Source organism: Panthera onca (genome assembly GCF_046562875.1).
Source record: "Panthera onca isolate mPanOnc1 chromosome E1 unlocalized genomic scaffold, mPanOnc1 haplotype 2 h2.Chr16_ul_7, whole genome shotgun sequence".
NCBI classification, from domain to species: Eukaryota; Metazoa; Chordata; class Mammalia; order Carnivora; family Felidae; genus Panthera; species Panthera onca.
The window spans coordinates 345897-627891 of record NW_027675821.1 but is presented as its reverse complement, the minus strand read 5'-3'; the positions used below and the strand labels follow the sequence as shown (position 1 = coordinate 627891).

Genomic DNA, 281995 nt, shown 5'->3' with positions numbered 1-281995 from the left:
TCTTTTAAAAGATCAGCAAAATTGATAAACTAGCCAGACTCATCATCAAAAGAGAGAGAGAGAGAGAGAGAGAGAGAGAGAGAGAGAGAAAGGACTCAAACAAACAAAATCACCAGTGAAAGAAGAGAAATAACAAACACCACCACATAAATACAATTATAAGAGAATATTAGAAAAAACTATACACCGACAAATTAGACAACTGAAAAGAAATGGATAAATTCCTAGAAATATATAACCTACCAAAATGGAAGCAGGAGGAAATAGAAAATTTGAAGTGAATGATTACCAGCAAGGAGATTAAATCAGTAACTAAAAAACTCTCAACAAACAAGAGACCAGGATCAGATGGCTTCACAGGTGAATCTTATCAAACATTTAAAGAATAGTTAATGCCTATTCTACTCCAACTATTCCAAAAATAGAAGAAGGAAAAATTCCAAATTCATTTTATTAGGTGAGTATCACCTTGATACTAAAACCGGATAAAGACACCACTGCCAATATTTCTGATAAACATAGATGCAAAAATCTTGAACAAAATACTAGCAAACAGAACCCAACAATACTTTTAAAAAATCATTCACCATGATCAAGTGGGATTTATTCCTAGGATGTAAGGGTGGTTCAGTATTCGCAAATCAATCAACGTCATACATCACATCAACAAACGAAAGGATAAAAACCATATGATCATCTCACTAGATGCAGAAAAAGAATTTGATAAAGTACAACATCCATTCATGACACAAGCCCTCAACAAAGTAGTTTTAGAGGGAACACACCTCAACATAATAAAGGTCACATATGAAAAATCCATGGCTAACAAAGACAAGGATGTCCATTCTCACCACTTTTATTCAACATAGTACTGGAAGTCATAGCCACAGCAATTAGACAACATAAAGAAATAAAAGGCATCCAAATTGGTAAGGAAGAAGTAAAACTCACTATTTGCAAATGACATGATACTCTATATAGAAAACCCCGGAGCCTTGTAGTTTTTCATTGCTGAGGAGACCCCAGGAAAGACAGTGTGCAAGCTAATTTTGAGCTGCCTCTTTTTGTAGTCTTAAGAGAGCAGAGCACCTGTTGTCTGACTATTACCCTCTATGTTTCTGTAGACAAGTCTTATCTATACTCCTCACCATGGCTCAGCTCCAGACACGCTTCTTCATGCTTGTCTGGATTTGTTCAAAATCTCCAGACACTCTTTTGAACAACTTTTTTTTTTTTTTTTTTTTTTTTGGATGGGGGTGGCCAGGGTCTGCAGTCTTTTCATTACTAGCAGATATTGTTCTTGATTCAGAGATATCCACATAGCATTTGCCACAGGTGCTTATCTTTACTTCATCTGTTGATGTACAGAGATTCTTTTTTTTTTAAAGTTATTTATTTTGAGAGAGAGAAAGAGCAAGTGGGAAATGGGCAGAGAGAGAGGGAGAGAGAATCCCAGGCAGGCTCTGCACCATCAGCACGGAGCCTGAGATGGGGCTTGAACTCCTGAATCCTGAGATCATGACCTGAGCCAAAATCAAGGGTCAGACGCTTAGCCCGCTGAGCCAGCCAGGTGCCCAAGAGACTATGATACATAGTTACTTCTAAATTACAAGATTGTCATATAGTCTTCTTGTTGAAAAAGTCTTTGAACTAGAATAGGAATTATTCTTGTAATAAGAGCTTTGCAATACCAGTATATGGATGTTTGTTGTTACCCAAACAGTTGTATATTTTTCTAAATTTGTAGACTGAACATTGATTTCTTTTTGTATAAATCTAATAATTAAGTCATTGTTCTTAAGTTGAAGATGTAAGTGATTCAGATTTCAGATTTTTAAAAAGTAAAAATCCAAATAACTAGTGAGAGAATTCTTTCAGAAGTATTTTAGTTAATAAATGCAGGAAGAATGAAGAATTTTTACCATTTTGCAACTCCAAGTGAAATAATGGGTTTAAGTAGTGATTATCAATAGCTGCTAAAAACTATTAATTAGGTAAAAGGCTGACAGAGAATATTATGATGGATGGGATCAGAATGACATCATCAGAGTCCAGATGTAGATTTTCACATCATATAGAAAGAGATACAAAAAAAAAAAAAAAAAACAAAACAAAAAAACAAACAAAAACAAAAAACAAAAAAAAAAGAAAGAGATATAAGCTAATGCACTTCCTCATGTGATGCAATATGAAGCACATGATACTAGGTGTAAATATTCTTTCTGGGGAAAAAAAGCAAACCTGAAATCTAATCAAGTGTTTAGGTCTGCCTAGTGTACAGAATGTGTAGGTGGTAGAGGAACATTTAAAGAACTCCCTGGAGGGCTGCCTGTGTGGCTCAGTTGATTGAGTGTCTGACTTTGGATCAGGTCATGATCTCACAGTTCATGGGTTCAAGCCCCACATCAGGCTCTGTGCTCACAGCTTGGAGCCTGGAGCCTGGAGCCTGCTTCGGAGCCTGTGTCTCCCACTCTCTCTGCTCCTGCCCCACTTGTGCTGTCTCTCTCTCTCTCTCTCTCTCTCTCTCTCTCAACAATAAATAAAACACTTAAAAAAATTTGAGGAACACCCTGGAGATATAATCAATGAAATCTAGAATGTAAGAAATATTAGAACAGATGACCCAGTTTCTTTAATAAATGAATGGCAAGAAAAAAGGGAGGGGGAACTGTTAAAGTTTAAATAAAACATACTAATAAAAAAGAAAACCCTAAAGACTTCACCAAAAACTACTACAACTGATAAATGAATTCAGTAAAGTCACAGGATACAAATCAATATTCAGAAATCTGTTGTATTTCTATACACTAATGATTAAGTAGTAGAAAGAAAAATGAAGAAAACAATCCCATTTACAACTACACCAAAAATAACAAAATACCTAGGAATAAACCTAATCAAAGAGGTGAAAGACCTCTACTCTGAAAACTGTAAAACACTGATGAAAGAAATTGAAGAAAACACAAATGAATGAAAAGACATTCCATGCTCATGGATTGAGAGAACAAATATTCTTAAAATGTTTATACTACCCAAAGCAACCTGTACATTATTGTAATCCTTATCAAAATACCAACACATTTTTTAACTAGAAAAAAACCCTAAAATTTATATGGAACCACAAGAGACCCCAAATAGCCAAAGCAATTTTGAAAAAGAAAAGCAAAGCTGGAGGTATCACAATTCTGGACTTCAGGTTATATTACAAAGCCGTAGTAATCAAAACAGTATGGTACTGGCACAAAAAGACACATAGATCAATGTAACAGAATAGAAAACCCAGAAATAGAAGGTTCCGGAAGATGGCGGCGTAGGAGGATGCTGGGCTCACCGCGCGTCCTGCTGATCACTTAGATTCCGCCTACACCTGCCTAAAGAACCCAGAAAACCGCCAGAGGATTAGCAGAACGGAGTCTCCGGAGCCAAGCGCAGACGAGAGGCCCACGGAAGAGGGTAGGAAGGGCGGCAAGGCGGGGCGCGCTCCACGGACTGGCGGGAGGGAGCTGGGGTGGAGGGGCGGCTCGCCAGCCAAGCAGAGCCCCCGAGTCTGGCTGGCAAAAGCGGAGGGGCCGGACGGACTGTGTTCCGACAGCAAGCGCGACTTAGCGTCTGGGAGGTCAGAAGTTAACAGCTCTGCTCAGAAAGCGGGAAGGCTGGAGGACAAAGGGAGGGAGAGCTGCTGAGCCCCCGGACGGCAGAGCTCAGCTTGGCGGGGAACAAAGGCGCTCGCCAGCGCCATCTCCCCCGCCCATCCCCCAGCCAAAATCCCAAAGGGAACCAGTTCCTGCCGGGGAACTTGCTCGCGCAGCGCAAACACCCAACTCTGTGCTTCTGCGGAGCCAAACCTCCGGCAGCGGATCTGACTCCCTTCCGCTGCCACAGGGCCCCTCCTGAAGTGGATCACCTAAGGAGAAGCGAGCTAAGCCTGCCCCTCCAGCCCCCGTGCACCTTGCCTACCCACCCCAGCTAATATGCCAGATCCCCAGCAACACAAGCCTGGCAGTGTGCAAGTAGCCCAGATGGGCCACGCCACCCCACAGTGAATCCCGCCCCTAGGAGAGGGGAAGAGAAGGCACACACCAGTCTGACTGTGGCCCCAGCGGTGGGCTGGGGGCAGACATCAGGGTGGACTGTGGCCCCGCCCACCAACTCCAGTTATACACCACAGCACAGGGGAAGTGCCCTGCAGGTCCTCACCACGCCAGGGACTCTCCAAAATGACCAAACGGAAGAATTCCCCTCAGAAGAATCTCCAGAAATAACAACAGCTAATGAACTGATCAAAAAGGATTTAAATAATATAACAGAAAGTGAATTTAGAATAACAGTCATAAAATTAATCGCTGGGCTTGAAAACAGTATACAGGACAGCAGAGAATCTCTTGCCACAGAGATCAAGGGACTAAGGAACAGTCACGAGGAGCTGAAAAACGCTTTAAACGAAATGCAAAACAAAATGGAAACCACGACGGCTCGGCTTGAAGAGGCAGAGGAGAGAATAGGTGAACTAGAAGATAAAGTTATGGAGAAAGAGGAAGCTGAAAGAAAGAGAGATAAAAAAATCCAGGAGTATGAGGGGAAAATTAGAGAACTAAGTGATACACTAAAAAGAAATAATATACGCATAATTGGTATCCCAGAGGAAGAAGAGAGAGGGAAAGGTGCTGAAGGGGTACTTGAACAAATTATAGCTGAGAACTTCCCTGAACTGGGGAAGGAAAAAGGCATTGAAATCCAAGAGGCACAGAGAACTCCCTTCAGACGTAACTTGAATCGATCTTCTGCACGACATATCATAGTGAAACTGGCAAAATACAAGGATAAAGAGAAAATTCTGAAAGCAGCAAGGGATAAACGTGCCCTCACATATAAAGGGAGACCTATAAGACTTGTGACTGATCTCTCCTTTGAAACTTGGCAGGCCAGAAAGGCTTGGCATGATATCTACAGTGTGCTAAACAGAAAAAATATGCAGCCGAGAATCCTTTATCCAGCAAGTCTGTCATTTAGAATAGAAGGAGAGATAAAGGTCTCCCAAACAAACAAAAACTGAAGGAATTTGTCACCACGAAACCAGCCCTACAAGAGATCCTAAGGGGGATCCTGTGAGACAAAGTACCAGAGACATCGCTACAAGCATAAAACATACAGACATCACAATGACTCTAAACCCGTATCTTTCTATAATAACACTGAATGTAAATGGATTAAATGCGCCAACTAAAAGACATAGGGTATCAGAATGGATAAAAAAACAAGACCCATCTATTTGCTGTCTACAAGAGACTCATTTTAGATCTGAGGACACCTTTAGATTGAGAGTGAGGGGATGGAGAACTATTTATCATGCTACTGGAAGCCAAAAGAAAGCTGGAGTAGCCATACTTATATCAGAAAAACTAGACTTTAAATTAAAGGCTGTAACAAGAGATGAAGAAGGGCATTATATAATAATCACAGGGTCTATCCATCAGGAAGAGCTAACTATTATAAATGTCTATGCGCCAAATACCGGAGCCCCCAGATATATAAAACAATGACTCATAAACATAAGCAACCTTATTGATAAGAATGTGGTCATTGCAGGGGACTTTAACACCCCACTTACAGAAATGGATAGATCATCTAGACACACGGTCAATAAAGAAACAAGGGCCCTGAATGATACATTGGATCCGATGGACTTGACAGATCTATTTAGAACTCTGCATCCCAAAGCAACAGAATATACTTTCTTCTCGAGTGCACATGGAACATTCTCCAAGATAGATCACACACTGAGTCACAAAACAGCCCTTCATAAGTATACAAGAATTGAAATCATACCATGCATACTTTCAGACCACAATGCTATGAAGCTTGAAATCAGCCACAGGAAAAAGTCTGGAAAACCTCCAAAAGCATGGAGGTTAAAGAACACCCTACTAACGAATGAGTGGGTCAACCAGGCAATTAGAGAAGAAATTAAAAAATATATGGAAACAAACAAAAATGAAAATACAACAATCCAAACGCTTTGGGACGCAGCGAAGGCAGTCCTGAGAGGAAAATACATTGCAATCCAGACCTATCTCAAGAAACAAGAAAAATCCCAAATACAAAATCTAACAGCACACCTAAAGGAAATAGAAGCAGAACAGCAAAGGCAGCCTAAACCCAGCAGAAGAAGAGAAATCATAAAGATCAGAGCAGAAATAAACAATATAGAATCTAAAAAAACTGTAGAGCAGATCAACGAAACCAAGAGTTGGTTTTTTGAAAAAATAAACAAAATTGATAAACCTCTAGCCAGGCTTCTCAAAAAGAAAAGGGAGGTGACCCAAATAGATAAAATCATGAATGAAAATGGAATGATTACAACCAATCCCTCAGAGATACAAACAATTATCAGGGAATACTATGAAAAATTATATGCCAGCAAATTGGACAACCTGGAAGAAATGGACGAATTTCTAAACACCCACACTCTTCCAAAACTCAATCAGGAGGAAATAGAAAGCTTGAACAGACCCATAACCAGCGAAGAAATTGAATCGGTTATCAAAAATCTCCCAACAAATAAGAGTCCAGGACCAGATGGCTTCCCAGGGGAGTTCTACCAGACGTTTAAAGCAGAGATAATACCTATCCTTCTCAAGCTATTCCAAGAAATAGAAAGGGAAGGAAAACTTCCAGACTCATTCTATGAAGCCAGTATTACTTTGATTCCTAAACCAGACAGAGACCCAGTAAAAAAAGAGAACTACAGGCCAATATCCCTGATGAATATGGATGCAAAAATTCTTAATAAGATACTAGCAAATCGAATTCAACAGCATATAAAAAGAATTATTCACCATGATCAAGTGGGATTCATTCCTGGGATGCAGGGCTGGTTCAACATTCGCAAATCGATCAACGTGATACATCACATTAACAAAAAAAAGAGAAGAACCATATGATCCTGTCAATCGATGCAGAAAAGGCCTTTGACAAAATCCAGCACCCTTTCTTAATAAAAACCCTTGAGAAAATCGGGATAGAAGGAACATACTTAAAGATCATAAAGGCCATTTATGAAAAGCCCACAGCTAACATCATCCTCAACGGGGAAAAACTGAGAGCTTTTTCCCTGAGATCAGGAACACGACAGGGATGCCCACTGTCACCGCTCTTGTTTAACATAGTGCTGGAAGTTCTAGCATCAGCAATCAGACAACAAAAGGAAATCAAAGGCATCAAAATTGGCAAAGATGAAGTCAAGCTTTCGCTTTTTGCAGATGACATGATATTATACATGGAAAATCCGACAGACTCCACCAAAAGTCTGCTAGAACTGATACATGAATTCAGCAAAGTTGCAGGATACAAAATCAATGTGCAGAAATCAGTTGCATTCTTATACACTAACAATGAAGCAACAGAAAGACAAATGAAGAAACTGATCCCATTCACAATTGCACCAAGAAGCATAAAATACCTAGGAATAAATCTAACCAAAGATGTAAAAGATCTGTATGCTGAAAACTATAGAAAGCTTATGCAGGTAATTGAAGAAGATATAAAGAAATGGAAAGACATTCCCTGCTCATGGATTGGAAGAATAAATATGGTCAAAATGTCAATACTACCCAAAGCTATCTACACATTCAATGCAATCCCAATCAAAATTGCACCAGCATTCTTCTGGAAACTAGAACAAGCAATCCTAACATTCATATGGAACCACAAAAGGCCCCGAATAGCCAAAGTAATTTTGAAGAAGAAGACCAAAGCAGGAGGCATCACAATCCCAGACTTTAGCCTCTACTACAAAGCTGTCATCATCAAGTCAGCATGGTATTGGCATAAAAACAGACACATAGACCAATGGAATAGAATAGAAACCCCAGAACTAGACCCACAAACGTATGGCCAACTCATCTTTGACAAAGCAGGAAAGAACATCCAATGGAAAAAAGACAGTCTCTTTAACAAATGGTGCTGGGAGAACTGGACAGCAACATGCAGAAGGTTGAAACTAGACCACTTTCTCACACCATTCACAAAAATAAACTCAAAATGGATAAAGGACCTGAATGTGAGACAGGAAACCATCAAAACCTTAGAGGAGAAAGCAGGAAAAGACCTCTCTGACCTCAGCCGTAGCAATCTCTTACTCGGCACATCCCCAAAGGCAAGGGAATTAAAAGCAAAAGTGAATTACTGGGACCTTATGAAGATAAAAAGCTTCTGCACAGCAAAGGAAACAACCAACAAAACTAAAAGGCAACCAACGGAATGGGAAAAGATATTTGCAAATGACACAACGGACAAAGGGCTAGTATCCAAAATCTATAAAGAGCTCATCAAACTCCACACCCGAAAAACAAATAACCCAGTGAAGAAATGGGCAGAAAACATGAATAGACACTTCTCTAAAGAAGACATCCGGATGGCCAACAGGCACATGAAAAGATGTTCAACGTCGCTCCTTATCAGGGAAATACAAATCAAAACCACACTCGGATACCACCTCACGCCAGTCAGAGTGGCCAAAATGAAGAAATCAGGAGACTATAGATGCTGGAGAGGATGTGGAGAAACAGGAACCCTCTTGCACTGTTGGTGGGAATGCAAATTGGTGCAGCCGCTCTGGAAAGCAGTGTGGAGGTTCCTCAGAAAATTAAAAATAGACCTACCCTATGACCCAGCAATAGCACTGCTAGGCATTTATCCAAGGGATACAGGAGTACTGATGCATAGGGGCACCTGTACCCCAATGTTTATAGCGGCACTCTCAACAATAGCCAAATTATGGAAAGAGCCTAAATGTCCATCAACTGATGAATGGATAAAGAAATTGTGGTTTATATACACAATGGAATACTACGTGGCAATGAGAAAAAATGAAATATGGCCTTTTGTAGCAACATGGATGGAACTGGAGAGTGTGATGCTAAGTGAAATAAGCCATACAGAGAAAGACAGATACCATATGGTTTCACTCTTCTGTGGATCCTGAGAAAGGTAACAGAAACCCATGGGGGAGGGGAATGAAAAAAAAAAAAAAAAAAAGAGGCTAGAGTGGGAGAGAGCCAAAGCATAAGAGACTGTTAAAAACTGAGAACAAACTGAGGGTTGATGGGGGGTGGGAGGGAGGGCAGGGTGGGTGATGGGTATTGAGGAGGGCACCTTTTGGGATGAGCACTGGGTGTTGTATGGAAACCAATTTGACTGTAAATTTCATATATTAAAAAAAAAAAAAAAAACAAAAAAAACCCAAAAAACTATATGCACCCCTATGTTTACTGCAGCATTATCTACAATAGCCGAATTTTGGAAGCAGCTCAAGTGTTAGCAGCCCATCTATCCATTGATAGATGAATGGATAAAGAGGTGGTATACATATACACACACACACAAGCACACACACTGGAATATTACTCAGCCATAAAAAAGAATGAATAATCTTGCCATTTGCAACAGCACGGATGGAGCTAGACAGTATAATGCTAAGTGAAATGTGTCAGAAAAGACAAATACCACAAGATTTCACTCATATGTTATGAAACAAAGGGAAAAAAAGGGACAAACCAAGAAACACTCTTAACTATAGAAAATAAACTAATGGTTACAAGAGGGGAGGTGGGTGGAGAATGGGTCAAATAGCTGAAGGGATTAAGAGTACACTTATGATGAGCACTAAGTAATGTATACAATTGCTGAATATTGTACACCTAAAACTAACACTTTATGTTAACTATATTGAAATTTAAATAAACAAACTTTAAAAGCCGTAAATGAAGTCGGGGAGGAGTGCTTATTGTTACATGAAATCATAGAATCCACAACAGAGCTAGGATGATTTCAGAAATCTTTCTGGTCAGGGGTGCCTGAGTGGCTCAGTGGGTTAAGCTTCTGACTTCAGCTCAGCTCATGATCTTACGGGGCGGGGGGTTTCGAGCCCCACATCGGGCTCTGTGCTGACAATTCAGAGTCTGGGGGCTGCTGCAGATTCTGTGTCTTCCTCTCTCTCTGCCCCTGCCGCACTTGTACTCTCTCTCTCAAAAATAAACATTTAAAAAAAAAGAAATCTTTCTGGTCCAATACCTTAGTTATATATAAGGAAGCTGATACACAGAAAGATTGTGATTTGCTCACACAACGTACACAAAATAGTAGCAAAATTCAGGTCCCTGACTCCCAAATCCAGGGATACTTTCACTAAATTTACACTGCTGCTTAGTAAACCCAGAGGCACAGCTAGGCAGAAATATGGAGAATCTAACTTTATTTTGTTTTTAGCGCTCTGATGTTTGCACTGCGCTTTCACAACTGCACTTTCTCACTTGCTGAGTTACCACCACCTCCACATCTGCTTCCCTCCCATCACCCACCACTTCTGCAAAGTACTTTCTACTCTTTCCATTTGGGTTCCCTTCCAAACCGCCCCTCACTTCCTCCCTCACTTCCCTTGCAGCGATGACCGCAAACGTCCATTAACAGCAACTGCAGACACCTCTTCACCGCACCTGTTGCCCTTAACGTTCACACATGACCGGCACCACCCCCAACTACCACCTTTAACAATACTGACTGAACTTCCACTTCATGGAAGAACCTGTGCTGTGGAACATTCCAACAGGCCCTGCTCGTTTAGCCTTCTGGCGAAGAAAGTGAGTAGACCTGTGAACACGTTAAACCACTCACCAGATGAAAACAAGTGCTCTACTAGAGGTCTGAGGGTTTGCTCAAGAAGCAGGGAAGCGTCCCAGCCACCATGACCTCCACCCTTCTAGAACCACCACCATTTCCGAGGCACCACGGGATCCAGCCGCGTCTGCCCCTTTAGTGCCCGGCCCGCCCAGTCACATCGCTGCCCCTTCTGGAACCTTCGTCCATCTCCGTAATTGTTCTACTTTGTCCCTCGCACCGGGTGGCACGCTCCTCGGCAAGTCTTGCCTCTCCACCTGTGTCCCCCCGGGGGGGGGGGGGGGGGGGGGGGTGTCCCACCGTGAACCCCCTCGGGCTCCCAAGGGTGTCCCCGTCCTCCCGCCTCACGGGCCGAGGCCCTAGCCCAACGGGATCCGAAGGTCCTAGCTGCAGGCCGCTCAGCCCCCCCGCGTGGCCCGGCGCTCTCGCTGCGCCGCCTTCCCGGGCTCCCACGCGACGAAGCCCCGCCCCCAGGTCACCTGACCGAGGCCGACGCTCCGCCCACTGAGAGGCCCGCGCTGGAAGAGCGCGGGACCCAGGGCACGGCCACCGCCACCGCCTCCGCCACCGCGCAGGGGCTCCGGGGCAGCCGGGAGCGGCTGAGCTCGCCGCCGCCTCCGCGCCGACTGGACGGCGCTGCGGCCCCGCGGCTCCACCCCACCTCACAAGGGCCTGTGACCTCACCCGGCCCCGCTCGGCGGCCCAGACGCGAGCTCCTCCCCGCGCGCTGTCCTCCCGGCACCTGGATTTCGCCGTCCATCCCGCACTCCCTACCCTTCCTGCAGCTGTCTTCGTTCCCTGGTGCAGTGTCCCGCCCCAGTCTGACATCTTTTCAGGATTATCCTGTATCCATCCTTTGAATACTTCCCGCCCTGCCTTCGAAAACATTCCATCCTTCTTGGTTTCTACCGCTCCGTACCGGACAACAGCGCAGAGCTCTTTGTCCCGACACTTTGCTGAAATCTGTTCCAGGCTGCCCTTCAGAGGACTAACGCTCTCTTTGGGAAGAGATGCTTTGTGTTTCTTCGAAGATCAATTTCTTGTGTGTGTGCGTGCTGCAGATGAAATGTTACTGGTAAAAGACAACAAAGCGATTTTTCACGGCTTGCCCCAAATATTATGTCGCTAAAACGTTGTACGAATCCAAGACAGTGAAATTAATCATTTTTAAGGTTTTTGCTACACTAGAGTCGTAATGTTCTGTCAAGCGGAGAGCGTTTTGCAAATATTTTCCCTCTAAAGCTCATGATTTGAGGTGTAAAGGTAAATTTTCAAAAAGGTAAAATTCACATTGATTGAGCCAACCTGAGCTCTCCGTTGTTAACATTGTGGTGAGCAGCGTGGGCTTTAGAGCTGGATCTATGCAAATTCAATTATTGAGTCAATTATCCTAATTATTTACTGTATGCAGTGGGGCAAACTAAGCTCTCTAAGCCTCAGTTTTCTCATTCGTTCAGAATTGTGATAATTCAAAAATGTTTATGCAGTGCTCAAAAAATGTTAAAACATTTAATTACTTCAGAGATACTTGTGCCCATTTATATCTCAAATCCTGTTGTGTAGGCATTCTTTAGTATTCTTTAGTATTTTTAGTATTCTTTAGTATTTTAACATGTATGTGTTTTATCTCCCTAAACAGTCTGTAAGTAATGAGTGCTGAGACCATGTCTTTTATTTTTGTAAACACCCCACCCTCCATTCCCTACTTCCCCACCTACCCACACACACTGTTTACAGTCCACCTCTATTAATGAGCTGAGCCCATTTTCCATCTATTCATAAGACATCAACTTCTAACGTGTAAGGATTATAATGGTTTCAGTCTGTCTGATCACCAGATTGTGGACGCTTCACAATCTTGAGCACTTGTAGTTTGTTAGTACTGAGTCTATTGATGAGTTAGTTACTGTATTAGTCAGTTTCAGAGACGCTCACCAAATAGCACCAAGAGTATAGTAGTTAGGATTAGATTCTTTCACCTAACAGAAAATCCCTAAATAACAGTGGCCTAAGCAAGATAGAATTTTATTTCTCACATTCAAGAGGTTCAGAGATGGTCACTCAAGGGTGAATATTGCTAACCATAGTTGCAAGGACACAGTCTTCTATTTTACTGCTCCGGTGGCATTTTTTCCAGTGGTGGCTTAAGGGAGATATCACAGGCAAAAGACTCTCAAAAGATTTTAAGGTTATGCTTCTTGGATCCTCTCATTCAAATAATATGGCTTCTAAGAAGCTTAAGGCTTTTGTCCTTCTGCAGAAGCCCGAGGTAGCAAAAGATTTAGCTCAAAGATATTTATGGGTAGGGCTTTTATTTTATGGGACTGAAACCCAATTAAGATTTGCAGGAGATTCATAATTTTTTTAAAAGAGTATTGTAATTGTCAGAAACACTGCCAGCTTGGGCTGAAGGAGTCAGAGCATGAAAAGGAAAGAGGTCTTTGGACCCTCAAGCTCTATAAGCAGGAAGCAGGCTGAGAAAACTATTTCCATGTAAATATATGCTACCTTTAATGGAATAAAGATGGCTTAAAGGGTAAAACCAAAAGCCTAGAAGATAGAATGAAAATCCATGGAGAATTATTCCCAGGCCTTTCATATGGAACTGCCAGCCTATACCCAAGTGACTTTCAGAACTGCTATGGACTGGGGGCTTCTGCAAACCTGTTTTCTGCCCCTTGAAACTGGAATGTCTATAACAGTTACCCTATCTGTCCTGCCATTTTAATTGGTTGTTGCAGGAAGAGAGCATTATAGCTTTTTCCTTTAGTTCACAGGACTTCAGATTAAGAGGCACTATACTCAAGTAGCCAAATGTAAGGAACTATATCCAAGAAGACTCCTCTGCCCCAGGACCTATTTAGAGGACAAGACTCTGGACTTTGAGTGAATGCTATAATGAGATAAGACCCGGGGTCCTTGGGAAGGGGGAGCACTTGTTGCAAGTGAGGGAACTAGGAATAAGGAGTGACCAGAGGGTGGACTGTGGCAGTTTTGAACTATGTCCACAAGTTCTTTGGTGTATTAGTTTCTTGTTACTGTAACAACTTACCACAAACTTCAACAACAATGTATTACATTTCTGGAGGTCAGAAGTCCAAAATTGGCCTTACAAAGGCTGCATTTCTGGAGGCTCTAAAGGAAAATCTACTCCTTCCCTTTTCCCGCTTCTAGAGGCTTCTGCATCCCTTGACTCGTGGCAACCTCACACTGACCTGTTTCCATCATTACATTTCCTATTCTCACTCTGACCCCCTTATGATTGTATTAAGGCTATCCACATAATCCATGAAATTTCCCTGTTTCTGCCCTTAATTACATCAGCAAAATTCTTCATTCCATGCCAGGTAACATATCCGCTGGTTCTGGGGATTAGAACATGGGTGCCTTTGGGAGAGGGGGATGGGCAGGGGCAACAATTTTATCTACCAGGGCGCTCATACCTTCAAGAAGTGGCATCTAGGTTCATGAGTTCTAGCCCCGCGTCAGGCTCTGTGCGGACAGCTCAGAGCCTGGAGCCTGCTTCAGATTCTGTGTCTCCCTCTCTCTCTTTCTGCCCCTTCCCCACTCATACTCTGTCTCTGTCTCTCTCTCTCTCAAAGCGTAAACATTTAAAACAATTTAAAAAAAAAAAGTGGCATCTGGTCCACGCTTCTTGCATGTGGACTAGTTGTAGCGGGCTGCTTAACAACGAATAGAGTATGGTGGAAATGCTGACGTGACACGTACAAAACTACGTCACAAGAGATATTGCAGCTTCCTCCTGGCTCTCTCTTGGCTTCCGCACTTTGGGAGAAGCCAGCTAACATGCCGCAAAAACTGCAAGATCGCGTTTGTGGTTTTAAGCTGCTAAATCGTGGGGTAATTTATTATGCAGCAATAGATAACTACCACAATCCCTCAGGTCCCATCCTGTTCCGTGAGGTCTGCTTAAGTTCTAGCTATTGTCTCTACAGTCGGCCTACCTGAAGAAGGAAGGGGAGAGGGGAGGCATGCTCCCTTCTTAAATGGCACGCGATGGAAGTGGTATGAACCTCTTCCATTCACATCTGTCTACAAGATGGACAGGGCAGCCTAGGAGAAGCTTGGAGACATAGTATCTATTCCAGGCAGCCATGTGTCCAACGGGAAATTAGGAGTTCTGACTATGTGAGAAGAGGAAAACACATATGGGGGCACAATTAGCAACCTCTGTCACAATGGGGGATTATAAGGGTCAGGAGAAGCAAAGTTGAGCATAGATCCATTAACATTTTTCCTAACCAATCTCTTCATTGGCCACCGAATGATATTTACACACCCAGCACTGTGATCTCTCCAAAGAAATCATGCCAATTGTATGAGTCACAGGAAAACCCAACTAATAGAAAAAAAAAAAAAAAACCCACAATGAATTGCGAAATTTTTTTTTTCTTACAAAGCTCTTTTCAGGGACACTGATAAAGAATTTACTGTGGAGATTTTGCCTGAAGGCTGTTAAATCTCCTAAATGTTGCTTTCTAAATGCTTCTATTCTGTGAGCATTCTCCCGTGTATTGTCAGAAAATACACAGCTGATGGAAAATGTCTTCTCTGTGCAAAAGTTTAGAGAGACAGCACTATGGCAGCAATCGCAAGGAACACAATCATGTTAACTGACCTATAATTTTCTTTTCACATGCTAACTATTCTTGGATAGTCTCATTAAGTGGATTTTTAAAAAAATTTTTTAAGTTTATTTTTGTGAAAGAGACAGAGCAAGTGGGGGAGGGGCAGAGAGAGGGAGAGAGAGAGAATCCCAAGCAGGCTCTGCACCATCAGCACAGAGCCCAATGTGGGGCTCAAACTCACAAACTGTGAGATCATGACCTAAGCCAAAACCGAGTCGGACACTTAACCGACTGGGCCATCCAGGCGCCCCTTAAAATTTAACAATATAGATAACCCCAATCACAAGCATTTAAAACTGCCTGTGTGCTTTAGTCAAACTACAAACTATCAGAAATAGATATTTCAAGAAATATGTTACAAAACCAAATAGAAATTATTTTTCAACAAGCATTAAATGGTTTTCTTGCACAGCATATGTTACTGTTTCCTTACATCAGTGTGAAAAATGAAAATTATAGTTGCACTATAATTCCAAGGCAACTTGCTTGTAATTGATCCCGGTGGTCATTACATGGCTGTCACTATAGAGTTCAGACTACACAGGCCAAGAGTTAGGGGATTACAAATATGATTTGATATATAGCTTTTCATTTCATTTTCACATAAAGTCCTCCATTTTACCCAGATATGTAGTCATCAGTTACCATGAAGTAAATAAAACACAGTGTACCTACAAAATTTCACCATAAAAGGTCTCAGTGTGTGTTCACATAATCCTTTTATGACGTCATGCACCGTCATGTTTTTTAAAAATGCACGTTATTTAAGGAATGGAAGACCCAAAGGCAAAGATGATGAGTGTGCCATAAAGTACTTCAACCCCACACTGTCAATGCTCAATACATTTTAAATAGCAAAAAGTGAAGTTGCAAATTCTAGAGTCTTACCCTATAAAGTGATAATGCTAATAATTTCGATATTCATCCCATCTCCTGTGAATTAAAGGTTTTCTTAGATGCCTGCCAAGTATCCTGTTAGTTGGGTTTCTTTCCCTGTGATTTTGATCTAGTACTTCTTTTAGTTTTTCATGGGAATTTGTGGCTGTGAGGGAACCAGAAGCCTCTGATCACTTAATTTGGAAAATGGATCAAAAGTGCATTTTCATTTTGTGTGGGTAGATATTTGGTTCTCTTAATATACCCGCCAAGCTGTATTCATAATCTTTTAGTAACTGAGATGATTTAACTGCAAACTTAGTAAGCCAGAAGGACAGGTAAGTGACTTCTTAAGTCAGTGGTTCTCAAACTTGAGTAAGCAGCAGAATCACAGGGAGGGCTTTGCTGAAACAGAACACCGGGCCCGGCCCCATCTCAGATTTTCTGAGTTAGTAGCCCTGGGGCGTGGCCTGTGCATTTTTATTCCTAACAACTTCCCAGGTGATATGGAGGCTGCTGGTCCTCAAACCACATTTTGAGACCCAATTCCTTAAATAAAAGTTGGGCATTTTTCCCCCTAAAGCTGGGCATTTAAATGATCCTGTCAATAATCTGCCATCAAGCCTTTATTGTACTGATTTATGCCTCCTGCAAACAAAACCTAGGCCAAACTGACAGTCTGTTCTATTGAGATTGCACAAGTTCCTAAAAAATCCCCAATTAAAAGACAAAAAACTCCAACTCTTAGAACAGCAATAACCTACTCAGTTTGAAAACATTATGAAAGTCTAAAGAAACGCTCTGGGTTCTGGAGTAAACTTCAGTCCCCGTGGTGGTCATCATTTGGTTACATTTGGAAACAGGCTTGTTCTAAAATAATCATTTTTGAGGCGATGACATTTACTCTTTTCACCCAAAGAAAACAGAAATAACAACACAGGAAGAACTGGGCAGCCTTAGGTCAATTCTTTTTGGAAAGCACATTTAATTTACTGTTGCACAATTCAAACAGAGGGGGTGGTTAGGAAGTCAGGAAGGCACTTAAGTCATTTCAACCAGGAATACCTAACAAAGAGAGGGATCTTGAAATCATGGATGGTCTAGGAATATCTGAGAGAGAAAGAAGGGATTCGTTATGTGACAACTTGTCAGGAGCATCCCAAGCTTCCCATTACTATCCACACACCCTGAGACTGAACATACATTCTCTCCAGATGAGCTGAGCACAAATAAATAACTTCTTTGGGCTGTGCTGATACCAAAATACTATTTAGATGTTCACCCTACGTGATGCCCAAACTGACTGCCATTTGCTGTCTTGCGAACGCAGCTACAGGTTCTCCCCGCATACAAAGAGTATTGGTCTTTTTTTTTTTTTTAATCTTTATTTATTTTTGAGAGAGCGTGAACAGAGAAGGAACAGAGAGAGAGGGAGACACAGAATCCGAAGCAGGCTCCAGGCTCTGAGCTGTCAGCACAGAGACTGATGTGGGGCTGGAACTCACGAAATGTGAGTTCATGACCTCAGCCAAAGTCAAACACCTAACTGAACCACCCGGCGCCTTTTTAAAGCCTAGGAGTCTCTTTCCAGAAGCTCAAAGAGTCCTACTGATTTTTTCATCCTTTAAATATATGTTCTTCCTCCTTTGATATAGTGTCTTCATATAAACCATCTTATCTAAAGAAAAGGTCCAACTACTGCTTTAATGGACTCTTGTCTCAGTAGCCAAAGGGTATAGTTAGGTTCTAAACTTCTGGGATTCATTATCGACCCTCCCCTCCCCCATTTACCCCTCTACTGTACTACCATCCCTTTCAGTAAAGAGTAATCCATGGGTGAGACAAGGCTCAGTCATTTGCCCTACTCCTAATTCCAAGGCTTATTCTCAGTGTTAACACACGAATACAGAATACACATTTCAGCTACTTCTTAATGGATTCCTCTCCCTTATATGTGGATGCAAACGTGTGCAAAGTGAGCTAAGGAATAATAAACTAAGTGGAGCTTAAGTGCTACATTAGGAAATGTGACTGCTAACAAACATTGGAGAAGGGGCTCTAAGAGAGGACAGAATGAGGCTTTTTCATTGAGAAAGGTGATGTGGAATGACATCTGCTCTTGCAAAAGCTGGTCTCTCAGATCTCCCAACTTAACAAAAAAAGTAGTATCAACATCTCATGGAATCTTGACTGTATGTCTGATGCCACAGTAAATCCCAGCATCTCAGATTATCAATATTGAAAGACACCTTCCAGACTGGCTGGTCCAAACTATCATTTTTCAAACTAGAAAACTGAGCCCCGAAGGGAAGGAAGAGAGGCTTGCCTTAATTAAGGGTAAAACTTCCTCAGCTGCAACAATGAGGCCAGGACTTACATTTTCTGATCGTCAGACCACAGATCGTCTATAGCTCTTTCCTTTTTCTTGATGAATGGGGGGTGAGGGTGGTTGTTAATGTTTAGACCAATGTGAACACCAAGGAAGCAACTGCTAGGAGAAAAGAACCACTTGTACCCCTCCTGCTCAGAATGGCCCAGCATGCCCGTGGGGCCATCCCCACAGGCTCCCAGGATGAGAGAGCCCCTACAGATCCAGCAAATGGGCAGCAACTCCCTATGAATGATGCCAAGTGGGAGGGTCTGTATCCATCCCAAGTCTATGTGGGGTTGTTTGTTTGTTTTTAAATATGCTCCTTCCTCCTCAAATAAAACTACAAAATATAATGCAAATGTGTTTCTGTACATGTTCCTTTAGATTAAGCAAGCCTCATCATGGTTTCAGGTGACCCAATGAGAAAAATAAAATAAAATTGCACTTGTGGCCTCTCAGATTAAAGACTGAGTTAAAATGAGGTTGCCCAGCCCGTAGGAGAATAGGCCACACACGCTGATACAACTGGCCCATCATTCTAAATGTGGCACATATGCCCAGCAGACTCAGAGACCCATGGGAATGATTCCTTCACAAGACAGCCAAGAGGTAGATAAGTGCAATCAGCCCCATGGATGGATGTAGCACACAGAAGCACCAGATTGGGTGTAGGGGCGGGGGGGTGCCTTGGACAAGGGGCAGAGGGCCTGAAGGGTGGGGCCAGATCTCTGGCTCTCATCACAGCACTCTCCCTGGGAGGAAAAGCGTCCGGTCATGAAAGAAATTCCCAGTATGTAGCAAATGTCTACAGCAGTGAGAGTGTAGACGTAGCAGGTAAAGAGGTGATGCTGGTCTAAGGGTAACACGCGTCCTCCAATCGAACTTCTAGGGTGGGGTGCCAAGGAGACAAATGTGAAGGGTGATGATTATGAACTGGGGGACTCTGGCACATTCATCCAGGCCATGCATGACCCCTGAGTGGCCTTCCCATCCTCACTCCCAACAGAATTGCTGGCAAGGGCTCCCCTTGTGAGAGAACCATACTGGATTGAGGGGACAGCAAAAGACATAGGCAACTCCGATGGCTGCTCTTGCTTCTGATTTCTCCGTCAGCCTGAGGGAAGGCAAAGGAGATCAAAGTCCAGATGACACGACAAGGCTGCGGAGCCCAGCATTTGCTATCAGAGCTGCTGAGCGTCGGACCCAAGAACCGTCAACTCAAGGCAGAGTCAAGGCCCCTTCCTCTGGAACGAGAGGCTCAGCCCTGCCCTTCTCTTCGGGAGAAATGGCCGGAAAAGGAAAGCTGGCTTCTCAGTGAGGTAATGAACAGTACCTGCTCAGCTACGTGGGTCACCCTAAGGTTAAGCAGGAAGGATCCCTGAAGGAGGCATTCTGCGGACAAAGGCTGAGGAGCTCCACGTGTCTGGACACACCTCAAGTTTTAAATTACACACTCCCCCACATGCAGCACACTCACGCGCACACACGCACAGAGACCCACACCTCCACATACTGACATTCTTGTAACCCACCCCACTCCCAGCCCCCGATCCTGCCCCACGGATTTCGTTCCCTGTAAACATGACAGCAGATGTGTCCACAATTCTGGGACAGCCTGACAGTGAACTGAGGATGACTGCTTGTCATTAAGTGCCCCGGTAGGTGATGTTGGTGAAGGTGGATGTGGCCTCTTTATACAGTGGGTTGTTGGCCTGCGGAGAGAACAGAAATGTGTCTTACAGTGAATTCCTCAATTGTTCCCTGCCCTCAATGATTACATTTCGCCTGAAGAGTTTACCCAAGACACCTTTCTCCGGGCTACACCATCCATGAATCGCTTAATGCTCATTGTAACCCCATATTCGCTCCTGAGATGGGAGTGGGTAGGAAATAAGAGGAGAGAGAAAGTGGAATGCCATTGTGCTGCTGTTTCGAAGGGGTTGAATTCAACCCATTACTTTTTGGTGATCCCCAAACACCTCAGTACCACTTGTAGCCAGTATCTATTTCCTGCTTCTCTCCTGAACTCTCTCTTTTGCCCTTCTCCAATTTTTTTTTTCTTTTGTTGTGACTATGCTGGCGGATGCGGGCAGAGACGAGAAATGTAGCAGGTGGTAGCTGAAACAGAGAGGATAGCTTTCACTCAAAATAATTTTAATTTGTTCTCATCTCATCCTTCCAAGCGCTACCCACTGTCATGTTAGCAGGAAAAAATAAGACCCTCACTGGGTTGCCCAAATTATTTTCTAACAAAAAGTGATAAATCCCATAAGATCTGGCCGTCTTTAGGAGTCCCATTTCAAGAAATACAACACATTCTCATGTGCCGCTGAGATTCCAGATTTCTACACTGTACGAACAGAAACATCTCAAGTTTCTTGGGACCCTTGAGTACCAAGGCCTGAGGTGACCATCAAATGAGAACAAACTTTCAGCCTCCCGCTAGACATTCATGGACTCAAACAGCCATTTTGGAAGGTCCAGAAAAAAAAGTCAGAATGTGGAAGATGAGCCAAAGGAGAACAGAGCAAAATTAAGTATATAGAAAGTTCTCAATAGATGCTTGATTGAATGCAATCAGAATAAATTGCAGAGAGGATATGTTTTAAGAGGCTGGCCCAAAGAGTCATTTCTATCATAACTTGATTCTCTCCCACAATTGGGCAAGCTGTTGAACGTCTCTGTGCTCAGTTTTCTTATCTACAAACTGGCAATAATAACGTTCCCCACCCCCCATCATTTGTCCTGTCTTCCTCAATTAGAGAATATGTTTCCTTTTGATTATGTCAGTGTCCAGAGCAGAGCTGGGCCCTACCTGTACTCAGTCAGTTCTCACCTATGGGACCTATGGTCACTGTGTGGCAGTGAGAGACTCAGGTGGTTTTCAGGAATAATAAAGACAACAGGACCATCTCCCAATTTCCACAACAGAGACTAACTGGGAAATTATGGTGCTGGCTGAACCTGGCTCCCCTAAGTACCTACTATTTCCAGTTGAGGCTCTCAAACCAATGACTTAAGAAAATGCCCAGCCCCGACTCTTACTGTGTCCCATTTTGCTCTGGCTCGCTCTTCCTCAAATTTAGCAAACTCCTTCCGGTCATGGATGGTGATGAGGAGCTTCCAGATGAGCAGAGTAGCAAGGCCGATGAGCAAAATGGCCCCCATCACTGAGAGTAGGACCACCAGGATGTCAGGACCCTTGGGACACTCTGTCAGGAGAGAGCACAGAGCAGGGACGTTGTAAAGGCAACCTGACCAAGTAAGAAATTACTAGAAATCTCTCTGAGGGAAACAGGGCTTACAAAATAAATCAAAATTTTTAAAGGGGGGGGGGGGAGCACCAATATTTAAGACAGCAATAATCTGTCCTGAGTAGTTTAAATTAGAGGTCATAAGCAGGTCACCCCCGGTAGAATCTAACCTACTCAAGTGTTTATTAAAAAGTTGATTTTATGTTAACTCTACTGGATTTAAAACAAAAGCTTGATTAAATTTTTATTTTGTTGGCAGCATGGAATAATCAGGAGATTATCCCCCTAAAACTTCAGATTCTTCTTCTTCCCTTTAAAAACATGAATAAATAGAGGCGCCTGGGTGGCTCAGTCGGTTGAGCGTCTGACTTCGGCTCAGGTCATGATCTCACACTTTGTGGGTTCGAGCCCCGCATCAGGCTCTGTGCTGACTGCTTGCTCAGAGCCTGGAGCCTGCTTCAGATTCTGTGTCTCCTTCTCTCTCTGCCCCTCCCCTGCTCACGCTTTGTCTCACTCTGTTTCTCAAAAATAAATAAAAGTAAAAAAAAATTTTTTAAACATAAATAAAAAGGTCTGGAAACACTGCACCCACAGGGCAGCTCTGGTTAGATGTGAGTAGCTGCTGTCCCCTTTAGATGGGACACATTTTCTAGTTTGCCAGACTTGTCACCACCCTCTTTTCTCCACTAAACAGAGGCAACATGTTAACTTGTCATGGAGGCTGTGCTACTGTGGGTTCTGGAGCTAGACCGCCAGGGTTCGAATCCTGGCTGACAACTTACTTTGCTATGTGACCTTTGATAAACTATTTAACCTTTCTGGGTGTCTGTTTCCTATCTCTCCATGTTTAAAATGGAGAAAGTAATAGCACTGAATTCCAAAACTTATGAAGCATAGTTAAGTTAAATATATACTTTTAAAAATTGTTTTTAACGTTTATTTATTTTTGAGAGAGACAGAGCATGTATGGGGGAGGGGCAGAGAGACAGGGAGACACAGAATCCGAAGCAGGCTCCGGACTCCGAGCTGCCAGCACAGAGCCCAACGCGGGGCTCGATCTCACGAACTGTGAGATCATGACCTGAGCTGAAGTCGAACACCCACTGCGCCACCCAGGCACCCCAACTTATTTATTTTTTTAAGGATTATTTCTTTTTTAGAGAGAGAGAGAGAGAGTGCGCATGAGTGGGGGAGGAGCAGAGAGAGAGGGAGACACAGAATTTGAAGCAGGATCCAGGCTCTGAGCTGTCAGCACAGAGCCCAATAGGGGCTTGAACCCACGAACTGCAAGGTCGTGAGCTGAGCTGAAGTAGGACGCCTAACCAACTGAGCCACCCAGGCATCGGGCTCCATGCTGATCATGAAGCCTGCTTGGGACTCTCTCTCCCTCTCTCTCTGCCCCTCTCCCCAACTCGTGCATGCTCTCTCTCTCTCTCTCTCTCTCTCTCTCTCTCTCTCTCCCTCCCACAAAATAAATATTTAAAAAAAAAGAAACCTGTAAAAATAAACAAATAAGTTAAATATATTTAAAGAACTCAGAACACTGCCTAGCACAGACTCAGTGCTCAATAACTATCAGCTACCATTATTACTCGTGTTCTTGTTACACCTGTTTTCACTAATTTATTTACCTAGCTCCTTAGGCATTTGTATTTGTTTCTCTGGTTTGGATATGTACATCTCTGAGGGCTGGGAACCTAATGTCCTTGTTAGCACAGAGACCAGGAAGCCTGCCAACCCAGACAATATTTTGGGTTCCTTCCCAAAATATTTCGTCATCTTTAATCCTAACCCTATTGAAAGCCGACTTCCTGTTCAACCCTAGTCAACAACCAACACAGACAGAGGTGCATCACCCCTCTGAAGACCAAGCTGACTGTGCTCTGCAGAGCTCTGCTTCCCATAAACCACAGGTGTCTGATGGGTGACCTCACTCCAGTAACTTCTCAGGTGTTATGTAATTAGGTGTTTGAATATACGGGTATTGATGGGTCTGGAGAGGTGGTCATGCCTACTTTCCACACTGTCTCCCACCTTCTTCTCTAAACATACACCCTATGCTCACCACACATGACCCAAAAACAACCACCGATGCAGACCCAAGCTGGCTATTTCCCAAGCTACCAAATTATAACCTGTCTATAATTAAAGGAGCATCTGGAGAGAGGCTGTGAGGTTCCAGTGTCTGAGTTCCCAGGAGTGAAGGGCACCAGCTCTTCCGGGAACAACAATTATGAATTCTTGGGAAGAGAGGGCTGACCCTCAAACCTCAGAGTGAAATCTCTTCAATTCTGCATGTCAGTATGGGCAGGACAAGTAGAATGTCAAGAGGTCTTCAGGCAAAAACATCTATTAAGCATTTGTCCTGAAAGGAGTAGATGGCAGGATTCCCGGAAGAAGATGATGAGATCAGCTAGTCTCTAGAGAGCTCTCTCAGCCACGGTGATGAGGACCCATCGTGGAGACCCAAGGTCAGGAAAGACTGGGCAGGGCTGGCAGGTTTGACAAAAGCACAGGAAATCCAGTTAAACTTGAATTTCAGATAAACAATAATTTTTCAGCCTAAGTAGGTACTAAATGTTGAATGGGACATATTGTATTCGACGAGGCAACTCTATCTGGGAGTGATAAGGACCCAGCTCAGCGGAGCCCACTCCACATAGTAGGCTGAACACCACCCAGTCAAGGCCAAGCCCTTTGGCAGTGCTGTCTCTACTGCCTTGCAGTGGCCCAGCCCTTCAGGGAGACCATCCGCAAAGGCATGAGTTGGGGAAGAGAATGAGAATAATCCCCTCCTATGCTCTGGGACCTCAGATGACACATTCTGCACAAAGCCAGAACCCCTGAAAATAGTTGGGGGCGGTAGGTGAGAAGAGAGGTCAAATTCAGAATTCCAGGGCAACAAGATAGGGAATATGGGTCTGGGGTCCCATCTCCTCATGTGGAGGATGGAATCTACATCAGAAAAGCTACTCCACCCCCCACCCTGGGGGGTTATTTGTACCAGCTCAGGTTATCACCATCTTTCTGCCCCATAATTCCAAGTAGTGGATTCCATCTAAGAATATCAAGCCAAAAGATTTTGGTGTTACAGCAGAAGCACCTGCAAGGATTGTTATAGCAGAGATGAAGTAACGTTAAACCCCAAAGCAAGAACGTACTGCCCTTCAAAAATGAGAAAGCACAAAGGTGCAAATAGGGCGGGTGTGGAAAAATCCATGAAACGTGTTAACACAGGTGGGCGGGAAAGTGTGAGGGGTCATGGCCAAATAATCCACATGTGCTCCCCCACAGATACATACCCAGACTCTGCCCTCTCCCCTTCCCATGTCAGCTTTCCCTTGAGTCGCTAAATAAAATTAAGGTCATACCCTTTCCTTTACCTTCCTTCTCCCTTCTGAAGGGTGAGAGCCCTGGGAAAGGCAGGTGAACAATATCACGGTAGGGGGCGCCATGCTCTCCGGTACCCATGCAGCCAGCAACACCCTGGCTGACCCGGATGTAGTAGAGCTTCTTTCCACTGTCACCCGCTTCCTTCTCCAAGCAGCCAAAGTTCTCCGAGCAGGTTATCAACATGTATGCAAGCCTGCCTGTCAACTCGAATAATCAGTCCTAGTAACTCATTCAAAACCCGTTTACTAAGTATCTTCTCTGTAGATGACTGAGCCAAGTATGGAGATATAACGATAGATAAGACAGATGGTTCGTGTGTTCGTGGGGCACGTGATCTACTGAGGGAGATGGGTGATTAAAGAAGCAAGTTAATGGTGGAATGAAGGCCCATCTAAGGGAAACACAGCTGCTCTGGGACTCAAACAGGAGCACCCAACCGAATCAGAAGAAAGGATGATGGAGGAGGTCTGAGAAGGCTCACTAGGGGAAGTGATGTGTCCAAAGCAGAGGCACTCAAATATTGGGGCGTCTCACAACTGCCAGGAGCACTATTCAAGAACACAGAGGCTGGGGACACCTGGGTGGCTCAGTCGGTTAAGTGTCTGACTTTGGCTCAGGTCATGATCTCACAGTTCATGGGTTCGAGCCCTGCGTTGGGCTCAGAGCCTGGAGCCTGCTTCGGATTCTGTGTCTCCCTCTCCCTCTGCCCCTCCCATCTTTCTCTCGACTCGTGCTCCATCTTTCTCTCAAAAAATGAATGAACATTTAAAAATGTAATAAAAAATCAAATAAAAAGAACATAGAGGCTCATGGAAGCAGCATGGGGCTCAGGACTCTCGATTTTTTAGCAAGGGGAACATAGAAAAGTTGGAGACCCACTTTCCTAAAGCAGGGGCCAGCAAGCTATTGTCTGGGAGCCAAATGTGGCTTGCCACCTGTCTTTCTAAATATACTTAGGCTTGTGCATTAAATATAGACTATGGCTGCCTTCCTGTTACAATGGCAGAGTAGTCATGGCAGAGACCACAAGGCCCACAAAGCCTAAAATATTTATTTTGAGACAGAGAAAGCACGAGTGGGTGAGGGGCAGAGAGAGAGAGAGAGAGAGAGAGAGAGAGAGAGAGAATCCCAAGCAGGCTCCACACTGTCAGTGCGGAGCACAATGTGGGGCTCAAACCGATGAACCATGAGATCATGACCTGAGCTGAAATCAGGAGTCACACACCTAACCAACTGAGCCGCCCAGGTGCCGCCAAAGCCTAAAATATTTAACCCCTGGCCCTGAACAGAAAGTGTTTGCTGGACCCTGGTCTGAAGGAGGATTTGAAGAAATTTCTACAGCTGTAGGAATCAACTGACGAGCAACCAACTGACTTAGTCTCTGCCTTCAGACATTGTTCCTTCACTCATAGAAGCTCCTGTCTACCCCCCGCCTTGGCACAGCCCTTGTCCCTCAGCAGTATCACTATCAATTTACATGTCCCTCTCCCCCTGGCCTGTGAGTGCCACATCTGCTTGATTTATTGTTATATTCCCAGCACCTAGTCTACTGGCTGATATACAATAAGTACTCGAAAATATTTTCTAGTGATTCATCGCTTCGTCTGTTGTGTAAGAGAAAGGAAGGAGACGGGGGTGGTAAGGGGAAGAGAGCTAATCTACTACACTGGATGGCGACAAACCTGTGGTTGGTCTGTGTATGACGGATGAGCTCCTCCTGCTTCCAGAAGGCTGTGAGAGCAAGCACTATCTTTTCAGTGCTCAGAACACCTTGGCTTGGTGCCTCAAAGCCAGTACTGTGTCTCATGGTGACCCTGGTAAGGTCAACACCTCAAAGCATCAGGCCTTCCTCTGAAGCAGCGAACAGGTTGCCCTTGGCAACCACCTGACCTTAAGTGGAGCGGATGCTGAAGAGTCCCAGACTTTAAATTCCTCACTTCTTAATACTGTCACCTCAAAAAAATGCCAGGATGTATTTTGTCCCTTCGTGGGATCCATATCTACCTTCTTCCTTTCCTTACTCACCTTCTTTTTCTGCCTCCTCAATTAGCAAGTCACTTTCTCACAAAGATTGGTATTTAAATATCTCCCACCCCCAGATGACAGGCCCTAACTTACCACTTGTAAGGTAGTCTTAACTTGGCTGTTCTGTGTAAGAGGCGTAATGGGTGGAAATTGCTGCCTAACGTGGCTCTCCCTCTCCCTATAGGTGCAGTGTCAGGGGCCCTGGCGGTTCACGTACCTGGCTCCTCTACCACATAGAGAATGGACTTTCCACTGGAGTCTTCATAGTACTGGAATCTGACAACACAGTCATCTTCATTCTTGTACGTGCAGTTCACTGCATCCTTGCCAGTATCCTCTGAGGAAGGGGAAAATATGGGAGAGTGAAAAACAAGGCAATTCCTGGAAGACGGGGCCATCCCCAAACCCCAGTCATGGGACTTCTGAGAAAGTATGCAACAGGAAACCCTATGCCTGACATTAGGCAAGATGCCTAGACTTGAGATGGCTGTTGTGCCTGGCAATTGCCTCTAGATGACCCTCGCTGCTGAATTTTGTCCCTCCCAGACCCTTTTTGGTTCGTATTCCTTCCCTTGGAAGGGACATGACAGAACACATGACACAGTGTGATTCAAAGCCTGGCTCTACCACCTGTCAGCTGCGTAATATTGGGGAAGTTACTTGACCTCATTGGCTCTTTCTTCATCTATGAAAGGAAAAGGATAACCCACCTCACAACACTGGTAGAGAACTAAATGATGTCAAGTGAACAGTACCTAATAGAGAAGGGTGTTCCCTTCCCTCTCTTTCCTTTCCCTCCTGGCTCAACTATTCTCAATAGTTTGTTGGCAAAGCCCTTACATTTCTTCCGTTTCTGCGTCTGATCCAGTGTTCCTCTCCAGAGCCAGCCTCTCTTCTCTGACTCCCATCACTTTTTTGTAGGCTTCACCCCTTCTAATTCTGAAGCCTCTTATTCTGACAGGGAAACTATAGGTGCCCCTCTATCATTTGCACCACGTCCTATAGTGATGCAACCAGACAGGTAAAACTGACACACGATGATGTTAAGCAAATGCACCAAGATCACAACACAAGTACGTGATGGAACAGAACTAAAACAGGAGTCTCAGAGCACACCAGACTTGAACTCAATGATTGTTTCTCGGCCTTTTGGCTAAGATCAAGTGTAGTATCAGACTTGAACTCAATGAGCCGCCCGAAAACTAGTGGTATAAGAGTACAGTGGAAAGAGTAAGGATTTCCAGATTCATTCTAAGCTTAACTTGTTCGGGCAAGTTATGTAGCTTTCCTGAGATTCAGTTTCCTCATCTGCAAAATGAAGATAACAACAGTACCACAGTTCTACTCTACTAGGTGGCTGAGAAAAAGACAAGATCATGTGTATGAAAAGATACTTGCCTAACTTTTATAAGTTACACAATTCCATACAAACAAGCATTTATCTTTATGATTATCATGGCACGGGGGTGGGGGTAAGAGAAATACTTTCAACTAACCTGAGATTCCCCTCTGGTCTAGGTAATAAAAACATCTCACATCTCTCTCAGCAGTCTTGCCCGCCTGAGCTAATCACAGCATACCGATTCTCCTCAGGAGGAAAAGCCGTCTCTTCAAACTCAATCCCCAAATCATGCCCCTCACCCCCCCCCCCCACCAGCCCCACTTCTGATATTAGCCAAAGGATCCAGAGAGCTGACCCTTTTCTGTAACACCCCAAGCCAGAAGCCGACTGACTGGCTGTGTCTCACTGTGGCTCTCACTGAAAACATGTTTCCTGCCTTCGTGAGAGACAGCTATCTCAGGAGAGATTGCCATCTCCCTAGACCAACCAATGCCTAGCTGACCCAGATAACATCAGATGTGCTGACAGCAACAAAGATTATCCCCTTTTTGGTCAAGGTGAAATTCAAACTACAGGGGCGCCTGGGTGGCGCAGTCGGTTAAGCGTCCGACTTCAGCCAGGTCACGATCTCACGGTCCGTGAGTTCGAGCCCTGCGTCAGGCTCTGGGCTGATGGCTCAGAGCCTGGAGCCTGTTTCCGATTCTGTGTCTCCCTCTCTCTCTGTCCCTCCCCCGTTCATGCTCTGTCTCTCTCTGTCCCAAAAATAAATAAACGTTGAAAAAAAAAAAAAATTTAAAAAAAAAAAAAAAAAAAAAAAAAGAAATTCAAACTACAATGACTGCAGGCAAGAGTTTTGCTCACCACTGTATTTTTATCTGTCTTATTCTAGGAAGGGCTCCAGAGAGCCAAAAAAGGCTACAGCATTATGATTTTAGCTAAAATCCATAAGGGTGAAGGTTTCCCTCCAAACCAGCAGAGCAGTATGCCTGGGCATTGCTGAACACTCTCAGTTAAGTAAACTCAGTAAATGGTTACTAGCCTCCTAAACTGACATCACCTAGCCTAGGTTTCTTCATCCGTAAAATGGGATGCATTGTCTTCCTCTCCCTGGGGAGGTCAAGTTAGGGTTGATTTCTACATACTTTAAAAGTTATCTGTAGGGTCTTGCTGAGTCTGTGGGTGCCGGGAAGCAGCAGAATGGGGAGGGACTGTGGAACAAATTAGCAGAGGGCACAAGAGGACTCAGGGAAGCTGGCCTTTATTAAGTGCCTAGTGTGCATCAGGTCTGTACAACATGCCTTTGAGGCAGGGATTACTCTTCCATTTTACTGATGAGACATAGACACGTTTTGGGATCAACTGAAAACTTCAGCAGCCGCATATGTGCACAATTCTAAGACATGCTGAGCTTACTGAGCTCCTTCACAGGCTCAATCTCATCACGACAGTAACGGCTGCAGGTATTTTCTTTATGTAGGTCTCCTCGGTCAAATTTCTTACACTCCACACACTTCCTAAAAGAGAGACGACACAGAGATTAAGACAAGGGAGGAGAGGGACGCCTGGGTGGCTCAGTCAGTTAAGCATCCGACTTCGGCTCAGGTCATGATCTCGCCGTCTTCGAGTTCGAGCCCTGTGAGTTTGAGCCCTGCGTCAGGCTCTGCGCTGACAGCTCAGAGTCTGGAGTCTGTTTGAGATTCTATGTGTCCCTCTCTCTGCCCCTCCCCAATTGCACTCTGTCTCTCTCTCTCTCTCTCAAAAATAAAGAAACAAAAAAGACGAGAGAGGAGCAAACCTACGTGTGTGTCAGTCCAGCTCTGACATCCACACACCAGAAAGCTGCCCCACCTTGGAAAACAAACACCGAAACAAAAACCCCTGTAAGACAATTCTGGGGGACCCAGAGGGTCGGGTCTGGAGTTCAGGGGTGGGAGTTCCTCCTCACCCAGAGGCAGGGCCTGGCAGGCAGAAGGCCCCAGTCCCCTCATTAAACTTCTTCATGTCCCATCCGAGAGTGTGACAGGAGGTAAGGCGTGTGCCACTTCGAGGAGCCTTAAAGGCAGAACCGGTCATGTAATCTGGGGACCCAGCACAAAAGAAGATGTCAGGCCCCTTGTTCAAAAATCCCTAAGCATTACAAGACAGTGCCAGCAGAGCGGTAAACCAAGCATGGGGCCCTTCTAAGCACAGGGCTCTGTACAAATGCACAGGTTGCATGCCTATGAGCCCAGCCCTGCTGAAAGTGGCAAGAGAAATGGCAGGAGCTTCCCCTGACCCCAGATGAGTGGAGTTTGTACTAGCGAACATCTCCTGTTTCACAGAATCCTTCATAACTCCAGCCCAACTCTCCCACACGATCGGAACATGAGAACGTTCCCCAGAAGTTCCCTGGTTTAGCCTTCCTCCCAACTCAGGGATTCAGGATGCCATCCCAGGAGAGGGGTTTCTCCAACTGGAGTCCAGCGGGTGCTACTTTGGCCCCTGCATGGTTGGCTCTCCCTCCCTCTTTGCCCAAACTTTTCCGTGGGAAGAGGAAAGCTAGCCTCTTAGCTGCAGCGGACGCCTCCTCCTGAAGCTTTGGTGAGTAAGAACCTGGAGGGTTGGGGATTCTAGCCTGGGGGACCCCCTCCCTCCTTCTAGCACCCGACTGGCTCCAACTCACTTCTCTGCCCACTCACTTCTTAAAGGTGCAGGCGTCAGGGCAGGTGGGGCACTTCTCACAGGTGTCCCCGTAGGAGCCGGGCTGGATGCACTTGCAGCTGCCGCACTTACACTCGCCCCGGCCGCTGCACAGCAGCCCGTTGCTGGACATGCAGGTGTCGGTGCGCGTGGTACAGTTGCAGTAGAAGCCGGTCCAGTCGGAGTCACACAGACAGTCCCCACAGCTGCACTGGCCGTGACCTGAAAGCACACAGCCCGAGGGGGCGGGCAGCAGGTGAGGGGCCCCAACCCGTGGCTCAGCCTGCTCTCCAGCTTTACCCTCATCCACCCTCCTCCCACGGCCACTCATTAACACCCCACGGAAGCGTCACCACCTTCTATCCTTCTAGCCTCATGCTGCTAGCTCTGCCTTGACGCCCTTTCGTCCTGTGATCGCTACCAAACTCCCACTTACCTTTCGAAGCTCAACTCAAAAGTTCCTTCCCCTCCATAACTTTTTCTGACCTCCCCGGAGCAAATTGTCTACTACGTGTTCTCCCAGCACTTACATATGCCTCTATTTTAACCCTCATGACCAGCCCATTTGCTTGCCTATCTGTTTCTCTTTCTAGATTTTGAGCTCCACAGTGAGAGAGGACATATCAATTTGTCCGTCGGCAGGGATTAGCGTAACGTCTGAAATACAGTAGGCATGCAATTAATGTTTCTTTATCCATTTATGCAACAAATATTTATTGAGCTCACACTGGGCACTGGAGATTCGGCAGTGAATGAGACAGGAAAGGTCCCTATTACCGTGGAGCTTGTGTCCTAGTTAAGTTCCTGGGTAGGGTGCCTGGTGGCTCAGTTGGTTAAGCATCTGACTCTTGATTTCAGCTCAGGTCATGATCTCACGGTTTGGTTAGTGAGGTCAAGCCCTGCATCAGGCTCTGGGCTGACAGCCTGGAGCCTGCTTGGGATTCTCTCTCTCCCTCTCTCTCTCTCACACACAAAATAAGTAAATAAACATTAAAAAAGAAAAAAAAATCCTGGGAACCACACACACATTCACCAGCATGTGCCCTGTGTTGTATCATCACAGTACTGCAGAGAGCCATCAGCCCTAGTAGGAAAGACCTACTCACTTTACTGCATGAATGTAGGAATGGGAAAGAGAGATTGGGGTAGGGGGTAGATTGGTTAAATGCAGGTGTTAACTCTCAGTGCTACATCCCCCTAATCACTTAACAAGGCTTGAAAACTTGGCTCTCCCAAACTCAGAAGAAAGGGTGACTCATTCTCAAGGATTCCGAATCAGGAAGAAGTGGATGAATAATAAAAATCTGACTGTTAATCAGAGGAAAGGCAGGGAGCCAAGGGGAAGTAACCTCAACGGGTCTCAAAATCATGTCACTGTGTGAGCGGATGGGCCCCAAGATGGTGGAGGAGAGCGAGGTGCATAGGCTCAAACAGACACTAGCTGGCATCTTCTGCTCCCCAGGGACCCCAGTGGGTCTGACTAGAGGCCCTTGGTCAATGAGTCTCTCTGCCAGTGATCCTAGCACCATCCTCTATTCAAGACTCAGACACACCTTTGCTGCCTTGGAAAGAGATGTCTGCTTCTTTCTGGATGGCAAACATAAGGTCAGCTGCCCCAGCTCCAAATATCTGGAGAGTAGAGCCCGCTCCACCCGGAGGCAAAGGGAATGGTCTTGTGTAACCTTTGTCCACCAGTCATTGGCCCAGGTCTGAGGGCAAGACAGCTCCTGTCAGCTGAAGATAATTCCAAGGAAGGGGCAGCTGTGAGCCATTATCAGCAGCCCTAACAGCAGCTGGAGGGGCCCCACAGTGTCTACTACAAGCAGCTTTCAGTGATGGCTCCCGAACAGGGAAAGGCAGACGCCACAGAGGTCTGGCAGCACCCGGAGGCCTCCGCCTCCTCAGAAACCCTTGTCCCATAGTGTTTCCTTTGTGAGGCCAAACAAAGTAACCTTTGAGAAGATGGTCTGCCAGGCCAGCCACGGAGCGAGGCTGGAAGTAGAGTGGCGGGCCGGAGCCGGCAGGCCGAGCCCGAGCCCTGGCAGGGTCAGCCCTCAGAAGGAAGCTACAGTGCGGTAATGTCACAGGACTGGCATCCCTCCAGCAAAAGGGTGGCTGAGCCTGGGTTCACAGCAAAGTCAGAGGAGGAGGGTGAGAAATGAAGAGAGAGTGTAAGAAAGAGGAGGGAAATAGAAAAGAAGGCAGCAGGGGAGGGGTGGAGATGAGGGAGGGGGAGGGGTAAGGGAGGAGCAAGTATTTTAGGTCAGAGGGAATGACCTCTCCCTATAGAGCGTGACTCCCAGGCCGATGTCAGCCCCACTCCTCCCTGCCTTATGAGCCGACCCTTTGTCTGACATCCTACTTCCTCCATGAAGCCACCCAGGCCTCCTCTGTTCACACTGGGTCTCTCTCCAGGAGACTCCTATAACATTCCCCAGGGACAACTCACTTCTTTTCTTTAATTTTTTAAAAATGTTTTATTTATTTTTGAGAGACAGAGTGAGAGTGGGTGGAGGGGCAGAGAGAGGGGAAGACACAGAATCGGAAGCAGGCTCCAGGCTCTGAGCTGTCAACACAGAGCCCAACGCGGGGCTCAAACTCACAAACCACGAGATCATGACCTGAGCCGAAGTTGGACGCTTAACCAACTGAGCCACCGAGGCGCCCCAAGGACGCCTCACTTCTAAGATCTGGCACGTTCTGCCTCATGTTGTGAATTATCCTCAGGTAAGTTAATTAAGGGCAAAACTGTCTTATTCATGCCTCCCTATCCCACAACACTACAGCACAGAACCTGGCTCAGGGGTGTCTGATCAATCTATGCTCATGGATGTCCCTCGGGGAGAAGGATGAGTCCCTCGGGGAGTCCCTCGGGGAGAAGGATGCACTCCCTGATGTTTCCGAAGGAAGTGCTGATAACAGATGACCACAAAAGACCATGCCTCCAGCGGGGAGGGGGAAGGCCAGAGGCTGGGGAAATGGCTAAGTCATAGCATGCCCCCCTCGTGAGCCACTGCTTGCAGCAAAGAACAGACCAGGCCAGCAGCCCAGGGAAGAGACAATGGTGAACTGGTCTACAAACTGAGTGGTCAGGAATCACGCATGCCCCCTGTTCACCCGTGTGGACTGAGCGCCTGGCACAGAACAGGTGCTCAATAAGTGTGTGTCCCTGAGCATCCGTCACTGGGGAGTGTGACGGCAGCACCACAGGATCCAGACCTGCAGCCAGTAGGCACACAACACCCGGGCTGGCAGTGGGGGAGGGAGGCCTCTGAGCTGCTGCCTGGGGTTCCCTCCTGAATTGGGTGGAGCGCATTGCTGACGAGCTGTGCTTGCACCAGTGAGAGGCAGGAAGCAGGCTGCTGAACCCGATGGCTTTGTTTCGCAGCATCGGTGGGGCCAGCAGCTGAAGGAAACACACTCTGCCCGCGGTCCCTCCCACCCTGCCTCATACCAGACCAGGAACCAGGAGGCTTGGAGGACAAGTGGCCCTCCCTCTGTCCCTGGTGCCCCCAAGGGGCTATCTGTAGGCCTCACGTAGGACAACCCTCTTCCCCTCAGCCCCACCCTACTCCCCGTGGTCTCCCACATCAAACTTACCATTCCTTTTGGTACTCTGAATATGATGTAAGTACTATTCACTAGTAAAATGAGCTGAAATGCCTCCCTCACCCTCTAATTCAAACTGCTGTTGGGGGGTCCGTGCCTGATCTCTTTCTCCCCTAATCTCCCTGCTACCATTTTTTTCCAATCTCTGTCAAATTTTGCTGACATGAATAAAGGAAACAATGTTGTAGATAATAAAAAGAAGTCTTTTTTATGTGACTTGGGCATGTTTTAGAATGACATAGATTTATGGGGCACCTGGGTGGCTCAGTCAGTTAAGCCTCCGACTTCAGCTCAGGTCATGATCTTAAGGTTTGTGAGTTCGAGCCCCATGTCGGGCTCTGTGCTGACAGCTTAGAACCTGGAGCCCACTTCGGATTCTGTGTCTCCCTCTCTCTCTCTCTCTCTGCCCCTCCCTCACTCATGCTCTGTCTCTGTCTCTCTCTCTCTCTCTCTCTCTCTCTCTCTCAAGAATAAATAAACATTAAAAAAAATTTTTTAAGTTTTTTTAGAATCAAATTGTTTTTTTAACATTTCTTATTGAGAGACAGAGACAGAGCATGGGCACAGGAGGAGCAAAGAGAGAGGGAGACACAGAATCTGAAGCAGGCTCCAGGCTCTGAGCAGTCAGCACAGAGCCTGACGCAGGGCTGAAACTCACAAACTGCAAGATCATGACCCGAGCTGAAGTAGGATGCTTAACCAACTGAGCCACCAGGTGCCCCCTTTTTAATTTTTTTTTAAAAGAATGACATAGATTTACCTTTCTAATCAAGTTTTCATATACATATATATATATATACATATATATATATACATATATATATATATATATAAATTTTAAAGTTTATTTATTTGAGAGAGAGAGCGAGTTCAAGCAGGAGAGGGGCAGAGAGAGAGGGAGAGAGAATCCTAAGCAAGCTCCACAGTGTCAGGGAGGAGCCCATCGTGGGGCTTAAACTCACAAACCCTGAGATTGTGACCTGAGCCGAAATCAAGAGTCAGTTAACCATCTGAACCACACTGGCAGCCCTTTCTAATCAAGCTTTCTTAAAGGCAGATGTTAAAGTGAACATCTGGTTGGATTAGTTCGGCTCCTTTAAGCCCCATTGCAAAGGAAGCCAATCTCCGCCATAGATTTGATCACCAAAGAAGCCAATTATAATCTGTGTTAATTAACCACACAATACACCCATAAACCAATCCTAAACAACTTGCAAATGTCTTTGATCTCTCTGTCACAAGAGGAATCAAGCCTCAGAGACCATAATCCAGTGAAAACCTATCCCCAGTGCCCCAGGAACTACTCAGGCTGCCTAGTTGCCTCTGCAAGTATTGTCAGCACATACAGACGACATTCACATTAGTTCCACTTGGTCTAGCTGGGGAAGTAGCCTAGGAGCAGTCTTTAGGGCAAGGAAAGACCAGGTTGAGATTTTCCGTGGGCCTCAAGACTTTACTGAATTTTGTAATGAGAAGGACAAAAAGTATCCTGCAGGTAGAAGGAGCCAAAATCGTAACCCCCAGTTTGCAGGCTGGGCCTCTCAATGGCAATCCTTTCCCATGTCTGTGCTGTCCAGCATGCCACGAGCCACGTGGAGCTCCTGAGCAACAGAGGAAATGAATTTTTCATTTTTCATTTATTTTTTAAATTTTTTTAAGTTCATTTGAGAGAGAGGAAAAAAAAAAAAACCTCCAATGGGGGAGGGGCAGAGAGAGAGAGAGAATCCCAAGCGGGCTCTATGCAGTCAACACCCTGGCAGTGCAGTCAGAGCTTTAACCTACTGAGCCACCCAAGCGCCCCTCATTTTTCATTTAACTTAAATTTATTTAAATTTTATTTAAGTTATAATTCAATGTGACTAATTTACAAATAAATAGCCACACGGGGCTACTATATCTGACAGCACAGATCTAGAATCCAAAACGTTATAGTGCCAATAGCGATAACAAAATAGTGCCAGCATGTAAAAAGAGCTTATGATTTTCCACTCATTGTTCCGAGTGTATTGGCTGTTAAACGTGCTCCATTGCCTTGCTTTTTTACTATTTTCCAAGTCTTGTCATGAAAAGACAAATTCATGTAAAATAATTACTACCAACTTTACTACGCATTCTGATACCATGCAGTTTCCGAATCTGTAACTACTAAAAATCTAATTACCAGCAGCCAGAGATTTTTTTTTTTAACCTAAAAAGGGAGTTGTTCCGCATCCTTGAAATGATCAAGAGCCAGTGATTTAAAGTATTAGCAGGATGGCAGGTGGAAGAAAAGAAAATAACGGTCTTCACCTTCAGGCTCCCCCACTCGTTCCCATGCTCCAGGAGAGCAGAGGCTCCCTTCCGCTGTGTACCCCAGGAGCAAGGACGCGGGGAGCAGAGCGGAATTACAGAGAACCTCCTTCCTGTCTTCTGCCGTTGGAGTGGAAGGACCATCCACTCGGCTCTGCCTGCTGGGCCTTCCTGTGCCCACCTAAGCCCCGGCCTAAGTTTCCAGAGGCTGTGGATGTGCGAGCGAGCGTGCGCGGGTACAGGGGCGGGAGGGTGTGCAGTTTCACTCACCTGAGCACATCTCCCCCTTATAGCGGACGCAGGAGAAGTCATCACACTCGCAGTACTTGCCCGTGATCTTGCCAAAGTCACTGCTGTGGCAGACGCACTGGCCACACAGGCACTCGCCCCGCTGGCTGCAGGCGGGCTGGCCCTCCCGGGGGCTGCACTCTTCCTGCTGCGAGGGGCGGTAGTCCTCTTCGGAGCACTCGCACTGGGACCCCAGCCACCCGGGCCCGCAGCGGCACACCCCACACTCAAAGGTCCCGTTGCCATTGTTGCAGCGGCGGCTGTAAGGCTCAGCATGGGCCTGGCACGCACAGTCACAGTCGAAGGTGACCTGAACGGTGAGGCTGTCTTTGAAGCCTACAGGCTTGATGGTGAAGGACTTCTCCCTCTCCTGCGGGCAGCCTCGCACCTTGGCCTCAATGCTGAAGCTCACCTGGGTGGAAAGGAAGACCGCATTCAAACACAGGCGCACCCTGTTATCACTCCAGCCCTGGAGGGAAAGAAGCCCCGCCCTGCCCCGCCCTGCCCCGCCCTGCCCTGCCCGGGAATATCCAAACTGGGTGTCTCATCCCCCAGCAACCTGGAGTTCCTCAGCCTCCAAATGACCAAGGTCTGCAAAGCAAAAAGAAAAGCCTGGGGACAGTTGTCCAGTTGTATCTGGTTGGGTGCACAGACATAATTTACAGTCAGGAGAGAGGTTGGTTTTGGTTTTTTTTATATATATATCTATTTTTTGGGAGACTGCAAGTGGGGGAAGGGCAGAGAGAAGGACAGAGGATCTGAAGCAGGCTCTGCGCTGACAGACTGACAGCAGTGAGCCTGAGGTGGGGCTCGAACTCACGAACTACAAGATTATGACCTGAGCTGAAGTTGGATGCTCAACCAACTGAGCCACCCAGGTGCCCCTGGATATGTGTGTGTGTGTGTGTGTGTGTGTGTGTGTGTTTTAATTCCACCTGTGAAATAAGCCAGCTCAAGCAGAACAGAACCTGTGATCTTATAAAAATTCTTCTCTGGCCAATGAAGCCAGCTGGACTGATTATACACAAGGTCAGTCAGCCAGACACACAAAGCACTATATGGCACCACACGATGCCACACAGTGACCAAAGGCTCAGGATCTACTGTTTAATTTCCATATAGTACATCATCACTTGTGCAGTCAAACACCTTTCCGGCCAATATTTCTTAGACAGGATATGTGCACATGTTCTAGAATATAGATAGGTGTACGGACAGATGGATGGACCTAGATACAGAAATGATAGAGATACAGGTGATACCGGTGATAGAGATATAGCTATCCCCCTTTCTGCTTCCCTCCCTCTTCACCAACCCCTCCCCCCATCGGCAGAAGCAGAAGAGAACCAGTAAGGAAAGAAAGCCATAGAGGCCACAGAGGGACCTGAGAGGCAAAATGAACATTTGCGTTCTGGAAGTCTATGACAGTGGGTATTTGGTATTTTTGCCTGTTCCATTTGCTGTTGAATCTCCAGCAGCGAATGATGCCTGGCACAAAGTTGGCGCTCAGCAACTATCGGTAGATGTGACTGCCATTTCACATTGTAGAGGAAAGACAGGTATTACCTTAGGGGAGGCTGGAGACTGGGCCAAAGGTAAGAAATATTTTCATTTGCAATCAGCTGTGCATAAACAAACAGAGGTAAGCTAAACGCAAGTTTTTTAAAGATCTCCACGTAGCGGAGAAGTTTAGACAACAGGAGTCAGAGGAAAAGGTTGGCAGCTCCGTTATATCCAACTTGTAATGACCTTCGGGAAGAAGGTGCAGGGGAGGAATGGAAGGGTGCCCACAGACGCTCAGGGGCAAAGGCCAGGGCCAGAGCTGAAGCTTCAGCCCCTGCCCAGCCCAGCCCACCTCACCGTGTCTCCAATCTTGAGTCCGACACAAGACTTGAGCCCAGGGATGACCTCGTTGTTGAGACAGGTGGCGTTGAAGGATAGAGACAGCTCCTCGGGGAGGTCCCGCACTTCCAGCTCTACTTTAGAGCGGATTTTCTGAGCAGAAAGGGGGCAAAAGAAGGTTAAGGAGATGAGCCGAGAGGAAGTAGACAGGAACCAATTCCACCCCAAGTAAAATACCAGGTGGCCATGGACTCACCGCGGCAGTGCTGGGTGCTGGGGTTTGCTTAGAAGCTGCCAGAGGAGAGCATCCTTAGGAGCCTATTTCTTACAATATTTCCTGCCCAAGGTCTGCTCCTCTCTCTCTCTCTGTGCCCCCTGGTGTCTAGTTGAATCTGGGTAAAATCTAAACCAGCCACACCCTCCTGCAAGCCTCAGAGACATGCAAAAAGGGAGGGCTAGCACTGGTCACCTTGGATAGTAGCTTTTTTTACCTAATTTTTAACCAACCTCATCTTCCCCTTGGCTCAGCTCCCTCTTCTCTCTATTGTTGGAGCCCTATCCCTCACCCTGTCCTTCCTCATCACCACCCCCAACCTCTCTTTCCTTTCCACCTTCTCTAAGCTCTTCCACCCACTGCTCCTGACACTCCCTGGCAATTCTTTCTGAGCCATTTCCCTCTCAGAAGGCTGCATTCCTCCCAGTGCTGGCCACCAGCCAGCCTCTAGAAGAATAAGAGGAAGGCAGTGAAGGCTGCATCGTGGACTCACATCCAGGACTCCAAAATCTGCGTTCCCTCCTGGGGAATGCCGAGTGAGGTGGATTCTTAGCAGACCCAACCCCAGTGCGAGACACTTACCCCATAAGCATCAACAATGAGCTGAAGGACGTTGCTGGAATTGGCAGACAGAACCCCCACTGTCGTCCCTGGGATGAGCTCGCTATAGTTCTAGAAGGTAAGAGAGAGAGATGTACAAGGCTGACTAAATGAAGAGGGTGATCTCAAAAGCCCTCCCCAAATCAGAATGAGGGTCTTGAAACGAAGATTGAGGGAAGGATGGGATATTTTACTTGTCACTTCCAGGAACAAACCTAGCAGTTTTGCAGCCCTGAGAAAAATTATAAAGAACTTCTCACACCCCTCTCCCCCAATAAATTACTCCCCTCCAGCACCACAAACACCAACACACCCATCCCGTGAGGTTCAAGGTTGGAGGAGAGAGACCATAAAAAGGAACCATTTGCCCCTGGGAATAGGCTGGAGGAGGGGCTTTCCTGGTTGGGAAGCATGGCCCGTGCTAGTGTGCCTGGGTTCCCAGAGACGGCTCCACCCAATACAGACCCCACTCCCGAAATCCCTGAAGGCACAGTCACCTGGTAGAGACTGACTACATTTTCCGTTACAGCAAAGATCAAATTGATGTTTTTCTGGGATAGCTTCTCGGTCATCAGCCCCAGAGAGGGATAATCCTGTAAAATGGGAGGATGTGGAAGTCAGTTAAGAATTCACCTGAATTCTACACCTTAGAACTTGGCTGATTTGGGCTGTGGCCCAGACGGTGGTGGTGCTGAAACCTTTTCACGCCATGATCAGTGTGAGGCAATGGACTAAGTGGCAACACAAACCCAGTTGTGAACTCCAGGGACAGATGAAGAGGCAAAGGCTGGTCAAAGCCAAGCATCTCAGGGCACCTGGCTGGCTCAGTTGGTTGAGTGTCTGACTCTTGATTTTGGCTTAGGTCATGATCTCACAGTTCATGAGACTGATCCCCGCATCAGGCTCTGCACTGACAGCGTGGAGCCTACTTGGGATTCTCGCTCCCTCCCTCCCTCTCTGCCCCTCCCTGCACACTGCGTGTGCTCTCTCTTTCTCTCAAAATAAATAAATAAACATTAAAGAGAACCCAGGCAGCTCAGTTGGTTGACGGGGTCATGATCTCACGGTTTGTGAGTTGAAGGCCCTCATCAGGCTTGCTGCTGTCTGCACAGAGCCCACTTCTGATCCTCTGTCTCCGTCTTTCTGCCCCTACCCCACCCATGCATGCGCACGTGCGCGCTCTCTCTCCCTCTCTCTCTCAAAAATAAATAAAACGTTTAAAATAAATAAGCATAGGGGTGCCTGGGTGGCTCAGTCGGTTGAGCATCCGACTTCGGCTCAGGTCATGATCTCACGGTCCGTGAGTTCGAGCCCCGCATCGGGCTCTGTGCTGACGGCTCAGAGCCTGGAGCCTGCTTCCGATTCTGTCTCTCTCTCTCTCTCTGCTCCTCCCCCGCTCACACTGTCTCTCTCTCCTTCAAAAATAAATAAACATTAAAAAAAAATTTTTTTTGGGGCGCCTGGGTGGCGCAGTCGGTTAAGCGTCCGACTTCAGCCAGGTCACGATCTCGCGGTCCGTGAGTTCGAGCCCCGCGTCAGGCTCTGAGCTGATGGCTCGGAGCCTGGAGCCTGTTTCCGATTCTGTGTCTCCCTCTCTCTCTGTCCCTCCCCCGTTCATGCTCTGTCTCTCTCTGTCCCAAAAATAAATAAAAAAAAACGTTGAAAAAAAAAAATTAAAAAAAAAAAAATTAAAAAAAAGGAATTGAAGATGTAAAGCTGAGGGCTATCACTCTTGCCAGCCTCAATTTTCTTAATGAATTAAAAAAAATCTGGTTGAAAAAAATGATGTTCAATGAATGCTTAGGGAATTCTGGTACTGGAGGCAAACATTATGTAGTTCTAAACAATAGTAGGTTGACTTTTGATGAATGAACTTCCAATTTAGTTTTTTCTATTTATTAAGTTCTCTGAATCACTGCTAATCATTTATATTTTTTCCCATGTAAACATGAAATTTGATATTTCTCTTCCTGAAAATTTCGAATATGACAAGAAAGTGTGGTGCTTTACTTCCAAGATAGAACATCAGATTCAACTGCTAAAGTAAAGATTGAGGTCCAAAAAAGCATACATTTGCAATCAGTACATATGACAGATGGCAGCATTCAAATTCATATCTTGGAAACAGTATAAAATGAAGATCTCATATTCATTTGTATTCTTATTATGTTTCTCACTCACCTTTAAGGGACTTCACACCATCTAGCAACCTGTTTTTAAAGACCTTGTTATCATCTATAAAAAAGAACACAATTAAGGTCATAGAGAAATGATGTGGCTATTCACTAAAACTCTAGTAAAACTGAGATTTTCATGATTTGCCCTAGAAACTTCCCTCATTAAAATAAAGTTTGAGAGAAAATTAGGGAAAGTTTATAATATGGTAAGTCTATCTAAAATTTAGCATACAAGGCACTCTATAACATGCACAGCTTTTTTGGAAAATATCACCTCTGACCTTTTATCCCCTTCCGGTCTAACACCACTTCTTTCCCTTGGTTGCTTCCCACAACTGCCTATAGGTATCTAAAAAGGTAAGGGTAGCCTCAGAAATGTAGTCCCCTTGATGGCATGAGTCAGCATCATGGGGATGATTATTCCAAAACAGAGAGTTAAACTGCATAGATGGAAATTTCCCTCTACAATAAGTGAACATTTAAATTATTTTGTTTGGCATTTGCTTGTTTATTTACTGTTGCATCTTAGCAAATGGGGATAGTTTGAGTTTCTAAAAAAAAAAAAAAAAAGCTTAAGAGGGGACAAAACAAACACGGGGTAAAAAAGAAAGGCAAACCAAGAAACAGACTCCTAACTATAGGGAACAAACTGATGGTCACCAGAGGGGAAGATGGTGAGGGAAGGGTGACACGGGTGATGGGGATGAAGGAGGGCACTTGAGATGAGCACAGGGTGATGTGTGGATGTGTTGAATCACCAAATTGTACACCTGAAACTAGTATTACACTGTATGTTAACTAACTGGAATTTAAATTAAAAAATCTTTAAAAGCTTCAAAGAACACTTTAAGGTCACATCAGTATATAAATGCCTACCATTGAAAGGCAGATTTTTCAGCAGCTTCAAACGTTCCTTATCTGTGAACTCTATTCCCATGTTTTTCAGAATAGCTTTCACATCTTTGACATCAACCTCCCCTCCTTAAAAAAATAGACATCATTACATATACGAATTTAAAGGATCATCTAATGACTCCAAACAGGGAAAATTAATCTATGGCTATATAGATTGAATCGGTACAGAATAAAGAGCATAGGCCAATGAGACCTCTCCAAATATACTGACGATGACTTTCACAGAAAAAGAATTTGATCTCTAAGTGCTAATAAAAGAAGTCACAGTCACAATGACAATGGCAAGGCAACTCTGAACCCTGTGAGATTTACATTATGTATCTGCTATTCAATTGGAATATTATAAATTACTTATTCAAATAAATGTATAAAATAAGGTAAGATCTGTTAGTCTCATTTTTTGTCAGTTATCTGTAGTCTTTATCAAAATTTTACTTCATATATTATTTCACTAGTACAGAGTTTGGCCATTCTAAAAAAGAGAAGAACAAAATATACAAATAAAAAATATACCAGAAAACAAATGAGTTGCTAGTAATTTAATGAACCAAGAAATAAATGCCATAACTAATATGGCAATTGAGGAATAATGATGAAATGTAATTATTATAAATACTAAATGTTTTAGATTCATAATTTCTCTCTTACCTGTAGTAGCTTTTACTCCATCCATCACCTCTTTCAGACCAACCATTCCATTAGCTACAAGAAAAGGCACAATGAAAATAATGTCAGAAGCCCAGAAGACAAATTTAAGACATATATTTTAAGGAAACAATTCCATTAAAAATTCCTTACATCTTCATTTTACCTGAGACCATTTAGAAAATGCCTGGATCTCAGGGAGTTAAGATGATCTCCATCAATACAAAGGTCTCTTGTATACTAGAAACTGGGTCAGGAAAAGTGTGCTCTTCCTAGTATTTTGGATGCCATTATAAGCCATAGCTGAAGATACTATTGGAGTTGGCCAGGTATTCTGGTAACTTTACTTCATGTACCCACAAACAGCTGAGGAAGGGACCACTAATCCAGCTTGGTATGTTCTAAGATTGCTTCCTGCAGGAGATGTGTGTGAACTACATTAATGTATCAGAGCAGTTGATACGAAATATGGAAGGATGGAAGAGCCTTCACATGGAGGAGAAGTTGAGAAAAATGTCCAGGGACATCATGCTATGTGGGTAAAACTACAAGCAGCTCAACATGGCTGGAACAGTAGAAAAATGAGAGAAGATATGTCCACACAGGCAGATGGAGCTTGAAGGTCTCATGCACTATGATAAAAATCTTTGAACACGTTTTCGAATGAAGATTTCATTAGACAGGAGGATAGATAGAAGAATGGCTTGTTGACTTCTCTATAAATAGATTTTCAGATCCCTATTATTTTGCTTTCTTATTGTTTAGACTATTAGAGTCCTGACAGCACCCTCTGCAGTTTTTGGTATATTTACGGAGAGGTGATGCTGTTTTAGGTTAATTGTAATGAAGATCCAAGATTTATTCTGACTTTAAAATTGGGCTCTCCTCCAAGTGTCCATCAATAGATGAATGGATAAAGACGTAGAACATGTGTGTGTGTGTGTGTGTGTGTGTGTGTGTGTGTGTATGATGGAGTATTATTCAGCCTTAAAAAAGAATGGAATCTTGCCATTTGCAACAACATGGATGGAGCTAAAGAGTATAATGCTAAGAGAAATGTTAAAGACAAATACTATATGATTTCACTCATATGTGAAATTTAAGAAACAAAATGAGTAAACAAAGAAAAAAAAAAGAAGAGAGAGACAAACCAAGAAGTAGACTCTTAACTATAGAGAACAAACTGGTAGTTACCAGAGGGGAGGTGGGTGCGGGAATGGGTGAAACAGGTGATGGGGACTAAAGAGTATACTTATCACATATATATAGAATTGTTAATATATTATATACCTGAAATAATATAATTTTCTATGTTAACTATATTGGAATTAAAATTAAAGACTTCAGTAAAAAAAATAAAATTGGGCTCTCCTCCAAGCTTTCTAACATGTATCTGTCAATTAAATCTATTTTCAAACATATCAGATATAAAGGAAAAATTAAAAAACGGCCTGAGGTCATCTGTAGTGTTCACCATCAACTTGTAGATTTTTTGACAGCTTTGCAAGTTCCTCTTCCGTGAGCTCAAGTCCCAATTTTTTAAGGGTGTTGTCCAGGTTATTGACATGAACCTTTCCCCCTTAGGAAAGATAGAAGGTAGGAACATGAAAAAAAAGTGTATTATGCCAAAATTCTGCATGCATATCAACTTTCTATTTATTTATTTATTATGTTTGTTTGTTTAAGGTGAAGTGATTTTTTCGTGCATAGAGAAGGGGTGTACAGAGTTGAAAAAAAATGCAAGTTCCATATGGAACTTCCTACAAGATAAAATATACGCTGTTATCAGTTAAAATGTGGGTAGACTGCAAGAATCATAAATAAGGAATGATACCAAAGTGAGGAGCCAGGATTCATAATTGGAATAAAATTGTCAAGTTGGGGAATGTCAGACAGTATGACTTTTAATTAGGTCTTACTCACCATTGAGAGATTTCACACCCTTTAGCAACCTGTTGTGATATACCTTTCCAGCAGCTGTAAGAAAAGCCATAATTCATGCAATGGGGAAATTAACATGAAATCGCAAAAATGGTGTGAAATAAATAATAATTTAAATAAACAATTTCAAAAATAACATTTTAAGAAGAGTTGTCTCTAATTTTTAGTTTATTTCATCTAATATAATGAAGGTTGGAAACAGAAACCTCTCTCCTTGTGACAAACCTCTTTATTCCAGTACCTGAGGAAGTCTCCTTGCTCAAACATGAGTATAGCTTCCCTTTGCTTTTAAATTTCTGCTTCCCATCTTTATTTTTTTTTCATGGATCTCCAATCTTTCTTTTTTTTTCTCTTCTCATGATATGAACAAATTAGTAGCTTGATAGGTAACAATATGTTTATCTGTTAATGTCAACTCTTGTCTAAAGGGTTATTTAACTTCCAATATAAATTCTAAGCGACAGTGACAGGTTGCTATATACTTATAACTCAATTTAATATTTTTTCTTTTATACTTTTGGGGAAAAATAAATAGAAACAAAGTTGAAAATATTTGCACAGACCTAAAGACCAACAAAAGACCTCCATGACACCTCTATCAATCTCACCATCAATTGGCAGTGTTTTCAGTAGCTTCTCTTTTTCCTGATCTGTGAGCTCAATCCCCAGGCTTCCCAGGAAAATTTTCAGGTTATTAGAATCAACCTTCTCATCTTTTAAGAGAGGGAACAATAGACATATAAGCTTTCGGAACTCTGGTATTATATCAAGTTGTAAAATATGTACTATGAAGTTTAATGATATCCTAATTTCAAGATGAGGTGTTAGGCGAAGATATTCTCAATTGCAGAACCCTTGAGCATATCTTATGGTAATAAAGCATATCTTTATGAGCGTATCTTATGGTATCTTATGGTAATAAAATACCACATTTATTATAAATTGAAGACCATTTTTCCTAAAGCTGGAAAAAAACAACTTTCAGAATAAAATCTGATGAGTGAATTAAGATAACGCAGATTCTTATATAAATTATTCTTCAAAAACATTTGCTTTGGTAAGAATTATTGATGATATCAGGAATACATTATCTTGATCATTTCTAAGCTTCACCATGCCATTTTCTATACATTTCTAGATATTTTTCATTTAAACATTTGTGACCCGAAGCATATTACTTGCACAAGTAACAGAAAACTTAGGATTTAAAATTGACATATAGTCTTGTATCCTAGTGTAGAAACTTTCCTAATGTCAATCCATGATTCATATATTTAAAAATAAAACATCAGAATTTATAAGATACCAGAAATACCACTGAAAAAAACTATTATAAAGGACTGAAACCCTAGATTTACATCAACTTCTCATTTACCTGTAAAAGTTTGCAGTTCCTTCATCGGTGTTTTAGGAGAAGTCCTCCTATCAACTGTAGAAGAAAATTAAAGTCATAATGAGATATAAAAGACTCATGAAATATTGTGAAAGACAATGTCGGAGTAAATATAATAAATCCTAACTTACTATGTGCCAGGCATTATCTTAAGTACTTTATATATGCTTACTTAAGAACTATTTACTGAAGAATATCTTTCTAGGCTATTAATTTATTCAGTTTTCATTGGCTTCATTAATACTAGAAAGAAAAGCCTAAACATAACAACATGCCATTTCAAAAATATTAATTTTACTTATAGTTCTATACTATTTCAAAGCTATATGCATTAGTAATGGGAAGAAATTCAGAAGTACTGTCATCTAAGTGGCCTGCATTTTTCTTTTTAAAATGTGGAAGACTGTCTTCTAGTGACCATAATATGGGTAAAGAACATAAAAGACATTCATACAAAGGGCAATGTTTTCACGGTGACTTGGTAGCTGGCTGCTTATATGCTCTTTACATGCTTTGCCCATATTTATAGCTTCTTACTATCAGTGTAGATTACCATTCCTAAGGGCCCTTTCCCCGCAACCTTTATTGTCCAAGCTCTCCCAACATGGAACTATGGTATCTGGAAACTTGCTCACCATCACCAGGGAGATTTTGAGTCAGAGCCTCAAGTTCCTTATCTGAGAGCTTGATTCCCATATTATCCAGTATTGCGTTCAAGTCGTTGACATTGACTTTCCCATCTAAGGAAAGAGAGTCCATGAAGAAAATTATGTAACTTCAAAAAAGAGGTTCATAAACCTTTTAGAGACACATGCCCTGTTGTGAATTTCATGAGCTATATGCTAGTGTTCACAAAGATTACATATCATTTCAGGGGGGGGCATATATTCTCTAAAGCCTATTCACAGACCCCCCTTAGTAGTAAGGTTAATAATCCTTGTTCTAAAATGTGGAGAAAAAAAAACCACAGCAATTTTAGAACAAGAGACTAAGGACCTTATTATGCCTATAGAGAAAGTCAACTATGACATTAGAACGAAGGTCACTTCTCGTGAGATTTGTCTTGGGGATCAGACTACAAAATACAAAGTTTTAAATATCATTGAATAAATGCTAAGTGAATTCTAGTTCTGGAGGCAAACATTTTTTACTTCTAAACAATAGGTTTTGATGACTGAATTCCCAGTTTAGTATTTATCTGCAGCTGATTAAATTCCCTGAATCAGTACTAATTCTTGTCTGTCACATTTTGCTATGCAAACTTGAAATCTGGTATTTTTTCTCTTGAAAAGTTTGGAAGAATCTTGAGAAAGTAGAAGGCTTTCTTCCTAGATATAAAGTAAAAGATCAGCAGCTACCGTGAAGCTTGATCTTCAGTGGGAGCATAAATTTGCAATCAGTATATACGATCAGTATAGCAGCAACCACTGATACCTTGGAAACAGTATAAAAGCAAGGATCCCATATTGGTCTACACTCTCATTATGCCGCTCATGTACCTTTTAGAGACATCACAACTTCTAGCAACCTGTTTTGAAAGATCTTGTCATCATCTGTAAGAAAAGGCAGAATTTAAGTCACAGAGAAATGTGGAAAATCACAGAGAAATTAGGAAAAATGACTTTTCGAGAGTTTTCTCTTATTTTAATAAAATTTGAGAGAAAATTGGGTGAAATTTAGCACATCATGCACACCTCTGTTCTTCTTCCCAATCCTGCCTTTATTCACTTCCAATTATTAATCCTTTCTTCTTTCACAAATCCCAGTTTAACCTTTGTTTTTTCCTTTTTTGTTTTTCCCTATTGATAAAAAGACTCATCATAATGGAAATGCTGCTTCCTAATCTAAAAGTAAAACCACCTAGGGATTCATTTCAGGTATAAGTGGACTTTCTAAAAAAACATTTTTTTTTTTTTTGAAATGGATTTTCTATATCCTAGAACTTAGGAAATGGAGGTAATTTTAGAGCTTCTCGCAGACGCAGAAATCTAAAACTTCTTTTTGGGGACAGCTGGGTGGCGCAGTTAATTAAGCATCCAACTCTTGGTTTTGGCTCAGGTCATATCTCACGGGTTGTGAGATCAAGCTCCGAGTCCAGCTCCGTGCTGACAGTGCGGAGCCTGCTTGGGATTCTCTCGCTCTCCCTCTCTCTCTGCTCCTCCCCAACTCACACATGCTCTCACCTTCTCAATATGAATAAATAAACTTAAAAAAAACCACTCTTTGAATACATCAATATTTAAAATGCTTACCCTTAAAAGGAAGAGTTTTCACCAGCTCCAAGCATTCTTTACCTTTGAGCTCGATCCCCATGTTTCCCAGAACAGCTTTAACGCTACTGACATCAACATTTTCTCCTTAACAAAAAGATCAAAACAATGACATACATGGAATTTAAGTACAATCAAATTATTGCAAATAATTAAACTAAATTATGATGCTAAAACAATAGGATTATGAGCTGGGGAAAGTAATGATCACTGAGCTCTGCCCAAATACATGGAGATAATGTCATTTATGGAAACATAATTGCCTTTTTTTAAAATAAGTTTATTTATTTTTGAGACAGAGAGAGACAGAGCATAAATGGGGGAGGGGCAGAGAGAGAGGGAGACACAGAATCAGAAGCAGGCTCCAGGCTCTGAGCCATCAGCCCAGAGCCCGACGCAGGGCTCGAACTCACGGACCATGAGATCGTGACCTGAGCTGAAGTCAGACGCTTAACCGATTGAGCCACCCAGGTGCCCCAGCTTTCTAAAGGCTAATAAGAGATGGCACTCTCACTCTTAAATACTGAGAACAATACTGAGGGGTGATCGGGGGTAGGGGAGAGGGGAAAGTGGGTGATGGGCATCAAGGAGGGCACCTGTTGGGATGAGCACTGGGTGTTGTATGGAAACCAATTTGACAATAAATTATACTTAATAAAAAAACAAGAGAGAGAGAGATGGCACTCTCAACGGCGGTCATGAGAATGTATCCACAGGAGTTCCAACTATGGAGAACATAATTAACCAAGGGCCCCACCTTCTGCTTTGAAATTAACCTGTGTTTTTTTGCACTAATGCCATATGTATCATTGGCACTGGCCAATCACAAGTGCAGCCAAGATACTAGGGGAGCCCTGTTCCTGGAAGATACAGAATGGTGATTCTAACCAGAGGATTCTTGAAAGCACTTTTGCCAGGCCCTCCTCAGACTGCATGACAATCTAGGATGCTTCCGCCCAAACATTTCTTCCTCTTTCCTTCACCTGGTGCCAGATTTGCCCTGCAGTCTGACAGCCTCCCAGCCTTTCAGGCATCCTCCTTATTTTCTCTTACGCAGGCATTTCCCCTAATAATGTCCTGGCATGTTTAACCCTGCCCCGGCTTTTGCTTCTTGGGAGGCTTGGACTAACATACTCAAAATGACAATGACACAAAGTGGGTATTATAGATCTCTTTTGCCAATTTTCAAGCTGCAGATGGCTTATCTTCATAATTCTATTGACATGAAGAATGTATCACCTCTCCTTTAAGTAATTACCAGGGTCTTTTCCAAAGATTCATTTCACCCTTTATTGTACGTTTTGGCTGTCTTAAAATAAGGAAAATGAAGCGTATTCGTGAAGAATACATCAGAAAATTCTCCAATTTCTGGGCTACTGGCTATGAAAACCTTAAACAAATAGGAGGTAAAAATGATAGAATTAGCCTAGCAATTAAGGCATGAAGAAAAACAGTACTGTAAAAATTAGGATCCTATGTTTACATTAACTTCTCAATCACCTGTGACAGCTTTCACGCCATCCATCACTTTATTCAGATCAACTTTTCCATTAGCTATGAAGAGAAGGGACAATTGAGACATGTAATCAATGTCATGAGCTCCAAAAAACATATACAAAGGATATATGTTGATGGAAAATTCCACATAAATTCCATTAATATCATAATTTTATACATACTTATATTAAATCTGTGAATTTCAAGGATTTAAGCTGATCTATTTTTCCAGTGTTTCTGGATCATTGGTATTTATCAGCTCTCTGGTAGCACTTCAGGTACTGCTGTGAGCCATGAGTGCCATAGCTCATATAGGAACCACTAATTCAAACTAGACTGTTAAATGTATACATCATAGAGTATGTAGTGCCTGGACAAGTTAAAATATCAGATTTTAACTAAAGGAAAGGGGAATGCATAGAAAGAGTCTTCTACATGGAAGAGGGGCTGAGAAATATAAAGTAAAACCACACCTGGGTACAACATATACAACATATACATATGCAGTGCATGGAGAACTATAGTCGGTTCAGCACTGCAGAAGAATAAAGTATGGATTTGGGAAAGGAAAGTTCATACAAGAGAGGTAGGTTGGACTCAGATTATTAAGGGATTTGTAAGTAATTTTAAGAAGCTTAGCCTTTATCTACTAGGTTATATAGAATCATTGAGTGGTTATAAGTTCAGGAATGATATGGACCAATTTGCATTTTATTTTAATTTTCTTTAACTTTAAATTATAATTAATTTTATTATTACAAAATTACATTTATATTGAAATATATAGAGAGTGATGTCATCAAGACGGTGACATAAGTTTTTCCTGACTTCAGTCCCCCTCACAAAAAGACCATCTTGCAAGTATCCACAGACAAGACACCATTGTGAAAATCCCAGGATATGGTTGTGAGGCTGATGAATCTCCCTGAACCACAGAGACTGAGAAGGACCACATTAGAAGGGTAAGACAATCAGCTATGCTCTGGCTGCACTGCCCCTCTCCCAGGCTAGTATAGTGCTGCACTGAGAGGGCTTCCCAGAGCTATGGTTTCTCTGGTGGGAAAAAGAGAGCCCAAGGTAGACATCCAGCTCCTCCAGAGTTGGGGGTTGCTTCCTGGAAGGCCCACTTGGGTCCTGTCCCATAGGTATTGGGGGGGGAGGTATCCGTGGGTCTTAACCATTTGAGATCAGAATGAGATGGAGAAGGGAAACATTAACCAGCACTTGGATCTTGGCAGATTGTTTCTCCTAGCAGCAGTGCCTGAGTAGATATCTGACACAGTGGTTTTGCCCATCTGCAGAGCCAAGATGGTGGTCCCTCTGGCCAGGGAACCATTCTGCTTGAGTTGGGTCCCCAGCCAATAAGCCTTTCTGGCCTTGGAGCCTCTTCTATCACCCCATCCAGATGAGGAAGCAAATTCATGGCTCCTGCCTATTGCTGAGTATAGATAGTCCTCTGTCCTGCCTGACCAGAAAACCTATTGAGAGCATCCCAGAGACTGTGTAGATTACCCTACAGCCCCTCTTACAGCAGTGCCTGAGTGAAGAGCCCACTCATTGGCTCTGCCTCTCTGCAGAACTGAGCTAGTGGCACTATCTGGCCAGGGATATTGATGGATACTCCTGCCTGACTCAGGTACCCAGCCAATAAGCCTTATCAGCAAAGGAGCCTATGATACAGAGACTGGGCTGGGAAGGAAATTCAAAGCCCTGACCAGGGATGAATATAGCTTCCAGCCTTATCTGACCAAGAAGCCTAACCAGAACACCTGGGAAGTTGCATAGTCCATCCTACAGATCTGGTTATAATGGTGCCTGAGCAGAGACCCCAAAACTGACAACCTAGAAGAAATGGATAAATTATTCCCAGAAACATACAACCTACTGAGATTGAATCATGAAGAAACAGAAAATCTGAAGAGACCAAAAACAAGTAAGGATATTGAGTCAATAATCAAAATCTTCTTCCCCAAAAGTCCAGGACAAATGGTTTTATTGCTGAATTTTTACCATTTAATGAAGAATTAATACCAATCCTTCTCAAATTCTTCCCAAAAAATTTAAGAGAAGGGAACACTGCCAAACTCATTTACAAGGTAGCATTTACCCTGATACCAAAGCCAGACAAAGATACTACAAAAAAATTAAAACTATAGGCCAATGTCCCTGACGAATATAAATGCAAAAATTCTCAACAAAATTCTAGCAAACAAATTCAATAGCACATTAAAAGGATAATATAGCATGATTAAGTGGGATTCATCCCTAGGATGCAAAGGTATTTCAACATGTGCAAATCAATAAATGTGACATACTGCATTAATAGAATGAAAGATAAAAATCACATGATCATCTCAATTGATGCAGAAAAAGCATATGACAAAATTCAACATCCATTCGTGATAAAAGCTGTCACTAATTTAGGTATAGAAGGAAAGAATCTCAACATAATAAAGGCCATGTATGACAATACTCAATACTTAACATCATACTCTAACAGTGAAAGGTTGAAAGCTTTTCCTCTATAATCAGAAATAAGACAAGTGCTCACTCTTACCACTCCTATTCAGTATAGTACTAGAAGTGTTAGCTAGAACAATTAGGCAAGAAAAGAAATAAAAGTCACCAGAATCAGAAAGAAAGAAAGAAAGAAAGAAAGAAAGAAAGAAAGAAGTAAAAGTGTGTCTATTTGCAGATGACATTATTTTAAGTATAGAAAATCCTAAAGACTCAACCAAAAAAAAAAAATAACAACTTGTTAAATTTAATGAATGAATTCAGTAAAGATGCAGGATACAAAATCAACATACAAAAATCAATGGTGTTTCTATATACTAACAATGAATTATCAGAAAAAGAAATGAAGAAAATAATCTCACTTACAACAGCATCACAAACTATAAAGTACTTAGGAGTAAATTTGGAAGAGACACAAATAGAAAGATATCCTGTGTTCATAGATTAGAAGAATTATTAACATTAAAATGTCCACACTAAGGCAATGCCATCTATAGATTCAATGTAATTCTTAAGATTCCAATGGCATGTTTTACACATACATAAAACATAATCCTAAAATTCATTTGGAACCACAAAAGCTAAACCAATCCTCAAAAGAAGGGTAAAGCTGGAGGATCACAATTTTTTACCTCAAACCATATTATAAAGCTATAGTAATCAAAACAGTATGGCACTGGCATAAAACCACACACTTGGACCAATGAAAGAGAATCAAGGGCTTAGATACAAACTCATACATATATGGCCAACTTCTATTTGACACAGAAGCCAACAATATTCAAGCAAGCCTAGAATACTCAATGGAGAAAAGAGTGTCTTCATTAAATGGTGTTAGGAAAATTGGATATTTATATGACAAAGAGTGAGATTAGACCACTGTCTTAAACTGTTCACAAAAATCAACTCAAAATGAATTAAAGAATTAAATGTAAGGCCTGAAATCATACATAAAATTCCCAAGGGAAACGGAGAAAAAAGCTCTTTGATGTTGCTCTTGGGAATGATTTTTTGGATGTGACTCCTATAAAGCACAAGCAACAACATAAAAAATAAACAAATAAGTAGGGCTACATCAAACTGAAAAGCTTCTCTGCATGGCAAAATAACCATAAGAGACCCTTAAATACAGAGAACAAACTGAGGTTGATGAGGTTTGGAGGGGAGGTAAATGGGTGACAGGCACTGAGGAGGGCACTTTTCAGGATGAGCACTAGGTGTCATATGTAAGAGATGAATCTCTGGGTTCTACTCTTGAAGCTAAGACTACACTGTATGTTAACTAACTTGAGAATAATAATAATAAAAAAAGAATCAACAAAATGAAAAGACAGCCTATGTAATGGAAGAAAATATTTACAAACCATATATCTTATAAGAGGTTCATATCCAAACTATATAAGGAACTCATATACCTCAATAACAAAGAAACCAAATAACACAATTTAAAAATGGGTGAAATATCTGAGAAGACATTTTTCCAAAGAAGATATTCAAATGGCCAACAGGTCCATTAAAAGGTGGCTCATCCTCACTAATCATCAGGGAAATGTAAATCAAAACCACAATGAGGTATCACCCCACACCTGTTAGAATGGCTATCATCAAAAAGACAAGAGATAGAAAGTACTGGTAAGGATGTGGGGGAAAGGGAAGCCTCGTGCACTGCTAGTGAAAGTGTAAATTGGTGCAGTCAACGTGAAGAGTATGAAGGTTCCTCAAAAAATTAAAAATGGAACTACATATGATCCAGAAATTATGACTTGGGTATATATCTAAAGTAAACAAAATCACTGTCTTGAAGAGATAACTGCATCTTCACATCCATTATAGCATAATTTATAATAGCAAAGACATGGAAAAAACCTAAGCATCCATTGATGGAGGAATACATAAAGCAAATGTGGGGTATATATACAATGGGATATGAGGGTATATATGGGGCATATATACAATGGGAATGAGTTTTGGAAGCATGTGGGTGTTTAGGAATTTGTCCATTTCTTCCAGGTTGTCCAGTTTGTTGGCATATAATTTTTCATAGTATTCCCTGATAATTGCTTGTATCTCTGAGGGATTGGTTGTAATCATTCCATTTTCATTCATGATTTTATCTATTTGGGTCATCTCCCTTTTCTTTTTGAGAAGCCTGGCTAGAGGTTTATCGATTTTGTTTATTTTTTCAAAAAACCAACTCTTGGTTTCGTTGATCTGCTCTACAGTTTTTTTAGATTCTATATTGTTTATTTCTGCTCTGATCTTAATGATTTCTCTTCTTCTGCTGGGTTTAGGCTGCCTTTGCTGTTCTGCTTCTATTTCCTTTAGGTGTGCTGTTAGATTTTGTATTTGGGATTTTTCTTGTTTCTTGAGATAGGCCTGGATTGCAATGTATTTTCCTCTCAGGACTGCCTTCGCTGCATCCCAAAGCGTTTGGATTGTTGTATTTTCATTTTCGTTTGTTTCCATATATTTTTTAATTTCTTCTCTAATTGCCTGGTTGACCCATGCAATCTTTAGTAGGGTGTTCTTTAACCTCCATGCTTTTGGAGGTTTTCCAGACTTTTTCCTGTGGCTGATTTCAAGCTTCATAGCATTGTGGTCTGAAAGTATGCATGGTATGATTTCAATTCTTGTATACTTATGAAGGGCTGTTTTGTGACCCAGTATGTGATCTATCTTGGAGAATGTTCCATGTGCACTCGAGAAGAAAGTATATTCTGTTGCTTTGGGATGCAGAGTTCTAAATATATCTGTCAAGTCCATCTGATCCAATGTGTCATTCAGGACCCTTGTTTCTTTATTGACTGTGTGTCTAGATGATCTATCCATTTCTGTAAGTGGAGTGTTAAAGTCCCCTGCAATGACCACATTCTTATCAATAAGGTTGCTTATGTTTGTGAGTAATTGTTTTATATATTTGGGGGCTCCTGTATGCGGCGCATAGACATTTATAATTGTTAGCTCTTCCTGATGGATAGACCCTGTAATTATTATATCATGCCCTTCTTCATCTCTTGTTACAGCCTTTAATTTACAGTCTAGTTTGTCTGATATAAGTATGGCTACTCCAGCTTTCTTTTGACTTCCAGTAGCATGATAAATAGTTCTCCATCCCCTCACTCTCAATCTGAAGGTGTCCTCAGGTCTAAAATGAGTCTCTTGTAGACAGCAAATAGATGGGTCTTGTTTTTTTTATCCATTCTGATACCCTATGTCTTTTGGTTGGCACATTTAGTCCATTTACATTCAGTGTTATTATAGAAAGATACGGGTTTAGAGTCATTGTGATGTCTGTAGGTTTCATGCTTGTAGCGATGTCTCTGGTACTTTGTCTCACAGGATCCCCCTTAGGATCTCTTGTAGGGCTGGTTTAGTGGTGACAAATTCCTTCAGTTTTTGTTTGTTTGGGAAGACCTTTATCTCTCCTTCTATTCTAAATGACAGACTTGCTGGATAAAGGATTCTCGGCTGCATATTTTTTCCTGTTCATCACATTGAAGATCTCCTGCCATTCCTTTCTGGCCTGCCAAGTTTCAGAAGAGAGATCGATCATGAGTCTTATAGGTCTCCCTCTATATGTTAGAGCATGTTTATCCCTCGCTGCTTTCAGAATTTTCTCTTTATCCTTGTATTTTGCCAGTTTCACTACGATATGTCGTGCAGAAGATCGATTCAAGTTACGTCTGAAGGGAGTTCTCTGTGCCTCTTGGATTTCTATGCCTTTTTCCTTCCCCAGATCAGGGAAGTTCTCAGCTATGATTTCTTCAAGTACACCTTCAGCACCTTTCCCTCTCTCTTCCTCCTCTGGAATACCAATTATGTGTAGATTATTTCTCTTTAGTGCATCACTTAGTTCTCTAATTTTCCCCTCATATTCCTGGATTTTTTTTTATCTTTTTCTCAGTTTCTTCTTTTTCCATAATTTTATCTTCTAGTTCACCTATTCTCTCCTCTGCCTCTTCAGTCTGAAGCGTGGTCATTTCCATTTTATTTTGCAGCTCATTTATCGCATTTTTTAGCTCCTCCTGACTATTCCTTAGTCCCTTGATCTCTGTAGCAATAGATTCTCTGCTGTCCTCTATAGTGTTTTCAAGCCCAGCGATTAATTTTATGACTATTATTGTAAATTCACTTTCTGTTATATTGTTTAAATCCTTTTTGATCAGTTCGTTAGCTGTTGTTATTTCCTGGGGATACTTTTGAGGGGAATTCTTCCATTTGGTCATTTTGGATAGTTCCTAGAGTGGTGCGGAACTGCAGGGCACTTCCCCTGTGCTGTCTTGAATAACTCGCGTTGGCAGGCGGGCCGCAGTCAGACCTGATGTCTGCCCCCAGCCCACCGCTGGGGCCACAGTCAGACTGGTGTGTGCCTTCTCTTTCGCTCTCCTAGGGGCAGGATTCACTGTGGGGTGGCGTGGCCCGTCTGGGCTACTTGCACACTGCCTGGCTTGTGGTGCTGGGGATCTGGCGTATTAGCTGGGGTAGATAGGCAAGGTGCATGGGGGCGGGAGGGGCAGGCTTAGCTCGCTTCTCCTTCTGTGATCCGCTTTGGGAGGGGCCCTGCGGCAGCTGGAGGGAGTCAGGTGCGCCGCCGGAGGTGTGGGTCCGCAGAAGCACAGCGTTGGGTGTTTGCGTGGTGCAAGCAAGTTCCCTGGCAGGAACTGGTTCCCTTTGGGATTTTGGCTGGGGGGTGGGCGAGGGAGATGGCGCTGGCGAGTGCCTTTCTTCCCCGCCAAACTGAGCTCTGTCGTCCCGGGGCTCAGCAACTCTCCCTCCCATTGTCCTCCAGCCCTCCCATTCTCCGAGCAGAGCTGTTAGCTTATAACCTTCCAGATGTCAAGTCCCGCTTGCTGTCGGAACACACTCCGTCCAGCCCTTCCGCTTCTGCCAGCCAGACTCGGGGGGCTCCGCGTGGCCGGCGGGCTGCCCCTCCGCCCCGACTCCCTCCCGCCAGTCCGTAGCACGCACCGCCTCTCCGCCCTTCCTACCCTCTTCTGTGGGCCTCTCGTCTGCGCTTGGCTTCGGAGACTCCGTTCTGCTAGTCTTCTGGCAGTTTTCTGGGTTATTTAGGCAGGTGTAGGTGGAATCTAAGTGATCAGCAGGACGCGGTGAGCCCAGCATCCTCCTACACCGCCATCTTCCCCTCCGTCCTAACTCTATTATTCACTGATTTAATACAGAATATTTTTCCCCAACATAGAAGAGGTGTCATATATTAATGTCAAATTTAAAAAAAAAGAATTTGCTACCAAGACACAGAATTGAAATTATTTATTCTTATTTATTATTTTGAAAGAGAAAGAGAGACAGAGAGAGAGAGAGAGAATGAGTGAGGGAGGGGCAGAGATAAAGAGAGGGACAGAAATCCCAAGCAGGCTCCATGTTTTCAGGGCAGAGCCCCATGTGGTGCTTGATCTCATGAACCTCAGACCATGACCCGAGGCAAAATCAAAAGTCGTCTGCTTAACCAACTGAGCCACCCAGGCACCCCAGAATTTAAATTTTATTACTAACATGCAGAGATTTAAAAGTCTAACTCTAAGAAATTAGATAAAAAACGATCTATTAAATGAAGGATAAAATGGTAGAATAAGCAAAGAAATAAAAGTCTTTGAAATATAATTTTGAGTATATTCTTAGATTTATATTAACTTCTCACCTGTAAGAGTTTTCACTCCATCCATCAATTTATCAAGATCAACCTTCCCATTATCTATAAAAAAAAAGGTAAAGATAAAAATAATAAAATGATGCAGACTCAGAAAAACAGAGTATGAAAACCTTATATTGTGAAAGTCCACTTCTCTTCGTTGTGCTCTATGTCAATCCTCAACTTATAAATCCAGTTCTTCAGAAATCCTATGATAGAAGACGTGCCCTATTCCCTGTCAGACATGAGCCAACTATCGTCCATTGGCCAAATCCAGCCCACTGCCACGTATCTTTTTATTTTTTCACCACCTATTTTTATATGGCCCATGAGCTAAGAATCATTTTTACATTTTCAAATGATTGTAAAACCCAAAAGGATATTATTTGTGACACATAAAACTTACACAAATTTAAAATTTTAGTGTCCATAAATAAAATTTTATTGGAACACAGCCACACTGATTTGTTTACACATTGTTTACAGCTGCTTTTGTACTACACCAACATAATTGAGAAGTATGACATCATCCACAAAGCCTGAAGTATTTATTATTTGCCCTTTATAGAAACATTGCTGACCCTGCCCTAGAAGATAGAGTCCACTCAGAGGCAATTTATACTCCTGAATTGTTTAGATTCACCCTACTTTATAAACCTGGAAGAAACTATTATTGATGTTGGCCATGTTCTATGACCCTCCTCAATTATGGTATATCCATAAATCCTACCTATCATTGTATAATAAAAGGAAAAATGAAGTAATCTTTCATATATTCCCAATATAATTTTTTTAAAAAGTCTTTTCAATTACTATGATAATCATGGAATGGCTAGTGACATATGACTGGTGTATTTTTGAAGCAATTGTTAAAAAACTTCATTCATCTCATTATAGGCAAATTTCCCTTTTTTTTTGTTCTTATTTTCCACTACTTTTATTTACTTAGTCATCATACATTAGTTACTGACAAGTGGTCAAGAAGTTCCTAAGAAGAGGTATGGTATTTAACAGGATCACAAAGATTGCCACTCAAACTGCTAGGTTGGCTCGTCACATTTCCACAGATTTTGATGGTAATGAGACAATGAGCCCAAATGGATTAAGATAGTTTATTACTTATACCCAAGAAGTAAGATCAGCATGGTGTTGGATCTCTGACACTTTAGTCCCAGAGTACAACACGGAACCAGCTGGACAGTGGACTGGTGGGACATACGATGAGTTGTTCTGCTGCTGGGGAGCTCACTCAAATGGTACGCAGCAAGTTTTATAGACTTATACAGAAATCTGCAGCTGTATCCTAAGGGAGAGAGGCGGAAAGTTGTGTTCAACTGAAACTAGGGAGATGAATGAGAAATGACCTGTGACTGTCTCCTGTAGATAGGGAAACAGATGGAGACACTGCTTGGTGGCAGCTCTTCACAAGGCTGTCTACTTCTCCTTATTCCAGGAGGAAGTGTGACGCTTTCAAGAAAGACTTTGGTAAGATTGTGGTCAAGATATATTTATGTGGCCTAGGTGGAGATGTGCAAAGTTGTTAGAGAAGAACCATTTCCCTCAAATTACATATCTAATATTTGAAATATGCTAGGTCTTAAGGGTACAAAGATAATTAAAGTACACTTTCTACTTTCAAGGACTTCAGAGTTTAGAAAAACTGGTATGCTGAGTAAATAAAATTCAGAGATAGTGTACTTTTATGGAAGACTCTGATCAAATTGCCTGAAATTTTCCCATATACACCACATAGTAATTTTCCTTTTCCATAAATAACAAGTTAAATTAGGAGATTATTATCTATTATTGTTGAGTCAAGTATTTTATTTATTTATATATATATTTTAATAGAATTTACTATCAAATTGGCTTACATACAACACTCAATACTCATCCCAACAAGTGCCCTCCTCAATGCCCATCACCCTCTTTCCCCTCTCCCCCACCCTCCATCAACCCTCAGTTTGTTCTCTGTATTTAAGTATCTGTTGTGGTTTGCCTCCCTCCCTCTCTGTTTTTAACTATTTCTTTTTTTTCCCCTTCCCATCTCCCATGGTCTTCTGTTAAGTTTCTCAAGATCCACATGAGTAAAAACATGTATCTGTCTTTCTCTGACTTACTTATTTCACTTAGCATAATACCTTCTGGTTCCATCCACGTTGCTGCAAATGGCATAATTTTATTCTTTCTCATTGCCAAGTAGTATTCCATTGTATATATAAACCATATTTGCTCTATCCATTCATCAGTTGATGGACATTTTGGCTCTTTCCATAATTTGGCTATTGTTGAAAGTGCTGCTATAAATATTGGGGTACATGAGCCCCTATGCATCAGCACTCCTGTATCCCTTGGGTAAATTCCTAGCAGTGCTATTGCTGGGTCAGAGGATAGTTCTATTTTTAGTTTTCTGAGGAACCTCCACACTGTTTTCCAGAGCGGCTCTACCAGTTTGCATTCCCACCAACAGTGCAAGAGGGTTCCCATTTCTTCACATCCTGGCCAGCATCTATAATCACCTGATTTGTTCATTTTAGCCACTCTGACCACTCTGATCACTTGGTGTGACGTGGTATCTCAGCGTGAGTGTGGCTTTGATTTGTATTTCCCTGATGATGAGTGATATTGAGCATCGTTTCATGTGTCCATTGGCCATCTGGATGTCTTCTTTGGAAAAGTGTCTATTCATGTCTTCTGCCCATTTCTTCACTGGATTATTTGTTTTTCAGGTGTGGAGTTTGCAAGTTCTTTATAGATTTTGGATACTAGCCCTTTATCCGATGTGTCATTTGCAAATATCTTCTCCCGTTCCGTTCCATCGGTTGCCTTTTAGTTTTGTTGATTGTTTCCTTTGTAGTGCAGAAGCTTTTTAACTTGATGAGGTCCCAATAGTTCATTTTTGCTTTTAATTTCCTTGCCTTTGGAGAGGTGTCGAGCAAGAAATTGCTGTGGCTGAGGTCAAAGAGGTTGTTGCCTTTAAGCAAAGTATTTTAAATATACATATGTCCTATTGTAAAAGATAGATTACAAACTGTAAGAAGAATATGAAAATCATCTAGGCCTGGAAATCGGCTAACTTGCTTTTTTTTCCTTATAATTTAGAATATTTATTTTATATCATTGAATGATGTTTAGAGTTAAACCGATTTTTAAAATATCACTCTTATGCAGGGGCGCCTGGGTGGCTCAGTTGGTTGAGCATCCGACTTCGGCTCAGGTCATGATCTCGCAGTCTGTGAGGTCAAGCCCCCCACCTCGGGCTCTATGCTGACAGCTCAGAGCCTGGAGCCTGCTTCAGATTCTGTGTCTCCCTCTCTCTCTGCCCCTTCCCTCCTTGTAGTCTCTCTCTCTCTCTCAAAAATAAATAAGAAACATTAAAAAAAATTAAAAATTAAAAAAAATTAAAATGTCATGCTTATGTAAACATAAAAATATGCGAGATAAACTTGCAATTACTATAATTTCATATTTAGAATCTAATTCTTTTAAATTGCCGTTCAGCTCTTCAACTCAGAATCACTGGTGTCTGCTTTTGTCTCCAAAATATTGTCCAGTGTGCTATCAACAGCACTGGTGACACACCATTTCTTAGATGAGGGCTCCACTAGAGTTTTTTATTTAAAGCTAACAAGAAATTAAAAATGTTTTTTGAGAGTAGTTGACACATAAGGCTACATTGGTTTTAGGTGTACAACGCAGTCATCTGATAGGTTTTTACACGTGATGCCATAGCACCACAGGTCTAGCTACCATCTGTCACCATACAACACTATTACAATACAATTGACTATATTCCTTATACAGTGTCTTTTATTGCATGACTTATTCATTCCATTACTGGAAGCCTGCATCTCCTACTCCTCTGCATCCATTTTGCTAATACTCACATCCCCACCCCTCCGGCAATCAGTTTGTTCTCTGCATTTACAGGTCTGATTGTTTTTTTGTTCGTTTATTGACTTTTTTTTTAGATTCTACGTGTGAGTGAATTGATATATTTGTCTTTCTCTGACTTACTTCACTTAGCATAATACCCTCTAGGTCCATCCGTGTTGTCCCAAATGGCAAGATTTCATCTTTCTTGATGAATATGGCTGAGTAATATTCCAGTGTGTGTGTCTTCTTTGTCCATTCATCTATTGATAGGCACTTAGGATGCTTCCATATTGTGGCTATTATAAATAATGCTGCAATAAACATAGAGTGCATCTATCTTTTTGAATCAGTATTTTTGTTTACTTTGGGTAAATACTCAGTAGTGGAATTATTGGATTATATGGTATTTCTAGTTTTAATTTCTTGAGGAACCTCCATACTGTTTTCCATAGTAGCTGTACCAATTTACATTCCCATCAGTAGTGCACAAGAGTTCTTTTCCTCTACATCCTCACCAACAATTGTTATCCTCACCAACACTTATTATTCTCATTGTTTTGACTTTAGCCAGTCTGACAGGTCTGAGTTGATATCTCATTGTGGTTTTTATTTGCACTTCTCTGATAGTGATACTGAGCATCTTTTCATGTGTCTTTTGGCCATCTGTATGACTTCTTTGGAAAAGTATCTATTCAGATCCTATGCTCATTTTAAAAATCAGATTTTTTTTTTTGGTGTTGAGTTGTATAAGTTCTTCATATATTTTGGATATTAACCCCTTATTGGATATATCATTTGCAAATATTTTCTGCCATTCAGTAGGTTGCCTTTTTGTTTTGTTGAGTTTCCACCACTGTGCAAAAAAGGCTTTTATTTTGAGGTAGTCCCAATAGTTTACTTTTGCTTTTGTTTCCCTTGTGTTAGAAGACATATCTAGAAAAATGTTGCTACAGCTGATATCAAAGAAATTACTGCTTGTGTTCTCTTCTAGGACTTTTATGGTTTCAGGTCTCACATTTAGGTTTTTAATACATTTTGAATTTATTTTTGTGTATGGTATTAAAGAGTGGTCCAGTTTCATTATTTTATATGTAGCTGTCTAGTTTTCCGGACAAATGGTCCAACAATACCATTTGTTGAAGAAACTGTCTATTCTCTATTGTATATTCTTGCCTCTTTTGTCATAGATTAATTGACCATGTCATCACGGGTTTATTTCTGGGCTCTCTATTCTGTTCCTTTGATCCATGTGTCTATTTTTATGCCAGCATCATACTGTTTTGATTAGTATGGCTTTGAAGTAGATCTTGAAATATGGAATTGTGATATCTCCAACTTTGTTTTTCTTTCTCAAGATTACTTTGGCTATTTGGGGTCTTTTGCAGTTCCAAACAAATTTTAGGATTATTTTTTCTAGTTTTGTAGAACGCGCTTTTGGTAAATTGCACTGAATTGTAGGTTGCTTTGGATAGTATGGGCATTTTAACAATATTTGTTCTTCCAATCCCTAAGCATGGAATATCTTTCTATTTGTTTGTTGTGTCATCTTCAAATTCTTTCACCAATGTGTTATAGTTTTCAGAGCACAGATTTTTTTCCCTCTTTGGTTAAATTTATTCCCATTTCATTCTTTTTGGTGCAATTAAAGTTAACAAGAAATTTTGACAAGTTGATGTCTGATGTCCATCCTCATTGCTTTGAACTTTATTTTACCTTTGTGAGGGATTTGGCAGTTTCTTTTGCCTTCACTTACACTGTATGGTGTATCATAGGCAATTCTTTTGTGTATGCATCATTAACAACAGGTAGTATAGATTTTCTACTTGTGGGTTTCTTTCTTTCTTAGGTCCAAAAAGCATTTTGTTGTAGCTTTGCAATAAAATTTTGAAAAACAGAATTGTGGTCTTTCCTCCAATGGTGAGATGTTTTCTTCACTAATCATAAATTTATACTTTGCCACTGTTTCCATGCTTTTCCTGTAGACACAACTTTCCCTTCAATTCTTAATGACAGCGCAATTTTTTTGGAGAAGTTTTTAAACAGCAATTAAACTCAACACATGGGGTACCAACAATACACAACTTAAAGTGGTAACGTGCCACAGTGACAGGCTAAAACCAAATTCACAAATGCAGACTCAATGACAAGAATGTAATAACTCTACTATGTGATTGGTAACAATTATAAGATGCATCCTGATTCACATGCTAAAATGTGAAAGTATTATTTACATATATATTTTTTTTAATTTTTTTTTTAATTTTAAAGAATATATATTTTTTAAATAATGAAATATGAGGCTGATTCTGATTCTGCCATGGCCGTATCAGCTCTCTACAATCTATTTTTCCTGATGATTAGACTAAAAGTCTAAAGAAAACACAAAAAGCAACAACACTAGACTGTAGAAGAGAACCAAAACTTGCAGAAGTGACTGGCAAGGGGAGTGAGCCTTCTGTTTTTGTTTTCTCTTTTCCCTAATGTCTTTGTCCTGAGGGTGGGGCCCCAATCACAGAACTGCGAGGCAGAGCAGGAAGCTAAGATTGATAAAAACTCCATCTCTTTGACCAGGGAAACCTGGAAAAGAGGCCCCTTCAGGTTGGAAAATATGGCGTAATTCCAGAGAGGAGAGAACAATGGAGAAAGGGATCCCCTAATTCTGTGTATGAATCTGTAAAAGTCTTGGGCTCACTTTTGAGTTGTGCATGCATGAGACAGATACAAAGAAAGCATTCTTGCAACGGCTTTGAGAACTGAATTAAGATTTAAACCAGGGCCCAAGTCTCAGACTAACCCAAGTGGCACATGCAGACAGACCCACAGCAGTAAAACAAAGCTTTGTAGAATGAACTGAGACTGGAACCATCCAGAGAAATGGGAGATGGAATTTGTGTTCTGAATCTCAGAGTTGATTACCTGCTAAAACAAAACCCACCAGCATTGTTCAATGAATTTTAAAAGGACCCAGAGTCTACACAACAAAATAGTTGACAAAGTTGAGGATACAATTCAGAATTATTTAACATACAAAAAGTTAGGAAAATGAGATCAATTATCAAGTGAAAAGGCAATCAACACATGCCAATCCTTGGATGACTCAAGTGTTAGAATTATCAAAAAAAAAAAAAAAAAAAAAAAAAGGCTCTAAAACAAATATTTTGGTCACAGAATCCCTTTACGCTGTTAGAAGTTTTTGGAGACTCCAAAGAGCGTCTGATTGTCTTGTATGCTAAATCGTAAAACAAGTGTTAACAAAATTCAAAGGACTGAAATCATGCAAAGTATGCTCGCTGACCACAACAGAGTTAAATTAGAAATGAACAACCAAAGGAAATCCGAGAAATTCAAATATTTTGAAATCAAACAACACATTTCAAAGTAATCCATGAGTCAAAGAAGAAATTACAAGAGAAATTAGAATGTATTTTTATCTGAATAAAAATTAAATACATGAGACACAGTGAAGGTGGCGCTTAAAGTAAAATTTATAGCCTTAAATAACTATGTTAGAGAAGAAGAGAGATCTCAAATCCATAATTAAGTCTTTATCTTCATCTAGGGAAGTAAGAGCAAGCCAAACCAAAGACAAGCAGAAGGAAGAAAATAATGAAGATTAGAGTGGATATGAGAACAATGACAGAGAAACTCAATGCAACCAAACATTTAGTCTTCGAAAACATCATCAAAATTGACTAGCCAAGAAAAAAAGAGAGAGGACACAGATGACTAAAATTAGTAATGAAAGAAAGGATTAACCTATTGAACTTAACAGTAATTTAAAGGCTAAAGAGGGAATACTGTGAACAACTTTATGCCAGAAATTAAACAACTTACATGAAATAGATTCCAAAATGGACACAAGCTGCCAAAATGGAATAAAAAAGAAACAGAAAATCTGAATAGTGTTGTAACACACAAGAAAATTAAGCATTGGAAATTTTCTCAGAGAGAAGGGACTATGTCCAGATGGCTTCTTTGGTAAATTATTACAAATAATTAAAGAAATAATATCAGTCCTACATAAATTATTTCAGAAAACAGAAGTGGGAAAAAACACCAATTCATTCTATGAGGCTAGTGCTACCTTAATATGAAAGCTAGACAAAGACATCACAAGACAAACTCCAGTGGTGATGCCTTGTAATGATACTGGGAAGGAATGAGTTTTAGTAGAAAAATCAAGAGCTCAGACTAAGACAAGTTAAGTTACAAGTTATTTGAGCTATCCAAGTGGAGATTGCAAATAGGTAGTAAATAAGCCAAATAGAGATCCAAGGAGTGTTTTAGGTTAGGAATATCTATCAGTGATTCATTACCATACAGATAGAATTCAGAGCTCAAAAAGTAGGTAAGATCACTTAGAGAACCCATCAGAGCCTTGAGTTATTTCAACGTTTTGAAAGAAGGTACAGAAAAGTAGAAGAGGGGAAGATAAGATGGGGAGAAAAAAACCCCAACTAGTTTCATAGAAATGGATCATTCTGCCCACTGTGTGTAGAGTGGATTTAAAAGTAACAAAATTATAGGCAGAGAGAGAGAGAGTTATCTAGCAGTCTAAGAAGAGATAAAAAGAAATAGAAATAAGGGTAGTGATACAGGGCTAAAGAGTAGGAATGGATTTTAAAAATATTTAGGAGTTTAAATAGGCAGCAGCAAGTAATTAAGTGGACAGAGATTTCTGGCAGGGTCAGTGAAGGAGAAAAAAGGATGATCAGTTTAAAAAGATATGGAATATATTAGATTACGAATTTTATCCTTGAACAGCTATTTGGGGTGGACTAAATAGAAATGTCTCAGAAGATTTAGAATAAAATAGTTTGAAGACTGGGGAGAAGACTGGAAAGAATATAACTGATGGTTCAAACAGATGGTTAAAAGTAGGGGTTCATAAAATCACTCAGGGAGAACACATAAAGCAAAAAAGCAAATGGTTCAGATTGGAAGAACTAAGAAATGAAGCGTTAGCAAGCGTATGATCACTTTTAAATTTAATCCGTAGAAGTTTTATTCTACATTCTGACTATTCCTCAGATAAACATTCTGGCTTCTCTGGTTTCTATATGAAAACATGTTGATAACTTTACATTTTAAAAATGAGGCAGGATTTCTTTTTACTTTAGAATGGGTTCTACTCTAAGATACATTTCCTTTCAGCATCAAATAATCCTAATTTCAAAAATTCTCATATGCACATTCACAGGCAAAGCTCTGCAGAAACACAGAGTAATAACCACAGTGCTTACCGTTAACTGGTAGGTTATCTGTTAGACTTTGAAGCTCCTCTCCTGTGAGCACGATTCCCATGTTTTCTAGAACAGTATTGACCTTACTTCTTTCAACCTTCCCTCCTTAGGAAAGAGACACAAAGAATGACAAAAAATATTAAAATATGAAAGAACATTAAATACTAGAAATCTATCAGTGCTCTGTTACTATTATATTGAAAATGTTTTTACTATTAATATGAAAAAACTAGGAATAAGGAAAAATAGAATCCTTTTCAGTACTATTAATATTGCTTTGAAACATGAGTACCAAACTCTATTTTAACATTGTGTTAAAGAGCCTTAAGCTTTACCTTGATGAAACTATGGACAAGAAATAATTTATGAAGGGATTTTGCAACTTAAGCTAAAGACAACTAATTGAATTTGCAGTAGAGAAGGATTTTGAAAAAAAACTCTCAGTTGCCAAAAAACTTGTACTGCTTTCCACTGGAACCTGACAATTACTTTATGCCTGGTTTATCCATACTGTGAAACAGTTTATGAACACCGAGTTTTTGGTGAATATTTTAAGATAGAAAACTATTTGTATTAGTTAAAAAGAATAGATAATTATCTTGTAAACTACCTAGCATGGTAGTTTACAGAGGGCTTTAGTTAAAATGTTAAAAATTTAGTTAAAAATGTTCTGAAGCTGAAGCAGGAGCTGAGGCTCAGAGTGCATGGAAAGGAAAATTTATTATTAAAATTGTAAAACAGGAGGCCTAGAGACTAGAAAAACTAGATAGATAGGGAAAGAGAACTACAGGGAGGCCGACAAGTATCTGGCTATCATTGTCTCATTGTTAAGGTGACGATTTAGTTGATAAAGACACATAGCAAGATGCTATCAAATGGGCAGCATGGTGGACAACTTCCACATTAAATTAAAAAATAATCCTGCTCCCACTCTTCTGGAGGGCCTAGGAGTGCGAAGAGGCACTCTTCTTTTGACAGGTGACTCCTCTCAATAGGTACCAAGTGGCAGAGCTTTTAAGTCATTTCTTCATTCTCTTTATGTTCTTCTCTTCTTTTGGACTAAGCACTAGGAGGGAAAGCAAAACCAAAACAAATCCTAGGCACAAGTTGGTACCTTTGCCTACATTTTTTTTTTTTGTCTTAACTGAATCTCACACTAAAAACACATTCTTTTTAGGGGAATTATAATGAACATTAATTTATGATTTGGATTCTATCAGGAAACAATGTCCAATATTTCTAACAATAGAAACTATTTTTATTTTCTTTGCTTAACTAATTTTCAGACTACCTACCATTCTCTTCATGTTTTGTTTTATCTACCTAGAATTCAATTTACACTTTCAAGATTAAGTTATGAAAAATACAAGAAAATGTGGGACCTACAAAGATTTAAAAAAACTCATCACAAAATACCTCTTTTAAAATAAAGAAACTACATTTAAAAATCAGCTCATAAAAGGATGGCTTGGGTAAAGCTCTAATGATATAAATTAAAATGTTAAATCTCAAACTGCTCATTAACTCACCTTTGAAAGACTTCAGACCATCCAACAATCTATTTTGATAGATCTTCCCAGAAGCTACAATGCAAATCACACTCTATGTCAGACAAAGCATTATATAGATGCTCAGAAACATAATACATATACTTCAGAATTTCAGGGAGGGTTTTCATTTACTGAGTAAATATGTTCTTATTCATCCTCTAATAACAACAAAAAAATGAGACGGGATACAATAGTGACAATTATGCCATTCTAAACCCCTGACAGAACACTTGACAGTCTCCCTATGCTGGTTTCTTTATCCTTTGATTTCTCTTGTCCAATTCTTCTAAAATTCTCTCCCCTAATCACATTCCTTCATTTTTTTTCTTATAGTTTTGTCATTGGCTAGAGGGCATGGCATGACAGCATTTATTTTGCCCCTGGTGGCCTGGGTTATATAGAGAGATAGAGATATATAGATTGATAGATATAACTTAAAATCTGCCTTTTCTAATTACTTTAAATATATATATATATTTTTTTAAATGCTAAAAGAGAAATAAAAAAAATTAAGTTTATATATTTAGAGAGAGAGAGAGTGAGTGGGAGATGGGCGGAGAGAGCTAGGGAGAAAGAGAGAAAGAATCTCAAGCAGGCTCCATGCTGCCAGCACAGAGCCTGGAGCAGGGCTCAGTCTCACGAACTGTGAGATCATGACCTGAGCCAAAATCGAGAGTTGGACGCTCAACCGACTGAGCCACCCAGGCGCCCCTAAAAGAGAACTTTTAAAACTTCTCCCATGGTATCATAAAGCTAAGTATTCTAGAAAGCTACTAAAGTATCTTTATGGCTCACCATCAACTGGAAGCTTCTTTAGCAGCCTCTTTTGTTCTTTATCTGTTAGCTCAATACCCATGTTCCTCACAAAATCTGATAGATGTTGCACATTAATGTTTTTTCCTTTGAAAATATGAAACGTGATCATTCAAGAATTTTATAGAATTATTTCAAGTAATAATTTAATACTGTTAAGCATGTTTCTTCCTAACTTGAGGAAGTTCAAAGATATAATAAGATATATACATCCATACAGAATTGAGAAGGGTCATAGATCAAATTTGCTTAAAAATACTGAAAAGTATGATTTCTTAATCTGACAAGAAGTCAAAGTCGAAGAGAATAGATTTTACCTAAATAACTGTCTGATTAATGAAATATCAACATCAATTCATTTATACATCTTACCAGAGAATACTATATATTTAAATTTTTTTTTCTGAAATATGTTATTTGCTCTTGATACTGACAACAAATAAGCTTTTTTAAATGAATATAATCTATTGTCAAATTGGCTTACATACAACACCCAGTGCTCATCCCAACAAGTGCCCTCCTCAATGCCCATCACCCATTTTCCCCTCTCCCCCACCCCTCCATCCACCCTTAGTTTGCTCTCTGTATTTAAGAGGCTCTTGTGGTTTGCCTCCCTCTCTCTCTGTTTGTAACTATTTTCTTCCCTTCCCTCCCTCCATCATCTTCTGTTCAATTTCTCAAGATCCACATATGAGTGAAAACATATGATATCTGTCCTCCTCTGACTTATTTCACTCAGCATAATTCTTTCCAGTTCCAAGAATGGGAAAAAAAAGCTTTATTTTGCTGTTGCTTGATATACTCTGACTTGGGAATCTATTAATAATGTTGAAGTGAGTATTATTAGTATAAAAACTCCAGAAAGTTCAGAAGTTATTAGTAAATTATAGGCTTTTAATTACTATATATAAAGGTAAACTGGGGGACATTAGGAGCAAATGTTTCATTAGAAAAGGTTGAAAGCTACAATTTACAAACCAGCAATAGAATGGTAAAAAATATGATTTAAAACTATACTACTATATAAAGTCTGCAGATCTTGGTTTTATATAACTTCCCACTGACCTGTAAAAGCGTTTAATCCACTACACAACTTTTTCATTGTAGCTCTCCCATATACTGTAAGAAGAAATGCAAATAATAAGAAGAGACAGTGAAACACACAAGTAATAGGAGAGGAAAATATTCCAGCAACACTTCCGTACTAACAATATTCTCTACTTTTACCCTCTTCTTGAGAATGAGTGTAAAGAAGTTGAATATGAAAAATATAACGTCAACAGTACAACTATGACTTAATCCTTCTATAAAAAATCAAACCTACAATAGTCAAGGGATAAGATTCAAAAGCCATTTGCTGTCCAGGGTCTACTTTTTAGCTCTAAGACTTTGAAGAACTTTCTTATTTCTATCAGGCCATGACAACGGGTTTATGTTTGGTACATGCTATTCAAAAATGTTTAAACTTGGGTTTCAGCAGTGATTTTCTCAGGTAATGTGTTCTCATTCAATATTCCCTGATGTTTTAACAGACCCAGAAAGATTTATTTCCTCCATTTGGATTACAAGATAAATTATTAAGCACTTTGAAGACAAATCCTTTATATTAGCAATTGGGGGGGGGGCAGTTATCACACTGATAGACTAACAGATTTTATTTCCAATTTAATATTTTTTTTGAAAATTTTATTTGGGTAATTGTAGATGCATATGAAGTTAGTAGAAAAAAATAGAGAGAGATGCCTTGTACATTTTTGCCCAGCTTCCCTTAATGATAAGACTTACAAAGCCATAGAATAATACCAAAAACAGAATACTGGCATTGAGACAATCCACCGATGTTATTTAGATTTCGTTAGTGTTACTTGTACTCATGTGTATGTCTCTGTATTATTAAATTCCAGACAATTTTATTACCTGTGTAGGTTCATGTATGCACTGCCACAGTCAAGATACTGAACAGTTCCAGTCCCACAAGGACCCTATTATAACCACATCCACCTCCTTCTGCCTCCACCAATCCCCTATCTCTAAATCCAGGCAAGCTCTAATCTGTCCTCCATTTCTAAAATTTTGTTATTTCAAAAATGATATGTAAAGATCTTACAGTATGTAAGCTCTGAGGTTGGCTTTTTTTAGCTCTGGATAATTATCTGGAAATTTGTCCAAGATGTTGCATGAATCAGATAGTGTACTTTTACTGATGAATAATAGTATTCCATAATATGTATGTACCACAAGTTTGTTTAGTCATTTACCTGTTGAAGGAGACTTGGGCTGATTCCAGTTTTTGGCTCTTACGTTCATGTACAGATTTTGTGCGAACATAAGTTTCAAATGTGTAATTGCTACGGTAGCTCTATGCTTAGTTTTGTAAGAAACTGGTACTTTTTCTATAGTGATTGTATCACTACATCCCCACTACCAAGTATGAGTGGTCCGGTTTCTCTAGCATCCTCATCAACATTTGGTGTTGTCATTATTTTTTATTTTAGCTATTCTGATAGGTATGCAGTGATATCTCACTGCAGTTTCAAATTGCACTTCCTTAATACCTAATGACGTCAAGCATCTCTTCATGTGTTTATCTGATACCTGTATATCCTCTTTGGTGCAATGTATTTTCATTCATATAGTTTCATATATTTTCCCCATCTTCTTATTGGTTTGTCTGTATTTTATATTGCTGAGGTTTTCTCAAATCAAAAAAAAAAAAACCCTTTTAATGTTTATTTATTTTTGAGAGAGAGAGAGAAAGACAGAGCACGAGAGGGGGAGGGGCAGAGAGAGAGGAAGACACAGAATCTGAAGCAGGCTCCGGGCTCTGAGCTGTCAGCATAGAGCCCAAGACGAGGCTCAGCCAAAGTCAGACGCTCAACTGACTGAACCACCAGATGCCCCTATATTGCTGAGTTTTGCCATAGATGCTGCTTCTTTGTCAGATGTATCATTTGCAAATATTTTCTCCCAGACTGTAGGTTGTCTTCCACCATCTCCACACAGCTTTCCAGAGTGAAAGCTTTTAATTTTAATGAAGTACAATTTATCAATTTTTTCCTTTTGTGAATCATGCTTTTCGCATAATATGTTTCTAAATCAATGTATTCTTACTAGGCAGCATAAGCATAAATTACATAACTCAAATGTTACCAATAAGAATACAGTGAAAAATATATCTCCTTTATAAACATCTCCATTGTCAGAATTCTCTTCCTTCTAAGGAACAAACATTGACATTTTTTGTGTATCTTTTTTAGAGATATTCTATGCATATGTTTGTATATAAGAATAGAGCTGACTGGTTCTTTTGATGGCTCCATATATTAAATTGACTAGATGTTCTGTAATTATGGAATCAATTTTAAAATGCATCAAAATGGGTATAAATTGCTTTTCCTTGCATTTTCAGATACCATTGTTTTAAGAGAATATATCTTGTTTGTTCCAATATTCTCTTCCCCTCTGTATCAAGTCTGTCTTATGGGAGGATTATATTTCTGTTCCCAATGATACCATGCAATTTGCTTTGTCAAATGAAATATTTGAGTCTCTTCTGAGTAGAAACTTTAAGAACTATCACATGGCTCCATCATCTCTCTTTTTCCTGTTACAAAAGTGACACTGTCCAGACAGGGACTGTTCTTGCATCCTATGCCCTATAGTAGAGAACAGATGGACAGCCAACCTATGGGCAGTATCTAATATTGAGTGTCATGCAAAAAAACTCTGTTGCCACTGAGATTTGGGGGTTGTTTGTTGCTACTGCGGCATAGCTAGCTGATAATAGGAACTGGAACCACAGGGCGCCTGGGTGGCTCAGTCGGTTGAGCGTCTGAGTCTTGGTTTCAACTCAGGTCATGATCTCACAGTTCATGAGTTCGAGCACAATGCTGGGCTCTGCACTGACACTGAGGAGCCTCCTTGGGTTTCTCTGTCTCTCTCTCTCTCCCTCTTACTCTGCCCCTCCCCTGCTTAGGCCATCTCTGTCTCTCTCAAAATAAAGAAACTTAAAAAAAAGGAACTGGAACCACAAGTGTGTTGCTGTCTTAGCAACAACAAAAGTAGTAGCAAAAACACCAAAACTATGTGGCATTGGCTCTGGTCCTGGAAGTGTTTGGTGAAGAAATTGTTACTGGAGCCTGGAATGAACCCATGCCTTGCAATGGTGTTGGTGAGTTTATCAATTTCAACAACTTAGAAGGCAGATAATGTACTGAATATGCTTGTACTTTAAAAGAAGAAGCTGGGTGGGGCGCCTGAGTAACTCAGTCATGTAAGCCTCCAATTCTTGGTTTTGGCTCAGGTCATGATCGCACAGTTTGTGGGTTCGAGCCCCACATCGGGCTCCATGCTGAAGCCTGCTTGGGATTCTCTCTTTCTCTCCCCCTCTCTGCATCCCTCCTCCACTCCCTCTCTCTCTTTCTCTCAAAAATAAATAAATAAACTTTAAAAAAAAGAAGAAGAAGCTAGGAAATACAGTGTTACTAGAGTATCTGGTTGATATTGGCAGCAACGGACAAGTTACTACAAAAAGAAATGAACCCAGAAAACAACTGGCTGGCTAGCAAGCAAGGATAAAGGAGAACAGAGAGAATCCAGAGAGTCTGGGTGTGACATGGCACAAAAAATGAACTAGTTCTCATCTTCTACAAATCGAAGATAACACCTGGAATTTCTTTTAGTGACCAAGGGCATTCAAAACTAAGGCTTCTGGCAAAGACAATATGAAGAGTGTGATCATCATTCCTTTTGTTGAAACCTCTGATTTGATTAACATGGTGCCTAGTAAATCCTCCAAATTTGAAAAAATAATTCAGGAACAAGCATCTTAGGTTGTGCTTCTCCTCAGGGTAGTCTGATAAAACTCAAGGGGTCTACAATTAAATCTAATGAGAAGCACATCTCAAAAAGAATTGTAGATGTAACTACTGGCACATTAAGCAAGTCGTAATCAATCAGATAAAAAGTCAACCCTATTTTAGTGTAAAACTTAAACTAAAAGGTACTCTGTTCATGACTTAAAGTGGGGTTCCTGCCCTCTACAAATAGGAAGTACACTAAGAAAGTTGCCCCAGCCCCCAAGAAGGGGTTATTCTTCAATGCCTTCTTCAGATGTGAGAAGAAGAATAATGGAAAAGGGTAGAACTTCTTCAATCCCATAACCAAGATCCATAAAGAACAATGAGCTGGGAATCTAATCATCATGGTAAGATTTTTCCCAAAGAACTTAAAAATATTTTCAATGCTCACCATCAGTGGGCAGGTTGCATTTGAGATCCTTAATTTCATCTTCTGTGAGTTTCCATCCCATGGTTTTCAAAACTGAATCAAGTTTATTGGCATTAACAATCCCTCCTTAGAAAAGCAAAATGGTCAAGAAATAGCCAAAGGAAAGAAAAATACAGTTTCTATATTTAAATAACCTATGGGCCCACATGGCTGTAGTGTAGGTGGAAATATAAAGGGTGTCCCCTGTCAGAAATATTTTTCTTTTGCAGGCAAGGGATCTTTTTCTAAAATTTTTGTTTGGGGGATTTTAGTTCTTAGAAATTTCCGTCTGCAGAAAAAAAAAAAACAAAACTGAAATCTTGAACTAATTGTCCAGAATGCATTTTATTATAGTCAATTAGCATGCTGTATAGTTTTTGGATTTAAATAACTTAAATAGGCTCATATATAGCATGACAGTTGACTTGTTTTAACAAATACATCAAATTGTTGACATATACTAATGTTATTTTCAGCAGGAACATCAAGTGTCTATAGTACAAAGAGGGTCAATAATAGATAATAATAGATAATAGCTCTTTAAAAAGAACCTCTTTCTTTAGTGGGATCATGGGGACAGGTTTACAAAGCATAAGCTTTAAAAGGGCCTGCATTACTATTTAATAATTCATAGTAATGAAAAACATTATTTTATCTTCTCACTAATAAGTGGGCTCATTTTTGTTTATTTTATTGATTGTCTCAACGCCTAACCAAATTCCCCAAATATTTTCCCTTTAATTTTACTGTTCTGACACAGACTTTATTTTCTCTTATGTAAAATATTATTTAAATTTCTATATGGAGATGATTTGCTCACAGGTCTATATCAGAAGCTAGGAATGATATCAGTATTTAAGGAGGTTAGTGAAGTTCACAATTGGATATCTAGGACATGGTATAATGTGTCTCTTAGAATCAACTGGCTTTGTATTATGCTTCTCACTTACCATTAAGAGACTTCAAACCATCCAGTAACCTATTCTTGTAGACTTTTCCTTTAGCTACGTGGAAACATAAATCAGGTCATACACAAGTAAGTGATGTGGAGATTCACCAAGGCAGCAAGTCATTATTTAATGTAAGGAGGATTTGTAATTTTCTCTAGAAAATTTCCAATTTACTTTCAAATTTTTAAAAATGATATAGCCACCAATGTATCCACTCTATTCAATTATTGACACTTAAGCATGTTAATCTTGTAATCTTAGTGCTTTTTTTTAAAATTCCTTTTCAGCTCTCTAATGTCCTTTTCTGTTCTCTCACCTAGTTAGTACCCAGTATAACTTTTACAATTCCCCATCTATAGAACCACAACTACAAAAGGTACTTCTTAGCCCTGATGGCAGGTTGTGAATAAAGCAGCAACTGATTTCCAACTAAAAATTAATGGAATTCCTTCTTAAAAATCTTCTCTTGAAATGTTTTTATTGTAAAGAATTTTAAATATATACAAAAGTAGAATAGAAACAATGAATCCCCATATACACTCAGCTTACAGTTACTGATGTTCTACCATTAGATAGCATCCTTTTAAGGTGAAAACGTACCATTCATTTTTTTAAAAAAATTATTTGCGTACATAAGTGTATAAATTGAACCATATCACAATGGCTGTACTTTTTCGGTCTTTGTTTTTGTTTAAGTGCCTTTTTCTATTTCTTCCTTCGGAGTCTATGGTGCAGCCACAAGTCCCTAGATGATTCATGTTAACAACCTAGAATATACCTACATATTATCTATCAGTATGTGAAGATACATAATTACATGAGTGAAATCATTCATACTAAGTAGTTTTTGAAAGCATTTTTTCTATGCTATCAGAAAGTATATAGAAGTTCCCATAAACAAAATAAGAAATGCGTGCTTCCTTCAAGACCATATTAATATTTTAAATGCTTACCATTAACTGGCAGGTTTTTTACGAGCTCTACACATTCCTTATCTGTGACAGTTACTCCCATGTTTTCCAGAACATCTCCTACATCACTGACATCAACCTCTCCCCCTTCAACATAACAAAATGGTCACAGATTAGTAGAGAGAAGGGCCTAACCACAGCCCCCCCCAAACCTGTTGACCCTTTGCAGCTTCAGCTACAATAGCTGAATGAGCAAACACACACAATATGTTAACTGTTCGCCACTGTCATTAATTGGGGGTAGAAATAGAATTTCTCTCTTACGCTTAGTAAAGTAATAGACATACTGATGCAGTTTATATAATACAAATTAGGACACTGTAGGCATAAGATCCATTTATTTTGTAAGGATATCATCTCTCCCCTAATCTCTTAACGATAACGGAATTTTATCTCTGTGAAAGTTTGCTGTATCATTAGCTATGCTAATTCAAATTTAGGCTTTCAAAATCAAGAATAGTGACTATTCTTGGCAAATATTCCAGAAACTAAGAAATTTGCTACTATAAATTCACACTGAAAAATTAGTGCTAAAATGCAAATGTTCTAATGTGTAATTCTGGGCAACTGTATGCAGATATTCATCAATATAGAAGAAAAATGGGTAGAATAGAATAAAAAAGGGAATGTGAAAATGATGGTTCTCTATAAAAATATAAATTAGCTAAAGAATAAAGACATTAGATTTATAGAAACTTCTAATTAACCTGTAATAGTTTCCACTGCTTCCATCAATTTTTTGAGCTCCGTCTTCCCATTAGCTGTAAGAAATATCATAATTTGGCAATATTATAAAAAGATAAAGGAGCTAAATTAAGAAATAGAGATTCTCCCCACAATTTAATCTCACCAGCCAAAAACTTCTATGCAATGGATTGATTGCAAAGAATTCATTCTATGGTAGATAGAGGGTTAACCCAAGAAAGCTTTCTCTGTCTTATGCTTGCAGGAATGTTACAGTAGGCTAAGTATGTTGTTTGGTCTCTGATAGCCCTTCTGATGCAAACGCAAGCTTCTTCCCATGGTTGATGTTGAAAACATTTTTCATGTTCTATCTTTTACTAATACTTTTCTTTAGTTATTTCAACTATTAACTTGGAATGGCTGGTTATGTGTTCTCAATCTTTTGTTACCAGCACATGCATAAAGTTTGGGTAAATGTTTCTACCTTTCTATGTTTGGGAAAAAAGAAATCATTAGCTAAAGCTAGAGAGTTATAGCAATATGGCATTGTTCCAATATCAGGAAGGATTGATCAACCCCCTAAGACCAGCTACTTTATTTACTGGGCCAAGTACAAAATGAAAACGTGGGACCCCTTGTTCAAAAATCAGGAAAAAAAGCTTTGCTTTTTTTTTTTCTTCCACAGTCTTGTTCCCAAACTGTCATGGTGGTGTTTTTGTTTTAGTTTTTGTTTATAAGTCAGCTGGTAAATGTTGCACTGTCACAGGCATGGCATCTTCTAGGGTTGAGTGCAGAACCTCACAGGCACCCTGGGTGGTCCCATTACTCAGCACGCACGAGGCTCACTAGCAGCAGACTTCCTTCCTTCCTCCTGCCGCCAGAACCACACATCTGAAAATTGAGTCACGTGTCTCACTTTCCTATGCACTGGTTGCCTCAACTCACTATGGACAGGCGACTCCCAAGAGTAATGCAGCCTTGACATGGGGACACACTAGATACCTGGAAGGGGATGAGGAACAGGCTTGACCCTGCCAGCCCAGAGTGGGGACTGCTGCTGCCATGTCTTGTCACAAGATGCCTTCAGGTACAGGTTGCCAATGCCAGCCCTCCCTGCAACCATGCCCAGGTCCCTGCTGGGGTCACGGGATGCAGATGTTGCCAGGCATGGTGGTGAAAGGGAGGTTGGCCATACCAGAGGCTGTGGAGTGGTTGATCCAGAATACATCCTGGGGACTAAATGGCAGGGGCAGTAACATGCCTGAACCAGGGTGCCAAGCCCCAGCCATGCTCTAGTTTCCCATCAGACTTCAATTAGGAAACACAAATTCAAAGATAAAATTGTGAAGACTCTCTTGTGGCACTTGGGCAGCTCAGTCGGTTGGGCGGCCGACTTCGGCTCAGGTCACGATCTCACCACCCGTGGGTTCGAGCCCCGCGTCGGGCTCTGTGCTGACAGCTCGGAGCCTGGAGCCTACTTCAGATTCTGGGTCTCCCTCTCTCTCTGCCCCTCCCCTGCTCACGCTCTCTCTCAGTCTCCAAAATAAATAAACATTAAAAAACTTAAAAGCAAATTATGAAGACTCTCTTGATGGCCAAATCAGAGCACTAAACCCCAAGCATGGCACTCTTGAGATCACGGCTCTGTCCAACTAACCTCACTGGTTGCACACCACCATTCCTCAAAGCAAAATAAAGGAAGGCCTACAATTTCACAAATCTATAAACCAAAAGCCTCAAGAGGATAGCTGACTGCATAAACCATAACCCCTGTTCCTTAGGTCTTTCTAACATTTCTGAGTGATGTTTTAAAGCATAATGAGAAGGTAAGTGATTCGACTTGAAGAACATGAAGCTGGAATGGGCAGGTGACAGAGAAGCCAAGCGTGTGCAAGAGAAGCAAAGAAGCCTAAGACTACACCTTTTTTCTTTTTTTTTTTTTTTTTTTTTTTTTAAATTTTTTTTTTCAACGTTTATTTTTTTATTTTTGGGACAGAGAGAGACAGAGCATGAACGGGGGAGGGACAGAGAGAGAGGGAGACACAGAATCGGAAACAGGCTCCAGGCTCCGAGCCATCAGCCCAGAGCCCGACGCGGGGCTCGAACTCACGGACCGTGAGATCGTGACCTGGCTGAAGTCGGACGCTTAACCGACTGCGCCACCCAGGCGCCCCGACTACACCTTTTTTCTATTAATGAGCCAGTTTCCCCATTGCGGAACTTAAGGCTTGTCTAAGTTGTGGTTGGTTACAGGCTCCTTTAGGCATTAACAGTCCTCAGCTGGGGACAAAGCAAAACTATCTGCTGCAATCTGGTGTTGGGCTTGTTACCTGGAAATATATGCTGTTAACCTCAATGAAGATGACTAGGAAACAGTGTTCCTTTATTGATTTATTTTGATTTGATTTAGTTTTATTTTATCTTCTTCAGTTCTAGTCTCACGGAGACTTTTTAGGGAAGGCCTCCTGGGCTTCAAATCACATGGTGCATGTATATTTGAGGCAACTGTCAATGAATACAAAACAAAACACAAAAAGCAGCCAACTACCTACCGATACTCTGATTTCCTCTCAGAGCGTAGAATCATAAATGGAAGTGGATGCCCAGACAGATACTACATCTCTACCGCCCCACCTCCGCCTCACATTTATTTAGGTGCAGCCACGTGACCGGTTCTCCACAAAGGGATGGCTAAGGAAATAACGTGTGCACTCTCTCTCCTTCATGCTCTCCTTTCCATTCCATTATTCGATAGAAACGATGACAAGGCCTTAAAAAGGAATCCAACAGGCAAGGAACCTGGATCCCTGTATCGCTGAATGGAGAAGAGCCACTGTCCGTTACCCAAAGATACTCTCGCCTTGGACTTTCACGGGGGAAAGAATTTAACTTCTGCTGCATTTAACCGGGACATAATTTTAGGTTTGTTTTTAAATAAAAATGTAGTTTACCCTAAATAATACGTGATCTGTTCTTAAATGAAGACTGTTCATCCCTATCTTTGCAAATGCTTCTAATTTCTTTTGGTATACCAAATATCACTAGTTAATATACATTCTCTTACACAAGCCCATAAATGTAAACTCCTAAGGCTCATTATTATCTACAATGCTTACCACTAAGTGGCAGATTTTCTGCCAGAGCTTCACGTTCCTTTTCAGTGAGTTCAATTCCCAGATTTTCCAGAACATTGTCTAGGTTATTGGCTTTAACCATTCCTAAGAAACAAACAGGAAGTAATCATAAAAAAAAATATTACGTGATTTCCAAAGATTATATATAATTTTTTTTCTCACATGCATTTTAGTATGATAAAAAAAACAAAGGAAAAGGTACAATTTATTTGTATTAGTGAACAGGCATATAAGGTTGACTCAGTAAATCACCTAAAATGATGTCAAGAACAACTTAGATAAAATGTTCTGAGGTTGGGGGTGCCTGGCTGGCTTAGTCAGTAGAATGTGTGACTCTTGATCTTGGCGTCGTGAGTTCAGGCCCCACATTGGGCATTTAGCCTACTTAAAAAATATTCTGAGGTTGAAGCATTACTGGGTGACAGGCTGTGATTATGTGTTTAAAGTTACTATTTGTAGTATTAAGTAATACTCATCTGTTAAAAGAGGGGCCAAAAGAATAGCAATGATAGGACTGTCCCCATGGGGAATACAGAGAGAATACTGTGCAGGTCTGTCCCCAAAACAAAGCCAAGGTATCAGCTGAGAGGGATAGTTCAAGATTCAGATCATCAATGTTCTGCTATTGCAATATACAAAAAGTATATTAAAGATGAAAAGACTATAAAAATGGACTCAATGCTCTCAAAGAGAAGTGTCACGAATAACACATTCACCACAAAATTCTCCAAGGAATGTTGCTGACTGGAATTATTCCAAGTATCTGGCATGTCAGGAGGCCAACTGCCACCTGCAAGAGGCTTCTCTCATTAAATAGCAGCAAACCTTCTACCCTTTTCCTCTTTCCCTTCCTACTTCCCCTTCTGGTCTCTTTTTCTAAGGACCTACAGGAAGAGGAAGTAAAAAAGCATTTTGGCCACAATACCATGCTTCTTTTCCACATTTGCTGTTGCTGCTATTGTTGTTAACTGGTCTTTAGGAAAGAATGTTTTATAGAAAATAACTTGAGGGGCGCCTGGGTGGCTCAGTTGGTTGGGCGTCCGACTTCGGCTCAGGTCATGATCTCACAGTTTGTGAGTTCGAGCCCCGCGTCGGGCTCTGTGCTCACAGCTCAGAGCCTGGAGCCTGCTTCCAGTTCTGTGTCTCCCTCTCTCTCTCTGCCCCATCCCCACTCATGCTCTGTCTCTCTTTGCCTTAAAAATAAATAAAATAAAAAAATAAATTAAAAAAATAAAAAATAAAATAACTTGATTTGTGCCATAAAATTATTAAAGATCACTCCAAAATCCTTTGTATTGTTGTTGGGCAAACACTCAGAAAAACTGCCTATGATATTCTGTATATTATGTGTTGTATAAATTAGATTTCAAATGATTCTTTGGGGGTGCTATTTAGAAATATTCTCCAAGAGTGAATGGATCCCTTGCAATACTATACCATGGGTGATTATGCAAAAGTACTTAACATAATGAAATAAAAAAAATCTAAATACAGGAATGTAGACATGACTCAAAACCTGGGGGTAAGATGTTTGTGTTGATATTTGTGTTGACATTTAGCAGACTTTTCTGCTAATCATGGTTCTTAAATACCTTTTACAGACTTCACACCATCCAACAATCTGTTCTTATACACCTTTCCAGTAGCTATTAAAAAAGAAAAACCATAATTTATATCCAAAGGAAAAGAACATGGACACACAGTTTTTGGGCAACTGGGTAATTCTAGGAGCAATCTTTTTTACTCTTTCCCTAGGAAATCTGTTCTATCTCCTCATCAAATAAAAATTATTTTAGGAAAAAAATTGTGACAAAAATGTACCCAGTGTTCAGCAACAAAGAAGACTGCTGGGAAGACTATACTGTGCAGGAAAAAAAAAAATCACTACTTCTTTATGTCCCCTCCCCCTTTTTTTTTTAACCTGTGTCTCACTTCCCTCAGTTTCCTTCCTATCATGCAGGCCTCTCAGGGGCGTGACTGGGTAGTGTTATTACAACCTGCATCAACTCTGATGGCAATATGGTTATGGTTAAAGAGCTGGGTTGACAGGTTGAATCTGTACGTCAGCAAACTTAATTTGTTTTAAAAATTATTTTCAGTACTTTTTAGGAGAAACAAAGAGACAACAATTTAGAACTGCTGACAATGACCCCCAAAACCAATGTCCCCGGAAAGGCTGTTCTGAGACTTATATGGCTCACCGTCGATAGGCACCGTCTGTCTCAGCCTCACTAGTTCCTTTTCAGGGAGCTCGATCCCCAGGGCTCCCAGGACCTTTAGCAGATCGTTGGCATCAATCTTTTTTCCTTTCAAAAGACAGGAACATCAGTGCGTGACAATTTGGAATCTAATGATTCCAGATAATGAAAAAATGATCACCTTCAGCTCGGAAGTAGCGAGCGAGTAAAAGGAAACACATACAACTACACAGAATCACAGGGAGGCCACAAATAGAACACAGGTCCTTAATCTCCTAAAAGGCATACTCTCTTAGTGATGGATCTGTGTGCATCTAATGCAGCAGAGGGTAGATTTGCTTTTAAGATTGGCCAGCAAATTAGAATGATGGAAATCATGGAAATTTATAATTTTGGCAGGGGAACTTAGAATTCTGGGGAGATCCTAAATTATGTGATTTTTCTCTTCATATATGCCTATCAAGGTATGGGATTATTTGAATATTAGTGAGGTAAGTGATATTATTGCTTTATTAAAAACATTTGGGCCAGATTTCTTACCAAGACACAGTATTTTCATTGTATTTTTAAAATTTAAGTTGTACAAATAAATACAGCATAAGATTCTGAAAACAAGTATTCAATGAGACATAATATAAAGACATATAAACAGTTTGGGGAAGTCGAGGAGATATTTTAAAAATAGTACAATTTTATAGTAACTTGCCACTCACCAGAAAACATTTTCAATGCATCCATTAACTTTTTCACTTTAACCTTCCCATTATCTGTTAAGAGAGCCATGTAAATCAAATACAAATATAACACCGGCACTCATTAGCAATATGGAATTTAAAAAAGAAAGCAATATATGTATACTCTAATATTTTATCCTATATTCATCTTGAGCCAGAAGTTCTAAAATATTACTAGAGCTTTGATTCATTGAACTACAGAAAATTAAACCTCTGGTAGTTAAGGATGAGATATAAAATTAAGTCACCGTTTCCCACAGAGTCTGCTTCATGACTCCTATACGTTGGGAAACTCTCCACTGTTTACATCATGCACAAGGAACAGAATTTACAATTTTTGTGTGCTACATATTAATGTTTGTATCTGGCTCTTACAATTGATCTCCTTATGTAATAGGCTGGTACTTAGTAGTTCCTGACTTTTTTGTTTTTTTTTTTTTGACACAGAGTTTCTTACTCCTTTATTCCCTATGAGTAAATTAATGATCACTTCAGTGATTGGCTTGAGATAATTTTAAAAGGAGAGATTCTGTATATTTTTAAATCAATATTTAAAGACATTAACATGAAAGCATATTACAAAGATAGAAATTTGGGATTCTATAGGATCTCAGATTCATTTTTCCTTACTAGACCAAAAACAACTAAGACATTGCATTTGCACAAATTATTATTTTTTGTCTAATTTGTAGATGACAAATATGTAAATAGAAGCTTCATGTCATTTTTGTTCTTTATTATCTTCTGGCTCTAAAAGTACAGAGCAGGCCAATACTCATTTTTAAACAATTTATTGAGATATAATTTGCATACCAAACAAATTCATCCATTTCAAGTATACAAGTGAACAGTTTTAGGATATAGACTGAATTCTGCAACTATCACTGTAATCTAATTTTGGAACATTTTCATATTCCACAAAAGAAACCTCATTATCAAAAAAGAAACCTCATACCATTAATTTGCAGTTCCCATCTATAGCCCCAACCGCAGTCCTAGACAATCACTAATCTATCTGTGTCAGGGAAAGTGTCAGGACTAAGTGTCAGTATATTATATGAGGAAAAGATTTCTAAAAATCCAAATGGAAACATTAATATGTAGTACATACAGATCTGCTTATTCTGGACATTTCCTATAAATGGAATCATACAATACGTGCTCTTTTGTGACTGGCTTCTTTCACTTAGCATAATATTTTCATTGAACCACTGCATTTCAGCCCTAATTCAGCTTCAATTGTATTTCAGTGTTTCTAGTTCTCCAAGGGAGCTGCCTGAGAATGTGGCCTTTATTTAGATCATGGAATTTGAAATAGGAGTGGGATATTATGTAGCTTCAGAAAAAGGCAAAATTCCGTATGTTACAGCCTGAGTGTTTGCAGACCGCTCTGAGAAAATGAATGAGTGCTATCATACGGCTTTGGAATGTGCCTCTCATGTTTAATCTCCCACATTTTCTCTTTTATTTTCCTATTTTTTTCTGTATCTCCTCTAGACCGTTTTTCATGTTATTTTCACCCCTAATTATTTATCTATTCCCTCACTTTTTGTAGTCCTAATCAAACAACTATGTTTTTAGCATTCCTTTGGATCCAGAATTAAAAAGATTGATGAAATATGTTAATAAAATGACAAGAAAGAATATTACTTTATTTTCTTTCTGAGCTCATTTTTAAGTTTTTACAAATATCTTCTTACTGGCAAACAAACTTCTTCAGAGATGATTTTATAGAAGCTCACAACTCAAGTTATATTCAGTGATGCAAAAATTTATATGCTTACTCACCATCAACAGGTAGGTTCTTTATCAAATCGCTATTTTCCATTCCTGTGAGATTCATTCCCATGTTTTGCAAAGCAGTGTCTAGGTTAGCAACATCAACAATCCCTCCTTGGAAGAAAGAGAAGAATGTAAGCAACATTGAATAACCTTAGAATGTGACAATAGCTATGAATTACTGTGTGTTATAGATATTGGTTTCACCTTAAAGAAAAAGGTCGAATGTATATTCGGTTGTATCTAAGAGTGTCAGTAATAAAGGTGGAATTAGAATTTCCTCCAATGAGTAATTGTGGGAATCCATTCATATAATTAGCTTTTAAAGACTGTGGCAGAACTTCAAGATGATTTACAGAAATACAGAAAACAAAATTCATATGCTTCTGCCAGTAGGAAAGTATTATTTTTGTTTGCTGAACAGTTTACATGGTTCTTTCCTCTGAATAAATTTTCCCAAAAATGTCTAATAATTTCTCTCATTTTGTGAGACTGAAATATATATATAGTAGAATATGCATGACATACATTTACCATTTTAACCATTTTTCAGGATAGAGTTCAGTGGCATGGAATATACTCACCTTGTTTTAGAACCATCACCCACTATCCATCCCAGAACCTTTTACCTTCCCAAATTAAAAGTCCGTACTCCTCAAACAATACTCCTCATTCCTCCCTACACCCAGCCTCTGTCTCTACGAATCTGACTGCTCCAGGTTATCTTACGTTAATAGAATCATACAGTATCTGTCTTTTTGTGATTGGCTTATTTCACTTAGCAAAATGTCTTCAATGTTCACCATGTTGTAGCCTGTGTCACAATTTCTTTCCATTTTAAGGTTGATGAACACACAGACTGAGCCCATCTCTTGGCTCTTTGAATAGTGCTGGATATACAAATTTGGATACGCACTACAAAAGTCTGAATGTCTGTGTGCCCCCCTACCCCCTGCCATTCATATATTGAAAGCCTAATTCTCAAATTGATGGTATTAAGAGATGGGTCCTAGGGGCGCCTGGGTGGCTCAGTCGGTTAAGCGGCCGACTTCGGCTCAGGTCATGATCTCCCGGTCTGTGGGTTCGAGCCCCGCGTCGGGCTCTGTGCTGACAGCTCAGAGCCTGGAGCCTGCTTCCGATTCTGTGTCTCCCCCTCTCTCTGACCCTCCCCCGTTCATGCTCTGTCTCTCTCTGTCTCAAAAATAAATAAATGTTAAAAAAAAAAAAATTAAAAAAAAAAAAAAAGAGATGGGTCCTTTGGGAGGTTATTAGGTCATGAGGGCAGAGCCCTTATGAATGAGATTAGTGTCTTTATAAAGGATAACCTGCAGAGATCCCTTGCCCCTCCCACCTTGAAATGATACAATGCGAAGTCACTGTACAAATACAACCCAAAGGAGGGCCCATGCTGGCATCCTGATCTTGGACTCTAGTCCCCAGAACTGTGAGAAATGAACTTCTGTTGTTTATAAGCCATCCAGTCCCTGGAAATTTATTATAGCAGCCTGAATGAACTAAGACACATGCCCAGAAATGGAATTGCTGAATCATGTAGTAATTTTAAGTTTTTGAGGAACTGCCATACTGGTTTTCATAGTGGCTGCACCATTTCACGCTTCCACCACCAGCGCACAAGTGTTCCAACTTCTCCACATTCTCACCAACACTTGTTATTTTCTGTTCCTTTTTGAAAAATTTTATTTTTTTAAATGTTTATTTTTGAGTGGGGGGAGTGGAGAAAGCATGAGCGGGGTGTAGTGGGGGGGGCAGAGCAAGGATAGAGGATCCAAAGCACAGCGTGATGTGGGTCTCAAACTCACGAACTGTGAGATCATGACCTGAGCTGAAGTTGGATGCTTAACTGACTGACTGAGCCATGCAGGCGCTTCTGTCCCTTTTTATAAAATCGCCATCCTATGGGGTGTAAGGTGGCATCTCATTGTAGTCCACTATAAGTCTAATTGTTCATTTGTAGGTAGTCAGAATGCACTGTGGTTGCCCGTAGGGTTTTTTGTTTTGTTCTGTTTTGGTGTTCTGTGACTTCCTTACGATATGATTAACCAGAGACCTCTTAAGCAACATTTTAGGACTCATTACGTGCCCTGTGTTTTAGGACCCATGTCTTTGAACAATCACAAAAAATTACCAACTGTTAGGTCTTCAAATTAGCATTTTCTTTCTTTGTCTCTGTTAGCTCTTTTGTATGCTGTTGGATAAATTGGCAGATTTTTCACTCTGACCCTCAGGCCTCTTACTCCTCCTTCCTGTTTGTAACGTTTTTGTCTCTATGCTGGAATCTTGGTAATTTTTTCAGAGTTCTATTCCAGTAATCCAATTAATTCTTCATTTACATCTGCTAATAAAACCATTATGTTTTTAAATTTTTCAGGCTAGACGTTTCATTTCTAGAAATTTTGACTCCTTTCAAATCCATTTTTTCCTGTGCTAGTTTTTAAGAGTATTTCCATTTTCCTTTTGTGAATTTAGTCATTTAAAGCATACTTATTTTATGGACTATCTAAAATATTTGTATCATATGAAGTCTTTGGGGGTTCCATTTTTTATCGTATATATTGGCAAATTTTTTTTAAATATACTTTATTGTCAAATTTGTTTCCATACAACACCCGGTGCTCATCCCAACAAGTGCCCTCCTCAATGCCCATCACCCACTTTCCCCTCTCCCCCAACGCCCATCAACCCTCAGTTTGTTCTCAGTTTTTAAGAGTCTCTTCTGGTTTGCCTCCTTCCCTCTCTAACTTTTTTTTTTTCCTCTTCCTCTCCCCCATGGTCTTCTGTTAAGTTTCTCAGGATCCACATAAGAGTGAAAGCATATGGTATCTGTCTTTCTCTGCCTGACTTATTTCACTTAGCATAATACCCTCCAGTTCCACCCACGTTGCTACAAAAGGCCAGATTTCATTCTTTCTCATTGCCAATGTAGTATTCCATTGCATATATAAACCACATCTTCTTTATCCATTCATCAGTTGATGGACAGTTAGGCTCTTTCCATAATTTGGCTATTGTTGAAAGCACTGCTATCAACATTGGGGTACATGTGCCCCAATGCATCAGCACTCCTGTATCCCTTGGGTAAATTCCTAACAGTGCTATTGCTGGGTCATAGGGTAGATCTATTTTTAATTTTTTGAGGAACCTCCACACTGTTTTCCAGAGCAGCTCTACCAGTTTGCATTCCCACCAACAGTGCAAGAGGGTTCCCATTTCTTCACATCCTGGCCAGCATCTATAATCACCTGATTTGTTCATTTTAGCCACTCTGACCACTCAGCGTGAGGTGGTATCTCAGTGTGGCTTTGATTTGTATTTCCCTGATGATGAGGGATGTTGAGCATCGTTTCATGTGTCTGTTGGCCATCTGGATGTCTTCTTTGGAAAAGTGCCTGTTCGTGTCTTCTGCCCATTTCTTCACGGGGTTATTTGTTTTTCAGGTGTGGAGTTTGCGAGTTCTTTATAGGTTTCGGATACTAGCCCTTTATCCAATATGTCGTTTGCAAATATCTTCTCCCATTCCGACGGTTGCCTTTTAGTTTTGTTGATTGTTTCCTTTGTAGTGCAGAAGCCTTTTATCTTGATGAGGTCCCAATAGTTCATTTTTGCTTTTAATTCCCTTTTGGCAAAATTTTTTCATCTTTTGTAATTTTCTGTTTCAAGTTCATTTTAAGAAAAGTTTTATAGGGAAAATTCTTCTGACCATGATGTGAGGATGAATTTCTTGAATACTAGAGTTACTACAATGCTGGTGCAAACTTTAAAAAAATTTTCTTTTAATATTTATTTCTGTTGAGAGAGAGAGAGAACGCACGTGCATGTGAGTGGGGGAGGTGCGGAGAGAGACTGAGACAGAGAACCCAAAGCAGGCTCTGCACTCTCAGCACAGAGCGTATCATGGGGCTCAAACCCACAAACCATGAGATCATGACCTGAGCCAAAGTCACACACTCAACTGACAGAGCCACCCAGGTGCCTCACTTTTTGTTAAATTTTTGTGAGTTCCTGGGCCATGCAGGGAGTGCAGATATGAATTGGAACCAACATGAACATAGGTCCATAGTCATGAATTTTCAAAGAAGACATTTCTTCATGATCTTAGAATCCATGACTATACACATAAACTTCCTTTTACCTACTTGTGCTGATTAGACATTTTTCTAGTTTACCATTTCCTTAAGGGTGAAGTTATTCAAGAGTTCTACTTTTATGTGGATTTTTGCTTCCATCTTAAGGTAAAAGAATGGTACAGGAGGCCATTTCGTAAAATAAATACAGAAAAGATCTTTGGAAAAAACATGAATGTAGTTTTACACACACATACACACACAGTGGTAAAGGCTTCTCATCTGCTTTTCAGATTCAGATTCATCTGCTTTTTTGCTATACCTGTCACTCACCTTTAAGGGTTTTTACACCATCCATCAACCTATTTTGGTACACCTTTCCAACAGCTGTAAGAAAGAAAGAAATCAGACCACACCCATGAGAGATTAAGTTAGGCATTTAGGAAAGACAGACATCATAATTTACCCCCAGAAAAGGCCTAATTTAATTGTAAATAACCAAGAAAACAATTAACAAGTAGAAAAAATTTTCAATATGGCTCCCTGGCTTCTGAGGGAGTTATTATGGGCACTCTACTATGCTGAAACACACACATCTTAATTCCCTAGGCCTCCCTTTAATTTCCCCATTTTCCCTTTCTGGTATTTTCTCACTCTTTTTACTTTCCTGTATGTCCCTGTTTATTCTTGAGGATGCCTTCTGACTAGAATCAAAAGTTAGAATAGACACTTCCTTGACTTAATACCAGGTTAGTGACCGAAGGGGCCAATGATTCTATAAATAAAGTGGCACTGCTGGGGTTACTTCTTAAACTGGAACTGCATAATTCCTTCTAAATCCTGTTCTTATCAAATGGAAATAATTCTAGAACTTCTCAAAAAATAAACACAAGTCTAAGTTCCTTAAAGGCTACATTGTTTTTTTTTAAATACTCACCATTGACTGGCAGATATTTCTTTAGTTTTGAGCACTCCTTATCTGTGAGCTCTATCCCCATTTTTTCCAGAATACTTTGAATATCACTGACATTAACTTCTCCTCCTTCAAAGAAAGAAATGTAAGTAGATGAAAAGTTTGGATATGACCTAAAATCTCCAAAATATGAAAAAAAGAAGTCATTTATCTATTTAGCAGATCATGCAACAGCTATGAACAAAGTAGCATGAGACCTTTGCGCCATCAGACATCATGGAAACAGAATTGTTCCCTTTACTCAAAAAATTCAATATCTATAATTATGGAGTAAAGCAATTTTTTTTGAGTAAAGCAATTTAAGCAAGATATAAGTGGCTTGGGGGATTCCAAGTTATTTAAAATATCACAGATATTTAAAATTCAGTGTCTCTGTTATTACCTTAATTATGAGTGTTGTGTCTGGTTTTACTTCACTACTTAATATGTTAATTCAGCATAATGTGCATTTGCCTTTGAGAACATTTAATTCTATTACACAAGTGAAGTAAGTACATTAGTTCAAGTTTGTAGTTTACAAAACACGGGCTACATCTTTTAAGATGTTTTGCAGTACAGACAAGTAGTTAAGTAAAGGGTATGTAAGTGAGATAGAAGGGAATGAAAGAACTGAGCAATATTTAATACTCACGAGGCATTACATGCACATGGAGAACCTGTTCACTAAATATATGCTAGGCTAAATGTATAAGAAGCGTTAAATATTTGCGATACTCTAAAATTGCTTGAGGCACCAAATATTCAAGATGTGGAAAATATTTATGACACTTGTTCAAATGACTCTAATTTGGCAATCCATTGGTGACACCATTTTTAGGTCTTCTGTGTCCTCTGCTCAAGGAACACAAAACCTATGGCTCTTTGATGGCCTTAATGGCAAGCTACAACTATTAGCTACAGGTACTTGTCCTTGTGTCTTTCTTTTTTTGTTTTTGTTTTTTTTTTTAAGTTTATTTACTTTGAGATAGAGTGGGGAGAGGGGCAGAGAGATTGAGAGAGAGAGAGAGAGAGAGAGAGAGAGAGAGAGAATATCCCATAATGCAGGCTCTGTGCTGTCAGTGCAGAGCCTGACATGGGGCTTGATCTCACGAACTGTGAGATCATGACCTGATACAAAGTCAAGAGTCAGATGCTCAACTGACTGAGCCACCCAGGTGCCCCTAACCCTGAGTCTTTCTGAAAGAGTTTGTGTCACAGGCTAGAGCACTTTCCATCTGTGGTCCATCTGCTTGAATCTCAATTCTGGTCCTTATAACCACATCAGCAGCAGGGAAAACTAATGCTGCTGAACAGAGAGAGACACAAAACTTATTATGCACATCACACACCTTAGATTCAAGTAGTGTAGTCCTTCCATTCACTCTACCCTGAATTTGTTAATGTATTCCATATTTCTGCCCCATTTTTGCTGTGTGTTTTTATTTTATTTTGTTTTGTTTTGTTTTGCTGTGTGTTTTTAAATGATGTAATACTGTGTGACTCAAACATTTTAACTGGGTCCATGAGCCTTTCTGTCCTGCGCACTCTGGGCTAGTACTTTGAGGCTACGTTTGCAGAAAGTCAGTTTCCCTTCATGACACTCAGATTATGCATATCGAAGTACTGTTTGGAAGAAACCTCAGAGGATAAAGAATTTTTTATCAAGCATTGCACTTCAGTATATAGTGTAAATATCAAAAGTTAAAATTCCATACAATTTATCACATATACAAGGACTACTTGGAGTAAAAGAGGGTATTAAAAATAATTCGTTAAAATTAATCTCCCTCCGTGGTAAACCATAACAATCGAGGATGTAAGATCACTCTGAAGTTAAACTCTAGGCTAGGAGTCAGCCAACTTTTCTATAAAAGTTTATAAACAATAGGAAATATTCTAGGTTTTGTAGGACTTATGATCTCTGTCACAACTACTCAGCTCCACCTTTGTATGGTAAAAGCAGCCATAAATAATGCACAAACTAATGGGCTGGATGTGTTCCAATGAAATTGTTTACACAAACGGAAGCAGATTTGGCCCAAGGGTCAGAGTTTGCCAACCCGTAGTTTAGACAATTAAAGTAGAAACACTTCCCCAATAAAATGGTAAAATGGCAGAGTAAAAAGGTAGTGAGGGAGAGTTGGAATAGAGCATTAAAATATAACTTAATGTACGAATTAGGAGCTTAGAGTCACAGTAATTGTTCACTAACCTGTAACAGTGGCCACTGCATCCATCAATGTGCTGAGCTCAACCTTCCCATTAGCTACAAGGAAAGCCAAAATAAGGTAATAAGGCCAGAGAGCCATATATAAACAGACAAAAAATAGGGTAAATTGGGAAATAAGAGATCGAAGTTCATTAGCTCCACTGCTTTATCTGACTCAACTATAAGGATATAAACCCTGGATTTAAAGAATTAACTCCACATTAGTTGAGGGAGAGTCTTTATCTCTTGGACAAAATGGAGTCTTGAATGAACCTCTTGAATTTGAAGGCTGCTCTCCATCTTACTGGCAGGGTGAGAGGTCCCAGTGACTTATTTGGCTGTGTAGCAATTTATCAGCTTTGGTTCAGCCACATTTGTCAGAGGAGTCTTTGGGGACCACCTTTCTTGTCTTCTTACCTTTTCCCAATTTGTCTTTCTCTAGTTTCTTTGTCTATCACAACTGTCTTGGGATTTTTGATCACATAAATTGGTGACCTGTTTCTTCGATTAACACTATATACACTTGTGTGTAAAGATACGTATGTATTTCTCTTTAACCCTAAAAGATGGGTAGATATTTCAGAGAGTCTCCAAACTGAAAGGACTTGTGGTAACATAATAACTAGTTACAAAGGGGATTCAACAGTTCACTGAAAGCTAATGGGTTAATAAAAATTCTACGTGATGAGTCGAATGTGCAGACTTGCTCTCCTATGTCCTAAGGCTTCATGAAGTCCTTGTGTAACACTAGTAATTATTTTTTTTTTAAAAAAGGGTCATGAGTCATAAAAAAAGCAATAAACTTTAGAAGAATATTATGCCTTATTGGTAATAACTTGGAAGTAGGATGGTTCTGAGGGGGGGTTTCAAGAGAAGGCCAAGTTTGCACCCGTGTGCTAAGTATGAACAAGTATTCCCTTGTATACCAATGAAATTGGCCAGGATGTTGCTGGTTGTTTCAAAATGAGTATAATTTCTGCCAAACCTTCTTTGGAAAGCAGAAAACTGCATGACTGATGATTAGGCAATTGTCTTTTTGCTTTGATAACATTTATACCAATGATTTGGAGCCCTTTGGTTATGTACTGCTCAAATGAAGTGTTAGAAGGCCAGCCTATATTTGACGTTCCTCTTGAAGACTTTCTGTCACTTTGAATTATTTGTATTTTTCACTGTTTTTCATTTGTTTAGTCTAATTATTCCATCATTCCATTCATTCTTCAATATTTATTGCCTCTAAATATAAAATGATGTAGGTATGGTTTCTACTTACAAGAAAATCACAGTTCATAAACAAAGAAGAGTGACATAAAGACACTCACTTTTTATACAATATGCTGAGTATATAATAATATATGTGTGAATAGGATGAATTTTAAACTAAGAGGAAGAGTAAATAAAGTGAATTCCAGGGATCAGGGAGCTCTGGAAAAGGTAAACTTTGAGATTAATTTTATAGACAAGAATTGGCCTGGTGAAATATGCCTAAGTATTTTTGTTCTAGGAGTTGGAGAGTATGTGGAAAAGGACAATTGGATAATCAAATCAGATGCCATGGTACAAGCATTAAATAACAAAGAAGATCTGTATATTAACTGAAGAAAATTTCATGAATTATCTACTAAATTTCAGGCACCATATGAGGCACTAAAAATTAAAATATATTTAATAATAAATTTAATATAATTTCTGAACAAGTCAGTTTCTGGGGTGAGACGGACAAGTAAACATACTGTAATAGAGCAGTTGGGTTGACGTACAGCAAATGATAAAATCAGGAGATGCTCCCGCTAAAATTCATCCATTTATAGCTACTGCTTTGCAACAGGGTGGAGAGCCGACTATATAAGAATCTTGAACCCTGCCTATATCCAATACTATGGTTCAGACACTGAGGTGTTATAGGGCAATGTGGAAGCAGGAAATAATATAAGATAAAGCTAAAAGGAAAGCAAGGGTCAGATCACAGACGTATGAAATAGTCAGCACTCCTAATTGGTAGGACTTGGTATTCAATGAGATGTGGCACTAAGAAAAAGTTGCAGTGAAAAATACCAATTCGGGTTTTCTAAAAAATATTTATTTATTTTTTGAGAGAGAGAGAGAGAGAGAGAGAGAGAGAAAGAGAAAACGAACAATTGGGGGAGGGGCAGAGAGAGACACACACACAGAATCTGAAGCAGGCTGTAGGCTCTGAGCTGTCAGCACAGAGCCCAGCACGGGACTCGAACTCATGGACAGCGAGATCATGACCTAAACCAAAGTTGGAGGCTTAACCGACTGAGCCACCCAGGTGCCCTGAAAAATGTCAATTTTTAAATTTGTTTTACTGAGAACATGATGGTGCCACCAGCTGAGAAAGGGAATGTATAATTAGGAGATAGTTTTTGGTAGGTATTTTTAAATATAGTGAATTTAAGATCTGAGGCTTTGCTGAGCAAGAATGAATTTGGCAGATACAACCCAACAGGAATCTGGATGTGGTTTTACCCAACCCATATTTGGGGAAGAATTTGGGCTGCAGAAAAACATCTAGAAGTTTTCAGCATATAATGACAGTTGGAAATAGGAGTGTGGATAATACTGTCCACTGAAAATTGTAACACGGAATTGTAAAAGTTAGAGTGATTAATGGGCTTAGGACACAACTATTTGAGGGATACTAATAATAGGGAAATTAGTCATATTTTTCTTCCTTCCTTTCTATTCTATAGCCTATGAGATTCATTTTGCTTCTTGTAAATTCATTACTGGGTCAGAAAGTAGTTATAATAGTTCTGTGTGTGATGCTTGGAATCCAAAAGAGAAGAGGTTAAAGATATGGGGCTTATAGAAATGAAGAGAAGGCTAGTTTCTTCTCTAAGCTTTGCAAAAATGTCATTTCGATACTAGGTAAAACTAATTATGGACACACTCATGTACAAGTGCAGAAAGTCTCCTGTAAGATACAGTAGTATGTGAAACACGCACCGGTAAGTGGTAGATTTTCTGTCACATCTTCGTGTTCCTTTTGTGTGAGCTTGATTCCCAAGTTTTCCAGGACAGTGTCCAGGTTATTCACCTTGACTTTGCCTCCTTAGGAAACATACAGGAATGAAACATGAAAAAAAATGAGTTTAAAATATTAGAAATATATTTTTGAATGTGAATTGTTATCTGAATATATACACTTTGTCATTATTACAATAAAAAACAAAAGAGAGGGGCGCCTGGGTGGCGCAGTCGGTTAAGCGTCCGACTTCAGCCAGGTCACGATCTCGCGGTCCGTGAGTTCGAGCCCCGCGTCAGGCTCTGGGCTGATGGCTCGGAGCCTGGAGCCTGTTTCCGATTCTGTGTCTCCCTCTCTCTCTGCCCCTCCCCCGTTCATGCTCTGTCTCTCTCTGTCCCAAAAATAAAATAAAAAACGTTGAAAAAAAAAAAATTTAAAAAAAAAAAAAAAAAACAAAAGAGAAAATGTACTTATGTGATTATTACTTTTCTGTATGAACTCCCATTTAACATGTCTAAGAGCATTAAATAATCAACAGAAAAATCAGAATTAGTAATTCTTCCTTTAAACCTTGAATAGAAGCCTGTATTATAAACAGCTCATGAAGGGATAGGCTACATGATTTGATTATAACCAATATTAGAGAGAATAGGAATGAGCTTTGATGATAGGACCTCATTAATTTATTAACTAGCTAATATTAAAACAGAGTGAAGATCATAAGGTAACCTTAAAAACAAGCAGAATCTTAGCACTTTTTTAGATAAAATTAATCATTTTAAAGTGAACACTTTAGTGGAATTTGGTACATAGTCACAATGTTGTACAGATATCACTTCTAGTTCCAAAACATTTTCATCATCCCCAAAGGAGAGCCCATACATATTAAGTAGTCACTCCCTACTTCCCTCTCCACCCAGCCCCCCGCAACCCTAATCTACTTTTTGTTTCTATGGATTTGCCTTCGATCTTCCTTCATAACAAGTTTTCCTTACACAACTCCCTAAAAATTTGGTAATCCTTTTCTTCATAATTTGCTGTGTATGATTAGATTTTTTGGGTTGTGAGTATGGATTCCTAGAAAGATGTATTGAGACATTATAGCATAAAATATTATGATGATGAAAGTAACTAAGTAACTGGGGTGCCTAGGTGGCTCAGTCAGTTAAGCATCTGACTCTTGATTTCAGCTCAGGTCATGATCTCAGGGATGGTGAGTTCAAGCCCTGCGTCTGGCTCTGCACTGTCAGTGCAGGGCCTGCTTGGGATTCCCCTTCTCTCTCTTTCTCTCTGCACTCCCCCACTTACTATCTTTCTCTCTCAAAGTAAATAAATAAACTTAAAATAAAAGAAAGTAACTAAGTAATCTATACATAGGAAGCTAGACAGGACTCGCATCTAAATGATAAATGTGAACCTTGAAGATTTCAGATGTCTCTGCCTTTCTTATCAGGCTTTTAACCTACCCTTAGTGGATTTCACCCCATCCAACATTGCATTCTGAAATACGTTTCCAGCAGCTAGAGGAAAAGGAACAATTCATGTCAGAAGGGAAATGGTATGAACATTCACTTACTTACAACTTCAGTAAAACAACTGTAATTGAGTGGGAAATGTGTTCTGTCTCGGTATTAAATTTAAAAAGAAGTTATGGAAAAGAAAACTGTCTCAGTGTGACAAATATATGTATTTTCTGGCAAGTAGGCGACTGACAGCTGAGGGAAACACTATTATGTTGGAACAATCACACATCTTTCCTTTTTCGGTTGACTTCCCCTTTTATTTCTTTTCCTAGTCCCCTCCAGTTTCCTTCCTTTTCTTCCTTAGGATATAGGCTGATCAACTACCTGACACTCAGATGGCAAAGCTATGGCTGAAGGGTTTGGTAAACTGCAGACTAAATCCAAATGACAATGCCTTTTCCTAATCAATTTCAGGATTTTTCAGAAAGCCCTCGACAGGTAAAAATTTTAAATTGTTCACACGGGCCACAAAACCAAGTTCCCTGGAAAGTCTTTGTGGCTTCTGTATAGCTCACCATCCATTGGCAGAGTTTCCTGCAGCTTTTTAAGCTCCTCAGCTGTGAGCTCGATCCCCATGCTTCCCAGAACTTTCTCCAGATCACTGACATGAACTGACATTTTTCCTTTGAAAATACAAGAACATTAATGTCTGAGAATAATCATTCCATGAAATGGTGAAAAATTCATTCTCATTATAATGCATCCCCCCCATCTGAGGAAATGGAAGGGGAAAAGGAAACACGTTTACACAGAATTATGGGGAAGTCACATAATAGAACATAACCCCTTAGTGTTTACAAAAGGAAGGTCTTTTATTTCTGGGAACAAGTCTGCCCTGCTGAGAACAAATTTGTTTTACAATTGGCCAGCAAATTAAGATACTAGATGGAAAACATATAAATTCAGCTATCATTTATTGTATTTGTTCTTGTCTCTGAATAATGTGGCTTTTTTCTACATAATGACAATAATTTGATCCTGTCAAAGCTTTACAGTGTAACTGGAATAAGTGTACAATGCACAATATAATGATTCCACAACTCTAGACATTAATCGGTGCTCATGATAACAAATGAACTCTTAATCCCATCAACTTATTTCACTCATCCCCTCACCGCCTCCCTTCTGGCAACAATGTGGTCTCTATAGTTAAGAGTCTAGTTTTTTTTTTGGCTTGTGTTTCTGTTTTGTTTTGTTTTGTTTTTTTAAATTTTTTTTTAATGTTTATTCATTTGTGTAGAAAGAGAGAAATACAAAGCGTGAGTGGGGGAGGGGCAGAGAAAGAGAGGGAGACACAGAAGCTGAAGCAGCTCCAGGCTCAGAGCTGTCAGCACAGAGCCCAATGAGGGGCTCAAACTCATGAACCATGAGATCATGACCTGAGTCGAAGTCGGATGCTTAATTGACTGAGCCACCCAGGCGCCCCATTCGTTTGTTTCTTAAATTCCACATGAGTGAAATCAAACGGCATTTGTCTTTTTCTGACTGATTTATTTCACTTAGCATTGTACCCTCTAGATCTACTTAAAAGTAATTTCTTATTGAAAGATTGAGCGACATTGGCAAAAACAGCTGAGCAGTGAGTGGGTTGCTTCATGAAACTATCCTTCCACCGAAACACTAAATGAGTGAGAAAGAACTACCAGAATCAGTTGATTCTGGAACTGATTAGAACTGATTAGAACTCTGGAAAAGAGTCCAAGTTTGGTACATCAACCAAGTGAAAGCAGAATTGAGAAAAAGGTGACTTATAGTAAGAGAGCTTTGTGGCATTTTGACCCCCTTCCCCAAACTGTTTTTGATCATCCATCCCTGTGAGCAAAATATTTTCCAGGACAAAAGTGACAGTCTCTTATTTACCTGTAAAAGGTTTCATTCCATCCATATGCGTTCTCATTTCAACCTTCCCATGAACTGTAAGAAAATGGAAATCAAATACACAGTGGTATTCACGGAGAAATGCAAAACAGGAAGCACAATGGCATTCATTGGCTACTGAATTTTATCCCCCACCTATCCCAAGGAGCACAAAAGGACATGGAAAATAATCATTCTACTTGTTACAAAGGTGCCTGTTTTAACAACTGCTTTCATCCATTGTCATATGGCAAAACTCTAAAGGTGTGAGATTCAAAAGTCACCTTTTCTCATCAGACTTTATTTTTAGCTTTAGACTTTGGAAAACCAAAGATGATTTGGGCCACACCAGGGAAAACAAAATTTAAAACTGGGATCTTATTCACCACTGTTTCAACTGGACTTTTGAAATTATCTCTTTCTTTACTGAGATTCTAATTACCATTTCCTTTCATGTTCACTGACCCAGGCAGACCAGTTTACTCTTGATTTGCATGACGTATGATTTGCTTGAGGGCAATATTCATTTTGAGCTTAACTTCCCAACTCTAATGATGTGCATAGTTTTCATAGTAGACACCCAATTGAATTTCATACAAATTAATATTTAAAAAGACATTAATATGTTAAAGAACAGAAATATCTCACAAATAGATGATTTTTGAGATCTATATTTTGCCAAGAAAGAAAAACGACCTAAAAAACTGTCACTGTTGGTAAGTTACTTGAAAAATTCCTGATTTTAGATTGTAAGTAATAAATTATAGTATACAATATCTAAAAACCCCTATACGGTGGAAAATTTACAAATGAAGGTCCTGGATAACTCAAAAATATTTACTGAAGTATTAGAAGTACGCAGTGACTCTTAGCAGAAGCTGTGTGACACTTACATGTACACAATAACAAGTATTAGAACAGGGAGCAGGATAAATATACATGTATTCATTGGTTGCTAAATCTAGGCTAACGAGAATCTTCCTTGTTTTTCTTCTGGATCTTTTGAGGCAGAATACTCCAAAAGTTATTTCTGTAGTAAAACCATTTAGTGAGGTCAGGAAAGCATGAAGATACATGTCAGTTTTATGGGGCCACTGGAAATTCTCAGAAACAAAGATGATAACACCTATTGGGTGTAAAACTTGCTATTTAACTTGGGTCCTACTTCAACTGAATCTTGCCCTCTCCAGTAAATTCATATCTCCGTCCTGACAGACACAGTATGAGAAAAGCTTTGCCCTAAATGGGGTCTTTCTGTCCCAAATGATATAATTGGGGCTCTATGCTTGAGCCTTAATCTTTCACAAAACTTCTTTTTAAGCTCAATACTGATGGTAACTCTTCAGATGAGCAGATCACCAATAAGCAATAACTTAAAAATTTTAACTCTGGGGGTGCCTGGGTGGCTCGGTCGGTTACGCATCTGACTTCAGTTCAGGTCATAATCTCACGGTTCATGAGTTCAAGCCTGCATCAGGCTTGCTGCTGTCAGCACAGAGCCCACTTTGGATCCTCTGTCCACCCCCCTCTTTGTCCCAGCCCCCGCTTACGCTCTCTTCGTGTCTTTCAAAATAAATAAATTAACTTTAAAAAAATTCTAACTCTGACTTAAAGAAAAAAGGATTAATCATTCCACATGTCCATTTTATTTCATGTGTACTTTTTAATCTCACAATGATTTTCATTATGTTGGTTGATCTGAAATTATTATTTTAAAATAAGGAACAGAAATCAATGGCAATACCAGAGGATAGTTTCAAATAATAGCTATATTTCCACCCATAATTCTGCTTTTTTTAGCAATATTAAAAAAAATTCCACCATAATCTCAAATAGACAAAAAATAGTTTTCTATTATGAAAGCTGATTGTTCCATATCTAGTCTCATTCATGGATACACCATTGCAAGCAAAGAAAACAAGACAATGAAGACCACTTGCATGGTCCTTCTTGTATACTACTAGTGGTAAAAATTAGAGAATAAATTAAATGAATTAACAAAAATATTTTTAAGGGTACAGTGCTTATCTTACACAATGATGTGAATAAATGCGCCTTAATAAGATGAGCAAGTATTGATTCATCTAAGGTTATATGATAGTTAAGGAATGTTCCAGACAGATACTTCTTAGCCCTACTATAACGTTCTCAGGCTGATATTTAACATTTGCTTATTTAGCTTGAGAATTCTTTTAGCCCCAATTCAGAATGTACTAAACTTTAGACTTTGTCTCTAGCCCATCAAGGGAGATTAGAGCTTTGGGAACAGTCAGTCCTTGAACCATGGAATCCAGCTCAGAATGAGGGGATGTAAGCAGAGGCATAGGTGGGGGCCACTGAGCATTCAGGCATTCCACACATTCAGGCCTGAGTGGTTACTGTTCCTTTTCCCCTCAAGGGTATCTGGAAAACTTGGTCCTATTCCTTTGGTGCAGGAAATAGGTCCTACACTTCATATTCCTCCTTTATCACGCTTTTTTTTTTCTTTTAAGAGAGAGAGAGTGAGCGCGCGTGTGCACGAGAGAGACAGACAGAGAGAGAGAGAGAGAGAGAGAGAGACAGTCCAAAGCAGGCCACACTCTGCACAGAGTTGGATGCAGGGCTCGATCCCACATCCCTGGGACCATGACATGGGCCGAAATCAAGAGTTGGACGCTCAACAGACTGAACCGCCCAAACGCCCTTATTCTGGCTTTCTACATGTCCTTGAAAATGGTGAGGCGAAGACAGAAATGCTATTTTAATAACCTCCCACTTAGGGGTACCTGGCTGGCTCAGGTGGTAAAGCATGCAACTCTTGATCTCAGGTTGTGAACTGAGCTCCACCCTGGGCCTAGAGCTTACTTAAAAGAAATTAAAAATAATTTCCCACTTTGGGCTCTGCTCTCTTTTCTCTATAATTTTTAAAAATTTTTTCTGTGTTAAAGCTTCTTCTATTTAATGCACCCCACTCCCTTCCCTCCACAGCAGGGTCTCTCTCTAATTTTGTTCAGTTCTAATAGTGGCCTTGGCCTTGGCCATACTCCAAGTGGAAATGAAGTTATTGAAAATGTCAAGGGGCAAAACATGTTTACTTTCAGTCTGAGTCATCTTTCATGTTTTCCGTCTTCTTAATGCCAAAGTAGAGTTTTCAGAGATTCTTTTATAGAAGCTCAGATTAACCAATTCTAACCAATTCAAACATATCTTAAATACTCACCGTCAGCTGGTAGATCACGTGTCAGATCATTAATTTCCTCTTCTGAAAGGTTCATCCCCATAGTTTGCAAAGGAGAATCCATTTTATCGACATCAATAATCTCTCCTTGTGAAAAAGTAAAGAATATGGGGAAAACTCACTGATTCCAAAATGTGACCACTCGCATTACTCACAGTGCATTAATGATTATCAGTCTCATGAGGAAAACAAGATGTAATATAGTCTATTCACATATATCAAGGGGGTCAATAAGGATGTTAGACTTCGAATAGAAATCTTCCAGGTGAATGAGCAATTTTCAAATCTTTCACAGCAAATGGTAAAATCAAACTGTGGCTGACAATGAGGGTTTTTTTTTTTTTTTTCCTGAACTCCCAGATTAGATGCCTCAACTCCCGACAAAAATCTATAATCAAGTTCTGTTTCCATTTATGTGGAGGACGATGTTATTCAGACCAACCTTCCTCTGGAAACTGAAATCTTGGATAAAATGTAAAAAGCATCTCCTCAAAAGTACTAAAGAGCTGATAAGAGAGTAAGTTACTAGTGCAAAGTCTCATCAAAAGTAGGAACCTAGGGAGGTAAGCAGAGCCCTGTTACTGTTTCTGTTCTAATGATACTTGCTCCATCTGGATTTGAACTGTCATGTTGATGACCTCATGGAGTGTGGGTGATTCTGTCCAAGTGCCCAGCAGCAGCAAAGGCAAGTATTCCTTAGGAACATGCTTCCATCCTTAGCCTCAAAGGTTTCTTTCTATAATTTTCCAAGGAAAATAGCTCACGCTCAAAAGAACCAAACACAGAACGAAACAAGTTACCTGAGAGACAATAAGCAGAAATAACGGGCAGCAGCAACATGCTCATAAAAACTTTAGATTTAGAAGTTATCAGGCACAAATTACAAAACTATTGTGCTTCCTATGTGTAAAGCAATGGAAAACAAGCTAAAAGTATCTGCATCTGCAGGAGATAGGAAACAATACAAAATGACCCAGGATAGCCGAAAAAGAGAAAAAAAAATGTTTAGAAATGAAAAGAAGGGGGAAAGAGGAGGAAGGAGGGAGGAAGGAAACAAGACAGCTGTATGGGAACATGAAGGGGACCTTGAACCACGTGGAACTCATCCTCTACCCACTAGTGAATCTAGGGCTGTGGGAAAGTCCTTTGGGACAATCCTCGGTTTAGTGCCAAGTAGAGGTGGTGTGTCTTTCCCGAGCTTCCTAGTGGGCAGCTCACGGTGTCTACGGGGCACTCTTACTGGTGCACACCGTGCATATGGCATTGTCTGCACCCATGGAGGCCGGAGCTACAGCCAAGTGGGTACATCACCACGTGGTTAAATCTTGACTCACAATAACGCGGATCTGTATTGAATGTGGAAGATTTCGATGTTAAAGTTGAAAGGCTAGTCAGTATTTCTATACCACAGAAAACAAGAAATAAGGGTGCATGATATGCTTTCATATTTCTTCATTATGTTGGGTTTTATTTTTTTATTTTTTTTAATTTTTTTTTTTTAACGTTTATTTATTTTTGAGACAGAGAGAGACAGAGCATGAATGGGGGAGGGTCAGAGAGAGGGAGACACAGAATTGAAACAGGCTCCGGGCTCTGAGCTGTCAGCACAGGGGCCCGATGCGGGGCTCGAACTCACGGACCGCGAGATCGTGACCTGAGCCGAAGTCGGCGCTCAACCGACTGAGCCACCCAGGCGCCCCTATGTTGGGATTTAAACTTGGCACAACAGTAAACACGTACATGTGATAAGTCCTCTCATAATATAAGTGGTTTTCAAACCCTAAGAAATCAATCTTCTCACCAGGAAATATGTCACACAGCAAGTGGAAAATGAAAGAAAAAAAACCAAGACAAATACACTCCTACTAAAAGTCACACAAAAAAGATGTTTCTATAAAGAACAGCCAGAACTGGGCGGGGTGGACAAGGGAGCGTGTGTGTGTGCGTGTGTGTGTGTGCGTACAAGGGCTGAGGAGTGAGGGGTTAGATCTACTCATAGCAAAAGATTATAAAGCTGTTATACTCAACACAATTTAGAGCATGAATAAGCAGACCAATAGAACAGAATGGAAATTCTCAAAATAGACAAGTGCACGTGGAAATCAAGTATATAGTTAGGATGGCATCTCAAATTCAAGGATGTGGTGACAGACTTTTAAATAAATGATTTGGGACAACTGTAGAGCCGTTTTCAAAAAGATAAACTAGATCTGTATTTCCCGATGGAATGCAATGTGAAATAAACGGTATTACTTATGAAGTATTCTTGTGAAAAAATGTTGAAGATGAAAATAACTAAGCCATCAGAGCTGACTCCTGGTTTATGAGGAATACGGACAACAGAGAAACAAGAGAGATGAGAAAACAGACAAAAACGGGTAAATTTAGTATATGGGAAATTTTTCTTTTTTTAGTATATAGAAATGCTACAAGACAATTGGCAACCCAGTTTCTTAAAAAAAAATCAGTGCCTAAAAAGAAAAGACGAAGAAGGTAGAGGAATAGCTGTAGAGTACATGAGATTTAAGTGTCATAATAGATGCAGTGTGTAAAGCTTGTTTGGTTCTTTATTTGAATAAGCTCACTGTAAAAAATATTTTAAAGAAGGGAAATTTAAAAATTAGCTGTATAATGGTATTGCAGTCATGTAAAAAAATCCATACTTTTAAGAAGATGTATACTGAAGTATATAAGGACTAAATGAAAATTTGCTTTGAAATATTTCAGTCAGAAATATAAAAAATAAATCAGAGGGGAGCCTGGGTGGCTCAGTCAGTTGAGCATTGGACTTCGGCTCAGGTCAGGATCTCGCGGTTTGTGAATTCAAGCCCCACGTCAGGCTCTGTGCTGACAGCTCAGAGCCTGGAGCCTGCTTTGGATTCTGTGTCTGCTTCTCTCTGCCCCTTCCCCGCTCATGCTCTGTCTCTGTCTGTCTCTCAAAAATGAATAAACGTTAAAATTTAAAAAATAAATAAATAAATAAGAAGCAAGTGAGATGAATCTTCATAACTGTTGAATCTAGGTTCATTCTATTATTCTTTATTCTTTATCATTCATTATATTATTCTTCCTACTTTGTATACATTTGGAAATGCTCATTATAGCCAAAAGGCAGAAAGAACCCAGATGCCCATCAAAGGATGAGTGAATAAACAAAACATATACACATACAACAGAATGTGTTATTAGGCAACAAAAAGGAATGAAATTGTATACCCATGTTCACAGAACATATTCACAATCACTAAAATGTGGAACCAACTCAAGTATCCACTGATGGATGAATGAACATATATACATATAGTAGAATATTAGTCAGTCTTAAGAAGGAAGGAAATTTTGACATATGTTACAACCTGGATGAAACATGAGGACATTAGGGTAAGTAAAATAAACTAGTCACGAAAATAGACACTGCATGATTCCACTTATATAAAGTATTTAGATTAGTCAAAACCATACAGACAGAAAGTAGAATGGTGCTTGTCAGGGGCTCGTGGTAGGGGAGAATGGGAAGTGTTTGTTTAATGGATATAGAGGTTTTTTTTTTTTTAATTTTTTTTAACGTTTATTGATTTTTGAGACAGAGAGAGACAAAGCATGAACAGGGGAGGGGCAGAGAGAGAGGGAGACACAGAATCTGAAACAGGCTCCAGGCTCTGAGCTGTCAGCACAAAGCCCGACGCGGGGCTCGAACTCACGGACCGTGAGATCATGACCTGAGCCGAAGTCGGACGCCTAACTGACCAAGCCACCCAGGCATCCCTAATGGATACAGAGTTTTAATTTTACAAAATGAAAAGAATTCTGGAGACGGATGGTGGTAGTCATTGCACAAAAAATGTGAAGGTGCTTAATAACACTGAACTGGACACTTAAAAATGGTTAAGGTAATAAACTTTATGTTATGTGCCTTTTACCACCATAAATAAATTGGAAAAAAGGAAGAATCGAATATTGATACATGCTACAATATAGATGAACCTGAAACCATCATACTAAGTGAAAGAAGCTAATCATAAAGACTACATACTATCCCACTTATATGAAATGTCCAGAATAGGTAAATCTATAGGGACAGAAAATAGATTAGTAAGTTGCCTAGGGCTTGTAGGGTGGTGGGGAGAGAATAAAAGGGTGATAGCTAAAGGATATAGGGTTTCCTTTTGGGGTGTTCTGGGTATTCACAAAGTCCTTTGATAAAGCTACTAACTATAATGAAATTGTAATTAGTCCCAATAAAGTAAATGATAACCCAAAAAGGGACATTCAGTGACTCAGACTAGAAGGACATGGGGTAGAATGGGGAGATGACAAAGAAGAAATTGGAAGAAAATAAGAAGAGAAGTTTCGGTCTCTATCTCTGTATTGTCTATGAAACCACCTTTTTACCATGTCATTGAGAATTGAAGAGACTGCAATAGGTTACAAGGTTCCTTGAGCGGAGCACGTGGGTAGCTCAGTCACTTAAGCATCTGACTCGATTTTGGCTCAGGTCATGATCTCAGGGTTGTGGGATCGAGCTCCACGTTAGGCTGTGGGCTGACAGTGTGGAACCTGCTTGGGGTTCTCTCCCTCCCTCTTTCTCTGCCCCTCCCCCGCATGCTCGGTCTCTCTCTATCCAAATAAATAAATACAAAATAAATAAACAAGCTTCCCTCAGAATACAAGTTCCCAAACACAAACAAAATAGCAGTACTTCTTATAATGTCAGAAGACAATTGATTCTGTGTGGGATAACCAGGAGAGCGTCTCGGTACCAAAGAACAGTTGGTATAAGATTACTACAAAGGGTTTATTCAAGTACAAAAGTCAGCAAATATTTGAGGCATCTGTTAATATTGTACTATCACTCGCTAGGATTGCCATTCTTTTTATTTGTTGCTCTCATTTGGGGAAGAAACTCCTTTCATTTATTCTATTCATTAATCAAATATTTATTACATAGCGAATATGTAAAAGATACTTTGCTGGGTCGGGGGAGAAAGATTTACAATGAAGGATCAGGCAGGGTCTCTGACAAAAGAAGCTCACGTTTTATAAAAGGCAAGAGTGGTACTCATTTGTAATACAACTAGTTAAGTCAGAGTGAGGTGAGGAAAGGTCTCTCGGTGTTTTAGCTTATATTACTAGGGTAATAACGATAGTACCACAATTGTAAAAGAGTATAAAAACAGAGTTTTCTCAGCTACTGGAAGAGCCACTGGCATCTTCCTGAGGAATAATTCTTCATTGTGTTGAAAAGCCCGATGAATTGCACAGCACTGAGTATCCTTGACGCTCAGGGAATATGATGCTAAGAGCATCCACTTTTACAATCACTTGGTGACAACAGTTTGTAACAACCAGATATTCCCCCAACATATTTCTAAAAGCCCCATGTAGCTGCTTTGGTCAAATACCACAATGAAAACTATGAATTCAGTTTCTGACAAAATCTATGATGTCTGAAGGACAGTCATAGAAATGTCCTACGCAGCACCTGGGTGGCTCGGTTGGTTAAGTGTCTGACTCTTGATCTCAGCTCAGGTCATGATCTCATGGTTCGTGGAATTCAGTCCTGCGTTGGGCTCTGTGCTGACAGTGCAGAGCCTGCTTGGGATTCTCTCTCTCTCCTCGCTCTCTGACCCTCCCCCACTCTCTCTGTCTCTGTCTCTCAAAATAAACTTTAAAAAGAAAGAAGTGTCCTATAAAACTTATAACACACAATATTTGAGTGAGAAAATTGATCTGAAGATATAAATCTAAATATTTTGAGGATATAGGGATGATGGGAGAAAGGAAGTTTTTTCAGAGAGTGTTAAATGAAACAATGAACTACAAACAGAACTTCATTCTGCTCCCTGGAGTTTATAAAAATGAAGAAATAGGACTTTTACATTAGGAATTAATCCCTCCTTAAGATCTGCAAATATCTTCTGAGTGCTTTAGAAATTCTGGTATGCATGTTCACAAGCGCTAACTCCCTTCAAAGACAGTTATTTCTAAAATCCTCACCATTAAGTAGCAGGTTTTCTGTCAGTTTTTTCTGTTCCTTTCCTGGGGGCTTAATCCTCATTTCCCCCAGAATGCTGTCCAAGTTACTCACATTAACCTTCCCACCTTAGGAAAGCAATAGGGATGGGAAATAAGAAAAATGGAATGTTTCCACAATATTAAAAATGCATTCGTTTCTGTGTATTATTAACTTAATCAGCCCGTGCTAATGATATGAAAAAAGAGAGAAAGTGTAATTTATGTCTTCATATTATCATTTAACATTTTAAATAGTAGTACCAAGACTCATTTGACTTTTCTAATTATCTGGAAAAATTTAATAGGATGGGTAAAACCAGAACCTGTCTCCTTTCACCTTATCTTGGGACAACTTGAGACAGCAAAAGGTGCTAAGGTATATTTTAGCACCTTAGGGCTATTAGACCACAGATCTCATTGCTGCAGACAAGAACAGGAGCCATTCTCATTTTCCTGAACTCCCAGGTCACTTCCACTGAACAATTGCCAGTCCTTCACTTCAGTGTCTGCGGTATAGACCTAGATTTGATTTTCCAATTTAAGATTTTTTTTCATCTTATTTCCATGCTCCCTGTCCCCCTGACTCTTCTCTGGCCTTTTGTGGCCTGTGGAAACCTCAGCATTACTTATGATTCACAGTGAAAGAAGTTGTTGATATAATAAACTTAATATAAGTTTTTAGGATAGCATTCATTTCTATTTAGAGATGTGTTCTGTGAGTTTTTAAAATGTCTTCTTAGTGCCAAATTAGTGGCTTTCGAGAGTCTTTCCATCACTTCATACGCCCAAGACTTCCCAAGTGGTTCAATGCTATATTAAATGCTCAGCATTAATTTGTAGATTCTGTCTCATATTTTTAGGTTCCTTTTCTGTAAGATTCAACCTCATGTTTTCCAGAACAGTGATTGTTGTTATATCAACATGATTGTTGATATCAATCATCCTCACCCCTAGGAAACTGAAAGAAATAACACCAAAATGTAGTCACTCTTAAATGTGACCAAAACTATTAACTCGTGTATAATATACAGTTACAAGTTCTAGCACAAAAAACATAGCTAAATACATTGTTCAAATATTTAAAATATGTTCAATAATAGAGTTAGAGTAAAATATCTTCCTTTGGTCAGTCCATAGAGCAGAAAGCTTTAAAGGTAATCGGTGAGCTTCTCAGTGAAATACACCAGTGGGGATAACAAATTTCATCCTTCCATCCAATAAGCATGATTTTTTTGTTGATGATACCCAGAGAAAAATTTATTTTTCTGAGTAAATTTCCTTAACCATTACTAATTTTTTTGTTTATTATAATCACTTTTCAGACTAGACTTATGTTCTTCTTTGCCACAAATTGTAAACTTTTCAATAAATTATGGAACTCTATCCCCCAGGATAGAACATACATTGTCTGCAAAAGCACGGGCGGATTAAAAGAAGCATAAATATCTTATCAAAATATCTGAAAAGTGGCAAGTATCAAAATTTAACATCTTATGTATATTTTCATCTTTAAAGGCCTTCATTGCACAGCAAAGGAAACCATCAACAAAACAAAAAGGCAACTACTGAATGGGAGAAGATATTTGCAAATGATATATCCAGTAAGGGGTTAAAATCCAAAATATGCAAAGAACTCATACGACTGAACACCGAAAAATGACAAATAATCCAATTTAAAAATGGGCAGAGCACATGAATAGACTTTTCCAAAGAAGACATGTAGATGGCCCACAGACACATGAAAAGATGCTCAGTATCACTAATCATCAGGAAAATGCAAATCAAAACCCAATGAGATATCACTTCACACCAATCAGAATGGGTAGTATCAAAAAGATAAATAATAAGTCTTGGTGAAGGTGAGGAGAAAAGGGAGCCCTTGTGCACTATTGGTGGGAATGTAAATTGGTGCAGCCACTCTGGAAAATAGTAGGGAGGTTCCTCCAAAAACTAAAAATAGAAGTACCATGTGGTCTAGTAATTCCACTTCTGGGTATTTACAAGAAACAAATGGAAACGCTAATTTGGCAAGATACTATGCCATTTTGTTTGCTGCAGCATTACTTACAATAGCCAAGATGGGGAAGCAACCTAGGTGTCCATTAACAGATGAATGGATATAAAGAAGATGTGGTGCACATACACATAATGGAATACTACTCGGCCGTAAAAAAGAATGAAATCTTGCCATTAATGACAACATGGATGGACCTGGAGGCTATTATGATAAATGAAGTAAGTGAGACAGAGAAATACAAATATCGTATGATTTTGCTTACTTGTGGAATCTAAAAAGTAAAACAAACAAACAACAGACTCATAAATAGAGAGAACAGGTGGTTGCCAAAGTAGAGGTGGGTGGGGGATTAGGTGAAATAGAAGATTAAGAGGTGCAAACTTCTAGTTATAAAGAAAATAAGTCAGAGGGATGAAAAGTATAGCATAGGGAACAGAGTCAATAATGTAATAACTATGACCACAGAAGGCAACTACACTTCCCATGGTGTTTCATAATGTGTGTAATTGTTGAATCACTATGTTGTACACACGAAACTAATGTTATATGTCAGTTATCCTTTGGTTTAGAATAAATTAATGAAAAAGGCCTCCGTGCCAACCATCAGCCTATCCTGACAGATGTATCAGCTTTAAGAAGCATACAAATCAAAATCTCACCAAAATTCGTTATTAAGCAACAGAGAAGCCATCATTTCACAAAGTCAGATTTTACATTTCCATACAGTACAAATATACTCTCAATAATTTTTAAAAATATATGAAATGGAGAAAATAAGGCCACTCTTCATTCACTGGCACCTAAGGCAGTTATTGCTGGCCCTCTAACAGGCAGAACCCCTCCCATCCATTTATTCTTTGTAATTTCTCATTTATTTCCATTTCATACTTTTCAATGCCTTCCTTTTCCTCTTCTCATTTTAAAATTTCAGAATCACAGTGTATTCAAGAATAATAGCCAGGATTTCTCAACCATGGTCGCAGGATTTCTGACTAAAGCCACCTCATTCCCAACTAAGAATGAGATGACACCGTTGGTATTTCTTCGTAAGAGAAAACAGTCATTACCTTGTAAAAGATTTTTTTGGACAATCTTTTTCACTTAGATATGAAATAGAATTATTAGAGAAATTCTCACCATCGACTGGCAGATTGTTCACCAACTCTCCCTGTTTCTTATCTTTGAGTTCTATCCCCATGTTTCCTGGAACTTTTTTCATGTCATTGACCTCAACCTCTCCTTCAAAGCAAAAGAAGGGAGACTTCTGGTATTATTGTGAATGATGTCGTGATTCCACACAATTAAAAAAAAAAAAATTGCCTTTGTAGCATTACAGCTAACTGCTGAATGAAAAGAGACCCAGCCTAAAAAAATAGGCCTTTGGGCCTACAGAGAAGGTTTCTCGTTATTTCTAGCATAATCTCTGAATGATAGGCAGGGCAACAGGGCATGCGATTTGAGTATAAACTTTGCAGTACATTAGAATGATACAGATTGCTGATCTAAATAGTTTTATCAGCACCTTTATTGCTTTGAGATCGCCTCTAACTTTACCAAAACTTTCCTTCACTTTTTACTGTGTTAAACTGGAATTTAGCTTTCCGCCATAAAAGAAGGTATGCTAATTATTGGCAGAGATTTCAGATAATGACTTGGGAAACAACAAAGAGCACTGAAGTTTTATTGCTAAGAGTTCTGATAATCTATTATCTAACTGTAGGCATTTATACATAAACATTTTTATAAGATGTGTAAGACAGATTTTAAAAGTCCATGCAATCATGATGTGGAAAGAGCATTATATTGTAATTTAGTGGAAATAATTTGGTTCTTAGATTTCTAGTAGCATCTTACTCTTAGTTGTTATTCTATTACCTGTTTTGGCTTTTATTCCACCCATTCCATCCATTAAGATACCAACATCAAAGTTCCCATTAGTTGTTAAAAAAAAAAAAAAAAAAAAAAAAGACTTAGTTGGGATCCAGAAAATGATAGAGCTTTAGAATGAAAACATAAAGTACCCATACTGTAAAAAAACTTAAGGCAGAGTCCAGTATTTCCACTATTTTATTTGAGTCCATTTTTAATTTTTAATTTCAGGCTTTCTGGGGTTCAATTTGTATTTGCAAAATGGACTCGGAGTCTAGGAAAAACATTTTATGATGCCACACTAGTTCATAAACTCTACAGGACAGTTCATGCTCTCTGTGTTCATCTTTGTTCTGGCAGGGACAAGACTCATGCAGGTACCAAGAGTAAAAGAAGTAAAGGCCATAATTCTCATCTCATGTCTTTTACTAACATACTTTCTCCTCTTCTTTCTAATCACTGCGTCCATTTCAGTATGGCTGCTGACTAATTATTACTCTACCACTGCAGTAATTGCTATTAGTTCTTTATGACTCCAAACAATTATTATTTTTTCTTATTCTTTTCTGCTCTTTTCAGTTGATTCATCTTTCCATACTCATGGATTATTCATTTATCAATTCATACATAAAGGGAGACAGATATAAAGCCTCACTCCAAGGAACCACCAAACAGACCAAATAATGACAGTTCTTTGGCAATAAGGCTTTGAAAGAGCTCCAGTTCCCCTCTGCTCCCTCCAGTGGTTTCCAGGCTACTAGTTTTCACTGCAAATAGAAAATGTTATTTTTCAAGGCTATTATGGAGCTGTGAGACAGAGGATGGGAATAGGGCAAATTAAAATATCACAAAGCTCACTATTCTTACTGAGATTCAGTCTTTTTTCTCTTAAATCCTCCCCAGATTGCAGCAAACCTTTGGTTAATTTCCAGTTCTGAAAATGTTAATTTTGACAATTTTTGCCAGTTTGCTCATTGCTCTTATGGAGGAGAGAGTTTTTCGGTGGCTCCTATTCTGCCTTTTATCTGACATCGACAAGTGAGTTTCTGAAGCTAAAAATAACCTCTGGCAATTGTTGATAGTCCCACTTAATTATTTTTTCCAGATGTCCCAGGGAAACTTAAAAGCATAAAGAAAATAAGCAAATAAAAAACTAACTACATGTTTTTCATTGGTACACAGTAGTACTTGAAAATTAAGGAATGATTTAATAAAAATATCTTTTGGGGAAAAAAAAACTCACCCTATCAGAAGGGTATAAAACCCATGGCAAAGACATAACTAAATAGTATATGAATCAAGTGAAAAAAAATATTTTTCCAGGTAAGAGGCAGTATTCAGTAAAATGTTTCTAGGTGATATTGCTTGACCTCAGTGGATTGTGCTCAGCTAAATATATTCTTTTTTGGTTTATTTAAAGTGGGGATTACTTTGTGATACATCACACTTCAATCCTTATATTTTATTTAATACATACAATACTGACCTTGAATCGTGAAGTCTGGTCCAAGGATATGATGATCCATACCTACATAGAAGTAGCAAAAATGTCATTCATATTGGCTGAAACCAAAGCCCTTGTTCCTGTGAAAACTACTAACCTGACTGAGGCCCCAGCAACATTCTCAGCCTCTACTAGAATACTAAGAATTGTGATACACTAGACATTACGTTCCTTGGGTCAAGGACTATGTCTGTATTTCGTGGTCACTGTATTTCTGGCACTGAGCAGAATACATGATATATAGTGCTCAGTAAGTGTTTGTTAAATAAACGAATAAGTATCAACTTTAGATTAATATATTGAGAGAAAAAATAATTCTTATTTCAGCTACATAAGTCCTATAAAAAATGTCAGCTGCAAAACCCAAATTTTCATGAAGGCATAATGATATCTAAATCATTCACCATCAACTGGTACATCTGAAGCATCTGAAGCAACTGGTACATCATTAAGTTCCTCAGCTGTAAGTCTGATTGCCATGTTTTCAAGAATAGAGTCAAGGTCATGGTCATCATCTTGCAACCCAACAAAAGAGAAAGATATGAGGACATTAAAATAAAAATCAAAATATAATATAAATTCCTAATGTATGGTGGTATCAATTTCATCATAAAAAAAGAGGCTAAGGACATTTAAATTTTTAAAGAGAAATACTAATGGACTAAAATTATCTATTCATTTATACCCAAAATATCCTACACTGAAGATAAGCTTACATAACACAATACATCAGAATAAGGCTGAGACACCACTCAGGTTAATTTTAGCAGCAAAACTGCAAACATAATAGTTTTTTTTATATAAACATTTATACAAGGAGATTCAGTTTGGTCACTGTATTTCAAGATATACTATCTTAAATTTTTATAGCTGGGCCTAAATTTTATTATTTCCACATCAAAAATCTAGGTAAACCTAAATATTTAGAACACCTTTTAAAAACAAGACAAAATTATTTAATCAGTATGAACATATGTGTGTATTAAAACTAATCGTGGAAATATATATGAGAATGGCAGGGGGCAATATTTAATAAGAAAAAAAGCAAAACACAAGAGTCTCAATCTGACATCTTTATTTGAATCTCACTCACCTTTTACATCTGCACAATTCAGCAAACTAGTCTTATATATTCTTCTACTAGCTGTAGCTGCAAGAAACACATAATTTAGGTCATAGAGAAAACATCTAGACATGCTAAAACAATATCAAATATCCAAGTTCAGAAATATACAGCATAAAATAATTTGCTCCTAAAATTTACCTAGTATCTTCTAGAAATAATAAAACAAAAAATGTAAACGAAATTCTTAATATGGTAAATCAATTCTTTAGCACCTGAGACAATTATTAATATTTACCAGGCCAAAGAAAAAACACTTCCTTATGTTGTATTTTTTCTGAGTCCACATTTTACCCCCTCTACTAGTAAGTATAGTTCTACATCTCTCCTCGTCCTCCTCTCCAACCGAAGGCATCTCAATGGAAGGAAAAATAACTATCAATATTCCTTAGTCCAAATGGCAAGACTGATGATTGATGAGCCTCTTGATTTAGACATATTTTTAAATGGTAATTTATGTATTCCTAAATATTAAAAATAATTACCTTTAGAATTATGGATATTTTTAACTCTAACTTCTAAGTGATCTAGAATAAACATGGAGATTTGGATTATAAAAAAATTGTAGGCTATAATTCTAATTCCCTCAAGATTCTACCTGATACTTGCAATGGCTGAACAACTCCCTGGATGACTATATTAACTCTCTTGAAGACTATTCTGATATTTGAAATGCCCACCATTAATTGGAAGTAATTTCTTTAGCTCCGAATGCTCTGGTGAGGACTCTATCCCCGTATTTTGCAAGACATTTTCCAGGTCACTGAGGTCAACTTCTCCTCCTGCAGAACAAAAGAAGTAGAGAAAGATGACATTTTAAAAAATAGCATAATTTCCAATTATTAAAGAGAAATAAAGCATAATGATACCTGCTAAAAAATAAGCAGTCAGTTACAGACACAAAATGAACAGTGTTTCTTTAACACTGGTAAAAGAGATGCTCCCATAATAATGGTTATAAAGTAATATTTCACAATTGAATAAGGTTCATATAATTTAAAAATTATTAGAGTAATAAAGATGATCGGTACAAATAACTTAACATAGGGTATGGAAATTAAGCTAGAAATCAATAGCAAAAGCTACTAGGAAACTCCCCTAACTTTGGAAACTAAAGAATGCCTCTCTAAATAAATCATGTGTCAAAAAAATAAACCATACTGGAAGTTAGAATATTTTGAATTGAGTAAAAATAATAATATTACATATTAAAACTTGTAGGATATGGTAAGGTCGTACTGAGGGAAATTCACAGCCTTAAATGCATGTAATAGAAAAGATGAAAAGATCAATAACCCAAGGTTCTATCTTAAAAAGTTAGGAAAGAACAGCAAATTAAACCCCTCAAAAGGAGAAGAAAAGTTCTAAGGACAAAAGCAGAAACTACTGAAATGAAAAGCAAACTTTAAATAAAATCAATACAACCAAATGTTGGGTTTTGGAAAGACCAACAAAAGTGATACATACCTGCACTAAGACTGACAAAGGAAAAAAAGAGAGAAAGCACAAAGAATAAATATTTCTAATGACAAAAAGGACATTACTAAGAATAGCCAAGAAGAGTTTAAAGAAGTAAATAAAATTGGGAGGATTTATGCTTCAGATATCAAGACATATTAAATCTACATTAAAATAGTAGGTATACTGGTGCAAGGACCAGCAAATAGAACAAAGAACAAAAAGAATAAAAAGTCCAGATATAGCAACACATTTATTATCTTTCATTTATGAAAAAGCTAGCCTTACATTAAAGTAGGGAAAGGATCACCTTGTCAATAAATGGTGAATATCCATTTAGAAGAAAAAGGGACCCTTATCCCACATCATATAGAAAAATCAATTAAGTGGATTATAGATCTAAATGTGAAAGGAAAATAATAAAGCTCCCAGAAGTTAAATAGGAGACGTTTTCATGACCGCGGTGTATGGAAGGATTTCTTCAACAGGCTCCCAAACATTCTAACTATAAAAGAAAAAAGGTTGACTAATTCAACTACGTGTCAAAGAGAAACTTTTGTTCATCAGAAGATAAAATACAAGAGGAGACACCACACGGCACTGCCAATGCCCCTGCGGAGAAGCTGAGATCGCCACCGAATTTGAAATATTTAAAGTGGATACAAAATTGTTTCAGTAATGCAGACAATTAAGTGCGTTGCTGTGGGTGACGGTGCTGTTGGTAAAACGTGTCTCCTGATATCCTACACAACAAACACATTTCTGAATATGTACCGACTCTTGGTGACAACTATGCAGTCACCATTATGATCGATAGGGGGCCATACGCTCTTGGACTTTCTGATACTGCGGGGCAAGAGGACTATGACAGATTACAACTGCCAAGTTATTCTACAAACGTATTTCAACGTATTTACGAATACATTTCTACAAATGTATTCCAGTCTGTTATTCAGTGATCTCTGCCTCCTCACTCGAAAATGTGAAGGAAATGTGGGTGCCTGAGATAACTTACCACTGTCCCAAGACTTTCTTGCTTGTTGGGACCCAAATTGATCTTAAAGATGACTCCTCTACGATTGAGAAACCAAGAACAAAGAGAAGTCTATCCCTCCGGAGACTGCTGAAATGATGTGAAAAGCTGGCCCATGACCTGAAGGTGGTCAAATATGTGGCGGGTTCTGCACTCACAGAAAGGCCTAAAGAATGTATGTGACGAGGCAATATTGGCTGGCCTGGAGCCTCCAGAACCAAAGGAGAGCTGCTGCTATGAACAACTCTCCAGAGTCCTTTCTGCACTGCTGGTGTCAGCATTGTACTAAAAGCAATGTTAAACTAAAGATGAAAAATTAAAATTCATTTCTGCAATAATGACAAGTGCCTTGCACCTACAAACATGCACTTGTGTGAGACAAGGCCCATAGGTATGATTCCCTTCCCCTTCTCAATATTAGTTAATTCAGTAATTGTGTATTGTCAGAAAGTGATTAGTACTAGGTTTTTATCTTGTTGTTTCAAAAATATTTTTTTTGTTGTTTAAAAGCAAGGCATGCTTGTGATGACTCTGTAATTGACGAATTTGGGTTGTTAAAGCTACTCCCAGGCTCCATCCACTCTCGAGTTGCAAATATTTATGTACCCAACATGAAAGCAGCCAAATACATAAAGCAACTATTAATAGATATGTAAAGGAAGAAATTGATAGCAATGAACTAACAGTAAAGGACTTTAACATCCCACTTATACCAAATATATAAAGCAACTATTATTCTGGAGAATAATCTGGGAAATCCAGGTTTTTTCTTTTACCTTTATTGGGGGGGGGGGAGGAGAGAGTATGTGGGGCATTTGTTTTTATTTAGTCATGTTTTTTAAATTCATTAGCCACTGGACAGCTCTTAGAGGGAAGAGGATGGACTGACTCCACATTCCATTTCCTAGATCAAGTTTAGAACACTTGTCCCCCACCTGGTACTCTTAGGAAGGAGTATAGTAAACGCCTCATTTAATAACATACTCATAGTTAAAAGTTGCCTTTTCTCTCCACCCATGAGTAGGTCCAGTACTTGATGAAATTCCTGAAAGTAGGGAGAACCTGTCTGGCCCCTCCTCTTTTCTAGGATGTACTCTATACGTGACTGTGACTTTCAGGGAAATTTGATTGCCATATGCTATTTTTTTGACATTACTTTCTAACTTCTTTCACTGATAAATGAAGAAAAGTGTTTTGGGGGGTATTTTGAAATACATCCAATGGATTGAGTGTGTAATTAAAAAACATTTTTCCCTATCAAAAAAAAAGAAGATAAAATATAAGTGAAAAGTTAAACTATACAGTAAGATATTTATAATTTATATAACCTGCAAGGGACTTGTATCTAGAGTACATTAAAAAAAACAAACAGGTAAAAGATAAATGAAAAATGCAATATGAATTTCTGGGAAAGATGGCAAAGTAGGAGGATCCTAAGCTCATTTGTCTCATGGATACCCCTCGATACACCCGTATCAGTGTAACCAACCCAGAAAACAACCTGAAGACGGTCAGAACAGACCCTCCACAGTTAATTGAAGAGAAGAGGCCACAATGAAAAGAATGGGAGGAATAATGGAGATGTGGTTAGAACCAGACCCCCAGGAAAACCAACCACAAATGTGAGGGATGCCACAAGCACGGAAAAGGGAGAGGAAGAGATCTCCTGCCAGGCACCCCAGACATGGGTGACCTGCACTGTAGAGACAAACCCCCGTAATATTTGTCTTTGAAAGACAGAGGGGCTTAACTTTTTTTTTTTTTTTTTTAACTTTTACAATCACTGGAGCTTAACACCTAGAATTTTAAAAATCACTTGGCTTGGCTCTGGGAGAGCTGGAGGGCAAGAGGAAACAGTCTCCATCCTTAAAGAGACAGCATAACAAACAGCCCTGCAGGGATACAGCATAGAAGTGGCAGTTTGAAAAGTGGCTGGGATATTGAGAAAGGAGATTTATTTACTAATCTCAGAACTTCTCCTGGAAGGGCAGGGATTTTTAGGAGACTTCTCCAAGAATAAAAGACCTGGCAGGCACCATTTCTCTCCCCTACCCCCACCCTAATCCAGATACCCAGACAGCTGCAGGAACCAGCTGGAACACTTGCCATGTAGCTTGCTAACACCGCTTCACCCACTCCTGCATTCTCCTGCAGGCTGCCCCCTCCAACCATCCCCACTGGGCAGGAGTCCATCCAAAGCAGCACTAGATGCCTCTCATCTTGTAAGCAGCAGGCAGCTCCAACACTGTCCAGGACCACTCCCAAGTGACTCTTGCCCTGGGAGAGGGAATATAATCACACACATCAGTTTGACTATATTCCCAGCTCTGGGATGGGTACAGACCTCTGACTGCCAGCTCTACCCACCAACGATGATCTCACAGCGGGCAGCAGAAAGTGAGCACCCTGAAGTTTGGTACAACCACAGTTCTGGCAAATGGGGTGAGGCCAGGCATCTGGTCTGACCCAACTCAAGCCCAAGGTGGCCCCAGACTGGCCCTTTAACATCACAGGGACCAAACCTTGTCCACAACAGGCAAAGAAGGCCATTGCAGATGACAACTGATGGCAAACATGACTCAACAATCACAGCCCTAGGGCATGCAACACCCAGAGAAGACACCTGAAATGCTAGTTTTTGGTGAACAGGGGACATTACACAACAGGACACTACAGGGCCTCTTCTTCATAAGACCACTTTTTTCAAGATCAGGGACATAGCTGACTTTCCCAATACACAGAAACAGACACAGGGAGTTAGACAAAATGAAACTGCGGCTTATGTCCCAAATGAAAGAACAGGTCAAAAGCACAGCAAAAGAGCTAAATGAAACAGAGATAAGCAATATACCCAATAGAGAATTCAAACTAATGGTCATGAACATACTTACTGGATGTGAGAAAAGAGTAGAGGATCATAGTGAGAAATTCAACAAAGATATTAGAAAATATAAAAAAAGAACCAGAGATGAAGAACTCATTAACTAAAATTAAAAACACACTAGAGTGAATAAATAGTGGACTAGAGGAAGCAAAAGAACAGATCATTACTGAAAGAACAGTAATGGAAAGCAACTAAGCTGAAAAGGAAAGAGTAAAAGAACAATATAAAATGAGAAGAGAGAACTCAGTGACACCATCAAATGTAATAACATTAGCATTATAGGGATCCCAGAAGGAGAAGAGAGAGAAAAGCAGCCAGAAAAATTTGTTAGAAGAAATAATAGCTGAAAAATTCCCTAATGTGGAGAAGGAGACAAATCAAGATTCAGAAGACTCTGAGTCCCCAACAAAATAAACCCAAGGAAGTCTACACCAAGACACATAATAATTAAAATGGCAAAAAATAGTGGTAAAGAGAGAACTTTAAAAGCAGCAAGAGAAAAAAGTTATATGCAAGGGAAACTCCTTAAGTCTATCCGCTGATTTTTCAGAAGAAACTCTGCAGTCCAGAAGGGAGTGGTATGATATATTCAAAGTGCTGAAAGAAAAAAACCTGCAACCAAGAATACTCTATCCAGCAAGGCTATCGTTCAGAATAGAAGGAGAGATAGACAAACAAAAGTAAAAGGCATTCCTCACCATTAAACCAGTCTTACAAGAAATGTTAAGAGGAATTCTTTGGAAAGGAAAGGCCATAATCAGGAGCAAGCAAATTAGGAAAGGAAAAAAATTCACGGGGGCATACAAACATAACCAAAGTGGTAGATCAATCACTTATAAAACCAGTATGGAAGCTAAAGCATAAAAGCAGTAAAATCAATTATAGCTATAGAAATCAGTCAAGGAATTCACAAAATAAAAGGAAGTAAAATATGAAATCATACATATAAAATGTGTGTGTGTGTGGGGGGGTGAAATTTAGTGCTTTTAAAATGGGTTCAAACTTAAGCAACCAGTACCTAATATAGGCTGCTATACGCATAGGATATTATATATAAACCTGATGGCAACCACAAATAAAAAAACGTGTAATAGATATGCAAAAAACAAAAGAAAAAGATATTGAAGCATATCACTAAAGGCCATCAAACCACAACGGAAGAAAGCAAGAGAAGAAAGGAACAAAGAAGAACTACAAAAGCCACCAAAAGCTACTAGAACCGATAAATGAAATCAGCCAAGTTACAGGGTACAAAATCAATATACAGAAATCTGTTGCATTTCTACACGTTAATAATGAAGTAGCAGAAAGAGAAATTAAGAAAACAATCCCATTTTCAATTGCACTAAAAATAATAAAATATTTAGGAGTAAATTCAACCACAGAGGTGAAAGACCCACTCATTGAAAACTATAAAATATTGATGAAAACATTTGAAGATGACATAAACAAATGGAAAGATATTCCATGCTCATGAAGTAGAAGAACAAATATTGTTAAAATGTCCATAGTATGCAAAGCAATCTACAGATTTAATGAATTCTCTATCAAAATACCAGTAACAACTATAACAAAGAGTCCTAAAATTTATACGGAACCTCAGAAACCCCAAACAGCCAAAACAATCTTGAAAAAGAAGAACAAAGCAGGTGGTATCACAATTCCAGATTTCAAGTTATACTACAAAGCGGTACAAATCAAAACAATATAGTACTGGTATAAAAGTAGACATATAGATCAATAGAAAAGGGTAGAAAGCATGTAAAGCATATTTAGGCATATAATCCACAATTATATGGTCAATCAATCTTTGACAAAAGATTATACAATGGGAAAAAAAGACAATCTCTTCAACAAATGGTGCCGGGAAAACTGGACAGCTACATATAACAGAATGAAACTGGACCACTTTACACCCCACACCAAGGTATACTAAAACGGATTAAAGACCTAAATAGGAGACTTAATACTATAAAAATCTAGAAAAGAGCACAGGCAGTAATTTCTCTGACATCGGCTGTAGCAACATTTTTTCTAGATATGTCTCCTGAGGCAAGGGGAATAAAAGCAAAAATAAACTATTGGGATGCCATCAAAATAAAAACTTCTGCATAGCAAAGGAAATAATCAACAAAATTAGAAGACAACCTATTGAATGGGAGAAGGTATTTGCAAATGATGTATCTGATAAAGAGTTAGTATCAAAATGTATAAAGAACTTACACCAAGTCAACATCAACAAAACCCCAAATAAACCAATTAAAAAATGGGCAGAAGACACAAGCAGACATTTCTCCAAAGAAGACATACAGATGACCAACAGACATGTGAAAACAAGCTCAATATCACCTATCATCAGGGATACACAAATCAAAACTACAATGAGATATCACCTCACACCGGTCAGGATAGCTAAAATCAAAAACACAAGAAACAACAAGTGTTGGTGAGGATGTGGAAAAAAAGGAACTCTCGTGCACTGTTGGTGGGAATGCAAAGTGGTGCAGCCACTGTGGAAGACATTATGGAGAGTCCTCAAAAAAACTAAAAATAGACTATCCTATGATCCAGTAATCACATTACTGGGTATTTATCCAAAGAATACAAAAACACTAATTCAGAAGGATATGTGCACCTCTATGTTTATTGCAGCATTATTTACAATAACCATACTATAGAAGCAGCCCAAGTGTCCATCAGCTGATGAATGGATAAAGAAGATGTAGTGTGTGTGTGTGTGTGTGTGTGTGTGTGTGTGTATATGTATGTGTGTGTGTGTGTGTGTGTGTGTATATATATGTACACATACACACACACATACATATATATATATACACATACATACACATACATATGTGTATATATATATATATATAATGGATATATGGTATATATATATACATATACATATATATATAATGGACTATATATATAATGGAATATATATATAATGGAATATATATGTAATGGAATATATATAATGGAATATATATATAATGGAATATATATGTAATGGAATATTATTCAGCCATAAAAAGAATGAAATCTTGCCATTTGCAACAACATGGATGGAGCTAGAGACTATAATGCTAAGTGAAATAAGTCAATCAGAGAAAGCCAAATATCAAAGGATTTCACTCATATGTGGAATTTAAGAAAAAAACAAACAAAGAGAAAAAAAAAGAGTGAGAGAAACTAAGGAACAGACTCTGAAGTACAGAGAACACACCGATGGTTACCAGGAGGCAGATGGGTGGGTGGGTTGGGGGATGAGTGAAGTAGGTAATGAGGATTGAAGAGTACACTTAGCTGATGAGGACTGAGTAATGTATAGAGCTGTTGAATAATGTATAGCTGTCACTAGAATGTACACCTGAAACTAATATAACACCTTATGATAAATATACTTGAATTTAAAAAACAAATAAAAAATGTTTTAAAAATTCAGTATGTAGAACACAGACATCCAAGCAAATAGGCAACAGACATGAAAGGAGCTTTATCGTAGAGGTATCCAAATAACCAGTAAACATGGATGCTCAACATCATTAATCATTAGGGAAATCCAAAAATAACAGTGGTATACCACAGCATGCTCACCAGAATGGCTACAACGGAGAAGAGAGATAATACCAAGTATTAGCAAGGATGTAAAGCAATGGTTGATGTGTCAAATGGTACAACTGCTTTAGAAAATGGATTGACAACATCTAATCAAGTACACACAATCCCATCTAACAACAAAGAAATTTCATTTCTAGGTGGATGGCCTAGAATTGTGCACATATGTTCACCAAAAGGCATATACAAGAATATTCATAGCAATATGTTCTTCATAACTGCTCCAAACTAGAAATGTCCTGTGACGGTAGACTGGATACATATCTTGTGGTATACTGATGCAGTGGAATATCGCACGGCAATTCAGGTACAACGAGCTAGTCAGAAATCATTTTACCTACTACCGCACATTCTCTAAAGATCTCCTTGACTGTAATTTGGTAGACTGTACAATATGCAGCAATGAAAACTAACAAACTGCCGCTACATGCAACAATGTGGACAAATCTCAGAGAATAAGATGTAATACAATGTTACGTGAAAGAAGTCAGACATCATGGAACACAGATCAGATGACTGCATTTATACAAATTCCAAAAGCGGGTGAAACTAATCTGTGGTCCTAGAATACAGGATGCAGTTACCTCCAGAGAGTCCAGAGGACATGACTGTGAAGTGGTACAGTGGATCTTCTGTATTACTGATAATGTATTTCTTCATCCAGGTGATAGATAAATATGTATGTCCACTTTGTAATAATTCTTAAGCTGGACACACTATACAATGTAGTAATTACGTGTTTCATACTTCAGTAAAATATTTATCACAGGAAAAAATATAATTTAGTGTAGACTTGGGATCTCATATTTATAGTAATTTCTCACTGACCTGTAATAACTTGTACTGAATCTATCAATGTTTTTAGATCAGTCTTCCCTTTAGCTAAAAAATAAGACATAATGGAGATACAAAGCAGGTTCTTTAAAAAATTATAAAATAAGAAACCAGAAATAAGCTGAATTTCATTATTCCACATCACCATTTGGGCTCACTTGAATTGCTTAATTCTTAGTTTTATGACATTGATTCTATGTTACTTTTTAAAATTTTTTTAATGTCTTAATTTATTTTTCTTTGAGACAGAGAGAGACAGAGTGTGAGCAGGGGAGGGGTAGAGAGAGAGAGGGAGACACAGAATCCGAAGCAGGCTCCAGGTTCTGAGCTGTCAGCACAGAGCCTGACGCAGGGCTTGAACTCACGGACTGTGAGATCATGACCTGAGCTGAAGTCGGACGCTTAACCGACTGAGCCACCCAGGTGCCCCAAGACATTGATTCTATTTTAGTAAGCTGGCCTTTGACCCTTGAACCATAAAGTCTGGCCCATGGAAAAATATGCTTTTACTCAGCTATTTTAGTCCTTATAAACAGGATAGAAAATACCATCCATGCAAGTTAATTCTCTAAAGGCCCTCGATTCTGGTAATGCTATGACTCTTAAGTATGAGTCTCTAGTGAAGAAAAGTCTATTTTCATCTCTGGTTTACTGCTAATATACTCTGATTCTCCCTGTTGCTCAGAATTGCTGCAAATGATTACAATGTACAATGTATTAGAAGTAAGTATTAGTGGCCCGACCAAAGGCAGTTTTTGTTTTCCTTAGGAATCATTCACTTTTTCGCTCATTTACTCTATCATCTCTCACTCAACATTTATAGGGTGCTTACTTATAGGCCAGACACTCTGCTAGGTACTAGATACAGAATACCCTTTTCTATTCTAAGGTCACATTAAAGTGACAAGACAGGCAAAGAAGCATACATTTACACAATGTGGCAATTATAATGAAAAATGTATGCAGTTATTGTGGAAACACAGAGAAGAGACATCTAATGGAGCCTGGGTATTTAAAGAACTTACTAGAAAAAGTGCCCTCAACTCTAATAAGCAATGGTGAGGAGTAGGTCAAACAAAGGGGAAGGGGAAACTCTCTGAATAGCGGGGAAAGTATAAGCAAAACAAAGATGCGACAAAAAGCATGATATACGTATGCTTGGAATAAAAGTTCAATGTTAGTGAGGGTAAAATACTAGATTGGACAGATAAGGCCAACCCAGATAATGAAAGAACTTGTTTGCCATAAAAAGGACTTGAGACATTCCCAAGTACCAAACTGAAAGCCATTAAAGGATTTTAAATTGGTGCAGAATGTCATCAGATTTGCATCTTATATGGATCACTCTAATGTCTAATATTTTGTGGAAGCCCTTGTAGTAGCTGAAGTCAGGAATGAGAGGACCTAAAATAGGGCAGTGGTAGCAGGGAGTGAGAGAAACTGATGGATTTACATATGGGATTTTTTCCAATGGTTTATTATGAAAATTTGTAAACATATAGCAAAGTTGAAGGAACTGTGCAATAAACACCCATATGCCCACCATCTGATTCTACTATTTAACATTTTACTATACTTGGCTTGTCACATATCCATCCATCTACCCATCTGTGTGCAGCAATTTTTAAATTTAGGTTTATATAAAGGTAAAACTTACAAAATTAGGTGGCAGATAATCCAGATCGTGGTTGACAGGAATTGGGGGAATCAAAAATGAATTCCATATATCTAGCTTAGGTGAATAGATGGATAGGGAGAGCACAAATGAGATTGAGAATACAGGACTAGGAGACTGGACAGGAAAATACTGAATTCAGTTCTAAATTCTAAATTCAGTTCAGTTGAGAAAAAGAAGCGTCCCACGGAATATCCAAGTAGAAATGTGTAGCAGGCATTTGGATACACCAGTTTGAAGCTGTATAGAAACACAGATTTACAGTCATAAGCATGTAGATGATAGGTTGAACAAAAGACAGTGATGAGATTACCCAGGTAGAGTATGCAAAATGAAAATCAAAAAATGAGAAGATCCAGGTTAGGAGGAAAAAAACACAGAAGCCAAAGGAGAATAATTTCAAGAAGGTGAGAATTATCACCGATACAAAAGACAGTAGAAAGCTCCAATAAAAAGTCAATAATGTCTAATGCAACTAGCAAATGGCAGGTTACTGGTGCCCAGAGAGAACTTTCAGTAGTATTATGGGGCTGTGTCAGAAGAGAGGAATGATGGGGAATGTGAGAAGGGTACACAGTGGGCTTGCATTTATTTCCTTTTCCGTCGTTTAACTGTGCTTCCTCAACATTCCCAGATGTGAAAGATGGTCTTGGAATCAGTCTAGTCAAGTGCTTTGTATTCTATATACATTCAGAAAATGGAAGACAGGATTAGTTCTTGTTCTAGAACTACATTTTTCCCTAAGATTTTACATCACAAAATTAATCTGGTTTCAGAATAACTCTTACATAGACCCTCGAGACCAAATTTTCCTGAAAGACTTTTTATATCTAAAATGAGTCACCATAAAGTGGAAGTTTTCTTTTCATCTCTCCAGAATCTTCTTTGGTGAGTTCAAAGCCCATGTTCCCTAGTATCTTGTCCAGGTCTCTGACAGCTACTGTCTCTCCTTAGGGAAAGAGAAAAAAATATGAAAATGCCTACTAATGCTGAAATGTTCCATATATTTTACCCATTCATTATAGACTTGGCAGAAATATGCAAGATCCATGGAACATGTTTCAGTTTAAGGCAGAGCTTCAATATGGTTAGAATTAAGCTCACTTCTCTTAAACCTTTTTGGAAAAATAACCATATACCCCATAAACTTCTAAAGGAACAGAATTACTTTCCAGTGTATAATTTTTATGATAGAAACAGGCAGGGGGCGCCTGGGTGGCTCCGTCAGTTGTGTCCGACTTCAGCTCAGGTCATGATCCCACAGTTCCTGGGTTCAAGCCCCACATCTAGTTCTGTGCTGACGGCTCAGAGCCTGGAGCCTGCTTCAGATTCTGTCTGTCTGTATGTCTCTCTCTCTCTCTCTCTCTCTCTCTCTCTCTCTCTCTCTCTGTCCCTCCCCCACTCATGCTCTGTCTCTGTCTCTCAAAAGAAACTAAATGTTAAAAATTTTTAAGAAAAATAAATAGGCAGTTCCAGTGAAATGAGAAAATCACCATGGTTGGAGTAAGAACACAAGGGTTGAATATTGTTCTCTACTATATATTATCTACTGGAACTTAGGTAAATAACCTAACTTTGAGTCCTAGTTTTCTGTTGTATGAAACAAAGATGAGACTATCTCTCAGAGCTTCTGTGAAGATAAAATAACACTTATGAAAAGATCTAGAACTCTGTCAGGTATGTAGCAGACGTTTGATACGTTTTGTTTTAATTTTTTTTTTTTACATATATTTATTTTTTAGAGACAGAGCGAGACAGAGCAAAGTGGGGGAGGGGCAGAGAGCGAAGGAGACACAGAATCTGAAGCAGGCAAGCATTCAGCACAGAGCCCAACGTGGGGCTCGAACCCACGAACAGGGAGATCATGACCTGAGCTGAAGTCGGTCACCTAACCAACTGAGCCACCCAGGCGCCCCACGTGATACATTTTAATAACTACATCTAAGCCAAAGTAGCATTGGCTTCCTTTTTTTTTTTTTTTTTTTTTTTAGCTCTAACTAGATCATTGCCTGTGCTAACCAAAATCACAGAATAATTACATTCTTATTCTGCGTTTCACAATTAACCTGCAATAATAAATTCTGTCTCTTGGAAAATTTGTTAAAATTCATATCAATAAGATCAATATAAAAGCCCCAAAGAAAACAACCTACCAAGATAAAATAATTTCAATTATATTGAATCCATATGTTGGAGAGTATCAGGATTCTTTATCACATGATTAGGAAATAAGACAATAAGTGATACATTGCGAGTGGTTTGTTGATTCATCATCAGTCTCACCTTGGAAAGGTAAGATTTCATAATGATACAGCTTCTTGTTAGCTAAAGACAAGGCAAAATTCAAATCACAGAGAAAGAGAAATGGAATTCATGAAACTGCTTAAGTTTCATAAAGAAGCACTTTTCTGATTTGGCTTATACATCTCGAATACCTATCTCCATAATAATATAAAAGCTAGGTCAAAATCTTTTCCCCTTGAAGCAGCTGTGAGTGACATCCTGCCATGTTGAAACATGTGGTACAGGTATGACATCGTAAATTGTACTCATGTATTTTTCTTTTTCATATTCCTTTTCTTCCATAAAACTTTTCTATTCAGCCATAGAATTTATATAACTCAGAGGAAAGAGGGTTTTTTTTTTTTTAATTTTCAAAAGCTACTTTTTATAAAGCAAACCTGAAAATCTAACATTTCATTTTACTGTGAACCAGAGGGTTGAAAGGGAAAAAAAAAATGACACAAGGAAGCTCCCTTTCCTCCTTCTTCCCATAGCCTGTTTGGTAAGAAGAGGAGGGGAAAAGTCCGTTAACTACCTGAAGGGAGTGGGTGAGGGGAGGAGAAACAGGTGATGGAGGAGAAACAGTTTCACATCTGAAACTGGTATCACACTGTATGTTAACTAACTGGAATTTAAACAAAAACTTAAAAAATAGAGTTAACCTAGTTTCTTCCGGTTTAAAATAAAAAGTTCCTTTTTGGTTGACCTAGTTTATTTTGGGAAATTCTCAGTTTTTCAAACCTTTCCGCACTTCCGCTCTGAGAGGCCTCCTCGTAGTATCAGGGAAAGCTTGGGGGTCCTGCTGCCCGTGAAGGAGGGCGGCCAGACCTTGGGTTGCCCTCTGGATTCTCGATAGCCTCTTCAACAAAATCCACATTTCATGAGTCCTGACATCTCCTGCTGAAGCTGATGGCCTGAGAAACTTGTGGTCTGTGTCGTTGTGGTCTGTGTCATTGTTGTTTTGTTTTTTAGCAAAGTCAAGGTTCTTTGGTCCTTCCTTCACTAACTTGGTTGGCTAAGCCCTAGCATTCACTGGTGATGAGGTCCTCTGTGTCTCAGTCAAGTATTCTGTTAGTCCCCAGACCATACTGTCTACTCCATAGCCTCTGGAGGGATCACCTCTCCCTTTGACTTGGTGTCCCATGGCAGACCCACTGACCCCCATCTCTGAGAAACCTTCTACATTGCTTACTGGGAGTACGTGGGAAAACTGGATATCCTTCATACCACACAAAGCCAAAGGGGGCAAAGCGGTGGCCTGTTTCCAGCCCTCCCTCTGCCTAAGAACACCATACCGCAATATCTATTCTGGTGAAAATGGCATCCTGTCTGGACACTCAGTGAGGTGGTGACATCCCAGAGTTCCAAATAGGAAGCACGACAAAAGGTCTCCTTGGTTTTTTCTATACCCTCACTCCCATCCCATCAACACATCTAGAGTTTTTCTTCTATCTTACCTCCTATCAGGGTTTGATTAGAAAGAAGGGTTGAGGGTAGAGATGATGGGGGTGTGCAGCAGGCAGCAAGAACACTTGAACCTTCTTTTGAGAGAGAGAGAGAGAGAGAGAGAGAGAGAGAGAGAGAGAGATCTTTATCTCTATTTCTCCCCCCAGTTGCACTTTCTTAAACCATAGATTCATAAATACAGAGAACAAACTGTTGGTTGTCAGAGGAAAGGGGAGTGGGGGGGATACATGAAATAGGTGAACAGAGTCACAAAGATGAAAAGTACAGCATAGGGAATATAGTCAGTAATATCATAATAACGTTGCATGATGACAGATGGTAACGACATTTACCATGGTGAGCAGTTAGTTAAGTAGATAATTATTGAACCACTACATTGCACACCTGAAACTAGTATAACGTTGTATGTCAACTATACTTCAATACTTTAAAAAATATTGCTGAGAATACTCTTGCAAAAATATGTTTTAAAAGCATTACTATCTCAGGTGCGCCTGGGTGGCTCAGTTGGTTAAGTGTCTGACTTCAGCTAAGGTCATGATCTCATGGTTCGTGGGTGTGAGCCCTGCATCTGGCTCTGTGCTAACAGCTCAGAGCTTGGAGCCTGCTTCTGATTCTGTGTCTCCCCATCTCTCTGCCCCTCCCCCCCTCGCAAATCAATAAAACATTAAAAAAAGTTTAAAGCATCGCTCTCTCAGTTTTATATCAACTTCTTACCTGTAACAGCTTCAGCTTTATTCATTAGTTTATTAGGTTCAACTCTTCCATCAGCTGTAAAATGAGGTACAAATTACAGAGATCATAATGAGGTTCAAACACATGAAATTCTTAACTGTGAAACAGCATAAGAAATCAACAATTTCCCATGATTTTTACTACAACTGTATTTCTCTCCCCCCCACCCCCGCCCATGCCTTCATATTCTTTTCTGTGCTCCACCCCACCAGGTACATAACCCCACACACCAGTATTTCCATTCAGAATGCTTTTATTACCTGCCCTGGTCTATAAAGTCCATGTTAGGACTACTTCACCTCTATTCCCACTTCTCTGCAAACTAGGGGGTCTAGGACATGAGCAGTCATCTTCCCTGTATAATTCTATTTTTACAGACTGATTCATTTAGTCCTGTTTCCTTCACATCCAGTTCCCTGTCGATATCAGTTAGGCCCTTCCTCTTTCATGCTCCCCTTGCCTGTGGAGCCCTGTCTGGTCCTAGCTGTGGTTCCCATTGCTCGCTCATCACCCTCCTTGGCCAATCTTATGACTGTCCCAGGTATGATCATATCACCAAAAGGGGGGAGGCAAGATAAGGGCTTTTTATCACATTTTGATTTTTTTTAACATTTATTCATTTTTGAGAGACAGAGAGACAGAGCGTGAGAGGGGGAGGGGCAGAGAGAGAGGGAGACACAGAATCTGAAGCAGGCTCCAGGCTCTGAGCTGTCAGCACAGAGCCCGAAGCGGGGCTCAAACTCACCGACCGCCAGGTCATGAACTGAGCTGAAGTCAGACACTAAACCGGCTGAGCCACGCAGGTGCCCCTCACATTTTGTAATCATATAAAAATAGTAGATAAATTGCTTAATGGGTAGGTTGTTCCACAACTTTCAACATTTTGATATTTTTTAATCAGATTTGCAAGTTAAAGGATTTGTCAGTGTTTCCTTAAATAACAGTAATGCACGTTACCCTATGCATAAAATGTTCTTAGATTTATAAAGTTGAAACTCCTGCCTTTTAATATTGTAAAAAACACAAACAAACTTGTATCTTGTAAATTTTTTCCTGCATTGAGCTATTTAATAGCAGTGTAATACAGCTGTATTTATTCTATAGTAATCCTTTTCTTCAGAAGCTGATTCTTCATCATGTCTTGATTCTGTTTTCAAAGTGCAGAATAGCATTTTAAAAGGAGAAAGGAGGAAAAATTGAAAAAAAAAAGTTTAAAGAACAGAATGTTGTGTGCCAGGCCTTTCTTGGTGGATTGGACTGGGTATACATGGTAACGGTGGCAGTTTAGGGTGCTACCCCGCTCCCAAAGTTCGAGCCCTTCGTCGGGCTCGGTGCTGACAGCTCAGAGCCTGGAGCCTGCTTTGGATTCTGTGTCTCCCTCTCTTTCTGCTCCTTCCCTGTTCATGCTCTGTCTCTCTGTCTCTCAAAAATAGAAAACATTAACATTTTTTTTAAATAATAAAAAGAATATTGTGGGATCTTAATGATGCTTTTTGAATCAGTGATACAGAGGAAAGGTTGCCAAAGTATTCCTAGAAACGTAAGTTTGGATCTAAAGTACTAACAAAACAAATACATTTCCATCTTTCTTCCACACCTCCCAAATGGAACTTTTGGAAACCATAAAATTTATTCTCAAGGAAGAGAGCCTAAAGCATAACACTTAAGGTAATTTTTTATTATTTTTTTATCATTTTCTATGGTTCTTTCTATAAGAATTTTATATCTAAGAAGTTTACATTAATAAAAAGACTTCTCACAACATAGAACCATGTGAACGATGTCTATGTAAATGTCACCTTCAACTGACAGGTGCTTCAGAATCTTACAAAATTCTTTACCTGACATCTCCATCTTCATGTTTCCTAGAAAAGTGTCTAAGTTGCTGTCATCAACCTTACTTCCTAGGAGAAAAATAGAAGCGGTAAAAGCTACGAGAATGGGAAATGCTAATAATTTTCAGTTTCAGAAAAATACTTCCTATTATCTTCACATCGCTATATTCCATTTCAGTGTGAAAAGAAGAGTCTTTTGACATGTATTCAGATGCACACTTTCAGTTCTTCTACCAGAAATAGAAACATGTTCTTTTGATCATTTTAAAGAGAATATGGCTATAAGCACAGGAACATTTAACCCAGTACAGCCCATATGATATTAGACAAGAAGTGTTACTGGCTGATGTTGAGGGAACAGTTAGGAGCCACTATGTAAACTGTGGTAGGGGCACCTGGGTGGCTCAGTCGGTTGAGGGTCCGACTTCGGCTCAGGCCATGATCTCACAGTCTGTAAGTTCGAGCCCTGTGTCGGGCTCTGTGCTGACAGCTCAGAGCCTGGAGCACGCTTCGGATTCTGTGTCTCCCTGTCTCTCTGACCCTCCCCCGTTCATGCTCTGTCTCTCTCTGTCTCAAAAAAATAAATAAACATTAAAAAAATGTGGTAAATAAGGAGTCATGTAGCCATAGAATGGGGAATCAATTTTCAGCTTGTACTCAGAGGAAAAAGTGATTTCTCTTCCAAAATGATACATTCGGTATTCTCTGCCAGCCAATTCATCAGGAAGATATAACAATCATAAATGCAGATGAGCAAAATTAGAGAGTCTAAAAAGTATATAACAGAACTGACAAAATTTCATGGAGAAATAGAAAATATAACAATCATAATTAGAAATGTGAGCATCAAAAACACATGAGAAAAAGGTAGTAAATAACAAACAAGGCCAACATGGTTAATAGTGCTTAAATATTAAGTTTAGATCTGAAACTTTTTGGAAGCTAAGGCATAAAGGGGAACTCGGGTTATTACCTACACAAAGAAGCACACTGGTCTTTGGAAGAGAGATTTTTTTTTTTCTGATATTAAATTTCAAGGAGTGCCTGGGTGTCTCAGTCAGTTAAGCATCCAGCTCTTGATTTCAGCTCAGCTCAGGATCTCATGGTAAATTGTGGGATGGAGAGCCACATCAGGCTTCACGATGGAGCCTACTTAAGATTCTTTCTCCCTCTCCCTCAGCCCCTCCCCTGCTGGTGAGCACACCTGCCCTGTCTCTCTCTAAAAAATCAATCAATCATCTAAATTTCAAGACACTTTTCATCACTAAATAATCTAATGGGCAACATCTTCTGAAGATATAGTGACACTCTTGATATGGCCATTTTTTTTTAATTTTTTTTTTTCAACGTTTTTTATTTATTTTTGGGACAGAGTGAGACAGAGCATGAACGGGGGAGGGGCAGAGAGAGAGGGAGACACAGAATCGGAAACAGGCTCCAGGCTCCGAGCCATCAGCCCAGAGCCTGACGTGGGGCTCGAACTCACGGACCGCGAGATCGTGACCTGGCTGAAGTCGGACGCTCAACCGACTGCGCCACCCAGGCGCCCCTTGATATGGCCATTTTTAACACCAGTTCCCAAAAGCAGTTGATATATACTATTAGGAAGTTGTCTCAAAAAAGGCATTTCTAGGGACGCCAGAGTGGCTCAATCAATTAAGCATCCGACTCTTGATCTCAGCTCAGGTCTGGATCCCAGGCATCTCTACAAAACATCTCTTCATAAATATTTTTTTGCTTATCAAAGCTACATATATGTGCTTATCCAAAAGTAGGTGGACATGGTCAAAGAAGTAAACCTTGAATTTCTGCAACCATAGAGGGCACTTAAAAATGGACGATATGAAGTGGTTTGAATGTGTGTATAATTTTGGCTTGGTGTCAGAGATATTCTTCTCACTTACACGTGCAAAATGTAAATCATTCCTTCCTTTTCAGCACCATCGTGGCAAGAAAGGGCAGCTTATCAGAGAATTCAGAGGCCTAAGGTTACAGAAATACTATGCAAACCCAAAGAAGAAAAGGGTCCTTAACATTATAATTGACAAACATTGTGCTAAAATTAAACTTTGAATTAGTGTATAAAGAGAAACTAGGGGCAAAAACATGGAGCCCATACAAAGAAATAACCAAAGAAAACAACGTTGAAATAACAAAAGATGGGGCGCCTGGGTGGCTCAGTCGGTTAAGCGGCTGACTTCAGCTCAGGTCATGATCTCGCGGTCTGTGAGCTCGAGCCCCGCATCGGGCTCTGTGCTGACCGCTCAGAGCCTGGAGCCTGTTTCAGATTCTGTGTCTCCCTCTCTCTCTGATCCTCCCCCGTTCATGCTCTGTCTCTCTCTGTCTCAAAAATAAATAAACGTTAAAAAAAAAAAAAAGAAATAACAAAAGAAAAAAAACAAACCTGAAGAAAAATTTTCCTAACAGTAACAAAGATTTTCACTCATTTCTTAAAGAAGAATTATTGTAAATCAATATCAGGAACCCACTATTTATCATTTTAATATGTCTCACACAATTACACTTGAGTTAAAGTAGAGTAACTTGCAAACAGTGTAATTCTAAGTGCTGGTTTAGTCATTTTAATTAATGTGATTTTTTTCTTCACAAGGTCCTCAGTGGAAAGATAACTGCAGTTAAGACTCTGGTCTCAGACTAGGCAGAAGAGGTAACTAGAGCTCTCTAAAGGGCATGTTCTCATGTGCTACATACACATTTGACATGTGTGGAGTAAAGATACTAGACAATTATGCCAGTGGTAAATCAGTTTAAGACCATCTCAAAATCTAGCTAGGGTTTTCCCAAGAGATCTATAACCTACATATCATTAGCTATCTCCATTCAACTGAAAATTCTTACTTTCAGGTAGAAATGAAAATCCTGAATTGACTAAATTGCCAATGAACCCTTCTAAATTCACTTTCCCATCTTCTGAAAGAAAAAATGCATGTCAGAGAACAAGGAATATGAACAGAGATTGGCAACTGTAATTGCTATACTGAAAAACGTTTGATATTTTGTAGATTCCATCAAAAAGACAGACTCATGCGTATCATTCAGACACATACCCTCCTACCGTGTAGATCCTCCTCTGTATGATGCTACTTAAAATAAGTAGAACCCAAGTGGGTAGTTGGTAGAAAAGAGCTCGGATAATCCATGAAGTGGATAAACCCTTTAAGGATTCTTGAAAAGTTCAAACACATGCATGTCAGCTAAGATAAAGGATACCTAGAAATGTTAAATGCTCACCCGTGATAGCCACATTCTTCAGGGATCTTTGAATCGCATCTTGGGATAATGGAACTCCTATATTTTTCATCATGGAGTCTAGATCATCAGGAGTGACCTCATTTTTCCTAATGGCGGCCAAAGTTTTCAAGGGGCCTTCTTTTTCTATATTCAAAAAAATATGCAATATACGAAGTTAAAAAATATGTAATATTCAGTGGGTCCTGAGTGACAATAATTACTACTAGTAGTACTACTACTGCTACTTCTACCACTTATTAAGTATTCAGCTTAGTGCTTGCTAAGCACTATGCTAAAGTGCTTTATACACACCATCCCATTTTATCATTTAAAAAAAATTTTAGAATGTTTATTTACTTTTGAGAGAGACAGAGACAGAGTGAGAGTGGGGGAGGGGCTGAGAAAGAAGGAGACGCAGAATCTAAAGCAGGCCCCAGGCCCTGAGCTGTCAGCACAGAGCCCTAGGCGGGGCTTGAACCCACAGACCGCGAGATCATGACCTGAGCTGAAGTCGGATGCTTAACTGACTGAGCCACCCAGGCACCCCTCCACCATCCCATTTTAATACAAAGATTCTGTGAGGTTGTTACCAATATTTCCCTTATTTAACAGATAAGGAAACCTAGCCTTAGAGAGGCTAGTCTGTCTAAGCATACACAGTTATTAAATGTAAAGCCAAGTGTGAAGTGCAGGCTATCTGATTTCATAGAACGTTTAGGCGCTAGGCTAAACAGGGCATTGTAAATATTTAATTTGTGATTGAGGAATGATTACATATAAAGGAATCTCAGGACATCCGCTTATACTCATCTCTGGCATATCAGAGGCTGGGAATTCCATTAAAGCTAGGATAACTAAGCATAAAAGTAATTCTAGCAATTCTCTTGCCAAAAATTAGATAACCAGCCATAGTTTGATGTGACTATTCTTAATTTTTTTCATTCAATGGATACTTGGATATATCCAACACATACATACAAAAAGTCCCCCAAATAATGGAAGGATCAGCACTGCTATCAATACCAAAAAAAAGGTAACATTCATTTCTGAAAGTATCATGGTTCAATTGTTCAAGTAAGAAAACAAATTTTAAATGTATTATGATAAACACTATCATATCATAAACATTAATCCTGTAAGAGATTTGCTGATAAACAACATACCTAGGAGAGTTTTATAGATCCCATTCAGAAAACCAGAGATTAAGGACAAAATATTTTGTCAGTTGAAAAAACATACCATTTTGGTTACATCCTAAACACCTACAATCTAGGGAATAATTTCATTTTTGTAGCTACCTAAATTAGGCCTTCTGAATTTTGTTCAGTTTCAATCTCGGGAATTAAAATTTAGAGGAAATTAAGCCATTTCAATTAATCTCAAGAACAAAGGCTCCAAGGAGACCCAGAAGTTCCACAGATATCACAGATATCTCACAGTTGGAGATGTCAATTAAATGAACACATTAAAACCAGATTACATTCAATGCCTCATGGCTAAGGCAGTGGAATAATGAGAAGAATACCTCTTACAAAATATGGAGGAAGCTTGTATGTTTCAACATATTCCTACATGTTTCAATAGTTAATCTTCTCATGATAAAATCCCATTTTTATGAACATATAATAGGATAAAAAAAGAAAAGGTAACATTGATTTTTTTTTTTTTTTTTTTTTAGTATAGCTGACACACAATGTTACATTAGTTCCAGGTATACAACTTAGTAATTTGACAAGTTTATACGTTACGCTCTGTTCACCACAAGGGTAACCACCATCTGTCCCATTACATCACTATTACAATATCATTGACTGTATTCTTTATGCTGTGCCTTTTATTCCTGTGACTTATTCATTTCATAACTGGAGGCCTGTATCTCCCTCTCACCTTCACCCTTTTTGTCCAACCCTCAAGACCCTCCCTTCTGGCAACCACGAAGTTGTTTCTGTATTTATAGGTCTGATTCTGCTATTTGCTTATTTATTTATTTGTTGTTTGTTTGGCTTTATTTATTTATTTATTTATTTATTTATTTATAATTCTTCTTTGTATTTTTAAGTGAACTCTACACCCAATTTGGGTCTTTTTTTTTTTTTTTAACATTTATTTATTTTTGAGACAGAGAGAGAGCATGAACAGGGGAGGGTCAGAGAAAGAGGGAGACACAGAATCTGAAACAGGCTCCAGGCTCTGAGCTGTCAGCACAGAGCCCGACGCGGGGCTCGAACCCACGGACCGTGAGATCATGACCTGAGCCGAAGTCGGACGCTTAACCGACTGAGCCACCCAGGCGCCCCCCCAATTTGGGTCTTGAACTTAAAAGCTTGAGATCAAGAGTCACATGCTCCACCAACTAAGCCAGCTAGGTGCCCCTGTTTGGCTTTTTTTAGATTCCACTTATAATTTGAATCATATGGCATTCATCTTTCTCTGTCTGATTTATTCCACTTAGCATAATACCCTCTAGGTCCATCTATGTTGTCTCCAGTGGCATGATCTCATCCTTTTTATGGTTTCCTTATTCATTCAGCTATTAACACTTAGTTAATCCCTTTTGAGTGATGGAAAAATACTATAAGTTCATAAAATTTAAGTCAAGAAAAGGTCAGGACTAGGATCCCTTACTGATTCATCATCCAGAGTACATTTGTTATATACATGATGTGCTTCAGCATTAGAAAACTGCACAAATGCATATAATCAAAACTAAAGGTTTCCACTCAAAATTTTTATTGTTAAAAAATTCTCACTTACTTTGAACTTTTGTAAAATATGGCATTTTCATTAACTGAGTCAGGAAATCTTTTAAGTTCACTTTCCCCTCATCTGAAAATGAAACATCAAGAAATGAATGGTCTTTAACCCAAAGATACAAAGGGATGAGCTCAAAAGATATGCATGCTTACCAAATCTTCAGAACCAAGTTAGTCCTGTTTTCTAACTCTGATTCTGCTAAACACACCTCAGACTATAAAAAGGAACATGATTATGATAACTCTTGCAGTCTTTTTTGTTGTAGAGCCAATGAGTGTTTTATGAATTTTACATATATTTTAACCACTTGGGACCAGTGTTTTTTGGTATGTGACATTCTCTGAATTTTTCAGCATTACAAGTCCTACTACCACTATCTATGTTACGAAGGAAGAAGATATTCCCTACAAGTACCATAAACCAAACCCCAACCGAAATACCTAATGGAGACTATATATATACTTATAAGCAAAGATATATTAGTAAAGGAAGTGTGCATCTTTTGTTTTTTATTGGCCATGTATTTGGAACTGAAGAAGAAGAAAAGTACCCCTTTGCTTTGCATGTAAGTTAAACCTCCCACTGGCAGGATTCCAAAAACACCACTGTAGCCCTTTGAGGACTGTGGGGAAACCAAACTGGTAAGTGTGTGTCACCACACTAAGGCTTGGCCCTGCATTTCAGGGGCTTGAGAGAGCTGCACAGCTCCTGTCCAATAAAAACGTATGATTCAAACCTCAGGAGGCAAAGCAATGGGATGAAGACAGGATCCCTAGGATAATTCAACATCCCTAGGATATCCAACATCCCTAGGATAATTCAATATGAGAATAATCCAAAGCAAATTCTCACCCAAGCCTAATAGGGAAAATCTAATGTTGTTGAACTCACTGCATTTGATTCCTAATCAATCAGCTCTGTGGGTTTATGAGTGAAAGTAAACACAAGTGTGATATGTAATAAATGACTCAGAAAAGAAATACTTACTATCAAGAGAAATGGATGTAAGCATCTCCTGCAATTCTTCCTCTGGCAAATAAATCCCCAAGCCTTTCAGTATAGGTTTTATATCATCAACAACAACTTTTTCATTGGTGACTTTGTTTAAGGCCTTTGCAAGTTCATTAACCTCTATCAAGAGAAAATACTTTCAGTTTAGATGCAAATTCTAAACAATTAGCTTAAACTATGATTCAAAAAACTAATATAGATACCTAGCATTTTTTTAAGCATTCACCTTAAATATTCTCTTGAGGTACATACACATCTAACTCTCATTTTATACCTACAAAATAGATCACTTATAGGGCAAACTCGTAGTAGAAATTAAGCCTTGCTATCTGTCTCCTTCTGTCCATCTATCTTTGCCTCTCAAGTTTCTTACATCCTTTCGGTATGTGTCCAGGGATCTCTCTGCTGCCCCTAGTCACTGCCACCTCAAATCTACCTCTTTCCCGTTCCTTTATTAAACTTAATTTGTCTTATACTGATTCTCTTGTACTTAGATCTGAGAACCTTGGTATACACAAGTAACAGCTAATTAATCTGCTGATAGAATTGTTATTGTTTTTAATATATGAAATTTATTGTCAAATTGGTTTCCATACAACACCCAGTGCTCATCCCAAAAGATGCCCTCTTCAATACCCATCACCCACCCTCCCCTCCCTCCCACCCCCCATCAACCTAGAATTGTTATTTTTTAAATAATTTTTTAAATAATTTATTTAAAAAATTTTAATATTTTTTAATAATTTTTTAATAATTTAACAATAATAATTGTTAACAGAAGAGAGAGCTTTGCTTCCCCCTCCATGTCAGTTTCCTTCTTATTTAATAACAATACTTTAATAGTGGCCTAAGATAGGTAATACAAGAGAATGTCTTAATGATAGTAATTTCTGATGCTGTGAAAGATCCTACAGAGCTTTTTTTTTAGAGGTTAACTATCCTTCCTATCACTTTAAGTAGTTATGTATTCTGTCTAGGAAAAACCCGTATTTATTCTCTAATAGTATATAATCAATCTGAATTTAGCACTTTGGAATATGGATTTATAACTTCTGACTGTGATGACTGTACTTCCTAGGTACAAAATTTGCTGACACTGCCTTTGTATTCAGGTAAAACTTTTCTGCCTAGAAATAGACACCTAAAAATATGATAGCTATAAGGTAGTTAGTAATTCCATTATGTATTTGGGGAAAGACAAACTCAGCCATATTATAATTTGCAATGTTATAAAGTAGGTATTTTATCATTCAGATTTTGTGCATTCCCAAATCTATCCCACATCTTTCTACTTTATTCCTCATAGACATCTAAGTCATTCTCACATGTTTTGTTTGGGCAGGCTAGTCTCCTCATCTAGAATATACATCTAAATTCTCTCCCCAGTCCAGCAACCAGTTCAAGCTCTATCTGCTCCTTTAGGCTTCCCCAGATTATCATAGTTCGTTCTGATATACCATTATATATAATAATGGCATAATATCAGTATATATAAGATGTATTCTTCTCATTATACTTAAATTCTTGTAGCTCTTATGGCTGGTGCCACATGATCTAGTATACAATCTTCTAAATGTCTTTTTTTCTCTAATCTCACCATAATCTCCCTTGTGAGCACAAGACCCTTGTGCTATAATACTTCTACGATCTCTACTATGCATACCAAATAGACTCACTAATTGTTACTTGATTATTGACTATTTAATGTATTTTCTCCTCTGCTCCCTTAATGTTTCCATTCCTCTATCCTATTGTCATGCCTACCTACTATTCTACTTCCCTCCATTCTGTATTACTGAGCTTCTCAAATGAGTAATTTAGTATTTCTTGCCCCTATTTCATCACCCAATCCCTATTTTAAGCTCCCATAGCTCTCTTGGAACAATACTACTTTACATTTGACACTTTTTATAACTTATGGGGTACTTCTATATTAGTTCTTTTGACAGCCACAAAAAAATCTTATGAAATATATAGGACATGTACTATTATCTATAGTTCAGCACATATACCTGTATTTTATATTTAGATGAAGTGATTTGTCCAAGATCATGAGGAAGAAAACATTAGACTACAGGTCAAACATTCTGATGCAGAGCACAATGCTTCTGCTATTACAAAGAACAGCAAATAACCTCTCAATCCCCTTCTTTGTCAGATCTAATAATCTTAGCCTTCACTGTCCTCTGTACAATTTGGGTAGCTGACTACCTGCTCTCACGTCTTAATTAGCTTCCTTCCTTCCAATTACAGAATTAGTACACGCCGTGCCACGTGCTTAATGATTTACATTTTAACGGTGTTTGGTCTTAATACTCTTTAATATCAAGTTTCGTTTCATTTAGCAATGTATTTTCAACATTTTCCCTTGTCAGCATATTATTCTAGGAGTATTATTTTTAAATGACCACATAGTATTCCACTGCATCCTATCTTCCTAAACCAAAATTCAGTGGAATCTTAATAATGAACCCTCTTAGAATTTTCTTTCAGAAGAATTGGCCCAATTTACACAAATACGTAGGTAGTGAAAAAAAAAAAAAAAAAAGCCATTCATTTCACCACATCCTTTCCAACTCCTATTTCTCCTTATTCTCTTCTTATTCTTCTGGAAGAACTTTAAGATCATGCTGTCAATCATTTCCTCCAACACCTTCCCACAAAAACATCTCTTCAGGAATTATATTACATTTATCAATTAAAGAGAAGTGACTTATGTATGATATGCGACATCTATCCATAAAATGGTAAAATCTTTCACATTTTACCTACCACAATCTTTCTCATTTTACCTTAAGGGGATTAGCATTAACTCAAAGATTGATAAAACAATCAAAGTAATGAAATTGACTAAACAGATTAAGAATCTAGGCTAGAAGGTCTTGGTCATTGCTTTTTCTTCTCTATATCATCTCTGAGATTTATTTCTCCTGATTGTTATCCAGCTGTTACCTCCATGAGGCAATTACATGGCCAAATTGCATCTCCAGCTTTTCTCATGTGCCTATTTCTCTGGATAGTCTCTGAGGTACCATCATTGCTACTAACTTGAAATAAATATACTTTCAACTAGATTCATTCCTTCATTAACCTAAGTTGGAACCCATGGTTCTGTTTTCATTTGTTTCTCTCTAAACCCAGACACCACAGTTTTTTCCCCTTTTAGCATATCTCTTTCATTCATTTTTCCTTACTATCCATACTGAGGACCCTATTCAGGTCCTCACCTCCCCAGGCCTGTATTATTTCCAAATTTTTCTAAATACCATTAAATACTTTCCCTCTCTCAATCCAATCTCCACACTGCAATGGGAGTGACTAAATTGATCATATCACTCTGTTGTTTAAAATCATTTCATTGGGGGCATCTGGGTGGCTCAGTCAGTTAAGCCTCTGACTTCGGTTCAGGTTATAATCTCGTGGTCCGCGAGTTCGAGCCCCACATTGGCCTCTGTACTGACAGCTCAGAGCCTGGAGCCTGTTCAGATTGTGCCTTCCTCTCTCTCTGCCCCTCCCCTTCTCACTCTCTCTCTCTCAAAAATAAACATTAAAAAAAAATAAAATAAAAACACTTCATTGGTTTCCATTATATTTTGAATTTGATTCAAATTCCTTACATTTTTTTTTTCAATATATGAAATTTATTGTCAAATTGGTTTGCATACAACACCCAGTGCTCATCCCAAAAGGTGCCCTCCTCAATACCCATCACCCACCCTCCCCTCCCTCCCACCCCCCATCAACCCTCAGTTTGTTCTCAGTTTTTAACAGTCTCTTATGCTTTCACTAGACTTCAGCCAGAAAGGCCTTTCAGTTTCTTAAACATATGTGTTATTTCCTACCCTAGAACCATTCACAGCTTCTTCCTCTTGTCTGAAAGACGCTTCTGCCAACTCTTCCAGCAGCTGATTCCTTCTAATCCTGTAGGTTTCAGCCTAAATGTCACATGTCAGAACATGCTTCCCTGGCCATCCTATTTAAATTAAGTCCCTGCACCTTAACGCTCTACCTCCTCCTTGTACATTTTCTCCTTAACATTTAGCACAATTTGTAGTTATTTATTTGCTCATCTGTCTTTCTTCAGTGAATTCTCTGGGGTCAGAGACCAGTATTTACCTATCTTGGTTACCGGCATAGTGTCACTCATTTGCTGACTGAATGGATTAAATAAACGATCTTCCTGCTTCTAGTGGCTCCTTAGTCCAATCCACTGTTAAATCAATTTTTAGAGACAGCTTAGTACCTGACACTCTCTTGCCCAAAGACTATAGTGAGACCTGTTTTGAGCAAAACATTTAATATCTCCTCCAATGTAGACCTACCAACTATCTCTCATTCCTTATCTTTCAAATCCTACTTACGCCTCTGATCTTTTCTTCCCTTTTAAATCTCTAGGTGTCAATGTTTTCTGGTTTTCCCTCTACCTATCAAGCAAGATGCTACCCTTCCTTCACAGTTCCTCCATTTTTTTCATAGGAATCTAATCTTCACCTAAACTCTTAAAATAATATGCATCACTAATTTGCCCTTACAGAATACTAGTTATATTTTTATGTAAATGACCTATCTTTTCATCTAGATTTTAAGATTTCTCACGGCCTACTTTATGCATATTTTTGTGTTCAATATATGTGTGCTGATCATGATAATATTAATCTGTAAGTTATAGCATTAAATGAATTTTGAAACCGAACCATTAACCTATAATACAGTAAAAAAAAATAGCTGCACATGGAGTCCAACACTTGCTGTGGGGTCTTAGGTAAGGTACAATTTCCTCGAACTTTACTTTTCTCTTTCTTTATTGTAAGATTTCTACTTAACAGGATAGTCATAAAGAATAGTTAAAAAATAAATTATGTGAGGGGCGTCTGGGTGGCTCAGTCGGTTAAGCGTCCAACCTCGGCTGAGGTTATGATCTCACGACGATTTGTGAATTTGTGATTTCAAGCTCTGCATCAGGCTCTGTGCTGATAGCTCAGAGCCTGGAGACTGCTTCGGATTCTGTGTCCCTCTCTCTGTCCCTCCTCTGCTCATAGTCTCTGTCCCTCTCAATATAAATATATATTTTTAAAAAAAGAATAATTATTAAAAAATAAATTATGTGAAAGTGCTTGGTAAAACATCAAACACTATGCAAAAATATTATTTGCCAACCATTAATGATATTATTTGAAACCAAAGAAAATAAAGTATACCTTTAGAGACTATGAAATAAAACTATGTACTTTTGACCCTAAGATACTTTTAATACTGAAAATAAGAGTTAAAGAAGAGTTTTGGTAAGTTCATAAAACATTAGGCAATTAACTCTTTTTTTTTTCAATATATGATTTTTTGTCAAATTGGTTTCCATACAACACCCAGTGCTCATCCCAAAAGGTGCCCTCCTCAATACCCATCACCCACCCTCCTCTCCCTCCCACCCCGCATCAACCCTCAGTTTGTTCTCAGTTTTTAAGAGTCTCTTATGCTTTGGCTCTCTCCCACTCTAACCTCTTTTTTTTTTTTTTTTTTTCCTTCCCCTCCCCCATGGGTTTCTGTTACGTTTCTCAGGATCCACATAAGAATGAAAACATATGGTATCTGTCTTTCTCTGTATGGCTTATTTCACTTAGCATCACACTCTCCAGTTCCATCCACGTTGCTACAAAGGGCCATATTTCGTTCTTTCTCATTGTCACGTAGTATTCCATTGTGTATATAAACCACAATTTCTTTCTCCATTCATCAGTTGATGGACATTTAGGCTCTTTCCATAATTTGGCTATTGTTGAGAGTGCTGCTACAAACATTGGGGTACAAGTGCCCCTATGCATCAGTACTCCCGTATCCCTTGGGTAAATTCCTAGCAGTGCTAATGCTGGGTCATAGGGTAGGTCTATTTTTAATTTTCTGAGGAACCTCCACACTGCTTTCCAGAGTGGCTGCACCAATTTGCATTCCCACCAACAGTGCAAGAGGGTTCCCGTTTCTCCACATCCTCTCCAGCATCTATAGTCTCCTGATTTGTTCATTTTGGCCACTCTGACTGGCATGAAGTTATATCTGAGTGTGGTTTTGATTTGTATTCCCTGATAAGGAGCGACGTTGAGCATCTTTTCATGTGCTTGTTGGCCATCTGGATGTCTTCTTTAGAGAAGTGTCTATTCATGTTTTCTGCCCATTTCTTCACTGGGTTACTTGTTTTTCGGATGTGGAGTTTGGTGAGCTCTTTATAGATTTTGGATACTAGCCCTTTGTCCAATATGTCATTTGCAAATATCTTTTCCCATTCCGTTGGTTGCCTTTTAGTTTTGTTGGTTGTTTCCTTTGCTGTGCAGAAGCTTTTTATCTTCATAAGGTCCCAGTAGTTCATTTTTGCTTTTAATTCCCTTGCCGTTGGGGATGTGTCGAGTAAGAGATTGCTACGGCTGAGGTCAGAGAGGTCTTTTTCTGCTTTCTCCTCTAGGGTTTTGATGGTTTCCTGTCTCACATTCAGGTCCTTTATCCATTTTGAGTTTATTTTTGTGAATGGTGTGAGAAAGTGGTCTTGTTTCATTCTTCTACATGTTTCCGTCCAGTTCTCCCAGCACCATTTGTTAAAGAGACTGTCTTTTTTCCATTGGATGTTCTTTCCTGCTTTGTCAAAGATCAGTTGGCCATACGTTTGTGGGTCTAGCTTCTGGGGTTTCTATTCTATTCCATTGGTCTATGTGTCTGTCTTTGCGCCAATACCATGCTGTCTTGATGATTACAGCTTTGTAGTAGAGGTTAAAGTCTGGGATTGTGATGCCTCCTGCTTTGGTCTTCTTCAAAATTACTTTGGCTATTCAGGGCCTTTTGTGGTTCCATATGAATGTTAGAACTGCTTGTTCTAGTTTCGAGAAGAATGCTGGTGCAATTTTGATTGGGATTGCATTGGATGTGTAGATAGCTTTGGGTAGTATTGACATTTTGACAATATTTATTCTTCCAATCCATGAGCAGGGAATGTCTTTCCATTTCTTTATATCTTCTTCAATTACCTTCATAAGCTTTCTATAGTTTTCAGCATACAGATCTTTTACATCTTTGGTTAGATTTATTCCTAGGTATGATGCATAGGGGCACTTGTACCCCAATGTTGATAGCAGCACTCTCAACAATAGCCAAATTATGGAAAGAGCCTAAATGTCCATCAACTGATGAATGGAGAAAGAAATTGTGGTTTATATACACAATGGAATACTACGTGACAATGAGGAAAAATGAAATATGGCCTTTTGTAGCAACGTGGATGGAACTGGAGAGTGTGATGCTAAGTGAAATAAGCCATACAGAGAAAGACAGATACCATATGGTTTCACTCTTATGTGGATCCTGAGAAACGTAACAGAAACCCATGGGGGAGGGGAAGGAAAAAAAAAAGAGTGGGAGAGAGCCAAAGCATAAGAGACTGTTAAAAACTGAGAACAAACTGAGGGTTGATGGGGGGTGGGAGGGAGGGCAGGGTGGGTGATGGGTATTGAGGAGGGCACCTTTTGGGATGAGCACTGGGTGTTGTATGGAAACCAATTTGACAGTAAATTTCATATATTAAAAAAATAAATTAAAAAAAAAAAAAGATTTATTCCTAGGTATTTTATGCTTCTTGGTGCAATTCAATTAACTCATTTTTAAAGTGAGTTAGATATTTTCAAAATTATACTCAAAATTTAGATAATTCACACAGGGCATCCATCATGTGACGCTGCAAAATGTTTCTTGGTACCACAATCGAAAAGACAAAGATTCAAGTTGGAAGGATCACTGATCCCAATAAGTTAAATATATGAAGTTCCAAAGGGTGTCTGGGTGGCACAGTCAGTTGAGCGTCTGACTTTGGTTCAGGTCATGATCTCACGGTTCGTGAGTTCAAGCCCCATGTCGGGCTCTGTGCTGCCAGCTCAGAGCCTGGAGCCTGCTTCGGATTCTGGGTCTCCCTCTCTCTCTCTGCCCCTCCCCTGCTCACACTCTGCCTCTCTCTCTTTCCAAAATAAATAAACAAAAAAATTTTTTAAAAATAAATTAAAAGAATAAATTTCCATCAGAATGAGAATTCACATGTTCTCTATGCAACTATAAAAGGGAATGAGAAAGGCCTTTATATTCTGATAGGAACAAATATCCAAAATATATTACTGTATTAAAAAATCAAGGATACAGAACAATGTACATATCATGCTCTCACGTAAAAAGTGAGGGAGGGATATATATATATCATATATATATATATTCATACATATATATACATACATATATTCATATTTTCTTGAATGATCTAAGTACTTCCTGCCTCAAAAATAAATAAAACATTAACAAAAAATTAAAAAAAAAAAAGAAACTAGTTACTTATTAGTTAGTTACTGGGGAAAAGGAATAGGAACTGAATAGACCAGGCAAGAAGATTTTCATTGTGTATCTTTTTTTTTTTTTTTTTTTAACGTTTATTTATTTTTGAGACAGAGAGAGACAGAGCATGAACGGGGGAGGGTCACAGAGAGAGGGAGACACAGAATCTGAAACAGGCTCCAGGCTCTGAGCTGTCAGCACAGAGCCCAACGCGGGGCTCGAACTCACGGACCGCGAGATCGTGACCTGAGCCAAAGTCGGACGCTTAACCGACCGGGCCACCCAGGCGCCCCGCATTGTGTATCTTTAAATACTTTTTTACTTATTTTTACTTAAAAAAATTTTTTTAATGTTTTATTTTTATTTTTGAGACGGAGAGAGACAGAGCATGAGCAGGGGAGGGGCAGAGAGAGAGGGAGACACAGAATCCAAAGCAGGCTCCAGGCTCTGAGCTGTCAGCACAGAGCCTGATGCTGGGCTTGAACCCATGAATTGTGAGATCATGACCTGAGCCAAAGTCGGACGCTTAACCGACTGAGCCACCCAGGCACCCCAATACTTTTTTATTTATGATCTGTGTGAATGTATTACCTAATCAAAACCCTTAAATTTATTAAAATATTTTTAGGGTCATGTATTTTTGGCAACCTTGTTAGAAGATATATTATTTGCTTCAATTACAAACTTGCAATGTTTCAAACTAGACTTACGTGAACACAGGAAGCTCACCTTCATCTGAATACCCAAAATACTGAGCGTATACCATTCATTTAATCTTGTAGCATATTAGTTATATGTTGATGTAAGTAGTCCATCACTTTTCAACAACTAGCTAAAAGTTTCCTATATTCTAACTGTGTTCAAAACTTCCTAATTATTCTCACCTCTAAAATCTCGAAAACGCTTAATGCTCTTCAGTGCTAAAAGGGCAGTCTTTAGAGAAGTATCTCCCTTTTCTGTGAAGACAAAAACAGAAGAAAAATTAGTAGATTCAAGAAACATAAAGTACTTCCACAGTGAGCTAAATCGGTTCTCTTGCTGCCCCTTAAAGCATCTTATGGTTTTCTAGCTACGTAAACTTTTGTCCTGAATGCAATCTACAGTCTGCCTATTTAAATCCTATTCATATGTCAAAACCAGCTCCTAAGTCTAGATTTCTAAAAAGCCTTCTGTTGAACCTAGATGATACCCTCTAACCACTACTCTTTCCTTTTTCTTTCCTTCCCAAACTATTTTCTGGAAAGAAATGTTCTTATTCATCATAATCATATTGTCATTCACACATCAAACTGGTCTTATCTAGCTTCCACCCTCTCAAAACTGCTTTTACCAAGTTCACCCATTAACTATTTACTGCCAAATCAATGAATACTTTTTTTTTGGTCTTATTTAATACTTTCCTCTTTCATTCCCAAATTAATGAATACTTCTTAATTTGTTGGTCTTATCTAATACTTTCCTCCTTCAAACTCTTTTTTCTCTTTGTTTTGTTGCTATAGCTTTCTTTTGGTTTCTCTCCTACCGTTCGTTCTAGTTACTTCCTGTTACGTCCTTTATAAACTATTCTTTCTCCACCGTTACTTAAATGTTAGCATTTCAATGTCCTTGGCCCTCTTCTTGTTGCACTCTATAAACCATTCCTGAATTCTCTTGTAACTACAAACTGTATGTTGCTGACTCTCAAGTTTCTATTTCTAGGCTAGACCATTGTCTACTGCACATCTTCAACTCCGTGTCCACTCCATGCCCTCAAACACAATATTTCCTTTTTGTGTGATATATTGAATGTGGTTCAATGAATCCAATGTGCGATATATTGAATGTGATTCAATGAATTCAGTGAATTCAAATGAACTGATGATTTTATTTCCATGCAAATAACAACTCTTTGGGACAGATCAGATACATTTTTTTACTTCCATATTGCCAAATTTTAATTTGATCAGTTCTATATTTATCCCCCTGTGGCAGCTGGAGCACTGACAGTAGACGGAAACTTTCCTCATTCCAGTCTATCAAGGAAAATCTGCAGTTAAAAACTTTGATCAGCAGGCATTCAGAGAATGGTAGGTGGCAAATAAAGATCCTAGTGGATTATTCTAATTACATTTTGTTTTACCTTCATAACTTAAGAAGCTGTAAGAAAAGAGAGAGGACAACTTTCTGTGTGTGTGTTTTTTTAATATAATTTATTGTCAAGTTAGCTAACATTCAATGTATACAGTGTACTCTTGGCTTCAGGAGTAGAATCCATGATTCATTGCTTACATACAACAATATACAGTGCTCATCCCAATAAGTGCCCTCCTCAATGCCCATCACCCACTTTCCCCTGATCCCCACCCCCCCATAAATCCTTAGTTTGTTCTGTGTATTTAAGAGTCTCTTATGGTTTGCCTCCCTCTCTGTTTGAAACTATTTTTTCCCTTTCCCTTCCCCTATGATCTCTTGTTAAGTTTCTCAAATTCCACATGAGTGTACACATAGATCTCTCTTTCCTTGACTGACTTATTTCACTTAGCATAATACCCTCCAGTTCCATCCATGTTGTTGCAAATGGCCAGATTTCATTCGTTTTCATTGCCGAGTAGTATTCCACTGTATATATAAACTACATCTTCTTTATCCATTCATCAGTTGATGGACATTTGGGCTATTTCCATAATTTGGTTATTGTTGATAGTGCTGCTATAAACATTGTGGTACATTTGCCCCTATGAATCAGCACTCCTGTATCCTTTGGATAAATTCCTAGTAGTGCTATTGCTGGGTCGTAGGGTATTCTGCTTTTAATTTTTTGAGGAACCTCCACACTGTTTTCCAGAGAGGCTGCACCAGTTTTCATTCCCACCAACAAGTGCAAGAGAGTTCCCATTTCTCCACATCCTCACCCACATCTGTTGTTTCCTGAGTTGTTAATTTTAGCCACTCTGACCTGTGTGAGGTGGTATCTCAGTGTGGTTTTGATTTATATTTCCCTGATAATGAGTGATGTTGAGCATCTTTTCATGTGTCTGTTGGCCATCTGGATGTCTTCTTTGGAAAAGTGTCTGTTTGTGTCTTCTGCCTGTTTCTTCACAGGATTATTTGTTTTTCATGTGTTGAGTTTGGTAACATCTTTATAGATTTTGGATACTAGCCCTTTATCCAGTATGTCATTTGCAAATATCTTCTCCCATTCCATCAGTTGCCTTTCAGTTTTGTTGACTGTTTCCTTTGCTGTACAGAAGCTTTTTATTTTGATGAGGTCCCAATAGTTCATTTTTGCTTTTATTTCCCTCGCTTTTGGAACTCTCATCACTGTTATTTAACAGAGTGTTGGAAGTCCTAGCTTAAGCAATCAGACAACAAAATGAAATAAAAGGCACCCACATTGGCTAAGAAGAAGTCAAACTTTCACTTTTTGCAGATGACATGATACTCTACGTGGAAAACCCGAAAAACTCCACCAAAAAGCTGCTAGAACTGATACATGAATTCAGTAAAGTCACAGGATATAAAATCAATGTACAGAAATTGGTTGCATTTCTATACACCAATAATGAAACAATAGAAAGAGAAAACAAGAAATCAACCCCATTTACAATTGCACCAAGAACCATAAAATACCTAGTAATAAACCTAACCAAAGATGTAAAAGATCTATATGCTGAAAACTATAGAAAACTTGCGAAAGAACTTGAAGAAGACACAAAGAAGCGGAAAAACATTCCACGCTCATGGACTGGAAAAACAAATATTGTTAAAATGTCGATACTACCCAAAGCAATCTACACATTCAAGGCAATCCCAATCAAAATTGCACCAGCATTCTTCTCAGCGCTAGAGCAAACAATGTTTTAATTTGTAGGGAACCACACAAGACCCTGAATAGCCAAAGTAATGTTGAACAGGAAAACCAAAGCAGGAGGCATCACAATCCCAGACTTCAGGCTCTACTACAAAGCTGTAAACATCAAGACAGTATGGTACTGGCACAAAAACAGACACATAGACCAATGGAATAGAATACAGAACCTAGAATTCGGCCCCCAAGTGTATGGCCAACGAATCTTTGACGAAGCAGGAAAGAGTATCCAATGGAAAAAAGACAGTCTCTTTAGCAAATGGTGCTGGGAGAACTGGACAGTAACATGCGGAAGAATGAAACTGGACCACTCTCTCACACCATACACGAAAATAAACCCAAAGCGGGTGAAAGACCTAAATGTGAGCCAGGAAACCATCAAAACCATAGAGGAGAAAACAGGCAACAACCTGTTTAACCTCAGCCGCAGCAACTTCTTACTCGACATGGCTCTGAACTTTCTGTGGTTTTGACAGTTGTATTAACATCCTTCTTTAATGAACACTGTACGAAGTTTTCACAGACTCTAAGTATGAGTCTAGTTTGAAGTGTCTAGTGTCAATTGGCACAATGGATGCAGAGAAAAAAGAACTAGGATAATTGGATGCGCTAGATATATAAAAGTATTGACTAATGTTATTACAAATTATTTTTATGATATTCTCTTACTTATTTTCACCACTTTCTTTCCTGGTGTATTACTTTATATTGAAGACAGAAGAGGTAAACACAAAATTTAAATAAAAGAATGAAAAATTAAGATGAGGCAAAATTAGGTCTAACGCAAGCAATAACTGGATTAATTTGCATCTTCTTTTTAAAACAAAATCATTTTATTATAAATCAACCCTCCCATCTCAGTTTAAACTGTTATTTTGGGTTTTATAACATATATCTGAAAGGAATTAGTTTTCACATATTAATTGGTTAAAAGAATGAGCATTTCTGAGAAGTCAGTTTTAATGTAAACCAATGACTATTTGTCTAACAATTTCTTACTTTTTAAACAATTGAAAACAAGAAACTTGAAGATTCATCTAGGGGGCAAACTTTAAAAATGACCACCTACCCAGTGGTAGTGTAGTTCCTATTAATTTTTTTATGTTTTTATTTTATTTCTGAGAGAGAGAGAGAGAGAGAGAGAGAGAGAGAGGGAGGAAGGGGCAGAGAGATAGGGAGACACAGAATTCAAAGCAGGCTCCAGGCTCTGAGCTGTCAGCACAGAGCCCGACACGGGGCTCGAACTCACAAATGGTGAGATCATGGTCTGAGCTGAAGTCTGATGCTGAGCCTCCCAGGCACCCCTCCTGTTAAATTTTTTTTTTTTTTTCAACGTTTATTTATTTTTGGGACAGAGAGAGACAAAGCATGAACGGGGGAAGGGGCAGAGAGAGAGGGAGACACAGAATCGGAAACAGGCTCCAGGCTCCGAGCCATCAGCCCAGAGCCCAACGCGGGGCTCGAACTCACGGACCGCGAGATCGTGACCTGGCTGAAGTCGGACGCTTAACCAACTGCGCCACCCAGGCGCCCCCCTCCTGTTAAATTTTTTAAAGCAATATGTACATATTGTATATTCAGAAATATGCAAGTACTTATATTTTTCCCGTTAGCTGGAAGAACCTGCAAAATAAATGAGATACTGTGATGTAGGTCAAAGTAAGAAGTGGAAACCCAAACAAAAACATATGTTTCTCATTTGATCTTTCTACCTACCTCACATTGTATTATGGCTGTAAATATTTAACCTGTTCTCCCCACAGAATACTTTTAATTTGCTTACAGTTTAAGTATTCATTTTTCATCAGTAACCAAATGCTCAAAATGTATCCTCTCCTCATAATTCTCATGGAAATTTCTCCAAAATAATATCACTTTTCTCAAACAGTTATAAAGCAAAATTGTCTCAATGATGCTAAACATGGCATGTTATTGAAATGTAAAAGGCTTCCACATCTAACTGAATGAATTAAGAAAAGCTTCAAGGAGGTTACATTTTTACTGACTTGGCGGCATATTTGAAGGTTGACAGAAAGACTCATACGGAAAATGTATATAAGTGAGTATGATGCGTTCTGGAAACTATAAGTAGTTTTTTAATTTTGGATTTAGTTTAAATTATTCTATTTGTGTCTAGTAAGTGTCTTGAAACCTTACAAAAATGTGTCAGAAAGTTTGTGGGCAAAGGTTAATCTTAACAGGTCCAGTAACGGGAACTAGATTTAAAAAGGCCTTGTGCATTTTGTGAAGGAATTTAGATTTATCTATTCTCATTTCAATCTCTTCCCTCCATCATGCCCTTCATCAAACACAATATATCCTAAGCTGAATTCATCTTTGCACTAAAGCCTCCTCCTATATTCCCCAGCTTATTAAAATGCATCACTTGGGTGCCTGGATGACTCGGTTAAGTGACCGACTCTTGATCTTGGCTCAGGTCATGATCTAGTGGTTCGTAAGTTTGAGCCCCACATCAGCTCTGCGCTGAGAGGATGGAGCCTGCTTGGGATTCTCTCTTTCCTTCTCTTTCTGCCCCTAGCCAGCTCACACTCTTTCTCTCAAAAATAAATCAATACACTTTAAAAAAAAAAAAAAAAAGACATCACCATGAAATGTCTCCCAAACCAGAAGTCTGTTAATCATTCTCAATTCCTCTCTCTTTTCCTTCCCTAACTTAACCAAACAATGAAGAATTTCTGCCTCCTAGAACTCATATCTGTTCCCTTCTTCCCATCCCTGGAGCCAATGCCTTACATCAACACTCATTACTTTTAACCCGAATTCTTGCATGCCTTCTAAAATGTGTCCTTGCTTCCAATCTTGCCCCCCTCTGCTCTTTCTTAACACTGCTATCATAATGCCCATTACAAAGTGCAAAATTAGTCATGTCACTTTTCAAATTTGACTTCTTCAATGACTCCCTAGAGTCTTCAAGATAAAATTCAAACTCTGTTGCTCAGAGAACAACAAAGATAAAAACAAAGCCCTTCTGGATCTGCTCTTGACTATATGGCCACTTCATTTCTTTCTTTTCCCACTCCTTCCACCACTATGCACCATCAAGTTGATAGTCAAACATCAACCTGAACTGTAAAGCTTGTTAAACACACACACACACACACACGCACGCACGCACGCACGCACGCACACATACACCTTGGCCATGATTCAGATATTCTGGGTTTTTAACAAATTCCTAGGTAGTTCTGATGTAAATCAGTCTGAGATCCAATGCTGTAAGTCCTACTGGACTACTTAGAGTTCCTTGGCTTCTCCATGAGCTTTGTTCTTCTGTACTTTGTACATACTGAACATTCCTTCCTAACTCCTTTCAGCCCCTTTCCCTGCACCTGCAATTCTTGGCTAGTTCCTACTCATATTTCAAAACTCAACTCCAACAGCATCTCCTCCAAACAGCCTCTCTGACTACCTTATCCAACCCTGTGTGGGTTAGGTACCTATTGTATACGTTCCCGTAACACTCTGTTTACCTCTGTCGTGGTATTTAACAATTGGAATTCGCGTTGTTTGTCATCTTGACAGACTGTAAGCTCTTTTATCTTTATATACTTAGTGTCTAGCAAGCAACAGTGCTTAATAAACTTTCATTGAATGAATGAAATAGCTCACCTCTGAACTCTCATACAACTCACTATCATCACTTGTGGAGGAAAAAACTCAGTCCTCCTCCTGTGTTTCTTCTTTACTCTCACTCTACGGCCACGCTTACAGCACTCTGACACTAGATATGTGGGGGGTTTTCTCCCACCAAGCAATTCTCTGCAACACCAACTGAGTGTCATACAATTTAACGCAATTCTGACACTATCTACCTGGAGATGGCATCAGGTCTCACAGGTTAAGGGTTCAGTCCCATGAGACTGCTCCCCCTCCACTGCAGATGCCAATCACAAGTAGTAGGTCCCCAGGTTACCTACAACTTCTGTCCAACTTGGCTACAAATTGGAGGTTCCCATGACTTTCTCTCCCTTGGACTCAATTATTTCCTAAAATAGTTCACAGAACTCAGGGAAATACTTAACATTCATCAGTTTATTAAAGGATATGATAAAATATACAAATGAACAGCCAGATGAAGAGATACATAGGGTCTGGGAGGTCTGGGAGCATCCCAAGCACGGCAGCTCTGTCCCTGTGGAGTTGGGTCAGTTATCTTTCTGGTATGTAGATGTGTTCACCAACGTGGAAACTCCCCAAACCCCATACTATTAGGATTTTATGGAGACCTCCTCACATAGGCATAATCAATGATTCACTCCATTTCCAGACCCTCTCCGTTTTCTGAAGAATGCGGGTGGGGGATAGAGCTGAAAATTCCAAAGTTCCAATCATGGCTTATCCTTATGGTGACAAGTCCCCACCTAGAAACCAGAAGCCTTCCCAGAATCACCTATTAGAACAACAGATGCCCCTAGAGTTCTCATCACTTAGGGATTTGCCAGTGTTTTAGGAGCTCCGTGCCAGGAATGGGGTTGAAGGGCAAATATATATTTCTTATTATAAATCACAACACATCACATCACTATGTCCCTGGCTATTACTCAAGTACTGCCATATACCATTGTAAATTCACTAAACTTTTATCTCTTATATTGTTATATACCCTTTTGTTGTTTACAGCTTGCCTCACCAACTAGACTGAAAGCTTCCTATGAATATTTTATATTTACTCGATTATCTGACACATTACATGACCCCTTACATATCAAAGACACTCAGGATCAGGTCTGTCCCATAGTCATACAGGCCAGGCACTGCCTAACGCTGAAGGGTGCTGTTTACAAGCACCCATAAGTTGTGCTGTACAGCGGCTCCAGTCAATATGATTAATGAAACAATGCTTAAACCCATTTAATAATGGAATAAAGAAACTACTTTTAGGAACTGAATTTAAATGAATAAAAGAACCACATAATAATTGGCAAAATTTGAAAATTATACATTGTTTTCTCTGAAACCTCTTAGGATTCAATCAGTCTCCTCCCACAAATGTCTCCTGCAGAGGGGAGAAAGTCCTCCCTCAGTCTCTTCCTGGCTCAGAGCAGTTTCCCTTCAGCACAGCTTTCACAGAGAATGACCTTGCCTTCCCTGAAGATGCTAAAAACATACACACAGATACACTCTGATGGAATCAACACAGGATACTTCATGGGTCATAAAAAATCTTATTAATCTTATTCAAAGATTTTTCTGTCAAGATAAATCTATGATCTCAGTAGACACGCTCTCTTAGAGTACTTTTTCCATTAGGATAATAAAGAAAAAAATTATTGGGGAGTGATGAATGGAGGATAGGGAAGGGGAATGGAAAATTTGCTATCACTTTATTTGGAAAGTCAACGTAGTTATATATACCATCAACATCAAGCGTTTTCACTAACATCTGGTGTTCTTCAGGCTTTACAGAAACACTGAGGTCATCAAAAGCATCTTTCAAGTCACCAATCTGAATTCTGTTGCAGTTCATCAAGTTGACAGTTTGGAGGGCAGTACATAAACCTGAAAACACAGGGGGATTCTATAGGTCATATATTTCAATTAATATTATCATTATGATTCCAAAATTAATAAGCCAAACATCCCTTTATTCCAAGCATATTTCCCTGAGATGTTCAGTTATTTTTGTCTCAAACTAAAAAAACTAAGATGACTCAGTTTTGTTTTTGTTTTTTAACTTAACTGCCTTACCAATGAGTTACACAAATCATCATACACTCAAGGTATCAGCTTCTCAAAAGTTAAAATAGGCCATTGCATCTTTTAGGGAAATGTTTCATTGTATATGCATGAGACAGAATTTGGGGCTTACTTCTGTCTATATGAAATAGCCCAAATTTCAGAGTATAAAAATATTAGTCCTGAATTTTCTTCTGCTTATTTTGCTACTGCTTTCATTTTTTGCATATTCTTCATAACTTTCACTCTATTATTAGAAGTCCGCCAAGGAGTGTGGGAGTATTAAGGTGCCCCATTCCCAGCTCTTATCTAAAACCTCTAGGGATTTTCCCTTCTAAATGGGGTCCTTAGGATTAGAGCCAAGCCTCTGTCTGCCTTTTCAATGACTCCCACAAATCATGGTACACTCAAGGTCACTGTTTGGATTATAATCTCTAGTTTATCTAAGAGAATATTTAAAAGGAGGCAAAGTACTGGTACTCAAAAGAATTGCAGGAAAGAGTTGTACTATTTAGTAAGACATTATTAGATAAGACATTTTCCAACAAATCCTAATTCATGAGTGCCTTATTTCTCCAATAAATCCCAGCAGGTTTTTTTTGTAGACATTACAAACTGATTCTAAAATCCACATGGCAGTGTAAAAGTCCTAGAATAGTCAAAACAACTTTTTTTTTTACATTTTTTTAATGTTTATTTTTGAGAGAGAGAGAGCGCGAGAGAGCGAGCGAGCAAGCAGGGGAGGGGCAGGGAGAGAGGGAGACACAGAATCCGAAGCAGGCTCCAGGCTCTGAGCTGTCAGCACAGAGCCTGACATGGGGCTCAAACCCACGAACCATGAGATCATGACCTGAGCTGAAGTCGGACGTTCAACTGACTGAACCACCCAGGTGCCCCAGTCAAAACAACTTTTTAAAAGTAGAACAAAGTTAGAGGGCCAATACTACCTGAATGGTTTCAATGTTTATTGCAAAGCAACAGCAGTCAGACAATGTGGTTTGTGTAAAAACTGACAAAGAGGGGCGCCTGGGTGGCGCAGTCGGTTAAGCGTCCGACTTCAGCCAGGTCACGATCTCACGGTCCGTGAGTTCCAGCCCCGCGTCAGGCTCTGGGCTGATGGCTCGGAGCCTGGAGCCTGTTTCCGATTCTGTGTCTCCCTCTCTCTCTGCCCCTCCCCCATTCATGCTCTGTCTCTCTCTGTCCCAAAAATAAATAAAAAACGTTGAAAAAAAAAAAAAAAACTGACAAAGATTAATAGAACAGAAGAGAGAATCCAGGAAATAAATATATATGTATATTTATATGATTTGTTACAAAACTACAAAGGAATTTCCGTATAGAAAGTATAGAGAAAATACAATCTTTTCAACAGTGGTGCTGGAACAAATGAAGGTCCATATGCAAAAACAAAACAAAACAAAAAGGAACTCTGATCCATACTTTATTCCACATATAAAGATTAACTCAAAATAGATCACAGAGCTAAAATACAAAACCAGAGGTGCCAGGGTGGCTCAGTAAGTTAAGCATCCGACTTCAGCTCAGGTCATGATCTCCCCGTGAGTTTGAGCCCGCCTCAGGCTCTGTGCTGATAGCTCAGAGCCTGGAGTCTTGCTTTGGATTCTGTCGCCCTCTCTCTCTGCCCCTCCCCCACTTGTGCTTTTTCTCTCTCTCTCTCTCTCTCTCTCTCTCTCTCTCTCTCTCTCTCAAAAATAAATAAAAATATTAAAAAAATATTTTTTAATGCAAAACCAAAACCCATAATACTTTTAGAAGAAAATATAATAAAACATTTGTAACCTTGGGTGAGGCAAAGATTTCATACATGTGACACCAAAAGCACAATATATAAAAGAAAAAAAAAACTAATTAACTGGACTTCATCAAAATTAAAACTAATGCTCTTGACACTTAAGAAAATGAAGACACTCAGAGAAAAATGTGCTCAGTAGAAGACTCGGAGAAAATATTTGCTAAGTATATATCTCATAAAGGACATGTATCCAGAATACAAACAGAAATACAAAAAAACCCATCCAACTTTATTTTTTTTTATTTTTTTTTAACGTTTATTTATTTTTGAGACAGAGAGAGACAGAGCATGAACAGGGAAGGGTCAGAGAGAGAGAGGGAGACACAGAATCCGAAACAGGCTCCAGGTTCTGAGCTGTCAGCACAGAGCCTGACGCAGGGCTTGAACTCACGAACCGTGAGATCATGACCTGAGCCGAGTCGGACGCTTAACCGACTGAGCCACCCAAGCGCCCCAAAACCCATCCAACTTTTTAATTTTTTTTTTAACGTTTATTTATTTTTGAGACAGAGAGAGACAGAGCATGAACGGGGGAGGGGCAGAGAGAGAGGGAGACACAGAACTGGAAGCAGGCTCCAGGCTCCGAGCCATCAGCCCAGAGCCCAACGCAGGGCTCGAACTCACGGACCGTGAGATCATGACCTGAGCTGAAGTCAGACGCTTAATTGACTGAGCCACCCAGGCGCCCCCCCATCCAACATTAAAAAAGATCTGTACAGACACTTTATAAAGATACACAGATGACAAATAAGCACATGAGAAGATGCTCAACATCATTAATCAGTGAGGAAACACAAATTAAAACCACAATGAGATACTACTACACACTTATTAGAATGATTAAAATTAAAAAGACTGACTCCACCAAGCACTCCCAAGGATATGGAGGAATTGGACCTCTTCATACACTGCTGGTGGAAATGTAAAATGGTGTGGCCACTCTGGAAACCAGTTGGCAGTTTCTTAAAAAGTGAAACATACACCTACCATGTGAACCAGCCAATCTTTGGTAACTACTCAAGAGAAAGGAAAGCATATATTCATACGATGAATATTGTTGTACACAACTGTTCATAACAGCTTTATTTATAAGAGCCCCAAACTGGAAATAGCCTAACGAGCCGCACCAGGTAAGTAGACAAACTTCAGTGTATCAGCAAAATGGAGTGCTATGCCAGTAATAAATGACAATGAACTGCTGATACATCCTACGTGGATGAATCTCAAAATAATTATGCTGAATGAAAGCATCTAGCAAAAAAGAATATACCCATTTTATAAAAGTCTGGTAAATGCCAATGGATCTATACTGGCAAAAAGCAGATCAGTCGTTGCCTACGGATGAGGAAGAGGATGGGAAAAAGGCAGGAGAGATTACAAAGGAGCATGAGGCAGTTTTGCAGGTCAGGGATGTGTTCATTACCTTGATTGTGATGACAGATTTATAGGTGTGTGCATATGTCAAACTGTGTACTTTTAATTATAAAAATATACAGCTTTTGAATATCATTTATAGCTCACAATACTGTTTAATAATAACAAAAGGCAATGGGAAATATGACCCACCTTCAAATTCAGGAGCTGGCTTATTTGTGTTCAAAGCCTCCAAAATTTGTTTGAGACTTACTTCACTATTTTCTAAAAAGTAAAGTATAAGGATTATAAAATGGCAAGGTGTCAATAATCATCATTAAAATAACCATGACAGGGAATGGTGTGTGTGTGTGGGGGGGGGTGGGGGGGGGGGAGGGGACAAATTTTGTTAATGTCTGAAAATTAGCCAGATAAAAACTAATCAATTTAAAATAATTTTACCACGAATCTATTCCCTTAAAACAAGAAAAAATTCTAACGGTATTATTTGTCTTAATTAAATATTGATGTATACATTTTACAAATGTGATGCCAGACAGAGGGTGACTCTTAAAAATATTTCCAAGAGTAAAAAAATATTAATTTTAATTTGTTCTCAGTATGCCTACATTCTCATTATGTTTCTAAGACCTAGTTTATCTAAAACATACATATATAAAACATATCCCAAGCACACAGTAAAACTAGGACTTCAACAGAGATTGTTCTTTTAAAAAGGACTCACCATCAATAGATGCTTGACCCAGAATTTCCTGGAACGTCTTGTTGCTTAATAGAATTCTAGCCTTCCGGAGTTGGGACCTCAGCTCATTTATAGGCATCTTATCATTTCTGATCTTATCAAGAGTTGTAATCTCTTTAAATAAATCTGTAAACATGTCAAGAATAGAGAAGTGATGAGGAAGTTGAGGCAAAGCCCTTTTTTAGACTTAACACCCTAACCTGCACAGAGTAGATGCATTACAAAAGGAATTCTGAGTTAGAGGGCTTTCAAAACATGTCAGTGGGCTCTGTTTTCAGAAGTCACTTAAACAATAAGCAAAATTTAACATACCCCTAGCCAGCTAAAAGTTGAGTTTCTGCAACATTTTGTAGAAGTTTGCTTTTATTTATTAACTATTTCTCCTCAAAGGTTTTTCTACTACATGCTCCAGTCTTTCATAGACTGTAAAGCATTTCAAGAACAGCTTGATAATAAATAGCTCTTAGAATGAAGTCAAATATCAAAAATAGAACCCAGCTAGTTGGCAAAAGGAAAACTGAAAAATATAAATCTGTTATACTCTGAAAAACAGTCACACCCTCTCCTAGGCATTAGAAAGCCTCTCTTTCTTGCTAGCCTACCTACTAGTATTACATGCAGTAAATCCTTTTTTTTTTTTTTTTTGTACTTTTTTTTAACGTTTCACTATAGGTGAGAAAAAGAAGCATATGGAAATTATCGGAGGTGAGAGAAAATTGTATTAGATTCACCAGGGGAGAAAATGTGTACCTTATACTGGAGCATATACTGAGACAAACTATTTTGCTTTAAGAAAGCATATTCTAGGAATGTAATTCTAAATAATTCATTACAGTCAAAGCACAGATTAAATATGATAAGGAATAAGAAAGCAGATTATAACATCTTGATACAGCAAAGAAAACTTAAGGAATTAAAAATACAGGGGAAAACAAACTATATTTTAGAAAAAGAATACCATTGAATGATCTTAGAAATTTACTTTTAATTTTCATTCTTTTACTATACTTACTATTGAATGGTGTTGATGGTTTAGGTGAATTAATGAAAACATCAATTACATCTTTTAAGATCTTTTTACTTTCTGCAAAGTTAAGAAATAAAATGGAATTTAAATAGATTTTAAGCTCATTAAAGCAGGGATCTGGTATTGTTTCAATTTCATTCAGCTTTCAAACTTCTGTGACCATAATGCATGGTAAGAAATACACTTAGATTATGAGCATGTGCGTGTGCACACACACACACACACACACACGTACACACACACAAAAAGGGAATGCAAGGAAACACAATCTGGGAATTGCAAGGTACAGTTAGGATTCAGACCTTCCCATCCCCTGCCCCGAGGCAGGTCATAAGACACTCATGTGAGAGATGCCCTTGCTATACCCAGAGGGAGGGTGCATCCTTATCTCTGAAGACTGAGGGTTGGAGGGACACCAAGAGGAATCTGAACGAACAGACCTTACTAAGTTTCCCCTGGTTTACCACGCTCAGCTCATCTCATTTTGTCCTATCACAGTTTTCTACCACTTTCCACACTTCATCAAAGCTAACACCAAAACATTCAGCTTTAACAACTCCTTATGAATATTCCCCTTTCATGTAAAATTTATATTAACTTTGAATGCTTTTCTCTTGTTGATCTGTCTCTTGTTACAGAGCTCCAGCTGGGAACCTAGAAGGGCAGAAGGAAAAGATTGTTTTCCCACTCCTACAGAAGCCTGCTTCAGGGGTCATAGGCTGGTAGCCCACAGACTGAATATAGCTGAGAGTCAGTCATGTTCATTGTCCTAGGGAGTGGTGGGGTTTTCTTTCCATTTGAATTTAACTATCTTCATCTAGGACACATGCTCTCAAGTTACCTTACAGTCCACACCCCTTCCTTTTGTCTTACAGCCAACTCATTTTATTAATTTTGCATTACGTGCCTGGCTACCGCAGGCATTTGAGTTAGCGGACTCTGCAGAGCCTGATTCAAAAGTTACCCTTCTCTATTGAAGTCTATTGTAATTTATCTAAATGGCAAATATTGGAGCTATGGCACTATACCTTTTGAAGTGGCAGGATAATTTGACCCATCTTTCCTATTCGAAGCAGTTAGCTTGGCCTTAAATATTTCCTCACTCCTGAGATTTTTGTAGACTGAGAGTTTTGGTAGGGACTATGTTTGCAAAAACCTAGAATCATTGAAGAAAATATGCCAAATGCCTAAATAGAGAGGAAGAGTTTGTCTGGAGACAGAGACAGAAGGAAAGAGAGGGACAGGGAGGGGTTGAGAGACTAGAGGTTTGATGGGAAAGAGTGAGAATTACCCTGTGGGAGCTTCCCTTCACACAGATGCAGGATTACCACAGGCTCCAACAACAAAGCATCAGTAGAAACACAATGCAAGGAAGTTTTAAAAGCTCTTCCTCTGTCTCCCACATTATGGTGTGACTTTGGAATGGGAGAGGGTGCCAGTAATCAACCACCCTGCCCCCAGGGTCTGATTTAATTTAATTGAAAGAAAAAAATGATTTCAATTTCTGGTATTTAGTAGCCAGATATCTGGATCAGCCCTCCTACTAAAAACAACTAAAAATTCTAAATAAAATTATTGCTATAAAAAAAAAAAATCTTGGGGCGCCTGGGTGGCTCAGTCGGTTAAGCGTCCGACTCCAGCTCAGGTCATGATCTCACAGTCCGTGAGTTCGAGCCCCGCGTCGGGCTCTGTGCCGACAGCTTGGAGTCTGGAGCCTGTTTCAGATTCTGTGTCTCCCTCTCTCTTTCTGACCCTCCCCGACTCATGCTCTGTCTCTCTCTGTCTCAAAAATAAATGTTAAAAAAAAAAATTTAAAAAAAATCTTGAATTCATCAATGTGTTGCCAAGAAAGTAAGAAATTCCCAGACCAAACAACTGATGAAAGGCTGTAATCCAGAAACACGGCGACTGTTTTTACCCAAAGAGTGTTTGCCAAAGACAAAACAAAACAAAATTGGATGAATTTTAGTTTGTAGTTTCAAAGGCTCAGACAAAGCCTAAGTTCCTCCCAAAGTGGAGGGGAACGTGGGGTGGTTATCCTCAATTTACAAAAATGTTTCTCTAGATTTCAAGACCCAGAAAAAAATATCAAGAATAAGAAAACGTTCCTCCTTTATAGATAATTTGACTTTTCTCTCTAGCTACCTTTAAGATTTTTCTTTCTCTTTGGTATGTCACAGTTTCATCATGATAACCCTATGTATGGATTTCCTTTCATCCTATGTGGGATTCACTGGAATTCTTGTATTGGTAGGTTTAGGTCTTTCTCATTCTGGAAAATTCTCAGCTATAGTTCTCCAAATATTTTCTCTGCAACCACTCTGTCTCTTCTCTCCTGTGTGGCTATATATCACATCTTTTCATTCTTTCTTTTTCTAGCTTTACTGAGATATAACTGACATGTAACATTATATTAGTTGTAACTAATATATAACGTAATCAGATACACATATATATTTCAAACTGATTGCCACAATAAGTAGACCTCTTCATTCTGCCTTCCTTTTAGCTTCTTCTTCTTCTTTTTTTTAATGTTTATTTATTTGGGGGAGAGAGAGAGAGTAGGAGATGTGCAGAGAGGGAGACAGAGGATCTGAAGAGGGCTCCATGTTTACAGCAGTGAGCCCAATGCAGGGCTCTAACTCACAAACCACAAGATCATGACCTGAGCAGAAATCTGATACTCAATCAACTGAGCCACCCCAGCGCCACTAACCTCTTTCCTATATTCCAACTCTGTCTTTCTATGCTGCATTCTGTATAATTTCTTCAAACTCCTTTGCACTTCATATTTCTCTCTTCACCTATGTTTAATCTGCTAATATTGTTGTCTGCTAATTAATTTTAATTATTATTTTTTTAATTTCTTTAAGTCCTGTTTCTTTCTTTTCAAATTTTAGTTTCCCTTACATGTTTTCAAATTTATCTTTTTTTAGAAGAGTACAGAAAGAGTGAAATTAAAAGAATAGAAAATACATATATATCCAAAAATATACTGTATTGCATATTCGCAGGTTGCTCAGAGAGTAAATCTTAAAATTTCTCAACATAAGAAAAAAACCCCTTTTTAACTATGCATGGTGACGTGTTAACTAGATCTATCGTTGTGATCATTTCATTCTATATGTGAAATATATATACAAAATGTCACAAAATCAATGGTAGAGAAGAAAATGATACAGATGAAAACATAAATTGAGGAAACAATAAACACGATAGAGAGGATCAGAAAGCCAGGAATTAGTTAAGAGTTATTAAAATTGACAAACCGCTAGCATAAATGACCTAAAAAGAAAAAAGATGGGGCGCCTGGGTGGCTCAGTAGTCAAGCGTCTGACTTCGGCTCAGGTCATAATCTCGTGGTCCATGAGTTTGAGCCCCGTGTCAGGCTCTGTGCTGACACCTTAGAGCCTGGAGCCTGCTTCAGACTCTGTGTTCCCTCTCTCTGACCCTCCTCCACTCTCTCTCCCTCAAAAATAAATAAAAACATTTTTAAAAATCTTTAAAAAAGAAGTATCTGATTTTATTTATTTTTTAAAATGTTTGAAACATCTTTTTAAACATTTTTAATGGTTATTTATTTATGTTTGGAGGAAGAGAGAGAGGGAGAGAACAGGGGAAGGGCAGAGAGCAGAGAGAGAGAGAATCCCAGGCAGGCTCCGTCCGTCAGTGCAGAGCACTGTGAGATCGTGATCTCAAACCGTGAGATCATGACCTGAGCCAAAATCATGAGTTGGACGCTTAACTGACTGAGCTACCCAGGCACCCCAAGAAGTATCTGATTTTAAAACCTGGATAAAACAGTACTTGTTTCTACTAGTCTTCTCCAAATAAAGAAGAGTATCCACACACTTTCCAAAAGGGTTACAACAATTCTCAGTAACCAGTTTATAAACATAGCAGTCCCATAACAATCTTCCTAAACCTATGGTATTAGTATTCTTAAAAAAAAAAAAAAAAAAATGAGCCAGCATGAACACGTATAGTCTAAACAGGAAAACTGAGAGGTAACTCAAGAACTCACCATCTGTTTCAGAGTTCAGTAACACCCCAGGTTTTTCTTCATTTAAAGGTTTCTCCAGGCCCTCCAACGCAGATAAAAGGTCTGTAACTTCAACTTTCCTATCAAAGACACTATTAACAACGTTACATGCATCTTCTATTCCTAAACAGAGACATGACAAAATACAAAGATATCTAGTTGGTCAGTCTATCCAGAGAAGCACATAACAACTTGATTTGGGTGAGATGTATTCATTTTCTAGAATACCCAGTCTTGAGAGATTTTGCCTCTCTGAAATATTCTCCAAACTGAAAGCTCTACAACATTTATAGGTTTACAATGCTTATATCAGAAAACAAGACACACTGAAATAGTTTACCTTACTAGTTCAACACAGGAAGGTAAACAAAACAACAAAATACCAAAATTATCTCTAAGAAAATAGTGCCATGATGGGGAAACAAAAGGGGGCACTTGGGTGGCTCAGTCAGTTAAGTGTCTGACTTTGGCTCAGGTCTTGATCTCACGGTTTGTGAGCTCGAGCCCCACATCAGGCTCCGTGCTGTCAGCGCAGAGCCAGCTTCAGATCTTCTGGCACTCTCTCTCTCTGCCCCTTCCCTACTCATGCTCGCTCACTCTCTCTCTCTCAAAAATAAATAAACAAACATTTAAAAAAAGGCAGCCCTTTCTGTCTTTATCTAAACATTTGGAAAGAATGACAGTGTTGTTGATGACATGCCAATAATTTGTTGCTTTACTAACTCAAGTGTTATTCATTTATATCTTTTAATCTCCCTTGTATCCAAGTTACAACTGTCTTCTTTATTATGTCCTCCCTATTTTTTCCCCTTCATCATACTTCCTAAAGAGTTCTTTATTAGTCTTTTGAAAGAACCAACTTTTGGTTATATGGATAAGTGCGTGTGTGTGTGTGTGTGTGTGTGTTCTATTTCACTAACTTCAACTTTCCACTTTGTTAGCTCCTGACTAGCACTTTTCAGGGGGATTGTACTGCTCTTTTGTTGTTTATGCTGCTGGTTAGCTCTGTAAACTGAACGTTTAAGATAAATTGTTCTGGAGGCGCCTGGGTGTCTCAGTCGGTTAAGCGTCCCACTCTTCATTTTGGCCCAGGTCATGATCATGTCAGCTGCGCTGACAGCAAGGAGCCTGCTTGGGATTCTGTCCTTCTCTCTCTCTGCTCTTCCCCCCCGTCATATGCACTCTCTCTCCGAAAATAAATAAACTTAAAAAAAGATAAATTATTTTTGATATTTCTTGTTTTCTAATAAAAGCATTTAATGCTATAAAATATCCTGTAAGATTGTTTTGGTCACACTCTACACGATTTGATACATAGTGCTTTCACTGTCATCATTTCTAAAATCTTTCAGGTTTCTTTTATTCTTCCACCAAGGAATTACTTACAAGGCAATTTGTTTTTCATCTTAAAAGCAACACTTTTCCTTTCTGTCACAAATAATTTTAATGTCACAACATCATGGTCAGACTATGTGGTCTGAATGACTTCTGATTTTCAGAATTCACTGAAATTTTTATTTGTGGCTTAAATACATCATCTATTTTTGTGGATATTCCATAAGTATTTGAAAAGAATGTGTATGTTTTTAGCATACAGAGTACTCTAATCTGTTTCTGAAGTCAACTTTGTTAATATTGTCACTTCAATCTCAATCTCTTTCTCAATTTCTTTCAATCCGTCTATTTCAATCTTATCTATTTAGAATTCAGTGTTTACCTGGAAATAGATATAAATATGGTTGTGTTTTATGGGCATTAGTAGAAATCCAACTTATATAAAGCATTCTTTGTTATACACGTATTCCATTTTTTCCTTTCTTCATGGAACCGTATTATTACTGAGGTCTCTCTCTGGTGCAAATGTAAATCTAGTTTACTGTTATGACGTGTATGTATGGACCATATTTTATTCAACCATTTCCCAAATCATGGACTCATAGATTGTTTTCATTTCTTCCCTCCCATAATGTTGCAGGGAGCATCCCTGTACATGTCTCTACAAGAAACTTCTCTGGGCTATTTATCTGACAATAGAATTATTGGATCATAAGAAATATGCATACTGAATTTGACAAGTACTGCTAGATTGCAATCTGGAATGCTGTACCATTTTACCTACTCACTAGCAATTTGTGAGTATTGCCAACTCTCTTCATACACATATTTAGCTATGTGGGTTTCTCCTCCTGTATACTAAGTCTTATATCCTTACTTATTTTTCCAATTGATTTCTTTCTTTCTACTGTTGATTTGCAGAATTCCCTTATATTTGAGATATTAATTTTTTGTTAGTTATCTTGTAATTATCTTCTTCCAGTCTGTTACATGTTTTAGAGTCCTTCATTTACCAGAAATCCTTAATTTTGATGTGATCAAATCCTTTTTTACCCCATGGTTGTGCTTTTGGGGAGTAACATCTTTAAGAAGGCATCCATAACCACAAGGCACAATAGTTTTTCTTGCATTTTCTTCCAACAGCTTTATAGTTTAATCTTTGAGATCCATTTTAACATTCATTTGATTCTTTGAAGGTTATTTTTGTATATGGTATGACATAGGGATTCTACTTCATTTTCTCTGCATTGTAAGGCAATTTTCTCAAATCAGAAGCTAAATAATACATCTTTTCCCCCACTAACTGATGATGTCATTTCTATCACATTCCGAGTTCCCATTAATAGAAGTCTCTACTGGGTTCCATATTGTGATGCACTGGTCTATTTTCACAGGTCTATATTAAAACAGCATTATGCTATGTACTAACATGTGACAAAGCAAGATCTTTATCTTTTTTTTTCCCAAAAGGGTCTTAGCTATTCATAGATCTATAATCTTCTATAATGAATATAGCATTAATTTGTCAAGGTTCCCACCAAACTTATCCTGAGATAGTGAGTGGAACTGCATTCCAAGTACAGATTATTTAGAGAGAATCCACTTATTTCAATACTTCTTTTAAAACCCCAGTTTTAGGACTACAGTTCTCAATCTCAATGTCTGTGGTCCAAGGCTGTTTTAGTGTCCCCATGATAGAACTGTGCTGAAATTTCAAAACAAACCGAAAAAAGTTAAGCATTTAGCCAATGTTTTTCACAAGGAGATAGAGAGCAAATGTAAAAAAATATATATATGAAGAAATAAACAAGAAAGATAAGAATACAGAGGGGAAAAGTCATTAGATGTGATTTAAAAAAGCAAACCTGTTACTTTGATTATAAGATGGATAACCCCATCAGCATTAGTGAGGACAAAAGAAAGAATATAGCAATAAAACACATGACAAGGAAGAAAGAGAGACAACAGAAATTTTTTTAAATAATTCAAGAATATTACAGTATGGAAAATATGCATCTATGTGTGAAAACCTAGAGTTTACAACATGAACTGAGTTTAAATGAGAAAATGCATAAAAGGGGGGTTTGGTAGAGTATATATAAAGTCTATATACACACATACCTATACATACACCAACCCCCAAAAATGAAGTTTCTGTTCATATGCATTTTGAATTTCATACTTACTGTGGCACTCGATAAATTCATCACTGTTGTTCAATTCTCTGATGAAATCCTTAAAACTCACCACTTCATCTTTTTTTAAAAAAGAAAAAAAGAAAGAATTTAGGTATTATTGTAAAAAGGACCATTTGATGTTATAACACCAGAGCTATAAACACAAAAATAATGGAGAGGACTGGTAATCCTATTGTGACACATGTGATATGCAGAATAGACCTAAAATAAAGCTGTCAGAGATGCACTTTGAACATCAATTCCTCTGATAAAAACCCGTAAATTGATAGACAAGAAACAACTTTTAATTTCTCTTTTAAAAGATATATGGCAGTATATTTCCTTTGGCATTTAGAGTGAAACTTCTGAAATATGCAAAATTTGTTATTTTAAATTGAAATAATTACTCACCGTTAGGATTAGTGTTATCCAAAGTCTCCTTTATTTTATCATCTGTTAGATAGATTCCAATGGCATTTAAATTTTGCTGAAGTACAGGAATGTCTTTAAGTTCATTTTTGTAAATGTTGATGTTGTAAAATTGATTTTTATTTCCTGGGAAGAGATAATCACCTTCAGTTAGAAAGGAATTTTCATGTTTCTCCTTTATATTTTAATTTTTTTTAATGTTTATTTATTTTTGACAGAGAGAGAGAGAAAGACAGAGCATGAGCTGGAGAGGGGCAGAGACAGAGGGAGACACAGAATCTGAAGCAGGCTCCAGGCTCTGAGCTGTCAGCACAGAGCCTGACACGGGGCTCGAACTCACAGACCGCGAGATCATGACCTGAGTTGAAGTCAGACGCTCAACCGACTGAGCCACCCAGACACCCGTCTCCTTTATATTTAAAAAAAAGTGGGGAAAAAAATCTCCCAAGATATAAAATTATACTTAAGAGAAAAGGCAGTATTTGTATTTATTTATGTACCTACAATAATTTAAAATAGGTGACAATAGGTACACAGAAATGTATAAATATAAGTAAGGAAACTGGGGGAAAGAAACAGAAGAGCAGCAAAAATAAGACAAAAGAGAGCAACAGACAAAGTACATTTCATAAGGTCATATACATTAAATTTTGCAACAATATCAAATGTGCATGCATCTAACAAGAGCCTTCCAAATATAGCAAAAACTTGCAGAATTAAAGGGAGGAATGCATGAACCCATAATCAGAACTGCAGATTTGAAAATCTTGCACTTAGTAATTAATAGAACAACTAGAATAAACATCAGGAAGAATTAAGGGCGCCTGGGTGGCTCAGTCAGTTAAGTGTCTGACTTTGGCTTAGGTCACGATCTCACAGTTCATGAGTTAGAGCCCTGTGTTGGGCTCTGTGCTGACAGCTCAGAGCCTGGAGCCTGCTTTGGATTCTGTGTTTCCCTCTCTCTCTGCCCTTCCCCTGCTCGTTCTCTCTCTCTCTCTCTCTCTCTCTCTCTCTCTCTCTCTCTCTCTCTCAAAAATAAATATTAAAACAAAAAAAATTTTAATGTTTAAAAAAAATCAGAAATTAGAATATCCAACAAAACTAGCAAACAATCTAACCAAATGATATTTATAGAACACTACCCAACAACTACAGAATATACATTCTTTCAAGTGCACATGGAATATTCACCTAGGTAGACCACATGCTAGTCTTTGAACCAAATCTTAATGAATTTAAAAGAATTTAAATTGTACGAAATAAATTCTCTGACCAAGGTGTATTACATTAGAAATCAGTAACAAGATCCCTAGCACATGTCCAAATATTTGGAAATTAAATAATATAGTTCTTTAATTTTTTTAATGTTGATTTATTTTTGAGAGACAGAGAGAGGCAGAGCGTGGGTGGGAGAGGGGCAGACAGAGAGGGAGACACAGAATCCGAAGCAGCTCCAGGCTCTGAGCTGTCAGCACAGAGCCCGACACGAGGCTCCGACCCAGGAACCATGAGATCATGACCTGAGCCGAAGTTGGACACTTAACCAACTGAGCCACCCAGGTGCCCCTAAATAGTACATTTCTAAATAACTCATGTTTCAAATGAGATATCACAAGGTAAATTAGAAAATATTTTAGGGCGCCTGGGTGGCGCAGTCGGTTAAGCGTCCGACTTCAGCCAGGTCACGATCTCGCGGTCCGTGAGTTCGAGCCCCGCGTCAGGCTCTGGGCTGATGGCTCGGAGCCTGGAGCCTGTTTCCGATTCTGTGTCTCCCTCTCTCTCTGCCCCTCCCCCGTTCATGCTCTGTCTCTCTCTGTCCCAAAAATAAATAAAAAACGTTGAAAAAAAAATTTAAAAAAAAAAGAAAATATTTTAAATAAGTGATTATCAAATCACAACATATAAAATTTTGTGAGATGCTGTGAAAGTGCTCAGAGGGAAATTTGTAGTTTTAAATGCTGGAAAGGTATAAAATCAGTAGTACAAAAAGTAGTGGTATGAAATTCTTTTTTCTTAATGTTTATTTTTGAAAGAGAGAGAGCGCGCCTGCGAGCATGAGTAGGGGAGGGGCAGAGAGAGATGGAGACACAGAATCCAAGGCAGACTCCAGGCTGGCACGGGGCTTGAACTCACGAGCCGTGAGATCATGACCTGAGCCAAAGTCGGACGCCTAACCGACTAAGTCATGCAGGCACCCCTGAAACTCCTTTTTAAAAAATTCTTTTTTAGAGTTGTATAATACTCTACTGTACATAGAAACTAAAGTTTATTCAACTAACCTCCAATGTTTACACATTAAGTATTTTCATTCTTTTGCCATCTCAAATAATTCTGTAATGAATAATCTTATGTATCTATATTTTCACATTGTTGGAAGGTATCTTCAGGGAAAATTCCTAGAAGCAGGATTGCTGGGTCCAAAGGTAAAGGCATATGTAGTTTTGTTAGACATTGCCAAATTCCCTCCATTAGACTGGTAGCATGTTAAACGCCCACCAGCTATAGGTAAACGTCTTTTTCTCTACAACCTAACAGTTGTGAAGGTTTTCAATTTTTGCCAATCTAATGGGTGAGAAATTGTATGTCCATTTCAATTTGCATATTTCTTATTATGAGTAAAATCAAACATCTCTTAATATGTTCATAAGCCATTTAAGATCTTTTTTATGATTTATATATCCATGACTTTTGCCCATTTTTCTATTTTTCTTCTGTGATATACATTATAGTTTCTACCATATTGTTATTTGTTCTTTGACTTTACCTATGATATTGTATTAATAGATAAAATTGTTTTTTTTTTAAATTTTTTCCAAGATGGATGTCAGAGAGCTTACTGCCTATGTTTTTTCCTAGATTTTTTTTAAACGTTAAAAAAATTTTTTTAACATTTTTCATTTGTTTTTGTGGGACAGAGAGAGAGAGAGAGAGAGAGAGAGAGCGAGCATGAGCCGGGGAGGGGAGGAGAGAGAGGGAGACACAGAATCCGAAGCAGGCTCCAGGCTCCGAGCTGTCAGCACAGAGCCCGACGCCCACAGACCGCGAGATCATGACCTGAGCCAAGCCAGACACTTACCTGAGTCACCCAGGCGCTCCTCTTCCAGGAGTTTTATGGTTTCAGGTCTTACAAGAGCAAGTATTTAATCATAGTCTAAGATAGGAATCCAGTTTCATTCTTTTGCATGTGGTTGTCTAGTTTTCCCAACACCACTTATTGAAGAATCTGTCCTTTCCCCACTATATATTCTTGCCTCGTTTGTCATAAATGAATTGACCGTATATGCAAGGGTTTATTTCTGAGCTCTCTGTTCTGTTCCACTGATGTCTGTTTTTATGCCAATACCATAGAGTTTTGATTACTATACTTTTGTAATAAAGTTTGGAATCAGAAAGTATGATGGCTCCAGCTTTGTTCTTTCTCAAGATTGCTTTGGCTATCAGGGTTTTCTATGGCTCCATACAAATTTTAGGATTGTTTGTTCTAGGTGTGAAAAATGCCATTGGAATTTTGATAGGGATTGCATTGAGCCCGTATATCGCTTTGGGTAGTATGGACATTTTAACATTATTAATTCTTTGACTCCACAAGCATGGAATATCTTTCCATTCATTTGCATCATCTTCAATTTCTTTCTTCAATGTCTTATAGTTTTCAGTGTACAGGTCTTTCACCTCCTTGGTTAAATTTATTCTTAGGTATTTTATTCTTTTCAATGCAATTGTAATGGGATAGTTTTCTTAATTTCTTTCTGATAGTTTATTAGCAAATAGAAATGCAACTGGTTTTTCTATTTGATTTCATATGGTGCAACTTTACTGAATTTGTTTATTAGTTCTAACAGTTTTTTTTTAATAGGGCCTTTAGGGTTTTCTACATATAATATTGTGTTATCTGCAAATAGTAACAGTTTTATTTCTTTCTTTCCAATTTGGATGACTTTGTTTCCTTTTCTTGCCTAATTGTTCTCGGTAGGACTTCCAATACTATGAACACAAGTTGAGTAAAAGTAGTGAGAAAAATTACGGCATAGGGAATATAGTCAATAACACTGTAATAACATTTTATTGTGACAGATGATAACTACACTTATCATGGTGAGACGTGAGCAATACATAGAATTATTGAATCACTATGTTGTATGCCTGAAACTAATATAACATTTTATGTAAACTATATTTTAGTAAACAAAACAAAACAAAAAAACTGGCAAGAATAGGCATCCTTGTCTTGTTCCTGATCTTAGAAGAAAAGCTTTCAGTTTTTCCCCATTGAGCATATATGTGGCCTTTCGTATATGGCCTTCATTAAGCTGAGGTATGTTTCTTCTGTACACACTTTGTTGAGAGGTTTTTTTTAATCATAAATGGATGTTATCTATCATAAATTGATGTTTGGCAGTTTCTATCAATTTAAATATATATCCCAGCAATCCCATTTCTAGGTATTCAACTAGGAGAAATGAAAATATATGTCCACACAAATACCTGTACATAAATATTTATAGCAGCTTCACTCATAATCACCAAAACCCAGGAAACTTCAATAGTTTATCAATTGGTAAATATACAAACATTACATTCATGTAATGGAATAATACTCATCAATAAAAATAAACACACTGCATGCAAAAAGTTGATGAATGTAAAGTATAATATGCTATGTGAAAGAAGCCAGACTCAAATGAGCTTCATATGTTATGATTCCATTTACATGACAACCTAGAAAAGGCAAAACTTTAGAGTCAAAGAATAGATCAGGGGTCACCAGGAATGAGGGTTAGCGAAATGGATGGACTACAAAAGGACACAAAGAAACTTCTGTGGTGATACAGTCTATGTGCTGTTTAGTAATGGTTACATGACATTATTTTTAAGAATTCAAAAAACAATATACCTAAAAAAAGGTGAATTTTACTACACGCAAGTTATACTGCAATAAATATAAATTTGCTCCTCAAAAATATAGTCAAGAGAGTAGTTGAGAATACATAAAAACAGAAAAGATAGGTATAAAATCCACTTTGCTAGGTTGGTCAAAAGTTTTAAAGTTGTCTTCTTTTTATTTTTCAAATTTTTATTCAAATTCTAGTTAGTCAACATATAGTGTACTATTGGTTTCAGTAGAATTTAGTGATTCATCACTTACATATGACACCCAGTGTTCAACGTAACAAATGCCCTCAATACCCATCATCCTTTTAGCCCATCCCCCGCCCACCTCCTTCCACCAACCCTCAGTTTGTTCACTATAGTTAAGACTCTTCATATGGTTTGCTTCTCTCTTTCCCCCACCTTCCCCTATGTTCATTCGTTTTGTTTCTTAAATTCCACATGTGTGAAATCATAGGTATTTGTCTTTCTCTGCCTGACTTATCTCACTTAGCATAATCCAGTCTGGTTCCATCCACATTGTTGCAAATGGCAAGATTTCATTCTTTTGATGGCTGAGTAATATTCCATTACATATACATATACATACACCATAACTTCTTTATTCATTCATCAATCCATGGACATTTGGGTTTTTCCCATAATTTGGCAATTGTTGACAATGCTGCTATAAACATCAGGGTGCATGTGGCCCTTCAAATTAGTATTTGTATACCTTTTGTGTAAATACCTAGTAGTGAAATTGCTGGGTCATAGGGTAGTTCCATTTTTAACTTTTTGAGGAAACTCCATATTGTCTTCCACAGTGGCTGCACCAATTTGCATTCTAAAAATTATTTTCTCATTGTTTATAATATTCTAATAAATTCAGGTCAGATATACCTAGTGAATAATCTCAGAGAACAGTATATAATCTAATATTTTTCTAGCACTATCAAAGTAAAACCACCCATAACTTTGAGTTTGGGGTAAATTTAGCAGTCTTTGCCATATAATTCAAACACAAGTTATATAAACTAATACTGTATTGTTTTATCTTTAAAAAAATTTAATGTTTGTTTATTTTTGAGAAAGAGAGAGACAGGGAAACCGAGAGCGAGTGGGGGAGGAGCAGTGAGGGAGGGAGACACAGAATCCGAAGCAGGCTCCAGGCTCTGAGCTGTCAGCACAGACCCTGATGGGGGGCTCCAACTCACAGACCACAAGATCATGACCTGAGCCGAAGTCTGACGCTTAAACAACTGAGCCACCAAGGTGCCCCTATATTGTTTTATCTTTATATTGTTTCTTACTTACCTGTGCTTTATCTAATCCTGTGTGTTTTTTAAAAGATGTTTTAAAAAACATCTTTTTTTTGAAAACATCTTTGTTTGTTTGTTTGTTTACTATTTTAGGGAGAGAGAGAGCACAAGCTGGGGAGAAGGATGAAGGGAGAGAGGAAATCTTAAGCAGGCTTCATACTCAGCGCGAATGGATGCAGGTTGAGCCCATGACCCTGGAATCATGACCTGAGCCGAAGTCAAGAGTCAGTTGCTCAACCAACTGAGTGACACAGACGCCCCAATCCTGTGTTGTTTTAACATGAAAACCACTGCCTGTCCTTCCACACAGAGCCAGTAGATACATATTAAGTGGAACTCACCTGAGGCTTTAGGCATGTTCAATGTATCACAGAACTTAATAAAAAAATTCTTCAAAGGTAATCTTGCCATTTTCTGTAATGCAAAGTAAAATGTAGATGAAGGAATTACTGCTTCTGAATTAATCTGTCAGCAGTTAATAGTCAAGTTATAACAAAGGTGAAAAGCCCGGGGGTCAGCCTGTACTGTTCCTTCTTCCTTAACTTCTGCATACATATGATTATCAATTTCTATTCAATTATTTCCAAATACTGCTTGAATATATCACTATATTAGTTAATGCCTATGCTATTACAATAGCATTGCTAAAAATCTATCGCATCAGTCTCATTTCTCTCCATTTATTTTAAACAATGCAGCAAGAGAGGTCTTTCTCTTTAAAAAAAAAATCTGGTTACTCCTCTGAATAAAACCCTTCAGTAGCTCCTACTTGTCCAAAAACTACAAAAGCAAAACAAAACAAACACACGGTGGGCAGGCAAAGAGGCTATAGGCCAATATTCCTTACAAATGTGTTAACATCTAAGTGAAATTCTAGAAAATAGGGTTTAGCAGTATAAGCAGAAACTAAAGTTCTAGATACCTTTAGGACATGCATTTTCACTGAGGGTGATAGGCTTTCAGGAAGGAAAACAGGTTCTTGGAGGGGAAAAAATCTTAGCCATTACAATGGTTTGTGGCCACAGTACATAAGCAAATATTTATTTTTGGCATTAAACATTCATAGCGTGTGGGATGGTGAAAAAGACAAAAATGTCTAAAAAGTCTCCTTAGGGGAGTGATATTTTTTTTTAAAGGTTAAGAAACACTACTTTTAGGATAATGGTAACCACCTAAATTTACTCTGGAGAAATCTAAGAAAAAGGCTTAGAAATCCATAGGACCAAAGATGGCATCTTGATGTGGAACTCAGTGCATAGAATTTGGTGGTGAAGGAAAAGAAAGAAGCAGTTAAAGATGAAGTCCCTACTAAACAGTATCAAAATGTCAGAAGGCTCACTACCCCCACCTCCCACCCTCTGCCCCAAAGGTGCCATTAAAGTAAACGGACTTCATTTACTTCAGTAGAAACTGAAGACAGAGCTCCACACTGAATGTGCCACCCAACACCCTCAACTCTTTCAACAAATCAGGATAGAAATGGATAAAGGAAGATCTGAGATGGGAGCCAACAACTCAGAAAATAGACTGTGTAGAAAGACCAAGTCAGCTCCAAAATAAAGACTCAAGTAAAGTAAAGGTACACAAGGTAGAATGGATATGACAAACTATAGTAAGGGACATAAAGGATAGACATGAAAAGAACCAAAAGGAAAAAAAAAAAAAAAAAGGAGGGGGAGAGAGAAAAGGAAGAAAAAAAAAAAAACCCAATGCAAAAAAAAAAAAAAAAAAAAGTAGAAAAGTTTACAGCAGAAGTGACAGAGCCCAGAAATAAACCCCACATATGCTCAACTAATATTTGACGAGGCAGCCAAGAACATTCAATGGAGAAAGGATGGTCTCTTCAACAAATGGTGTTGGGAAACTGAATAACCACTTGGGATACTCCCCAAAATTACCTCAAAATGAATTAAAGATTTAATTGTAAGATCTGATACTGTAAAGAAAACATAAGGAAACAGCTTTCAGACATTGGTCTTGGCAATGATTTTTTGGACATGACACCAAAAGCACAAACAACAAAAGCAGAAATCAACAAGTAGAACTAGATGCAATTTAAGATTTTTCTTTTTTTTAATGTTTATTTATTTGTGAGAGAGAAAGACACAGAGCATGAGCAGGGAGGGGCAGAGAGAGAGGGAGACACAGAAACTGAAGCAAGCTCCAAGCTGTCAGCACAGAGCCCGACATGGTGCTTGAACTCAAGAATCATGAGATCAAGACCTGATGTCGAAAGCTTAACTGGCTGTAGTCGGACGCTTAACCGACTGAGCCACCCAGGCACCCCAGAACTACATTCAACTTAAAAACTTTTGTACAGCAAAAGAAACAATCGGCAAAATGAAAAGGCAACCTACAGAATGAGAGAAAATATTTGCAAACCATATATCTGATAAAGGATTATTATCCAAAATATATAACAAAGAATTCACACAGCTCAATAACAAACAAGCAAATGAACTATTTTAAAAATGGGCAGAGCAATAGAATAGGCATTTTCCCAAAGAAGACATCCAAATGACCAACAGGTGCATGAAAAGGTGTTCAACATCACTAACCATCAGGGAAATGCAAATCATAACCACAATGAGATATTGCTCAAACCCGTTAGAATGGCTATCATCAAGAAGACCGGAGATAAGGATTTGTGATGATGTGGAGAATGGGAACCCTCATACACTGTTGGTGGCAATGTAGATTGGTGCAGCCACTATGGACAATAGTATAGAAATTCCCCTCAAAATTAAAAATAGAACTACGATATGAACCATCAATTCCCCTTACAAGTGTATATTCAAAGGAAACGAAAACAGGATCTTGAAGACATACTCCTGTGTCTATTTCAGCATTATTCACAATAGCTAAAATATGGAAACAATCTAAGTGCTCATCAACAGATGAATAAACAGAGGTAGTGTGAAAATAGACAACAGAGTATTTTTCAGCCATGAGAAAGAGAGAAATCCTGTCATTTGCGACAAGATGGTAGGATCTTGAAGTCCTTATGCTTAGAGGAGATAAGCCAAAGACAAATGTTGTATATATCGCTAATATGTGGAATCTAAAAAAGCCGATCTCACAGAAAGAGAGCAGAATGGTGGTTACCAAGGACTTAGGGGGTGGGGTGATTGGGGAGATACTGTTAAAAAGTACAAATTTGCAGTTAAAATGAATAAATTCTGGAAATCTAATGCTGTGCTGATCTAATACTGTATTACATAATTGAAAGTTGCTAAGAGACTAGATCTTAAATGTTCTCACCACAAAAAAAGAAATTGTGATAATTACGTGATGTGATAGAGGTGTTAGATAACATTACAGTGATAATTATATTGCAATATATAAATGTATCAAATCAACACATTGGACACTCTAAACTTACATAATGTTATTATATGCCCATTATATCTCAATTTTACAAAAAGGAAAAGAAAAACTCTGTGGAGGTGGAGTGGGGGGAAAAAAAAGCTCTAAGTCACTAATATTGAGGATGAAAATGAAGGTATCATTACAGATGAAGCAGAAATCAAAAAAGATAAAAAGCAGATGTCAAGGACAACTTTATCCAATACATTTGAAAAGTCAGATGAAGTGGACAAATTCCTATAAAGACACAGCCTGCCAAAATTGACAGGAAAATAGAATATTTTCTTGGTAATACCATACAATTTCAGAAATTAAATCAATAATCCAGAATTTTTCCATAAATAAAACTCTAGGCCCATAAGGCTTCACCTGTGAGTTCTGCTTAACATTTGAGGAAGAAAAAAAATCTCTTACAGAGAATAGGAAAGTAAAGAATATTCCCCAACTCTTTTGAAAACGTAACAAAAATGATATTCAACAATACCAGTCATTAAAATAACGCAGTTATTTTGTACATTTATAAACATCTGCTTCCTTGAGCCAATGCCGCAGGCAACACCCCCTGAGGTATTCCTGGATATCAGCATAGTTTACCTTCCAAAGGGTTAACACGTGGCGAAGGGCCTCACGGACTCTGTTGTACTCTGTGCATGGCATTCTGACTGAATACTGCCCGTGCCAGTCAGTTCACAAAGTGACCTCATCTCCCAAGTACCACCACCCACAGGGATAAAGTAGGCCCAGACTCACCCATCTGTTCAGTTTCACAGAGCTCAGGCTTGGCACACTATGGTGGCACTGGTGCTCACCAGTCATCTCACTGCAGCGCCCCCCCCCCCCCCCCAGGGTGCCCTCCATTGCTGTATATCCCATCCATACATCTCCCATCCCCACTGGTAGATGATGGCCTTTACAACTAGATGCATTCAGACTACTAACCATGTTCAGGTCCATGTCTTAATACTTCATCAAGTAAAACATTAGCTGCATGAAAGTCATTGTTCATCAATAATGCCTTGAGGCTAGAGACATCAATTAGATCATTCTGGAGAATTTGAATAGTAATGAAGAGTAGCTGTGTAACTGAGAAAAAAAAAAAAAGAGCAAAAACGTGCTTCAACAGCAGAAATAAGAGTACATTGTTCACTTTCACTTAATGGGCTTGAGTTGCATAAAAGAACTTTACATGAAATTACTAGTAGTTTTAAAAACCATTGTGTAGGGGCGCCTGGGTGGCGCAGTCGGTTAAGCGTCCGACTTCAGCCAGGTCACGATCTCGCGGTCCGTGAGTTCGAGCCCCGCGTCAGGCTCTGGGCTGATGGCTCGGAGCCTGGAGCCTGTTTCTGATTCTGTGTCTCCCTCTCTCTCTGCCCCTCCCCCGTTCATGCTCTGTCTCTCTCTGTCCCAAAAATAAATAAAAAATGTTGAAAAAAAAAAAAAAAAAAAACCATTGTGTATTGTAACAGCTAGCAGTTACTGAACACTAAGTGCTGGAGACTCTTCTGAGTACTTCTACTTTACCTACTTAAGTCTATTATTACCTATAATAATTCCAAGATAGGCATTATTATCCCCATTTTTCAGATGAAGGAATTGAGGTTAGTGAGATTTAAAAAAAAAATTTAATGTTTATTTATTTTTGAGAGAGACAGACAGACAGACAGACCACGAGCGGGGAAGGGTCAGAGAGAGACAAAGATGCAGAATCTGAAGCAGGCTCCGGGTTCGGAGCTGTCAGCACAGACTCCAACGTGGGGCTCAAACTCACTAACCGCGAAATCATGACCTGAGCTGAAGTTGGGCGCTTAACCAACTGAGCCACCCAGGCGCCCCGAGGTTTGTGAGGTTAAGTGATTTACTAAAGAATACACTGGTATTAAGTGGCAGGGCCAGGATTCAAATCCAGGCACGATATTTCCAAAGCCCATGCTCTTAACTACTGTGCCTTTCAAGTAGACGTATGTAACTGGTCAACCATGATGCCTACAGCTACATAATACTTCATATGTGGACCCTGAAATAATTGTGAAGCATTACAAAGAAGTTTACATCAAAACTTTATTGCCTTATTTCACTTAAAGTTATGTTACAGAGACAAAATAAGAAGAAGAAGAAGGTGCTGTTTCTGTAAGTCGTGCTCTTTATATTTATCTTATAGCCCCACAAATCTTGACAGCCTTGGTCACTTTCCAATGCCTTCAAACAGTTGTGGTTGTTGATGCTGTTTAATTTAATCCACATTTTACTAGCTGTTCTCAGCAGGAGGGTTGGTTTCACATAAGCTACTCCATCATAGTCAGAAGTAGAACCAGGTAACTCAAGCTTTATAGGTAAATTTGATGCCCTGCTCTGGTTGAAAATTACTGTTTAGGTTATTACTTTACTACAAAGCTATAGTGATTAAGACCATGTGGCATAAGAATAAATAAAAATCAATGGAATGGAACTGGGAGTCTAGAAATAAATCCATACATTTCTGATCAATTGATTTTTTACAAGGATGGCAAAACCATTTATTTAAGGGGGAAAAGAATGATCTTGTCAACAAATGATGCTGGGGTAACTGGCTATCTGCATGCCAAAGAATTAAAGTGGACTCCCATCTCACACCACATACAAACATTAACTCAAAATGAATCAAAGATTGAAATTAAAAGGCTAAAACTATAAAATTCTTAGAAGAAAACATTAGTATAAATCTTAATGATCTTGGATTATGTTTAGACATGATATCAAAAGAAGTGACAAAAGAAAATATAAACTGGATTTCACCCAATTTAAAAACGTTTGTGCTTCAAAGGACACCACCAAGAAAGCGAAAAGACCCATAAAATTAGAGAAAAGATTTGCAAATCATCTATCTGATAAAGCTATAGTATCCAGGACATAAGAACCCTAACAACGTGACAAATAACCCAATTTTAAAATAAGCAAAGGGTACATATCTCTAAATGGCCAGTAAACACATGTAAAGATGTTCAAAGTTATTAGCCATCAGAAAAATGCAAAACAAAACCACGGTGAGATACTTGTGAGACTAGGCTAGAATAAAAAAGACAGACAATGTAACAAGTACTGACAAGGATTTAAAAACTTTTTTTTTATTTTTTAATGTTTTTATTTATTTTTGAGACAGAGACAGAGCATGAACGGGGGAGGGGCAGAGAGAGAGAGGGAGACACAGAATCGGAAGCAGGCTCCAGGCTCTGAGCCATCAGCCCAGAGCCTGACGCGGGGCTTGAACTCACGGACCGCGAGATCATGACCTGAGCCGAAGTCGGACGCTTAACAACTGAGCCACCCAGGCACCCCAGTACTGACAAGGATTTAAAGAAATGTACAATGCTGTTGGGAATGTAAAATGGGGCAGCTGCTTTGGAAAATGTTCCAGCAGCTCCTCAAGTTGAATGTAAAGTTACCACGTGACCCAGCAGTTCCATTCCTAGGTAGGTACCTGAGAGAAATGTAAATGTACGTCCACACAAAAACCTGTACTCAAAAAAATGTACACATGTTCATAACAGCATTATTCTTAGTGGCCAAAAAAGGGAAACAACCCAAATGTCTATGAACTGATAAATGGCCAAAGAAAATGTGGTATAACCACAGAATATTATTCTACCACGAAAAGGAATAAAGTACTCATTTATGTTATAATGCAGGTGAACCTTAAAAACAGTATGCTGGGGCGCCTGGGTGGCTCAGTCGGTTGAGCGGCCGACTTCAGCTCAGGTCATGATCTCATGGTTTCGTGGGTTCGAGCCCCATATCGTGCTGACAGCTCAGAGCCTGGAGCCTGCTTCAGATTCTGTGTCTCCCTCTCTCTCTGTCCCTTCCTCGCTCTCTCTCTCTCAAAAATAAACATTAAAAATTAAAAAAAAAAAAAACAACAGTATGCCAAATGAAAGAAGCCAGACACAAAAAGCCACAAATTATATGATTCTAGTTATATGATGTTCAAAAATCAACACAGATAGAAAGCAGACTAGTGGTTGTCAGTGGCTGGGGAGAGTGGGGAAATAAGCACTACAGGGTACAGGGGTTTTTTTGACGTGATGAAAATGTCTCAGAATTAGAGTGTGATGGTTGCACAACTTTGTGAATATACCAAAAACCACTGAATTGAACACCTTAAAAGGATGAGATTTGGGGCTCCTGGGTGGCTCAGTCGGTTAAGCAGCCGACTTCGGCTCAGGTCATGATCTCGCGGTCCGTGAGTTCGAGCCCTGCATCAGGCTCTGTGCTGACCGCTCAGAGCCTGGAGCCTGTTTCAGATTCTGTGTCTCCCTCTCTCTCTGACCCTCCCCCGTTCATGCTGTCTCTCCCTGTCTCAAAAATAAACATTAAAAAAATTTTTTTTTTAAAAAAAGGATGAGATTTTATGGTACGTGATTTATATCTCAGTAAAAATGTACATTTGATAAATAATGCCATTGATTATAAAGGTGTTCTAATTTTAGAGATATTCAAACGTGAAGAAAAAAAGACATTTGTTTCCCCAACGCATTTAGAAATACATTGTTGGCAGGGGTGTCTGCATTTGCGGAGAGTTCTTTGGTAGGTGTTCTCTGTAGACATGGGCGTTTAGGGAAAGATGCTGGTGTTGAAATGGTTTCCCTAATTTCAAGGAGCACGAGAGGAACTTTGGGGACAAAGACCAAGCAATTGTCTTTATGCAGCAGGGGCAAAATGATGTGGTTAGGCCACAGAAATGACATGGTAGTAAGAATGATACAGGGATTAATGGCCCAAGCATTTAAAGAAACTAGATAGATGAAGCTAAGATTTCTATAAATGAAATCAATGGCCAGTCCATTTGGGTAAACCTGAAAACTCCAAAGGCCTGTCTTGAGACAGCACAGAGGGTAGTGGTCCTTCACCCAATTTCCACACCTGATTTAATTCATAGATCCAGAACCCCTTGAGTGAAGAAAAATTTATCTCCTCTTGAGGAAGGACTTTATATTAACAGCAAAGGTATTTACTGTGTATCTTCTTCAACCCTGTTTTATTTCTTTTCCCTCCTTTATAACTTTGTCCCATTTTCACTTGTTTTTTTTTTTTTTTTTTATATCGCATAAGCTGCTTGAAATCCTTTTTGACACTATAGAGACTACAAATTAAACACTTGAAATCCATTTAGTGATTTTTTTTAAATGTGATTTCATTATCTTTATTTTACAGTCACTTCTTTAAACTGGAAGTATTCACTTACCTACGGACTCTTTGAAAGGTGGACTTCCTTTAATTCTTTCAAAGAAATCTTTTAAATTCACCTCATTATTATCTGGAAATATCAAAATCAAGCATATTGTCATTAAAACCCTGATACTCAGTCAGTACACAAAATAAAGGCTCTGATTAACAATACCTAAAATCTCATTCTACCTTATTTTCTCTCTCAAATGGCTGAAACTATTTCAATGTAATTTTTCATACTTTCAGGAACCACACCTATTGATCAGTTAATGATATTAATAGTTCACTTTTTTTGACTTCTTACTCAAAAGTAAGAACTTAAAATAACTTTTGAGTTCCTTATGTATACTAAGTATCCTTTTATGATGCTTCACATTTATTAACTAAAATATGCACAAGAATTCATTCTATAACATGCTTGATGTGCCTATCCTTAAAAGATGAAAGCAAAGAGAAATTAAATAACTTGTCTAGGTCACAAGAGCCAGAAAGTGCTCGAGGCTGTATTTGAACTAAGGCAGTCTAAGGCCAGAGGTGACAATGTTAACTATTGGGACACACACACACACACACACACACACACACACAGGAAATAAAATGCAGTAATGTAACCACAGCAGAAAATATAGGGCTATACCTACAATGAAAAGACTTTAACTTATAACAAAATGGCAAGCTGGGTAGCACAGGAATGATTACAAATTCCTAAAGATGCTGTATGAAATACTTTATTCTATAAATGCATTATCAAGTTGTATGAAAAGGAAATAATAAAACGTTAAGTGGGCACAGAGATCCAGAGGGGAAAACCAAGTGAATACTAAGCCTACAGCTATTTGGGGATACATATTAGATCCAAAAGCAGCAAGGTGCTTGATTTAAATGTTCATGCATATTCATAAAAGAAATCTTGGGTCCTGCTACACGGAGAGTTTGAATTTAGATACCAAATGAAACTGGGATGCTTAAAGAATTTCAATCCAGTGAAAGGGAGATTAAAATATTATATTCACTGGCCCATGTAAACACCAGGGTGACCTAAATCTTCCCAATTTTGAGAGGCAGTGGGTAAAAAAGATCACCTGTGAAAAATCTCCTGCAACTCATGTGGGCTTAGGGTCTAAATTTATACCACTCTCATGATATGAAAAACTCCAGGTCAAAACATAAAAATTGATTGAGGTCAATAATAATCTATGGCAAAAGCAATAACCAATCAATGCTGGGGAGGTACTCTTAAACCTAAGACATGCTCATGGGATTCCCATAGAAAAAACAAGCTGGTTAAGATAAACCCCAAATAAAAAGCCACCTAAAACTGGTAAAACTCACCAGCTTCTAGAAGTATTCCCACACGATTTGACACTTAAGAGTGGATGTAAATAGGAAAGGAGATCAAGTTCACAATACATGAAGTCAAAGATGGAAAACAAAGATAAATATGTGACCACTTGGAAACAATGATCAAGACTAAATAATTATTCTTCTGAGATGTAATGAAACCTTGGGTATTTCCTTTGGTTAAAAAAGCAGAATGGGACAAGCAAAATAAAAGGTGAAATTGGGTCTCCTCTGAAGAAAGACTGCAGATCAAAATGAAGCTGCTGATGTCATGTCTTTGTTTTATTACATAATGGTATTTTCCCACCCATGCTTACAAGAAATGAATGCTAATTATCTAAATAAGCATATGTAGAGTATGAACAGATAGATACGGTCAGTAAATAAATTAGCAGACTATTTTGGCTCTAATTTATATCAACCTAGGCCTCACTGCGACTGCCTTTAGCATTTTACCTCCATATAAAACACTCTAAAACTGGTTCCTATAAACAGGAAAAAATGAGCAGAATCTCAAGCCAAAAAAAATGCTCACCACCGATGTCACAATATTTAAGGGCTTCACTGACGTCCTCCTCAGCTAAATTAACATTCAAACTTTTCAGGGCATGCTCCAAGTTACGTATGCCAATCTTGCCATTATCAACACTTGTCAAGATATAAGCAGCTTCTTTAACTGCTACAAAGATAAATAAATATATATAAGATACTATTATTTTAAAAAATGCAAAATAGTTTGTCCAGAGTCCACTATAGGTGAACTCTCAATTTAAGTATATATATTTAACTAAAATCTCTGCAGAAAAAAAGCAAAGTATTTTCTACTTGTAACTGACAACCTATTTATTTCAAGCAGCATTTAAAAAAATTAAGGGCGCCTAGGTGGCTCAGTCGGTTAGGCATCCAACTTCAGCTCAGGTCATGATCTCATGGTTCCTGGGTTTAAGCCCCGCATTGGGCTCTGGGCTGAAAACTCAGAGCCTAGAGCCTGCTTCAGATTCTGTGTCTCTCTTTCTGCCCCTCTTCCACTTGTCCTCTCTCCCTCTCTCTCTCTCTCTCTCTCTGTCTCTTAAAACTAAACATTTTAAGAAAAGAAAAAATTAAACCAAAAAATTATATGCAGAATATGATGGGTTACCTGAATCCACTCATCCATTAAATACTGAGTAAGCTGTGACCCTTTCTTAAATAATAGTAACATCCTGTACATGTAGATCTAAAGACTTCTATCAACTGATGAAATAAACGAAAAAAAAATGCTAAAATTTGAGATTAAAGCTCTTGATCTCCAGGGCCACTACCAGTCTATATTGTGCTTTTGTGTGAATTGAAAAAAGGCACCCCTCTCTATGTATCAATTACAAAGAGGCATACCTTCCTCTAGGTAGCTGCAATCTAGCATTGGTGGTCCTAGCCTGGAGAGCACAGTGGAATGTAGAATGCATTTCAGTCTCTACTTGTACCCTCTCAACCAGGCATCTTTGTGCAAGCACAACCCATACAACCAAATGTAGTCCTGTTGATACCACACCAATTTAAAATATAAAACATGATCATTACTGGGAGTTTCAATTTTTTGTCAATACCATTTCTCACCCCATTTCTCTCTCAACCCCAAAACGAGTTGTCATGTATGTTTCCACAGTCCGAAAATCGTTGCATTATACTAACAGATCTAAACCTTCAGTTGGAAAGAATACCATAATACCATTTTAGACCTATATTCATTTTTACTAACATTTATTTTATAGCTACTAAGACCAACAATGAAAATTTCAGCCCTCTTAAAGAGTTTCCTTTAAATTCCTTGAAGACAGGGACTGAATTTGTCATGTCTGTAAATAAAATTATAATACATTATATAGTTGGTACTATGAGAAAAATGTGTGCCAGATATGAGCACTGAGCACTCAGATATAAAGCACTGAGACAGTTCACCTAACCTATAACTCTGAAAAGTCTTATGGGTTGAGGAGTGATGTTTGAGCTGAGTTTGGGGGGAAAATGTGAATTTGTTTGACAGAAAATATACAGAAAGGAAACAGCACATGCAAATATACGGAACCAAAAGCACATGGAAGATATGGAACCAATTTAAATTATAATAAGTAATATGGTTACAGAATAAATACAAATGCAGAAGTGATGAGAGATGAGGCTAATGAGATAAGAAGACAGATTTATTGTCATTCTTTAATTCCATAAATATTCACAATTATATAAGTCAATAATATAAAAGATTTGAAACAATGCCTAGCACAGTAAATATCATCTAATATTAGCTATTAAATTAGCTATTAATAAGGGGCTTCTGAAAGCCAAAATTGTGCTAGGATCTGGAGAAACAATGCTAGGACTTGTAGCAAAATGGAAACATGGTTCTTGGCCCAATGATGCTTCCAGGCACGTAAGAAAAAGAATCATTAACCAAATAATCAAAAATGTGACTAGAAAACAACCAGATTTTAACATGGGCAGAAGACCTAAATAGACATTTTTCTGAAGAAGACATACAGATGGCCAACAGACACACGAAAAGATATTCATCACCAATCTCAGGGAAATGCAAATCAAAATAACAATGAGATATCACCTTACACGTGTCAGAATGACTAAAATCAAAAACATAAGAAGTAACAAGTGCTGGCGAGGACGTGGAGAAAAAGCAGCCCTTGTGCAATGTTGGTGGAATGTAAATTGGTACAGCTGATGTGGAAACAGTATGGAGGTTCCTCAAAAAGTAAAAACAGAAATACTATTTGACCCAATAATTCCACTACTGGGTATTTACCCAAAGAGAACAAAAACACTAACTCAAAAAGGTATATGCACCCCTATATGTTTATTGCCGCATTATTTACAACAGCCATGATATGGAAGTATCTCAACTATCTATCAATAGGTGAATGAATAAAGATGTGGTATATTATGGAATTTGACAAAACCATGGAAAAGAATGAGATTTTTTTTGCCATTTGCAACAACATGGATGGACCTAGAGGGTATTATACTAAGTGAAATATGTCAGACTGAGAAAGACAAACACCATATGATTGCACTCATATGTGGAATCTAAAAAACAAATAAAAAAAAGAAAAGCAAAATCAGACCTATAAATACAGGAACAAACTGATGGTGGCCGGAGAGAAAGGGGGATAATGGGTAAAAGGGGTAAAGGAGAGTAGGAGATACAGGTTTCCAGGAATGTAATGACTATGTCATGGGAATAAAAGGCACAGGAAAGGGAATATAGTCAGTGATATTGTAATATTGTTGTATGGTGACAAATAGCTATGTTTGTGGTGAGCATAGCAAAATGTATAGAGAATCACTACACCTGAAACGAATATAACATTGTGTGTCCACCGTACTCAAATAAAAAAAGTTTAATGAGAAATTATATTATTTTGGTCTTAATGAATTAAGATAATTCAAAGTTCTCTAATATTTTTGCTACTTTTTTTCCTAAGTAAGCTCTACACCCAACATGGGGCTTGAACTCATGACCCTGAGGTCAAGAGTTGCATGTTCTACCAACTGAACCAGTCAGATGCTCCTACTTTTGTCACTATATAAGCTAAAATATATTGAGCATTTCTAGTGTCATTTAAAAAAATATTAATGGGTATTTATAGTATGAAGTAAATGCTATGAAAAAGACATAGTTTAATGAAAGCTTATAATAAAAGAAGCTGACCTCGACTAGCAGATAATGACAGGCTCCCTAGAGGAAATTGACATTCATTCAATTTTTTTTTTAATGTCTATTTTTGAGACAGAGAAGGAGACACAGAATCTGAAGCAGGCTCCGTGCTCTGAGCTGTCAGCACAAAGCTCAGCACAGGGCTCAAACTCACAGACTACGACATCATGACCTGAGCCAAAGTGAGACACTTAACCAACTGAGTCACCCAGGCACCCCATCACTCATTTGAAAGATGAGTAAACATTAACTAGGCAAAGAGTGTCAGGGAAAACTATTCCAGGGAACAAAATACGCAAAAGCTTTGTAGTTGGAGTTCTAAGGAAATGAAAGAAAGCCATTGTACTTGAAAATGCAGAAAGCAAGGGTAATGGTACAAAATTATACCAGAGAGCTAGGACATGCAGGATTTTGATCTTTAACAACAATGAAAAATGTTTAAAGAGTTGAAAATAGGGGGACATCACACAATCAGATTACTTTTTTGAAAAAAAAAAAATTACTCTGGCTGGAGTGGGAAGAATGGACTAGGAATCCATTGGCACCTGGCAATGATCCTAAAAAATAACTCCTTCATAGGGAATGCTTTCTTGTATACATATATAAAGTCCTTACCATCTGCTGTTGGTAGTTTCAGATTTGAAGACAAAGCCTCTTTCCTAAAGTCTGCAAATTTAAATAGAGAGATTATGCCATAAGGAACAGCATCCTGATTTTATCCAGTTTGGAAGAAAACCAATGGATAAATTACATACTTCATTTCTCAATAACATTTAGCATTGACCATCCCCTTCTTCTCAAAATCCTCCACTAGCTTCCAGAATAACGTTCTCTACTCATCTTCCTCTTACTTCTTAGACTCCATGGATTCGTCAAGCTCCACCAAGCTTCTTAAATGTGGCTGAGATTCTAATGTTACAAATGCTTCCTTTATCCCTAAGAGAACAGCTTAATCCCCAGGCTCATATATTCAATAAGGTGTTTAATTATTAGTCTGAATTGTCCTTTTTTAGTCCTGCCTGCCTACCTATCTATCTAATTCTGGAGCTTTTCCTAAGGACAAGGTGCAGTTATACGCTTCATCCTATACATTTTCTACACAAATGCAAATTGATACAGAGATCTATTTGAGGGACAAGTGATAGAAACAAAATATGTCCATTTGCATAGATGGACCACATCGCAGTTAGAGAGCAGTTTAGAATAACTCACAACTAGTACAGGTATTACCTTGAAGCAAAAGGAGGTTAGAATCAAGATACATTATATTTACATTAATTTTTAAAATGTGATCCAAGCAGGATTAAAAAAATATAACTAACCTATTAAAAAGTACTTTCAAAATAGTAGGTTTGGCAATTTTACAAGATAACTCTAAAACAGAATTTCTCAACCTGAGCAAAATTACATTTGGGGCCAGCTAATTATGTGGGGGAGTGCTGTCCTATACATTATAGGGTGGTTAGTAGCATCCCTCACCTCTACTCACCAGATCCCAGCATTCCTCCCCCATCAGTTTTGACAATCTAAACTGTCTTTGCAGATTGCCAGTTTTCCCTGAGACACAGATCTGATCTCATTTTTTAGCTGAAGTTAAATTTAAAGGCAGGGGATGGCTTTCCAAGTATTGATAAAACCCATCTGGGTATATCCCAGATAAGAATATGGATGGATCAGGTAAATTCTTTGTAAATAGAGCAAATAGCCAGATCAACACTTACACAGAATGTTATATAGACCAATGGTTTAATTGTTCAACAATAACTTGTATTTTTCAAAGAGCCTGTCACCTAAAAGAAAAAGAAAGCTAGACAACTATTAGGACCTCTCTAAAATTCATAAAAGGAAAGGGATTAACTTTGAAATGAAATTACTCTAGAAAGAAACATTTTAAAGCCATATGACAACGTATATAAATACTTTCAGACCAAGTTTACAATGCAGTCCAAGAGATCATCCAGGAATTTGATACTGTAATAACTAAATCTCCGTGAATATAGAATATAAGATATATCTCTAAATCTGATCTGTAGTAAATTGCATTTCAATACATTTACAGTAGTATTTAGGAACTAAGTATTAAGATTTAATTAATTAGTATTTGGTAAAATATTTTAAAACCTTGGATAAAATTTTAGAAGAAATTTTTATTACAAGTTGCTGGTTATCTGCTCAATCAACTCACCGTCGAGCAAGGAATCATCCAACACTTCTTGAAAACTATTATCAGTGAAATAAATTCTATTGGTGTTTCCAAGTACATCTGCATAGTTGTCCTTGCCAGACTGATCACTTTCTTCCATACATTCCAATGTACCGATGATGTCATTCAATACTACAAACACAGAGAATATACATGCAACATGTAATTCAGTCCATGGATCTAAATTTTTGGAACATAACAGTAAAACTGATGGATTCTTCCAGTTTTGCACTGTCCAAAATGGCAGCCACTACCCACATGTGGCCATTTAAAAAGGTAGAGCAATCCGTTCTCCACTATAGTTTTCTATAGCCCCTTATCTTTATTCTTAAAATTATTTTGTTAAAACTCTGGGTTCTGCGTGGGCTATTCCTTTATGAACAAAAAAGTATGCCAAAGTTTCTCTAGTGATTCTATTAACGAGCTCACCATTTCATAAAAAATACCCTCCATTCGTCACACCTGCTCCCAAACTCCAATCCTTCCCTTTCTACTTTCTTTCCCTACACCCCTTGCTCCTGTCAGCTCACTTTACCCAATTTAGAGAATCAGCAAAGCCTATTATGTTTAGCATGATAATATCAAACATCTGAACTAGGAAATCCATGACTGACCACCCCCCCCTTAATTAAAACAAACAAAAACCTCTTCACATTTCTAAAGTACATGTCTAAAAAAATAATCTTTCAGAATTCATTAAGAGAAATATATAATAAATTACTTTAAAATTAGCTAATTTATGTGAAAGTATAATTTAATATATTATGTTGTTCCATGAGTTAGTCATTAGTCATTGGTAAGAAGTTTCAAAAATAGGCCATGTGAGGAATGGTTGAAAGGAAATCTGAGTCCAGAGAAAAGATGATTCAACATAAAAGAAAGAAAATATAAGAGCTCTCCTCCCATCCCTGGAGGGCTACTGACGGGGAAGAGTCCAAATGTTAAGTTTGGGAATGGAATTATAAGGCAGGATTTCCATCAAATATGTGGAACAATTGACTAGTTCTACAGCTGTCCAAAAATTATGGAATGCGCTGCTTCAAAGAGTCATAAGGATTTCCAAGACAAACAGTAGGATGAGTGTCCCTTACGATTAGCCTGTCCCTGAAGCCCACTAATGTGTTTTTTTAATTTTTTTTTAATGTTTATTTCTGAGACAGAGAGAGACAGAGCATGAGTGGGAGAGGGGCAGAGAGAGAGGGAGACCCAGAATCTGAAGCAGACTCCAGGCTCTGAGCTGTCAGCACAGAGCCCGACACGGGGCTCGAACTCACAAACCGCGAGATCATGACCTGAGCCAAAGTCGGACGCTCAACCAACTGAGCCACCCAGGCACCCCTAATGCGGTTTTTAAATAAACATGTAAAAATCGAAAAAACTCCGTATCTAATTAACACAGAAACTATCAAATCCTCTACTATAGACCTCATTCTCTGACCACAGTAAACTAAAAATAAACAACAAAGAGAGGACAATAATGAAATTCAAATTCAAATTTAAAATTTTTAAATTCATTTAAAATTTTTCAAATAATTGCTTTCAAATTTAAGGTTTTTCTCTTAGGCAACTCTTACATCAAGGAGAAAATCAAAATACAACTGAATATGCTTAGAAAAAAACAAGAATAAAGACTTTGATAAACCAAAGTCTTACTGAAATGAAAATTGATAGTCTTAAACATTTATTTCTCAGTAAGAAGAAAAAAGTAAGTTCATAATTTAAACAACTTAGAAAAACTACAAAATGGACAAAAGGGAACAATAGAAAGGACATCCTAAAGATAAAAGCAGAATTTTTTTTTTACTACAAATAGAAACACTAAAGATAAATCTAAGATGTAGAGCTTTAAAAAGAGAGATAATTAAAAGATCTGCTAGGAAATCTAGAAGAAGATATATATATATATATGTGTATATATGTGTGTATATATACACACATATATACACACACACACACACACACAAATATATATATACAAATTTAAGAATGAGAAAATAACCAGACACAAAAAAATCAAAAGAATTATCACTGCATAGGATTGTACTAATATTCCCAAAAAACACTTGAATAAAATAAATTTCCTAGGAGAATAAAAATTACCAAAACTGACAAAATAAAACAGAGGATGGCAATAAGCAGTCCACCAAAATCAAAGTCAAAGATGAATAATAAACTAGAAAAAAAATGGCAATAGACAAGACAGAACATTAATGTCCCTTATATATAAAGAGCTATTTAAAAAAAAAAAAGAGCTATTTATAAATTCATATGAAAAAGACAATCTAATTAAAATAAAAGAAAAGCATATTCAACAATCATATGAAAAATGTTTTACCTCACTAGTCATTAAAGACATGCATATTAAAACAATAATAGAATTCTTTTACCAGCAGAATTTTCAATAAATAATATCCATTACTGATAAAAGTGTGAATTTTTACAAACTTTTTGGAGGATAATTAAGCAGTAGCTGTTAACATCTCACATCTGCATATATTTCAGTCTAGCAGTGTGACTTCTGAGGGTTTTATCCCCCAGGAGAACTTTATGCACATATATACATACAACAATGCTCATCAAAATGTTTCAGTGGTGAAAAATTGGCAAATTTTCAGATTTTTAATTGGCAAATATCATCAAAAGTGTTGTGGATAAAATGACAGTACATCCCCCAAATGGAATATTATTGCAGTCTTTAAAAAGAATGAGGTTGCGGGGCGCCTGGGTGGCGCAGTCGGTTAAGCGTCCGACTTCAGCCAGGTCACGATCTCGCGGTCCGTGAGTTCGAGCCCCGCGTCAGGCTCTGGGCTGATGGCTCGGAGCCTGGAGCCTGTTTCCGATTCTGTGTCTCCCTCTCTCTCTGCCCCTCCCCGGTTCATGCTCTGTCTCTCTCTGTCCCAAAAATAAATAAAAAAAAAGTTGAAAAAAAAAAAAAAAAAAAAAGAATGAGGTTGTTTATGATACAATGGAACATGGAACAATATCTAAGATACACTGTTAATTTCTTTAAACCTGCAAGTCATGGAATATTATGGACATGGTAATTTTATTTTAAATTTTTTTTTTAACGTTTTATTTATTTTTGAGACAGAGAGAGACAGAGCATGAACGGGGGAGGGGCAGAGAGAGAGGGAGACACAGAATCGGAAGCAGGCTCCAGGCTCTGAGCCATCAGCCCAGAGCCTGACGCGGGGCTCGAACTCACCGACCGCGAGATCGTGACCCGGGCTGAAGTCGGACGCTTGACCGACTGAGCCACCCAGGCGCCCCCATGGTAATTTTATTTTAATTAGTTAATTATTAATTAATTGATTGATTTATTTAGAGAACAAGCAGGGGCAGAGAGAGAAGAAAACAGAGGATCTGAAGTGGGCTCTGTGCTGACAGCAGAGAGCCCAATGTGGGGCTTGAACTCACAAACCATGAGATCATAACCTGAGCCAAAATCAGACATTTAACCAACTGAGCCACCCAAGTGCGTCTAATTTTTAAATAATATCAGAATACACAAATATTCATAGATTCAAATAAAAAAGGCTAAAGGGATATTTACCACACTTTAACAGGGATATTTCCAGAAGGTGACATTACATGAGCCTTGCACTTTATATCTCTTACATTTCTGGTCACTAAATTTTTTTATAACAGTTTCAAAATTACCATTATTATATAATAAAATGTCCTTACTTTAGCTATTGGAAAACATCATAACCTTGTCATTTTCCCAATCTTTTCCATTCAAATACAAATTCTTAAATGAAAAACAAATGTAATCAAGTTTGCCATAACTGGAAGAGTTCAAATGTAGATGAAACAAACATTTGGCACAGATACTACAAAGAAGATCTGAGCACCAAATATAATGTTTGGCTACGTGACCTCTGAATGAGTCCTGTGTTGTTTGCCATTCAACAGTTTTACCATAAAGTTCTTACCAACAAAAGTGGAAAATTTCTGAGTGTCCTTCAAAGCCCTCATACAGTCTTTAACATTCACCACGTTGTCATCTGTAAGAGAGAGAGGGGAGGGGAACAGACAAGAATCCCTGGAAAACGTAATATTAAAAAGCTCATATGAAAATCAAAACCAGCATACAATTTCTTTACTTTACATACAAGATACTTGGGATTCATTTTCACCCACTGTGCCTTGCAATTAACCTTACAAGATTGTAGATACGCTAGTTCTGATTCTACCTGTAAGGCAACTAACCTACTAAGAAAGTTGTAAGTCCAATAACTTTACTTGGTACAAACCAGCAAAGCTAGGTTTTCTATTCACAGAGCTGGAATTTCCAAACTATGTGTTAGTCACTAAATCAAGATCTATCTAAAGAGAGTGGATACCAATGAGCCCACTCCCCCACAAAATTTCTACCTGCTTGCTAAGAGTATTCTCATTAACTGTAAAAAAGGACTTTAAAAGAAAGTCTCCTCTTTAAGGACATTTACAGCAATACAAGCAAATACCTATAGATATTAGCTCAAAGGAGCCCTATTCGCTTGAACAAAAACCTTGCACACTTTCTTCAGTTACTCCTACCCAAAACAAAAAAAATGGATAATAATATTTAAATGCTTACCAGAAACAAGATCTGACTGAAGAATTTTCTCTACCTCTTCTTCAGGTGACTTAATCCCAATATTGCCTAGAAAGCTCTCCAAGTTCTTCCCAGATATCATGTCACCTTCAAGCCCATCAAGAGCTAAGACAATGTCTTGTAACTCTAGAAACAGAAAAAAGTGATTCGGTAATTGAACTAACCTCTGACTTCAAAAACAACAGTAGCCATCACTCAAGACTTTTGTCAGTGGTAGTCCATGAGTTATGATCACCTCTTGAATAAGAAATCTCAGTGAAGAATCCAGCCCTCAGGAAATTCTAAGTCCAGCAAAACAATATGCTTGGTCTGCCATGTTTCTTTGGTGCTAATATAAAATTGGCACAACCAAAATGGTTGCTATGGCTGAATTTTTCACTGCAATGACACAAAGTAGTTATTTTAAACTAGAGCTCTAATGGTAGCAAACAAAATTAACTCATCCTGGTGGAAGTGAAATAGATTTCAGAATCATGAGAAATGTAAAATTGTAAACACAAGTATCACAAAGACTCACTCACCTTTTCTTTTCAATTCTACCAAGATCCAGTTGTACTCTGGCATCTGGAATTTTGCTTTATTTCCAGCCCTTTCAAAGGAGGCAGTGTTAAGTACATTCAAATCCTGGCTCCAGGATTTGTGACCTGAAACTATCTGACCTTGAGCAAATTATTACTATTTAACCCCTCTATCAAATTCAGTAGTCTTATATCTAAAATAATTTAATAATACTATCTACCTCACACAGTTAATATGGAGATTAAATATATGATGTATGAAAAACACTTAAAACAACATTAGGTATATAGCAAACACTAAGTGTCATATTAATAGCAATAAAGTTACTATTATTATTATTATTATTATTATTATTATTATTATTAAGCCTTCAGGAATAGCTGCAAACAGTAATCACAGCTTCTTAGTACCTTCGATCCCGCTTCACTTTCTGTCCCCCTAACATCTCAGCGAGGCAACTGCAAATGACAGTCACCTAAAAACCTGTATCAGCTCTGCTTGTTTTACCTAAAGCTTGGTTCCCTTTAAAATATGGTTTCTTTGCACAGACACCTTAAGAGGAGTCTGCTCATCCTCCCATGCTCCACATAGGACCAGGAAGCAGAGAAACACTCCTAAGATTCTGCTGTCTGGCTATTTTAGTTCCACCTTCAATCAAACCTATCCCTCCCCTGAGATTCAGGCCTGTCATTGACCTACACTACCCTCCGGACACCATCATCTACTGACTTTCTGATCACTCTTTCACCTTCTTGGAGGATCTTTGGTCACCCTGCTCATAATCCTCCCTCAGCCCCATTTCCCATTATCATCTGATGACAATAAGAATGACCTTGACCTCTCAACTCCAAAAACTTTCACTTCCTTTCCAAAGTCATCCAGATCAATGGCTATCCTTAATCCTCATCAATACCTAGAACTGCCTGCCCAACCTCTAAAATCTTCAACTACAAGATCAGACACTGACCATAATCCCTTAAAACTGTGTGTATACTGAAGGAAAGCATAGAACTTGATCCACAATATGCCTGTTTTCTCAGCCCCTCCAAGTTTGTCAACAAATAGTCCAGGCACAGTGAACTAACCTTATCAGTCAGTAATGAAGGGAACAGTCTGAGCATATGACAGTCAACCTTGCAAGGAGACTTTTCTAAAAAGAGCAGTTTCAGGCCTGCTATGTTAACACTTTTCTTCCAGGGTGGCCCTTCCTCACTCTTCCCTGTAATTATTGGCCTTTTCTTGCACTGGCTGACAGATTCCAGTGTCAACCCCCAATCATTATGACCAGCTCCCAGATTCAGGTACCTAAACTACACCTTTCTCCTTTTTCACTGTTCTCCTTTCTCAATGGTTTAGTTTCCATTTTTTTTTTCCTTCCTCCACATAAAAAGTTATCTGTCCTGAATACCAGTCTTTCTGAACTCTGTTTTCTGATTTCAAAATTAACTACCATTTACCAAGTATATAGTATGTGCCTAATAATTAGATTATGTGCTTTATATGTGTTTTTGCAGTTGATCCTGACAACTCTAGGAGAAACGTGATTTTATTAGCTTCCTTGTTTTAAAGATGAGGAAACCAGAATGACCTACAGAGACTACCCAGCTGGTAAGTCAAAAACCCACAAACCACCATGTATCAAACTCCATAGCCCATGTTCTTTTCTACCTGTGTGCATTGTTTCCTATAGCACGGCTAATCTATTTCACTATACTATATTGATGCTAATTATGTTACGTGACCCAGGTAACATATTTATATGTCAACAGGGAATTATTAAGTACTTTTCTTAACCTAAAAGAGAAACAATGATGTTAAAAATTTTATACCAGGGCAGAGTGGTTATGAAAAATCTGAAAAGTATCTATCTACTTCTTTACACCCAGAAATGACTCCGCTTCCGTTTTCCTAAACATATACCTATGTTGTTATTCTTCTCCTGACAGCGCTCATTGACCAAACAGTCATTTGAATGTTATTCAAATAAATTACCAGTGATAATTAAGTTTTAAACTTATTTTCCCAATAGAAAAGTACACAAACTCCATGAGTATGATCTCCATTGGTTTTAGGTCTATGATTTAACTTTTAAGCAAAAATGGAAGTCAAGTGGTAGGAAATAGCCATGGTACCAAAATGCACATGGTCACTCTTGTATGTTAACAAAATCCAAAGAAAGGAACATGAGGAATGTCTACTAAAGGAAGAGGTAGAAGATTTCTGAGAAATTCTATAATATATAAGCCTTTACACAGGGTAGAGTCCTAAGTCTGAGGCTAAAAATGGTATAGAAAATTTTCATATCTGAAAAATTGTAAAGCTAGTATCTGACTTTACATAAAGTCCAGAACAAAACACACACACACACACACACACACACACACACACACACAAATAACAACAACAAAAAAAGGGATTTAAAATAGGTTACACAGGCCCCATTCCAGAAAAAGGCATTTTTCTTTCATCATGGATGCTGCCAACTTTTAATCAAAATCAAGTTTTGCCTGCCTTAAAACAGATCAATGCCAACATGGTAAGCAGAAATTAACAGAACTAGAAATTCTAAAAAACAAAACACAAAGACATCCATTCAATAAAAGTAAATTTAACAGTCACAAATAATTTACTAGTTACCTTTTAACCTGGAGGCATCACGAATATCCTTTACCACTTGTCCAAATTCTTCTATTTGTACTTCATCATCTTCTGCAAGAAAAACATTTTTTTTCAGTTTATTTATTTATTTTGGGGGGGGGGGAGGGGAAGAGAGAGAGGGAGAGAGAGAATCCCAAGCAGGCTCCATCCTGTCAGCACAGAGCCAGACAAGGGGCTCGAGTCCACGACTGTGAGATCATGACCTGAGCTGAAATCAAGAGTTGGACAGTTAACTGATTGAGCCATTCAGGCACACCCCCACCCTCCCAGCCTTTTTCCTTTTTTAACATACACCATGGTCAAAAAGAGGATCCTAGGTCTGGAATGCTTACGTTCTTTCTCACGTTTCTAAAGCTCTGTTGAAATACTTAAGCAGTTCACTTGGTCATTTCCCCCACTTTATTCAGAGAAACTCAACTTTTATGATTTATATATTGAGGGACTCTGTAAGATTTCATTTAGAAGAAAAGGATTCTACTGCTTTACCAGCACCAAATATAAATACAAAACCAAAAATAACAAGGTTCAAAACTTTGCAAACCACTGCATTAAAATAGGAATTAAATCACATTGTACTGAAGGTCCAATAAAAGGTCTCAGTAAAAGAGAGGGAAAAAAATCGCTATTATCAGGTAGTATCATATTTTCATCAACCCTCTTCATCTCAAATATGTTAATAAACAAAACAACCAACACACTTAAAGTTCAAAATTACCAGTCTCACTTAAACAGGAGCTTAATGAAGAAAAAGGGGTAAGTAATCCTCACAGGGAAAGACAGTTCTTTGACAAAGACCGTAGACAGCATGCTCTTGTTACGAGGCTAGTTTTGCATAAACATTTCACATAAAAGAGTGTAACAGTACATTTGTAACTTCAAGGTATGAAAAATACGAAGGAGTGGAAATGTTCACCTGTGGTTGTGTACTACCTGTCTCCTACATGCAGAACATCAGCAGTAAATAATAGTCTTATTTGAAAAACTGTAGAGGTGCCTGGGTGGCTCAGTTGGTTAAGCGTCCGACTTCGGCTCAGGTCATGATCTCATGGTTCATGAGTTTGAGGCCCACAACGGGCTCTGTGCTGACAGCCCAGACCCTGGAACCTGCTTCTGATTCTGTGTCTCCCTCTCTCTCTGCCCCTCCCCCCACTCCTGCTCTGTCTCTCTGTCTCTCTCTCTCTCAGAAATAAATGCTAAAAAAAAATTTTTTAAGAAAAATTATAGTCCATGGTCTTTGTTTTACTTTGTAAACTCATTTTTGTTTTGTTTGAATCTTTTTTTACTTGCTAACTTAGTAGTGGTGGTGGCCACCACAAAGTCTATTTTACAGTATGGATATCTGAAGTCATGTTAATAAAAAAACGGGAATAGATCTCTTAACATTTCCTAACAGTCCCCTCTGTGTTCACGGGATATGCCATTTTCCAGTTACATGTTACACAACTTGAAGGTAATCAATGCATATTTGATCAATTTAGAGTAACAATAAATTAGATATTAACATTTTTTCTGTTGGACAACCAAACAATCTGAGGTTTCTTTATATTTTCTAAGTGTATATATTGGCATATCAACCAAGTACAAGATACAAGGAAAAAAAAAAGATTGACGAAAGGCAGACCGACAGTCTTATGTATCTTTTAATTGTAATATTTGGAATACTTACCATCCACTGTTGTTAATTTCAGCACAGCTAGGAATTCATTTTTTTTCAAGTTACTATTCAAGTTAGACAGAGTGGTCCACAGGTGAGAAATCTTCATCTTCCCTTTGCTGAGATTATGGAGGTTTTCAATAGCATCAGGCAATACTGAAAGGTAGATCACACACAAGTTTTACAACACCCTTGTCCAAGAAGTTAGTACAGTTAAACTATTACCTGGAACAGTCAGGAATTAAGGTTTTTATGGCTAAGAAGAATAACAAATACGTTATAAATGATTGCCAATTTTCAAATATTAAAACACAATAAAATATTGAACACCAAAATTAGTGTTTCTTTGAGGATTCTGAAATATTTCAAGAACTTATAGTGACCCACTGCTGAATAACCAATATAAAGAGTCATTTTCATTGACTTATAGATTTACAGAAGTCTGAATTCATAAACAACTCCAACTGATTAAACCATGAATTAAACCATAAAACCAAAATAGCTTTTGCTCTACATCTCCCCCGAACATCGTTCCCTGGATCTTACTTTCTCTTCAATCTACTACTGCAGACCATGGAAAGAAATTTTGTGGGGTTTTTTGTTTTGTTTTGGTTTTGGTTTTAATTCCAATGGAAAACCTTTGGAAGGTTTAAGGGGCAGGGAGTGAAATTATCTCATTACCAATGTGTAAAAGGATCACTCTACTACTGTATAGAGAACAGACTCTCTGGAAGATCAAGCAGTTAGGAAGCTAGTTCAGAGAAAAAGATGACAGTGGCTTCAGCAAGGGTAACAGTGATGAGAACAAGAAGTGGACAAACATAGGACGTGTTTGGAGAATAAAACTGGAAGTATTTTTAAAATTTTTTTTTAATTTAAGATTTTATTTTTAAGCAATCTCTACACCTGATTGTGGGGCTCAAACTTACAACCCAGAGATTAAAAGTCGCTCGCTTTATCAACTGCACCAGCCAGGTGCCCCAAGACTGAGAGTATTTACTGATGAATTGAATGAGAAGCTGGGGCCATGAAGAACTCCTAGGTTTAGAACTTAGCAGCTGAGTGGACAGTGGTGTCGAAAACTGAGGTAAGAGAGCCTAGGTAAAGAATAAGATCGTTGGACAGCAAGAATTCTTTTTTATACATATTAAGTATGAGATACATGGGGAGTCAAAAGAACAGCAATATTATTTAAAGCAATAAGATGATTCGGGAAGAGGCTTAGAGAATGGGACTCAGAATGGATCCTGGGATCATGCTAATATAAAATCCAGTCAGAAAAGAAGGAGCCAGAAAACAAGACCAAAAAAGAGCTAGGTCTACAATGGAATATTATTCCGTTATGAGAAAGAAGGAAATCCTGACATTAGGGACAAAAGAGTGACAAGCACTATGCTTGGTAAGATAAATCAGAGAAAGACAAATACTTATAAGGTCTCACATCTGAAAAAGCAGAACTCAGAAACAGAGTAGAATGGTGGTTACCAGGAAATTAGGAAGAGGCTGGTCAAGGGTACTAATTTACAATTAGAAGATGAATAAATTCTGGGCATCTAAGGCACAGCATTGTGATTATAGTTAGCAATACTATATACTTGAATGTTGCTAAGAGAATAAATCTTGGTGTTCTCACCACAAAAAAAGAAATGATCATTATGTGATGTGATGATGCTGTTAGTTAACACTATGGTGGTAATCGTATTGCAATATATAAGTGTATCAAATCAACACTTTGTACACCTTAAATTCACACAATGTTATATGCCAATTATATCTCAATTTTAAAGAAAAAAAAGGAAGAGCCAATAAGGTGGGGAAAAAATGAGATGACGGTGTCACAGAAAACATAAGGAGAAGAATTTTGAAGAATAAACATATTAAATTAAAAATAATGGTTGAATCATTATGCTGCACACCTGAAACTAATGTAATACTGTATGTTAATTACACTTGAGTTAAAAAAAAACTATAGAGGTAAATAAGATGAAAATAGAAAATTGGCAAATGGAGTTAACAAAGTGAGATTTAACTTTTGTAAAAAGCTAAGGTGGAATGTCAAGGTCAAAAACCTGAATGAGTGGGTTTTTTTAAGTTTATTTTATTTCTATTTTGAGAGAGACAGAGAGAATGAGAGCAGGGAAGGGACAGAGAGACAGTGGGAGACAGAGAGACAGCAGGCTCCATGCTGTCAGTCAGCACAGAGCCCAACATAGGGCTTGAACCCACGAAACTGTGAGACCATGACCCGAGCCAAAATCGAGAGTTGGATGCTCAACCAACGGAGCCACCAAGGCACCCCATGAATGAGTGTTTTTATTTTTTATTTTTGAATGTTTATTTTTGAGAGAGAGAGAGAGAGAGAGAGAGAGAGAGAGAGAGAGAGAGAGCATGAGCTGGAGAGGGGCAGAGAAAGAGGGAGACACAGAATCTGAAGCAGGTTCCAGGCTCTGAGCTGTCAGCACAGAGCCTGACACAGGGCTCAAACAGCTCAAACAGCACAGAGCCTGACACAGGGCTCATGAACAGCATGATCATGACCTGAGGCAAAGTCCAACGCTTAGCCGACTGAGCCACCCAGGTGCCCCCTATAAAGAGAGAACTGGCAATATAGAATGACAATAGCCAGATTCCCCTTCAATTTCCAATGCAAAACACACTCTATACTGAGTTAAAATATCAATAAAAATAATATTTGGTGATGAATTGAATCAGGGAAGTGGAAGTGGTGGAGCTAGGGCCATAAGGAAAAAAAAGACCAAGAATGACTCCTAACTTTTCAGCCTAAACAACTGAGTGATAAGCTCAATAGAAAGGAAAATCACCAGATGCCAGAAGTGAGGAAGAATTATTGTGTGTGTGCCTGAGCTGACGCCATGGCAGTCAGATGGTATAATGCATAAGTAGAGAACATAAGCTCTGAGTTGCTTTTTTTAAAAATTAATGCACTTATTTTGAGTGAGAGAGAGGGCATGCGGAAGGAGCAGAGAGAGGGAATCCCAAGCAGGCTTCTCACCGTTGCATGGATCCTGATGCAGGGCTTGAGCTCACAAACTGTGAAATCATGACCTGAGGTGAAATCAACAGTCAGATGCTTAACTGACTGAGCCACCCAGGCGCCCCATGAGTTGCCTTTTTTTTTGAGAGAGAGACAGAGTGTGTGCATATGGGAGAGGGGCAGAGAGAGAGAGAGAATGCTTTTTTTTTTAAAATATAACTTATTGTCAAGTTAGCTAACATACAGTGTGCTCTTGGCTTTAAGAGTAGATTCCCATGATTCATCGCTTACATACAACACCCAGTACTCATCCCAACAAGTACCCTCCTCAATGCCCATCACCCATTTTCCCCTCCCCCACAGTCTCCCCATCAATCCTCAGTCGTTCTCTGTATTCAGGAGTCTCTTATGGTTTGCCTTCCTCCCTCTTTGTTTGAAACTATTTTTTTCCTCTTCCCTTCCCTCATGGTCTTTGGTTAAGTTTCTCAAATTCTACATATGAGTGAAAACATGATATCTCTCTTGCTCTGACTTATTTCACTTAACATAATACCCTCCAGTTCCATCCATGTTGTTGCAAATGGCAAGATTTCATTCTTTCTCATTGCCGGTAGTATTCTGGTGTGTGTGTGTGTGTGTGTGTGTGTGTGTGTGTGTGTGTGTGTATCACATCTTTTTTATCCATTCATCAGTGGATGGACATTGGCTCTTTCCATAATGTGGCTATTGTTGATAGTGCTATTATAAACATTGGGGTACACGTGCCCCTATGAATCAGCACTCCTGCATCCTTTGGATAAATTCCTAGTAGTGCTATTGCTGGGTTGTAGGGTAATTCTATTTTTAATTTCTTGAGGAACCTCTACACTGTTTTCCAGGGAGGCTGCACCAGTTTGCACTCCCACCAAAAGTGCAAGAGGGCTCCCATTTCTCCACATCCTCACCAACATCTGTTGTTTCCTGAGTTGTTAATTTTAGCCACTCTGACCTGTGTGAGGTGGTATCTCAGTGTGGTTTTGATTTGTATTTCCCTAATGATGAGCGATGTTGAGCATCTTTTCATGTGTCTGCTGGCCATCTGGATGTCTTCTTTGGAAAAGTGTCTGCTCATGTCATCTGTCCATTTCTTCACTGGTTTGTTTGTCGGGTGTTGAGCTTGGTAAGTTCTTTATAGATTTTGGATACTAACCTTTATCTGATATGTCATTTGTAAATATCGTCTTCCATTCGATCAGTTGCCTTTTAGTTTTGTTGATTGTTTCCTTGGCTGTGCAGAAACTTTTTATCTTGATGAGGTCCCAATAGTTCATTTTTGCTTTTATCTCCCTTGCCTTCAGAGACGTATCAAGTAAGAAGTTGCTGTGGCTGAGGTCAAAGAGGTTGTTGACTGTTTTCCCCTCTAGGGTTTTGATGGTTTCCTGTCTCACATTTAGGCCCTTCATCCACTTTGAGTTTATTTTTGTGTATGGTGTGAGAGAGTGGTCCAGTTTCATTCTTCTGCTTGTTACTGTACAGGTCTTCCAGCACTATTTGCCAAAGAGACTTTCTTTTTTTCCTTGGATACTCTTCCCTGCTTCATCAAAGATTAATTGGCCATACCTTTGTGAGTCCAATTCTGGGTTCTGTATTCTACTCCACTGGTCTATGTGCCTATTTTTGTGCCAATACCATACTGTCTTGATGATTACAGCTTTGTAGTAGAGGCTGAAGTCTGGGATTGTGATGCTTCCTACTTTGGTTTTCCTGTTCAACATTACTTTGGCTATTCAGGGTCTCATGTGGTTCCCTACAAATTTGAAAGATTGTTTGTTCTAGCTCTGAGAAGAATGCTGGTGCAATTTTGAGTGGGATTACACTGAATGTGTAGATTGCTTTGGGTACTATCCACATTTTAACAATATTTTTTCTTCCAATCCATGAGCCTGGAATGCCTTTCCATTTCTTTGTGTCTTCTTCAATTTCTTTCATAAGTTTTCTACAGTTTTCAGCATACAGATCTTTTACCTCTTTGGTTAAACTTATTCCTAGGTATTTTATGGTTCTCGATACAATTGTAAATGGGATCGATTCTTTGATTTCTCTTACTATTGCTTCATTCTTGGTGTATAGAAATGCAACCAATTTCCGTACATTGGTTTTATATCCTGCGACTTTGCTGAATTCATGTATCAGTTCTAGTTTTTTGGTGGAGTCTTTTGAGTTTTCCATGTAGAGTATCATGTCATCTGCAAAAAATGAAAGTTTGACTTCTTTGCCAATTTGGATGCCTTTTATTTCCTTTTGTTGTCTGATTGCTGAGGCTAGGACTTCCAACACTATATTAAACAACAGTGGTGAGAGTAGACATCCCTGTTGTATTCCTGATCTCAGTGGGTAAACTCTCAGTTTTTCCCCATTGAGGATGATATTAGCTTGGGCTTTTCATATGTAGATTTGATGATGTTAAGATATGTTCCTTCTATCCCAACTTTCTGGAGGGTTTTTACTAATGATGCTGTATTTTGTCAGATGCTTTTTCTGCATCTATTGACAGGATCATATTGTTCTTATCCTTTCTTCTATCGATGTGATATACCACATTGATTGATTTGCGAATATTGAACCAGTCCTGCAGCCCAGGAATGAATCCCACTTGATCATGGTTAATAATTCTTTTAATATACTGTTGAATTCAATTTGCTAGTATCTTGTTGAGAATTTTTGCATCCATGTTCATCGGGGATATTGGCCTGTAATTCTTTTTAGTGGGGTCTCTGTCTGGTTTGGGAATCGAGGTAATGCTGGCTACATAGAATTAGTCCAGAAGCCTTCCTTCCATTTCTATTGTTTGGAACAGCTTGAGAAGAATAGGTACTAACTCTGCTTTAAATGTCTGGTAGAAGTCCCTTGGGTAGCCATCTGGCCCATTTGTTGGGACTCATTTGTTGGGAGATTTTTGATAACTGATTCAATTTCTTCACTGGTTGTGGGTCTGTTCAAATTTTCTATTTCTTCCAGTTTGAGTTTTGGTAGTGTGTGGGTGTCTAGGAATTTGTCCAATTTCTTACAGATTGTCCAGTTTGTTGGCATATAATTTTTCACAGTATTCTCTAATAATTGTTTGTATTTCTGTGGTGTTGGTTGTGATCTCTCCTCTTTCATCTGTGATTTTATCTATTTGGGTTCTCTCTCTTTTCTTTTTGAGAAGTCTGGCTAGGGTTTTATCAATTTTGTTTATTGTTTCCAAAAACCACCTCTTAGATTAATTGATCTGTTCTACTGTGTTTTTTGTTTTTTTGGGTTTTTTTGGATTCCATATTGTTTAGTTCTGCTCTAATCTTTATTATTTCTCTTCTTCTGCTGGCTTTGGGGTTTCTTTGCTGCTCTGCTTCTAGTTCCTTTAGGTGTGAGGGTAGATTCTGTTTTGGGGACTTTTCTTGTTTCTTGAGATAGGCCTGGATTGCAGTGTATTTTCCTCTTAGGACTGCCTTTGCTGCATCCCAAAGGGTTGGGAATGTTTTATTTTCATTCTCATTTGCTTCCATATATTTTTAAATTTCTTCTTTAACTGCCTAATTGACCCACTGATTCTTTAGTAGGATGTTCTTTAACCTCCATGCATTAGGAGGCTTTCCAAATTTTGTCTTGTGGTTGATTTCAAGTTTCATAGCATTGTGATCTGAAAATATTCATGGTATGATCTCAATCCTTTTATATTTATTTAGGGCTGCTTTGTGACCCAGTATGTGATCTATTTTGGAGAATATTCCATGTGCACTCGAGAAGAATGTGTATTCTGCTGCTTTTGGATAAAAAGTTCTGAATATATTTGTCAACTCCATCTGGTCCAGGGTATCATTCAAGACCGTTGTTTCTTTATTAATTTTCTGCCTAGGTCATCTCTCCATTACTGTAAGTGGAGTATTAAAGTCATCCACAGGGAAGATGGCGGCGTAGGAGGATGCCGGGCTCACCGCATCCTGCTGATCACATAGATTCCATCTACACCTGCCTAAATAACCCAGAAAACTGCCAGAAGACTAGCAGAACGGAGTCTCCGGAGCCAAGCATAGACGAGAGGACCATGGAAGAGGGTAGGAAGGGCGGAGAGGCAGTGCGTGCTACAGACTGGCGGGAGGGAGTCAGGGCAGAAGGGCAGCCCGCCGGGCAAGCAGAGCCCCCGAGTCTGGCTTGCAAAAGCGGAGGGGCTGGACGGAGTGTGTTCAGACAGCAAGCAGGACTTGACATCTGGAAGGTTATAAGTTAACAGCTCTGCTCAGAGAGCGGGAAGGCTGGAGGACAACGGGAGGGAGAGTTGTTGAGCCCCGGACGACAAAGCTCAAATTGGTGGGGAACAAAGGCGCTCGCCAGCACCATCTCCCTCGCCCATCCCCCAGCCAAAATCCCAAAGGGAACCGGTTCCTGCCAGGGAACTTGCTTGCACCGCGCAAACATCCAACGTTGTGCTTCTGTGGATCCATCCCACTGGCGGTGGGTCTGACTCCCTCCCGGTGCCGCAGGGCCCCTCCAGAAGCTGATCACGGAAGGATAAGCTAGCTGAGCCTGCCCCTCCCGCCCCTGTGCACCTTGCCGATCCACCACAGCTAATACGCCAGATCCCCAGCACCATAAGCCTGGCAGTGTGCAAGTAGCCCAGATGGGCCACGGCACGCCACCCCACAGTGAATCCCGCCCCTAGGAGAGGGGAAGAGAAGGTACACACCAGTCTGACTGTGGCCCCAGTGGTGGGCTGGGGGCAGACATCAGGTCTGACTGCGGCCCCACCCACCAACGCAAGTTATTCAAGACAGCACAGGAGAAGTGCCCCGCAGTTCCGCACCACTCCAGGGACTATCCAAAATGACCAAACGGAAGAATTCCCCTCAAAAGAATCTCCAGGAAATAACGACAGCTAACGAACTGATCAAAAACAATTTAAACAATATAACAGAAAGTGAATTTAGAATAATAGTCATAAAATTAATCGCTGGGCTTGAAAAAAGTGTAAAGGACAGCACAGAATCTATTGCTACAGAGATCAAGGGACTAAGGAACAGCCAGGAGGAGCTAAAAAATGCTATAAATGAGCTGCAAAATAAAACAACCACGGCTCGGATTGAAGAGGCAGAGGAGAGAATAGGTGAACTAGAAGATAAAATTATGGAAAAAGAGGAAGCTGAGAAAAAGATAAAAAAAATCCAGGAGTATGAGGGGAACATTACAGAACTAAGTGATGCACTAAAGAGAAATATTCTACACATAATTGGTATTCCAGAGGAGGAAGAGAGAGGGAAAGGTGCTGAAGATGTACTTGAAGAAATCATAGCTGAGAACTTCCCTGATCTGGGGAAGGAAAAAGGCATTGAAATCTAAGAGGCACAGAGAACTCCCTTCAGACGTAACTTGAATCGATCTTCTGCATGACATATCATAGTGAAACTGGAAAAGTACAAGGATAAAGAGAAAATTCTGAAAGCAGCGAGGGATAAATGTGCTCTTACATATAAAGGGAGACCTATAAGACTTGTGACTGATCTCTCTTCTGAAACTTGGCAGGCCAGAAAGGAATGGCAGGAGATCTTCAATGTGATGAACAGAAAAAAATATGCAGCCAAGAATCCTTTATCCAGCAAGTCTGTCATTTAGAACAGAAGGAGAGATAAAGGTCTTCCCAAACAAACAAAAACTGAAGGAATTCGTCACCACTAAACCAGCCCTACAAGAGATCCTAAGGGGGATCCTGTGAGACAAAGTACCAGAGACATCGCTACAAACATGAAACCTACAGACATCACAATGACTCTAAACCCATATCTTTCTATAATAACACTGAATGTAAATGGATTAAATGTGCCAACCAAAAGACATAGGGTATCAGAATGGATAAAAAAGCAAGACCCATCTATTTGCTGTCTACAAGAGACTCATTTTAGACCTGAGGACACCTTCAGATTGAGAGTGAGGGGATGGAGAACTATTTATCATGCCACTGGAAGTCAAAAGAAAGCTGGAATAGCCATACTTATATCAGACAAACTAAACTTTAAATTAAAGGCTGTAACAAGAGATGAAGAAGGGCATGATATAATGATTACAGGGTCTATCCATCAGGAAGAGCTAACAATTATAAATGTCTATGTGCCAAATACAGGAGCCCCCAAATATATAAAACAATTACTCACAAACATAAGTAACCTTATTGATAAGAATGTGGTAATTTCAGGGGACTTTAACACTCCACTTACAGAAATGGATAGATCATCTAGACACACAGTCAATAAAGAAACAAGGGCCCTGAATGATACATTAGATCAGATGGACTTGACAGATATATTTAGAGCTCTGCATCCCAAAGCAACAGAATATACTTTCTTCTCGAGTGCACATGGAACATTCTCCAAGATAGATCACATACTGGGTCACAAAACAGCCCTTCATAAGTATATAAGAATTGAAATCATACCATGCATACTTTCAGACCACAATGCTATGAAGCTTGAAATCAACCACAGGAAAAAGTCTGGAAAACCTCCAAAAGCATGGAGGTTAAAGAACACCCTACTAAAGAATGAATGGGTCAACCAGGCAATTAGAGAAGAAATTAAAAAATATATGGAAACAAACGAAAATGAAAATACAACAATCCAAACGCTTTGGGATGCAGCGAAGGCAGTCCTGAGAGGAAAATACATTGCAATCCAGGCCTATCTCAAGAAACAAGAAAAATCCCAAATACAAAATCTAACGGCACATCTAAAGGAAATATAAGCAGAACAGCAAAGACAGCCTAAACCCAGAAGAAGAGAAATAATAAAGATCAGAGCAGAAATAAACAATATAGAATCTAAAAAACTGTAGAGCAGATCAATGAAACTAAGAGTTGGTTTTTTGAAAAAATAAACAAAATTGATAAACCTCTAGCCAGGCTTCTCAAAAAGAAAAGGGAGAGGACCTAAACAGATAAAATCATGAATGAAAATGGAATGATTACAACCAATCCCTCAGAGATACAAGCAATTATCAGGGAATACTATGAAAAATTATATGCCAGCAAACTGGACAACCTGGAAGAAATGGACAAATTCCTAAACACCCACACACTTCCAAAACTCAATCAGGAGGAAACAGAAAGCTTGAACAGACCCATAACCAGTGACGACATTGAATCAGTTATCAAAAATCTCCCAACAAATAAGAGTCCAGGACCAGATGGCTTCCCAGGGGAGTTCTACCAGACGTTTAAAGCAGAGATAATACCTATCCTTCTCAAGCTATTCCAAAAAATAGAAAGGGAAGGAAAACTTCCAGACTCATTCTATGAAGCCAGTATTACTTTGATTCCTAAACCAGACAGAAACCCAGTAATAAAAGAGAACTATAGGCCAATATTCCTGATGAATGTGGATGCAAAAATTCTCAATAAGATACTAGCAAATCGAATTCAACAGCTTCTAAAAAGAATTATTCACCATGATCAAGTGGGATTCATTCCTGGGATGCAGGGCTGGTTCAACATTCGCAAATCAATCAATGTGATACATCACATTAATAAAAGAGAAGATAAGAACCATATGATCCTGTCAATCGATGCAGAAGAGGCATTTGACAAAATTCAGCATCCTTTCCTAATAAAAACCCTCGAGAAAGTCGGGATAGAAGGAACATACTTTAACATCATAAAAGCCATTTATGAAAAACCCACAGCTAACATCATCCTCAATGGGGAAAAACTGACAGCTTTTTCCCTGAGATCAGGAACACGACAGGGATGTCCACTCTCACTGCTGTTGTTTAGCACAGTGTTGGAAGTTCTAGCATCAGCAATCAGACAACAAAAGGAAATCAAAGGCATCAAAATTGGCAAAGATGAAGTTAAGCATTTACTTTTTGCAGAAGACATGTTATTATACGTGGAAAATCCGACAGACTCCACCAAAAGTCTGCTAGAACTGATACATGATTTCAGCAAAGTTTCAGGATACAAAATCAATGTACAGAAATCAGTTGCATTCAACAGTTGCATTCATCAGTTGACAAATAAAGAAACTGATCCCATTCACAATTGTACCAAGAAGCATAAAATACCTGGGGATAAATCTAACCAAAGATGTAAAAGATCTGTATGCTGAAAACTATAGAAAGCTTATGAAGGAAATTGAAGAAGATATAAAGAAATGGAAAAACATTCCCTGCTCATGGATTGGAAGAATAAATATTGTCAAAATGTCAATACTACCCAAAGCTATCTACACATTCGATGCAATCCCAATCAAAATTCCACCAGCAATCTTCTCGAAACTAGAACAAGCAATCCTAAAATTCATATGGAACCACAAAAGGCCCCGAATAGCCAAAGTAATTTTGAAGAAGACCAAAGCAGGAGGCATCACAATCCCAGACTTTAGCCTCTATTACAAAGCTATAATCATCAAGACAGCATGGTATTAGCACAAAAACAGACACATAGACCAATGGAATAGAATAGAAACCCCAGAACTAGACCCACAAATGTATGGCCAACTCATCTTTGACAAAGCAGGAAAGAACATCCAATGGAAAAAAGACAGTCTCTTTAACAAATGGTGCTGCGAGAACTGGACAGCAACATGCAGAAGAATGAAACAAGACCACTTTCTCACACCATTCACAAAAATAAACTCAAAATGGATAAAGGACCTGAATGTGAGACAGGAAACCATCAAAACCCTAGAGGAGAAAGCAGGAAAAGACCTCTCTGACCTCAGCCGTAGCAATCTCTTACTCGACACATCCCCAAAGGCAAGGGAATTAAAAGCAAAAATGAACTACTGGGACCTTATGAAGACAAAAAGCTTCTGCACAGCAAAGGAAACAACCAACAAAACTAAAAGGCAACCAACGGAATGGGAAAAGATATTTGCAAATGACATATCGGACAAAGGGCTAGTATCCAAAATCTATAAAGAGCTCACCAAACTCCACACCCGAAAAACAAATAACCCAGTGAAGAAATGGGCAGAAAACATGAATAGACACTTCTCTAAAGAAGACATCCGGATGGCCAACAGGCACATGAAAAGATGCTCAACATCGCTCCTCATCAGGGAAATACAAATCAAAACCACACTCAGATATCACCTCACGCCAGTCAGAGTGGCTAAAATGAACAAATCATGAGACTGTAGATGCTGGAGAGAATGTGGAGAAATGGGAACCCTCTTGCACTGTTGGTGGGAATGCAAATTGGTGCAGCTGCTCTGGAAAACAGTGTGGAGGTTCCTCAGAAAATTAAAAATAGACCTACCCTATGACCCAGCAATAGCACTGCTAGGAATTTACCCAAGGGATACAGGAGTACTGATGCATAGGGGCACTTGTACCCCAATGTTTATAGCGGCACTCTCAACAATAGCCAAATTATGGAAAGAGCCTAAATGTCCATCAACTGATGAATGGAGAAAGAAATTGTGGTTTATATACACAATGGAATACTACGTGGCAATGAGAAAGAATGAAATATGGCCCTTTGTAGCAACATGGATGGAACTGGAGAGTGTGATGCTAAGTGAAATAAGCCATACAGAGAAAGACAGATACCATATGGTTTTACTCTTACGTGGATCCTAAGAAACTTAACAGAAACCCATGGGGGAGGGGAAGGAGAAAAAAAAAAAGAGGTTAGAGTGGGAGAGAGCCAAAGCATAAGAGACTCTTAAAAACTGAGACCAAACTGAGGGTTGATGGGGGGTGGGAGGGAAGCGAAGGTGGGTGATGGGTATTGAGGAGGGCACCTTTTGGGATAAGCACTGGGTGTTGTATGGAAACTAATTTGACAATAAATTTCATATATTGAAAAAAAATAAAGTCATCTACAATTACCGTATTATTATCAGTAAGATTGCTTATGTTTGTGATTAATTTATAAATTTGGGTTCTACCAAGTTGGGGGCATAAACATTTACGATTGTTATCTCTTCTTGATGGATAGGCCCCTTAATTATGACAATAATGCCCTTCTTTATCATTTGCTACCGTCTTTACTTTAAAATCTAGTTTGTCTGATATAAGTATGGCTATTCCAGCTTTCTTTTGACTTCCAGTAGCATGATATATGGTTCTCCATCCCCTCACTTCCAATTTTCAGGTGTCCTCAGGTCTAAAATGAGTGTCTTGTAGACAGCATATAGATGGAACTTGGTTTTTTATCCATGTTGATACCTTATGCCTTTTGATTGGGGCATTTAGCCCATTTACATTCAGAGTTATGACTGAAAGATATGGATTTAGTGTCATTGTGTTATCTGTAGGTTTCATGATTGTGGCAATGTCTCTGGTCCTTTGTAGTCTTTGCAGCATTCCACTCACAGAGTGCCTGCAGGGTTGGTTTAGTGGTCATGAATTCCTTCAGTTTTTGTTTGTCTGGAAAAGCCTTGATCTCTCCTTTCACTCTGAATGACAGCCTTGATGGATAAAGGATTCCTGGCTGCATATTTTTCCTATTCAGCACATTGAATATTTCCAGCTACTCCTTTCTGGCCTGCCAAGTTTCAGTGGACAGGTCTGCTACTACCCTTGTGTGTCTGCCCTTGTAGGTTAAGGCCCGTTTGTCCCTAGCTGCTTTCAGAATTCTCTCTTTATCTTTGTATTTTGCCAATTTCACTATGACATGCCTTGGGGCTGACCTGCTTCTGTTAATTCTGAAGGGAATTCTCTGGGCCTCCTGGACTTGGATGTCTGCTTCCTCCCCCAGATTAGGGAAGCTCTCAACTATAATTTGGTGAAACAAACCTTCTGCCCCTGTCTCTTTCTTCTCCTTCTGGAATTCCTATGATACAGATATTATTATATCTCATTGAATCACTTAGGTCTCTAATTCTCCCCTCGTGGTCTAATATTTTCCTCTCTCTCTCTTTTTCAGCTTCATCATTTTCCATGTTATCTTCTATTTCACTTATTCTTCCCTCTGCTCCTTCATCCTTGCTGTCTCTGCATCTAGTTTATTTTGCATCTCATTTACTGCATTTCTTAATTCATCATGACTATCTCTTGTGTCCTTGATCTCTGCAGCAATAGATTCTCTGCTGTCTTCTATAGTTTTTTCAAGCCCAGCTCTTAGTCTTATGACTATTATTCCAAATTCTTGTTTAGATATATTGTTTATATCTGTTTTGAGCAATTTTTCTGGCTGTCATTTCTTCCTAGAATTTTTGAGAATTCTTCTGTCTAGTCATTTTGTCTAGTTTTCTGTCTTTTACGTGTTTTAATAGTTTGTTATGTGTCCTGCCCCTGTGAGTACTACTATGTTAAAAAGGGGTCATATACTATCCAGGGCCTGACCCTTCAGGAGGTGTTTTTGGAGTGTGTCACATGCTCTCTGTTGTTGTGACTCTGGTTGCTTTATACCCCTACTCGCACTGGTGGTTTGGACTTTCCACCAGGCGTGCTTTGATTTGTTCATTGAAGTAACCCTGGAAAAAATTAAAAAGGGGAGGGGGTGGAAGAAGCCTTATCCCATAGAAAGAGGGAAATGACAGAAGCAGGGAAAGAGAAAAAAAAATTGAGCAGGCAGAGAATCAGAGAAACTATATGGCTTAATCTAGAGAGAGAGAGAAAAATAAAGAAGGAGGAGATACAGAAGAGGTGTAAAATGCATAGATTAAAAATGCCTGCTTAAACAAATTAACAACCAGAATAGAGAAGGGAAGGAAGAAGAAGAAGGAGAAAAGACAAGAAAAGAAAATATGTATTTCCAAAAATCAAATCAGAAAATGAAAAACTGCCGGACCGTTGTCCGATGGTGCCCTGGAACCAGTGGTTGTGCTGGTCTGGAGGAGGGACCCTCTGGTTGGGTAAGGGTCAATTCTCCCTCCAGCAGATATGCAGTTGCCAGGCATGGTGAGGCAGGGTTTGGTGTAAGCAGTCCAACCTCCACTGGGGGCCTGCTGTCCTGTTCCCTGAAGCCCCACCATGTTGGTGATTGGAGGAAAATGGCATCGTCGCAGTTTCTCCTCCCTAGACCAAACCACCCTGTTCAGGCAGCCCTCACAGCACAGCACAGGCACGATCTGGTCAGTTTGTCCCGCTCCACAGTCTCCTGCACCTCCCAGGCACTCAGCTGGGATTCAAACCCCAACGTCTTAAAGGATCCCACTCCACACACCCGGGTTCTGGGGTGGCACCACTCTGCCAAGCTGACAAAGGGCCTCTCAGGACAGAATCTTAAGCAGGATCCATGCCCAGCACAGAGCCTGATGTGGGGCTCCATCTCACAACGCTGCGGTCATGACCTGAGCTAAAATCAAAAGTCGGACACTCAACTGACTGAACCAACCAGGCACCACTCTACCCGAGTTCTAATCTTAATTCTACCACATACTAGCTATGTGACTTCTTTAACCTCTGTGCTGTGGTTTTCCCATCCATAAAATAAAAATAATAGAGTTGATGTGAGAATTAAGTGAGTTAATAAATAAAAATTATTTAGAACAGTACTGGCACATAGTAAACCCTCAATAAATGTGAGTAATATAATAAGTATTATTGTTATTACTTGATACAGACAAGTCTAGAATTATAGAGGTGCGTACTTAACACCAGGGCCCGGGTAGCTCAGTCAGTTAAGCGTCGACTTCAACTAAGGTCACGATCTCTCAGTTTGTGAGTTCGAGTCCCCCATTGGGCTCTGTGCTGACAGCTCAGAACCTGGAGCCTGTTTCGGATTCTGTGTCTCCCTCTCTCTCTGCCTATCTGCTGCTCGCACTTTGTCTCTTGCTCTCTCAAAAATAAATAAACATTAAAAAAAAATTTAATACAAAACAAACAAACAAAAAAAAGACAGGGCCCAGCTTTGCACAGTGGCAGTATCATAGCCAATGAGGTTTATCCGAGGCGCGATTATTGCTAATTGAAAACTTTTCCCAAAAAAGACAGGGCCCCGGAAAATCTTTCCATCTGAAAATTATTAATAAAAACACTTTAGTCACCTTTTTAGGAATTCAAGAAGAAAGCCTGTTCTCTGCCAGAGGTATGACTAGAAGGAATAAAATCTCCAATGATAACCTAAATCCCAAGGCCATCATGTGTGAGTGTCAGGTTCCAAATCAATTTATATAATACATAAATCTCAAAGAATTAATATAAAACTGTCACCAGCTAATATCTTTATGGAAAAAAATTAAATTGGATCCCAATTTCACTCTAAACATAAAAATCAATTTCAGGTGAATTAAAGACTTAACTATGAAAAAGAAATACTTAAAAACTTTTAGGAGAAAATATTGGGAAATATCTTAACGTCCTCAAAATAGTGACAGGCTTCTATTTTCCTTATAAAGGCTAAGTTATCTGCTAAATGTGAGAAGGGCTAAGGTTGGAGTAGGAATGGAAGTTTGAGAGAATGGAGATTGTTAATTAGTTATTTCAGAGAGTAAAAGAATAAACTAACTGGGAGAGGGTGGGAATCACATAATTCCTAGGTAGTGCTGAGGGCCACCAGACACTGATGGTCAAGATTTCAAAGTGTTCAATCTGCTGAGCTATATAATTTTCTCTAGAAATGATGTCAGCCACGAGGAAAAGCCAGGGTTGGGAGTTTTGTAAGACAGGTGCAACCAAAGGGCAATTTAGGGTACTGAAGACTGTAGGGTATTCGAGGTACACAGACCAGTGATTTTCAAGTGGATAAGGAAGAAAAGTGAAAACAGGGAGACTGGTGGGTAAGGACAAAGTTGAGGGATAAATGGATAGAAGGTCCCAATGAGGTATACAGAACCAATAAGCTGTCTGGTGAAGAAATGAGCAGCCAGATGAAGAAAAAAGGAAAGCAGTGAATATAAATGTGCAATATTTAACAACAAGAAAGGAAATTTAACTATAGATACGAGTAAGATAATATACTATACAACTCCGTGATAATAAAACTTTTTAACTCAGGGTGCCTGGGTGGATCAGTTGATTAAGCATCCTACTTCGGCTTGGGTCACGACCTCACTGTTTGTGAGTTCGAGCCCCACGTCGGGCTCTGTGCTGACAAGCTCAGAGCCTAGAGTCTGCTTAGATTCTGTGTTTCTGTCTCTTTCTGCCCCTCCCCGGCTCGTGCTCTCTCTGTCTCTCAAAAATAATAAAAATGTTTAAAAACAAAAACAAAAACTTTTTATCTCCACGAAACTAAAATTCCTAGGATAAATGAAGTGACTAACAATGCAAATAATCTCTTCATCCAATTAATCTATTATGTTCCACCTTGTATAGAAAGCAAATTAAATTGATTTCTAGTGTAAGGTAAAATAACTGTTACTTAAAATGCACTATTACCCAACAGCTAAGCACAAAATAACAAAATGCTACTTTTCGCTTCAATTTTTAAACTAGCTTCACTCCATTTAAAATGTACATATAAGACCTTGTATTTCTTTACAGTGAGCTTCTGAGTGGCCAAGACTGTCTTTCTCATCTTAACAGCTCATCAGCTTAACAGAAAGCATATATAACAATGGCTCAGTAAATATTACTGAATAAATTGGAAGATGGAAAAAAATATATAAACAAATGAAAGAGGAAATTCTGCATATGAGTACTCAGCGCTAGTCACTAGATGGCATCACTTCCCCAAACTGGGAAGACGTTTTACATCTTCCGAAAAGGAATTTTATATACACGGTTCTAGCTCTTTATAGTAAGTGTGAGGATAAACAGGAAGCTCGTAAAAACTTTCAATTCATTTGCACATGGAAGTGCTCGAGATTTAGAAATCATTAACAGAGAAGATTGAAACCAAACATCAGCAGTAAGCCAGGCATCTGTTTGGCTGATGATCTACAGGATGACTACCTCTTCTAGTCTGCTACACTCTTCTAAAGTTTGTCACACCAGTTGGTCCACTAAAAGCACAATATATGTTGGGGTGGGTGGCTCAGTCGGGTAAGTGTGTCCAACTCTTGAGTTCCGCTCAGGTCACGATCTCATGGTTTGTGAGATCGAGCTGTGCACTGGGCTCTGTAACTGACAGTGTGGAGTCTTCTTGGGATTCTCTCTCTCTCCCTTTCTCTCTCTCTGCCCTGCCCCTGCTCTTTCTCTGTCTCTAAAAATAAATAAATAAACTTGAAAAAGTAAATAAAAGCACAAAATGTGATGTTCTTACATAATTTTTCAGAGAAGCGTTCCGTATTGGTCATCATTGTATCAATGAAATCTTTAAAATTCACTTTTTTCGTTTCTAAGGAGAAAAGAATATTTTCTTCAATATCTTCAAATGTTAATTATGACAACTATAGAATTATGTAAAATAAATTATAGGGAGATAACATGATTATAGCCATCAGCTAATACCACTAAAAATATATGGTTCTAAGAGGAAAAAGCGATTCAACACACAAGGAGAAAGTAAAACTGAAAAATGCCAGGAAAGTTAATCAAAATCTTTCTAGTTACAAGCGTACAACATTTTTAATTTTAACTTACATTATCTTGTCTTGGCCTGACAACAACTCAAAGATATGTCGGTAAAGAATTAGTGTATTATTTTATACATTTTAAAAAATACTTAGACATGATATCATGATTTTTTTCCCCAGGTCACAAAAGGAAATACAAGATCAGAGATTAGAAGTGAGCTTTCTTGACCTCTGGTTTCTCCCACCTCAGGCTACCATTCACTTTGTTATCTTTATTCCAGTATGCTTTTGAAACTATTAAACATTTTAATAGTCATTCTATACTTAGAAAATGTCTTTCTTTGATTATATATAATATCCCAATATTAGAATGGATAAAGATTTCTAAGAATTTTCTAAGGCCGCATATAAAGGTTTTATATAAATAGGATGAGCTTTTGATAACACTACTCCTTTGTTTATCCCACTAAAAAAATCAAATTCCAGTTCTAATCTATAAAAGATAAGGCACAGCCTATTGCCTATTTCCAAGATAAAGAATCTTTGAGAAGTTTACTTTAAGGAGCACCAAATTACTTTGTATTCTTAACCAAATATTTAAAGACTTGAAAAAAATGAGACTTTGAAAAATTCTAGGCGAATGTTAGAGTTAATGAAGATTTACATTCACTAACAGGAACATATAACTTTCTAAAGCAATAGATTCCCTATTTTTGATAATGTCTATTTGATACACAAATGTTTTAGCTGAACCACTGAACCCACCTCCCATTTGAAGAACATTATTGTTTTAAGGACAAAATTACTTTTTATTTTTATTATTTTTTAATATAGTTTATTGTCAAATTGGTTTCCATACAACACCCAGTACTCATCCCAACAAGTGCCCTCCTCAATGCCCATCAGCCACTTTCCCCTCTCCCCCACCCCCATCAACCCTCAGTTTGTTCTCAGTATTTAAGAGTCCTTATGGTTTGCCTCACTCCCTCTCTGTAACATTTTTCCCCCTTCCTCTCCCTCACAGTTGAAGAACATTATTAACACCACTGCATCTGCGTCTGTGCTTCCCCCATTCTATTCTACTGCTTCTCTACAGAGAGAACATTGCTGAATTTTTTAAAATTAACCAAGGTCTTGCTTTTTTACATAAAATTTTACACAGGATAAACAAAATATTCCTTAATTTTGTTTTACAGCTCTATAAAAATAATCACACTATAGCAACCTAGACTTGCTTTTTTCATTCAATATATTTCCAAGAACCATCCATATAGTATATTGCTATAGTTCATTTTCACTAACGTACACATTATCAGTATTTCATCATGCATCAGTGGTAAATACCACAATTTATTTATACATTCTATCACCGATCATGTTGTTTCTTTTTGTTCCTTCCTTCCTTCCTTCCTTCCTTCCTTCCTTCCTTCCTTCTTTCCTTCCTCCCTTCCTTCCTTTTTCTATTAGGATCAGAGCTGCTATGAGCACTTTTAACATGTCTCCTTGCACATCAGTGCAGAGATTTTCTGGGATGTATCACTAAAAAATGGATTTTCTAAGCCATGAAGTATGAAAACCTTACAGAATACTACATAATGTTTTTCAAAGTTCTTTCACCACTTTTGCCTTATTTACCAACAATTAAATTAACAGACCTTAATTTTTGCCAATTTGGTCAGCATCAAAAGGTATTTCATTGTGACCTAAATTTTGCATTTCCCTGATTACTATGATGTATAAAAAGACTTCATATGATTATTAGCAACTTATGTTTCTTCATCTGGCAATGGCTGTTCTTGTAATTTGGCCATTTTTCTCTTGGGTTGTTAATTTATAGGGGTTTTCTATTTATTCTCCACAATGATCTTTCGCTGTTATGAGTGTTACAAATAATCTTTACTCTGGAATGCCTGGGTGGCCCAGTCAGTTAAGCATCCAACTTTGGCTCAGGTCATGATCTCACAATTCATGAGTTCAAGCCCCGCTTAGGGCTCTGTGCTGACAGCTGGGAGCCTGGAGCCTGCTTCAGATTCTGTCTCCCTCTCTCTCTGCTCCTCCCCATCTCATACTCTGCACCTCTCTCTCTCTCAAAAATAAATAAACATTAAAAAAAATTTTTTTTAATAATAATCTTTGCTACATTTGTGGCTTGTATTTTCATTCTGTTTGTATTACCTTTTAATAAAGAGAAGTTCTTATTTTTAATGTAGTCAAATGTATAAATCTTTTCTTTTCTGGTTAGTGATTTTGTATCTTAAAAATAATTCCTTGTAACTCTAAGTCAGAAAATTTTTCTTCTTTCTCTAAAGAGAATTTTAGTGTTCGTATCTGGAAATCATTACTGAATATGATATATAGGTAGGGATCCAATTCTATTTTTTACATTTGAATAATTAATTATTCCAGCACCATTTATTAACTGGTGCTTCCCCTCCCCCCCAGTAATCTGCCACCTCATTATATATGTTTCCTTATATGTGTGTAGATATATTTGGAAGTTACTTATCCTGTCCTATCAGTCAATTTCTCTATCCCTGTGCCATTTTCACACTGTTTTACTTACTGTAACTTTATAATGAGTCTTAATATCCAGGGTAGCAAGATCCCTCCAACACCACTCATACACCCTATCCACGTTTTTCTTCCTCAAGAGTGTTTTAGCTACTCTTGATCTTTGTTTATGCATACAAATATTAGAATCAATTCATCAAAAAAGTCAGGGTTTTATTAGAATTGCTTTAGATAAGTAAATTAATTATGAGAATTGGCAGACTTGGGGGTCTCTGAGTCCATTAATATGGGATATATTCCAATTTATTTAGGTATTCTATAATGTCTTTTAACAAAGTCTTATTTTCTCACGTAAGGCACATAACTTCTATTTGTTCTATTCTTTTTTTGCTTTTCATTATGGAAAAATTTTAATACACACAAAATAAGAAATATATTGTAATAAAAGTTCACATACTCTTCCTGTACTCTTCACATACTCTTCATGGCCATTCTTATTTCATCGATAGCCCCACACACTTGTCTATCTCACAACCACCCTTTCTCTTTAGAAAAGATGCTGCTAAGTTATAAGGGTAGAGATACTCAAAACTAGTACCTTCCTTATGAATTATAGGCTTTGGCATAATAAAGAGTCATTTGTCCCATTTAATGACTTCTGTCCTGACCTCTTCCTTGTCAGAAAGCAAAACCACAAACTCTACTTTCTTTTTGTTTGTACTTTTGCCTATAGGAAAAAAATGTCTGGAAAGACTGTTAATACTGGATATTTCTGGATCATGGGATTTTGTGTGTTTTGTTGTGCTTTTGAGTATTTTTCTGTATTGACTTCATTTTAATGGACTTTTTTCTAATCAAAAAAATAAAGTCATTATTCTGAGGGAAAAAAATAGCAAAGTGACCATCTTTTCACATGTGTCAACCCAGTTTTCACTTACTGTCAGCTTCAGTCAACTCTGTGATCTTCTCAAATTCTGGCTTAGAAAGGTAAACTCCAAAATGCTGAAGACAAGTATTCATATCCTCATAATCAATATTTTCATCTTTAATTTTATCAATGGCTTTAATGACATCAGTCAACACTGAAAATAAAGCAGTATGCTAATGAGTATTAAATATAAGTCAAAAAGAAAACACCAATAGTAAGATGAATTTTAGTTCTAACACTAAATAAACAAGCATAGAAAATAACTTCAGAAATGTTATATATGAAAAGAATTACCAGAATCTTTAATACTGAAAACCAACAAAGTACAAAATGAGAGCCAAAAATATATTCTACTTTGCTATAATCTCTGTATCGAAGGAAGTGCCAATTTAATTGCAATTTAAGTGCACAGGAACAAAAATATTATACAATTTCCCCATTTAATTTTCTAACAATTTAAAATTTCTTAGTAGTCTGTTTCTCGGTAGCAGATACAGAAATAAGTAGAAAACTTTCAATCCTGAATAATGAATTGGGGTAAGATTTTGTAGCAATACATGGCTCAGTCCCTGGTTAATCTTAGTTTATCTTCTGTGTACATAAATATTATCACTTGGAAATAACTATCCCCCATGTCTTTTTATGATACTTTGGAATATATGCTTCACAAATTTGGGCAGTATTCCCTCCATTAAATTTAAACAAATTTTTACTGCAATGAAAGCTTTAATGTTTATTTTTGAGAGAGAGAGAAAGGCACAGCATGAGTCAGGGAGGGGCAGAGAGAGAGGGAGACACAGAATCTGAAGCAGGCTCCAGGCTGTCAACACAGAGCCAGACATGGGGCTCAAACTCAGGAACGGCGAGATCATGACCTGAGCCAAAGTGGACCCTCGATCAACTGAGCCACCCAGGTGCCCATGCAATAAAATTTTCTTAAAATAACTTAGAAACACATAGAATTATTAAGGGGGTCGACAGGTATGCATGCGGGTGTGTTTTTGTGTAAATTTTGGAACAAACTAAACTCAAATAGATTTTCTCTAATAGAAGATTAGGATAGGGAAAGTGAGGAAGCTGGGCAGTGGAGGGCATTAAAGCCATTATCAGGAGTTAATCGACTTTAGGCAGTCACTGGATGTCATTATGGATTACTAAACAAAGAAATGATCAAAATGATGTCTGAATTAGATGATTCTTAAAATGATTCTTAAAAAGGTAATTTTTATGTATAAATATGTAGAACAAGATATATGATACTATCTTGTGAAAGGAATTTTTAGATGAAAAAAATTCTCACTTAAAAGTAAATAGCTTTACTGGGCACCTGGGTGGCTCAGTTGGTTGGGCACCTGACGTCAGCTCACGTCATGATCTCATGACTCATGGGTTTAAGCTCTGTGTTGAGCACTGTGCTGACAGCTCAGAGCCTGAAACCTTCGGATTCTGTCTCCATCTCTCTCTGCCCCCTCCCACTCTCGTTCTCTCTCTCTCTCAAATATAAATAAACATTAAAAAATTTTTTTTAAAAAAGTAAACAGCTTGTGAGTGATGTCAGTAAGATGGTTGAGTAGGATGCCCTGGACCCTTCTTCTCCCCACAAACACACTGATTCAGCAGAAATTAAAAAATAAATTCCTTTTGTGAGAAATTAGAAACTAACGGACAGGCTCTTGTATCCCAGGAGAATGCAAAACCAGACGTACTGAAGCTGGTACAGAGATTTGGGACACCCTCCCACAAGTGCTGCCTCCAATGCAGCACCATATGATCCAAAAAAGACTCTAGCTCCCAGCTTCAACCAAGGGGAAGAAGAGTTTGGTCCACATATCCAGAAATTCAGCTTTTCCAAAATGCCTCCCCAGAAGATTGGCGTCTGTTTTGCCAGCCTTGGAGCTCTGATGGGTCTAGCACAGTCCAGTATTTGGGGTAGAATAAAGCGATGGCTTGGGCTGGTAGAAAGCAGTGATCTTCCCCTCTGTTCAGCACAGGATTAGATTAAAATTCCGAGCTGTTAGTTTCCTCCTGGAGAGGTAAAGAGTTTATCCAGCACATCAACTTTTTCAGGGCGTCCCAAAGAACCATCAGCTATCTTGTCAGTCCTAGAGCCTGGGGAAGGAAAAAGGTGGTAGAGGCCTAGGGCCTATCAGGCTGGGCCGATGGGTGGGGGTCTTCTCCTGTATAGGGACAGTATGTGAGGACTGGGAGAGCTGCCTGCTTTTTCTCTTGCACAAACACCAACACAGAAAGTCCAAATGGAGATTTAATGACTAAAAAATATGATGACTGAAATTAAAAGTTCAGTGGATGGACTCAACAGCTAAAAGGAGGAGAGAAAGGTAAGAATCAATGAATTGAAAGCAACTGAAATCATCCAATGAACAACACTGAGAAAATAAACTGAAGAAAAAAATGAACAGTTCCAGAGACCTGTAGGAATATAAAAATGATCTAACATTTGTGTCCATCAGAGTCCCAGAAGAAAAGAGACTTAAAAAGGCACTCAAAGAAATAATGCCTGCACACTTCCCAAATTTTTATCAAGAGACATTAACCTACAGATCCAAGACGAAAGTGGACCTCAAACAGGATAAATCCAAAGAAATCCATGTCAAGATCCATCATAATTAAACTTCTGAAAACTAAAGACAAGGGAACATTTTGAAAGCAGCCTAAGAAAAACACTATAGGGAAAGAAAACCAATTTGAATGACAGAATTTCCAGCAGAAACCATGGAAGCCAGAAATAAGTGACACAATATTTTTCAAGTGCTGAAAGTAAAGAACTATCAACGTAAAATCCCATATTCAGAAAAACTATTTTTCAGGAATGAAGAGGAAATCAAGATGTTCTCAGATGAGAGGAAACTAAAAGAATTTGTTGTCAATAGACCTAAGAATGGATAAAGGAAGTTCTTAAACAGAAAATAAAGGATAAAACAAAAAAACTCTGGAATATCAAGAAGGAAAAAAGAAAATGGTAAGTCAAAATATGGGTAAATATAGTAGGCTTTCCTTCTCTTGAATTTTTTAATCAAGTCTGATGGTTGAAGTAAAAATAATACCACCTGATGTGGTTTTAAATATATATAAGGAAATATTTAAGGTAATTATATCATAAAGGAGGGAGGGATGTATATGGAGATAAGGCTTCTGTATTTCACTTGAACTGGAAAAATGATGACACCAATAGTGTGATAAGTTATGTATATATACCTGAAGCAACAACTTTAAAAGAGATATACTCTGAAACACTATAGATAAATCAAAATGGAATTCTAAATATGGGCAAAAGATTTGAATATATATTTCACCAAAGATATATGAACAGCTAGTAAGCATGTGCAAATAAACTTGACATTATCAGTCATTAGGGAAATGCAAAATTAAAACCATAATGAAATTCCACTACACAATTATTAATTATAATGATTATAAACAAAAAGATAATACCTAAATGTGGAGGATAGGAAGAAACCAGAATCCTTACACATTGCTGGTGAGAATGAAAATGGTATAGCCACTTTGGAAAACAGTTTGGTAATTTCTTTAAAAGTAAAACATAAATTTACCATATACACTAGCAATTATTCTCCTAGGAATCTACCCAAAAGAAATGGAAACATGTCCACAGAAAGACTGCAATGCAAATATTAATTTCAACATTACGCATACCAGTCCCAAACTGCAAATAAGCAAAGGTCATACATTGGTGAATCATCAACAAAATGGAATATACCTATAAAATGTAATATGGACTTATTTAACCATACAAAGGAACAAACTACTGATACATACAACAACATGAATTAGCCTCAAAAAAAGTGAAGTCAGGCACAAAAGACCACATGTTTTATGATTTCATTTATATTAAATGTTTTTTAAAAAAAGGCAACTTTATGGAAACAGAAAGCAGATCAGTGGTTGCCTGGGAATGGAGGTAGAGATTAATGATAAATGGGCACAAGAGAATTTTAGGAGTGAAGGAAACGTTACAAACCTGGATTGTGTCCACTTCTGATTATATATCCCAAAGAATTGAAAGCAGGGGCTCAAAGAGGTATTTGCATACCCACATTCACAGCAGCACTAGTCACAATTGCCAAGAGGTAGAAGCAACACAGGTGTCTATTAATGGATGAATGGACAAACAGAATGTGGCATATACATGCAATGTGATATTAGCACGAAAAGGAAAGAAAAATCTGGCACGTGCTACGACATGGATGAATCCTGAGGGCATTATGATAAGTGAAATAAGCCATTCATTCACAAAGACAAATACTATATGATTCCACTCAAGTATCTGGAGTAGGCAAATTCACAGAAACAGAAAGTAGAATGATGGTTGTCAGAAGCTGGAGAGGCACAGATGGGTAGTTGTTGTTCACTGGGTATAGAGTTTCAGTTTTGCAAGATGAAAAAGTTCTAGAGATTCGTTGTACAACCGTGTGAATATACGTAACCCTAATGTTATTGAACTGTACAGTTACAAATGGTTAAGATGACAAATTTTATGTTACGTGTTAGATACCACCATTAAAAATAAATTTTAGGGGCACCTGGCTGGCTCAGTCCAAAGAGCATGAGACAATTGATCTTGGGGTTGTCAGTCTGAGCCCCATGTGGAGTGTAGAGATTATTTAAATAAATAAAACGTTAAAATAAGATAAATTTTAAAAACAGTATAACGGGGGAAATGGGAGGGAGAAGTCGGCTACAACCACGACACTACTTCACAAAACAGCAATGAAACGGTGACTAAGTTCGTGAATGAATGATTACAAGGTAAAGCACTCAAGAAATTTGCTAATATTGTCTTTAAGAACACCACTTAAGCAATTCATCATAACTGACAAATTATAATGTAGCTTTTTTTTTAAGTTTATTTATTTTGAGAGAGAGAGAGCACACAGGGTAGGGGCGGAGAGAGAAAGAGAGAATCCCAAGCAGGCCCTGTGTTGCCCACAAGAAGTCCAACACAGGGCTTGAACTCACAAACTGTGAGATCATGACCGGAGCCGAAACCAAGAGTCGGACGCTTAATGGACTGAGCCACCTAGGCGCCACAATAATGTAGTTTTTAACATGAGACTTCATGTAAGTATAAGAGAAAAATCTCTTCCTTTGGATTAATTTTTCTCTATCTGAGAAATCCTTTGGGAAGACACAAAAAGCTTATCTTTCATTTTTAGCATATGAATAAACAAAAGGAAATAAAAACAGCAAGGCTTAGTATCTTTCATTTCTCATTTTAATCTTGCTGAAAAATATTTAATTATTTGCATAAAAACCCAAATCATTGCAAGCAAAATTTTTAACAAACTGATTGTGGTGTTGATTGTATGACTCTATACATTTCATGAAAATTAGTGCATGAGTGAGTTTTATGTATGTAAATTATAGCTTAATACAGTTTTTTTAGAAATGTTCTAAAACAAGGGAAACAAAACCAGTATTTCATTCAAACAAGTTCCTTATAAAAAAATTAAAAATCAAATCACCCATCAGTTGCTAAAAATGGGGCTAATCACCTGTTGGAATCCCTCATTACCTTACTATACATTTATGTAGTACTTTACAGTTTTTAAAATCCATCTAACAATTCTGTGAGGGAAGCAAGTTAGCTATCACTACCCTAATACATCAAGTTTTCATGGCTTGCCTGAGAATTTCAGAACTATTAAGTATCTACCCAAAAAGCAAACTCAGTTCAGTTGAACCTCTTTTCAACCTAACCACTTCTTTCCTCCAAATCATTTTAAAATAAATTTCCTACCTACCATCACATTCAGGAAGACTTTGCTCCTTGGAGAGAGCGCTCATAAAGTCATCTAACTTCACCATTCCATTTCCTGTAAAATAAAGACTTTAGATCATGCATTCTTTATATTTTTGCATAAAAGGTAAATTCATAGTTTCATACAACTATGAAAAAAATTACTTCTTCACTTCATCATAATTCTATTTCTCCTTTCATATCCTGTCTCCCTAGATGAGTCTCTGAATTAGGTCAGTTCGTTTCATTTTGATAATTACTCAATAATTTTTAAATACCTATTATAAAGTGCAATGGACTGAGCTAGGTCCTCAATTTTTGATAGATATAGGAAAAAGGAAAGGTGACCATATAGATGGACCATGAGAAACTTAAGGAGTCTATTTCATACCATCATGAAAACCCAGTCAAAATGCTATCCATTAAGACACCTTGACAATACTGACCAATCCTGACAGACCCAAGTGTCCCCATTACTATCAGCTGATCCAATTAACTACCTATTTTTAGATATACACCCTCCACAGTGATCCTACCAATCCTGATAAGCAACATGAAAGGGCTCAATAATTTTAGTAGCACCTACACCTTAGGTTTTTTTTTTTTTTTAATCTTCTTTCCCATTTGCCTTAGCTAAGAAATTTTGCTCAGGTTCTAAGAATTCATTTCTAACATATTCCCAAGTCAGTCTTTCCCCAAAATGTTGCCTCTGCCCTCTCCTCAGCTGAACTTCTGTTGTGGATGGGTCTTACTTAATGATAAAACAACTTCTCCAATACAAAAGCTCTTCCTGGAAACTTAAAATCTGCCTTGAACTTAGGCTGGTGACTGGGATATGCTATTTAACATCTAGATGCTAATCATCTGCCTTGATTGGTTAAGTACCATTAGCCCTAAATTCCTAGTTGTAGCACTTCCTTACCATTTTGGAATCTCCGGTTATTTCTTCTTGGATGCTTTAGGCTATTTGCTCAGAGATTTTTGTACCCCTTGGATTTTGTGCTCTTATTGCCTGAACCTCCCTACAACTGGGCCAGCCTTTCCAGTACCTGTCCCATACGGGAAGGCATAGCTAGGGATAGTGATAGAGTGTTACATAACAATTCTGAGATATAAAAGGCCTAGTCCCTCCAAACCAATGCATTAGGGCAGATTTTCCAGGAATTTTTTTTTCCACTTTCCATTTTTATATCTGTTCTTTTAGAATCTTCTTTAGCATGGCCCATTCTGTTCCATTCCTAGTTGAGAACTTACTCCATCATTTAATACTATCCCATAAAAGTATCTAATTTTTTCAAAAAGTTTGGTATTATCAGTCTCACCATTTTGAGTAGTCTTTGCCACAATCTCCTTGAACTCTTTGTCTGATAAAGTAACTCCTATTGAAGGCAAAATGGATTGAAGTTCTTCTGCAGCAATGTAATTTTCTTGGAGTTTATTGATAGCTTCACAGATGTTTTGTAAATATACAAAATGTAGAAGACTATTCAGCCACAGAATTTATGTGTCTTAAGCAATAATTAGCCCCCAAAGTCTTTAGCAATTAGAAAACAAGTTTTATCTAATTATTATTACCTCATATGACTGCTTTTTTCTTCATATTTCTGTTGTAGCTTACATTATACCTAAATATTTCCCATATAGCTCAAACAGAAAACAATCTTGAAGTTCTATAAATGTTTATAAACTACTTGTTTGGAGGAACAGCCTGTTCCAGTGACCCAGCCAATGCTGCTTGGTTCTGATTAAAATATAATGAACGAGTTCAAGAGATCACAACAACAAAGTGTTTTGTCTAAATTCCAGGATTCCAAGCAAACAATGAGAGTTCTTCCCCTTCCCATCATTTTAGGCTACATGTTTTCAGTTCACAATCTTCAAAATCATAAAATCTTAGCAGTAGATACGCATGGCCGTCATGAGTCCCCTAATATCATGCACTGAGATAGGCATAGTATCACTTCTCTGTAATTCCCACCAAAAATGCATAACCTGAACTTACGAAGAAATATAAGGAAAACCCAAAACGAGGGACATTTTACAAATTAACTAGTCAATACTCTTCGAAAGTGTCATGGTCATGAAACTATCCTAGATCAGAGGAGACTAAGGGACACATGACAACTGAATGTAACGTGTGATCCTAGATGAGACCTTGAACCAGGAAAAATACATTTATGGACCAATTGAAAAAAATTGAATAAGGTCTTCAGATGAAATAGTAAATAATATTGTATCAGTGTCAATTTCCTGATTTAGTTCACTGTACTGTGATTATACAAGATCTTAATACCTGGGAAAACGAGATGAAGAGTATATAGAAATGTCTTTCCCTTTGTGTAATTCTTATGATTTAAAAATTATCATAACATGAAAAGTTAAAAATGTTTTTAAAATGTATATCAAATGACAGTCACATTTCAGAAATGCTCAATTACCATCAATTTATCTTGAGAAGTTATACCAGATAAACTATTTCACACTTCTCTTTACAAAGAATATTAAGTATGGCAAAGGTTGGCGACACCAGCAAGATAGATAAGCACTTTCTTCCACAGGCTGCTTCTACCCATGGGCTAAATGCCTACTATTCCACTGTTCCTTTAACAAGTGTTTTAATCTTACTGGAATATAAAGAACTCAGAATTAGGAATGAGGCACAGAGTAATAGTAGTGTATCAGTAAAGGAATCAGAAAGAACATTGTTGTGCCTCCTTAAAAGAGCACATTTTCTGTTCAACTGAGTTGTTTAAAATTTGTATTACTGTGTAAGAACCACTAGTATTTCACTAAGCACTCATTTTAACAATTACCTTCAATATTAAATGCAATAAAAAGATAAGTTTCTTTCAAGAAAATAAACAACTTGAGTAACTTCAGCCAAGGACTATAGGAAGGAGTATTTAATTAAGTTCCAAACACAGGACTTCTGTGATAGAGGTACCACGGAAGGAGGAAACTATATATTGGTTGGAAAACCTTGCTCATCTTTGAGAAAGACCATAAAGCCCTGGGGACCCAAACTGTAAAATAGTAGTTATTTTATCTTTCTTCATATTCCCATGTCCAAAAGAGATGATATCTGAAGCATTATCATATCATGTTGGATATGGATATCATATATTTAAATTACGGAACCTGAACAAAAATTTCACATAGACTCCTTACATATTTAGTTTAAAAATTATAAAATAAGCATTTCCAAAAGAAAACAGGCCCTCTATTTCTAGGGAACTTGAGTGAGTTGAATTAATCTCTGAATAAACTTCTTGGTCAAAGTTAGGCATCTGAAAAAGGGAACACAACCATCTAAAAAGGCACAACTTAAAACCACTGTGTTGTATACACTGATCTATATACCAGAAGTGGTGATTACTCAATAGCACTGACAAATGAAATGCAAACAACTGTCTAATCAATGGTTAATTCAGCTTGTTTCTGTGATGACTCAAGAACTCAAGGACCTATATTTTGACTTACATATATGATACTGACCCAGAGCATTCACTGCAATCTTTTCTTTCGACGAAACCCGTTTTAGGAGGCTGGAATGCCTTCTCACAGCTGGCTTCTGAAGTTTCGGGATACTAAAATTATCACTTTTATCCAGAGACTTTTTGAGGCTTGTAATGCTCTTCAAGCTATGTGACGTAGACTTTGAGTCATGAATTTCAATCTTCTCTGAACTTTTCTTAAAGTTTATGCCATCCTTTGAATATGGTTCCCAGAATCCTGTATCACTGCTATCAACCCCATTTAGGAATTTTTTTATTTGCAAAGGATTTTTTGATCTTTTAAGTTCAAGGTAATCATTATCCTCCATAATTTTATGATATTGGAGGTGTTTTCCATTTAACTTTGGGAATAATGATGGTTCACGTAGTCTGGAAGAGAAACTGCTTTTCATCCTATACTGTGGATAACATTCTGATATATTTGATAACTTTCTGTTTGAGGTAGATTCATCCAAGGCAGATGATTCCATACCTGCTAAGCAAGAGAAACATATTTAATTATTCTATTTACCTGTACCATTTGTAATAGTTTTTAAAAAGTAACAACTAAGTCCTCATGAAAACTATTCAAGAAATTATCAATTGCTTAAATAAACAAAGTTTAAAAAGTTAAATAAGGTTAATATGTTGAAAAACTAACAGAGCTGATAACTAAGACTGAAATATTAACTAGGTTAAATATAATCTTCTGGTTTAATATATTTAAATTCTTTTATCCAAAGCTATTTGAAGTTGCACCAAATCAAAAGTGATAGCCTACTGAAGGTTGTAGTTCTCATTCCCCACTCTGCCAATTTTGAAAGATTATAGGCTAAATATGCCAATACAGCTACAAATCCCTTAGTTATGAGCATACTGAAGTATAAGGAAGTTGGAGTGGGGAAATTTTTATTTATAAAATCAGAATACAGGGGCACCTGGGTGGCTCAGTTCGTTGGGCATCCCAGTTCGGCTCGGGTCATGATCTCACTGCTCATGGGTTTGAGCCCCAGATTGGGCTCTGTGCTGACATCTCAGAGCCTGGAGCCTGCTTCAGATTCTGTCTCCCTCACTCTCTGCCCCTCCCCCACTCACGTTCTGTCTCCCTCTCTCTCAAAAATAAACATTAAAAAAATTGTTTTTCATTTAACATCAGAATACAAATATTTACCCTCCTAAAGATTCTCAGTACTTGTGGGAAAAAATAGTTTGTATATAAAATAACCTCTTCAGAAAAATATTAATACAATGTCCCACTGGGGCTTCCTTTATAAAATTCATCTGATGGCTCAGAATAGTACCTTACATTTGAATAACACATTTTAAAGTATTTCAAATGTTATAATACTTGATTTTATGATAGACTATTATTCTCCTCTTAGAAGTTTAAAATATGTTTGATCATTGAAGGCAAAACTTATAAAACATTGTCTGAAGTTTTCAGTGTGTATAGTGGTAATACATAATAAAATTACAGCTTAACAGAGGGAGGGTAAAAAGATCTATATAAGGGTAAAACTTCTATATTCCACTTGAAGTGGTAAAATATTTATTTTAGCATACTAGAAAAGGTTAAGTATGTATACTATAATCCTTAAAACAACCACTGGAAAAATACAGAGATATAGTGAAAATACATATAGAATAAATTCACATACTAAAAAAATGCTCCCAAAAAAAGAAGGGAGAAAATGGTTGAAAAACAGAGGAAAAAATAGAAAACAAATAATAATATGGTACACCTGGTCTGAATGTATAAGTAATTACATTACATATGATCTAAACACTCCAATTAAAATACAGGAATTATACAAATAAATACAAAAAACATCACCCAACTCTGTGTGGTTTACAAAATACTTCAAAACTGGTGATATAAGAAGGTTAAAAGTAAAAGGATGGAAAATACTTACCATCTAAGCACTAATCAAAAGAAAACTGGAGTTATATTAGAATCAGAAAAAGTAAACTTGAGAGAAAAGAAAATTACCAGTGATCACATACATATTGCATAATGATAAAAGAATCAGCTCACCAAGAAGATAGAACTATTCTAAATGTGAATTCACCTAGCAACAGAGATTCAAAATGCATGAACCAAAACCTGACAAAACTGAAAGGAGAAATAGACAAATCTACAATTATATTTGGAGACAATATTCCTTTCTCTATAACAGAACTAGTAAAAAAAAATCAGCAAGGATTCAGAAGAATGAATAACATGAATTATTATGCATGGGAGTGGGTATGTGATTATTAGTAATATCTATGTCAGAAAAGAAAAATTAATGAAAAAACTTCCACATCAAAGACAAAATTAGAATTCAAAATAAACTTTGAAACGTTCAGGTAATAATAGCAAATTGAACAGCCTTCAAACACTCCATTTAAACTAAGGAATTTTGGGGATGCCTGGCTGGCCCAGTCAGTTAGGTGTCCAACTTCAGCTCAGGCCATGATCTCGCGGTTTGTGAGTTGGAGCCCCACATCAGGCTCTGTACTAACAGCTTGAAGCCTGGAGCCTGCTTTGGATTCTGTGTCTTCCCCTCTCTCTGCCCTCCCCGGCTCGCTCTCTCTCTCTCTCTCAAAAATAAACTAAAGGAATTTTTAAAACATCACAAATCCATAATAACAAAAAAGAAGAGGAAAAGAAACTACTACAATTAAATTTTGGAATCTGGAAAGCTGATGAACTTAGTAGACCTGAAAAGGCTGAACCATAAGGCAGAATGGGGAAAGCCAAGAAGCAACCCAGTTCATAACACAAAAACTCCAAAAGCTCATAAATTAGTAGCATTTAGGTATCTCTAAAAGTGAGGGTAAGAGTGAAGCTAAAAAGAAAGAACTGGTTAAAATCCCTTTAAGTAGTAATTTGATACCTAGGGTCTCTTCACACGGCCAGATATTCACTTTTATCCACTGGGCACAGCCAGTTATTGATCTTCTCCTACTCCAGCAGGAAAGTGACAATTCATCAGAAAGGGTTAAACACAAGGGCTCTGGATTATGGAATACTAAACACAATAGAGGGTAGGAGTATTACCTGCAAAACTCGGAGGGAGGCTTACACTGAATAATGGGAACTTCAGTCTTTCGTCTTATTTAACACCTGGAATTCTATGAAGCAAGGCTATACCTGCGGGAAGGATATTCAAAGTTTCTTTGAACACTCTGACCATCTCAAAAGGAAATATACCCTAAAGACAGTCATATTAAGGGTTTTCCAGGCAAATAGCCCAGCCAGACCACCCGATAGCAGGGTTTCTCAGTCTCAGCAGTACAGGCATTTTGAGACAGATACTTCTTTATTGAGAGAGCTGTCCTGTGTATTGTAGGATACTCAGAAGCATCCCTGGCCTCTCACCACTTGATGCCAGTAATACAGATTGTGATGACCAAAAATGTCTCCAAATGTTTCCAAATGTTCCTGGGGGAAGGGGAAGTTCGGGGCGGGGGGCGGGGGAAATCTCCGAATCATCTCTGGTTAAGAATCATTATCCTACAATGGAACTGGAGAGTGTGATGCTAAGTGAAATAAGCCATACAGAGAAAGACAGATACCATATGGTTTCACTCTTATGTAGATCCTGAGAAACATAACAGAAACCCATGGGGGAGGGGGAGGAAAAAAAAAAAAAAAGAGGCCAGAGTGGGAGAGAGCCAAAGCATAAGAGACTGTTAAAAACTGAGAACAAACTGAGGGTTGATGGGGGGTGGGAGGGAGGGCAGGGTGGGTGATGGGTATTGAGGAGGGCACCTTTTGGGATGAGCACTGGGTGTTGTATGGAAACCAATTTGACAGTAAATTTCATATATTAAAAAATAAAAAAAATAAAAAAAAAAAAAAAAAGAATCATTATCCTACAGCTCATAATCAGCTAGTTTTGCCCTCAGTCTCAGAGCTTCCAAATAGCTTTTGAGTTCACCATTCTCAAATATGAGTAGACAACCAAAGATCACCAGATATTTGAGGAACACTCCTAAAATGAAAAACAAACAGAAAAAAATACCTTGGAGGAGACAGAATATGAATGAAAAAGGAAATCTCAAAAGCATTGCAACAGAAGTTCTTAGTTGCAACAGAAGATATTGTTTGTGGAACAATAGAAATGCTCATGAAATAAGAGGAGGATATTATAATAAAATAACAGAGGGGAAAGAAATTATTGGAAATTTAAAAGTACAAATGAAAAACTAAATAGAAGCATTGGAAGATAAATTTAAGGAACTCTCTCAGAAAACATAACAAAGAGTGGCACCTGGGTGGCTCAGTCAGTTAAGCATCCGACTCTTGATTTCGGCCCAGGTCATGATCTCACAGTCGTGAGATTGAGCCCTATGTTGGGTTCTGCGCTGGGTGTGGAACCTGCTTAAGATTCCCTCTCCCTCTCCCTTTGCCCCTCTTCCACTCTCACTCATGAAATAAATAATAAATAAATAAAGCATAACAAAGAGATAAGAGAAAAAGGTTAAAAAAAAAAGGAATCATCCCATTATGTCACATATCCAAATATCAAGAGTTCCACAGAGACAGAAAAAATAGAGGAAAGGAAATCATCAACAAATTATTTTAATTTTCCAGAATCAAAGGACGCTGTATTCAGCACAATCGTTACAAAGAAACTTCTTTCAAGGAGACTTTCAGAAGACTAGAAAATATCCTATATGCTTGAAAAAAAAAAAAATCAGTGTCAAAGTCAAGAGTCAGAAAATTTTGCACTTCAATGGCAATACTGAAAAGTAGAAAACATAGAAAATTATTTACAATCTAGAATTCTGTACCCAAACTATCAATAAAATATGAAGACAGAATCTGTCATAGGAGGAGAGAAGTGAAAAGTCTCCAGCATGTTAATGAAGAAACATCTCAAGATGACAGTTGCACACAAAATGTAGAGGGCAACAAATTCATACTGAAGAACATCAAAATACTCTAAAGAAGATTTCTTCAAGAAGACAAAACTACTAGAATACCTTGTGCAGACAAACTTACGAAGAGGATATTTAGACAGTTGGCAGAGTCTAAGCTTCAATCAGTAATATATATACTTTTTTTTTAAACCAAGCAAATAAGTAAATAAGACAACTCAAAGAGGGAAAAATTGTACAGAAAGAGAAAGCAGCCACAAGATACTTACATGTGGCTCAGCAGCGAATAGTGTGTACATAAATATATTAACATAAATACAGAATTAAAACTTACTCAATTACCCTATGACTATATTAGGAGGATGGATAGGTATGGGAAGTGGATATGGTGGGGACAGGGAAAATGAAACAGAGCTAAATCCTTATTTTTCATATTAAGGAGTTTACTAGGTCTACCCAAAATTTTAAAAAATCAACAAGAAGCAATACAAACATGTTATTTACAGTCATGAAAACAAATATCAGGTAATCAGCTAAAATGTTTGCCTCTGGAGAAACTGAGGAAAGGATCAGGCAAGAGGCTGCTCTATTTGTAGCAAGTTTATTAGAACTATATAATTCTTTTTTCTAATCTTTTTAAATCTTTATTTATTTTTGAGGGAGGCAGAGACAGACTGTGAGCAGGGGAGGAAGAGAGAGAGAGGGAGACACAGAATCCGAAGCAGGTTCCAGGCTCTGAGCTGTCAGCACAGAGCCCAATGCGGGGCTCGAACTCATGAACCGTGAGATCACGACCTGAGCTGAAGTCAGACACTCAACCAACTGAGCCAAATTGAGCTTAAAATTATACACATAGATAATCTTGACCAAAGGATGTCCGGACAGAGAAAGAAAAGGGAGTGACACCATGTGTAATAGGAAGAGATTTTTAAAAACATACTTAATGGAGAAAAACAAAACTAATCATGAATGATACTGAATAATATACTAAAAACAATTTTTAAAAAATGTTTTAATGTTTATTTATTTTTGAGACAGACAAAGCACAAGCAGGGGAGGGTCAGAGAGAGAGAGGGAGACACAGAATCTGCAGCAGCCTCCAGGCTCTGAGCAGTCAGCACAGAGCCTGATGAGGGGCTCGAGCTCACGGACCATGAGATCATGACCTGAGCCGAATTTGGACATTTAACTGACTGAGCCACTCAGGCACCCCTATATTAAAAATTTTTAACTGTCAATGTCAGGATGTCAGAATGACCCACAAATTGCAAATTACATTTTTTTTCTTAGTGTTATTATTTTGTTTTAAAGTTGACTTCATGTTGCAAAATATTAAGGGAAAGATAAAAGAAAATTATGGTAGTTACATAATCAATACTGATTAGGTATATTTAGGATTTAAACTTTTATCTAAAGAGTTAGAGTAATGGGGGGGGGGTGCACACGGGTGGCTCAGTCGGTTAAGCGTCTGACTTCAGCTCAGGTCGTGATCTCGCAGTCTGTGAGTTCGAGCCCCGTGTTGGGCTCTGTGCTGACAGCTCAGAGTCTGGAGCCTGTTTTGGATTCTGTGTCTCCCCCTCTCTTTCTGCCCCTCCCCCGCTCACGCTCTGTCTCTGTTGCTCTCAAAAAATAAGTAAAACATAAAAAAAAATTTAAAAGAGTTAGAGTTAATGGGGTCAGAGAAGGCTTTCAGATTCCATATGATAAAACCTACAAATTAGGATTTAATTTAAAGGCAATTTATTTATAAATAAAACTTGCTGTAGCAACAAGAGCTCACTTACAAAAATCTTCATACTGGTGCTGTAGTTCATCCAAAATAAATAGAATATCTCTAATATCCACCATGTGGTTACCTGTAATAGAAAGAGTAAGTTCAAGTGCTGTTATTTCTTTTTTGAACACAAATCTAGTTTCCATCCCATTCTAATACAAAAACAACACAGAGATGTGTGAAAGTAGGAACAGAGGTTGTGAATAATATCTAGAATTGTTAATAGCTCAGTATACACTGAAACATAAAAGACCATTATTTTCTTTTTCCCTTAATAAAAGAGTTTCCCATCAAAAGAAATTAGTCACATTTTAAGCTCCACAGCTAGGTAATCAGGTTAATATTTCATTCATTTAACAAATAGTGTTTTGAGAATTTACTATAGGTAGAATTTCAAGTTTTAGCTCTTTTGTCTTTCTCACTGGATTGTGAGCTCTTCAAGAGTACAGGATGTCATTTGTTTCCCCAATGCCTAGCAAATTATATACTTCCTAGCACTTAAAAACTAATTTTTTTGAGGGGCACCTGAGTGGCTCAGTCAGTTGAGTGTTTGACTCTTGATTTGGGCTCAGGTCATGATCTCAGAGTTCATGGGTTCGAGCCCCACGCTGGGCTCTGCGCTGACAGTGCAGAGCCTGCTTGGGATTCTCTCTTTCCCTCTCTCTCTGCCTCTCTCCCACTTGCACTGTCTCTCTCTCAAAATAAATAAATAAACTTTAAAAAAATTATTTTTTAAAAATTATTTTTGATAAAACAGGGAGGGGGACAAAACATAAGAGACTTGTAAATATGGAGAACAAATTGAGGGTTACTGGAGGGGTTGTGGGAGAGAGGGTGGGCTAAACGGGTAAGGGGCACTAAGGAATCTACTCCAGAAGTCCTTGTTGCACTATATACTAATTTGGACGTAAATTTAAAAAAATAAAAAATTAAATAAAAAAAATATTTTTGAATGAATAAATATACTAAAGGCTGTAAAGAATCATGCAATGTCTACATTGTGGATAGCAGTAAACCATTTACTTAGCATCTTACACATGTACAGCACTCCCATAATTATAACTTCTACCATTCCTTCCCTTGCCTCTGTCTAAAACCATTTTCCTTCTTGGACAGTGTATGACAGAGAATGGGGTCAGAGACAGTGACCTCAAATAATGTTGTTCCAATTGGACACCCAATAGTTCTTGCCTCCAAATGTCTAACTTCGCTTGACATTCAAGGTGAGAAAGACCAGGTGTTGACTTACCTACTTATAAAAATACTAGGTTTGTTCTTCAGCCTATGCCTAAAAAATCAACTATTCAGTTATAAGCATAAGCAAAGACCCTGAAAAGAAGATGCCAGTTTTTAATGTGCCTTTTGAGTCCAAGAATTATTATATACACTATGGTTTTGGTGTTGGGTAAGATTGATTCATTCTGCTTCTTTGAAAATTGGTAAGCTATGTCAGGTCCAGGACTTTAAATCACTGCAAAGCAAGTAAGTATTTGACCCAACCAAAGAAGTGCTACACCAATTGATGTTAAGTTGCCTTCTGATTAGAACTGCTTCTCACATTCTGGGGGTTTTTTTAATTATTTTTAATGTTTATTTATTTTTGAGAGAGACAGAGACAGAATGCAAGTGGGTTGGGGCAGAGAGAGGGGGAGACACAGAATCTGAAGCAGGTTCCAGGCTCTGAGCTGTCAGCACAGAGCCTGACGTGGGGCTCGAACTCACGAGCCACGAGACCATGACCTGAGCCGAAGTTGGACGCTTAACCGACTGAGCCACCCAGGCGCCACTCTTACATTCTGTTTTTTTATTTTCTTGGTATTTATTCTCATTCTGTTCTTGATTGTGGTTCTAACACCCCAGTGAACTTCTGGAACTTCTGTAGAGTCCATATCCCAAGTTCTTAGATCAAAGCATAAGTCCTAAAATAATTCAAGGCTTCAACCCTCAAACTCGTGAATTTGATCAGTGTAAAGTTTCTGTTGGATCATCCAAAAATTAATCCAATGGAGAAGGCTGTATTGTTTATATCTGGTCTCTACTTAAAGAACTCCCCTTTCTGGAAAGAGGTCCAACATTGACCAGTGAGCATGCAGTAGCCAACCATGTATAGATTTACTAGCTCTCGCTCAAATTTATTCCTTCTTCTATGCAATGACAAATACTTCTCACACACATCTAAGACAAATACTACCCATTTATATAGTCTCTGGTGGCCAAATAAGCATTACAGAATCTGAAATTACTATTTTGACCCCTATCTAGCTTATCAAAACCTCAATGAATAATTCCTGGTTGAGACTGAGACAATCAGTACAGTTACAGGTAGCATTTACTTCATAAGAGAAGTTCAAAACAGCTTCCCACTCTTACATTTGTCCTTCTGGAGGAAGCTCATATTGGAACTTTCCTTTCCATTCAACCTGGAAAATGTAACTATCTAATGTGAAAAAAAAGTATCCTAATCATCAAAGTCATATTCAAGGCAACATTACTTTGAAGGTGTTAAATGACTATTAACACATTTCCATAATCTCCACAATAGCTCCACAATATCAGAGACCTTCTCATCAAAAATCGTACTAGTTACTACTTTTCACCCAATTCAATTACTAGATCGGTAAATACCACGAGAGAAAAAACTACTGCACCAATATCCTATCTCAGAAACCAAACTACCAGAACTGTCATCAAGTGATTTTCCATATTCCTCTTGCCAGATCTTAATGAAGCAAATGCTTATTGGACTTCCTTGCAAATTCCAGCAGCATTCCTCTTCATCATGCATACTCATGAAGATATTCTCCATGTTATCAGTACTGCTCCAAAAAACCAAACCAAATACAAAAACAAGATGTTAAAACAGTACCTATATTGGGGCGCCTGGGTGGCGCAGTCGGTTAAGCGTCCGACTTCAGCCAGGTCACGATCTCGCGGTCCGTGAGTTCGAGCCCCGCGTCAGGCTCTGGGCTGATGGCTTGGAGCCTGGAGCCTGTTTCCGATTCTGTGTCTCCCTCTCTCTCTGCCCCTCCCCCGTTCATGCTCTGTCTCTCTCTGTCCCAAAAAAAAATAAATAAAAAACGTTGAAAAAAAAAAAAACAAAAAAAAAACAAAAAAAAACCAGTACCTATACCAGGGTGCTACGACTTCTACTAGCAGGATAACCGACTTATATCACTCCTTACTTCAAAATTCTGTTACAGAAGAATCCATATCTCTTACCGGGGTAACCCAAAACTTTTGGCATTCTGAGGGTGTCCTTTCCTTTAATGTTTAAGTAAAATAGCCCCGACCCCACACCATACATTATATGAACAGCAATCAATACTCCCTCCAAAATTTGAAGATTCCTGAGTGTTTTATACTCTGGCAGTTGATTTTCGTTTTTTCTATTCCCGTGGACTCCTGATCTCTCTCACATTATCACATCCTATAGGTGCTATCTTCTCTCCACCCCAAGCCTACCTAACACAGAACCTACAGACCCTTTTCCTTTAAATCCACCCACCACATGACTAACACAAGGCTATTGTATATAACCAACTCTTACTAGATAACTTGAAATTAATGAGAGTAAGGGATTTCTTTATAGCACAGCAAGCACTACATAGTATTGTCCTAAAGTTCTACAGCCACTCTCTATTGATTGCTAGACCCCCATCCAATCTTAGGTTCCCTCAGTGTTCCTCTTCCAGCTGCCGATTAGCCACTGTTGTATTCTAAGTTCCTGTTGTTGTCTTATATAGAGTACTTTACCTTACCTTTTTGCTCAAACTAGGTATCTCCCAATAGGCTTTAGCTCTCATAATCAAACATACCTGTTAAAATGATTTTCCTAGTCAAAAGACAAGGACCTCCCCTATGAGGAATTTTACCTTAAGTCACAACCAGGTTATTAAAAATGACAAAATGAAAAAATCTTATTCTCTCTGGTTGGAGGAGATGGAGTGAAGGGTGAGACTTATTAATTCATTCAACATATATTTGTTGAGCAGTTAATATGTGCCACAAGCACTGTATGGAGTACTGAGGATACAATATTGAGCAAAAGTACACATGATATCTGCTTTCTTGGTATTTAGTCTTATTTGAGATACAGATCTTCACAAAACCATAAGAAATAGGGGTACCTGGGTGGCTCAGTCGGTTGGGCGTCTCATTTTGGCTCAGGTCGTGATCTCGTGGTTTGTGAGTTCGAGCCCCGCATTGGGCTCTGTGCTGACAGCTCAGAGCCTGGACCTTGCTTCAGATTCTGTGTCTTCCTCTCTCTCCCTGCCTCTCCCTCACTCACACTCTGTTTCTCTATCTCTCTCAAAAATAAACAATGAAAAAAATTTTTAAAAATATAAGAAATAAAAATTGCAACTGTGATTAGTGCTGTGAGAGTGTATGAGAACTTGACCTAGTCAGAAAAGTCATGGAAGCATCCTTAAAGAATAGAGTGGAGTTTAGATCCAAAGTATGAGTCGTAATTCACTAGGAGGGAAAGAATGCTCCAGGAAAAGAAAAGAATATATGTAAAGGCTATGGCAGGAGGAAGCCTGGTATATAACTGAAACTCTAAGAGGGCACAGTAAGCAAAGCAGAATGTGGTCTGAGATGACGCTGGAGATCTAAGGTAAAGGCCAGACATTGCAAGTCCTTGTACGTGACCTTAAAGGGCTCTTCATCCCAAGAAGTATTATTAGAGTTTATGCAAGGAGGTAACATGATCAGATGTGTGGGGTTTTTTTATTTTTTTATTATGTTTATTTATTTTTGAGAGGGGAGGTGGGGCAGAGAGAGAGAGGGAGACAGAATCTGAAGCAGGCTCCAGGCTCCGAACTGTCAACACAGAGCCCAACATGGGGCTTGAAACCACAAGCCTGAGATCATAACTTGAGCCAAAGTCGGACACTTAACTGACTGAGCCACCCAGGCGCCCCACAGATGTGTGTTTTGAAAAGATCATTCTGGCCATAGTGTTAAGGGGGATAAGACTGGGTGTGGGTGGGGGCACCTGGGTGGCTCAGTCGGTTGAGCGTCCGACTTCGGCTCAGGTCATGATCTCACAGCTCGTGAGTTCGAGCCCCCCGTTGGGCTCTGTGCTGGCAGCTCAGAGCCTGGAGCCTGCTTCGGATTCTCCCTCTCTCTCTGCCCCTAACCCACTCGCATTCTGTCTCTGTCTCTCTCAAAAATAAATAAACATTAAAAAAAAAAAAAAAAAAAGACTGGATGTGGGTGGACTTGTTAGGATGAACAGTGATGGTCCTAAGGAAAAATTATGGTAACTTGGACTAAGGAAATGGTGGAAAATAGAGAGATTTAAGAGATATCTAGAAGTTTAAAATAATAGTAATTCACAACGGTTGCATGAGGAGAACAGAGAAAACAAGAGTTGTCAAGGATAATTCCCAGGTTTCTGCTTCCTATTTCTTGAGACTATTCTAGTGCCAATGGGTTCTATTTAATTCCTACAACAATCTATGAAATCAGCATAATTTTTCAGTTTAGCTCCCCAAGTACAAAGCCTAGAAATCCAGACCAGAATTCCATAAGCCAAAAAAAGGAAAAAAAAAAAAAAAAAAAAAAAGCCACAGTGGTTTCATATGTAATTTCTGTTGCTTCTGGTAGAGCATGCCCTAAAGGCTATTTAATAATATGACTTGAGATTAAGCTTTAAAATCCCTATTTTATGGGCATCTTTATGCTCCAGAACATCCCTCCACTTATGTCTATCAACCCAGAACTCACCATAAATGACTACCTACTAAAATCCATGCAGCCTGGTTCTATCTTCACACTACATCCCAGCCACCAAAGACCCCCTAAAAGCCACCACTGACAAATGACAAAAACCTGTGGAAGCCCATGGAAAAGGATGCCATGTCTGATAATGTTCCTGCCATATTTACACAAACTGTTCCCTCAGTCTAAAATGTCTTTCTCATTCTTCATTACCACCTTCAACCAACTAACCCCTATTGATCCTTCAAGATTTAGCTCAGACATCACATTCTCTGATTATCTTTCCCTGGTGTTTCCAGTATACATTTGCAGCCTAACTACATTCTGTAACAGTATTTGCTATATACGACATTAAATTTTCATTTTATTTGACTCTTTCCACGCTAGAATGTGAACTCCTTTGGAAAAAGAAATGTGTTCTATTCATCTCTGTATCACCTTGCATAGTTCCAAGCACAGTAGATATTAAATGACTGACTCATTAAATACATGGATAATCAATGAATCAATCATTTATCAATCCATTATTATCAGACACCCCTGGTGACATATAAACATGTAATACAAAACATCTGCTAAATATATTCATAATGTTTTTTTAAAAATCTACATTTTGCAAAGAGTAACTGAATAGCATGAGAAGATTGTGTAATCAAAGCTATCTAATAAAGTTAAAAATTCAAGAAATTTAGGTCTCCTAATTTGTGAAGCCAATGCCCTTGACATTAAAGAAACCATCTCTCCACAAACAAGAAATGGAAAAGAGAGGAAAGTTTGAAAAGAAAATAAATACATTTTTCTCTTAGATTTTTATCAAACATACCAAAATCTAATAATTTTAGAAATTTCTCATTTAATTTTTCTAGACTATCTCTTACCACAGACACCAGTAAGCAACATTGATAGGTGGCAAGAGGTAAGAATCAAGAAGGAGAGATAAAGGATGAATCAGAGCACTGATATCCAAGAAAGGTATATTTACATAGTAATTCAAATAACTCACTGTCTATACTAGCATGTTTTATCACTTCCTGGAAAAGTTTCAGGAATTACAGGAATATCCATGCTATCCAAAACAGCAGCCAGTTCATCAGTCGCAACTCGACCACTTTTTATCCTACAGAAAATCTTCAAGGCATTCTGGAATGCTGCAAAAATATAATAAACAAAGAAGTTATTTTATCATGAGAATCAACAGCTTTTCTTGGAGGGGCTGATTTTGTGTCAACAGCCTACCAGGGTACAATACCTTTACATAGGCATAGGGTTTTCTAAAAATTTACCTGCAAGTAGGCATTTGCCCAATTCCATTTGCCCAATTTATATTAGGACCACATTCCTAATATAAAATGTAATATTTGCTATTATCACTATTGATATAATATTAGCAAAGATAGGTGGTATTTATTGAATGCTATCTATATGCCAAACATTGTGCTAAAAGCTATAGGCATTGTGCTAAAAAGCTCTGGATTATCTGATTATTCTGTATTCACCGCTTAGTTAAGCCTTGTAACTAAAATAATTTCATATCTATCAGTGGTATAATCTATAATAGCAAGGCAGCTTAATCTAAAATTTGAGGGCATCATTGTTTTAAAATGTAATTTAGAAAAAATAGTGTAAAAGAAAGAACAGAATAGATGCAAAATTTCTCTTCAGATTTTTTATATTACAAAGAGTTTAGCAATGGTTTAACCACTATTTAAAGGTCTTCTATTTCTCCACAGAAACTTCATTTTCTTATGCTAACAGTCCTTAACATCAAAAATGAATTGGAAAGATTTGCAACAATATGGATAGAACTAGAGTGTATTGTGTAAGTGAAATAAGTCAGTTAGAAGAAGACAAATATGTTTTCACTCATATATGGAATTTAAAAAACACAACAGATGAACATAGGGGAAGGAAAGGAAAAATAAGATAAAAACAATGAGACTCTTAAATACAGAGAACAAACTGAGGGTTGCTGGAGCGGAGGTGGATGGGGGATGGGCTAAATGGGTGAGGGGTATTAAGGAGGGCACCTGTTGGGATGAGCACTGGGTATTATATGTAAGTGATGAATCAGTGGATTCTACTCCTGAAACCAATACAACACTGTATGTTAACTAATTTGACTTTAAATAAATAATTTTTTAAAAATGAATTGGACAGAACACAGTTAAATGAAAATATTCATATTAATGAGAGAATTTTCCCTAAACAGATGTCCTCCTTAAAATCTAAACAGATTGATACCTGTGTCCTAATGCTAAATTTAAGTGATCCTCCGACTACCGCACCCCTTAATTTGATAAGGAAACACAATTCCCATAATCAACTTCAGAGAGCGAATCACTTTTTGTCAGACTACATTTTCTCAGAATTCAGGATATAACAAGCCTAGTGATCCACAAGTTCTTAGATTTGCACAATCATGGCGGAAGAACTGGGCATTATTCACTCATCCAACCAACCAGTTGTTATTGACCAGGCGAGCAAAAGTAGCAGAGGAAGGACCTCTGGGAATCCTCTCCTCCATAAAAGCTGTGAGAACACGGACGCAAACTGTCAGAATCAACTTTTTTCAAAACTCTGGCTATAAATCAAAGGCTTAGAGTAATCCAAAGAGTGTTTTCTTTCAGAAAAACGGCTGAACTTCAGTAATAGTGAGCTTTGTGGCATTTTAGCTTGCCATTATTCCCATCTTACCATCCCAGCTTCCCAGGAGCCTTGAAAACTAAGAGCCTACCCTCATGATGAAAAACAGCCGCCTGACAGCCAATGGAGAAGAATGAGTTTGGAACTTCTTCAAAGCCCCATTCTCTAAGAACTGTCATTATTAGACCTGTCTTGTGGCTCCCTGGAAGACCCTACTTGCCAAGCTGCCTTATTTGACCGGACTCAAAGCTTGCCCAAGGCAAAGAGCCTTTTCCCTGGAAGTACTCCTCAAACACAATCAGAGGCAATTAGTTAACATTATAACGGTCTGAAGTGGTGGGTAATAGTTGGAGCAAGCACTGGATGTTACATGTGAATGATGAAGCACTAAATTCCACTCCCGAAACCAGTATTATACTATATACTAACTAATTAGTTTAAGTAAAAACTTGAGACAAATGAACAAAAACCAGTCAGATTCAGGAGCCCTGCTCTTAAATGCTATTGCTGCTCTTCCAATGACATACTAATATTTTTTAGGATTAAAAAAAATTTTTTTTTTTTGGAGAGAGAGAGAGAACAGGGGAGAGGGGCAGAGGGAGGGAGGGAGGGAGGGAGGGAGAGAGGGAGAGAGAGAGAGACAGAGAGAGAGAGAGAGAGAGACAGAGAGAGAATCCCAAGCAGGCTCCATGCTTAATGTGGAGCTTGACTTGGGGCTCGATCCCACAACCCTGGGATTGTGACCTGAGCCAAAATCAAGAGTTAGATACTCCACTGACTAAGCCACCCAGGGGCCCCGACCCACTGATTTTTAAAAATCAAATAAACCCACAACTGTACAAAGAAGAAAGATAAAAGCAACACAAATTTCCCAACCAGGGCATGCAAAAAATGATGCATTTTGATTAATATCCTACTTGGATACCTTTCTATGTCTCTTTACGTTCATCAACGATTGTGAACATTTCACTCAATTAAAACAGTACATATAGTATACTGCCTTTTCACTAAAAATATGCCATGGACCTATTTACAAGTCAATAAATGTAGATTCATGCCATTAAAAAAAAAACAATTGGGGCAAATAATAGGCTAACAAACAAGCTTAAAAGGAAAATCTGGGAAATGAGACGTCTGTAGAGGCCTTTGAAAAGTTCCAACATATTCCTGAGCATCTAGATGGCCACACACATAAACAGGTCTGTACCCAGGAATACCAGAGTAGGTTCTGAACTCTCAGGTCTGGCTTACGTTGAGGATATACACACGCAGGAAGTGAAGGCTAAGGAAGAGTTGAAAACTATCTGTCTGAGTGTTGAAGGCATGCCCCAATGCACACATAGGGGTCCCTCTGGTTCTCCTCTACCTAATAACTGGCAACTAATTTTGCCTTGAAAGGAACTTAAGGACACAAGCACACATATATAAACTATAATGTGAAAATAAATATGTATAAAATATAAAATATAAGAAAAGATATTCATTGTGAAAGTGTCTATAATAGGAAGATAATTAGAATCAATAAAGGATTAGTTAAATAAATTATAGTACATCTACATTTTTCAGACACCATGCAGCTATTAAAAAATAAAAGGATCGAGCACCTCGGTGGCTCAGTTGGTTAAGCATCCGACTATTCTGGCTCAGGTCATGACCTCATGGATTGTAAGATCAAGCCCCACATCAGGCTCTACACTGACAGCATGGAGCCTGCTTGGGATTCTATCTCCCTTACTTTCTGCCCTTCCCTCACTTGCTCTGTATCTCTCTCAAAATAAATAAAAATAAACTTAAAAACAATTTTTTTTAAGTAAAAGGCTGACCTACACTTACTGGCATGGGGAAAACTTTCCAAGACATATTACTCAGTTAAAAAAAAAAAAATCATGCTAGACAACAAAGTACATAGCATGATCCCTTTCTCTTAAAGTATAAGATGATCATATTTTTCCCTTTTATTTTCTTAGGGTCTCTTGATTTCTAACTGTATGCTTGATCTTTTCACTTGCCTCTATAAGACCCAGGTACTCTAGTTCTCTTCTGCCTAGTAACTGATAACTCATTTTCTCTTACAAAATATGTAAATATATACATTCATAAATGCATATAATAAAAGATGCTAAAGTCAACATTAACTTTAATATAGGAAGGATTAAAGAGGGTATTTTACATTTATATACTATTATATTGCTTGGATATTTTACTAAAAATAGTGTATTTGAGAATTAGGCATACTGTTTTAAGAGGAAGAAAAGAAATTTGGCACTTCTTGGTTGGTCTCAGAACATTTGACCATAAATAATAAATAAGGTCAAAATAGAAAACCAGAACTTGAAAAACAAAGGAATACATGATAGCTCAACTGTGGCTCGACAAGCAGGCAGTACTTAGGTACCCAAACACACTTACAAATCTAGTCAAGAAAAAGCTATAACCTGAAAACCAAGTAGACAAAGAGGAAACCCAGTGCTATAGGAGTTAATCAAAATGCCAAGTAGGAAGAAATTCAAAGAGGGAAAGCAAGCCAAGCATCACATCTATATTGCTAACTGATGCATACGGTAATGTATTAAATAACATTCACTACATTAATGAATAAACATTAAAGAGTTTTTCTTGCCTCTTGCTTCTTATCCAGGTATATAAAGATTATCACATTCATATATCCTTGATTCCAAGAAAATACAGGCTGGTTGACAGAAATATATAATCCCAAGGACAGATCATAGGAATTTGATCTTGCCTAATGGCAAAACCAAGGAACTGGTTTTTGTTTTGATTTGTTTTAACCCAAAGAACTGTTAAAATTAGGTCGCAAACCCTAGAGATCTCAGAATATTGGAAGCACTGTTTCTATCAGTAACATGAATATTTCTTCCAATCACTTTCTTTGCTATTTATAGGAGTGTAAACTAAAAGTTGTTAGGAGATCCATCAGTGTCGGAAATTTTTAGGGAGAAATACAAGCAGATTCCAAAGAGAGCAAAGAAAGTACTATTCACAATGGAGAAGAAAACAGATATGAGATTTCAAAGGGAAAAAAAGAAAAAAACACATGAACAAAGAAAGGCCTGGAAACAAGAATGAAATTGGCACGTATAGACATTTGTGTCTATAACTGGAGCATGGGGTTCTTGCCTGGAAAAGATTCTACCAAGAGGAAAGTGGCAAGAAAAATTATAAGGGGGTGAGGATGTCAAGCATAAGGGTTTGGACCACATTCATTTCATCACAGGAAAAGCATCTAAATTTTTGAGCAGGAGAATGATATGACAAAAATCGTGTGTTAAGAAAATCTAGCAGTTGCATGCAGGAATAAGTGGAGATTATGGATAGAAAATTAGGATACTCATTGGGGTGGACAGGTTTTTAGTGCCTTTTATGAAATAACTCGTGTCTAATTTTTCTCAACCTAGGCTACAGGGGAAAAAACTATGTAAGAGATCTGAAAAAAACATAAATTCATATAACCATCCCACCCTAAAATCAGTGACAATCAAAATCATTCTTTTCTGCAATTTTGAAGAATCGTTTTTTTTTTTACCTGGATCCTGGGAGACCAAATAACAAACATCATTCACAGTCTTAAGGAAATCTGAAAAATCCAGCATTCCATTAACTATAATAATGGTTCAGAAACAGAAGGAAAAAAACTGCATTAGCAAACTCATTAAGAACATAAGATAAAAATGCAAACTAAAAATGTGAATAGAATTAACTGATAGTCTAGAGGAGCATTAACATTAAATATAGAATGTAAAAAGAAAACCTATCATAAAAACATAATTACACATTTTAATTATATAGTAAATAGTGCCCAGCAATAATCAAAATGATATAGATTAGAATTTAAGATACTGCAATATTCTTTACTCAAAGCTCTAATTTTTATACTTGTCATTAGGTGCAAAAAAATCATGCAATTTGTCAATTTTACATATATAATGGTTTTACCTGAAAAGAATAGGACTGATTTCATCGTGTTCTAGCTAAGACCCTCTATACCAGTGGTTTTAGGGGAGATTACAGATCCAGATGAGACTCTAATGAAAGCTTTGCCTCAAATCATTCCATCTCCTTCTCTCCTCTCCTCCTTTCCTCTCTCTCTCTCTCTCTCTCTCTCTCTCTCTCTCATTACACACACACACACACAAAATGCATTAAACAAATGCACAAAATATTGCACAATATTAAAATCTTCATCCAAAAAATCATCTCATTTATCACGCAAAAAGTAATGCCTATTTATTAAAAGAAAGAAAGAAATCTAAATTGTACAAATGAAAATTTCAGTAAGAAATTATTGCTTGGTTTGAGTGAGAAGTTGAAATTATGGAGCTTTTTTTTCTGCATGTTAATGCACAGGTCATCTCTGATGAGCAGCTAGAGCTGAAAATCCAGATTTACAAAGTGTGACAAAACACAGAATCAGGATTCTTCTGCCTCATTTTCTAGACAAGCATAGATCTGTGTCAAGCAACATCTTAATTTTTCAAGACTCTTCAAGTTAAATAACTCTAATGTCATTTTCCTCTTCATATAGTAAATGAGGCCAATTTTGAAAGGGTTTATCTGTGTTTGGAAGAAACTTATTATAAATTTACATTTTAAATTAATGTAATCTGAACAAAGTAACTTATAAAAGAACATTTCAGTGCTTCTGGTGGTCTGCAGGCTTCTACGTTCAGAGAAATTGACAAGGCTTAGTTGTTCTCATTTCTAAACCACAGAAACACTTTCTGGATTGGAAAATTTGTCAAGTTGTCTACCTCAAAAATTTTTTTTCAGTGTAATAACTTGAGAGTGGTTTCTCCTTTCCTTCAAAGAAACAATGAAACATTTGTGCAAATTTCAATCAATTATTTTGATTTGTTTTCTGACTTCTATGTGATTTAGGTTTAAACAAAAACCTTATAGATAAAACATCAAGAGCACAATCCATACAAGAAATAGTTGTAGACTAGACTTCTTCAGAAGTATGAACTTAAGTTGAAAGATATTCTTCAAAAATTGGGGTGGCTGGGTGGCTCAGCTGGTTAAATTCCGACTCTTGATTTTGGCTCAGGTCATGATCTCACAGTTGGTGAGTTCAAGCCCCGCATAGGGCTCTGTGCTGACAGGGCAGAGCCTGCTTGGGATTCTCTTTCCTCTCTATTCCTCCCTTGCCTGTGCTCTCTCTCACATATCCAGTAAAGGACTCGTATTCAGAATATATACATTCAAAATGCAATAGTAGGAACACAAACACATTTTCAATGGGCATAAGATATACAGGTAGCAAAAAAAGCACATGAAGATATATTCAAAATCATTTGATCATTCAGGAAATGTAAATTAAAACCACAACGAGAAAACACCATACATCTATTAGAATGACAATTTTTAAAGGCTCACCAATTCCAGGATTGACAAGGATGAGAAGCATCTGAAACTGTCATAAATTGTTCATAACAATGTAAAATAATTCAGCTGCTTTGCAAGCACAGTTTAGCAGTTTCTAAAAAATTCAAATATACCTACCATATGACCCAGTTATCCTACCATCAGGTATTTACCCAAGATAAGTGAAAGTATATGACTACACAAAGACACATAAATGAATGTTTACACCAGCTTTATTTGTAATAGCCAAAAACTAGAAGCAATCCAAACATCATCAATTAATGAATGGATGAACAAATCATGGTACATCCATAAGAGAGAACGCTGCTTAGCAATAAAAAGAAATAAACCTGATATGTACCAAAGCATAGATGAATCTCAGTATAATTAAGCTGAGTGAAAGAAATCAAACTAAAAAAATGAGTACTTACTGCATGATATCATTTATATAAAGTTCTAGAAAATACAAACAATCTGTAGTGACAGAAGCAGGTTAGTGTTTGCTTGGGAAGTAGTGAGGGGGGGTTGTGGAAAGAGAATGGGGGCTTACAAAGGGGTATAATGGGATTGAGTTTTCACAAGTATATACATATGTAGAAATTTTCAAATTGTATACTTTAAATATGTCAAGTATATACCTCAATAAAACTATAAAATATGCAGATAATTTAAAATCCATTGGAATAGCCAATTCCAAAAACAGTACAGAGGTTTTGTCTAAAAATTAAAAACAGAACTATCATATCATCCAGCAAGCTCACTTTTGGATATATACCCAAAGGAAATAAAAGCACTGTCTCAAAGAGCTATGTGCACTTCAAACATTGCAGCATTATGCACAATAGCCAAGAAATGGAAACAGCCTAAATGCTCACCAACAGATGAATAAAGAAAATGTAACCTCTATGTATATGACATATTCTGGAGGGTGGAGGGAATGGGCAGATGTTTGTCAAAGGATACAAACTTTAGGTATAAGATGAACAAGTTCTGGGAATCTGATGTACAGCATGGTGACTATAGTTAATAATACTATATTGTATCTTTGAAATTTGCTGAGAGACTATATCCTAAGAGAGTAGTGTTCTCATCACACACAAAAAAGGTAACTATGTGAGGTGATGGAGATGTTCTTTACTTGATAGCTGGTAATCATTTCACAATGTATATGTATATCAAATCATTATGTTGTACACTTTAAATATATGCAATTTATATTTGTCAATTATATCTCAATAAAGCTGGACAAGATAACATGACTTGACATAAACCATGTTCCTATAGGTATATGCATATCCTATGACCCAGCTTCTTCATTTCTAGAAATCTATCCTATAAAAATATTTACACAAATGTGCAAGAATTGATGAACAAGGATGCTCTTTATAGCATTATTTGTAATAGCAAAAATTTTAGAGGTAACTTCACCATTAATCAATATGAGACCAATTAAAATGTATATAACAAATATCCAGGAAAAATACCTACCAAATTATTAAGTGTGTACTATGAAGAATTGTAGGGAAAGATTGAGGTGAAGAGATAATTTTCGTTTTGTAATTTGTAAACTTCTTTAAGCTAAAAATACTAACTTAAAACAAAAAAACCTTTATATTCAGTTATTAAACTTTTTCTTGTATTTGCAATTTTTACCAAGATATTCAATATAGGTCTACATTTTTTCAATGTAAAAATTAAGGAATAAAAATTTAAACTAACATATGTTATCTAAAATTGTTTGTATGGACACTAATAATGAAGCAGCAGAAAGCGAAATTAAGAAAACAATCCCATGTACAATGGCACCAAAAATAATAAAATACCAAGAATAAACTTAAGCAAGGAGGTGAAAGATCTGTACTCAGAAAACTATAAAACATTGATGAAAGAATGTGAAGATAACACAAACAAATGGAAAGACATTCCGGGCTCACGAATTAGAAGAATATTGTTAAAATATCCATACTACCCAAAGCAATCTACAAATGTAATGCAATCCCTATCAAAATACCAACAGCATTTCACAGAACTAGAACTAACAATCCTAAAATTTGTATGGAAACAGAAATGACTCCAAATAGCCAAAACAACCTTCAAAAATAAAAAGAAAGCTGGAGGTATCATAATTCCAGATTTCAAGTTATATTACAAAGCAGTAGTAATCAAACCAGTGTGGTACTGGCACAAAAATAGACACATAGATCAATGGAACAGAATAGAAAACACAGAAGGAAACATACAGTTAAATGGCCAATTAATCTTCAACAAAGGAGACAAGAATATGCATTTGGAAAAGAGAGTCCCTTCAACAAACGGTGTTGGGAAAACTGGACAGCAACATGCAACAGAATGAAACTGGACCACTTTCTTACACTATACACAAAAGTTCAAAATGGACTAAGAACTTAAATGTTAGACCTAAAACCATAAAAATCCTAATAGAGAGCAGAGGCAGTAATTTCTCTGACATCAGCCATAGCAACATCTTTTTAGATACATCTCCTGAGGCAAGGGAAACAAAAGTAAAAATAAACTACTGGGATTACCACAGAATAAAAAGCTTTGGTACAGCAAAGGAAACAACCAATAAAACTAAACAATAACCTACTGAATGGGATAAGATGTTTGCAAATGACATACCCAATAAAGGGTTAGTATCCAAAATATATAAAGAACCTATATAATTCAACACCAGAAAAACAAATAATCCATTTTAAATGGGCAGAAGACAGGAACAGACATTTCTTCAAAGAAGACCTACATATGGCCAACAGACACATGAAAAGGTGTTCAACATCACTCATCATCAGGGAAATGCAAATCAAAACCACAATGAGATATCACCTCACACCTATCAAAGTGGCTAAATTTAAAAACACAAGAAAAAACAAGTGTTAGCAATGATGTAGAAAAAAAAAAGGAACCCTTGTGCATTGTTGGTGGGAATGCAAACTGGTGTAGCCACTGTGGAATACAGTATGGAGATTCCTCAAAAAATGAAAACTACCATATGATCCAGTAATCGCACCTCTGGGAATTTACCCAAAGAATACATAAACATTAATTCATAGGTATATAGGCATCCCTATGTTTATTGCAGCATTACTTAAAATAGCCAAATTATGGGAGCAGTCCAAATGTCCATCGATAGATGAATGAAGATGTGGTGTGTGTGTGTGTGTGTGTGTGTATATATATATACACACACACACACACACACACACATACAATGGAATATTATTCAGCCATAAAAGGAATTAAATCTTGCCATTTGCAAAAACATGGATGGAGCTAGGGAGTATAATGCTGAGTGAAATAAGCCAGTCAGAGAAACACAAATACCATATGATTTTACTCACATGTAGAATTTATGAAACAAAACAAATGAACAAAGTGGTGGGGGGCGGGGGTGGGGAACAGGACAAACCAACAAACATACTCTTAACTATAGAGAACAAACTGGGGGTTACCAGAGGGAAAGTGGATGAGGGGATGGATGAAATAGGTGAAGGGGATGAAAAGTATACTTATCTTGATGAGCACTGTGTAATATAGGGAATTGCTGAATCACTATATTGTACACCTGAAACTAATACAACACTGTATGCTAACTAACTGGAATTAAAATAAAATAAAAACAAATAAAGTAAAATAGGTTGTATGGCTTTGGAGTAGACTTTTATCTTTCTGTCCCTCAGTTTCCCCAACGGTAAATCCAGGTAATTGGAAGAAACTCCATCTGAAGTCTTGAAATCTAAAGTTCTAAAGATTTATTGCTTTGAATTTCTTTTTTTTTTTTTTTAATTTTTTTTTTCAACGTTTTTTATTTATTTTGGGGACAGAGAGAGACAGAGCATGAACGGGGGAGGGGCAGAGAGAGAGGGAGACACAGAATCGGAAACAGGCTCCAGGCTCCGAGCCATCAGTCCAGAGCCTGACGCAGGGCTCGAACTCACAGACCGCGAGATCGTGACCTGGCTGAAGTCGGACGCTCAACCGACTGCGCCACCCAGGTGCCCCTGAATTTCTAATAACAGTATTACTTAAAAGCCTTAAAATGTTCACATCCTTTGACCTAGCAATTTCAATTTTAGTAACCTATCTTTTGCCTGATGAGATAAAGAGAAAAAACCCAGCTTATAACAGCAAAAATATTAGAAATAACATATTTATTTAGATTATTTGTTATATAGCTTATTTTTCAAAACAATTTGTTTTTGTGCTTTGATCTGTTCCACAGAATAATTCACAGCTGCCAAAAGCCAAGCTCTCCAACCAGCCTGATGGCAGGGCCCGGGCGGTGGACGGATCGGGACTGCATGGCGGCGCACCGACAGCGAAGCTTCTCGTACTCCTGCTTTTATGTAATTTGGCCTTAGCATTGGTCAGGGAAGCCCCCCTACCAATGAAAGTACCTGGGGATTTGTCGGTTGGGGAATTGCCCATGACAGGCCCCCTGGGAAAAGGACCACGGGGGAAAGAAATAAGATTCCGCAGGGAAATTATGCGGGCCTATATCCAGCCCTTGCCACCCCCTGTAAAGACTCCCCTACCTAAAGGAAGGATAGCCCCATATATTTCCCAGCCAGGGAGGGGGACAAATGGATTTGAAATCCCCACCCTGGCAACAAAGGAATGTATCTATGGATACAAATTACTCCAACCCTAGGCCCACTTGGCCCCCAGGAGGCATTCCAGATGATAACTGGACCTGGTGGGTTAAGGTACAGAATGGTTCATTAGTTCCTAGGTATACACTGTCTCCCTGGGAGCGCATAAGGCGTGGGTTCCCAGGGCCGTCTTGGCTCCCTCCTGGCACCCCGGACCAAAGCGAATAACTTTTGTTCCTTATACGCAAATGGTTCAAAGAAACAATTAAGAAGTCATGTCCCTGTAAATGTTCCACTTGAGGTGTTGAGAGATAGATGACCTTTCATGAAAATAGCAAAGCAAATGCTTTATAGACTATAAATAAACATAGATACATAATGAAAATAATATGAAGAAATTAATCAATTTCTTGTAACGTTACAAGAAAATAACCATGTTGTCCCTTAATGGGTGATTACACAAAGGAACATTTTTAGAATTAGGTAAAGCCAAGAAACATAGATGACGCACGCTACAAGGAAATTGCTAACAAACATAATGCCACGGTTGCCGCAATAAAGCGGCCAGTCTAACACACTGTTGTTGTCCGTGTCCATTTGTTATTTTCGCCGACACCGTGAATCCTTCAGGAACCCCAGGACCTGCTGGGGCTGGACCCTGGCACACAGCCATTTAAAAAGGCAGTGTTGGGGTGCCTGGGTGGCTCAGTCGGTTAAGCGTCCAACCTCGGCTCAGGTCATGATCTTGCGGTTTGTGAGTTCGAGCCCCACGCCCGGGCTCTGTGCTGACAGCTCAGAGCCTGGAGCCTGCTTCTGCTTCTGTGTCTCCCACTCTCTCTGCCCCTCCCCCACTCATGCTCTGTCTCTCTCTCAAAAATGAATAAATGTTATTAAACATTTAAAAAGGCAGTGTGGATCTGTATTTATTTACATGGAAAGTTGCCTAACATATAAAGTTAATAGAAAAAGGTAACAAAATTGTATGCATGTGAGTCAACATATATTTTTTCTAATTATGTGTTTATGCATATGTATATACCACAGTTACACACATACACGCACACACATGCTTAGAAAAATCCTAGAAAAATATATGTAAAAATACCAAAGTTCAGCTCTGGGTAGTGGGATTACACATAAGTTTTATTTTCTCCTTTCTATTCTCCTATGCTTTCAGAGAATAAAGTTATTTCCACTTTGAATAATTATTTTAATAATAAATCTCCAAAAAATTATATGTCAAGAGAATTAACATATGGATAAATAAACATGTCAGAAAAAATAGAGTTGCTTTTTAGTCTTTCTAAAAGTTAGATTTATATTTATTATTTTATTTTTATACCCTCTGAAAGTTGTGCACAGTAGACACTCAAAAAATGTTGGGGTGACTCGGATAGATAGACGAATGCACGCTATTGTAACTTGTCAATTCCTGTTAGGTTGCTAAGTAACGTTCTATTGGTGGTCCATTTGACTCCTAGTATTCTCCATCTACAAATTTTTTATAATAACCAATCCACATCTTTTATTTGAGTAGCTTGATGCTTTTAACCTCAGAGTATTACTGTGTCATTGTGGGTATTAAGTTTATTTTATTTCTGACCAATCCTTCAACTTATCTATACCATTTTTATTCTAAACTTATCTCTCCTCCTTAATAAGCTTGGAATGATCTGTAAATGTAATCAGTTCTCTATTTATTATTTACTTCTTTAAGTATTGGACACTGACAACAAAAGAACAATTACTTTTCCAGAGGTTTTAAAATAAAATTATTAGGATTTTGATTTGCATTTTTTTGACTACTGAGGATGGAAAATATTTTTATATGATTATTGGCTACATATATTTTCTTTTATGTGATATTCTTATCCATGTGTCTTACTCACTTTTCTATTCCATTGTTTGTTACTAATTTGTATGAGTTCTTTACACATTCTGAAAACTAACCACTAGTCACTTCTGTGAATTGCAAATATTTCCAAGTTCATAACTTGTCTTTTTACTTTAAAGTGTCTTTTGATAAATAAAAGTTCTTAATTTTAACATAAATATATTAATCTGGTCTTTTATACTCAAACACTTTTGCCTTAAGAAATCTTCCCTATCGTATGCAAGTAGCAAAAATTAAAAGTCTAAAAATATCAGATGTTGATGAAAGTATGTCATAATCCAATCTAGTAATCAACCAATCCAATTGTACCGGAGGCCCAATTTTTTAATATTATCGTAAATGTGCAAAAAAAGTTTTTAGAACATATTATAAAGCTTAGCTTTCCTATGATGTGTAATTAATCTGACCAACATAGAACTTACATCCATGTTTGCAAACCTTAAACTAATAATGAAAACACAAAACTTACCATCAATATCAACAGTCTTTAGTGCCTTTTGCATTTCCGAATCACTTATAAAAATCTTCAAGGTGTGATGGATCATTGGCAGATCATTCACATAAATTTTACCACTTTGAATTTTGCTAAAAATTTTACAGGCCTTCTGAAGTGCTAAATACACACGACAAAACGGTTAATTAATTCAAACGAATAATTATCGTCAACCCCGCTACACTCTCTCCCAATGAAAAAAACAACAATGATCAGTAAAGGAAGAAAGAGGAGCAAGTCTTTGTGTTCTAATTCTTTGCTTTAAAATCAATCTCATGATTTCTTTAGGTATGTCTAGAGTTAATGACCTCCAAGTCTACAAGTTTCCTAAACAACTCTCAGAAACTGAGAAAAGTCATGCAAAGCTCACATAGCAAAGGCAGTCACCATTTTCCCTGGGAATGTTTAAATCCTTCTTCCATGCTCCCATATCACTTGGTACATATCTCAGACAAAGCTATTGGTATTGTGATTGCTTGCATGTCAATATCCCTCACTCAACTATCAGGCTCTAGGGGGCAAGATTTTTCATTCTTCAAGTGCCAGTGTCTACTTCAGAACAGATCCTCAAAAAATGTCTGTTGAATTAAACTGAATTTAGTTCAGTGGGTACTACCCTTAGTTTTCAGAAAAAGAGGTGCTAGATGACAGTGCTAAATACCAGAGAAAGACTAACATATTGATAACAATGTGTTTTTTTTAATGTTTACTTATTCTTGAGAGAGAGAGAGAAACAGAGTGCAAGCTGGGGAGGGGCAGAGAGAGAGCGGGAGACACAGAGTCTGAAGCAGGCTCCAGGCTCTGAGCTGTCAGAACAACCTATGTGAGGCTCGAACCCATGAACTGCAAAATCATGACCAGGGCCGAAGTTGGACGCTTAACCGACTGAGCCACCCAGGCGCCCCACGATGGCTTTAATAACAGGAGTTTTAGTAGAGTATTAGGGGTGGAAACCAGGTTTCAGTGAAATAGGAAGTAAATAAATAATTAAGGAAACCAACTCTTTCAAGAAGCTTCTTTGAAAAACATAGAGTATAATATTGACACAGTCCCTGAGGAAGCATAAGAAAATTCAATGAAAGAAAATTAAGAGTGAAGGGATTAGTGACATGAAAGGGACTCTTCTCCAATGAGAAAATAGGGAAGGCTATGGATGTTGTTTACAATCCTAACAGTTCTCCTCATGAGGAAAACTTTTTTTCCTTTTTTTCTGTATCTATATGAGATGATGGATATTAATTAAACTTACTGTGGTAATCATCTCACAACATATGTAAGTCAAGTCATTATGCTATACACCTTAAACTTACACAGTGCTACATCTTAATTATATCCCAATAAAACTGGAGGATAAAAGATGTCTGGGGCACATGGGTGAGTCAGTTGATTAAGCATCCAACTGCAGCTCAGGTCATAATCTCGTGGTTCGTGAGTTCAAGCCCCACATTGGGCTGTGTGCTGACAGCTCAGAGCCTGGAGCCTGCTTACGATTCTGTGTCTCCCTCTCTCTCTGCCCCTCCCCTGCTCACGTTCTGTCTGTCTGTCTCTCTCTCTCAAACATAAATAAACATTAAAAATTAAAAAAAAAAAGGAAAAGATGCCTAACATAGGGGCACCTGGCTGGCTCAGTTAGTAGAACACGCAACTTCTGATCTCAGGGTTGTGAGTTTAAGGCCCACGTTGAGCACAGAGATTACTTATGAAAAAAAAAAATAAAAAGATGCCTAATATGATGATCAGAAAGGAAAAATATGCTAAATGACTCCATAAATATAAAGGAGAGGCCCAAGATACGGGAGAGTTCAGTGTCAAGAAGTGAAGGGGGAAAAAAAAAGAAGTGAAGGGTACTATGTACCAAGAACTAAGTCCTAGTAAAATCAGTGACTCTAGTGCTTACTAATATATTCATTGGATGTAATATTCACACTTTTTTCCCAAAATATTTTAACTAAAATAAGCACATATGTTACATTTTGCCTATCAATATAACAGAAGATATTTCTAAAAAAAGACATTTATGAATCCTTATTTTACCTAGTTTGCTTATGCTTACTCACAGACTACAGCATTTGTCACATCATGTAATATTAGTTGATATCATATGCCATTAGGAGTAAAGAAAGCGACACTAATCACTGAAACAATTTCTAAAATGTACACAATCAGGTAATTTATTCAAGAAGTTCTAGAATCTATTATTACCGCTTAATTCTTGTGAGTGTAAGTGTCCTTGAGGTACTTCATTATATGATGTCTTGCAGAGGCTAGAAACCATTTCCCTTTTCCTGTCAAAGAAACAGCCACATTAGAAAGCAGCACAAAAACGAAACAAAACACCACACACACAAAATATTTATGCCATTTTTCCATTAAAATATTAGCAAACCTATCAACAGTTTGAGATTCTCCAGTCTCTTACTCCATAAAAACCTTTGTTAAAAGACCATCCAAGTGATAGTGAATTATATACTCTTCATCCCAGAATTCCCACCTTGCTTCTTTTAGACATCTCTCTATGGAGCAGAATTTACCCTGGTCAGTAAGCAGTGCCCATGATTCACTATCCTTTGGCTGTCGTCCAATTTTTGCTACTCTTAATTCAAGTCACAGCAAATTTTATAGAAAGTTATTATAGAAAGGAAAAACAAGAGTATCTTTAAATAGCAAAGAATCCCAGATTCCACAACCTGTCAGTAAAAATTTTTTGAAAAGATGATTTATCTAATCACCTAACATGTAAATAACTCAAATCATAGAATGTTAGTGTTAGAAGAAATCTCAAGGGTCCGTCTAGTACAAGATTCTTGTACAGATGTGGAGACTGAGGCCCAGAGATATAAAGTGAATTGTACAAGAGCCTAAGCTAGCAAGTGAGGTCAATAAGGACCCAACGTTAAGTTTTTGAATTCCACATACAGTGATCTTAGCTCTACGCCACCCTCCCTAGAGCATAGTCTTAGTTTGCACAAACTATTTTGCATACTTTATGTGGAAATGATAGATGATTCTGAAAAGAAAAACCCAAATCTTAATGCAACATTTAAGGGGAAAAAAAAAAAACAACAACAATGATTTAAATACCGAATAATTGAGGAAGATGTACAAAGGGGTGATAAAGTCTTGTGAACACTGTACTGATTCGGAAACTTGAGTGAAGACCTTTCTTTCTTAGTCATCTTCTCCTTCAACAGCTTCACTGAGGAAGAGGCAATCTAGAGCCAAATGCAGGAATGTTGGTGCCTGAGATCACACTGGTAAACCAGCATTACTGGAAAATAAACCTCTTAAAAAGATAGCTAATCATATCTGGGTTCCTCACTGATGTAAAATTGCTTTTTGTAATGGAATTAGAGTTTACATACACTAAAATTTTAAATAAACTATAGAATTTTTTTTGCAGAGTCATGTTTTTCTAAGTATGCAACTAAACCACCTTATTAATGTCGTGTCAATTTAAAATAGTGGATTTCACAAAGCAGGGCAAATCTATGGTATAGTGAAGAGAAGACCACCAGATTCTAGGCTACATATATGGGCTTTGACTAGATGAGCAAAATAATGTGGAGAATCAACACAGTTATTCAAATAACACAGGTACTTATGCTTTAAATCATCCTCATGACTGAGAAAATTATCCACTTAACATGTATATGCATAAGCATGATTCAAAAGTGGCAAGTAGCTGGGTAGACAGAAAAGCATCACTTTAGAAAATGAGGACTGTAGTAATAGGTGTCTTCAATTTTACGTGGAGCCTAGAACCTTGTTTACATGGAGTCTAGGCCCCTTTTGAAGCACAGAAGTATGCAGAGTAAAATCTGTCTTTGTCTCAGCTCCAGGCTGGAAAAAAAAGAGAGAGAGAGAGAAGAAAGAGTACTCCTCTGGATTAGTTATAGTGATAGATCTACCCACACAAGTACAGAACTCAAATCTACACTAAATATGTGGGGTAGGAGAATAGAAACCAAAAAAGTCATTTAAAGTTGTCCCATGTTCATCACATCTCTGAAGTGCAGTGCAGAAGAGAATTCAAATTCTCTTGGAGGAGAATACTCTAGATCCAGACTCACGTGAGATTCCCACAGATTTAGATCAACAATATATGAGAAAATAAACAAAAAGTACAAAGCACCCAAGGACATAAGTTAATGAGTAAGAAGCAGACAAAGCAATAAACAGAAGATTTAGATCCACCAGGGACTTTATATTATATTTATCAGGTATCAGTCTTGAAACAACTAAAGAACATGACCAAAAAACACGACATAAGGCAGATTATAAGAAGAACCAAATGGGGGTTCCAGGGTGGCTCAGTCGGTTGAGCGTCTGACTTCGGCTCGGGTCATGATCTGGCGGTTTGTGAGTTCAAGCCCCGCGTCAGGCTCTGTGCGCAAAGCTCAAAGCCTGGAGCCTGCTTCAGATTCTGTGTCTCCCTCTCTCTCTGCCTCTCCCCTGCTCATGCTCTGTCTCTCTCTGTCTCTCAAAAATAAATAAATGTTAAAAAAAAAATTCTTTTTAAAAAGAAGAACCAGGGGCGCCTGGGTGGCTCAGTTGGTTGAACGTCCGACTTCGGCTCAGGTCATGATCTCGCGGTCCATGAGTTCCAGCCCCGCATCGGGCCCTGTGCTGACTGACAGCTCAGAGCCTGGAGCCTGTTTCAGATTCTGTGTCTCCCTCTCTCTCTGACCCTCCCCCGTTCATGCTCTGTCTCGCTCTGTCTCAAAAATAAATAAACGTTAAAAAAAAATTTTTTTTAATTAAAAAAAAAGAAGAACCAAATAAAGTTTCTAGAGGTAAAAAATATAAGCACTGAAATTAAATTCTCAATAGACAATTTAAACTAGAGATTATATTCAGCTGGAGAAAGATAAACGAGAAAGCAGATGGGAGAAATTACCCAGATGAGATAGACAGTATATCTAAGTACATCATATAGTGAATGAAGCAGGCTGAATGGTGGCCCCAAAAAGATAGGTCCATGTCCTAATCCTTGGAACCTGTATATGTGACTTTATTTGGATAAAAGGTCTGTGGAGAGGGAACAAAGTTAAGGATCTCAAGATGAGATATACAATGAAGTGTTTATAAAAATGGAAGGAGACTTGAGATATAAACACAGGGGAGAAGACCATATATAGAGCAAGATGGGGGCCAAGATTAAAGTTATGCTGCCACAGCCAAGGAATGCTCAGGGTCACTGTTACAACAGCAGAAGTGTTAACAGAGAGTATAGTAATAAAAATAAAGATCTAATGGAGAAGGAAGGGGAAAATGTCATATTCTTCTGAATGGGTTCCTTGTTACATTTTTTGTAAAAAAAAAAAAAAAAAAAAAAAAGAAGAAGGAGGAGGAGGAGGAGGAAGAAAAAGAGGAGGAACAGGGGAAGGAAGAGAAAGAAGAAGAAATATTTAAGATTGTGACATTTCAGGGGTACCTAGGTGGCTCAGTAGGTTAAGTGTCTGCACAAATTTCAGTTAAGGTCATGATCTCATGGTCATGAGATCAAGTCCACGTCAGGCTCCAGGCTGGGTGTGGAGCCTGCTTAGGATTCTCTCTCTCCCTTTTCCTCTGCCCCTCTGCCCCTTTCCCCTGCTCACACTCTCTCTCTCTTCTCAAAAAAAAAATGATTTTGATTGATGTGACATTTCAATACTTGGACTAAAATGTGATGGAATGTTTGAAAGCTAAAAACAATGCTCAAAAGTAAAACATTTTCAGATCATATGTACCTCAGTTCTTTCAGTATGCAACTGTACTTGTAAACTTTTCTTTCTTCTGAACTTTTTCTCTCCTGAAAAATCAGAGGATTTCTCTTCTCCACAGAGGAATATTGATGTTTCATACCTAAATTGCACAGAAAATTGGAATAATTCCTGAGTTGCTTTTTTTCTTACTTTTTCTTTTTTTCATCTTTTACCTATAGAAAATTTCAAGCATATACAAAAGTAGACAGACTAATGTGATGATTGGGGCGACTGGGTGGGTCAGTCGGTTAAGTGACTTTGGTTCAGATCATGATCTCATGGTTCATGGGTTGGAGCCCCGCATTGGGCTCTGTGCTGACAGTTCAGGGTCTGGAGCCTGCTTCAGATTCTGTGTCTCCCTCTCTCTCTGTCCCTCCCCCACTCATGCTCTGTCTCTGTCTCTCAAAAATAAATAGACGTGAAAAAGAATAATGTGACAATCTTCCCATGTACCCATCACCCAGCTTCAATAATAGGCAATCCTATTTCAGCTATATCCCTACTCCAGTTTCTTATTATTTTGAAGCAAATTCCAACATCATATTATTTCATGAGTGAAAATTTTAATATTAATTTCTACAAGGTGCTTTTTCTTTTATTTTTGAAAAAAAAAATTTAATGTTTATTTGTGAGAGAGGCAGCGCACAAGCAGAGGAAGGGCAGAGAGAGAGAGAGAGAGAGAGAGAGAGAGAAAGAGAGACAGAATCCGAAGCAGGCCCCAGGCTCCCAACGCAGGGCTCGAACTCACAAACTGCGAGATCATGACCTGAGCAGAAGTCAGACGCTTAATAAGCCACCCAGGTGCCCCAAGGTGTTTTTTCTTTTAAAAAACCACATTTAAAACACAATTATGACACCCTAAAAGTTAACAATAATTTCTTAGTATCATCAAACATGGTCAGTGTTCAAATTTCCAATTGTTTCATAAATGTCAAAATTTATTAACACTCTGCATAAGGATTCAGTAAGGTCACCATTACAGTTTGTTGATTGATGTGTCTTTTAGATCTCTTTTTTTATCTATAGGCTCTTTTTCCAAGTCTTTTATCATCCTCATTATCACTATTGCCAGGCAATTTGTACTATAGATTTTCCAGTCTGGATTTTGCTAATTATATCACCATGGTTGTAGAATTTTAAAGACTTGATCAGATTAACTTCAACAGATTAAGTGTTGAACCACTAAACTGTACACCTAAAACTAGTACTATACTATATGTTAACTGGAATTCAAATTAAAACTTAAAAAAGATAGCCAGGTGATTTTAACGTGTAGATAAATTTGATAGTCACTATGCAAACCACAGGCTTGTTCCTATTCAGAACTCCCATCAATTGGTCTATAACTCAGTATTTTATAAGAAATACCTTATTCTTCCTTATAAAGGAACTAAAAGCAAAACTAAAAGCTCTTTAGCAGAAGTGGCTCCTTTTTAGAGTAACCTGCTATACAAGGGCTACTTAAGTAATACAAAGGACAATGATAGGATTGAATCTATAACATCTTCAGATGAATTTGGCCCCAAGCAAAATTGTGATGTAGAGGTAATTTTTATCATGCACTTACCTCAACTGCCCTTCCTTAGCAGGTACCTTGCCCTTTTGACTCTCTATCCCTTTAAATCTAATCCCATGAATTCCTGCCCTGAGAGTGCCATTACCTTGCTCTTAGCCCCCCTGAATCTGCCCTATTATTAGTCTCCTCTGCAGTCCTCCACTCACAAAGGGAATGACTTTAACTCTTTTGATTACGACCCAGAGTATAAAATACATTTCTATTGAGATGTAGTACACATATACAAAGAGAGAGAACTGAAGTAATTTCACAAAATAATACTTATTATGTGAAAAACACTCTAGTGTCTTCAATATTATTCAAATTTCTTTTTAAACAAAATACCAGTTAGTGACCTCCTAAGTTGATTTTATAACACACAAGTGAGTCATAATCTAGAATCTACTGCTACTTTATATCACCCATCCTCTCCCCATATATCTCCATTGAGATCTTCATATTTCTGGAATAATTATGATTTCCACATTACTACATGATTTTTCAAATCCTTTATTATTTTTCTAAAGTATAAGTGTGTTTATGTTATGAGCTGCCTCAAACATTTTACAGAATTGGGATGACTTACTATAAATAATGAATAAGTGAAAACATTTGTTCTGTATCCTATTCTCCTAGGGCATTGTGTCTCCCAGGTAACCTAGTTTATACAGTGCTAATGAAAGAATGTAAAGGAACACTTCCACCATCTCCCATTCCTTCCTAGGTGACAAGTTTTATTGCGATGTTCTAGAAATAATTATTTTGCCTTTTGTCACTGAACATAAAGGAATAGTGGGATTCTCCATGAGATTATCACCAGATTTGTCAGCAGGAACCTTGCAGGCCAGAAGGCAGTGGTATGGTATATTTAAAATCCTGGGGGCAAAAAAAACCAAAAACAAAAACTTGCCAACCAAGAGTACTCTACCCCCCAAAGCTGTCCTACAGAACCGAAAGACAGATAGTTTCCCAGACGACAAAAAAAAAAAAAAAAAAAGGCTAAAGGAGTTCATCACACTAGATAGACTGACCTTATAAGAAATGTTAAAGTGGGGGTGCCGAGGTGGCTCAGTCGGTTGAACGTCCACCTTCAGCTCAGGTCACGATCGCATAGCTCGTGAGTTCGAGCCCCATGTCAGGTTCTGTGCTCAAAGCTCAGAGCCTGGAGCCTGCTTCAGATTCTGTGTCTCCCTCTCTCTCTGCCCTTCCCTTGCTCACACTGTCTCTCTCTCTCTCTCAAAAATAATAAATAAACATTAAAAAAGAAAAAAGAAATGTTAAAGGGAGTTCTTCAAGCTAAAATGAAAGGATGCTAATTAGTAACATGAAAACAAATGAAAGTGTAAATCTCACTGGTAGAGGTAAACATATAGTTAAATTCAGAATACTGAAATCTTGTAATGGTGGAAGGTAAATCACATATAACTCTCACATAAAGGTTAAAAGATAAATGTATTAAAAACAACAATAATCTGTTAATGGATACACAAATATAAAAAGATGTAAGTGGTGACATCAAAAACAAAATGAGAGTGAGGTGTTAAAATGCTGAACTTTTGTATACATTTGAAGTTAAGTTGTTACCAGTTTAAAATAGGCTTATAAGATGTTTTAAATTTTTTTTTTTTAACGTTTATTTATTTTTGAGACAGAGAGAGACAGAGCATGAATGTGAGTGTCAGAGAGAGGGAGACACAGAATCTGAAACAGGCTCCAGGCTCTGAGCTGTCAGCACAGAGCCCGACGCGGGGCTCAAACTCACGGACCGCGAGATCATGACCTGAGCCGAAGTCGGACGCTTAACCGACTGAGCCACCCAGGCGCCCCAATGTTTTATATAAGCCTTATGGTAACCACAAAGCAGAAACCTACAGTAAATATACAAAAGATAAAAAGAAAGGAATCAAAGTATATCACTAGAAGGGCACCTGGCTGGCTCAGTCAGTGGAACATGTGATTCTTGATCTCGAGGTTGTAAGTTTGAGCCCCACATTGGTTGTAAAGATTACTTAAAAGTTAAAAAATATAATTTTAAGTATATCACTAGAGAAAATCATCAAATCACAAAGGGAGAGAGTAAGAGGAAGAAAGGAACAAAGAAAACAAGCAACCAAGCCAGAAAACAAGCAACAAAATGGCAACAGTAAGTCCATACCTATCAATAATCACCTTCAATGTAAATGGACTAAATTCTCCAATCAAAAGACAGAGTGGCTGAATAGATTAAAAGAAAAAAAAAAAAAGACCCAAATATCTGCTGCCTCCTAGAGACTCCCTGTAGCTTTAAGGACACTTATAGACTGAAAGTGAAGGGATGGAAAAAGATATTCCATGAAAATGGAAACCAAAAGAGGGCAAATCTAGCTATAGTCATATTAGACAAAATAAATTTCAATAAATATTTTTTGTTTTTTGCTTTTTTAATTTTTTTAATGTTTGTTTATTTTTGAGAGAAAGAGACACACAGAGAGTGAGCGGGGGAGGGGCAGAGACAGAGGGAGACACTGAATCCAAAGCAGGCTCCAGGCTCTGAGCTGTCAGCACAGAGAGCAACACGGGGCTCAAACCCATGAACCATGGGATCATGGCCTGAGCGAACGTCAGTCACTTAACCAACTGAGCCACCCAGGCACCCCTCAATACGTGTTTTTTTTTTAATGTTTATTTTTGAGAGAGAGAGACAGAGCATGATTGAGGGAGGGGCAGAGAGAGAGAGGGAGACACAGAATCTGAATCTGAGCTGTCAGCACAGAACCCCATGTGGAGCTCCAATTCACGAACCGTGAGAGCATGAACTGAGCTGAAGTTGGACGCTTAACTGACTGAGCCACCCAGGTGCTCCCATCAATGGATGTTGTTTTTTTTTTAATGTTTATTTATTTTTGAGAGAGACAGAGACAGAATGCAAGTGGGTTAGGGGCAGAAAGACAGGGAGACACAGAACCCGAAGCAGACTCCAGGCTCTGAGCTGTCAGTACAGAGCCTGATGTGGGGCTCAAACCCACGAGCTGTGAGATCATGACCTGAGCCAAAGTCGGACGCTCAACCGACTGAGCCACTCATGTGTCCCTCAATGTATGTTTTTAAGCCAAAAATTACAACAAGAGACAAACAAGAATCATTACATAATGATAAAGGGGTGAATTAATCAAGAGGATATAGCAATTGCAGTGTTTATGTATCCAATATTAGAGCATCTAAACATACAAAACAAATACTAACAGATCTGAAGGGAGAAATAGACAGCAATGCAGCAATAGTAAGGGACACTTAAATACCCCCACTTTCAACAGTAGATAGACTAACTAGAGAAAAATGAAGGAGAACATTGAACTTCAACTATACTGGAAACCAAATGGACCTAACAGACATATAGAGAGCATTCTATCCAACAGCAGCAGCATATACATTCTCCTCAAGCACACATGCAACATTCTCCAGGATAGATAATTTGTTAGGCCACCAAACAAGTCTTTAAAATCTTAAGAAGACTGAAATCATATCAAACATCTTCTGTGACCACAAAGGTATAAAACAAGAAATCAATTACAAGAAAAAAAATGAAAAAAATGACATATGTAGCGATTAAACAATATGTTCCTGAACAACCAATTGGTCAAAGAGAAAATCAAAAGGGAAATAAAAAATACCTGGAGACAAAGTAAATGAAAACACAGTATACCAAAACTTATTGGATGCAGCAAAAGCTGTTCTAAGAAAAATGTTTATAGAGATAAACACCTACATAAAGAAAAAAGAGGGGCACCTGGGTGGCTCAGTTGGTTGAGAGTCCGATCGGCTCAGGTCATGATCTCACATGACAGCTGATAGCACAGAGCCTGGAGCCTGCTTTGGATTCTGTGTCTCCCTCTCTCTCTGCCCCTCCCCCACTCACACTCTGTCTCTGTGTCTCAAAAATGGATAAACGTTAAAAAATAAAACTTAAAAAAAAGAAAAAAGAAAGATCTCGAATAAACAACTTAATTTTATACCTCAAGGAACTGGAAGGGAAAAAGGAACTAAGCCCAAAGTTAATAGAAGGAAGGAAATAACAAAGCTCAGAAATATAGACTAAAAAGACAATAGAAAAGATAAAAGAAGCTAAGAGTTTGTCTTTTGAAAAAATAATCAAAATTGACAAATCTTACTAGACTAAGAAAAAAAGAAAAGTCTCAAATAAAATCAGAAATAAAGAGGAGACATTCAACTGATAACAGAAATACTAAAGCTCATAAGAAATTACTATGAACAATTATATGCCAACAAATTAGATAACCTAAAAGAAATTTATAAATTTCTAGAAACATACAAGACTGAATCATGAAGACATAGAAAATGTGAACAGACCAATTATTAGTAAGGAGATTGAATCAGTAATCAAAGACCTCCCAACAAAGTCCAAGATGGCTTCACTGGTGATTTCTACTAAACATTTAAGAATTAACACCAATCCTTCTCAAACTCTTCCCAAAAACTGAAGAGGAGGGAACACTTCCAAACTTGTTTTATGAGGCCAACACTACGGGTAACAAAACCAGACAAGGACACTACAAGAAAAGAAATCTGCCGTCCAATATCCCTGATAAACATAGATGCAAAAATTCTCAACGCAATATTTCAATAGTACATTATATTAGTACAATATTATTACAATACAATATTAATACTAATTAGTACAATACAATACTAATATTGTACAGTATTAGTACAATATGCTAATATTTCAATTGTACATTAAGAGGATCATAGACCATGATCTAGTGGGATTTACTTCTGGAATTCAAGGATGGTTCAACATAGGCAAAAAGGTAAATGTGATACCCCACAATATAGGGAAAAACCCATTCTTCTTCTGTGTTTCTCCTTTACTCCTCCATGACTACCACACTCACAACACTTCTGACACCAGATGTGTGAGGTATTCTTCCCCACCACCAAGCAATTCTCTGCCACACCAACTGGGTGTGGCACCAACTGGGTCCTACAATTTACCTCAATTCTAACACTATCTACCTGGATATACTGTCAGATTCCACAGGTTAAGGGATCAGTCCCACAAGACTGCTCCCACCCCACTTGTGCCAATCACAACTCCAGATTGTGACCTGTGCTTCGGACTCATCACCTATAAATGAGAGGCTCCCAAAAGACCCTCCTTGGATTTGATTAATTTGCTAGAAGAGCTCACAGAACTTAGAAAAATAGTTACATATGTTTACCAGTTTATTTTTTAAAATATGATAAAAGATACAGGTGAATAGCCAGATGAAGGGATACATAGGGCAATGTCTGGCAGGATCTTAGCACAGGAGCTTCTGTCCCCAAGGATTTGGGAGGACATCAGCCTCCTGGTATGTGGATGTGTTTACCAACCTGGAAGATCTCTGAATAGGCCTATACTATTGAGATTTTTATGGAGGCTTATTCATGTAGGTAGGATCAATTATTAATTCCATTTCCAGTCCCCTTCCCCTCTCTGGAGAACTTCTAGGTTGGTGAACACATCCACAGACTAGGAGGGTGACACATCCCAACCCCATGGGGACAGAAGCTCCTGTGCTTGGGACCCTCCCAAACCTCACCCAATGAATATCTTCATGTGACTATTCTTCTGTATACTCAGTCATGTCCTTTAATAAACTGCTGAACATAAATGTGTCCCTGAGTTCTGTGAGATGCTCTAGCAATTAATTAAACCTGAGTAGGGGTCATGGGGACCTCTGATTTGTACCCAAGTCAAACAGATTACAAAATCAATAGACAAAAATCAGTTGTATTTCTATACACTAACAAGAAACTATCAGAAAGATAAATTAAGAAAACAATCCCATTTACAATAGCATCAAAAAACAAAATACTTAGAAACAGATTTAACCAAGGAGGTGAAAGATGAGTACACTGAAAACCATAAAACATTAATGAAAAACACTGAAGAAGACACAAATAAATGGCAGGATGTTTTGTGTTTGTGGACTGGAAGAATTAATATTTTTAAAATGTCTTATACTACCCAAAGTGATTTATATATTAAATGCAATTCCTGTCCAAATTCCACTGGCATTTTTTGCACAGAAGTAGAATAAATAATCCTAAAATTTGTATAGAATCACAAGAGACCTCAAAGAGCTAAAGCAATTTTGAAAAGGAAATAGTAACACTTGTAGAACATAGTAAGCTCTTCGACATTGGACAATAATGTTTTGGATTTGACACAAAAAGCAAAGGCAACAAAAGCAAAATTAACAAGCGGGACTACATCAAACTAAAAAGTTTCTGGACAGCAAAGGAAACCATCAGCAAAATGAAAAGGGAATCTATAGAATGGGAGAAAATATTTGCAAACCATATATCTGATGAGTCAATATTCAAATATACAAGGAATTCATACAACTCAATAACATAAATAATCCAATTTTAAAAGGACTTGAATAGACATTTTTCCAAAAAAAGACATACAAATGGCCGACAGGTATATGAAATGGCTCACAATCGCTCATCATCAGGGAAATGCAAATCAAAACCATAATGACGTATCATCTCATACCTGCTAGAATAGCTGTTTTCAAGGAGGCAAGAAACGAGTATTGGCAAGAATGTGGAGGAAAGGAAACACTTGTGCACTGCTGGTGGGAATGTAAATTGGTGCAGCCACTATGGAAAACAATGTGGAGTTTCCTCAAAAAATTAAAAATATAACTACAATATGATCCTGCAATTCCATTTCTGGCTATATATCTGAAGGCAATGAAAACACTCTCAAAGAGATATCTGCACTCCTATATTCATCACAGCATTATTCACAACAGCCAAGGTATGGAAACAATATAAATGTCAATCAACAGATAAATGGCTAAAGATGTGTCATCACACACACACACACACACACACACACACACACACACACACACAGGAATACTACCCAGCCATGCAACATGGATGGACCTTGAGGGCATCATGTGAAGTAAAACAGGTCAGACATAGAAAGGCAAATACTGGACGATCTTATATATATGTGGACTCTAAAAAAGCCAAATTCATAGAAACAGAGAGTAGAAGGGTGGTTTCCAGGGATGGAGGTGGGGGAAATAAGAAAAGAGAGAGGCTGGTAAAAGGGTAGAAACTTTCAGTTAAAAGATAAATAAGGTCTGTGGGCCTAATGTATAACATGGCTATAGTTGATAACACTATATTGCACAATGGAAATTTGCTAAGAGAGTAGAACCTAAGTGTTCTCACCAACATAGTAAGTAAATAAGGTAAACATGTGAAATGAGTAAAAGGTGGTAATCATTTCACAATGTAAACATATATTAAATCTTCACATTGTAGACTTAAATACATTATTTTGTCAAAAAAGACAAACTTGCAGGCATATGGATAATTGCTCTGCTGTAACTAGAAGCCCATGGTGGCTTATAGGCTTCCACATAGCTGTGAGAGAAATGAGAAAAAAAATGAAAAGAATGGCTACCTAGGAGTTAAAACTATACCAAAAGAAAGGCCACAAATATGCATGATCCTCCACACTTAGTACCTTATGAGAACACAGGAGCTACATTTTTGGTTCTCTCAAGCTTGCAGCAGTATAATTCCATTAAGTGAGTTCAGAGTTTAACTTACCTTTTTTTGTGCTCTAGCCTCAAACCCCTAATTTCATGTGAAATTGTCTTCTGTGTCATTTGAGAAAACTTGATGTCTTTCTTGTTGTCAATATGTCTCGATGGCAAGTTGGTTGCAAGAGAATTACAGCCTTCATCTGATAAATCGCTATTTTCTTCTGCCTGGGGAGTAACCAAGAGCCACAGTCAACCATGTTCTCTTTGCACAGGTAAGTTCAGTATGACCTTCTGGGTCAAATAATTCATTGTAGATAAATATTTTCTCTAAAGTGATGCTACCAGACAGAATTTTGTTGAAAAGGATTTAATTATCAGTGCATTAGTTCACATTAGGTACATGTTCTAAATGTCACCAACTATCCTTAGTGCATTATGTAGCTATAAAATGCCCAGCATTCGTGAACATAGCTAACGGTTGTGGAATCTAGTTCTTAAGGCATCTTTAAACTTACTTCATTAAATTAAAAACTCTTCTCCATGAACATAAGGGAAGGGAAGTGAAAATAATATAAAAACAGGGAGGGGGACGAAACATAAGAGACTCTTAAATATGGAGAACAAACAGAGGGTTACTGGAGGGGTTGTGGGAGGGGAGATGGGTTAAATGGGTAAGGGGCATTAAGGAGTCTCCTCCTGAAATCACTATTGCACTATATGCTAACTAACTTGGATGCAAATTAAAAATATATAAAGTAAAATTTAAAAAAATAATTAAAAAGAAATAAAAACTCTTCTCTACATCCACTATCAAGAGGATGAGAAGACAAGCCACAGACTGAGAGTAAATACTTAGAAAAGACATATCTGATAATGGGCTTTACTCAAAGTACTGTTATTCTGTATATTCAAAAATATATACAAAGAACTCTTAACAATAAGAAAAAGCACAACCCAACTTAAAAATGGGCAAAAGATCTTAACAAAGAAGACGTGCAGATGGCAAACAAGCAAATGAAAAGATCATTTGCTCAACATCATGTCAATAGGAAAGTGCAAATTAAAACATCAAGATACCACTACACATCTGTTAAAATGGCCAAATCCAAAATACTGACAAAACCAAATGCTGGCAAGGATGTGGAGCAAGAGGAACTCTTATTCATTGCTGGTGGGAATGCAAAATGGTACAACCACTTTGAAAGACAGTACTAAACATACTTATACCATATTTTGCAGCAATTACACCTTACTGGTATTTACCAAAGGAGTAGAAAACATATACCCACACAAAAACCTGCACACAGACGTTTAAAACAGCTTTATTCAGAATTGCCAGAACTTGGGGAAAAAAACAGTGCCCTTCAGCAGATGAATGGCAGTAGACTCAGTACATGAACTGTGGTACATCTAGAAAATGGAATACTATCTGGCACTAAAAAGAAAGGAACTATCAAGCCATGAAAAGACATGGAGGAAACTTAAATACATATTGCTAAGTAAAATAAGCCCATCTGCAAAGGCTACATACTATATGATTCCAACTATATGACATTCTGAATAGGTTAAACTATGAAGACTACAGAGACCAGCGGTAGTCAGTGGAGGAGGGAGAAAATGAATAAGCAGAGCACAGAAGATACGTAGGGCAGTGAAACTATTCTATATACTATAATAATGGCTACATGTCACTATACATTTGTCCAAACTCACAGAGTGCACAATACTGAATCAACCCCAATGTAAAGTATGGACTTTGGGTGATAAAGATATGTCCGTGTAGGTTTATTGATTGTAACAAATGTACCACGGTGGTGTAGGATGTTGATAGCGGAGGAGGCTGCACATGTATAGAGGCAGGGAGTATATGGGAACTCCCCACTCAACTTTGCTGTGAATCTAAAACTGCTCTAAAAAATAAAAGTCTATCGAGAAAAAAAATAAAGCAGCTATATTTCTTCTAAACAGACACCTCCCCCTCCAAAAAAGAACTAGGGCCTACGAGCAATGAACATGTTTAGAAAAAGAGGAATGAAGTGAGAAATATACTCTTTTGAAATGCGGCTGTTTGCAGGTCATCTGGGTAGCTCAGTGGGTTAAGCATCCAGCTCTTGGTTTCAGCTTAGGACATGATCTCACAGTTCATGAGTTCGAGCCCTGCATCGGGCTCTTTGCTGACAGTGCAGAGCCTGCTTGGGATTCTCTCTCTCCTTCTCTCTCTCCGCCCCTCCACTGTTCATCCTCACTTTCTCTCTCTCTCTCTCTCTCAAAAATAAAGAAACTTAAAAAAAAAAAAAAAAAACATGGCTGCTTGCTTAAAACAACTGGACTGCATCTAGCTGATCAAAGGTATATTAGTTTTTAACCCCTGAACAAATTACAAAGGCCATGTATAAAGCAGATCACTAAGGGAGTTTAGAGAATCTCTATTTCTACACAAAATGTAAATTAAGGGAACTATTTCAGTGACTTTTAGGGTCTGCATACATTCATCTTACAACAGAGGCACACCTTTAACAACCTGCTTCAAAAAGGCAATCTGATTTGCTGCCCTAATATTTATTAGGAATGATGAAAAGTTTCCTAGAGATGTTGAGAAAAATGACTCAAAACAGAAACCAGGAAAATAAAAGGAGGAAGATCTAAAAAGACAGAGAGGCACAAAAACCTGTTATCAAAGACCAGATGAACAGAAGCAGTCAAATAGTGAACAGAAACTTTGATGATACAGAAAAGGAAGAAAATAATCTCTGAAATTCTGTGGTTAAAGGTGAACTGTCTGTGAAGTATAAACTACACAGTCTAAGGAAGACAAACTGGTATGATATATTAATGCTGTTAATTATTTTAACTTTTAAGAATCAGCTCTTCCAAATCAGCTCATGAGGATACAATCAACTAAGTATTAGGTATAAAAAAGTGGAACAGGTTAATAGACATATCACACTTCTTGGTACTTAGCAAGAAGCCTTGAAATTTTTTTTTTTTTTTTTTTTTTTGCAGGGGTGGGGGGGCGCCTGAGTGGCTCGGTTGGTTAAACATCTGACTTTTGTTTTTAATTTTTTTAATGTTTATTTATTTTTGAGAGAAAAAGAGACACAGATGAGTGGGAGAGAGGCAGAGAGAGAGGAAGACACAGAATCCAAAGCAGGCTCCAGGCTCTGAGCTGTCAGCACATAGCCCGTCGTGGGGCTTGAACCCAAGAACCATGAGATCATGATCTGAACCAAAGATGGATGCTTAACCGACTGAGCTGCCCAGGTGCCCCTAACTTTTGATTTCAGCTCAGGTCATGATCTCACAGTTTGTGAGATCCAGCCTCACACCACGCTGTCTGCTGACAGCACAGAGCCTGCTTGGGATCCTCTCTCTACTTCTCTCTGCCCCTCTCCCACTCATGTTCTCTCTAGTGCACATGTGCTCTCTCTCAAAATAAATCAATAAACGTTAAAAAAATTTTTTTTTAATTTCTTTCGGATTACAGTATAGGTACATGTCATATGGTAGCACCAGATCCATTGAAAGCGTATATTTAAAAGGTTAAGACTCTCAGTTGACAATGTTGAATTTTTCCTGAGCCTTGTGCTCCTGGAAAACAGTGAAGATTAAAGGAATCCCTTCACCCTTTTGTGTTCTGAAAAATGGCTTGCTGCAAGGAATCACCCTTTTCCCCCATAAGCTTTAGATAAAACTCACAGATGCCACCCTTGTTTACCTATGTCAAGGCCAAATATCTTCAAAATTCCTTTTCTTTGCTCTACGAAATGATTTGCTAAACTGTTTTAACCCCACTGATTAATTAGAACAAAAGGATTATTAGCCAAAATGTGGTTAAGCTTTCCTCCTTCCTCCAGGCCCCTAAAATATTCTCTGATCTGTTTATCTCATCATGCCACTCTTTCATCCCACTTCCCCCAATCCAGTTCCTAGCCTTGTTGACTCCTCTCCATGAAAGAAAAGCCATTTTTGCCTAGCCCTTGAGCTCCTTGAAGATCTTATGGTCACAGCCTTCCCTCTCCTATTTCAATAAATAGTCCCTTAAAAAAAATAAATAAATAAATAAATAAATAAATAAATAAATAAATAGTCCCTTTCCTCCCTTGGAATAATCCTTTCGAATAAAGTCTCTCCTTACTAAGTCCGGGTTTGTTTTTTGTTTGACACAATACTGGCCAATGGATAAGAACATCTCCTGAATCACAGGGGAGAAGGCTAGAGACACTTGGTATCTTTTAGATTACCTTCTGGTTAGACTCCCACATCATTGATTATGTTACCTACAACCATTTATGTAGGTTTAAATCCTTTATTCTCCTAAAAAATTATCCCAGTCCCCTACCCCGCAAAATACTCTCAACATACACCACAGACCTCTTGATATTGCTGGGATGAAAGTTCATTATATGCCCACTAAAAGAACTCAAAACTCACCTTAGTTATTAAAAGATCCTATAATTATATTGCTCTATGAATCTGCTTACTGATTATGGGTGTGAGATAAATATAAACTAATTTTTTAATGTAAACTATTTTTAAAGAAGAAGAAGAAGAAGCAGCAGCAGCAGCAGCAGCAGCCTTTAGGAACTATTTTTGAAAAAAATACCTGGCAGAATAAAGGTACTTTACTTTCCATTTTTCAGTTTAGAGATAAATTCGGCCCTTGAGGACTCAAAGGTCTTGATGAACAAGTATGAATGAGCACAAAAGGATTTCCTGCCAAAAAAAAAAAAAAGATAAGAAAAAAATCATATGCCTGCTTAAGAGACTTAATTACATTTACCTACCTGGTTATCCCTGTAATGTAACACAGTATAATACCAAATAGATATTCCCCAAGCCATATATGTGTACAAAAACTAGAAAAAGCAGTTAGTAGATTGTAATTCGCAGGAGATCACACTGTACCTTAATTTTACCTTTTGTGGTATAAGAAGTAGAGAAATCCAAAACAAATGACATAAAAGGCAGAGAAATCCAGTTATATTTATTTATTCAAATAAACCCAGAGAAACAGAACTACTAACATAGCAGCAATTCCCAATGTTATTTAATGCTTACTATATACTAGACATTATGATGAACACTTTAACATAAATTATTTCATTTATTCCTTACAGATATTTTTTTAAGGAATTATCATTATCTTTATTTTACAGATGAGGAAAATAAAGACTCAGATCAAGTTGTCCAAGATTATACCGCCAACAAATAGCGGAGTCAGAATTTGAAGTCAGACAGCCTAACTCAAGAGCCATGGTCTTCAGCACCCTATAACATCGCCTCTCAAAAAAATACTATTGTAAACAAAAGATGCCTTAGCCTGTTTTAAATCAAAGATTTCCACATCACATACCAACCAATTTTCAAAATTCCTTGCATTTTCACAGGTTTTTTTTACTTATATCTGAGTTACAGTGGATGTGCTATTTATTACATTGCTAGTTATATTACATTGTTACAATTTTCAGGGTCATTTGCATACCATGAAGTTTTACTGCAAGTATTAATATTCTTAACAGAGATAGTACTTTAAAATCACTTACTTCTGAAATGTTATACTAATTACTGCTGAATGTGGTATGTCCAACATTCCTGGAATTCAAACCATGTTAAAAATCAAATGAAACCTTGTGACAAATAGCCATCTCAGAAGACATTAGGTGGCTATGCAGATTTCCCCAGCAACCCACTCGATGTAACCTCTTCGAGGTCTTCTCTCATGAGCTCAATCTTTACTTAGCAACTATTTGGTATAGTATGGTCTCCACCATTGTTACTGTCTTCACTATTCAACTGGCATTAATCATTTGCCTTGTATTTTTATTTGCCACATATACATCTCCTATATCAACTATA

The 281995-nt window shown here is 38.4% G+C and overlaps 2 protein-coding genes and 3 pseudogenes across 3 annotated transcripts; 2 read left to right on the top strand and 3 right to left on the bottom strand.

Moving 5' to 3' along the window:
* Positions 1 to 17164: 17164 nt before the first annotated feature.
* On the bottom strand, positions 17165 to 40778 carry LOC145715185 (integrin beta-3-like). 2 transcript variants are annotated; one of them, XM_081794868.1, is made up of 9 exons: positions 40663 to 40778; positions 40148 to 40237; positions 39310 to 39444; positions 37432 to 37861; positions 31263 to 31485; positions 29998 to 30098; positions 27460 to 27579; positions 21616 to 21782; positions 17165 to 20282 (listed from the first exon to the last, which is right to left on the bottom strand). In XM_081794868.1, the coding sequence occupies exons 1-9, from the start codon at positions 40735 to 40737 to the stop codon at positions 20217 to 20219; spliced, it is 1407 nt and encodes a 468-aa protein (XP_081650994.1). In that variant the 5' UTR covers positions 40738 to 40778; the 3' UTR covers positions 17165 to 20216. The 2 variants fall into 2 exon arrangements, 1 of the variants encoding a protein (XP_081650994.1); XR_014137206.1 differs by lacking the exon at positions 17165 to 20282 and adding an exon at positions 24093 to 24316 and having other exon boundaries at positions 21719 to 21782.
* Positions 28376 to 28530, top strand: LOC145715190 (U2 spliceosomal RNA; annotated as a pseudogene).
* A 116960-nt stretch (positions 40779 to 157738) lies between the features above and the next one.
* On the bottom strand, positions 157739 to 177976 carry LOC145715181 (EF-hand calcium-binding domain-containing protein 13-like). Its single transcript, XM_081794853.1, has 8 exons — positions 177937 to 177976; positions 171387 to 171530; positions 170985 to 171053; positions 167471 to 167586; positions 163407 to 163521; positions 162377 to 162520; positions 161845 to 161916; positions 157739 to 158288 (listed from the first exon to the last, which is right to left on the bottom strand). The coding sequence occupies exons 1-8, from the start codon at positions 177950 to 177952 to the stop codon at positions 158002 to 158004; spliced, it is 963 nt and encodes a 320-aa protein (XP_081650979.1). The 5' UTR covers positions 177953 to 177976; the 3' UTR covers positions 157739 to 158001.
* Positions 177977 to 181895: 3919 nt separating this feature from the next.
* Positions 181896 to 280849, bottom strand: LOC145715189 (EF-hand calcium-binding domain-containing protein 13-like; annotated as a pseudogene).
* Positions 218635 to 218761, top strand: LOC145715193 (U4 spliceosomal RNA; annotated as a pseudogene).
* Positions 280850 to 281995: the final 1146 nt, after the last annotated feature.

Bases quoted from the DNA above. Each gene is read 5' to 3' on its own strand.
- LOC145715181 (XM_081794853.1), bottom strand. The intron at 171,054-171,386 runs GTGAGTAATTAT...TTTTAAAAAAAG, and splicing joins GGATAACACTAATCCTAACG to ATGAAGTGGTGAGTTTTAAG. The intron at 162,521-163,406 runs GTAAGTATAGTA...ACATGTTTACAG, and splicing joins ACCATCAACACCATTCAATA to ATTTATTTAAAGAGATTACA.
- LOC145715185 (XM_081794868.1), bottom strand. From the start codon at position 40,737: ATGACCGAGAAGCTATCCCAGAAAAACATCAATTTGATCTTTGCTGTA. The intron at 39,445-40,147 runs GTAAGTGTCTCG...CTTTCTGCTCAG, and splicing joins TCATTGTTGATGCTTATGGG to AAAATCCGCTCTAAAGTAGA. The intron at 31,486-37,431 runs GTGAGTGAAACT...GTGTGCTTTCAG, and splicing joins TAAGGGGGAGATGTGCTCAG to GTCACGGCCAGTGCAGCTGT.